The sequence below is a fragment of the Simochromis diagramma genome, unplaced genomic scaffold (assembly GCF_900408965.1).
Source record: "Simochromis diagramma unplaced genomic scaffold, fSimDia1.1 OVJJ01000746.1, whole genome shotgun sequence".
Lineage (NCBI taxonomy): Eukaryota > Metazoa > Chordata > Actinopteri > Cichliformes > Cichlidae > Simochromis > Simochromis diagramma.
Window position 1 is genome coordinate 2,413,481 of NW_024386757.1, and position 288,358 is coordinate 2,701,838.

At 40.7% G+C, this 288,358-nt stretch overlaps 8 protein-coding genes and 1 long non-coding RNA gene across 12 annotated transcripts; 3 read left to right on the forward strand and 6 right to left on the reverse strand.

Annotated features, from left to right (window-relative positions):
• Positions 1-25,327: 25,327 nt before the first annotated feature.
• Positions 25,328-28,607, reverse strand: LOC120730964. The gene is made up of 2 exons (XR_005695252.1): positions 25,531-28,607; positions 25,328-25,437 (listed from the first exon to the last, which is right to left on the reverse strand). It is a non-coding gene; the product is annotated as an uncharacterized LOC120730964 (long non-coding RNA).
• Positions 28,608-38,912: 10,305 nt separating this feature from the next.
• Positions 38,913-47,842, reverse strand: LOC120730965. Of its 2 annotated transcripts, XM_040027646.1 has the most exons (4): positions 47,753-47,842; positions 41,238-47,507; positions 40,810-40,990; positions 38,913-40,101 (listed from the first exon to the last, which is right to left on the reverse strand). In XM_040027646.1, exon 2 carries the CDS (start codon positions 46,683-46,685, stop codon positions 44,538-44,540), a length of 2,148 nt encoding a protein of 715 aa, XP_039883580.1. In that variant the 5' UTR covers positions 46,686-47,507; positions 47,753-47,842; the 3' UTR covers positions 38,913-40,101; positions 40,810-40,990; positions 41,238-44,537. The 2 variants fall into 2 exon arrangements, with proteins under 2 accessions (XP_039883580.1, XP_039883572.1); XM_040027638.1 differs by having other exon boundaries at positions 38,913-40,990.
• A 4,271-nt stretch (positions 47,843-52,113) lies between these two features.
• On the forward strand, positions 52,114-65,836 carry ufl1 (UFM1-specific ligase 1). The gene is made up of 19 exons (XM_040027660.1): positions 52,114-52,352; positions 52,535-52,680; positions 52,783-52,811; positions 52,925-53,022; positions 54,228-54,342; positions 54,526-54,656; positions 56,415-56,473; positions 56,717-56,863; positions 58,755-58,930; positions 59,043-59,222; positions 59,308-59,434; positions 60,991-61,113; positions 61,370-61,490; positions 61,576-61,742; positions 63,091-63,221; positions 63,329-63,409; positions 63,557-63,642; positions 63,727-63,907; positions 65,435-65,836. Exons 1-19 carry the CDS (start codon positions 52,276-52,278, stop codon positions 65,624-65,626), a joined length of 2,367 nt encoding a protein of 788 aa, XP_039883594.1. The 5' UTR covers positions 52,114-52,275; the 3' UTR covers positions 65,627-65,836.
• Positions 65,837-76,714: 10,878 nt separating this feature from the next.
• gpr63 (G protein-coupled receptor 63) lies at positions 76,715-85,445 on the reverse strand. The gene is made up of 2 exons (XM_040027724.1): positions 84,950-85,445; positions 76,715-78,221 (listed from the first exon to the last, which is right to left on the reverse strand). Exon 2 carries the CDS (start codon positions 78,104-78,106, stop codon positions 76,874-76,876), a length of 1,233 nt encoding a protein of 410 aa, XP_039883658.1. The 5' UTR covers positions 78,107-78,221; positions 84,950-85,445; the 3' UTR covers positions 76,715-76,873.
• A 1,502-nt stretch (positions 85,446-86,947) lies between these two features.
• Positions 86,948-90,378, reverse strand: ndufaf4 (NADH:ubiquinone oxidoreductase complex assembly factor 4). The gene is made up of 3 exons (XM_040027738.1): positions 90,149-90,378; positions 89,931-90,025; positions 86,948-88,568 (listed from the first exon to the last, which is right to left on the reverse strand). The coding sequence occupies exons 1-3, from the start codon at positions 90,282-90,284 to the stop codon at positions 88,266-88,268; spliced, it is 534 nt and encodes a 177-aa protein (XP_039883672.1). The 5' UTR covers positions 90,285-90,378; the 3' UTR covers positions 86,948-88,265.
• Positions 90,379-91,389: 1,011 nt separating this feature from the next.
• Positions 91,390-123,185, reverse strand: dse (dermatan sulfate epimerase). Of its 3 annotated transcripts, XR_005695255.1 has the most exons (7): positions 123,029-123,185; positions 115,446-115,911; positions 107,459-107,712; positions 101,623-101,862; positions 98,893-99,100; positions 98,229-98,339; positions 95,807-95,916 (listed from the first exon to the last, which is right to left on the reverse strand). XR_005695255.1 is itself a non-coding variant. In XM_040027673.1 (6 exons), exons 2-6 carry the CDS (start codon positions 115,865-115,867, stop codon positions 94,170-94,172), a joined length of 2,871 nt encoding a protein of 956 aa, XP_039883607.1. In that variant the 5' UTR covers positions 115,868-115,911; positions 123,029-123,176; the 3' UTR covers positions 91,390-94,169. The 3 variants fall into 3 exon arrangements, 2 of the variants coding, with proteins under 2 accessions (XP_039883607.1, XP_039883614.1); XM_040027673.1 differs by lacking the exon at positions 98,229-98,339 and having other exon boundaries at positions 91,390-95,916; positions 123,029-123,176; XM_040027680.1 differs by lacking the exons at positions 98,229-98,339; positions 123,029-123,185 and having other exon boundaries at positions 91,390-95,916; positions 115,450-115,555.
• Positions 123,186-124,332: 1,147 nt separating this feature from the next.
• nt5dc1 (5'-nucleotidase domain containing 1) lies at positions 124,333-204,875 on the reverse strand. Its single transcript, XM_040027713.1, has 12 exons — positions 204,435-204,875; positions 203,166-203,257; positions 199,988-200,059; positions 199,789-199,898; positions 199,302-199,381; positions 199,121-199,202; positions 150,816-150,990; positions 148,627-148,724; positions 142,890-143,011; positions 133,241-133,414; positions 130,330-130,498; positions 124,333-126,541 (listed from the first exon to the last, which is right to left on the reverse strand). The coding sequence occupies exons 1-12, from the start codon at positions 204,525-204,527 to the stop codon at positions 126,429-126,431; spliced, it is 1,380 nt and encodes a 459-aa protein (XP_039883647.1). The 5' UTR covers positions 204,528-204,875; the 3' UTR covers positions 124,333-126,428.
• On the forward strand, positions 192,656-199,043 carry col10a1b (collagen, type X, alpha 1b). Its single transcript, XM_040027700.1, has 3 exons — positions 192,656-192,793; positions 193,122-193,254; positions 196,608-199,043. The coding sequence occupies exons 2-3, from the start codon at positions 193,137-193,139 to the stop codon at positions 198,458-198,460; spliced, it is 1,971 nt and encodes a 656-aa protein (XP_039883634.1). The 5' UTR covers positions 192,656-192,793; positions 193,122-193,136; the 3' UTR covers positions 198,461-199,043.
• Positions 204,876-222,037: 17,162 nt separating the features above from the next.
• Positions 222,038-236,077, forward strand: frk (fyn-related Src family tyrosine kinase). The gene is made up of 8 exons (XM_040027749.1): positions 222,038-222,684; positions 225,986-226,107; positions 227,881-228,044; positions 228,143-228,311; positions 229,951-230,109; positions 233,799-233,980; positions 234,274-234,439; positions 234,528-236,077. Exons 1-8 carry the CDS (start codon positions 222,293-222,295, stop codon positions 234,734-234,736), a joined length of 1,563 nt encoding a protein of 520 aa, XP_039883683.1. The 5' UTR covers positions 222,038-222,292; the 3' UTR covers positions 234,737-236,077.
• The last annotated feature ends 52,281 nt before the right edge of the window (positions 236,078-288,358 follow it).

Consider the following 288,358-nt stretch of genomic DNA (forward strand, 5'->3'; position numbering starts at 1 on the left):
CTTTAAATCTAACCTGTCTTCTTCCTCTCCTGTCTTTCTTATCTGTCTCTAAATTAAGTTAGCTCTCTTTCTTTTCTCTCCCTGTGAAATACAGCAGCTGAACCTTTAGCTAGCAACACACTGTGAGACAAACGGCACACATGTTTCCTGATGTTTGTTGAGCTGATAGCTGAAATGTTGCCTTTGAAATTACCTGCGACACCCTTAATAATCGCTCCTCTTCTGTAGAGCTAGCTAGATGGTGAAGTACCCCAACCACAGTTTAAGACTGGTACCTGCAGTTGTTCCGCTGTTGGGCCAAATAAAAATAAATAAATAAATAAAACAATGGCCCACACGTTTTTTGTTTTGTTTGTTTGTTTTTAGTTTGTTCTTTTGTTGGCTTTGCATCTTCCCTCTCTTTGTATGCGACATCCCCTGCTGAGTAATATTGGGAATAGGCCTGGGTTTCATGTGTTTTTGTTTCAAGTCAGTCACAAGCCTGTTTTGGAAATGTAAGAAGTAAAAAGCATATATATATTTGTGTAAAAATGTAGGGGGCAATAGTAAAAAGTAGTCAAAAAAATCTAATTCAAGTGAAGTACAGATACCTGAAAATTATATCTAATTACAGTACAGTCTGGTTCTGACACTCTCAAATTCATTCCTGGCCCCTCAGTTAATTGTACACTAATAAAAAGTGAATGTCGCAGAGCCTTCAGCTATCAGACCGACTGTCCTCCACAGATCTGTGAGTTTGTTAGGGGTGAAACTTCACAGCATTTTTTCCCTCTTTTTTTAAAAGTAGTAGTTCAGAGTTTGGGTTGTGTGGGAAATACAACAGTGGAATGAGTTAATGGTGGAGTATTTCCCAGACATGAAAACTCACCCCAAAGGCAACAAACAAATGAATTAGTTTGCTGGATTGAGAATTTGAGCATGTATTTCTGTTATAAGAGCATTAGCATTATAAGCATGAGCATTATAAAGAGCTAACATGTGGTAATCCAAGTCTTATTGCATTTATTGTGACTTCAGTTTACTTTTTACTTTATTAAAATGTATACAGCACTGTTATATGTAGTTTAATGTAACTGTTTGGTTTTGCAGACTCAGATGTTTTGTAAAATTATATCTACTCTTTAAAAGAAAAAAAGGAAATGTGTCTTAGCAACTATGAAAAACTGAGACAAAATGCCCAGAACTCAGTTATAGGTCTCTTTTGGAGGAGCGCTTTAAAACTTACACAGCTCTGAATTTATATAAACTTTTACAGAGAGATAATTTTAGGTACTATAGCTTACATCTTAATTGGCTAATTTATTAACACAACCTTTGTTATCCCAGTGTTACTTAAGCAATATAAATGCAGAGTTTTTCCAACTAATGAGAGAAGTTGATCAGTTCTCCAAGATAAGAGTTTATTGATCACGGAGGAGGAAATCAATTGTTACAGGAGCACAGGGAACAGGCGAGAGGATGCACAAAGTTTTCTCCTTTAATTCCAATTTATCATTAGCAGGAGGTTTAATATCAACAGCCTGGTCTTTTTCTGCTGTACTGTAAAGAGTCACAAATAATAATGGTGTTTGCTAAGTGGGTAAATGTGGGAAGCGGAAGGTGTTAGAACACATTACTGAGAAGTATATGTAGAATACTTCATATGTAACAAACTTTCATCCATATTTTCTTCTGTAAACTTGTGCATCCATCCATCCATCCATTCGCTTCCGCTTATCCTATAAAACTTAAACTTGTGCAACTCTTGGAAAATATGATCTGGTGTATTCTTTCACACGGAATCGGTGCTGTAAAATCAAGCCAAATTTGCATCATTAAAAGCAGTCCACTGCATTTTTTACCTTTTGGATAAAGACCTTGAAACTTATTTGAGTAACTGGACTGGATTTCTCCACTGTGTTTGTACTGCCAGTACCTTTTGGATAATTTTTATTGGAATTATCTGACTAATAATATGGTCTGTTGTGTGATACAGAATGTCCTAGAAGTTTGTGCATCAGTTTTAATGAAATTTGAAATGAAATTATAGGCTTTTGTTATTCTGTTACTGCCATGGTTAGCAGGGCAAACTGTGTGGGAATTATTAAAGGACCCAAGATGCAGGCACTACTGATATAAGTGAGCTTTTATTGAGGAGGATGACATACAACAAAAGGCAAGGGTGGCGAGAACAGAACTGACAAAACCTAAACTGGGAAACTAAGAATAAAACAAACCTGAAACCTTGAAACACAAACAGAGATGCAGGGAGATGAAGACAGATGAAGGGAACCACACAGACAAACCAGCAATGCACACCGGAAAACACACAGGGCTTATATACACAAAGAGGCAATGAGAAACAGGAGGAGACCTAGCTGGGGAAAATTGGAGCTGATGAGACTGAGAGAAGTAAAACAGAATACAATAACCTGAGACACTGACCTTCAAAATAAAACAGGAACTCACACATACAAAGAAACACGGACTTTACACAGAGGGAACACACAGGCAGGGATGACTAACACTAAACTGAGGAAGAACCAAACCAAAACCAACAAGCTAGAAACCACAACCAGAATATATTATAATAATAGAAAACACAAAACGCTGGGTCAAATGACCCAGGACCATGACAGTTACTTTGTAAATATGTGTATCTGCATCATGCCCACACTATTTCTGAATACACCTTGCCAGCCAAACTTAGCCAAAAAGTGAAATTGGTTCATTATTACATTCACAAGTTGTCATTTGAATAAAATGGTTCTATGTTTCCATGGTGAACATAAGTAAATGATCAACGATCTGCATGAAATTCAACAACTTAAAACTTGTTGCATTTGTTCTTGTTGAGATGACACAATACAACCTTGCAAGATTGGCACAGAGACGCAGACTTCACCAGAGAATATACAGCTGACAGGAGAGACAGAGCAACCATTGAACACAGAGACAGAAACCAGAAGATTAAGAACTCTAACATTGAACCCAAAAGACTAGAGATGATAAATAATGACAAAATCAAAAATCAAAACACTAGGTCACTGACTCGAGACCGTGACAGCTTTTGATGTAATTGAACTCAACAAAATTAATTTTAAGACCATCAGTGACCAGAAAGCTCACAAGGTGCTCGCTGTAGCATACCTGATAATGTACCTGACATGTGAACATCTAATTGGTTACCAAAAGAAAAAATGGTCCAATCAGGGGTCTTTGAAGAATATCCACCTGAAACCACCTGGGTCCCTTGATACAAGGTTCTCTCATGTACCCAAACAGCAAATGCTGGTTCCCACATTTTGAACAACATATCAGCATAATTTATGTTGTTACAATGATACTTTGAACAAATAGCCAGCCAGGTGATGTTTCAACTTTTTCAATAACACCAGTGGATATTTTGGTTGTAAGATCTGAGGTCATGGATTGAGATGGTCCAGGGGAAGCATATGCTAATACCCTAAAAACTATTTGATAGTAAAACCAAATTACTTTACTCTGGCGCTATGTTAGACTGGTGCACACCACAGCCACTGTGTGCCAGTGCAATACAGTGCGCTATTGTAAATTCACCATAGTACAAAAAGCTAAACTGTTCATCCTGCACTAACTTAACCGAGTATTTTCATGCAGCCTTTGTATTAGTATACCTCAGCTTGTTTTGGATGGCATTTCACAATGTGTGTTTTGACTGATGTTTACAGATATTTGTGTAAAGATTTAAGGAGTAAAAGTAAAAAGTTGTCTGAAAAATAAAGACTCAAAAAAAAAATTAAAATTCTGTGTTACCGCGCCAGATCCGCGGCCCCAAACCGTAGTAAGGAAACCTCTGGCAGTTACTTAAAGGTTCCGTAACTGGCTCGTAGCCGGCAACCAGCTTACTATACAGGTCAACTCCGCTAGCAAAAAGATCAAAGGAGGCGTAGGAAACTGCTTCACCGAACTTTATTTCTTCTCCAAGGCACGAACACCGCGTACAGTGGGCTGAAACAGTTTACTCACAGCGAGCATCGCCGACACAACTCTGGCTGTCGAGGGAGTTATTATATTCCTTTTATTTATTTTCTTTCCGTCTCTTCTGTAGCTAACCGTTACTTTTCCCCTTCTCCGCTCTCTCTCTACACACCCACACCAGGCAGTCCCGCTACACACATCCCGAATACATTTCCCGTCAGGCTTCACCCTTAAAGGGCCATGCCTGTAACATCTGCTTAATTATAGTAACAAAGCATTTGTACTTCACTACTTCCCACGTGTAGTTCTGAAGATGAATTCCTAAATCAGGAGGTGACTGTAATAAACAGGAATTCATGGGGGAATTTCAGAGTGCAAAATATTAATTTAGCATCACTTTATCAGTAAATAGAATCCCATTCTTTCTTAAGGACTGATTCGGTTCCATTCATCAGCACTGAATGGGATCTAATATTGGGTATGCTCCTGAACGTAAGTGTGACACAAAAAGGGCTGATAGTTAGGGCTGGATCCGGTGACTGTGAACCATCCCTTAGTTATGCTGTAATAGTCAGCATGATTCTCTGACTACTTCCTCTTTACTTATTTACCTTTTCATACCTCATGTGTTAATACACCAACATTAATGATTAATGTTGATGTATTAAACTCTGTCTCTCCTTCATAGTGTGACTTGTCTCCCTCTCCCCTCACCCCTGATCAGTCGTGGCAGATGGCTGCCCCTGCCTGAGCCTGCTGGATTTTTTCCTTCCCACTGTTGGCAAGTGCTTATTCAGAGTAATAACAATAATACTAACTTAGATTTGTATAGTGCCTTTCAAGAAATGTGGGGACGCTTTACAAAAGGCTATTGTTTGATTGGTGGGTCTCATGAGGTCTTTACATTACAATATAAAGCATCTTGAGGCGACTGTTGTTGTGAATTAGTCCTATATAAATCAACTGAACTAAACTGAACTGAATTAAATGAATTCATAAATGCAAACAGATATGATGTGGCAGTATGTTGATGAGTGTGTACTGCTGAGAGCAACAAATAGCAGATGGACTACATCATATTACTGCTGTCTCACCGTGGCTAGAGGGCTACTGAGTGTGAGTGGTCTCTTGCCTCGTCCCTGTCTTTAAAGCAGCCATTTCGAAAGTAACACGACTGCAAGTTTAATAAAAAATATAATTTCTTCTGTTAAAGAAAGTTTCTTCCATCTGAGGGCCGTTGAGAAGATTAAGAACGTGCTCTCAACTGCTGACTTTGAGAAAGTAATTCATGTCTTCACTTCATCCATACTTGATCATAACTAGCTTTTAATTTGGAATCAGCAAAACTCTGCTTTTTCATCTACAAGACTCCAGCAGCTCGACTCCTGACAGGCTTGCTTTTTTATACTGGTTTCCACTACATTTTGGAATAGATTTTAAGATTTTATTGATTGTTTTTAAGTCACTAAATGGATCTTGGTTTGACTTGACAGGTTCGTTGCACACAATCACAATAATGTTGGTTGTGTCACAGTGTTTTGTCTGGTGTCACTGTAGCATTATGGGAAGGATTTGTACTTTCAGAAAGAAGACATTGTTTACTTTGACTTCACTTTTTCCTCATATTTCCATTTCTTCTGTTAGAAGATTTAAGGTGTTTTTGTATGTCATGTGGGTGAAAATTCAATATAAAGGTATATGTGAATCAGATTGTAACCCTATACATGGTTCATCCTGCTGCATCAGTGTGGACAGACATAAACTCTCCTGATACAGACAGCTGTCACATTCTTCTAGTTCCCCTCTCACAGATTGGCAGTGTCACTTTCACTTGCTGCTGGCACTGCCTCTCTGTCTGAGTTGCAGATTGAAATACTGTTAAATTAGGTAGGCGTGAAGTAAAATAGCTGTGTTTATATATGCTGTGACCTTAGCACACCTTTTTATATTGCAATCAGTGAAATCAGCCAAAGGGTAAAAGTACTCTGAAGCTTCTTTTTTAAAAAAAAAAAAAAAAAAAAACCTGACCTAACTAAGGCTCTTAGCTCTGGGGTATCAAACATTTTGCACTGCTGTCTTTTGAAGTGGGCATGAAAGGACTGAACTTTAACTTGACTAACAGCTAAGCCTTTCATGAAAACACACTTTGAAATGAACACTTAAAATTATTTGTTTTTTCTACTTGTTTCTTTCTGCATCTTTAAAACGCAAATGAAAGCAGTTTGAACCTGTTCTGCAACAGACTCACTTTTTGGCCTGAATAAATAAGACTCCCCTGCATGTGGCCACCACAACCAACTGCTATAATCACTGTCGACACCACCCACATCCTTGAGGAATCAGAGAGTCAGACGAGGAGTGAGGAGTGAGGTGTCAACGCCACTGGGAGGCAGGGAGAAGTCAGAGAAGGCACCTGGAGCTGTTGGTGTCAGTACCAGACCTCATGCTGGCGTTGCTTCTGTATCTGCTGTATTTTTAGTCTGAAAAGACTGGGCGCAACAGTGAGTCATATTTGGGTTGGCTGAACTTTCAGAACTTGGCTGAACAACAACATTAAATATGTGCATTTAGGTGCACTTTCTAGTTGAGTGTGTAGGATTTAGCGGGCTCTATTAACAGAAATGGAATATAATAGCCAAAATTATGTTTTCATTCGTGTATGAAAACATGATTCGTGTTTTTGTTGCAATGAGCAATTTATATCAAATCCTGCCATCTATAGAAGACATTTTCTTACTAAACTGAAAGGAAAGTCCAAATATTTAAAGTCTAAAGGCTCATACTCTGCACTAAAATTGGTCCTTTGCAACATTAACCACATTAAATAATGAGGTAGTTTCCACATTTGAAAAGAGGTATACTTTCCTATGGCTAGCTCTACTTATTGGGGAAAAACAAAGAAAAGCATATTTATTTTGTAAATTATGGACTGGAGTCAAAAAGGAAAATACAAAAGTGTATAATTTACTGTATGATTAACAAGTCAGTAGCAAATTAGAATGCAGTGTTGATTGATTCTTCAGTCCAATCCACCCCTTGCTCATTATATTGTTTAAAACACTTGAGGCTTCATATTTTGACTTCACTGAGTAATGACTTAAATAGTAATAGTATTGAGTCGTGTTGTGTGCTTCTGGTGTGCCTTCCTTGTGATTGATAAGTCACTACCATGCCTTGTTCTCGTTGTAAGACGCTCTTGTCTAGTTTTAAAGCACCAATAGGCCATGAGTGGAAATGTTCAGCTCAAGGCTTCACAATGGGACAAATCACTGGGAGATTCTAAGGATGCTATGTCTGCCTTTTCATAGAAGGTCAGAGCTTTTTCTGCAATACTTGGGTGCCCAATCTAAAGGATTACAATCTCTACATGATTAGTTGCCTGAAAAGCCAAACACAAGCTCTACAGAAGGTTTTTGTGTTGTTTCTTCTATATATTTGTAATAGGATGGTGAGATGGGGCATATTCATCTGGTTGCAATCTGCAGATCATTGCAAGTTGCCACTAACTATCCCATATGGCTTCTTGAAAGAGAAACTATGGTTTATTTAGTGTTGGATAACAACTTGGTTATTATCTTTATGGTTTCTGGCTGAAAAGCAGCCTTTTGTTACCCTCAGTGTCAACATGAAAGCAGCTTCACCCTAAATACCTAGAGTATGGGGACTGATCACTTACCAATATATCCTAATGTAACCACCAAAAAATATGACAGGAAGTTCTTGAATAGACAAACCGTATGTGGCTGTGGTTCAGGAGCAGGCTGTACCTGCTGCAGAGACTCAGGTTTATTGGAGGGAAGGGCCACTCCTGAAGGCCTTCTATGACTCGTGGTGGCTTCAGACATCTTTTACGGTGTGGTCTGCTGGGACGGCAGCATGTCTGCTGGGGACAGGAAGAGACTGAACAGGCTGATCCGCAGGGCCAGCTCTGTTCTAGGGTGCACTCTGGACCCAGCAGAGGTGGTGAGTGACAAGAGAATGGTGGCTAAGCTGTCATCCCTGTTGGACAACATCTCCCACCCCATGCAGGAGACTCTGACAGCACTGAGCAGCTCCTTCAGAGGAAGGCTGCGGCACCCACAATGAGGGACGGAGAGATTTGCTGGTCTTTCCTCCCCACTGCTGTCAGACTCCACAACATGGTCTCTGCAGATGACCACACACATGCAGACAGAAACACGCACACACATCGCATACACAATTGTAACTTTCGCCCTGATGTGCAGTAGTACCAAGTGCAATTTTTCCTACTATAACAAAGCATTTTATTCTATTTTATCTTATCCTATTCTATTGTGTTTTTCTTAATTTTTTCTGCTCTTAACTTGTACTCACGTGTACAAGTTTTAAATGTTTATCTTATCTTATCTTATCTTATCTTACCAATCAAAAGGCTGTGGTTTGATCCTGTGTCTTCACAAGTAGAAGGTTGATTTTGTTAATGGACCTGTGTGTAAGGTGTGTAACCCCAACTAATCAAAAACCTCTCAAAGTTAGAAGACAGACAGATGAAAAAGGAAAGGAAAAACCTGAAGCCTTGTGAAGTGTTTGCAGTGGCTCTGTTATGCTGCGGGCGGCACTTTGATAGCATTAATTTGGACCTACTTGTTTCTTTTGAGTGAAGGGTCACTGCACCTGAAATGCACCTGAAATAAGAGAAAGATGACTTTATTTAATGTGATGACTGGGTAGTGTAGTCACCTGGTTATTTTAGCATATGAGATCTTGTCCAAGTGATGAAAAAACTATTTAATATAACACTCACAACTGCATAAGAAGACAAAGAGTGTTAGCGTTAACTAAACATCTCACTTTCCTTCAGGAACATGTTCAAAGCAAATTTTCCACACAATCAGCTGTAGAGTATCTTAAGTTCACCTGTTTAAAGACATAGGAAAGAAATGTTTGCTGCTGTGAGGAAAAGCGTGATTACTCATAGACCCCGGCTTGATTACAATTCAAAGAGGCAGTCTGTGGAAATTTGACCTACATTTTGTCAGGGAAACTCTGCTTTGAAGTTTGAAATGAGATTGGGGAAGCTTCAGTCATTCTTTTAGAAAAAGGCGTCTTATACAACGCGTTTGTTTTTGTTTGTTTGTTTTTTTATTCTTAATATCAAAGCTTTTGAAGACTCAATTAGCCACATCTCTGGTCTTGTCATAAAGCTGCTTCAGTCTTAGTTTAATAGATAGTCACAGAGAGTAGAAGCGTAGATGGGGCTGTGATATAAGCAGGTTCTTCGAATCTTTTCACACAGCAGCATATTTCAGGTATATGACATGTTTGTAAAGCATTACAGTTCTGTGAGTGAGATCATTCAGAACCCCAGTGCCATTTCACAGCAACACAAACCATGCAGCATCTGGTTACTGGGTGCATGCATAAATTCAGTCTTTTACAGAGAACGCTCCGGTTTCCCTGCTGTATATCAGACAGATACATTTCACAGGATAGCAGAAAGAAAGATTTGTCCAATCAACTGATAAATCTTCAAACTTCAAAGTAAATCAAAAACTCCAATAGATGTGAATCCGCATCCACAGACCTAGAAAGGACCTATTGTGAAATTATAACAGCCAATATTTTCAGAAAAAGCATGACAAGTCTCTACAGTGAAGTCACTGCTCAACAGGCAAACTCTGAAAAAAGCATTTTAAACTAGGGAAGTTGTTAGTTAATGTTTTTCCAGTTTACATTTGTATTAATGCAAATTGCATTATGTTTAGATACATTTAAATATGACAAAAACAGAGAGTACCAGTCAAACACTGTAGCTCAGGAGGTCATTTGCTAATTGGAAGGTTGTGGTCCGATCTCTGACTGCTCCAGTCTGTATATCAAAGTATCCTCTGCAAGATATTGTCCATTTAAGTAAATAATTCATTCATCGGAGTGTGAATGTTAGGTGTAGAAAGTGCAGTTTTTTTGGGAAACTGCACAAACTAGTAAAGCAGATTTTATTTGCTTGTGTTAATTTTCATTCAATTCAATTCAATTCAATAAAACTTTATTGATACTGAAGGTTGACCCCGAAGGGTTAAGGCTACTGACCTTTTGCCAGCGCCATCTTACTCTTCCAACCATACATACATTACAAAACATCACATGGGGAAGACAGGTCAGAGAGGTATAACAATAGAAAATGCACAACATGAGGAAAGACGAGGAGAAAAAAGAACTCCCCCCAGACGGAGCTCCAACAAGGAGATCAGTTTGAGAACAGAAAAAAACACCTCAGCTCATAGCACATGAATCATCACATCTCACAACATAGAACACATAAGCTTCGAAGGCATTTGGAGGGGCTGAGGGGTGAGTGTGGGTCTGTGTCAGTGTACATGCATATGTGTGGGTGTGAGTGTGTGTTTGTGTTCCGTGTTCAGCCGAGAGAAAGTGTCCCTTCACTCGGTTAGGCAAAAGTCAACAATCTTCGGTCGACTTTGAGGAGGGAGAAAGTCACAACACAGTCTTGTTATCTAAGGAAGAATTGTTATTCTCGTCAGCTTTTGCCTTGAGCATCCAGCTGGCACCAGGGGGGGCGTATGAGATGAAGATGGTAGTTGTTTTGGTTAGTGCAATCAAACTGCATCCAATTTTACAGTAGGTCTAATGTCCGTCACTGGTCACCAGGTCTCTCAATTCCCATTGTTCGTCTTCAAGATGTTATCCATATAGCAGAGCCATGAGCTTCTCCAAGATCTTATCCATATTGCGTTAAAAAAAACACAGTCTGAGTACTCACAGTCCTGCCCATCATCTATCATATCGGCCAGCCTTGTGGGATTTTGAACAGCTGTAGCCGCTTCTTGTACTTCAATAAGCCAGGTCTGAGCCAGCTCCAATTAACCAGAACTCTGTTATCATGGTTCTGAATCGGTAGATCTCGTTCAATGTCCTCCATTGAGAGTGTAGCCAGACGCACGATGCAACCGACCATCGAGTGTCCAGCAGCAAACGTCTCTGCAGGACAATCAGGCTCTCCCAAGCCCAGGAGTTGTCAGTTTCGTTAAGGGACCAGTTGATCAAATCCATAATTCTTCTTTAGGTTTTTAGAGAACAAGTCTGGGAGACACTCTTAGGGTTAGAGAATAAGTGAGACTATACAAAAGCAGGAAAGAAGAGGGAGAGGGAGAAGGAGAAAGTGCGACCGCCTCAAGAGCCAAGAGAGTTTGATAGTTCAAAGGGAACTTATGAGATAAATTCAGTTACAAAATTCTCACTTTGTAGGACTGCTTGTATAAAAGAATACACTCACACTCACAAGTTTTATTCATTATTTGCTTCTCACCTGTGTTTTTCTCCCAAGGTTGTACCACCCAGAAGAGTCTCACTCTCTGAGGTTCCAGCTAGCAGCAAGTAATTGAAGAAGGGGTTAAATAGCCATATGAGACTTTACTATTTATTTGAGGTGGTATGCCAAATTGGAAAACATTTTATTTTATAGTTGTAATAATTTCTGCTGTATTGATTTAATGTTAATAAAAATTATTAGATAAGCTGTGTGTTTAGTTAATTAGTTCAGTGTAGCATGAAACCTAAGATTAGCATCAGTCTATAAAAGGCTTCCAGTTAACGTTTGAGGCTGTTGCTGGAACCACGTCCCATTGATGTTGGTCAGGGGTGTCCAACTCCAGTCCTCGGGAGCTGCTGTCCTGCAGCTTTTAGATGCATCCCTACTCCAACACAGCTGAATCAAATGATTGGATTACCTCTTCAGCATGCCATCAAGTTTGGCAAACACCTAGTAACAAGCCATTCATTTGATTCAGGTGTGTCAGAACAAGCATCCATCGAAAAGCTGCAGGACAATAGCTCTAGAGGACTGGAGTTAGACACCCATGATTTTGGTGAATATACATATGGTTGCTCTGCACCTCAAACCTCCTATTGTAAATCAGCTACTATGGGCCATCCTAACGTACACAGTATTAGCAGCAGTCACTGCAGTGTAGCTTGTTTTTTCATGTGTATTATTGTGAATTTTTCATGTTTTCCACTTTTCCCACTCCAAGGTAAGACATTAATGTCAGATTATAGACTTAACTCAGTTTTTGTAATACTGAAAGTTAGGTTTTGTCTAATTTGGTTACTTTTAGTAAACAGCTTAATAGTTTAATATTAAGCTTTTCTTTGAAATAAGTGTAGAAAAAATTGAGATGCTGGTTGGTTAAAAATACTTTTTTTTTTTATTCCACACCACAAGAAAAGTAGGTAAATTTAATTAACTTTCAGTTTCTGACTGCAGGCACCAACTGGTTTTACCTCAGCTTTTTACTTGTTTGTCTGTTTTTTTAATTTCAGCTTTCATGGCAATATTTTTCATTTATTAATGAATTTAAGTTAGTTGAGGATTTCTGAACAAATGCACAGTCACTACATATTAGAAGGTAAAACAAGCACGATTTCCCTAAGACAATAAGCTATTGTTGCTTAATTAAGCTACAGTATGCAGTGATGCATAATCATGGCACATTTGTTTAGAGATTTCTCACATTTTTAAAGAAGCCCAAACTGCTTGGCAGGAGTTACACTAAATCTCCCACACTCCCGTCAGATGAAAGATGCTGGCCAACGAATTAACGCCAAGAATACATCCACAAACTCATAATGTAAAAATAAGCTTTGTGCCCCCGAGCATCTTTTTTTGCTGTTGCTTTTATTGTAATTATCTGAACACATTCATCTTTTCTGTGTTAGGTCTGCTGCCTCGCTAAAAAACCAGGCCTTTATATGTTTGGAGATTCTTAATCCTTTCCTGTGCACGCTCGGTGAAACACACTCACACATATTTGGAATATACCACTTAAAGGCCCAAACTGAGAAGACTTTAACAAATGCTCTTTGCAAATAATTAAACATTCAGATGGTTCAGGCAAGGACGCTTCTAAGCTGCATTTTATCCATTTCCAAGGAAATGTATCCCCACCCACACACTCCTCTGAATCCTGCTGAAAAAAGATCTAATTTTTCTTTTACTATGACTGGTCATTTAAATCAAAGCTTGAAGGCAGAATTATATGACAGAGGGATCGTATAATATGTCCTAAAGTTTGAACAAATCTAGTTACAACTTTTCTCCTGATTCTAAAACTTAGCTCAAGGCTACTGATGAGTCTCTTCTTTACTCACTTACAAAGTGTGAGTTTCAGCAAACTGGCAAGACCAGACTGTAGTCGCATGGAAGCATTAGAGTTATGAAGAGGGTATTTGAAGTAGTTCTTTGTGGCAGCAGCCTATTAGAGAGCATGTGGCTGTAAGACATAGTTCACTTTTGCCAGACACAAAGGGACAGTTTTCTCATTGAGATTGTGCTTTTTTAATATTAAACTTCCGATTAATTACATATAAGCCTGCAGTGAATATGTGCATGACATATAATTATAGTGCTTCAGTTCTGCCAGGTATTTGCCAGCATGATGGAGTGGTTCATACAATCCAGTACCATCTGTTATGTGCCCAAGAAAGTGTTTAATGGATTGTAGTGTGCTGCTCCCCAGAGGTTACACATCTACACTGCAACTTGTATCTCCCATTACCTTTGATATATTGATAACGGTAGCTTCAATTGATTGAGGTTCAATTAAAAATGCTGAACATAGATGGTGTATTTCCAGATATACAGATGGGTGACGTATTAAAGTATAATTGTATGGTAAGACTCATTAATTATACTGGCATATCTACAACCAGCAGATTTATCAGATAACGTAAGACTTTCCCTAATAAGTCATCTGTACAAATGCACAATATAATTTCTTATCTTTCTATCTGTCAGTGTGTGTGTGTGTGTGTGTTGACTTGGACAACATAATTTTCATTGTATATGTTTTTGTTATCATGCCTTCCATCCACTTCCCACACACAGAGAGACTTCCTATTAAGTCCTGTGATATTAAAACTAAGTCAGTCAAATTTAACAGAATACTCAAAATAATCCAGAAAAAAAATATTGTTTCTTTTGTTGCATAGAGGAAGCAGGTCCAGGCCCGTGACTTGGCTCTCTCCTTCACTTTCTTCGTGTTGCTTCAACGGCACACGACTCCTACCTTGACACTTCAGCAGCGGACGCCACCTGTGGACTCCACAACGCATGCAGACGCCATGCTGCCTGCGCCTGTACCAGAGGGTTCTCTGTCGCCAGTTCCTGTGTCTAACTTGGTGGTTTACCTCCTCCTTTATCACCAGCACCCTGCTAGACCACCCATTGTCTTCACCCACCTGAATCCCATCCTTGTACATCACTGCCGGCCTCCTGCCCATTCATCAGCAGAACTACACCTCACCCGAAACAACCATTCATCCTGCCACATCACCATGGTCCTCCTTTTCATCGTTCTGAGGGGCCCTGTCATTATTACTACAGCTAGTGCCCTGTTCAGCCTCCAGCCAACCAGGGCTGGTTTTGGCCCGAGCCCTGGCAGACCCCCTGAACTGTTGGCCTCCCCTTCATCAGCCGCCTGACCTCAGAACTACTTCACACCATGTTGGAGGCTGCTCTATATATATATATATATATATATATATACATACATATCCTAACTGTAAGAAAACACTGGTTTCTAAAATCAGTGCTGTCAAATGTTAGAAACAGAATTTAGTGAAGTATCTTCTTATTCTGTCTTTCTATCATCTTTTTATCATCCCCGTCGCTCTATCCACTCATTCTTTCTGCCATCCCTCTGTCTCTCAGTTATTCATCTCAATGATCCATCCCCTCATTCTGTCTCTCTGTCACACCTATGTATCTATTATTTCTCTTTCTCTTTATTTTTCTGTGTACCAGATTTCTGGCTGCGGAGGTGGAAGAGCTGTTTATTTGTTCGTTTTTGTTTTTTTTTTCGAAAATACATTTTTATGTCAAACAACTTATCTTTGATATCACTATTATCAAAAGTTCACCTCTTGTGATATGCTGCCCACATGGATCTGCTGCATTTTTTCTGTCTGACTTTCAACACTTTTTACCTCCTACTATTAAATTAGGTCAGATTATCATAGTCAGGAACTTCCTCAGAATCCATCAAAAACTCCTGCTCATCAATATTATTATTATTATCATTTTGTTAAACATGTATCTGACCCTACTCACACTGCAGAACATACTTCTTCATTTATGATGTTAACTTTGACCATTTTATATAAAGTCCCCTACAGTAAGCATGAATCTTTCTCCTTTAATGTTTGTTTTAACTCAGTCTTCCTCTCACACTTGTATAAGGCAGAGGCTCTGTTATCTCAGCGTTTTCTTCCTTCTTTAATTTTTTTACCTCTTCTAATATAACAATGATCTCCTTTTTAATTCCCATTCACCCATTCACACCTACACATAAAAGCACTTTTTTCTGCACCTAGGAGCTTCCTCTCTAACAGAGTTCAAGCCACCCTGAAGACTGATGCATATTATGATGTATTTTTAATGTCTGGATTATTTTGATGTGGGTATTTTTACAGATGACTGAAATAAATAGTTCAATGAAAAATGGTAAATAGTGGGATGGGGCATCTGAGACACTATAACATGATTGAACCTTAAAGGCTGGAGAGCCAGATACCACCGGACAAACTGGGTGTTGGCATCCATTATGCAATAGTTCCACCACAGCAGGCCATGATGTGAACTGAGGATGAAAGGACAGCCCAGGGGGTAATACAAAAAGAGAGTTGACCACCCATCGGATAACCAGGCAATCTTTTTCTTTTGTGCTGTACCTGACCCCCTGCTTCAGCAGTTTCGTGCTGATATAAACGATCGGGTATTCAACCCTCCTTACATGCTGGACAGCCCTCTGTTCAAGGCGTCAGTCTCTAAAAGGGAGGAAAATGTTTGGCGTGTAGAGCAGGGGCTCCCCAATGAGAGCTTTCTTCATCTACACGAACACCACCTGGCACTGCTCCATCCACTGGACTAGATCTGGGGCACCCTTTCAGGTGAGATCAGTCAAGGGGCTGGTCAGCTCAAAGTTGCTATTGCTGCTGCGGGCAAACTTAGAGCAGCTGCCTGGGCTCCGCCAGTACATGCCTCTGCCATGATATGAAATACCTACAGGAAGCTCTGAGGGTTATTGCCCTCACCCATGCAGTAGAGGGACCCCACTGGGGCAGGTGAGAGCGGCAACAGTGCGTGGGAGTCTGGGACTTGAAGAAACTTTGTTTTTCATGCTGCAATTGTCTCTCAATGCTGTGGAGCCAGAGGATGAGCTGTTCCCTAGATGTTGTATCCCATGATTTTAACACTGAATCACCATTTTACATGTGAGTTTTGGCTAGCTTTTGTGACCTCTACCTCATCTGCATGATTTTTTTTTCAAACATGGTACCAATTAAAACTCATATATGCAAATGCATTTAACTTTTTTTATATATATATAAAAATGATTTCCTGGTACAAGCTTAAGAATTATTCAAGTGTATTTTTAGTTTCAGAATTCATTTGACTGCATAAGTTTTTAGGTAAAAGAATATATAAACTACTGGTAAAGATCTTAAATAAAGGTAAACTGAATGGTGGTGTTGACACTCCACGGAGACACGTAAGATCTGCACAGAGAGCATTTTACAAACCAAGTTAACGAAAAAGGTTGCAAATCTACAAGGTGGGCTTTACATGGTACAGTAAATGCCACCTGTAAATGCTTTTATTTCTGCTTTAAATCCCTGTGTTGATGAAAAATGTTCATTCTGTTCTCTGAGGGATATTGTTCCAATGTTTCCTGGACTACAGCAGGCTAAAGTCAGTGTTTGGGCTCCTGCTCCATCTTTTTGGGAAGTTTTTTTTTTCCCAGCAAAACTTCATCCTGGGGTTTTAGGTACAGGCAGAAAAGCACAGTCAAAAACGTTTTGCTGAATTGCATTCTGGGAAAGGCTAAGTTGGCTGTTTTCATAAAACAAAACACATGCATTCATTTGATTGTCATGTTAAAGCTATTTTGATTAAAATGCTTCGGACTCATCTAAATATTGATTATCAATATCATCATGTGATGAATGATAAAAATTGAGAATATATGGTATTACAAACATATCCTGCGTTCCATTATTTTTAAGCGCTTCTCAGCAGGTTAGTGCAGGATAAACAAGTTTGTTTCAGGGATGAGTTCCTCCCCCAAGTGGAGGCCACTGGGAGGCAAACCCAGGACATTCTGGAGAGATTATATCTCTTGGCTGGGCTGGAAATACTTCAGTGTTTCCCCAGATAAGCTGGAAGAGGAGGGAGGTCTGGGCTTTTCTGTTTAGGTTGTTATCCCCACAACCGGACCCCAGATGAGCAGAAGAAAATGTATGTATGTATGGATGGATGAATGGAATATTATTTTAATTAAAGAATCCGCAATACGAACTTATAACTCTCTAAGATAAAGTGTACAACATCACCTTGATTTTTTCCAAATACAATACCCTCATTACTTTGATCAAGCATTAGAAACTTTGTGTGTATGTGTGTTTATGCAGTCCCTTTTAGCTTCATTTTAAATGTGGAGGTCTGACTGACAGTTAGAAGGTAAACTGTACAGGGAGTGCAGAATTATTAGGCAAATGAGTATTTTGTCCACATCATCCTCTTCATGCATGTTGTCTTACTCCAAGCTGTATAGGCTCGAAAGCCTACTACCAGTTAAGCATATTAGGTGATGTGCAACTCTGTAATGAGAAGGGGTGTGGTCTAATGACATCAACACCCTATATCAGGTGTGCATAATTATTAGGCAACGTCCTTTCCTTTGGCAAAATGGGTCAAAAGAAGGACTTGACAGGCTCAGAAAAGTCAAAAATAGTGAGATATCTTGCAGAGGGATGCAGCAGTCTCAAAATTGCAAAGCTTCTGAAGCGTGATCATCGAACAATCAAGCGTTTCATTCAAAATAGTCAACAGGGTCGCAAGAAGCGTGTGGAAAAACCAAGGCGCAAAATGACTGCCCATGAACTGAGAAAAGTCAAGCGTGCAGCTGCCAAGATGCCACTTGCCACCAGTTTGGCCATATTTCAGAGCTGGAACATCACTGGAGTGCCCAAAAGCACAAGGTGTGCAATACTCAGAGACATGGCCAAGGTAAGAAAGGCTGAAAGACGACCACCACTGAACAAGACACACAAGCTGAAACGTCAAGACTGGGCCAAGAAATATCTCAAGACTGGTTTTTCTAAGGTTTTATGGACTGATGAAATGAGAGTGAGTCTTGATGGGCCAGATGGATGGGCCCGTGGCTGGATTGGTAAAGGGCAGAGAGCTCCAGTCCGACTCAGACGCCAGCAAGGTGGAGGTGGAGTACTGGTTTGTGCTGGTATCATCAAAGATGAGCTTGTGGGGCCTTTTCGGGTTGAGGATGGAGTCAAGCTCAACTCCCAGTTCTACTGCCAGTTTCTGGAAGACACCTTCTTCAAGCAGTGGTACAGGAAGAAGTCTGCATCCTTCAAGAAAAACATGATTTTCATGCAGGACAATGCTCCATCACATGCGTCCAAGTACTCCACAGCGTGGCTGGCAAGAAAGGGTATAAAAGAAGAAAAACTAATGACATGGCCTCCTTGTTCACCTGATCTGAACCCCATTGAGAACCTGTGGTCCATCATCAAATGTGAGATTTACAAGGACGGAAAACAGTACACCTCTCTGAACAGTGTCTGGGAGGCTGTGGTTGCTGCTGCACGCAATCTTGATGGTGAACAGATCAAAACACTGACAGAATCCATGGATGGCAGGCTTTTGAGTGTCCTTGCAAAGAAAGGTGGCTATATTGGTCGCTGATTTGTTTTTGTTTTGTTTTTGAATGTCAGAAATGTATATTTGTGAATGTGGAGATGCTATATTGGTTTCACTGGTAAAAATAAATAATTGAAATGGGTATATATTTGTTTTTTGTTAAGTTGCCTAATAATTATGCACAGTAATAGTCACCTGCACACACAGATATCCCCCTAAAATAGCTAAAACTAAAAACAAACTAAAAACTACTTCCAAAAACATTCAGCTTTGATATTAATGAGTTTTTTGGGTTCATTGAGAACATGGTTGTTGTTCAATAATAAAATTATTCCTCAAAAATACAACTTGCCTAATAATTCTGCACTCCCTGTATATGGTGCTCTACTACTATTCTTTATCACTCAAGGTGCTTTTTATACAATATGTCTCATTCACACACTCAGGGTTCAGCCCAAGGATACTTTGACATGCAGACTAGAGCAGCCAGGGATCAAACCACAACCCTAGGTTAGAAGATAACCTAACTCTTGCACCACAGCTACTGTACCTCAAAAGGCATCTTCTTCAAGCCAGATTTGAACCAGCAATTAAGGAGAGGTGTTGCATTCCTCTACAGTTTTCCACTCCAACTGAGCTATTGAAGGGGCTTCGAGGAGCCGATGTCTTTCAGCAAGGGTAGAGAACCAGCTTTTTGAGTTGTAGCACTTAGTTGAACGTACTTTTAAATATGCGTACTTGCTCTCAAATTGAAATATCTACAGATAAAACTGGTCCAAAATGCTCTGGGTAATAATTAATGGTGTTTTGGCCTCAGAGGAAGATCAGGAAAGAGTTTCTTTTTTAAAAAAAATACAAGCCGTCCTCTTTCATTATTTTTTAAAAGGCAACCTGTCCAAAACAAATGACAAGTGCCTAAATGAACTACACAATCTGTCTCAGCTGACAGGGATCATTGTCAGTTGAATTCTTTATCTTGTCTCTAATCACTCTGGTGGGAATTGTAGGAAACACCAGGTGTGAACAGCATGCCCTCCAGGTTTATCACTTCTAGGACTTCTTATATGGATTGTGAGGTACATATTTGCCATGGTACCCTAGCTAATTTATTCTTCTCTTGAGCTCCACATAAGTGAACTGTTTCTCAACTTTGACCAGATGGTTTATTCATAAAACCAATTCAAAGGACACAACACTATCAAAAAAGATCACACCTAATGCGTGGATACATCCACTTTATCATTGTTTTAACACCCTTTTACATCTGTCTCAGGAATGCCAAGTAATGCCAAATTTTCAGTCAGTTTACTGATGTCATCTTTCAGGGCAAATCTCTGTATGTTCCACTGCCATTTGAGCCTCAGAAGGAAGGAATTGCCTTCTTCCTTGGCATATACCTGCTCCCTGAACTATTAGTTTCTAATAGTTTTAGTCTTTATGAGTGCTGTATAAATGTGAAGTGAATGTTTGACATGTCTTTTTGCACTGTTTGAAGTTACTGCTGTGCTATCTTTCAAATTCTTTCCCAGATGTGAACAGAAGTCAGTGGTCTGACAACACTGGACCCCTTGCATACTTGTTGGTCTACTTCAGCTATGTCAGTGAGCGCTGTCAACATCAAAATGATTTCAAGTCATTTCAAAAGCAAATAAGTTTGGACACTTATTTAAAGTTTTAGGAAATAATATAAATATTAATGACAATCAGTATAAAGGTAGACATGACAGTCACCAACAATAGCTTTAAGGACAAAAATAGACATTAATCTTTCTCTTTATTTTAGTGAGATGTAACCAGTTAGCGCAAATATTAGAGCAAATATCTGTTTCATTGTTGCTGTTTTTTATAGCGCTGCACTCTATGATAGTCGTCTCCAGACTTTTGGCAGTAGTAGTCAAGCTTCTGACAGACTGTTGGTGTAGAGATGGGGGGGAGGAGCACTGCAATCCTGATAACAATCTACTGCTAATATACACTCACATTTATTCTGACATAAAATTAAATAACCTCCTCCTTGAATCGCTACCTTATCGTGGTGGAGGGGTTTGTGTGTCCCAGGGATCCCAGGGGCTATGTTGTCTGGGGGCTTTTGCCCCCTGGTAGGGTCTCCCATGGCAAATTGGTCCTGGGTGAGGGACCAGACAAAGAGCGATTCAGAAGACCCTTATGAAAAGGATATCGAGGGAACAGTTTACCCTGCCCGGGATAGGGTTACCGGGGCCCCGCACTGGAACCAGGCCCGGGGAGGGTGCCCGAGGGAGAGCGTCTGGTGGCCGGGCCTTAGTTTATGGGGCCCGGCCGGGCACCAGCCCAAAGAGGAGACATGGGCCCATCCTCCCGCAGGCCCACCACCCGCAGGAGGCGCCATAGGAGTCGGGTGCATTGTGTGCCGGGTGGCGGCCAGGAGCGGAGGCCCTGGCGGACTGACCCCCGGCTGCCAAGACTGGCAATAGGGACATGGAATGTCACCTCTCTGGTGGGGAAGGAGCCTGAGTTAGTGCGTGAGGTTGAGAGGTACCGGCTAGATATAGTCGGGCTCACCTCTACACATGGCTTGGGCTCTGGAACCAGTCTCCTGGAGAGGGGCTGGACTCTGTCTCAGTCTGGAGTTGCCCCTGGTGAGAGGCGGCGGGCTGGGGTGGGTATTCTAATATCCCCTCGGCTTGCTGCCGGTACGTTGGGGTTTTTCCCGGTGGACGAGAGGGTTTGTTCCCTGCGCCTTAGGGTCGGGGAACGGGTCCTGACTGTCATCTGCGCTTATGCGCCGAGTGGCAGTTCAGAGTACCCAGCCTTCTTAGAGTCCCTGGGGGGGGGGTGCTGGAAGGTGCTCCACCTGGAGACTCTGTTGTCCTGCTGGGAGACTTCAATGCTCACGTGGGTAACGACAGCGAGACCTGGAGGGGCGTGATTGGGAGGAACGGCCTCCCTGATCTGAACCCGAGCGGTGCTTTGTTATTGGACTTCTGTGCTAATCACAGTTTGGCCATAACGAACACCCTGTTCGAACATAAGAGTGTCCATAAGTGCACGTGGCACCAGGACGCTCTAGGCCGTAGGTCGATGATCGATTTTGTAATCGTATCACCAGACCTGCGACCATATGTTCTGGACACTCGGGTAAAGAGAGGGGCTGAGCTGTCAACTGATCACCACCTGGTGGTGAGTTGGATCAGGTGGCAGGGGAGGACGCTGGACAGACCTGGTGCACCTAAACGCGTAGTGAGGGTGTGCTGGGAACGTCTAGCAGAGGCCCCAGTCCGCGAGATCTTCAACGCACACCTCCGGCAGAGCTTCAACAGCATTCCGAGGGAGACTGGGGACATTAAGTCCGAATGGACCATGTTCAGCGCCTCCATTGCCGAAGCTGCTGCATTGAGCTGCGGCCGCAAGGTGGTTGGTGCCTGCCGTGGTGGTAATCCCCGAACCAAATGGTGGACACCAGAGGTGAAGGGAGCCACCAGGCTGAAGAAGGAGTCCTATCGGGCTTGGTTAGCCTGTGGGACTCCGGAGGCAGCCGACAGGTATCGACAGGCCAAGCGGAATGCGGCTCGGGCAGTGGCTGAAGCAAAAACTCGGGTGTGGGAGGAGTTCGGAGAGGCCATGGAAAAAGACTTTCGGACTGCCTCGAAGAGATTCTGGCAAACAGTCAGGCGTCTCAGGAGGGGAAAGCGGTGCTCTACCTGCACTGTGTATAGTGCTGGCGGAGCGCTGCTGACGTCGACTGAGAAAATTGTCAGGCGGTGGAAGGAATACTTCGAGGACCTCCTTAATCCCACTGACACGTCTTCCGAGGAGGAAGCAGAGTCTGGGTATGAGGGGAATGACCCGCCAATTTCCGGGGGCAAGGTCACTGAGGCAGTTAAACAACTCCTTGGTGGCAGAGCCCCTGGTGTTGATGAGGTCCGCCCCGAGTTCCTGAAGGCTCTGGACGTTGTAGGGCTGTCCTGGTTGACACGCCTCTGCAATGTTGCGTGGAGATCAGGGGCAGTACCTGTGGACTGGCAGACCGGGGTGGTGGTCCCCATCTCAAAGTCTATGCCAGGGTGCTGGAAAGGAGAGTTCGTCCGCTAGTCGAACCTCGGATACAGGAGGAACAATGCGGTTTTCGTCCTGGTCGCGGAACACTGGACCAGCTCTTTATCCTCTCGAGGATACTTGAGGGTGCATGGGAGTTTGCCCAACCAGTCTACATGTGTTTTGTGGACTTGGAGAAGGCATTCGACCGTGTCCCTTGGGGTGTCCTGTGGGAGGTGTTGCGGGAGTATGGGGTGTCTGGCCCATTGCTACGGGCCATTCGATCCCTATACCACCGTTGCAAGAGCTTGGTTCGCATTGCCGGCAATAAGTCGGACTCATTCCCGGTGGGTGATGGGCTCCGCCAGGGCTGCCCTTTGTCTCCGGTTCTGTTCATAATTTTTATGGACAGGATTTCTAGGCGCAGCCAAGTGGCGGAGGGCTTTCGCTTTGGTGGCCTCAGAATCTCATCTCTGATTTTTGCGGATGATGTCGTTCTGTTGGCTTCATCGGGTGAGGGTCTCCAGCTCGCACTGGAACGGTTCGCAGCCGAGTGTGAAGCAGCGGGAATGAGGATCAGCACCTCCAAATCTGAGGCCATGGTTCTCAGCCGGAAAAGGGTGGAGTGCCCACTCCGGGTCGGGGATGAGTTCCTGCCCCAAGTGGAGGAGTTCAAGTATCTCGGGGTCGGGGTGATGGGAGAAGGGAGCCGGAGATCGACAGACGGATTGGGGCTGCAGCTGCAGTAATGCAGACGCTGCACCGGTCCGTCGTGGTGAAGAGGGAGCTGAGTGTAAAAGCGAAGCTCTCAATTTACCGGTCGATCTACGTCCCTACCCTCACCTATGGCCACGAGCTGTGGGTAGTGACCGAAAGAACGAGATTGCGGATACAAGCGGCAGAAATGAGCTTCCTCCGAAGGGTGGCTGGCCTCTCCCTTAGAGATAGGGTGAGAAGTTCGGCCATCCGGGAGGGGCTCAGAGTAGAGCAGCTGCTGCTCCACATCGAAAGGAGCCAGCTGGGGTGGTTCGGGCATCTGACAAGGATGCCCCCTGGGCGCCTCCTGGGTGAGGTGTTCCAGGCATGTCCCACCGGGAGGAGGCCCCGGGGCAGACCCAGGACACGCTGGAGAGATTATATCTCTCGGCTGGCCTGGGAACGCCTTGGTATTCCCCCGGATAAGCTGGAGGAGGTGGCTGGGGAGAGGGAGGTCTGGGCCTCTTTGCTTAGGCTGCTGCCCCGGCGACCCGGCCTCGGATAAAGCGGATGAAGATGGATGGATGGATGGAATTAAATAACAATATAGATAGCGGTGACTAATATTAACATGGGACCATTTTTTGACAATAAATTTCTTATCTTTAATAACTTTACAGTATGTAAAATATGACTATGGATATGCTCATTTGTCAGGGACTCCACATTTTGTATGAATAAAGTAGAGGTGGAAAAAAATATGCACGACATCATTCATATCATTGCACTGGAAGAATAAGCTTTAAAAGACAGCGATATCCTTCTAGGACCAAGTCAGCAGGCAATCATTTTGAAGCATTTCTTAAAATTAACATTGATTCAAATGTTCATGACAAACAACGATAATAAAATAAAAACTGTATTTGAATGAAGTCACTAGTAAAATCTGAGGGAAAATCCTTAAAAGATTTGCAGATTTTAAACTCCAATAAATCGTTAAAAAGCTGTTTTACTCCTTGAAGTTACAGTCATTTGATAACTAATCTTATGGCACTGCTGTCAACCCTCCAGCTTTCTGCCAGACATAGCTGAGATGAAAATGATTCCTGACAATCATGCATAGAAAAGAGGCTGCTTCCTCAAAGCAATTTAGACTCAGCAGGGATAATGTGAAATGAGGAAATACAATTACATGTTAGTATCTACAGGACATTAAATACTTTAAATACCTTAGCCTTCGTGCAAATCTGTGTTTCTTTTCCAACATGAATGCACAAAAGGCACCAATTGCTCCATAAAGTTTAACCAAAATTCAACACACTCTGCTTGATGGAATTATATTTATGTCAAAAGTCACATGTGAGAAAAAACCTGCACACAGAACTCCAAACCCATCACATATGCAAGTGTTTGCTTTGTGAGTCCATCAACAGATTCATGTTCTTGCAGGTAAAGGCACCAGTATACCCTGCACATTGGTCACTCTGTGCATTGCCAAAACATCAGCACACAGTCCCCTCTATTTATGCTCAAAATTAAGACACAGGGAGCCACTGCAGTATTCAGTAACACACACACAGATTCTAGGTCTGACCAACAGTTTCAGCCATGGGCAAAAGATGGCAGTCAATAAATCCTTAAATATAATTTATTAGTGAAGTTGCTGGGATCAATAGGAAACAATCTCAGCTACATAAGACATCAAATGAAGAAGGAGGGATAAACCAGTCCAGTGTCATACTTGCAAAAAGGGTAAAACACGTTCAAGGTCGGGGCCACAAATCAGTTACACTTCACACACTGACAGCTTTGGCAGGAAACAGCAGTCGTCCTCCCAGACCCACCAACCTGCACATAGTAGGCTGGCAATCACCCCGCCTGGATGCAGTATTTAGTTGTTACGTAAGGCCCAAAATGGCCTCCGTACAAGAAAGTAGTAGCTCTAATATTGACCAGTAACGAACCACCACACGCACACTGTAATGGGTTACACAAGATTTATTTATTCTTTCTCCGGGTAAAATTACTGGCTGAAGACAACTCTGGCCAGGAATCCAAGGCCCAAAGCCACCGCGGTCAGGGTTGTTAGCCTGGTTACAAACAGGGGAAAGGTGGTCACTTGGAAGAACAAGCAGCCAAAACGTATCAATCCTGCATCTTCCTCAAAAAGGCTTGCCACCCACCTTTGAAGGCCTGACTTCGTTCAAGGCTGGGTCTCAACATCACATCCTGGGAGCTGGAACTTCCCCAAAACTGGTCCAGTTTCCTTGTCAGGGGCACAGAGAGTCTCCAGTCCAGTGTTTGTTTTCCTGCCTTCCAGCACATCCACTCACATCCCAATAAAAATGAGTCCTCCCTCCAACATCCTCAGTTTATTTTAAAAGCAAAACCAGGCCAGGTTAAAAATCTTTTCCGTTAAAATGTGCACACTTCATCCTGGATCTTCGAGGCTTCCCTGCTACACCAGTGTCCTACTAAAAAAAAACAACGACAACCCCTACTTCCTGTTTCCTCTCTCCTTTATAGAGAAGGGCTCCAATCCTCCCCAATCAGCTGCTCCCTGTATTCAACTCCAAATAGCTGGCAGCTGGACTAGAGTAGAATCTCCACTCCCACATGGGTGTGGCCCACACCTCACATCAAACACAAAGAAACACCAAAGCATGCAATTAATACAAAACAAAATCTAAAGTAATGCCAACCCAAAAGCTTAGTGGGGGATTCTCTCCATCCTTTTCCACCATGCTATACTCTGTAACATAGTAGGCCCTGGCCTGTAGAGAGAAACAGAAAATATCACATATTCAACTGCATCTTAATTATACAATCTTAATTATAATATGCCAAGACTTAATTATCTTAAGTCTTGGCATATTACACACTGTACTGAGACAAAAAAAAAACCCATCACAGCAGTGTACCAGTACCAGTCTTTAATGTTAAAATTCTCATTCAGACAATACCACCATGTCAGTCCTGAAAGAGGAAGACAAAAAGGCAAAGCTGAAAGCAAAGACATTGCTGAGTTTTTTCCCCCATAAAGTTTCATCTTTTCAAACTGTTGCAACATCTAACTCTGTATAATCTGTGAATATCTGAGTTTCTGTACTGATATATCATTAAAATGGCAATGAAAAGTGGTACACTCATCTTTAACCCACTGTGGCAGCTGTGGCACGGCCGATAACAAAACAGGGCTCACTGCAGTAGATGTGACATCAATTTCATTACACATCTTTGTGTGACAGAAAATAAGGGGTGAGTATAAAAGCTGCTCTCAAAGCTGGAAGCAGAGCTGTTTGCTTGAATCAACTGCCTTCTGACAGTCTGGTGAGCTGCTGATGGCTTTGCAGATAAGGCGGATGCTGAAAATGTCCATGAGGGAGAGCAGGATGAACACCAATGAACATCTTGTGTTGTGGTAACCTCTTTACCACACAATGATGCCCCCATCTGCACATGACGGGATGGGGGAATCGTACTCTCCTCAATATACAGATGCAGATTTTGCAATGTGGTATTATCAGACTATCAGAGGGAGAGGTCCTCAGAGATGTGCACCTCCAGGAACTTGGTGCTACTCATTCTCTCGGCAGCAGCACAGTTGACGGTCAGCTACCAAAATCTCTTTAATTTTCTTCATATTCAGGAAGAAATTGTTTTTTTCACCTCTGACCAGATGGCTCACCTTGTTCTTGGAGTTGGCTTCATGATTGTTAGCATTGGCCTATCACAGTCATGTCATCTGCATACTAAACAATGTGGTTGGTGCTATAGGTTGGTACACAGCTGTGAGTCAGCCGATCAAAGAGATGTGAGCTGACCTGCTCTTCACACTATTGTGGGGCCCCAGTGCTCAGTATGATGACCTTGCAGGTTACTTCCAACCAGCACATTTGTGGACCTCCCGTGAGAAAGTCCAGTGCCCGGGTAAGGAGAGGTTTTGAGAACAAAGTGTCCAAGTTTTTGTATTAGCTGCTGGCTGGAGCTTGTCTGGGAGTGAGGGAGTAGTCTTCTGTGCTGGTGTGTTGTATTGTGTTTCAAAGTGGTCAAAAGAAGTCAAGAAGTTAAGTAATGTGATGTCACTCTCACAGGTCTGTGGTAGAGTCTCTGGTGTTACTGAAGTGTCTAGATATTTTCTTACTCTACTGTTGTTTTGCTTTCCTGATACCACAGGACAGGTTGGCTCTGGTTATTACTAGTCCTGCAGTGTCTCTGGGCTGTGAACCTCCCCTGTCGACCATGGCTTCTGGACAGTGATAGTTTTGCAGTGAGTGACATCATCAGTGCATTTTGTGACATACGCTCAGTGTATTCCTCTGTGTCTGTGTAGGTGGCTGCTTGTTTGAGATGCTGAAGCAGTTCTTCAGGGAACAGGAGACACACATGCCTGGTCTCAACATAATGGTGGTGTGATCAGAGACCAAAAGTGGTGGAGGTAGGAGGCCTTGTCTGCACCCTTACAGGTTGTGTACACGAAATCATGTCAACTCATGTTATTGCAAAGTCCACATGTCAGTGCAGTTTAAGTTATAAAACTTTAAATTTGTGTGACTAAAGTGATGAGGAAACCATCTGGCTGTGATGTCCTGCCACATTTCATTGAGTGCCTCACTCCTATCTTTGACGCTGGACGGTTGGGAGGATGTAAACAGCGATGAGCATAATGGACATACAGTAAATTCCCTCAGAAGATAGGAGGGTTGGCACTTACTGGTAATAAACTCAGCATATTGTCTGTGCATAACAGTAGACTTTCATGGGATGTGATTGGACAGTATAGTCACAACATGCATGTGCAGCTTACAAATCTGCAGCTACTGTGTGATGTTATCATGTCAATAAGGATCAAAATCACTAAGGAAAGTTTCCATGTTTCTTTTTGAATCTATGTCACATTTTTTTGTTAATATTTGTTACAATAATATGTTTTAGTTTTTATAAAGTGGTCCTAATGAGAACTGTTCAAATTCTCAAATGCTTATGAAAGGAGCTTCAGTGCTTCCTCTATGGCCTCCTTTAGCAAAGGATACATTGGACCATCTTTTATGAATGGAGAACAGTAAATGCTATTGCATAATTCACAGTGACACCCCACCTGACTATTCACAGCAATAATCATCATAATTGACAAAGAGGTGTAGATCATGTAAATGTTAAGTATAAGTAAATTTTGCATTTCATGGCATATAATATTCATATATTTTGAGGTTTTTAACAGCCTTTTAAACACACAGATGAACTATGAACATCACACTGCTATAATAAAATCAGATTCTTGTCAATTATTGCCTTGCATGAGGAACATATATTTATATAACTAAATCAAGATTATGGGCTATAAATTAATTTTTACTTCAGTTCAGCTTAAATAAATGATGTATAGAGGGAATTTTACCTGAGTCAGAGCATTCAACAGTTCTGATAAATGAAGGACAATCAAAATATATTTAATATAAGGGATAAATCTTCTGATAGAAATAGCTGGGGAATTCACTTACAAAGTATCAGCAGTCAGGATAAGCAGCCACACAAAGCTGGTTATCAGTTCATTAAGTTAACCTGTTTTTTCTCCTGTGCATTCATATGAAAGTGGTGTCACAGGTAGATTCTGACCAACCACAAACTAGTTGTGTGCGATATTGTGAAATCTGGTATCGATCCAATACCAAGTAAAAGCAGGGGCAGTATTGCTAATACCAGGAAGTGATGTTTTTAATTTTTAAATGCAGCTTATGTGCGGGAGATCATTGTGTCATGATTTATGAATAATAGTATAATTCAGTAGCAGATATAATTTTTTCTAAGTCTATTGTTATGTACATTACAATCAATTGATAACAGATCAAAGCTGATGCACAAAACCATCACGTAAGCAAACAACAGGAGTATTTTATGTCTTTATGATTCAAACAGTGTGTCTGGCAGCCCTGCTCTAAAACCTGCTATCATGGGTGATAGCACGTTTTAGATACTCCCACAGCCACCATCACTGTCCTGATTTGGAAATTCAAGAAACAATCTAAAGGACATTTAGCAACTTTTATTGTACTGCAGATTGTTTGAGGAGGCCATGTCCTTGGAATTTTAAGTACTTAAAGTACAAACGTCTGCATTGAAAGTCCTAGATTGTGTTCATCATTCCAGGTTTCTTGCTGCTAGGTTGATTTTGTAAAAATCTAAGAGTGACTTTAACAGTGGATTAATAAAGAACTAACAAAATGAGGGAGTTAAGAAGCCAGACAAGTAAGACAGATAGTAAGATAGTAAGTTAAAGTTATTAAACCTGTGTGAATTCCATTAATAACATTTCCTTTATTTCTATCTATGTGGCTTCTGTCTTTTCTTCATTTCTTCTTGCTCTTTGTTCCTCTTTCTTTGCATTTTGTATAAATAACATTTTTAAATGTTAAGTGTGCTGAAAAACAGTCCAAACCTGTGGGACAGGTCCTCCATACTCAGGCATCAAACTATGAAGAGTATCTGGAGAACACACTGCAGTTACCCTCGACGAGCTGATTGTGAAAACTGTCTTCTTCTCAGGTTCTTGTTTTAAAACTATCAAGCTGCTTGATCATTGCAGAACTTAGAGTTAGCTTAGTTAGTATTATTACTACATGTAGCACAATTTGGACAGTACTGCTTATGTTATTAAGTAGAATTGCATAATATCTATAAGTAATAGAGTATATTCTCTTAGGAGAAGGACTTTACAAACAAATTTTGATTCCAGGTCTGCGGTCAGCATGAATTCCGTGAGACTGAATTTCTCTGTTTTCTGCAGTTCCTGTAGAAGAGGGTGTTATGCTAGCATGAAGCAGTACAATTTAAAGTCCGTCTGGGTCTTTGGTTAATTAATAAGCTGGTGTGTGCTACTGTTGAGCCAACCATTCCTTTAACGTTAACTAGTAATGATTTCATGAACTTCTTCACAAATAAAATTTTTAACCATTAGAGAAAAAAAATATTCATAATCATCTCACAGAGGAAACATTATCTAAAGCTACTTTCAGTAGCACTGATATCTATTTAGAGTCTTTTTCTCCAATTCATCTTTCTGAGTTAACTTAAATAATTACTTCCTCCAAACTTCAACATGTCTTTTAGACCCCAATCCTACAAAAGTGCTCAAAGAAGTCCTGCCATTGATTAATGCTTCAATCTTTAATATGATCAACCTATCTCTAATAATCAGTACCACTTGTACCATAGGCCTTCAAGCTGGCAGTAGTTAAACCTTTACTTAAATAGCCATCTCTTAACCCAGCGGTCTTAGCTAATTATAAACCAATCTCTAACCTTCATTTCATATCAAAAATTCTTGAAAGAGTAGTTGTCAAACAGCTAACAGATCACCTGCAGAGCAATGGCTTATTTGAAGAGTTTCAGTCAGGTTTCAGAGCTCATCACAGCACAGAAACAGCTTTAGTGAAGGTTACAAATGATCTTCTTATGGCTTCTGACAGTGGACTCATCTCTGTGCTTGTCCTGCTAGACCTTAGTGCAGCGTTTGATACTGTCGACCATACCCACATAGCAGACAGGTCTGGCCCGGATCTGGTGTCAAGCCAGCACTGCTGGCTGACTTCTGGCATGGTAAGTGTTATGTCATCCACATATGGGCCAGGCCTGGCATCGATGGCACTGTTTATGTGATGGCATGCCACATTTGGCCCGATTGTGGTTTGGTTTATGTGGCCCAGGCTCATAGAAAACAGGTCTGGCCCAGATCCGGCATCAAGCTGGCACTTCTGACTGACTGGTGTCATGGCAGGGTGTATGTCAACCAGATGGGGACCAGGTCTGGCAATGATGACACTGTTTATGTTCCTATTTTCCTGTTTTAGTTAGAAGACCCAATTGCCATGTTGCAATACTATACTGCTATGGTAGCCAATGTTTCAAATGCAGGTTTGACAGGTTTGTGAGTGTACACTTTATCATGTTTGCCACTGGGTTGCTGTAGCTCAGGAGGTAGAGGAGGTCACCTATTGATCGGAAGGTTAGTGGTTCAATCCCTGGCTCCTCCAGTCTCTGTGTCAAGAGTGTGAATGTGTATGAATGTAGTTAGGAAGCACTTGGTTTAGAGAAACTGACTGGGTGAATGTGGCATGTTTAGAGCACTCTGAGTAATCTGCGAGAGTAGAAAAGCACTATATACAAATCCGTCCATTCACTGTCTGAACAGAGTTTTGTCGTGTTACTTTTGCACTGTTATGTTCCGGCACATGTTGTCATTACATGGCTTGATTATGGTACACATTAGGCTGACATCTGGGGCCAGAGTTGAAACTGTTCTGGGCCAGCACAGGACCAGCAGTGTGTCTGCAACTGGCCTTGTGCTGGCAGACCAGCTACGAGCCACCAAAGGGCCGTCATTCTTTGCAGTATGTGGGCCATGTGTAAGCACATTGTGTGGGCCAGATCCGGGCCATACCAAGTTTGCTATGTCGGATAATATCCTAATAGAGCGATTAGAGCACGCTGTAGGTAATACAGGTACTGCACTGCAGTGGTTTGTATCATATCTAACTAATAAACTCCAATGTGTTCGTGGAAATGGCGAGTCCTCTTTACACACTAAGGTTAATTATGGAGTTCCACAGGATTCAGTGCTAGGACCAATTCTGTTTACATGAAACATGCTTCCCTTAGGCATTATCATCAGAAGGCATTGCATACATTTTCACGGTTATGCAGATGACACCCAACTCTATCTATCCATGAAGCCATATAACACACACCAATAAGTTAACTAAAGGAATATCTTAAAGACATAATGTTAATGGAAAATTGTACTTAGTAGTCAGTATAAGCTTTTAGTGATATAGGTTTGCATATGGTAGAATACTGCATGTTGATCTTTTGATGACTTGGGCTGTTGTTCACTACAAGACTTTGTGTGCATTCCAGAGTGCTCTGGCATTCACACCCACATCCTGGGAGCATGGGAGAGGTTGTACCTTCTCTTATTGTTTTGTGGTAGGATAAACGTATCTATGTCTGTTTTAAGCCAAGTGCCTTTTTGTTTAGATGAACTGCTGGACTTCCAGACCAGCAGGTTTAGGGAAGTCTTTATGGGGTCACACTCTGACCCCACACACGCGCACACACATATGAACATCCACATTCCAACGTATACACATCCACATTCCAATATGAGGAACAAACAACGACTGATGTCTATAAATAAAGACCAGGGCAGTGGCAGAGCGCAAGTCTCTGAGCTCTCACTCTCATGCGGGTGCTCTGTGACTGCCCTTACAGCAAGTAAAAAATGTGTGTTTCTCCTCTCTGATTCTCAGCTGAAGAAGTGTCTTAGAATACATCTCTTGACACAAAAAGACCTTGATGACCTCTAACTTTCTGCTTCTTAATTCAGATAAAACTGAGGTTATTGTACTCGGCCCTGAAAATCTTAGAAATATGGTATCTAACCAGATTTTTACTCTGCATGGCATTACCTTGGCCCCCAGTAACACTGTGAGGAACCTTGGAGTCATTTTTGACCAGGATATGTCCTTCAATGCACATATTAAACAAATATGTAGAACTGCTATGTTCAATTTGCACAATATCTCTAAAATTAGAAATATCCTGTCTCAGAGTGATGCTGAAAAACTAGTTCATGCATTTATTACTTCTAGGGTGGACTACTGTAATGTGTTATTATCAGGATGTCCTAAAAACTCCCTGAACAGTCTTTAGTTAATCCAAAATGCGGCAGCAAGAGTACTGACAGGGACTGGAAAGAAAGAGCATATTTCTCCTGTTTTGGCTTCCCTTCATTGGCTCCCTGTTAAATCCAGAATTGAATTCAAAATCCTGCCCCTCACATAAAAGGTCTTAAATAATCAGGCCCCATCTTATCTTAATGACCTTATAGTACCATATCACCCCATTAGAACACTTCACTCTTGCACTGCAGGCTTACTTGTTGTTTCTAGAATATTTAAAAGTAGAATTGGAGGCAGAGTCTTCAGTTTTCATGCTCCTCTTCTATGGAACCAGCTTCCAGTTTGGATTTGGGAGACAGACACTATCTCTACTTTTAAAATTAGGCTTCAAACTTTCCTTTGTGCTAAAGCATATAGTTAGGGCTGGATCAGGTGACCCTGAATCCTCCCTTAGTTATGCTGCAGTAGGTGTAGCCTGCTGGGTGATTCCCATGATGCATTGAGTGTTTCTTCACTCACTATGTGTTAATAGACCTCTCTGCATTGAATCATTACTTATTATTCATCTCTGGCTCTCTTCCACAGCATGTCTTTTGTCCCGTGTTCCTTCTCTCACCCAAAGCCGGTCGCAGTAGATGGCCAGTGCTCATAGGGGGTCATATGATTGTTGGGTTTTTCTTTGTATGTATTATTGTAGGATCTAAAGCACCTTGAGGCAAATGTTGTTGTGATTTGACGCTGTATAAATAAAATTGAATTGAATTGAATTACAATACCTTGAATGTACTCTAAAATGTGCTTTAAAATTGTATTTCTGTCTGAATCAATGGCTTATTTAACATGACGGCGGGCCCCTGAAAATAAAGTTTTCATTATTTTCTCTCACCATTTGTTTTCGGGATTCCATAAATCACTTGTGATTTAGTGCTGTGGCACTAAAGGTGATGTTCACAGTATAAATTTTGGCTTGGCACAGTAGGATACTTATGAATAAATAAAAGATTGTGACATCGCTCTGGCTTCTAGTTAGATACCATATACTCCAGTAACTCTCACACAGTGAGTTTTTTGGCTACCTGCTTCAGGTAACTCCTTTCTACCAGTGGATGGAAGCTGTAAGGTGAGCAATAAGCTGAGCAATCACAGCTGTTTCCAGTCACGGATAACATTTTATTTTTTACACAGCTCCAATATGAGCCACTTATGACAGCTACTGAAAAAAACATGAACATGTACTTGCAGCAAACATATGGTAAATCCATTGTGGTATGTCCATCTGAGCCTGCCTTGGGGACAACCACCACTACCAGCTGACTAATGTCATGCTTAAAGACTGAGTAATATGCTCCCAGATTGTGAGCTAGAGAGGCGATGTGAGCCTGTGAGCCTGAGCTCAGCATTAATGAACCCCTGACTTACAGAGAGCTGCTTCACAGATCTGCCATAGTAGAAGTGCAGGAAAAGTAACATTTAAAAAGACAGCCAATTGAAAAGCTGGTGACTTGTAACTGATCACTTGTCTGTATTTCAATTCAATTCAATTTTATTTATACAGTGCCAAATCAAAACTTGCATTTTATATATAACCCCTTTGTAATACCTTTTCACCAAAGTCTATTTAGCAACATACCTAATGATATTACACATAAAAAAAAAATGCACGCAAACATTGGAAATCAGTTTTTGGCAGACAATCACTTTTTGGCACAACACCGGCCTCAAGCTCAGTTAGCCACCCGGCCTCAGGCTCAGTCTCCAACAGGGTTTTAATAGTTTTGCAATTTTCATTAGTTTTTATTTTTATTTAGTTTTGACTTCAGATTTTCAATTTTATATCAGTTTTAATTAGTATTTACCAATTGTTTGCTAGTTTAGTTTAGTTTTTATTTTTTTGAAAATCCTTAGTTTCAGTTTAGTTTTGATTAGTTTCAGTTATAGTTTTAGTTGTGTTTGCAATAATTAAGTGTAACAAAATCCCAGTTTCATCATATCAGTCATTCTCTTCTGCTTATCCTTGGGTATGTTGCTATTTCAGCTACACAGCAAAATCTCCAGTGTTAAATTAACACTAGAGAGTGTCTATATGGGTCCACACCTCTGAGTGTTAAATACAACACTGTTGAGTGTTAAATTAACACTTTTGACAGTGTTATATGTTTAAAAGTAACCTAGTCAGTTTTGAAGATTAACAATGGCTAACACTGAGCAGTGCTGGTTTTCTAACACTGGAAAATAACTCAAAATGTTAGAAATATTCCAGTGTTAGAAAACCAGCACTGCTCAGTGTTAGCCATTGTTAATCTTCAAAACTGACTAGGTTACTTTTAAACATATAACACTGTCAAAAGTGTTAATTTAACACTCAACAGTGTTGTATTTAACACTCAGAGGTGTGGACCCATATAGACACTCTCTAGTGTTAATTTAACACTGGAGATTTTGCTGTGTACCATACCCTGCACCCTGGACAGGTCGCCTGTCTGTCGCAGGGCTAACACGCAGAGACAGACAACTCACATTCCCACCTATGGGTTCTTTAAATAAATAAATAAATAAATAAAGGCAGATGAACAACCATTGATACCAGGCAACTATAAAATGTATATCTTGGCCCCAATGAGACTATTAACTCTCGCAGCACCGGGTGTTCGTAATTTTGGTTCAAGTGAATTGATAAACTTTTTGAAGGCAATTGACTCACACAGTTATGTAGATATCCCCGTCCTGTTGTCTCGGGATGCATCACGCTGCCTTGCCTGGGGTTAGCGTCTGTTTCTGGGGATGAGGGTTGAGTGTGCTCCCTTACCTTCTCAAGGTAAGCTAGGTTAGCCTTCTTGTGTGAGCTTTTCAAGTGCACTTTAAGGTTTGTGGGATTCTTTTCCCTTTAGAAATGTCCCTCATAATTTGTCTCTTTCCACTACAAGACACTTGCTTTATCCAAAACACAGTCATATTCAAAGTAATCCCAAATTGGACTTTGGCGCTTTCTCCTGACTTTTCCTGACATGATTCTGCACGTGGACGGAGCAGCAACACAGACGACTCAACTAACGTACTTGCCACCTGCTGGCATAATTAGACAGCAAGAAAAAAATCTGTAAACTAAACTTCATTTTCACCCTTGACTATTGTATGACATGCACACATCAATGAAAACTAAACACATTTTTGCTATAAATTCAGTTAATTTTAGTTAGTTTTGTGAACACTCATTACAGTTTTAGTTAGTTTTCCTTTTTTTGTTTTTATTTTTATTTCCGTTAACGAAAATGTTTTTTCACTTCTAGTTTTCGTTATTTCGTTAGTTTTCGTTAACGATAATAACCTTGGTCTCCAACTCCACCATCATTTCATTTAAACCTTTACTTCAGTTGCCCTCAGTTCAGCCCCCTGTTCAGCAGCCACTCACCCTGTGCCCTATTTCACCTGCTCCTCCAGTACAACAAGCTAAATCAATTCTATCCGAAGGGAATTGTTTTTCATCCATCCATTATAAGCAGAGAAACAATCCAATAAATAATGTAATTGTTCCTCAAAAGCTGGCCCGTTTAGAGACCGTAACTCTCTCCAGGGCCTCCCCAGAGTCTGAGTTTCAACCCGCAGTCGACTCTGGACCCCTGGAGGCTAAGAAGTCAGCCGGGAACTGCACCCTACTGTTATTACCTGACCCGAACCTATGTGCTCCTCAACTCAAGTCAGCATCAACCCTGCCAGAGGTCTGCGCACCTGCTGGTTCTGTTTTGTCCTTGCCAGAGGTCTGCGCACCTACTGATTCTGTTTTGTCCCTCCCAGAGGTGTTCGCGCCTGCTGGTTCTGTTCTGTGTCTGCCAGAGGCCACCGTGCCTGCTGGTTCTGCCCTGTGTGTTCCAAGGGCCCCTGTGCCCACTGGTTCTGTGACTGCCCCTGCTGGAGGGTCCGAGGAGCCCGTCCAGCCATTACCATCGCCTGCAGCGCCACCGCCTGTGTCTCCTACGCCATCGCCTGCAGTGCCACCACCTGCGGCTTCCACGCTGTTGCCTACAGTGTCTTCATCTTCGTCTGGTACAGCCTCCGTGTCTTCATCCGCGCCTGCAGCAGCAGCAGCCTCATCCGCGCCTGCAGCAGCAGCCTCTTCCGCCACGCCTGGCCCAGCCGGCAGCCTCTTCCGCCTGACAAGACAAGTGTCTTGTCTGGGTCTCTGTGTCTGAGTTTCCTGTTTTATTCTGAAGGTCCCCGTCTCATGTGAGTGTGTTCAGTTTACGTTTCCCCTGTCCCGTCAGCTCTGATTTCTCCCAGGTGTGTTGCCCTCCTGTTTCTCATCCCCCGATTACTGCTGTGTGTATTTAAGCCCTGTGTGTTCTGTTGCCGGTTTGTCTGTGTTCCACGGTGTCCTGTTCCTTGTCTGCGTCTCGCTGGCTCTCACCCCATTTGGTATCATCTCAGGTTTGTTATTTAGTTTTCCCAGTTTAGGTTTCTTTAGTTATTTGTCATCCCTCATTGCCTGTTTTGCCACTACGCCACTTTGTAAATAAACATCACTAGCATTATCATCCACCGCCTGCATTTTGGGTCCTTTCTCCCTCCAACACCACACAGCTCGCCTCGGCAGACGTGACAACTTCAACCTTTACTGGAGTTTTGTTTTTACACTAGTATCTCTACTTCTACTTAAGTACAGAATGTGTGTACTTTTGCCACCTCTGCCTGTGGTACACAGTCCATTAATAGAGATTAATCATATTCATGATTGAAGTATCTATTAATGGTAGGACTTCTTTGGGCAGTCTTGGAATGAGGTATTGAATGAGATGGATGGATCAATAGGATAGAAAGTCTCTAAATATCAATCATACTGAAAGTAACTGTACATAATTATATATCTGTGAGATTGTTATGAGTAATTATTTTTTAATTGTAATGTTATTTTATTTATAAAGAAATTCATGAAGTCATTACTAGTTAACGTTGAAGGAATATTCGACTCAACAGAGCTTTGATTCTTTGTCAGCCTAGCTGTAGTGCTGAAGAGAAACCCTGGGTTGTTATTTTCCCCAATAATTGAGAAATAAGAACATTTCCTAGCTTTACCAAGTTTTTTATATGGTAATCAATTATTACATAATTTACTAACAGGACATAAGACTTTTTTGTGGGTTTTTTTATGTTTAAATCACATTTTGCTGACATAGTCTGTATGGGAATAACAAGCAGGGCTTTGGGTAAACTTTAAGACGTTCCATAAATTAATATGAATGCACACTTACATTTATTTATACATTTAGAAATCTTATAAATCTTACACACACATTTGGAATACACATTTGCACATTCTTGTACTCATTTACAAATCTATGTAGAGATTACCAAACCAGATTAAACAAACACGGATCTGAAGATGCACACATAAATTTCAATATGCACACAGGAAACTCCAAACAGATTAAAAAACCAAAGTGCAGCTTGGGATACACACACTAATGGTTTTGCTACAATAATAGCCTCATATATTTGTCCTTGCCTCTCTGGAAGGACTGGGCCTTGGTCTGTCTGAAGGATTTCCCTCCTACTCGCTCAGTTTTTTTTAGCTTCTTGTTCCATGAGAAAAGTTCTCGTTTCCTGTTTTTTCGAGTGTTTATATAATTTGTTGCCAAAGTAGAGAATTTTCTTCCAAGACACCTTGCTGTTTGTGAGGTTTTTAATTTACAGCCATATAATACCTCCACATGATGTCCCTCTTTACAGCAACCTACGTGCATCTGCTCAGTGCAGCTGAGTTCATAACTGCACAACAACAAAGCCCAGCAGAACAGAAGTGAGGGGGCAGAGAAAAGTGTGGTTGGATGAGATGAGCAGCATTTGCACAGATATATCTACTTTCTGATGAAATTCCAAAGTGTGTGTAAGTTAACAGATTTATCAGTATTACAGCTCTATCACTAAGACACAAGAATCTGATGGACACTCTATAATCTACTCCACTCTATCAGATTTTGTCTTTTAAATTAATGTTTAAAAGACAATTTTAGTCTTTATTCTTTCAGCTGTGGCCTCGGTGGGGTTTAAGGGTCTGAGAACAACTAAAGAATAAATCTAAATACAGAATTCAAAAGTAGGGTTAGTCCACATGCAAATTTGACATACAGAGCAAATAGGTGCCCTACTTTCATGTGCTATATTAATGCTTACTGAAAAATAAAATAGCTGTAAAACTGTTAAAAACAGCCACCAGGAAAATAATTAAAGACTAAATTTGTGTCTAAGAATCCTTATTTGTTGCAAATGCATATCACAGAAATACAAATACTCTATATCAAAAAAGGCATTGCTTTCCAGAGAACTGATTGTTCAGTATGTGTTGATTTCACACCTGTTCATCACTAATCTGGAATCTGACCTGAGCAGGTTATATTGACTGTGCAAGTTACCACGGCAACATACTCCAGTGAGAAGTAAACCATGTTTGTAGTACAGAAAACCCACGGTTGACCCTGAAGTTATCCAGATAAGAAATAAATCCTCCCTCATAGTACAGGCCTCTGATGAGGCAGGATGTGTGTGTTTTCATGTGTTTATTATTAATCACATGATCTCATTTCTGTGGTGCACAGATTGTATAATGTATGCAGCAGCTGCTGTGATCCATCTGATGAAAGTTGTAGAAACCAAAGTCTTGAAAATATACATATCCCAAGTGCTCCTGTGTGTGTGTGTGATTTTTCACTTTGGCTTCTAATGGTCACAGAAAAAGGAAAACACACACACCAACAGTTCCTGAACTTAACACCTAATACCTATTAGAGAGGTTTCTAAACATCTGGATACTTCTATAATTCAAATTAATCTCTTTTCAAGAAAATAAACCACAAATTGATTTACAATAAAAATCAAATGAACACACATGAACTAACTAAGATAACAGGAAACACAAAATGCTGCCCAAACATGTATCAAAGCTGATGAATTTTAAGCTGTTTTTTTAAAGTGTTAATAGAGGGTGGTTATCTGTTCCAGCATTTTGAACCGAAGGTTTGGAATGCAGAATTCCCCTTTGCTTTCAGATCAGTTCATGGCATCACAAGAAAACCCCCATCTGCGGACCTAAGAATCAAGTTTGGAGAATAGGGGTGGAATATGTAATATAAGTCGCCTTATCGCCTAAGGCCATAAAAGTAAAAACCAAGCTTTTAAACCGAAATCTAGGGCCATAGAATTAATGTGAGCATCAAGTCCAAAGAATGACCAAAATTTAGCCTAAGATTCTACACCTTAGTTTTTACAGTGAATAAGAAAGATTTGAAACTCAGGAAATATGTTCTAGTTGTAGAAGGCAGAAAGATTATTTCCAACCTAATGGTGGTTATAATAAGTTACAGAAGTTCGCTAACAAACTTCAGGCTCATCCCAGTGGTCTAGAAAATAGATTAATCTCACCAGTCTTCATGATATGTATCTCAAAGGAGTTAAAAGTAGTATTCACTAGCTGAAAGTACCAGCTGGAAGTACAGCCAGCTCATCTCCACATCTAAAGGTCACGGTGAGATCAGAAAGGCACTGTCTACGTACGGGGCAAAGTTTAATAAAGGGAAAGCATTCCATAATTAGCTGCCATGTTTCAGTTAAAAACAAAATCCAGATTTTTCCTGAAGAACATGACATAAAAAACAAATGAGTAGAATAGAGTCATATTAATCAGCAAGTATTCCAGTTAATAAAGGAGGAGTGTAAGGGAGCAGTCCCCGAGACTCCTCAAGCAATGGGGTGATAATATCATTCGTATTCGTTTCTAAGGAAAGCTCCCTTTCTTACTTGACTGCATGGAAAAATGACCTCCAAATTGAGCTTCCTGTAGAAGATTGGAGATTGTAGTGTTCTGTTGCAGAGTGTAGCAACTCTGATCAAACACCAAGCTAAACCTCTGTCAATGAATACACAAGTCCGAGTAGAGTTGACTTTTTACTCGGAATCTTCATTTGACAAGCGGTGAAAACTGTAGTTGAAAAAAAATACAGAATAGAAAAAACGATTGTTTACATAAATATTGCATCACAAAATAACTCAAAATGTGACCTTACACCTTCGTGTTAGCTTTAGCAACAGTAATGATCATCAAAACTGCCTCTTTTTTTTTAACATGTACAAATCATCCTCCATGAATCACAAATAAAATATAATTTTTAACAAATACCGCTATTTATGCCTTTTTAACACCTTCATCATGAAATATATACACTTACGGCGTTGCCTGAACAATGTTCCCAAGTGGATGGCTGTGGATAAGCCTCAGAGCAAGACCGCATGTCACTCTCCCTCTTAGAGCAACCAGGAAGAGGAATTAAACAGGAAATGAAGCAATACAGGTAACCCACCGGGAAGTGAGGTTATTAGCAAGTTCACCTTCAAAATTAAAGCTTCTTAACATTTTTAACTCTTTTTACTGTTCTTTTTAACTTAAATACATACAAAAGAATTATTTTAAAGCAAACATTAAAGATAAATGACATAAATGCCTTTGAGGCATCACACTCCCCACCTGGCCTGTGTGAGGCCACTATGAACTTGAATGAGTCCAAACAACAGTCCTTAAATCAGTCCTTAGGCAGAAGAAGAACTACTTCTGCAACTGGCCTAAGGAAGGTTCTTGTGTCACCTTGGTCGGTCGTTTTTATTTCAACCTTTCTCACATGTCCATCCTTCCCAGGAAAGGTTGCTGTGACTATGGCCATGGGCCAGTAGGTGCGGATGGTCTGCTTGTCCCTGAGGAGGACCAGATCCCCAACTTGAAGGTTTCTGCGTGTCACTGTCCATTTTTGTCTTTGTTGTAAGGATGGTAAGTATTCTTTGCTCCAACGGGCCCAAAACTAGTTCGCGAGCGCTTGAACTTGCCTCCATTGTTTTGTGAAGAGGTCCTTGTCTGTGAAATCTCCTGGAGGAGGTGGAACTCCTGATTTCTGTGTGAGGAGCATGGCTGGTGAAAGAATGAAAGGTTGGTTTGGGTCTGTAGACACAGGTAGGAGTGGACGTGCATTGATGATAGCTGTAATTTCTGCCATTAGTGTTGACAGCACTTCATGGGTCAGGCGACTCTTTTGCTGCAAGAGCATTGAATCAAGGATTCTCCTGGCAACACCAATCATCCGTTCCCATGAGCCTCCCATGTGGGAAGCATGTGGAGGTCTGAAGTTCCAGCTACATCCTTGCTTGCTGAGGTACCCCTGTACAGTATTATCCATCTCCAACTCCTTGCTAGCTCCAGTGAAGTTGGTCCCACAATCAGACTGAAGTTCCTTTGCAGGGCCTCTGAGAGCGAAGAACCGCCTGAGAGCATTTATACAGCTAGATGTGTCCATAGACTCAATCAGCTCAATGTGGACGGCCCTTGAACTCAAACAACTAAACATCATGGCCCACCGTTTGCTCTCTGCCTGTCCTCCTCTGGTGCGTCTGGCTACAACAGACCAAGGTCCAAAGACGTCAAGCCCCACGTATGTGAAGGGAGGGCAAACCTTGAGACGTTCCGGCGGTAAGTCAGCCATACGTTGTTCTTCCGGTCTCCCACGCAGCTTCCGGCAGATTACGCATTTGTGTAGGACTGAATTGATTAGTCGCTTCCCACCCAAAATCCACAGTCCAGCTGCCCTTACTGCACCTTCTGTGAGATGTCGACCCTGATATCTCACCTGCTCATGGTGATGTCGTACGAGCAGTAAGGAAACGTAGCTGTCCTTGGGTAGGATTACTGGGTTCTTTTCTTCACACGTTAGTTGAGAATGTTTCAGTCTGCCTCCAACACAGATGAGACTACTCTCCAAAGTTGGACTGAGTTTATGCAACGGGCTGTTTGTGGGCACCACTTTGTTTGCTTGGAGGGCCGACAGTTCCTTGGCAAAGGCTGGCCTTTGTGCTGCTTGCAGAATGACATGTTTCGCTTGAGCTATTTCATCCACAGTACGAGGTAAGCGACATGTGTGCCATCCTGTACACCTGCTGTTTTGGTTTGAATGTTTGTGAGATCTTGCCACATGGATAAGGAAAGCCACTGCTCGCAGTAGAGAGGCAAAGGTGGAGAAACGGCGAAAGCGATCAGGGGTAAGTACAGGTTCCTTCAGATGAGTAGTGTAGGTGCGTACCTGTGGTCGAATCTCTGAGTCATTTCCTGGGTCGATGAGCTCAAACGTCTCACTGGTTTGTGTTGTTTCTGCAGATAACTGATGCAGGAATGAAGGTCCGGTGAACCAAGAACTCTGTGCCAGATGGGACGCAGGCAGAGATCTGGATGCATGGTCCGCAGGGTTTTCTTCCGTGCACACATAATGGCATTGTTCTGGTCTGGTAGATTGTCGGATACGTTGGACTCTGTTATGGACATATGTGTAGAAGCGTTTTGTCGTATTACAAATGTACCCGAGTACCACCTTACTGTCCGTGTAGAACCTGACAGCATCCAGTTTCAGATCCAGCTCCTCTCGGATGAGATCCGCCATTTCTACTGCAAGGACAGCAGCGCAGAGTTCGAGCCTCGGGATTGTTGGTTCAGACTGGGGTGCTAATTTGGCTTTGCCCATAACAAATCCTACTTCCACTTTTCCATCCTCCTGGATGGCTCTCAAGTAGGCGATAGCCCCAATGGCCATAGTTGAGGCATCTGAGAATACAAACAACTCTGTGCGCACAGCTTTGGTGAACGAGGTTGATGTGTATGTACGTGGCACATGAAGCTCCTTTAGGACTTGAAGAGAATCTCTCTAGGTTTCCCATTTCTTCAGCTTGTCTTCTGGGAGAGGTGCATCCCAGTCAGTCAGTTCCGAACTAAGTTCTCTAAGAAGAGCTCGTCCCTGGATTGTGACAGGTGCCAGCATACCCATCCGATCAAAAACACTATTGACGGTAGAGAGGACTCCACGTCGGGTGAAAGGTTTGATAATAGTTGATGCAGAGAATGTGAATGTGTCTTTTCTGATCTCCCAAAGCAAACCCAGGCTGCGCTGCATGGGTGCTGTCTCCCCGCTCAAATCCAGATCCTTGATGAGCAGGACACAATCTTCTGGCGGGAAAGCTCCAGTGACTGCTGGGCTGTTCGACACAAACTTGTGCAAGCGGAGGTTTGATTCAGCAAGTGAAGCCTGAGTCCGTTGGAGAAGAGTGATTGCTTCTGCTTCAGATGGGAGAGACACCAAGCCATCATCCACGTAAAAGTGCTTTTCCACAAATTTCATTGTGTCGGCACCATACTTCTGGGCACCTTCAGCAATGGCTCTTCGCAGACCATAGATGGCCACAGCCGGAGATGGTGAGTTGCCAAAGACATGAACCCTCATACGGTAGTCGATAACTGCCATGGTGAGGTCGTTGTCCTCATACCACAAAAACCGGAGGAAGTTGCGGTGCCTTTCATGGACCAAAAAGCAGTGAAACATTTGTTGGATGTCAGCGAGGATAGCTACTCTCTCCCTTCGAAAGCGTAGAAGGACACCCAAGAGAGAATTGTTGAGGTCGGGACCAGTCAGAAGCACGTCATTGAGGGAGACCCCGCAGTACTAAGCGCTGGAATCAAAAACCACCCTGATTTGGTTGGGCTTTTGTGGGTGGTATACCCCGAATGATGGAAGAAACCAGCACTCTTCACCTTCCCTCAAGGGTGGTGCCACCTCTGCGTGACCATTGGCAATGATCTTCTCCATGAATGCCACATATTGCTTCTGCATCTCGGGTTTCTTCCTGAATTGGCGTTGCAAGGATTCAAACCTCTGAACTGCATGCTCTTTATTATTTGGCAAACGTTGCCGTGGCTCCTTGAACGGCAATGGAGCAACCCAACTACCAGTGTCATCTCTGTGGACATTTGTATCCATGATCTCTAGGAAGAGGGTGTCTTCTCTTGATGGGGCAGGTTTGTTATCGTGTTCAGATTGGTTAAACACTGTGTGTCCTAGCATCCTCTCTGGCATTTTGTTAGACTTGCTGAAGCTTGGCTGTGTTTCTTTGACCTGCATGAAACTTGCACAGGGCTGAAATATGGAATGGCGACCGCTGTCTAGCACATGGGTCTTGAATGTGTCAACCGTTGGCTTATGCACATTACCTAGGCACACCTCCCCTATCACCACCCAGCCTAGATCGAGACGTTGTGCAAAGGGAGCGTTGTGTGGCCCGTTAACTTGCTGCCTGACCTTGTGTGCTCTAAGCACGTCTCTCCCGAGCAGCAGGAGTATCTCTGCTTCTGGGTCTAGATCGGGGATGTGTTTGGCTATATGGTGGAGATGAGGATGATGCAAAACTGCACCTGGTGTTGGGATTTCAGCTCGATTGTTAGGGATTTCAGGGCACTCAAGGAGTGGTGGAAGAGGTATGAGAACGTTGTCGTTCAACGACTCTATCTGGAATCCTTCTGCCTTCCTGCCATACGTTTCGATGACGCCGGAGCATGTTCTGAGATGGTATAAGAGTGGTTTGTTCTCCACACCAAACAGCTCAAAGAACTCTGGCCTGGCTAAAGAGCGATTGCTCTGGTCGTCCAGAATTACATAAGCTTTAATGGCTTTGTGTTTTGAATGTTTGGGGTAGACCTTTGCAAGGCAGATCTTAGAGCAAGAACGACCCCACTGGCCGGGGCCACAAACCTCTGTGCAGCTGGTTCTAACATCAGTTACATTAGAGTCATCTTCTCCCTCCCCGCCGTTCTCTTGTGGTGGTGGAGGAACCTTGGTGAGTTGAGGTTGTGGGCCAGGGTGCATGGCTGCATCATGATAGATGCTTTCACACTCTAAGCATTTCACGGAGGATTTGCAGTCTTTAGCAACATGTGAAGTTGAAGAACAACACTTGAAGCATATTCCTTTCTGTTTTAGAAAGGCCTTCCTGTCATCGATGGACTTGTTTCTGAATGTCCTGCATTTTTTAAGTGGGTGAGGTTTATTGTGCAATGGGCAGTTTTTGTTAGGGTCGTTGTTGATTGTAGAGACATCTGTTTTGTGAACCGCGATAGACTTGTTGGTGTTAAAGCTCTTCATAGGTAATCTTTCTGGTTTTGTGGGGTTTGCGCCGTTGCTTTGACGAATAAAGCTGGGGTCATTTCGCTTCTTTGCCTCATGACAGACAAAGTTACAAAAGTAACTAAAGGGAGGGAAGCAGCCGTTATTCTCCTCTTTGTACCACGACCCAGATGACACCCACTTCTCCTGGAGCCCATAGGGGAGCTTGTCTACTATGGGTCCAATACCTCTGGAGGTGTCTAGATATGACAGCCCAGTGAGGTATCCATCCTCCTTGGCGCCTTGTATCTCCATAAGCAAATCCCCAAGTTCACGTAATCTGATGTGATCTTTGGCTGCAATTTTTGGAAAACTGTCAAGTCTCTGAAACAGCGACTGCTCGATCATCTCAGGGGCGCCATAGCAGTCATTCAACCTCTCCCATGCCTTGCGCAGAGCCAAACCGGCATTATTCACATGCACTGAGCATATGCATCTTATTTGCTGTCCAGACTCTTTTCCAGAGGTCCAGAGGTCTAATTCTTGTGTTTCTGTAAGTTGAACCTCAGCCACAGCGTTAGTGAATGAGGACCGCCATGCACGGAAATTCTCTGGCTTATCATCAAATTGGTACAGTCCTGACGTAACGAGATCACGTCGCGCCAAATATTGTGCCAGAGGGTCTGGTGGTTGTGACACGCTCACTGGAAGCATATGCCGGGGTGTTTGTGATTGAGCACCTATATACGTGCGAGGGTTTGTCCTTTTGACGTCGGTCTTCAATTCAGCTCTGGTCAGTTTAGACAGGTTTGTTGTGGGTGGATGCGTCCCATTATCCGCTTCAGGCTTGGGCTTGCTATTGCTATGTTGGAATTCCGCTAAGCATACAGGTGGATGCCATGTTCTGAAACTGTCTTGTGATTCTGCACGGTCTACAGATTTAACAGGTGGGACAGATACTGGTGCAAAGGTAGACTGATTCTGATCATTTTGAGAGCAAACATATCACTAATACGTTGCAATCTAAGCCTGTCTTTTGACTCAGATTTCACATTTTCTACATTTCCATGCATTTCTGCTACATCTTCTAACACCTGTGCTTCAGCGATGGCTGCGTCTTCTTCACGATTTAATGTTAGCACTTCCAGCTCTGTATCAATTCTAGCGGCTTCCAACTGATTTTGAGCTTCTCTAGTTTTCCTTTCTGCTTCTCTAGCAGCCTTTTCCTGTTTTAATTTAGCCTCGTGGCTAGCATATGATGCTCGTACCTTAGCAGCTTCTGCTTTAGCTCTGGCGCGAGCCGCACTTACAGATGATGCTGATGTCACGTTGCTCCTGGTATTTGATACCGATGACTTGTTGCTTGCTGCCATCACGAACACGTAGGACCATCGAGTGCCGCCTTTTCACTGTAGTGTTCTGTTGCAGAGTGTAGCAACTCAGATCAAACACCAAGCTAAACCTCTGTCAATGAATACACAAGTCCGAGTAGAGTTGACTTTTTACTCAGAATCTTCATTTGACAAGCGGTGAAAACTGTAGTTGAAAAAAAAATACAGAATAGAAAAAATGATTGTTTACATAAATATTGCATCACGAAATAACTCAAAATGTGACCTTACACCTTCGTGTTAGCTTTAGCAACAGTAATGATCATCAAAACTGCCTTTTTTTTAACATGTACAAATCATCCTCCATGAATCACAAATAAAATATAATTTTTAACAAATACCGCTATTTATGCCTTTTTAACACCTTCATCATGAAATATATACACTTACGGCGTTGCCTGAACAATGTTCCCAAGTGGATGGCTGTGGATAAGTCTCAGAGCAAGACCGCATGTCACTCTCCCTCTTAGAGCAACCAGGGCCCTGTTTCAGGAAGCCGGTTTAGTGGAAAAACTGAGTAAGTATACCCTGAGTTAACGAAAACTCTGGGTTTTCGGTTTCACAAAGCGAGTTCAGATGAAGCCTCAGTGAGTCACCATGACGACACACTCCGTGAAGCTAACCTGCCCCCTAGCAGGTTTACTACAACTAACCCTGACTGTCTCCGCCCCTTTGTCGGAAACCTGACAGTAGGAAGTGTCGGACATGGCGTGCCCCTGCCTTGAAGAGCCAGTAGATCGTGAAGCCCGAATTCTCTGCAGAGCTCTCCGCCGGGAGAGAGTGATTAGAGCGCGTTTGGACATTTTATCATTTCCTGATGATTTTCTGTGCGAACGTTACCGTTTCTCAGCACAATCTATAAGTTATTTGGATAACATCCTCAGGCCATATATTACGCATGTGACACATCGCGGACATGCTCTCAGTTCATTACATATTATTTGTATTGCACTTCGGTTTTTTGCAAACGGGAGCTTTCTGTATAATATTGGTGACGCTGAGCACGTTTCCAAGGCTACCGTCTGTCGGGCAGTCAGGAATGTTACAGTTGCACTGAAACGTCTCCTGTACTCGTCTGTGGTGTTCCCCGGTCATAGACCCACAAGATTTATCAAAGAGGGATTCCACAAAATTGCAGGTATCAGGATGACCAAAACTTAATTTATGATGTGGTGATACTTGGACTACTACTTAAATTTTACATTTATTTTCAGGGTTCCCAGGCGTGATTGGCTGTACAGATGGCACTCACATTCCAATCATTGCTCCTTCAGTAAATGAAGGAGACTATGTGAACAGGAAGTCTTTCCACAGCATTAATGTACAGGTACATAGTTCCCTGTAGCATTTCAAACTAACATATTATTTCATTATAGTAATGGATGCTAATTTGTGTTCTCTGCACTTTGAAGATCATATATGATGCTGCCAACATTATCACAAATGTGGAAGCCAAGTGGCCAGGCTCTGTCCATGACTCACAAATATTCCGTGAATGTACACTGAGCACAAAATTTGGACATGGTGAGTTGAGAATACTTTAAAATATATAAAGACCAATTGCTTCAGGGACATTTGAACTGAAGTGTATCCTTCTGTCTTAGGAGAGTTCACTGGCTACTTGCTTGGTGATAGGGGGTATCCATGTTTACCCTATTTGCTTACCCCTTACCCTGACCCTGAACCGGGCCCACAGCAGCGATATAATCTGGCTAATTGCAGGACAAGAGCCAGAATTGAAATGACTATCGGAATGCTTAAGGCCCGGTTCCAGTGCCTGCAAAGACTCAGGGTCACCCCAGAAAGGGCATGTGACATTATTGTGGCCATGTGTGATTCTTCACAACATTGCCACAATTAGAGGAGAACACTGTCCTTCTGAACCAAACATCAGCAGTGATCCAAACCATGAACATCCTGACCCTCCCACGGACATACAAGATGGAAGCGCAGTCAGAGACACCATATGTCACAATCATTTCTTTTGACCCATCACCTCAACATGTTGAAAGAAGAATAAACAGATTTTGTGTTCAACTGGCTTTATTGGTCGCCTGTGTTTCCTGTACACAAAGTATTAAAAGATGTAAACCTCATAAAGTGTCTCTGTTGCTTCCTCCTCTGTAACAGCTGTCAATGTTTCTTCATTATTTTCCTGTAGTAAAGAAATAAACAACATTGCTGTTCTACTGTAAACTCATGTAATCTGTGGAGTATTACTCACAACTGCATGTTGGTCTGGCTCAACAGGAGGCTGCACCAGATGCAGTACACCACCACCATCAACTGATAGTATATGAGGTTTATACAGGTCACTTATAACTTACAAGGGACCAAATGGCAATTAACAAACATACCAATCACCTTACACTTCATTGTCATATTGCTCTCAAAGACAACCAAGACTGAGGGAAGGCAAAATCAGTAGGAAAATAACTTCACTACAAAATAATCCATTATGGTAAAGAGTTTATCAAATGAATGAGTAGCACTGCAAAGGTGACTGTGAAGACAGGATGTATGCACATCATGTCTTATTTTGAATTTACCCCCTATGTAGGCACTTGTGTCTTGCAGGGTTATTGACTCAGAGGATGTCCCCGCAGAGATGCCTTCGGCCACAGGGCGCCCACTGTTTTGGCTGAGGGCCAACTGCTCAGCCTCTGTGAGTGGTGGTGGTGGAGGACCCCCACCTGTTTTTCAGGCCTCCGCTTTTTTTCTGTTGGCTATAACGGGTCACATTTGAGCATACAGAGTAAGCAAATATGTACTTGTAATGTGCTCAGATAATTTCAATAAGTGCTTACAGAAAGAAAATTAATGTAGCCTCTAACTGCAATTGATTTACATGGGACAAACAGACCAAGCACTATGGCCCATAATACAATTACACCTCACCTGTTTGAACTATATTTTTATATTTCATTTTTACTTGCTGCCAGAAACGTTTGGGGCCTGTTGGGTTGCACCTGCGCTCACATCACGTCACAAAATAAAATGTATAAAATAAAAAATAAAATATAATAAATAACGTGTTAAATGGGTGGAAATCCCTAGATCAATGTTTAAATTAACACTCACACATTGACTCTGTCGGCTATGTTTTGCCATGCATGCTCCCTTTCTTTTGCAGCTGGGGCTGTGTTACTTTTTTTCTGCAAAATTTGCATGTTATCGGCATATGCTGCCATCAGAATTTCGGCGTCAAGCGCTGTAAAATACATTGACCGCGCCTTCTTTCCCTCCGTCTCCATAGTGACTCGCTTAATCTGTGCTCCACTGACCAGGGCTTTATGTATCCTCGTGCGCGAGCTTAACTTGGGGTTAAAGCAACTCCGCGTTGATTGAACTACTTGTTATCAGCCTTTCTGAAACCGAATATTCCGAGTTGGACAGTTCGGGGTTACTCAACCCTGAGTATCGTTTTTCACTCTGAGTTTTCTAAACCGGCTTCCTGAAACAGGGCCCAGGAAGAGGAATTAAACAGGAAATGAAGCAATACAGGTAACCCACCGGGAAGTGAGGTTATTAGCAAGTTCACCTTCAAAATTAAAGCTTCTTAACATTTTTAACTCTTTTTACTGTTCTTTTTAACTTAAATACATACAAAAGAATTATTTTAAAGCAAACATTAAAGATAAATGACATAAATGCCTTTGAGGCATCACAGAGATAGACCTGTCTTGTGGCTCAAACCCAAACCATTAACACAAGGTTCAGGATTTTAAAGTACAAATGGCTGTTTTAATCCCAGTATTCCCAATGACTGTATTAAGTGTAGTAAATAGAAGGAAACCTTATTTCATTGTATGTGGGACTATAAAGTATTGCAACCCTTATGGAAAGGAATTCTTGACTTAATTTCCAGGTTAATAGAACATGTTATCCCAGTCGACGCAAAATTGTGCATTTTCCACATTCTCTCTGAACAGTTCCAACTACATGGAAAGAAATGAAAGCCAAATTTCTTTAAGATGGAAGAACATACATGGACCCACCCCAAATTAATGGATCAAAGAAATGACATTCAGCCTTGCAATGAGAAAGTTGACGTTCTTAGCTAAAGAAAAGACTTCTACCGGATCTGGACACACTTTTTACAATTTATAACGGGATTGTTTGTACAGAGAACTATGGTGTAACTGATATACATATGTGCTGAGAATACGATGCTGTTGGGTGGATTGGGGTTTTCGGGGTGGGAAGGGTGAGTCTATACATGTTGATGTATTACAACTTAAAAATCTAATACAACCTTCTGTAGGAGGTAGTTCTAGACTATGCGAGAGGTCCCGATAGGGCCAGTGCACACAACCCGTGATTTCTGGGAGATTCTCCAGGATCTGTAAAAATGTCACAAGTATCTTTAAACATTTATACGCACAGGAAGCTCTATGTGGGCGTAAGCTCTTTGAAAGTGAAAAATATCATTCTGTTGACTTTAAATATAAAAATGTCTGTTAAACGATCACGGGGTTTTTTTTTTGTTTGTTTGTCTTTTTGCTGTTGTTGTTGTTATTTTGAAGTATAGCTTTTATAAAATGCTTTTATAAGTCTTTGTATGTTCTAATCTATTTGTATTTGTGTGTGAAGTGGAAAAAAAACACTTGGGAGTTTGAGAATTTGTCTGTATAATTAGACACAAATTATTGTACACATTTCTAAATCTTAGTTTGAATCATATCGACGGTTTTCTCTCCACATAAAGCAGACGCTCTGTTTGTTCTTGCTCTACGTGACTTATGGGCGAAAAGTCGGAGGAGAAGCTTTGTCCCTTCTGGCTCGCTGTAGCGCGTTATTGTATGTTGACGTGTGTCTGAGCTGTTCCGTTAGCTAACAAACAGCTAGCAGACACTGAACACTGAAAGTAGCTGTTTTACAGGCTGGTTTTGCGAACTCAAAAACTTACAGTAATGGCGGATGACTGGGAAGAGATTCGCCGGCTTGCCGCAGACTTCCAGAGAGCGCAGTTTGCTGACACAGTGCAAAGGTAAACGCAACTGAACGGGTGATAGCATCAAAGCTAATCCCAGCTGTCATTAAAGTTGATTTAAAAGTAACGCTATTAGATGAAGATTGTGGCTTCTCTTGTAACAACTGTTGTGACTAAAACAAACACAATAAATGTATACTACACTGTCCTTTACGGCATTTGTGTAAACTTTTCCGCAGGCTGTCGGAAAGAAATTGCATTGAAATAATTGCAAAACTAGTCCAAGACAAGAAGCTGGATGTGGTGCACACACTGGATGGTAAAGAGTATGTCACCCCAGCTCAGATCAGCAGGGAGATCCGAGATGAACTCTACGTGCACGGAGGTGTGATACAGAAATGAGATGCAGCATTGTCACATTGTCCCTGTGACATTTTCAGAATTGTAGATTGTGACAGAAACTAAGTGCTTTCATTCTGTATTACAGGGAGAATCAACATTGTGGACCTCCAGCAGGTGTGTGTTAACACTGTGTTTCCTCCTGCGTCCTCTAGATGAGATATACAGTTTGTTCATTCAAATTTGGGTCAGATGTTTTATGAATGTTTTCATGATGTTGTTCCTTTCAGATTATCAATGTGGACTGGGTCCATGTTGAAAACAGAGCAAATGAAATTGCAAAGTCTGATAAAGGGGTTCAGCTTGTACTGGGACAGCTGATTGATGAGTGAGTATTAGGTCTATACTGTATAAAAATGACTACCATAAAGTTACACTATGGACAGCACTATAATGGGTTTTGTGAGCCAAGTTACATATTTGCATGAAAGAGCAAAATACTAAGTTATCAGCCAACACTTTAGACTCTATGGGCTCATTTCACACATGCCCAGTGTTTCTCGATATATGCTACAAGATATTTAGGTCTATAGGATCCAGAGAAAAAGCTATAACACTTAAGTTAGCTAATTATAATAGTTAAGCTCCATCTCATTAGCCTATTGCACAAAACTGAAGCTTTTGAGGTAAAATTAATGATAATTCTAAAGGCCAACAGTGCAGCTACAGACATAAATGATGCAAACTTTATTTTGATAAACTTTAGACTTTTGTCATTTCAGTGTAGGATGATCTTGATTTAGAGAGCTTTAGTGAGCTTTAGAGAGCCAGTTTTTCTATAACAAATTAATGTTCATAATTTGACTGTGGGTTTAACTTAGGCTGTTGCTGAAGGTTCAAAACACATCAGCAGGGTATGGCACGGAAAACAAACGTATAATTAATATTGACACAATCTGTGTCACTCGTCTATTATGTTGATCGTTTTCGTGATTGCCCAGATGGTGCTTCGCTGTGAATTGTGGGATGGCATTATGTCCTTTCCTTTCATAAAGAATGCTCCAGTTTGTCTTCTGCTGAAGGAGGCAATAAAGGAAGCTTTAACTGTTATTGGGCTGTCTGCAAATAAGTTGATGCTGACCTGTGTTTACTTGTGCACATCAGTTTTGTGCTAGCTAAAGGTTCACAATTAATTTGATTAAGAACCAAAAGACTTTAAAACAGTTCAGTTATTTTTATAATTCGGATTCATTTGTATCCCTGTAGGAACATAGGGCCCATAAATAATGAAATATTCCCTGTCACCAAATTTCATTCTTAGTTCATTTCTACATAAAAGCAAATCAATCAGATTTGAAGGGAAACTCCTTATATGACTTCAAAGAGGGTAAAATATTTATCTTATTAAATTTTATATTCTATTCAAAGTCTTATTCAAAAAAATTAATGTATTTTTTTCACATTAAAGGTTTAGTTAAGTCTCATTTCTGCACAGAAGTATTTACAAAAGTATAGTATATAAGGGTCAAGTCTGAACAGGTTAACTGAGAATGAGGTGTTGTGATTATACTGCTCATGTTTTGTCATCTGCAGCACATACCTGGACCATTTGGCCGAGGAGGTGAATGACAAACTGCAGGAGGCTGGTATGATCAGTATTGCAGAGCTGTGTAAAAGCTATGACCTCCCAGGAGATTTCTTAACTGAGGTGAGCCAGTTTTTACGTGCCTTTTAATCCAATAAGAAATCTGGTCATTAAATTAAGCAATGTGTTGTGCCGTCTGTGTTTTTAAATGGTTTAGTCTTCTTTGTGGTCTCAGCTTGTTTTGACACGTTGTTTCTTTGTTAGTAAAAAAAAAAAAAAAACGTGGGTTTCTGATCCATATTTTAGGAGTTGTCGAAGCGTCTTGGAAAGATTATCCAAGGAGAAATGGACCAGTACAACAGAGGTGTCATATTTACCCCGGCTTTTGTTGCTCGCCACAAAGCTAGAATACAAGGGCTCTTCAGTGCAGTCACAAGGTAAATGTTGCAAAAAGGCTAAATATTTATTATGGCTTGTTTTTTGTTTTTCTTCTGCAGATGTACAGATTTTGATATGTCCATACCTGTCTCAGCATTTCTTGTGTGTACCGAAAAGCAAGTCAGTTAAAAAAATTAAACTACATGAAACAAGGTTATTAAAGAAACTATAGAAACAGTTCTTTGATGCTAAGCAAGGTTAAGCTGTTTGAAGATGCTATGAAGGATTTCTGTCTGCAGGACATTATTTTGAGCTGTGTTTGTGTTGCAGCATCCCAGCAGGTTGACAGATGGTAGCTAAAATGTTTTGCATGTTCTGTCATATTGAGTTTTTTACATTATGGTTCCCCTGTGTATACTTAGTGAAGCTTTGACACCAAAAAATGCAGTGAGTGGGTAGCTGCTTTAAAGATCATTCCAGTGTTGGTGATAGTGAGTGAATTCATAGTAATGTTCAGTTTGTTGTTAAAGTAAGACTTTACATGAATAGTATTAAGAAAATGGTATCCGTTTCTCTTTCACTGCTTGGTTTTTAAAAGAAGCCCTTCGGTTAAATTTAAAGATTAATGGGCAATCCAGAGAACAGGGTACCGAGGCAAAATATCCCTTGAACATTTGAGAAGTTCATAAAATCAAATATACATACATTTAACCTTGTTAGAGACTCCTCACTGTGCAATAGTGCAAATATTTTATGCACACTATGATTATTTTTCTCATTTAAATTACTGTGTAACCTATTGGTCACAAGCAGCATCTACAAAAGTTGTGTTTCTAATGATGATATATAATCAGGCAGATATGAAACCCATAAGGCTGCACCACTGCAATATAGCTGAGAAATTAAATTTTCCTAATTTTACTACATTCGCTAATCTAAAGCTAATAAAAACTAAAGGCATGGTGCTGAATGTTGTCAGTGCATCCCCACAGGTTGGGCATCAGATAGAAAAGGGAGAGGAATTCTTGATTGAGTTGGATGAAGTGATAGAGAATGTCCCCATAGACATGTAGGTGAAGGAAACAGAGGTGATGAGGTGTAGGGTACTTGTGTTGCTATGGAGAGAAAACGAGGACAGATAACAGCGGATTGTGTGAGAAGGATGAACATGTACTTTAAAAGAGCAAGGAACACAAAGTGAATACCCTGACTCTGTAATACCACATTGGCTTTAACAATCTCCATGACTTTCATGGAACTGTGAAAGCCATCTGTGATTTAGTAAAAACACTTTCACTGTTCAGTGTTTTGTTCTCTGCTACAGGTTTTTAGCATTTTTGGAAGCTAGTGTTTGCCACAGAGAGAGCCATAAAGCTAGCCTATATGGCTGTTTAAGGATATAAGTGCTACCATATAACTATATTCAGTGTAAATTACAAGTACTGTCACCTCAGTACTGGTGCTTTATATTGTAAAGTAAAGACCCTATGTTAATAGAGAGAAAACGCCATCAATTAGACCACCTGCTAAGCACCTGACGACAGTGGGAATGAAAAACTCCCATTTAACAGGAAGACACCTCCACCAGAATCAGGCTCAGGGAGGGGCAGCTATCTGCTGTGACCGGTTGGAGGTAAGGTGTAGGGAGATGCGATAAAAGACATACATAAGAGAAAGTCAAAGATTAATAATAACTGATCTTCACGTCTAACAGATGTGAAAAAATAACAAATGTTCTCACATGAGACCCCGCTGTCTTCAACAGCTGCATTCGTTGGCACTTTCTTATAATTCCAGCTGTTTTGCTTTTTCTATAGGCCAACACCTGTCAGCAGTATGATTGGAGCATTTGGATTTCAGGAACACCTTCTGTACTGTAAGGACCAGCTGCTACATCATTTAAGTTAACCTGTTAAGCTCTTTGGTTTCATGTGTGTACTAGTCTTCTTCTTTTCTTTTTTTTTTTTTTTTTTTTTTTTTTTTAACTTGTATGATATTTATGTTTGTTTTTAATCGTTTTCAACTTTGTCTAATGTGAAACATTAGACAAACAGTCCTCTATTGTCATTGTTTAATACTTTACAGGGCGTATTATGATATTGTATTTTTTGTGGTTCAGCTGTCTTGGAGCAGTTGGTGAATATCGGGCGCCTGAAAGGAAGTGTGGTTGGGGGGCGGCAGGACAAGGCTGTGTATATCCCTGATATCTACACCAAAACACAAAATGCCTGGGTGGATTCTTTTCTCCAGCAAAATGGATATTTAGGTAGGTGTTGTTAAACTTAATGTCGGTGATCAAAAATACCCTAAGGCTTGTTCTAGTTAGCTAGCTGTCTCATTCAGAATGTTTGAGCTTTTTTTATCTTCTGATCCACAAGAAAGAAAAAAAAAAAAAAAAAAAAAAGTGGCTGTTTTGCCATCTAATTTCAAAGTCCTGTCAGCCATACTTGGAGTAGAGGTATACCCACAAGACTACTTTGATCACTCATGAGAAGATGACTAGAAAAATGATTTTTTTTAAAATTCCTAAAACCTCAGATCAACTCCAGTTTCGGTTTCAGTGTTACTGGCATCCATTCACAATAACAATTACCTCCAAGCACATTCTGCGGTAACGTTTAGACTCTACAATGTTAGAGAGAGAACTCAAAGAATCAGGCAATCCCTGCGAGCAAACACTTGGTGATGGATTGGCAGGAGTGCCCTTTAACAGGTAGATCATTCAGCAGACCCAGGCTCAGAGAGTAGTAGCCGTCTATGCAGATGGTTGGGGATTGAGGGGAAAGACAGTATTTCCTATGTTTGTTAAAAATGACAAGAGATTCAGTGTAAGACAGTGAGTTTTTGAGGCTCTTTGACAGCAGGGCTGAAATATTTGAAATTCTCTCAGTTTAAAAATTTTAGGGAGTTGTTGGTTATTTGGTCGTTGCACAGTTATTACCCTAAAAACAGTGAGATGTGTTTTGTTTTTGTTTTTAAATTTTCTTTATTACTGTTGTTAGTTTCTCCTACTTCCTACTTTGGGGACTTGAGATAAGCAGTTATACTGAGCTGTGACTGTCTCAAAAATATTTTCTTTTATCTTGGGCACAGAAGTTATTATCTTGTGTGTACTAGATGAAAAATGACAATGATAAAAACCCAATTTTTCCTCTGAGGCAAGAGCCATTATAGAGGCAGGTGATCAATGTGTTTGTCGGTTCTGTCATTTTGTAAGCAAGGTTACATTTCTGAAAAACAAGGAGGAAAAAAAACAGTGAATTTCAAAGAACTCAGTGCCTCAGTGGACCATGGGTAAAGGAAGACGCAGTCGTGTTTTGGTGCAGATCCGCATCATGCAAAACTGTGAAATAGGACACTGAGGTTCCCATTTGTGCCCTCAGTAATCATTAAAAGGTAGTAACATTTTCTTTTCAGCGACACCTGGAACTTTGCAGCAGTGGCATGCAAGAACTGTTACAGAAAGGCAAGCAGAGCTGCTACCCACACATGGCAAAGGGGGTTATTAAAATGTTAACTGAGAATAAACAGTGGTGGACATATAGAGGGTTGGTGTGGTAACTGCTAAAGGGAACAGTAAAAAATTACTTTCCCAAGTCAGTGTTACAGATATGGGACTGTGGTATCGATTAACATTCCTGCTGCATTCATGTTTATGTTGCATTTTACTGTAGTTTTGGGGTTCAGCTGATTTCAGTTACTTTACATCAGTCACATGCTGTGAGTTTTGTAGAAACCTAAGCAGAAGAGATGACATCAACCATAGAAAAACATTTTTATGAACATTTCAGCTCATCGACAAACCAGTGAGATAAATGTGGCAGAATAAAACCTGCTCCTGCCTGTCTTTTTTCTGCATACGGTCTGTCTCCACATGGGCACGAGAGGGAAAACAAGGTTTTTTTTGTTTTTTTTTATAGTTATGTAGATTAGCAATATAATACATATCTATCATAAAATATTTGTCCTTGAGGAAACTGTCCCCTGTGTCTACTACTACTACTGTAAATGTTTACAAGCCCACTGTTGTGGCTGTGGTCCATATTCAACATTTACTGCTGCAGATTCTTTTTGAAAGTTGGACTTAATGTCATGACCGCTTAGGGTTATTAAATAAACTGCGTACTATATTAACTGATGACATCGTTGTCCCACAGAGTTTGATGCATTGGTTAGACTGGGGATCCCCGACCCATCCAGCTACATAAAGAAGCGCTTCAAGTCTAACAAGCTGCTGTACCTCAGAGCGGCCTGTGTGGGCCAAGCTCTGGTCGACCAGGTGGAGGCCTCTGTGGAGGAAGCTGTCAACTCCGCCACTTGGACTGACCTCCAGGTCAGCTCTTTAACCTTTAAATTGATGATATTAGAGGAGTTGCATCGTGTATTTTTTTTTTTTTTTTTTTAAGATTTCTGTCTCTTATCCTCTTCTGTCCGGGCTGCTTTAGCCAGTTCTGCCCAGCTGCCTGTCGACTGAGGACATTGGGATACTGATTAACCAAGCTATGAGAAACACTAACATCCAATCATCTGCCAGAATCTTGGGGGGCACCGTGGTTGTCAGTGAGAAGTTCATCAGCAACTGCCTCTCTTTATTTGATGAGGCCATGCAGCAGAAGGCTCAGAAGGTAGAGATTCCTTTGACACCCGGTTTTACATGTATATGTATATGCTCTGTCCAAAGGGTGGAACTACATTTTTTGTGTTTTTCAGGAAGTTAAGAGCAATCCAGTGTTTTTGATAACTGAAGAGGATCTGAAGCAAGCATCTATCCTGACTGAGAGCACCGCGCCTTCTAAGAAGGAGAAGAGAGAAGCGGAGCGCAGGAAGAAAGCAGCAGGTTTGTGAAACCTATCTCACAAACTCCCACTGTTTTTGTTTTATTATTTTTATTCATATAGTTTTTAGTCCCTTTGGCATTTTGTGAGGGAGACTGACAATGGTGAGAAATCCCAGGAGTTTATTTTGGTTCTTAGTGTCCAACATGTGTCCTCAAAGCTCTCTGTATGTATGTATGAGTGAGTCTAATGATTGATGTCTTACATGAAATCATTTTTTCTGTTTTAATTTGCAGAAAAATGTTTCAGTTTCTGTTTGCAAAAAGCCGAAAGTGGGTAAAAGAAATTGAATGAGAGGAATATGTTCATTTCTTTTGATCAAGTAAAGACTTTTTTCACTTTGCCTTTGCAACAATTAGAATGGCCCAAAGCTCAGGGACGTGGGTCTTAGGCCATTTTTATGGTTGCCGTGTCACCTATCGTTTAGGACAATACTGTCAGTGGCTTCTTGTGTAATGACAGCGCAGCAAAGAGTAAAGCGACTCCTTTATTTATGTAAAGCAGTCAGAGCTGCTTCCAGAAACCAGAACGATGAGACAAGAGAGGGATTCACTAAGGTGCCCGTAGTGATATTTCTGTTATTTAAGTTAACTTTAAATCTACAAGAAAACTCACCAATATTTCTTTTTTTTTCTTTTTTTTTGTTTTTTACAAACTTGGACTTAAACAGTCATCAAATATCATCAGATTATTTTTTGGAGAGGACCCAGAACTGATTGAGATGCTTTGCCATGACCTTAAACGGCCCCTCGTGCTCAAAACCCCTTCAGTGCAAGTGAATTGAAATAATTCTGCAAAGAAGAGTGAGCCAAATTTCCTCCACAGCGATGCGAGAGACTCATTGCCAGTTATTACAAACACTCGATTGCAGATCTTGCTGCCAAGGATGGTACAACCAGTTATTAATCTAAGGCAGCAGTTTTTCACACAGGGACAAGCAGGTGTGGATAGCTTCTTCATGAATGACGTCATCAGTAAAAACCTGTATTTTCCGTTTACGCAGGTTTTGTCTAATGTTAATCTTTGTTCATCTGAAATTCTGAAATCTAAAATGTGACGTATATGTTTTTTGTTTTTTTTATTTGAAAGATTTGCCTCACAGTTAACCGTCATTCTTATAGAGATTCTCCTGATGTTTGCTTTTGTATTGCAGTTGTCTCTCTTAGAACATCCTCACCAATAAAACATGTCCCAGTGAAATGGGGGTGTGGAAAATTGCAGACTGTAGGTAGCAAGCAGGATCATTTCTGCATGCATATTAATGAATGAGGCCCAATGTGTGTGTTTTGTTGTCCAACACAGCTTTATGCAAATGTTGCTTGTGCTATTTTTACACCAGCTCTGTAACGTTTGGAGTAGACGGCATCGCCACCTGCCAACATCTACCCTACAATGACCCATAGGACAAAGACAGGAAAAATAATAGACTGGTTATCTTAAAGTGATACTAGAGCAGTGAAAATAAAGACATCTGCAATGTGGCAAGGCAGTGTTTGCTGACTTTAAGAAGTTGAGTTTTCTCAGACTGACTGGGATCTGTTAACTGTTTGTCTTCCAGAGGGCAGTGGCAGTGTGAAAGCAGGTGGAGGAGGCAATGCCAGAGAGATCCGGATTCGTAAAACCAAGAAGAAAGGGCGGAAAGATGAAGACAGCGATGAGGAAACTGGACCTTCTCAACAAAGTATGTCAGCCGTCACAAAGACATTTTATGTTCTCAGGGAAATACGGTCTCCATCTGCACATTAAGCCTGCTCACTGAGGCTTTTTACTGTAATAAGAGCTTAATGGCTGCTTTACGAGGAATCTCCTGGGTCGTTAAGCTTTTTTTTTTTTTTTTTTTTTTTTTTTTTTTTTTCTTTTTTTTTTTCTACATGGAAGACAAAGGTAACTGTAGGATTCCAGGGAGACTAATTAGCTTGTGTTTTACCTTTGCCAAGATCGCAGCAGACAGACTGAAACCCCCTTTATGGCCCAGGAGGCGATCGTAGCCGTTTTAGAGGAACGAGTGAGTGACTGCCCTGAAGAAATCCTGTCTGAGTTGGCAGAGCAGTTAGTCAGGTAACAGACACATCTCTTTCTGAAGTTCCCTTTTCTCAGAGCTGCCAACAATCCCTTCATTCACCTTCTGTTAATGTCCCTGCAGGCCTCTGACTAAAGCCTACCAGGAGGTGCTGCGGACAGTGTTCATGTCCTCCACCAGCTCTCCATCAGGGGCCAACAAGAAGAAGAGCATGAAGGATCTGCAGGAAGAGATCACCAACCTGTACAACAATATCCGACTATTTGAAAAAGGCACCAAGTTCTTCTCGGGTAAGTCATGTTCCATGTATTGGAAATCAGAAGCAGGACCATCTTCATCTCTCGCATCCTGACAGGAGACGAGAGAGGAGGCGGGGTTCACAGGGTCCAGATTTTACCCTTACTGTTTGGCAGATCACTGTATTTGTAATAGATCTGTTACACTGGATTAACTGATCATGTCAGGGTTCATGTTCTGATATTTGTTCTTCTGTATGAATCAAATGTTTACCCGTGAAAGACAAGTCATACTCGGGAAAGCTAGCATCCTTTGCTTTATTTTCGTATATATGTCGAGGGAAACGAGCATTAGGCTTCAGAGCGTACTAAATGCTCAGAGACAGTTTTTGTACTCTTGGCTCTGTGATGCCAAAGAAAGTGATGATGTGAAAGTCTCAGGAGCACAGCTCTGACTGTGAGCACAGAAGCTCCATCCACCTGGAGGGCAGTCATTCAGAAGAAGGAGCTCGTTGCTGCATCAACAGCTAAGCTGTCAAAAAGCTTTTAAGAGAAAAATTGTAATGGCTAAGTTACAACACAAACAATATCTTCTAGTTTCTCAAAGTCAGTTTATATAGTGTGTGGCTAAAAGCACCAGCCCTAAACCCACAACAGACCACAGATGGGCTAGTGGATGTTAAAGGTTAGAAGAGAGTGAAGTCAAAAGCGGCACCAAGGCCCAATGTAAGATACATAAGGATTATTTTGAAAAAAATATCTGGCATTGTAGTATTAAACCCTGTAACTAATACCAGATATTACCTCCTCTTTGAACATCACACACATTGGGTTGAATTTCCACTTTTGGATTAAACGGTGACAAATGAGCAGATGTTGTTTTTTAGTAAAGCTCTGATAAAAACCTCATAGTGAGACACAATATTGTGATATTAACAGATGAAAAACAAGAACAAACATCCAAAACTAAGTGGCAGCCACAACATCGGGGTAATTTAATTAGAATGTGAAAACGTGATGACACACTCATCTGTTACTTCAAAATAGAGCCAATACATTTAAGTATGTAAGGGAACTTCAATCTAAAACTGTCCAAATCTCCAGGATTTCTAGAGGAACATAAAAGAAATATAACAGGTTTTGTGTATTGACCTTGCTTTACACCCAGCAAGAGTAGTGAGTTATTTATTGAGAATTGTGCACTTAAATGCAAAGAAAATAGAAGCAGCTGAACAACTGCTAAAGTTGGAGCTCTCCAACATAATTCACTGGAGAGATTAGGCTATAAAACGTGTGTATCATGGTGAAAATGACTGTAAAAATGGTGAGGGCTGAGTAGAATCATCCAAAATTTCAAAGGCTTTACATGCAATATTTGTATGTTTGTTTTTTATGCATGCAGATGATACCCAGGCCCACATCGCTAAGCACATCCTGAAGACCGTGTGCACTGATGTCAGTAACATCCTGGTTAACTTCCTGGCTGCTGACCTGATGATGTCCGTGGAGAATCCCAGCACCATCACCAACGAGGTCTGTGTCTGTCGCTCTTCTCGGCAACCTGAAACTCAAACTGTGTTATGATTATCTGTGGAGCTGAATTCAACGGTTCACACTGAATATGCGATTTGGTACTGCAGGTCAGACTGAAGATTTTAGGCAAACTGTCAGAGGAGACCAAAGGGCCTCTTTTGAAGCTGCACAACTCCCTGAACGGCAAAGTAAGTAGTATGCCTGTCTAAAATAGTGTTGCACTGTGGGTGACTGCAAAATGACAGCTAATACCTTGAAATTTAAAAATCGCTAATCTGGGGAAAGGTTGAGGGATAACATTTTAAGTAAGGTGGATTTGCTTTCTGTGTTTACAGTCCATTGAAGACTTTGTGACTAACTTGGATACCTGTGCTGAGGTTTGTGGATTCATGCTAAAGAAAGGAGACAAGAAAAAAGAGAGGTAGTGGAAGCACATTCGAGCCACAAAACTCTTCACCCTGATCCACTTATGGAGTCTAGAAGTGTGTGAATGCGTGTCTTGCAGACAAGCCCTGTTCCTGCACCGCCAGGCCCTGACTGAGCAGCTGAAGGACACCGAGGATCCCGCTCTGGTCCTCCACCTGACCAGCGTGCTGCTGTTTCAGGCCAGCACGCACTGTATGCTGCACGCCCCGGGCCGCTGTGTGCCTCAGATCATCAGCACACTCACGGGGAGAATATCTGCAGTATGTACAGCTGATTGAACGTGATTTGAATGGGAAGGAAAAGTGTTGCATCACAATCCATCAATTTTAAAAAATGATAAACTGGATCATCAGATATACCAGTCTGCTCACTCCTCCATCACGTCTGTGTAGGGTAGAGGTCGGTAACCTGCGGCTCTTTAGTCCTTATAGGAAAATAAATTAGAAGTATTTAGCTGAAGTGTATTTTATTTATGTTAGTTCTTTTTTTTTAACTTGTAGTTCTAAATTGGAAGATTATTGTAATATTGAAATATAAAAATAAAATTATATTCTATTATTTTTTTCATCGATCAAAATAAGCATCACACTCGCGGAAGCCGATATACCCGCCGAAACGCTGTGCATTTATCGAGACTTTCAACCCCAGGTAGGCCAGTTATGGATCTTCGGATCCACATTATGTCAGCAGCTATTCTCCACCGTGAACTATGTTAAAAACAAACACCGCTCACGCCTCACAGATGACAGCTTACAGTCCTGCGTGAAGATGAAAGTGACTTCGTACAGCCCCGATTTGCAGACGCTGTGCGCAGAGGCTTAGGAGCAAAAGTCCCACTGTAAACATATCACAGCAGACCCGACGATGTTTCCATGAACATGCTTTTCAGCATCTCTTTATTGACCACTTTTCACACACGGTTGCTGTACGCATACAGCCGGCTGTAGCTTTTCAGCTCACAGCCCGACACATACCAACAACAGCACAGATGGCACAGACGTTAAGGCGGCGAGGCGTGATTGCGGGTGCCGCTCAGGTGCGTCCGCCTCCCCTGCAGCGGCGCTGCAGACGACGCCCCGCCGCACACATTAACCAGGTAAAATACATATTTAGGCAGAATTTTGTAAATATCTATTTTCCAGCAGCATAGTGCTTTTTTCCAATTATTTTTTTTTAAAAGTCGGGTCAAGGCTCCAAAAGCCCAAAGGCGATATAAGAGTGGCTCACAGCAGTTTGTTTGCTGGATCATTTTAGTTCAGCTGGGTGTCTTTCCTTTTGTTATATTTCTTTAAGAGTTCAAAATGCGTTAATTACATAAATAAAATGTAATTTTCTCTGTAGCACTTCATGGATTTCATAACCGACACACCTTAGTTGTTCACACAAAGCATAAAGGTAAAAAACAATATATACAGTGTTATCTTCATTTTAGATGTCAAAAAGTATTTGCGGCTCCCAGTGTTTTCTTTTGCGTGGAAACCGGGTCCAAATGGCTCTTTGGGTGTTAAAGGTTGCTGACCCCTGGTGTAGGGGAAACACAGTCCAGTTATATTATGTTACACAGCCATGCCTCCCGGAGTTGATATGCTTCTCATTGGATATAGAAACAGGTGCATAATCCATTAACACTGTAAATGTTTAGCTTTACGATGCCCGTCGTGTGATTGTGCTGTCTGAAAGCTTCATCTCTGGATCGCTTGAAGTAGTGTTGAGGCGCAGCAGCTGTCGGTGGTCTGCATCTGCTGCAAGGAGAGTGAAGCAGCTGAAATGTGTGCGTTTTGTTGCAGGAGCAGCAGCAGCTGCTGTCTACCTACCAGAGCCTGGTGGTGAAGCAGCTGGTGAGCCAGAGCAAGAAGCAGGAGGATGACGAGGAGCAGGACGAGGAGGCGAGGAGCGCACGTGCTCAGGTCCAGACCCTTACACCGCAGGTGAAGGACCTGGTGCTGTCTCAGAGGAAGACGTCTGTTAATGAGGACTGACTGAACAGTTGAATAAAGAGGAAGGAATGTCACAGGGTTAAAGACCTGTGCTGCTTCTAGATCAGCTGGTGGTCCTGTATTTTTCTATGATTTCTCTATGTGGGCATCATTTTAAATTATTGAAGGAAATCACTGTATGATGAATTTAACACAATTGTCCTCAGTGAGGTTCTGATTAACTTGCGTATTAAATGCTCTCCTCCTCCTCAAGTGAGTTGCTTCTTCTGTGACCAGCACAAATGCAGAACATTCGGCTTCACACTTTATTACTGACCTTTTTTAACATCAGATAATACAGTGGTGTAAATGAACTAAATGCTTGTACTCATGTACTGCAAATTCCTGGTTCTCATTCTTCATGCTTCATAAATGTAACATAACTGAGCTTTGAACTGCTTAAATTACATGTGGGCATAACTGGCCAATGAAGACAGTAGCACGTCTGCATGATGAGTCTGAGAGTGATGCATTAGGTGTGTTTGTCTCCGTCTTGTGACCATTATGTGAACTTACACTAAAGTGCATGATACTGCGTTTCAACACTTGGGGGCACCAACAGCAAACAGTCGTTTGAGTGATATTGATGCAGTTATAAAAGAAAGGAAGAGCACTGCAGGAACCAAACTGAGTACACTACACACACGGATGTCACAGTCTCCATCCCAGTGGTTTCAAGCTTAACCCCAGGATTTTAAATCTGCTTGCTGGCATTTGCTTCTTATATTCTACTTCATCTCAGAGGTGTTAAGGTCAGAGCTCTCTGCAGGCCAAACACATAAAGCAGTTTCCTGGAGCTCCCTTTGTACTTGAGGTTGAACAAATCTGCTCTTTTTTTTTTCAGTGTAAAAAAATCAGCATATACATGTTTTTTCCCTTCATCCCACCTTGAGGTGACAGGTGGTTTGATTTGGCACCATTGAAATAAAACTGAAGTGAAATTTATTAGAACCTTTACTAACCCAGGCCATAAAAAAGCTGAACATATGTGTTCACACCACTCCACATCCTTCACCCAATTATCAAAAGAGCTTTCCTAAATGTTAAGGCTATGTTGACTATAAGACTATAAGGAGTTATAGTCTCTTTTTGGTCACTATACAACAGAGCATGCTTCATAAATCTGCTTCTAAATCAGAGTCTGTACTGGATAGCATTGTATTCTGCCAGGGCTGACTTCTGTCACTAATTTGTGAATTTTTATATCATTATTAGTGTAGCCAGGCAAGAGGTTTCTGATTCAGTGATCTTGTGATCATGCGTGCATCTAGGGGTGACTTTTGAGTCACACTGCAGCAGTTTGCACCCAGTTGCAAAGCAGAAGGGATAAAAAAAATAGTGCCTCCAAGTCTAAGATTAAGGTGAGCTCTCCACTCTCTTCTCTTTCCCCTCACCACCAACTGGTTGTGGTGAACAGCTACACCTCCCTGAGCCTGATTCTGCCTGATTCTAGTTTTGTAGATTTTCAATCCAGCCAGAGATCCAAATCCCCTTCTGGATTACATCAAGAAAGGCATCTAGTGTCTGCCTGTTGTATTTGATGAGCATTTCTTTTTCTTTCAATCTAGTTTATGTAAAAAACGTTCCTCTCTATTTAAAGACAATATGGAGGTTGGGATGATGCTTATCCTCATAAAGGTGGAGCTGTTGACTTTCTCATGTTCGCAACACCACAGAAAAAGTGGAAGCCTGGCATGTGGCTGCACCATCTGTAGTTTGTGGAGGCAGACACACCGTTTTGCCAGAAGAAGAGTTTGCTGAGCAGGACATGGATGTGTGAGCTCATCATACACACAAGCACATGCTCCACATTGCCATGGAAACACATCTTCTGAGAAAGGAGGCCTCTGGGCTTGGCAAGGGAGAGATGTCAAGTGAGGAATTTTATTCTAAAATAAGAGAATCCCACGCTATCCAACCCCTTTCTAAGGTGGCTTAATAGGTGGATGGATTGTGTATTCATGCTTAATTAGCCAATTAAATAGAAAAATAATCAGGTGTTTATGTTTCATTGGAGGGAAAGACATCTTTTCCATTTCATGCTTTCCTTACTATACTTTTAATGTAAACAAATGTTACTAAATGACCAAATAGACAATGAATGGATCCCATTAACAATTAGTGGCTGCATATAACTGTTAAAATTCAGTCACCACAGATACTAAGAAAAGGTGAGCTTTAATGAAGACTGATATGAGCCAAACAATTTAATTCAATATATAGCACAAAATCAAAACAACATTTTATATTGGAAGGTAAAGACAAAATAATAATAGAGAGAAACCCCCAACCATCAGGCGAACACCTATGAGCAAAGAGTCAGTGACAATGGGAGGGAAAAACTCCCCTTTAACAGTTAGAAACAAGTTAGTTAGTTAGAAACAAGACAAAATACAAACTGTGGAAGAGAGCCAGAGATTAATAGTAAGAGTTGTGTATAAACTCATTGGAAGTGAAAAGAGGTTAATTCAATTCAATTTTTTTTAGTTTTATCTATATAGCACCAAATCACATTAACACCTGCCTCAAGGCGCTTCATAGCGAAGCCAAGTCAAGCCACTCCTGCAACCCTAGTTGGATAATTGGTTGAGACTGTGAATGAATGAGTTGCTCACACTTCATACTTGGCATTATATTTAGCATATCTCCTGCCACATTCCTTACATATGAGCTGTATGACACTTTGGTGCTATATAAATAAAATTACATTGAACTGAAAAAGAACTGAATTAAAAAATGTGCTCCTCTCTGGAGCACATAGAAGCCTCTATCCTATTGGCAAGATGGCATCAGTAGTTCTATGATACGGGTCTTCCCAGTTGCAGTTAATCTGGCCCATCAACTAGGACAACCTTGCTTTGGGAGATCCTGTCATGGGCAAAAACCTAAACAACATAACTTCTCCACAATAAGACAGTGATTCATGGAGGTGATTCGTGTAAATGCAAAATTCAATATTTTTTAAAATAACATAATGCATCAATTTTAATCACATTTGGCCCCAGTGGGACTGCCTCAAATGACAGCAGTTAGTCCCACACAGTTTCATAGGGTAAATTGCTCGTAGTGTCCATGTAATCCATGTTTATCTTGTCAATAAAATCAATGTTGTTGTTTACATAAAGCTCTAAAAGCCTCTCTCAAATACACCTTTGTACATCGTGTGCTGATGATTATAACACTAGGCAGCTCTGACAGTGCATAGCAACAACTGTTTGCTAAAGCAATGCACAAGCATTCCTAATATCTAACCGACCAATCTCAGTGAACATATTGATTCATGAGCTGACAGATCACTGCTTAAGCGGTTCAGGCTTTTATTTTTATAAACTTTCAGCTCTGCCCTTGCAGGATGATTTGGATGCTGCATGACTGTCACCAAGGGCAACAAGAGAAGGACTTGAGCCTTCCAACGCTGAATTTTTAATTTAAGGTGTCAGTGTTTCAAAGAGGATATAGCATGCAAAGGATTCCCAGAAGATAATCTCAGGGCGTTTTCCCAATAGGATTCATAGGACACTAGTGGGTGTGAGCAACAGCCATTAGCAGCTTTACCTTATGTTTAAGTATTTACATTGGCTGTGAGAAAGGAGCTTGGGTCACTTTCAAATTCACTTTCCAATTCAATCAATAGCCTTTATGTAATCACACAAAATGAAGAAATGCAACATTTCAACTATTAATAAACTTGTGATTGTTAAAAAAAAAAAAAAAAAAATCATAGACTGTATATAAAAAATTGAACATCAGTCATTCCAGCTGTTTTTGGACCACATTTTAATGCCTCATTATATGCACTTTGACCCCTGAAAAGATAGTATCATGAGAGCTAACGCCTGCAAATTTGATTAGCAAGTTGCTGACACAGTTTTAGAAAAAAAGAAAAAGAAACAAAAGAAAGAATGAAATGTGTAAAAATAATAATAATAATAATAATAATAACTATTAATATACAACAACCTAGTAGCTGTGCCACCAGATAAATGCTGTAAAATAATAGAATACATCACATAAAAATACAGAATTTCTCCTTAATTAAAATATAGTTTTGTAACTTTAATTCACCTGAGATTTCATACATTTTTACAGATTCTTTATGCTAAATGAAAAGTTAGGTAGCACAAGTACATGTGTAAAAACAACTTGATGTGATTTTTCTAATATTTAATATGATTAAATACCAGCCATTTAAGAAAGTCAAAATCTTGTTGTACAACTAGTAACAGACTTTATAATTACAACAAAATCCTAATTTTTGATTATAGTAATTGTAATATGGGTTTTTCCATGTAATTTAAAAAAAATATTGTATTGTACTGTTGAAGTGCACCATGGCATATAAACATATGTCAAGAAAACATAACATAACAGTTTCAGAATGTTCTTGCATCCGCATTGCATATCTTATAAATTGTCCATTTTCCTTCCCTAAATTTTTCTTATGGAGCTAGCTGCTTGATAAAAGTCTTTGGTGTTGAAAGTTCCACACTGCTCCCTTAATAGTATCTAGACTCCACAATGGCCTCTCCATCTACAGTCTGTTTTCTTCCCACATCTTTGCAGATTTGAAAGCTAGCCTAGCTGTGGTTGATGTTGCACTGCAAACACAGCAGATGTTTACTGATATCTACGAAATTACTGATAATTTTCATTTTTTTAATTGCAACAGTTTTTAAATATGCATTTGCTATGTAAAACTCGAATTTAAAGCATTGCATATTTGTCAAATTATATTCAATTTGTGTCAATTTGAGCCATTTTCTCTAGAAAAAAAACATTACAATTTTATCATTATTCACAGCTTGTTTTCCTGATATATATGCATATCATGTATAGATACCATAGAGATGCTTTTTAATGCTGTTTCAATGAACCTGCGAGTCCCTGAGGACTTAATATGCCTCATGTGTATTTTAGAGGAACTGCAGCTTTATTCTTTACAGTCACAGTTCTTGAGGTTGCCAGATGGAAATAAGCAGAAGACTGCATTCTGGCATTCCCCTTTGTTTGGAAATAGGATTTTATTTAATGATTAACAAACAATTTATTCAATTTTATTTATAAAGTGCCAAATCACAATGACAGTTGCCTCAATGCAAAAAAACACACAACTTAACTGGAGTCTGTTTAGTTTGTCAACAGAGTGACACTCAGCTGAAATAATGCCAGAGCAGTACACACAGAAGGATATTCACAAGTGGCCCCTTGACTTCTCATCTGCTTAGGTGAACATCCCCGTCTACATCCATCCGCTGTCACCATGCCTCCTCATGAGACATCTGCAGGTTCCTGTTGCTTAGTAATAGTCTTCAGTGCTATGATTAAAGTGAGCTTCAAAGCTCTGGACACACTCATTACTCACAGCAGCCTGCATAATGAATCCCTGGGAGGAAGATGATTAAGAACAGCATCCTTTGTAATCAAGAGTGTGGTGGGGATCAAATTTGTCTTAGTGTTCGGTCTATCTGTGCCTCATCCATCCGTAGCAGGTCAATGAGGTCACTAGAGAAATGGCCAGTCAGCAATCTAAGAAAAACAACCTGCTGACCTTTTTGTGGATGGTTGGTGTTCTCTGCATGATGCTACAAGCAGCCAGGATCTCATTTGCCTGGCTTTCATGTCTCACAGTCTGCACAGATACATTTGTCTTTGATATGTACTTTGGGCTGACATTAAAGGCGGACTGTTCGGAAAAAAATTCAGATTACTAACATCCATATGTAGTTCATACTCACTGTGATATGGGACATTATCAGACAGCAGGTGTCATTTATTTTTATTTTACAGTCACAGGATACACACACACACACACCCACACACACCCCAAAGGATGACTTTCCACAACATCATAACAACCTTTGAAAATCTTTCACTTTTAGCCCTCTTCACTGTATTGTATATGAACTCCCTTAGTTACAGTCATTCACCCTGCAGAGAACCCAAACAGCATGATGCTACCACCACTATGCTTCAGTCTCAGGATGAAAGCATCAGGCGTAGAGCAGTCAACCAACACATTCTCATCCTGGGGCTGTCTGTCAAGTCTTCTCTGTAGCCAGTCCCAGGCCTACAACTTCCACATCTGGAGTTTAGAGCGGTGGTGGCAATAGCTACAGGTTTAACAGCCAGGAGACTGGCATGTGTCTCGTGCCGACTTACTCAGTGATTCTTTTGATGTTTCTTTCATATTTATTATTTCACTCACTGGTCCAGTTTTGGGGTTAGGGTTTTGCCCAAATTCAAGGTAGGATTAAACTTCCTGTTGATGATTCTCACAGAAAAAGATTGATATTACACATGTAGCGGTAGCAGGAAAAATAAAGTTAAAACACTTGACAGAAGTGATCACATTTGCCGTTTTAACCTTGTGATACTTGCTAATGAAGATGCTCTTCACAGTTATTAAAAGTAGATTGTGATGTCATTTTTGCAAAGGGCATATGGGGGTGGTAGTTACTCAGTTAGCTTTCTGAGTAATTATACAAGGTAAACAAGAATATATCGAAGAGTCAAACTCAATGAACTGAACAGTCACTAAAGCAGAGTTCCTGGTTCAGAAGTGAACCTGGTGAAAAGGAGACGACTATATCTCATCAATGCATGAATTATGCACAGAGCTGACACACACAGCAACAAGGACACCATTTCAGGAAAGAGATGTTGGTGTTGGTGAATTTGACCATGATGTAGGACTTGGTATATCAGAAAACGTTACTGAGAAAATGATGCATACTTTTATCTAAATGGGCCACATATGAGGAATATATGAGGAGTACTGGATGAATAAGCACTCAGTGGAGATGATGACAGGAAGTGGAGTCCCTGGGTGGAAAGAGAAGACACGGATGACGCATCGGAAGGAGGGTAATGAAGGCAGAGTTTGCAAACAGGCATCGTCACATAAACACATGGTTCCCATATGTGATGCCTTAAACATACAGCGTTCGAAAGAGAAAGATGAATAAATGAATTAATAATACAGATGCATTTTCAGTATCAAACGGTATCAGCAGCCACACACTCATGTGTGTGTGTGTAAGCTTCACAGAGATGACGTGTAATTACATTTCTAGGGAGGTGCGCGTCAGGTCACAGAGTAGGCTATGTGATACATTACTCCACATAAAGTTATCCTGAAAGGTGAATTGGTTATAGAGACCAAAACCATATTCAGTTATTTTATGAGGCTGTAAACAAGGTGCTTTATATTGTAAGGTAGACCCTACAATAACACATACAAAGAAAAACCCAACAATCATGTGACCCCCTATGAGCACTTTGGCGACAGTGGGAAGGAAAAACTCCCTTTAAGCAGAAAGAAACCTGCAGCAGAACCAGGCTAATGGAGGGGCAGCCATCTGCCGCGACCGGTGGGGGTGAGAGGTGGAAGACATTTTAACATGCAAGCTAGCCTCAAGTGGCAATTAGAGGGACTGCAGTCTTATATGTTGGGTCCCTGGTTTCTCACCTCTGTGGCAAAGAAGCTTGTTGGCTACATCCTGCCACTCTACCATCATGGGTCCAAAACTACGCTTTAAATTAAAACTCCACTTAAGACAGTTTACCAAGGTAAGAAATGTCTATTTCTTTATTACATTCAACAGTACAGTACACTGAAATTGCACATTTTCACCAGATATAGCAGCATTCTGACTGGCAAATGGACTAATTATTAGGCACAATCAAGACATTTAAATACAAATACACACGTTCAAATGTGTCATGGCCATTTTCTGACCACAAACAGATTCCACTTAGCTGTTAATGTACATGCCTGGTAAAACAAATTCTATACAGCTAAACACACTGTCTTCTACCTGCAACTCCAGTGGCAACAAAACATGTAAGGTCAGGCCAAGCCCAGATTATCTTCTCAAAATAACACAAAAGAAACAACAACAAAAAAAAATCTTTTCTCTTGCACAACATGTGCCAATCAGTGCATTTCAGGAGTTATAAAAGCCTTTTCGTGTATTTTTATGGTTTCCTTCAGACAACTTCTTCACTTAAGATAATGTCTTTAAAAGAAAAATTAATTAATTTAAAAAAACCTGAATGACACCGTCTCACCTTTGGAGGAATGGGTGATTGTGGGCTCAGTAAATGCAGCAGTGATGGCTTTTGAGCAGGTTTATCTAATGCTGCTGTTTTGGATGAGCTGGTCTCTGAAGTATGGCGAGGTTTATATGATATTACTTCTTGATTTCAGGTGATATTTTTGCCAAATGTAGGCTGATTTTAAGCGCAAAAAAGACAAAAAAAGAAAAGAAAAAAAAAAAAAGAACTTTGGCACTAAAAAGTGAGGTGAAATCCCAGCTGTAAACTGCCTGAGCTTGCCTAGAACTAGCTTAGACTCTGAAGCTGCTGCAGGTGGAGATCAGTGTCTTCACCTGTAATATGCAGCCACTTGTCAAAAACAAATGTACCTTTTTTTGGTCTCTTATCTTATTATTTTTGACAAAACAAAACTTTTTGCATTTCACTTGTTATTTCCTGAATGGTCGAGACTCACAGCACAGGTGTCGAACTCCAGGCCTTGAGGGCTGCTGTCCTGCTTGTTTTCCAACTAACCTGCCTTCTTGGATGATCTGATAACCTCGTGTCGGTGTTGTTCCCACATCATCATAATAAATGTTGTTCCAGGTTCAACATTGCAAGTGAGCAATCACATTGTTGTGATGTCATACTTTTGCAAGCCAAGCCATTCATTCATTTATGAAATTCGAATGTTGCAAGGACAATATGTATAGTGCTTACCGTTTATTAAAGAACAGTATCCTGAAATGCAACAAATTCAAATTGCTGGATTGGCGGACAGAGGCGGTTTCTCGCAAGTAGATTTTTTTAAGGCGTTTTTTTCCAAAGTTGCAAAAGTATGACATCACAACAATGTGATTGGTCACTTGCGATGTTGAACCTGGAACAACATTTATTATGATGATGTGGGAACAACACCAACACGAGGATATCAGATCGTGCGTAGCTTCTTATTGGCAAAGCACACCTGATCCAGGTAATCAGCAGCAGGTAGGGCAGGGATACCTCAAAAACAAGCAAGATACTGGCCCTCGAGGACTGGAGTTTGACACCCCTGCTCTACAGGCTCAAATGCCAAATGGACTTCCAGTGTGTTTCAAAAGATGTGCTCAAGATTCAAATTTGGCAGATACAGCAGATATAGATTTGAATATAAAGATATATATATTGTATATAAAGATGAACAACACAGAACCTAAAGATTCCCATTACCTACTGGCTGTTGTATAGGTCAAATTGTAGGGTTTGGTATGGTAGTCCAGTTGCCATCAACCTGTTGGAAGCCTCACAACTTTCTGAGAACCTTCATACACTCCCTGACCATTTAAAGTCAGACTGACATTAACACTGCATTGAACCACTGTGGGGGTTTGAGGCTGATACTGCAAACACATCCAGTTGATCCAACCCAACATTTGCCAACAATAGAACATCATATCCCAACACACTGGACAGACTGAGCAGGTAGACTGCACGCACACCGGTAGGTCATTCTTGACTATCAGCAACAGAATCGTGCTTATTTAAAATGTTTGTTCTGGGTTGTTGGGTACAGGGTCTCAGTCAAGCCTGTTATATTCCACCAACTACTACTACTGATACTTGAACTATCAAGTATCAGAAGCTGATATTGAATCTACTGAGTCTTGTAAAATTTTTAATCTTTGGACCACAAATTTGTCATCAAATATTTTGAGCGTATCCTAAAGTGCAAACAAATAAAACAATTTTAATAATAATGGATTGGGTTTATATAGCGCTTTTCAAGGCACCCAAACCGCTTTACAATGCCACTATTCATTCACTCTCGCATTCACACACTGGTGGAGGCGAGCTACAGTTGTAGCCACAGCTGCCCTGGGGCAGACTGACAGAAGCGAGGCTGCCATATTGCGCCATCGGCCCCTCTGGCCAATACCAGTAGGCGGCAGGTGAAGTGTCTTCCCCAAAGACACAACGACCAGGACAGAGAGCCCAGGGATCGAACCGGCGACCTTCCGGTTACAGATGCACTTCCCAACCTCCTGTTCCACGGTCGCCATCATATAGACAGCACGTCAAATGACAGGTCCTGAGCTTAGATCACCCAATAATCCCTGAACTCTACCCAGTTTAGTTAAAAGCCCCCCAGGTATTTATTATTTGCTTTTAGATGAAATTTCTTTCTTTTCTAATGTAAAAGCAAACAGATGGAATGAATTGTGGGCTCACTGTTGGTCAATCTTTGATTTGATCCTTACATCAAGTCTCTTTTTTCTTGTTTTTTGGTTTTAAGTGGTTTGAGTCTTAGGAAGGACAAAGAAGCCCATTAAGTAGCATTGTGTTTAATACTAGACTACATTAACCAGAAAAACTACCACAACAATCCTTAAGTGTATGCATATGCACAAAGCAAGCTGCCTGGTGAAGCCAGCAATGATTCTAAAGTTATGTCTACTAACTGTTGCCACAAGAGGTCATCCTGAATGGCTATTTATGTTTACTTAAGCCACGGGCGTCCAACTCCAGGCCTTGAGGGCCGGTGTCCTGCAGGTTTTAGATATCAGCCTGGGCCAACACACCCGAATCAAATGATTAGTTTATTACCAGGCCTCTGGATATCTTCAAGACATGCTGAGGAGGTAATTTAGCCATTTAAATCAGCTGTGTTGGATCAAGGACATCTAAAACCTGCAGGACACCAGCTCTTGAGGCCTGGAGTTGGACACCCCTGACTTAAGCCATGGTGCACAAATGACCTTTTTGCCTTTCAAAAGGATCACCTCACTCTGAATTTCCTGCCCAACATGCGTAACTTCTAACCACTAAATGCAAATGCCATTCTGTCTGTTCATGACTGACTGTTGTTACTTCTTGTGGAAACTAGACTCAACCAAATCTTTGTTGATGAAGAATCCTCAAATTCACATATGATGTTTTAAAAATAAAACTTATAAAGTACAGTTTCAGTACTGACAATCAGGTCTTATATTGGAAATTTTGCGATTTCTCACCTGACAACCTTTAAATCTCTGGCATGTTGGACTCACCGTGTATCTCCCGGATTGGATCTTCAGTCTGGCTTCTGTAGCAGTAACCCATTCCACCTCAGCCCCCTTATATTTTTAATGCAGTGCTAACCTCAGTCTTATAGCCTGCTAAGAGAAGTAAACCATGAGAAAACCCTAGTGAGATAAGATGCATTTTAACAGTGTTTCAGAGAGGAGTTATGCCTTATACCACAGAGCGATGCTCTCCACATATATACACAGCGCTTGGCTGTATGCGCCTCTTTGTGTTGCCTGGCAGCTGAGGAAGAAACTTGAAATATTTGGGCATCAGATCGAGGCAGGCGTCGCGGAACTTCTTGATCCGCCAGTAGTAAATAAGAGGGTTGAGGGCTGACTTGAGGTAGCACAACCACAAGACCCATGTGCTGATTTGAAAAAAGCTGTCTTTGCGGTAGAACCTGTCACTGAAGGTAGTTACCAAGCTGAAGGCAGTGAAGGGTGCCCAGCACGCTGTAAACACGGAGAAGAGGATGAGGATGGTGGTGAAGGCACGGGTCTTGAAGCTCATGTCTATGTTCATCTTGAAGGGCTTCTGAAGGCTGAGGAGGCCCAGTTTGCTGGCCTGGCTCAGACAGACGCTGTCTGTGTGGCTACGGATGCGAATGGCATTGTGGCGGATGGTGTTGAGGATGCCCATGAATGTGTATAGCATGACTGTGAAAGGCAAGAAGAAAAAAACTAGCGTTAATATCAACACATAGGCGTGGTAACCAGGATCACTGCTGTAGCCAAATATACACTGAGGAGCTCTGGGTGGGATCTGTAAGGGAGGTGAGCCAACAGCTAGAGGGAAAGTGAAAATGAACGAGAGTCCCCATGTGACCACTATGAGCAGCTTGGCTCTCTGTGGGCTCAGCTTATCTTGCTTCTGGACAATAATAAGAAAACGATCAATGCTTATTATAAGCAGTACAGCTGCTCCTTCCATAACAAAAAACCAAAAGAGCATGGCGGAAACGCGACAGAAAACATCTCCAAAAATCCAGTTGGTGGTCACCACAGTAACCAGAGCAAAGGGCATGTTCAAGATGGCCAGCATCATGTCCGCAAATGCCAGACTAGCCAGCAGAATGTTGATGGCTGAACGCATGGCAGATCTCTGGTACACCATCAGGCACACCACTATGTTTCCTGACAGCGCCACTAAAAGGATGGCTGCCATGACAAAGCAGAAGAAGATCTGCAGAGGTAGGCCAATGCCTTGCTGGATTTCCAGAGCATTTGCCGTTGGGGTGACCGGCTCCGAGGGAGACCCGGAGCCCAGGGAAATGTTTGCCACAGAGAGGTCTTCCATTGGTAGCCTCTCAGAAAGGTTCAGCAACCTCGTAACGACGCAGCAGAAACGGCTGTTAATGTCCCCTGTATCCAGGAGGGGAACAGTAGTGGAGAGAACCATGCTTCTCCAGGGTGAGCAGGCATCATTGCAGGAGAGTTCACATAAAATCTGATGGCAGACATGCGGATATCATCTCCCCAAGGCCACACGGCACCATCTTCATGGTAGCAAGACCCTAAGACAAAAATAAAAATATGTTAGAATTCCATTATGTATTATTGTAGGGTCTACCTTACAATCAGTTTGTGGAGAGCAGATTTCCGTGTTTAAGGATAACAATTTGAGTTGTCACTACCAGACTAAACACAACTTGACCGATGCAGAGGGTCAATGGTTTAGAGAATACCAATTTTCCTATTTGCATATTACACCATACAGCTACAGGATATAACTATTCTGTCTTAGCACGAAACGCCTATTCATTTTCTATTTAAAAAACACACTTAACAACACTTCCGTCAATGTATGATGTGTCAGAAAGGACGCTGAAACAGAAACAAGGTTGCCATGTTTGGTACAATAGTGATCCTTCACGACTGGATCTTTAAAACTACAATCAACTGAGGCGTGGGGTGGACAAATGCATTGATTTCCAGCAACAAATAATTAAAAAGTTGAGCAGGACTCGTGGATATAAGTGTGTATGAGTTACACACTTTTACAAGTTTAAGGAAGCGGACAAAATTTGGCTGTAAAAAATTAATGGCAAGTGCTCCCACATAGTTTGAACAAGCTGAAAAATCCAAAAGTATTTTGAAATAATATGTAAAATTTGAACAAAGCTCCAAGAACACAGAGTCCCGAAAGATTTCATGATACTGTAAATTGGGGTAATAAAATAGGATGTTTCTGCCAAAAGATTGGTGCCTGAGTAAAATATGACTCATTTCAGTTTTTTTAAGCAATCAAAAACACAGAGCCTTACTGTTTTAGAACAACAGACCAACACCATGACGGAAATCTTTACAAAACAGAGGATGAATTTCTCACAAAGACCTTTTTACAAAACTGAAACTAAAATGTTAAAGTTTACTAGACAAAAATACAATTCAATGAGCAACTGTTTTCTTTTTCATCATTTTGTTAAGTGTGTCTGATTGCATCTTGCCCCCAACCATGTACCTATTCAACTAATTACATCTTTGAAATAAATAGCATAAAGTTTATTTTCCAGTATATAGAATTAAGCCACATTTAAAAGTGGAATACAGAAAGACAAATCTGTCTCCAAACAGAAACACATTGTCTGGTGTGTTTGGCTAAGCTGTGATAAGAAGTCCTATTCCAATTTTTTTTACCCCTGAGAGTGACAGAAAGCTAGTGCTCAACCGGACACAAGGCAAATACTGCAATAAAAACCCTTATCACTAGTATAAACACTGGTGGCATTGCAGGCAGGCCAGCTGGTATTATTACAATAGGCAGCAAATTGCAGATATAATAAATGGGCAGCACCAGAGAGTCCATTTGTTAATAGGATAACTTTCCACACAAATTAAGCTTTTTAGTATTTTAGTCCTGTGTGGGTGTAAAAAAATAAATAAATATCAAACCAGTGTAATTATGAGCAATTACTGTGACAACACTGCATTTAAGCCTGTTAGAGGGATCTGTACTTTAGCTGTGCTGCTGTGATACTAGGATATGCAGCCATTTGACAGATAGCGCCATCTCTTCAGCACACTGGAGGAGACAAAAACCTACAATGCAAAAATAAACGGCAGTGAAATCGGGCAGTTTGCTTTGTTCATATGCTGATGACAAGCTTATTGTCTGCCACAATTTCCACAAGAAGAGCAAGGAGCAGCCGGTTTAGTCTTCTTGGCCCAGTTCCCACTTCATTAACTCTGCATTCAGTGAGGTAGACTGCAGCATGTCGGCCTCAACAGGTAGGGTAGTGTTCGCTGCTTTTGGGTGCAATGACCTACGATGTTAAAAGAGCCACTTCAGTGTCCCAGCAGTCAAGTGATCCTGCATAGGAAATGAATGATCAGGTACTTGGTGTTCTGAACGACAGGGAAATGTTTAAATAACTGCAGAGGCACTGCAATTATGTAATGAGAATATGCTTACAGCTTTTCACACATCTTGTAACCTTGAATCGCTCAGAGGGAAAAAGATTTGTTGGGAAGCTGCCCAGTGAGCTCACGATGGTGCTCGTGATGTTACTGGGAGGTGCCAGTTTTAACGCAATAATAGCCAGTTCAGATACCGTGTTTATTTCAAATAGACTGTTAAACACTGGTGTGTCTGTGTGTGTGTCTGTGAGAGAAATACCAGTGTTTCCCCTCACATAGCATTATTTGGACAGGCAGCTGAGTTATACGATCACCCACCCGTGTATGTTTGAAGAGTTACTTAAAAATTCTAATCTAGAGATAATGCAACGTGTGCTGGATTAAGTAGAGGACAATCCATTGCTATTATTTCAAAGTTCAGTTGCTGCTTGCCAGTTAGCTCCTGCCCTTCCCTGTGTCATGCTTCTCTCCTGCCTGTACTCTAACAGTTGGTAATCTCTGCAGTCTTATAAATGTTGCTCCGATGTCCTTGAAATGAAGCAGCTACAGAGAGGAGGGTAGACAGAAACCTGCGACCCAGGGCTCTCGTGTATAACCTTGTTTTTAGGTACCTTTGAACATTTCACACTGATTTTTTCCCAGTGATATCATGCCTTGCATTCAAATGACTCATGGCTTTAATTTCCCATACCATCTACCTTTGCTTATTTGTAACTAAGCATAGACTTTGCAGCAGATCGTACACAACGATGTGAAACGGTTACAGGGAGCACTTTAAAGTAGCCGTATGAGATATTACTTTTAAAATAAAAACTACAGACTGTGGAGAGCAGGGACTCTAACTTAAAGAGCTCTTGCACAGTAGTGAAAGCACAAGTGGAAGGAATGTTACCACAGATCCATTTAATACATTAGTTTTCTGAGGATCTAAGATATCCGAGTGTCCTTATTGTCTGCATTCAAATGTTCTGGAAGAATAAAGATTTGGTTGGTTTTGCTCGTGTTTATTTAGCATTAGTTAGCAATGCTAATACCGATTGCTGGCAATCTAAAAAATGGGATATTCTGATATATCGGTGAAAAAAAAACACCAAACCAGAAAATGTTTTTGGTTTTGTTGTTTTGGCTATTCTTCATTTCCGGTTAACTTGTACAGCTGCTGTTATGTGTATATATTTATTTATATTTAGATTTCTTCATACATTCTTATATAGTTCTATATTGTGTATTGTGTATTTTGTTGTACAGTTATTTTATTTTCAACTTTAATTTATATTTACTTATTCTTCCCAGTTAAATTTACCCTTCATTCTAATTTGTGTTGTACAGTTATTTCATTTTTAACCTTAATTTATATTTTATTCCTTCCTAGTTAAATTTACCCTTTTTAATTTTTCATATTTATTTCCTATCTTATTCATAGCCTTTTCCTTTTTGTTTTCTTTAGGTCACGAGCAGTTGTCCAAGCATTTCACTACATATCGTACTGTGTATGACTGTGTATGTGACAAATAAAATTTGAATTTGAAACACATTTCCCTATGATTTACTATGTGTAGTTATTTTAATTACACGTTTATGCACTGCCTGACTATACCTAGAGCAGCCGTTTATTGTTTCTGGTTTTCTTAAAAAAATGCATTTGGAACACCAGCAACAAGGCTGAATGGTGTTGAAGGTTGTTCCAATCTCTTCTTTACTTTTTAAAATGTTCATTTATCTGATATAAATAAAGATGAGGTTCATTCATCCATCCAGATTCAAGTCTAAGCAAAGAAGCCCAGATTTACATCTACCCAGCTGCTTCTTCCATTCAGTTCATTCTGGGAGACTTCAAAGCATTCCCAAGCCAGCCAAGAGATATAATCTCTCTAGTGTGTCTTGGATCTTCCCCAGGTATTCCTACTGGTGGGACATGAAACACCCTATATAGGTGGTGTCTGGGAGGTATCCTTGTCAAATGTTCAAACCACGTCAACAGGCTCCTTTTGATGTAGATGAAGAGTAACAGCTCTACTTCAAGCTCTTCCCAAATAATCGCGCTCCTCACCTTATCTTTAAGGGTGAAGAAAGATTATTTACACTGCGTCTATCCACAACCTCAATCTTGTTGTCACTACACAGAGTTTGTGGGTCTATGGTCTCAGATTTGGAGGTGCCAATTCGCTTTACACTCAGCAGCCCTACTGCAAGCTGGGGGTCAAGAAGTCAAATGAATCCTATGCCAATACAGTTTCAGTTAGACGTTAGCATCCACTTATTTTATTGAGCTGTTCTTTTCCCAGGGTGGAATCATTGTGCATACATCTTTAATGATTTATTAAAGAAGACAAAAAGAAAATTCACATTTGTTTTGGATTTTCTTTCATCCACACAGCGCTAAAAGTATAAATATACGATATAAGATTTGGTTGAATGTCCCTTTGGATGTTACAAATTGACTGGACACTTCTGGTAGCCATAAAGAAAAGTCTGACATAATTCTGGATGGATATTTGACCACTTTTCTTGGCAGAATATTAAGCGTTAAATTAAATTGATTGGCATGGGTTTTTTAAAACTATTCCACAGATTTTTAACAGGTCTGGGGTTGGTGTGTTAGGAAAGCTATTCCAAAGGTTTTATCAATTCCAACACCAGTTTTGATGTGTACATGGGATGATGTTCCTATTAAGAATTATGTCCAAATGTGGAACTTCTAGCTGCTGATTTTATGTGAAGTTGAAGAATTTAGAGGCAGTCCTCTGTCTTCGTTATTCCATCCACTTTGTGCAAGGTATCAGTACCACTAGGAGCAAAACAGCCTTAGATCATGATGCTATCACCACCATGCTATTGGCTAACTAGCTCAATCTTTTGTCTCATATGACCATAAAGCTTTTCTCCCGAAGGCATCTGGCTGGTCTATATAAGCTTCTGCAAATTTCAGTCAAACGTAAAACTGTTGATTTTGAGCAGAGCCTTCTATCGAAAGCTCCACAGTACACAGTGATGCTGGTGTTTCAGCAGTTTCCACTTCACGCCAGGCTTGAGCCTTGGTAGTTTCTGAATTATTCCTGGAATTCCAAACCGATTTCCTCTCATCTGTGGCTGACAGTTTGAGTCTTCTTAAAAACCTTAGCAAAGTGGTGACACATCTGAATAACTTGTACTTAAGCACAACTGTCTTAACTGACAATCACAAAATCTGCAGTTATTTAGAAATGACTCTAAGAAATCTTGTCAACTTGTATAAATTCACAATTCTCCTTAGAACTTCGCTAAGTTTACTGGATTTTCCCATTATTCTGAGTGTGGGTCACTGCAATGAATGCTGTCACAGAGAAATTACGAAAGAGTAGTCAATCATGATCGCTAATCAACAACAGACCGTGTCAAGTTAAAACATACTGCACCATCTATTAAAAGATTATATTTGACACTGTATGTATACTTTTTAACCTGTGAGGATTACATGAAATCCCCCCCAAAATACATGATGAGTGAATGTAAACTTCTGACCACAACTGAAGTCAGTAATATTCAATTCAATTCAATTTTATTTATACAGCGCCAAATCACAACAACAATAGCCTCAAGGTGCTTCATATTGTAAGGTGGGCGCTTTAGATCCTACAATAATACATACAGAAAAGAATACGACAATCATATGAACCCCTATGAGCAAGCACTTTGGCGACAGTGGGAAGGAAAAACTCCCTTTTAACAGGAAGAAACCTCTAGCAGAATCGGGGTGGCCATCTGCCATAACTGGAGACCATAATACTGGCCTAACAATAATAGGTTTTACCTGCCTCTTGTCAACTGATTGAGTTAATCCTTTCTCTTCCAGACATTTTGAAAAATAGCAGCCGCAGAAAACGTAGCAAAATATATACATGGAAGAAATGAACACCACCACTATCACAACTGCTGCGGACCGCATCATCCATCATGTAGTTACATTTTGGGGGCAGTGCATGTTAGACTACAGCATCAGTTACAGCAAAGGGGTTCAGAAGGGTTTGTGGCTACGCTGTACCTATAACCTAGTTTTAACAAAGTATAATTTCACTGTCAGACTGAGTGGAAGAAGTGCAACTGTAAATGACAGCAGTATACTGTTGCGTTATATTTGCCTCACAAGTCAGATGTTGCAGCAAGTTTAACAGTTTTACTGCTTTTTTGTGCATTACAGCCAGATCATCAAGTCAGGGTTGGTGGGGGTTGCTCCAACTTTACTAACTGGTTCAACCACTTTATGCTTAACCAGACAACCCTCACACCAAGCTGAAATTACACTGAATATCTGCTTTAATTTGTTTCACTGTTAGCCTTTTGTAAAATAAAATGTATTAATTTAAAAAAAAAAAACAACTGTAAAATTAGATTGCTGTATGCATTTACTTGCTACATTTATTTTATAAACTCAGAAAAAAAATGTTTCAGTGAAGGCTGATGTTCCCTGGATGGTTTCCAGTCTCTTCCACGCACTGACTGGAGCTTATTGAACACTGGTACTGGATTGGTACTTGGCACCGGTAGATACCCCTCAAAGACAGATGAACAACGACCTTAATGGAATATTAGTGCCTAGTACTTTATTCAGACCAGGCCTTCCCTTCACCCACCCCCAACTCACAGCTATTTATGCCAGGCCGAAGCAGCTCGCCGACCGCTGTTTCACAGAGCATGAAACCGCTTATTTCGACAGGATTCGGTGATTTGGAGCCATCCACTCAAGCTCAGAGACCGAGAAAATAAACAGACACTTCACATTACTGCAAGCGACGAGAACAGCGGGTGTTCGGAACAAACGGCCTAATTCATGTTTTAGCACAAAACATGAATGTCATTATTACACCGCTGCTGGTCGGGTTTAAAGTATACTCGCTAATATTATTACCTGCTTCATTCTCCCATGCTGGAGCTCAGGAGCAGCTCAAGTACAGAAGCTCAGTCCGGAAAATGGAGCATCTCACCTCCAAAAATCTTCATGGTCGTCGGTGAAGAGAAAGACACATAACTGCTGATGTGCCCGAGAAAAACCCTGTTTTAGCTTTTAAAATATATATATATGTATTGGCAACAGCGCGACGGCCAGTGATGCCACCACCTCCACAAATGAAGCCTCAGAAGAAAAAAAAAAGTGAAAATCCGTGTTTGGTCAGAACGGCTTTGTTTCCAGCAACAGCTGCTTATCCGCGGCGGGAAAACGGAAGGTTTCCTGCTCGAATCTTTGTTTTCCTTCGTCCATATGTGAGGTGTGAACGGCCCATCCTCCACTGACAAATGTACCAGTGTCACTGTATGTGAGCGCCTACTGTACGGAGCCCAGATTTTCCTCATACGGTTCTAAACTACTCTCACTGGCTGCTGCCTGCGGGAAGGCGCAGACACCCAGTACTTCCTATATTGCCTTTCAAAATAAAGAACTAGTTGTGTTTTTTTAAATAGTGTTTTTGAGTGGATGTAAAGTTGATTTGGTTGTTTTCATGTGATTTATGTTATAAACAGTACACCTAAAAAGCTCTTAAATGCTGTTGCAGTTGTCCCACCTCAACCTTCCGCATGGTATAAACAGTTTGCTGCCTCGCGCTGAAAATCATCTGATGAGGATTTTTCAAAAACAAGTTTTTCTTCTAAAAGTCCCACTTTATTTGTAATTGCAAATTTTGTCACATATCTTTAAAAAAATTAAATGTGTATGAATAGGTTTTTTTTTTAAAGATTGTGTTGAAAAATAAATAGCTAAGCTTTAACTCAAAAATAAATTTCATGGCGTATGGCTGAATTGTTGTTTCTGCATTTTTGATTTATAAATCAATTATCTGCATTATTTTGAAGATAAGGCTACACAGTTTCCGGTAAGGTTTGCGTTCCTTGATAACTGACATACACAGAATGTCATGGGCAAAAGTGGATATTCCTAGTGAGGTGCCCCGTTTCGAGCACCGTCCAATAGAAAGGATAGACTGTGCAAGTGGGGCGTGGCTTGTTTTAGCGGAAGTGCTTTTTGGGGCATGTGCGGATGCATGCAGTGGGTGGTAAAGATAACAAAGACAGTACATTAGCTCTAAAGTAATCATGTTTTCAGGATATTGTGCAGTGTGGCTGGACGGTACAAGAAATTCAATTATTTGAAGATTTTTTTTCCTTTTATTTGAAAAATTGTGCGCATATGCAGCAGATGGTATAAATGCCACAGGATTGTTTTCACTCATAAATATACTCCATGATGTGGCTCCATGACTTCTACATTAAAATGCATTAAAAACAGCCCCATCCATAGAACTTTGGACCCACGTGTTAGACAACACTCATCTCCTTTGTCAGCAAAACAACATTTCCGAGCATCACTGTCTTACCTGGAATGCTGAGTAATCCAGATCTGTAACACTGGTGGATGGGGTGGATGGAGTCAAAAAAAAAGTCAACAGAACAAATGTCAGTGAGTTCATATGTAGTAATAAACAGCTACGTTTTGGACACGACACTGTCTGACATCTTTAAAAGAACATTTCAACAAGTTAGAAACAGACTGCTGCCGTTTGTTGTTTTTGTGTGTGGTTTGTACAGAGGAATTACTCTCATCATACAAGCCTGTATACAAGCACAGTATCAGCAAACAGGTCTTTAACTACTACAAGTGACAGTATTAGAGGAACTGCACTTTCATTCCAAGGCTATAGCTTTCATTATTGGATAATAACTCTGAAACAGGACAAACTAGACCTACATTTGACTCCTCATGTGAACCCAATTCAAAAGTTAAACAGTAGAATCTTAAAGTGGTCTCAAATAGAAATATGTATTTATTACCACAGATAGTGAATTGTATACAGAGGTATAGAGGTGGAGTTAGCCATTAGCTTAAAACAATAATAGCACTTAATTTGCACCGTTTTATCATGTGATCTGCATTGTTGAAAAATAAAACCTGACCCATGATCTTTTGTATTTTCATCTACTACTGACCTGCGTTTAGATATGCAATTTAGTTCAATGTCGCCAAAAATAAATTCTGTATCTGATTAGCAAAATATGAGAAAAAGACTTTTTAGCTACCTTGACCTATTTCCTCATAAATTATGGTTACTTTTTTACTAAGAACATTAGACTTTAGTTCATGTTTGACTCCAAATCCACCCCTCACTCAATATGTATTTGACATCATCAAGATGGTGTTTGTTAAAATATTCAAGGGTTCAAATTCAAAACATGACTTTACTATCAACTGGCAACATCACAGTTGGCTACACCCAGTTTTGTTAACGAGGTCTGTTAAGGCTAATGTCTGTTTTCAATGACGCTCAGTATTGATGTTAAAAAATGTCACAGAATTACTAATTTTCTATAAAAGTGACATGTGTTTTCTACCCAGGAGATGAGTTCTATATACCTTAACAAGTTCAGCTGTGCACCAGAAGCAGGTAACTGTAAAACTGTGTAATCACATGAACTTCAATACAGACTGATGATGACATAAGGACAAAAAAACAAAACATAAAACTGGATTAACAAAGAAAGCTGATAACCACACACAAAACAGCATTTATCCCTGAAGTTCTTGGTTTTGCCAAGGCTTTTGTCAGGCAAGCTTGGTTACGTCAAACTGGGTTTTTGGTGCACCCCCCAGGTCACAGGAAGTGATGCTAGTGTAGCTAATTAGAGAAGTTCCTCCTGCTAATTGTATCTTTGGATCAGGTTTCCTGACTGAGATGCCCAGGAGACTTATAGTTATGCAAGTTATGGGAATCCCAGCGCTAACTGTGCTAGTCTTTTCCATTTGCTTACTGTCTTTATGCTAAACTAGGCTAATCACATCCTGACTCTCATTTAACTCAAATATGAGCCTGTCCATCTGAATGTCACTCTATGAAGAAAATCTAGTAAATGTACTTTCCAAACTAATGAATGACTCCGTTTGATGTATCCACCTGCATAATGACATCACCCAGTTTTAGATTGTTTTATTTTCATCAGATAACTAACCAATAGGATTGCAAAGAAGATTAAATATCTAGAATTATTCTCATGTTTATTGTAGGGGTGTTTTGTATCTCGCAGTATGTCCCATAAAATTTCCTATGATCTCATCTCCATGTCAGCAATATGTAATGTCCAAGCTTTCAATCAGCTCATTCTTGCAGTGAACACTGAAAAGCATAAATAAATTAAATACGCTGTAATTTTCCACAGAGATGTCAGAGACTCTAGTCCTACGAAGCCTTTATCTGCTTGGCTTTTTTAGTCTTGGGTGGTATGATCTCAACCTTGAAGGGGACAAAGAAATCTAAAAGAGCTTTTGTTTCTTTCAAGTCCAGAGAATACTCTTGTGCGATCTTTTCGGGACTCCACGTCTGAGGCTGGTGCTGGTGGCTGCCCATAGCCTTCAGAGCCTCAGCAATGGTCAGTTTACCAATGGGAACATCTGTGAGCTCCACCAGGCCCAACGGAGATGCTGGGACACTGAACTTAAGAAGACGTCGCTGTTCTCTCCCCGCCGTCACGTCCTTTGATACCTGAGGGAAGAACAAGCAGTGAAGAATAACTATTATGAATAACAAAAATCAACATTTAAAAACTTTTGGCCAGTGCACATGCAAATCCCACACAGGAAAGTCAGGTTTGAAGTTGTGAATGACAGATTGGCTAATTTCCCAAGTTCAAAAAGTCCCCTATCGCAACACAGCAAGGACATCCACCTTACCTTTATGATACTTTGTGGCATAAAGGTAACCTAATTGCATTTGCAATCATAAATGTAGCAAATAATGCTAACAGATTTTTTTAAATTATTAATCTAACAGATACTGAGTCCATCATTTATACTCTTAAATGCATGCATTAGTTAGATTTTATTTTACAGAGTCAGGAAAGAATATGTACTGTCTGATGCTATCTTAAATATGAAAAAAATGACTTCTAGTCTCAGCGTCAGCAATATTAAGCTTATTAATTTAACACTCTTATTGGAACTTGAACATAACTGGACAAAACTGGATTAGTGCATGCCTAACATGCATCTACATATTCAGTTGTTCCCTTTGAAATGTCTTGTCCTCTGGACCACATATGGATGAGATATGAACAGCTATGAACAGATAAAAGGTCAAATTCAAGTAATGTGGATGCACATGAATATTTGACTATTCTGATTAAGAAATAGAAGCACAGTCACAGCTGTCCTCCTGCCATCATCCAGCTATGGACAGCCATGGTGGTATAAATTGGTCTGGCAGAGGTACAGAGGATTCAACTCTTCTTTTTCAAATTAAAAATTAAAAACTGAAAATAAAACTGATTCATTACAACACAGCCAAGCCTAGAATCATGGGAGCTGCAGGTGCTTTATCACTGGTGGCTCACTACCATCAACATGGTTTGTTTGATGAGTGTTGATTAGGTTTTTAAATTTCTGTCACCTGATTACAAAGACTTGGATGGATAATTCTAAAACAATTTTTAAAAAAATATTTTTTTTTACTTGTGAGCACAAAAGCTCGACCTATTGTTTACGAGGACCAGCCAATTAGAAGAAAACAGTCTTAAAGGGAGCAGCAGGAGATTAGGCAGCTTGTTTCCAGACAGCAGCTGAACAGAGCAAAGACTATTTTTGAACTGTGTTCATGCAAAGCAGAGTCCAAGCATGAAACATATGTAGCTGGCGATGATAATGATAGTTCCCTTTTAACAGCCAGTGTTAATCAATAATGTCTTTCTTTATTCTTCATAACACAGAATACATGAATGTCAACTTTGCAAAGATTCGACCTGTAAACGTCTGAATGACCCAAACTGAGAGCAAAAACACTGACAAACAATGAATGATTGAGCAGAGCTGATGTAACAGCATTCAAACACTCAGGCAGTGTCAGTCTGACCTCTGCTGCAGCCGGTGCTGGATCTCTGGACTCCACGTACACGGACCTGAGGTGGTCCAGCAGCGGCGCGTTATTCTGGTTCAACGAATCCACTTCTGAAAAACACAAACCGACGTGAGAATCGTCCCCGAGCTTTCTGAGGACACACGGATGAACGGTGAGCCTACCATGACCCCGGGTAAACTGTTACACAAGCCAGCTAGCACTCACTCACTTACCCTGCGGGCTGGAGGCTGTCGGTGGAAGCTTGACCGAGTGCCGGGGCGCCGCTCGCGGCTTGTCCTTGGAAAGTTCTCGGTGCACTCGGTTTTCCAAGTTGTAATTCCTGAACACACGCGTAACCCGTGCACCCATGTTTAACAAATTGTCAAAGCCCGTTATGAATAAAGTTGATTCAAACTGCCGACGGCGAGCGAGAAGGTTCTTTTTACAGGCGGAAATGTGAAAAGCGCAGAGGAAGCAGCAGCGACACCGTGTGGTTGGATGAGTTTATTGTTCCCCGTGTCTTTTTTTCAATTGCCAAACGTAAGGATGCTGGATACAGGTCTTAGTTAACTCAATAAATTAAGAAATAAATAATTAGTCTCATAATTTAATTGAGTGTTTTTAATAAAACATATCTTTTTGTTTTGTTGCAAAAACCTGACTGCCAGTTTTAACAAGAAGAATCGTGATCTGAATGCACTGTTGTGTCAAACACACTTGCTTTGCCACGTGATAAACTCTTTATAGGCTCCTTTTAAGAGTTATTGTATTATTAAAAAAAAGAATTGTTCACATTACCATTTGTGCTGTTTAACAGTCAGTGTAAAACAGAAGAAAGGAGAGTGACAGAGAGAAGAAAGAAGAGAGAAAGAAAAATAAATAGGAGAAAATCTAAATACAAAGGACACAGTGTAAGTAAAGTAAGTGTATGTGTATGTTTGTTTGTTACAAAACATACTTAACAATTAGGGTGAGAAGCCAACTATGTCTCCAAGGAGCCCTACTGAAGATGCAAGGCCATATGTCCTAAACTTTCTTTTATCCAATAAGATAAACTTATCTCACTTTGTACTCATTAAAATTCAAAACAATAAACTCACTAGGACAGTGTTTATTGAGGTCAAGAGATCCAAGGGTGGTTTTCCATATGGCCATGAAAGAATCTTCTGTTTCAAGGCACTTTTCTTTTCCACTATTTAATTCCCAAAACTATCCATCTTTATATACACAGCAGAGTAAACCCAAGAAAGGATCTAGGAGATGATTCAGTAAGAAAAAAGCTTCAGACAGCCTGAGCTTATGGTGTCATTGATCACTTTGTATAGATCAGTTATAACCCTAAAATGTCCAGCAGAGGGCAGCATTTAATACTCTATCACATTCTAAGTGGGGTTATATGGCTGGCCTCTTTTTGAGGTTCAAGCTCATCAGACATGTTTTTCAAACATGAACTGAACTGACCCGTCAGGCCTGACACAGGGAGGCTTTATTTGTTATTGAAGTAAAGGAAATAAATAAGCATTTAAACAGGTCAACAGAAGCCGGTCTTCATGTAAGGAAAGATGCTGGGAACACATCTGGAGGTAATTATCTACTCAATCATAAAGAAACAGCTCACAGTATTTTTGTGAGGAGTGGAGGAATCAGCTCCCAAACTGGGAGCTGATGGAAGTCAATAAAAGGCCAGCCAGTGATGTTTCAGTTACATCAGCTACTGTCTTGACAAGAGACAACGTGAGGTAGGTTTTATTCCAAAACAACAACAAAACAGTGCAGCTGGAATATGAGAGCTGCTGAAGACTGCTTATCATTGTTGTCCGTGTGGACTCAGCAGATAATGTGACAACTCCAAATATTTCCTCCTCCACCACTTTCTGCTACAGTGTTTAGAGACAAGCTGCGCTCATGATGTGTGCAATGGAATGGCATTGTGGAGACTACGAATGAGGCAGAACAGGCATATTTCAGGGGGTGCCGGTGTCATTCCACATGTGTTCATCTGGAGCTGAACAATAACGCAAACAAGGTGCCAAAAAACAGCAGTTCCTCTAATGTCCAAAAAAGAAAGTCAACCACCCATTTTTAAACACACAAACATTTCACAGCCTGATAGAAAACATCAGTTTTGGCCTTTGTGGTTAATTTCTTCTTTCATAGCAACTGTATATTTTCAGGAAAGGCTCAAGGTTAGGGGTGTGGCTGCTTTATTGACATGTTAGTCCACACCTCTACTAACTAGCACCCCTGAATTAGACCACACAGACTGTTTGTACTTTTTGTATTTTTTGGAAAATAAACTTTTAATAGGACTATCTGACAAATAATATTGTGCATTGTGTGCTAGAGATGGTCCAAGAAGTCTGTTACCTAACAATAATTATCAGATGAATGTGTCTGTGCATTACATCTGTACAGTTTATAAATACAGCTTTGCTAGCTAAGCCATGATGTGTTAGTTGAGAACTTAGCACTGTGTATGGTCACTTCACTGGGCCAAACTCTAATGTTACACCAAATTACAACCCTGTCAGCCAACAGTACATGAAAAAATAAGTGATGTAACACACTGAAGTGTTGATCAGCATTTGATTCCACAGCTGTAATGGCGCAGTGGCCATAGTACTGCTCATACTGTAACACGCTTACAGGACACAACACACAGCGAATTGAAACTTCTGCATGTTCTAACTTTATTTACAAATGGTAAAAAAAAAAGAGAGACCAAAAAATATATTTTCGCTTTAACATAAAATATATACATTTACAAGTGTTGCCATCAATTCTGTAGAGCAAGACAAATCTCAAGTACAAATGTGGAGATGGCATTGTAGTTGAGAACACCTTCACACAGATCTCTAAAGCTCCACAGAAGCTTATTACATTAGAGGTGGTCTCCTCTTATCTTGGCAATTCAAACATTCCTACTTGGAATCACTGCTTTTCCTAAACAGACACTCATTACATCCCACAGAATTAAAGCCACTGTTAGAAACAGCCAGAGACTTCAAGAATACCCACATGGAAAAGACAAAACTCTTACAGTAAATGTTTATGTATACTGCATGTCTCATACTATGATTTTTCTGTGAGATGACAAAAAAAAGACTACTGTTTTTTCCCATAAGTGTACACTCATTACCAGAATGCAGTCCTGATCTATAGATCAGTAATCAATAAGTAGCCCTGAGGTAAGTGTGTGATTTTGGGCTGTGTAAGTACAGAACTTTAAAATTTATATCACAATATTAAAGTCAACATTCCAAGATTGTTTTGTACACAAAAAAGTTCAAATAAAAATCTTCAAATGCTAAAAAGTTGTTTTTATTCAAATAAAACAAATTATTAGAAGTATATGTGGGTGGGGGCGGGGTTTAAAGTTTCTGCCAGTGTTTCACAAAGCTGACTCTCTGCCACTCCTGAGTCAGGGAATGTTTCTCAGACAAAAGCAACAAACATTAAATTAGCTCATGCAAATTAATTATCTAACATTACCATTTACTGTTTTTTATACATATAAAAATTAGAAAATAAGAGTAAAATCTGGTATAAATTCTGTGCCTAATCAAAACATGGATCCATCCACTGTGGAAATAAGGGAGGAGCTGAAAGTACACCGTGGATACCTTTAGTGCCCTCCCACTGGCACATATATGCTGCTTTCTCTTTGTGCTTGAAATGAAAAATAAACACACCACAAACAAACTCTCTATTATTCTGATTCTGTATTTCAAGTTCATTATTTACCTGAGCAGTCTGACATCATTACAGCTTTCATCAGCCTAGCACTCTTTAACTTGGCGTTTACAGCTCCATGTGGGTATCGCAGTACGAGAAGATGTTATGGTCAATGTTTGTACCATGATTTCATTCTTGGCTTTGGAATTATTACACACCCGTGAGAATAAAAGCAAAAGTTGTGATATTACAACAATACAGGTGATAATAAGATGCGCTACAAATCATGAGATTAGGAGCAAAACTTGCCTGACTGATACCATCTGTAATGTTACAAGATGCTCATATTATGTGATGGAAGCTGGATTTGTGATTTAACTTTGTCTCACACCATCAACACTTTTCTTGTAAAATTAATCTTTGAACATTCCACCTTTTTCCCATTTTTTTCTTGAAATCTCAGTTCTGTTTTATGGAACAGTGGCCTTACTATCCTGTCATAAGACCTGGCTCAGAGTGAGGTGTGAGGTCATTCAAACTGCACACGGATCAGCTGGCGTGCTCAGTACACTCGTGATGTCAGCACTGCGTGTGAGAGCAGGAGGAGTACAGGTACAGCAGGATGAAGCAGTCGATCAGAAGGATGCTGTAGAAACATCTCTGTGTGTACAGACTCCGACCCCTCTTAAAGCGAGTCAGCAGTACAGCCAGCAGTAAAAAGAAGGTGGCCATGTTCAGGAGGAGGAACAGGCGTATGTAGGAAGCCGTGCTGGGTAAACTGTCGCTTCCTGCTGTGGCGACCATGTGAACTTCCTTGAATTTGCGACCCTTGAAAAAGCCCCCCTTTCTGTTCTTGCGGCTGTCTGCGTAATCCACAAAGGCCCGCGTATCTGCATCGCCCTCTTCTGGACTGTCATCATATGTGCGCTTTGAAGTTCTCTGTCTCTCTTTCTTTTCGTTCACCTCAATCTGTGCAAAAATGTCAGGTAGAGTCTCTGAGAGCTTATCTCCGAGGTTCACTCTCTTCCCCCCCTTACCTTTGCTCTGTTTTCTGGACATAGCGAACATCTTCTCAATGGCTTCCTCCGTCTTCTTCTTGTCAGTGAACTGGAGGAGGCGCTCTGCTGTCTTTCGGAAGCTGACGGTGTTGAGGACCCGTCCAAGGATGTGCCTCTCCATCTGCTGGAAGACGGGCTTGACGTGTTGGAGGTTGTCCTCCATTAGGCTGACGTATTCCTCCACTTCCTCCGGAAAGCTGCTAACCTCAGCTGCTTCCTTCTCAAATACGATCTTCTTGTTGTCCAATAGCACCATGGCAAAAAGTGGCTTGCTGGTGACCTCTGCAGTCAACAGGTAAATTGTGTAGATGTGTTTCTTGGTGGCCAGGTAGATATCGACCCTCTCATTATCCCCACGCAGGCTAAAGCTCTGCACATCCACACCTGGTCCAAAGAAAATGTAGGCCATCCTAGTGTGAGGGTACCTCAATGGCATTGTGACATTCACATAGTTGGAGCCATTATAAGGGTATCCTCGAGGGTAATTCCAGTAGCCTACCACCCCTTTGTTACTGTAGTTTGTGTCGTCCATCCAGAACATCTTATATTTATCCTCCCCGTGTGATATAAACGCTCCATGAACGCCATCTACCTTTGTACCTTGGAATGGCAGCTCTGTGTTGTGAAAGAAGGCACTCATGGCACGGACAGGGCTGTCAGGATCCAGGTGGATGTGGTCGACAACAAGCAGGAGCTGTGGATGAAGAAGGAGCAGGTTCCTCTGGACATTCCTGATCTTCAGTTCTGGATTGTAAGCAGAACGTCCTTCTCCTCGGATAAAGATCATGCCCTTCCTCTCTATAGCAGCTTCCACTCTCCCCTGAGCATCAGCAGCTGGCCCCACCTTGTACTTTAACCACTTGGAATCACAGGCTTCTGTAACCTGTCCAGCCCATGGCTTAAAGCAACTCCCTGAGAAGGCTGAGCTAAACAAAACCGCATTGTTCAACAAGGTATACTTTGGTCCATAGAGTGCCTCAGTGACAAACGGGACACCGTTGGGCGCAAACGTGAAAGAGTTCTGATCAGGGTGTTCGTGGCCGGCATTAAAGTTCCTCCACCCTTTAATCCACTCTTTGTACTTGTTCTTATGAACAATGTCGAAGATGGCACGTCCCCCCAGCTTCCCTGACTTGAAGGACAGAAAAGAGCTGTTGGCTTTGACGGGTAAAGCGCTTCCATATGTTACCACGCCCCAGTCCTCAAAGTAGTGGAGCTTGGGTGTTCCAAAATCTGATGGGGGTTTGGGGACCAGGCCTGGGTCATACCTGCAGAACCAGAGGACAGATATTATTGACCCCAAATCCAAAACGTTGGGATGCTATCTAAAATGTAAATAAATGTACCAATTCAGGAAAAATATTTCCTGAAATCAGGAAAAATATTTGCAAATTTTCAAACCTTTCAAGGAAAAAGAAATTGTCTGAAAATTTGAGCAAGACAATGCGAAACCACATCCATTATGTATATGAGTGGATTTTCTAAAATCAATGACTATGTCTATATTTCATCTTAAATATGTTTAACTGAGTATCAGACTCATTACACCATTTAAAAGAACCATCATGGACTGGGCTGTTGCTGGTGTTATTATCCTAGAGCAGTCATTTTTATTTTAAAAAAATATTAAAATATTAATTAATAGTATTAAAATGTTAATCAAGGTTAATTGAGCACATGTAAACGCAGAGACTGGCACTGTTCTACTTAATGCTGACCGCCAGAGAAGACATTAAGTACCTGGATGACTCACACCAACAAAGTCACAAGAGATTCAGACAACAACTCAGTCGCAGACCAAAGGGCCCTGCACAACTGCTATCACCACAGGATGAGGGTTGACCACATTAACCCTGCAGAAGCAGGCAAAGGTACAGGAAGAAGCTCAAGAACTGTGGCACAGATGTCACTGAGGGAAACATCTCTCCACAGCTCCACTCCTGGTGGAAGGACATTTCACAGGTGGAACTTGGAGGCCCTGAAGTCTCTACACTTCTGAAATGGTATCAACAACCCAGTGTAAAAGCCTCTGTTTGTGCCTCTCATGATAGACCAAGACTGCATCTATCTTACAGAAGCCAGGAGTCATGTCAATGTACAGTCTTAGAGCCTGAACAGGGCAAAGTATGTCAAGTATGTGAGTGCGTTGATGTTTCCAAAGCAAACACATCACTTGCCACTAGGGATGGGTATCGAAAACCGGTTCTTGTTGAGAACCGGTTCCCACTGTTTCAATTCCTTGGAATTGTTTGCCATTTTTGCAAACGATTCCCTTATCGATTCCAGTCGCCCCGAATGACGTCACCACATTGCGGAGCGTCATTTACCTGGCAGGAAACATGGTGGCTCAAACGCTCAAAAGTTTGATTATACTTTATGAGAACGGATGACAACAGGGCAACTTGCAATACTTGCAAAGTGGATATTTCATTTAAGGGAGGAAACACTACGAATATGCAAAAGCATTTGCTCACAAAACACGCGATAACCTTAAATGAATGTCGTGTTTTTAATTCCGCTCCAGACTCGTGAATCTCAACCCAGCAGCAGCGGTAACGTTTGTACGTCCTCTCCCGTTAATGCGGCAGGTAAATAATCAACAACAGTGCATATTATGTTAGCGCGATCTGTCTTATTACAAAACCTGCCATTACTGTGCATTTAGGTGACCATGATGAGAGAGACAGACAGAGTCTGGCTCAGATGCTGGCAGTTCTCGCTGCAGTCTACCGGTAGCGTCTCCTTTCAGGCCAGGATAGACGAATGTCACCGAGCAGTGACTGAGTTTGTGGTAAAAGGCTTGCACCCATTTGCCACAGCAGATGCCCCCGATTTTCGGTAAGTGAATGTGTTTAATTGTAGGCAGGGACATTACTGGATATTCTTGTGTAATTGCTACAGAATAATTTATGTTATACTTTGTTATTGCTACAGAAGAATATTTATTTTATTATTTTACATTTACAATTTTTTTTCCTGGGAACCCTGTGACACCCCATTGAAGAGCCATAGGCTGGATCTCTTAAGATCTCACTGCTGGGTTTGTAAGGCCTTGTTACTCCTAAATTTCTATCTTGTTCAAAGAGAAGATATAAAACAAAGTTCTAAGCTATTCGACCTTAGTGTTCTCCTTTTTTAAAAATAATCGATAAGAGAATCGATAAAGAATCGAATCGTTAAACAGAATCGAAAATGGAATCGGAATCGTGAAAATCTTATCAATACCCATCCCTTCTTGGGGCCATGCCTTTGCTAGATCTACCACTGGCTTCAGCCTCCTCTCATACACCAGGGGACTTTTAGTCAGAAATGATGTCTGACTCATTCTCACAAGGTGAGGAGAGGCTCATGTTAAGATCTGCTGAGCCTCCAGGAACTGACCTGATCTGGTGCCCCATTGGTTATCATGATACATGTTATCTTGTGGTCTCACACAGCACTACAGCCTTAGAGGGAGGAATCTATAACCACCACTTCCCCGTGGAAGGGAAATGATCCAAAGGAATACCACGGGTCAAAAAAAGTCCAGTTCCTCCAGGTGTCCAGAGACTGAAGGCAATACTTCAACACTACCACTGGCCTGTTTTGGTCCTTCTGGGGGTCAAGGCCCAAGCTGTTGATCCAAACCTGCAGGGGGCCCCAAGAAAGAAGCCCCAGTGGCTTCCACGACTTCTGTCAGTTTCCCCAGCAACTGAACAAACACAAGAAGAGTTTTTATGTCTAAGACAGTCTGCATCTGAGTAGGGCCGCATGTCAACTAATTATCCAAGTATAGAAAAATCTGCAAGCCTGTTGCTTTCAAGGGAGAAAGCCTCAATACACTTGTTAGGTGTTGGTTAGCACCCAAAGGTCGGTGACCAAGGCCTCCCAGTAGCTGAAACGTTGCAGTGAGAAACAGCTGACAGCAAAACTTTGACAATCAGGATGTCAGGATCGAGTGCTGCCTTGCAGTTCTCTCAGCTAATGCCATGCAGCCGCAGTTGGTGCAAGAATAATTAGTGGGTGCCTGTCTCATGCTCATTGCCAAGAGACTCTCATGGCTCATCTGTCCTGTTAAATGGATGATCTTCCAGCCCAACATTGGCAAGTGTAAAAAAAGGCAACAATTTATCATATTATCCATTTAAATTTACATGAAAAATTGACCAAATGACCAAAAAGTGACCCCTGACAAGATGTGCAGAAGTGTATGTTAAAGTACTGTCACTAACAAAAAAACGATGAAATTAACCTGAGCAGCTTACCAAATGAACTCTGTATGGAGAGTACACCATCGCTGGCCTTTTCCAGCTTGCCCCGGCCCTTCCATTACCCTGTTTTGATGAATCAGATCTGCCAGCCAGTTTCCACTGCCATTACGCAACACATAGCGGTCCAAAAATACCAGCTGGCTCTCTGGCCCGTAGAACCAGTTATAGTTGGAATCTGCAATTGCTACAGTTCGCTGAAATCCTGGTGAGATGGTGAAAACACAAAGAAGATAAAAACACCATATTTCATTTGTAAAGGGTACACATGACAAATAAAATGTTTTACTGAGTGAGTTTGAGGTTTGTAGAGCCAAAAAATGTGCAAAAATAGCACTTTAAACACTATGAATTCTTTGCAAATTACAAAACTCAACCATGCAAAACTCATTATGAAAGGATCTGGCTTGTGATCACAAATGTGTAACAAAAGAGCACTCCCCAACTTAAACCTCTGTGGCCCAGCTCAGCTCCACACTAAGTGCAAATTGTTCACACAGTTTTGTTGTCTATAATTACATAAGGAAACTCTTGCTCTCTGTTGTTGAGAGGGTTCTTAGAAACCCGTTATAGTAACTACAACATGTTATCACAGTAAATCATTTGTCAAACCCAAACACTCGGGAACTTATAGCACAAACACTGTCAAGGTAAGTCTCTTCGGACTGATAAAGCCCCTGCTTTCAGTGTAATTTACACTCAAACCAAAGTTAATGTCTTCATTTTATCCTTTGCACAGCAGTACTTAGATTAGTTTTACATTGGACCATGGGTAGAATTATATTTCTTGTATCTGTATAGAAATGAACCTTTCTTCATTTAACTTTAAGTAAACACGGCAAATGAACTGACAATAACATCTATGAGAACGTTGGTCATTTATATTTCAACTGACTGACTCTCTAATCCTGTCAACAGTTTTAGAACATACAAGCAACCATACAAAATACAAAGATACACAACAATCCTCCACAGTCTTTCAGCAACACCCACTACAACTGACCTTCCACCTTTTTTCATTATTCACCCTCCAGCTTGTACTTCAGCCTAGCCTTCATTTTGCTTGGGTGGCATCTGTTTTTAGGTGCACTCACACTTTCCTGACACAGACAACTCATAATGTCATGTTTGTCAGGATGATAAGAAGGTCTATCCCAACTCAGGAGATAGCATGGGTCAATCCCTGGCAATGCCAAATGCATGCATTGGAGTAGGTGTGATGGACAGGGCTTAAAGGGATGAAAGCGTGTGTACACTGGTGGATGTGGCTTACAGTAAGCGTTTCGAGTGCTCAGGTAAACACAGAGGTTTTACACAAGTATCAATCCAGGTAACTGGAATATATGGCATGATGTCACAAAAATCATCTCCTTGGATAATGCCTGTCATAGATATATGGAAACTCAACAGCCCAAAAAGTTACTATTTAGTTACTATTTAGAGCTTTTTTTAATAGCTCTCTGAGCTCAGCTGCTCTCATCCACCAGTAGACTCTGTGTTCTGGTGGCGTTTTCATGCAACACATGATAAAAAAAATAACTGATTAAATAACATAAACACTGCATCTCCATACAACATGGTAATATACTACGCAAAACTACCCACGCCAACCATCTCCAACCTGGATTTAAGTGTGATCACATAAATCTTATACGTCATATGAGTTAATGAGAGGAAAGACAAAAAAACACTACTCTGAAATTTCGGATTTAGTCATTTAAAAATCGCATCTCATTAAATTACATGTCAAAATGCTACTGACTTATTAGAAGGTTGTTATCTATTTCAAAATCTGTCTGGAAAAGTAGCAATGGTAAGTAAATCTGCCATTTATATAACATAGCATATGGACATGCAATTTACATTACAGCACTTGGCATCTCTTCATTTGCATTCAAGACTCAGACTAATACTGGAACTTAAACTGACAGTTACTTCCTTTTTTCCAGCTGTCTTCTGACACTTTAGCTTCTTTAAACTGTGAAGCTTCAGCTTGAGCTATTGTTCCAATACACACCAACAACAGAACACAACATTAAAAACAGTGAACAATTAAGTAACATTAAACCTCTTATTATTTCATTAAGATCTCACAAGATCCCAAAAGAAGAACACAGACAGTTAGTGGACAGCGATCATTCAGGGTGCTCCGAGGCCAGTTTGGGATAATCTGGCCTTGTCTTCCTGTCTGGTAGGAGGAGAAAGCTGCTATTGTGGCTCTGAAGCTCAGGCTCTCCTGGTCAGTGCAATTAGAGGTGCTTTCTGGGTGCAGAATTGCTGCTCAGCTACAATATAGAAACTGTCAGCAATTGGCTGCAAAATGCCTGAGTTTGACCTGGGGGCCCCTCCTCCCACTGCTACCCTCGCCCTGACCTCCAGACAAAACCCCCAGGACACCACAGATCCCCGCATGCCTCAGCACAGCTTTGTCAGACATCCAGAAAGGTAATAACTACACGCATGCATGCCCCATATCAGTTCAGAGGAGAGGGTGCTCTCCAGCGGGGCAGCCTGAGGTAATTTTTATGCCTAAGCTAACATAATGAGGCCTTTGGCTGGAAGCATTCTAGTAGGCATAAGCCAGATGTCTAGGCCACTCATAGCTGAATAAACACTTCCTCACAGGTTACTGACTTTTTATGTGCTTGCCTAAATATAACCATTACAGTAAAAAATAAAAAAAATCACATAATTAATTTTGCTGGCAGCATGTGGTGTCACTTTTACCGGGCAGGATGGTCCTGTACAGAAAGGCAAAGTGTTTAAGTAGCCAAGAGTGGTCGAAGTGGCCGATGGCAAAGTGGCGTTGCACCAGGAACATGTACTGGAAGAGAGAGCGCGTGGTGTAAGTCCCATATGCTACTCCTTCATACAGGGAACCGTCGGTCACATCCTGCAGGAGAACCATGGACTTCTCCATGATGGACAGGACTTGCTTGGTCCACAGGTAGGCCTCCTGAAGGTAACCTGGAACACAGGAAGTTCAGATGGTGTCAAAAAAATCCAAAACTAAATCTAAATTTCAGTTCATGAAACAATTTCAGAGTTGACTCTGCCTGTTGATGGATCTGAGGGTGCCATCTAAAGAAAGCTTCCATATTTAGCTGTGGCTACATCACACAGCTATGCTACACTGTACCATATATACTCCTTTAGACATAAACACAGACCAGATCACACACACAGAATCTACTATGAGAACATGCAGCCGCATAAACACTGTAGCCACAGTTCACTGAGGAATCACGGGCTGTCAGCAAACTCTGGCTGACACGCTCCCCACAACACCCCCCTTCTCTGAGACATGGTCCACCCACTGGAGCCATCCCTGAATGGGTTTGGTTTGGTTGGGTTTTGTGCACAGAGCAGGTATTTACAAGTCATCAAACAGAGACACAAAGACTACATTTACACAAACAGGGCTTAAACAGTGCTTACAAAAGTTCAGGAGCCAACTTCAGAGCTGTCTGTCACTTTAATATAATTAATGTCCACATCCCGTCATTTCACACATTTAAAAGGAAACTGCGATATAGAAAAGAACATAGATACATTTTTGATTTGATTTTGCTGTGAAATGAAGAAAGAAAGAAAAAATATATAGCGTTAGTTCAGGCAAGCCATTAAGTCAGGCTCTACCACAATCCTGGCAGATCAGCTGATGTCTGTCCCATCCCACATCAGCTGATATCCTTCTACAGATCCAGTTGGCAAATTTCATACAGGAAACAGAGTTTAAGCCAGAGTTTAAGTTTTCCAACAGTCACTGTACATCTGTATTCTGTTTTGCAACCTACTTCCACCCCAACTTCTCAGGGAAGAATCAGGCTTCTTTTTACTACAGTGAGGTACAGAGGTATTAATAATCACCATTCATGTATGATGTGACAGTTAAATGTTGTCCACAGAACATCCAGAAATCGAAAAGATGGCACACCACACAAGTCACTGTACTTGTACACCAACATTTACAAAAAGGGAAAAAAGGCTCTATGAGCATGTGAGCTCATACGCATGTACATAAAGTAGCTGTTATCACAGAGTCTAACGCTGTGGACAGCTGACCGACAGAGGGCATGACGCTCTAAGTGCTAGGAACCACAGCTGCCAGCTCAGCCTTCAGAGCACTTTCACTCTGCACTCCAGAGGAATGTGAAACAGCAACTTTCCACTAATGCTCCTGGACTCGCCGAGCAATCCTTCAGTCTGTCTGGACAGCTGGTCAGTTTCAGGCAATACGGACCAAAATTAACATCTTGACACAAAAATGATCTTATCCCTGACAACAATATGTGAGATGTCACAAGGACATGTTCTTTTTGAACGGACGGATCAATAAATACTCGTCTAAAAGCAAGCGACAGAATGGTAGTCGCCTCGCAGCAACGCTTTTCTTTTTTTCAGCCTGGTGGTGATCTGGCTTTTTTGAATCTGAAGAGGGAAGAGGAAGAAACACGAGAAAAATCCCCTTAAAGATCAAAAAGGCAGACATTAGCACTTACAGTAACACTATCAAATATTTGTGTGTAGGTGATTATCGCTCACAATCTTGAGTGCATCACTTCATGCATCAACCCCCAGAAGACAAAAAAATAAACATAACTCAGCCTTTAAGCTGCGACACTTGAATGAAAATAAAATTGATTTGGTTGCAGTTTTTTAACAGAGCTGTGTAGCTACTGAACAAATGAAGTAGTCCCAGTCCTTAAACAAAGTTTAAGCAAAGAAGAGATTATTGTTCCATGTTTTTCACATAAAAGCTCAAATGTCTATAAATAAATTCAGTATAACTCAAGCCACTCTTCTGTTGTTTCTTTAATACATGTTTATTTTGAAAAAAAAAAAAGTCTATGTAAGCAGATCTGCCTCTTGTTGTACTGATTAAAATTCTTTGACCCTGTGTGTCAAATAAATAATAAAATGACTTCTGGCCAGTTTTGACATCTGACCTGTAGGAATGGGCGTACACTGCTATGATGAAAACATCTTTAACTCATTCTCAAACTGGCAGCAGTGTGCAAAAAGCTTTTGTCAGATAACCTATGAAGAAAAAATATAGTACGTAGTTTTTGGCAGCGATAAATGGAAAGCTTTCAGTTATTCAGAGCCAGGACTGAATTTAATGCCATGCCTAAATTAAGCTTGAATTAAGCGCAGCGTTAGACATGACGCCTGAATGAAGCTGCTAAAAAAGAATCTTAAATAAAGCAGTTTTTTTTTTTGGATCACTTAAAATCGATCATGTGTTGCCAAACTATTAGGAAGCAAAGTTCTTCACCCTAGTTAGTTTTTAAACTCACATCTTTGCATGAGGTTGCTTGTAAATCACACTTTAGTGTGTGAATGTGTGTGTGAATGGGTGGATGATTGTGTATAGTGTAAAGCGCTTTGGGGTCCTTAGGACCAAGTTAAGCGCTATACAAATACAGACCATTTACCATTTACCATTTAAGCAAAATAAATATGTCATAAACAAAGCAACCAAGCTGAGGAAAACACAGTGTATTTCCTCAGTAATGCAGAGCAGGAGCAAAGTCATTTTTGGGGAGTAAAATGAAACCAAGCAAGACAAGGTCAGGTTGCAACTTTCCTGAGATGTCACAGAACTGTGTGCTTGTTGGTAACCTTTATGAAAAAAAGAGCAGAAATAAAACCACTGTGACCACAGTGGTTCTCGGCAATTGAGCTTAAATTTAGTTTACATCAGGACTAAATCTTAAACGCCAGAAAACAATTTGAGAACGTCTTGATTTCCTTCCTCTTCTGCTTCACATACATATTTAGTCGATGGTGTTGAGATAGTGAACTGGAGTAATCATGGCAGATTCTGCAAAGGACATGCTCAAGATAGCAGCCCCCATTTACTAACATGTGCAACACAAAAGAACTGCGCAAAGAGTTTACGCAAAATCACCATCAGATGTATGACACGAACACACAGGACAAATGTGTTCTTACTGTATGATTTGCGTATGATAGGGAACAGGACTCATTCCAAATCAACCACAGCCCATTTCTCTAAAAAGGATAGCTATAAAAGGAAATACATTTGCACTGAAGAAAATAAAAAGAACCCTAGGTTTCTCTGCAGCACTGTAGCCAGGCCGATAAAAAAATAGTTGGGCCAAGTATCCCTTTAACCTGAACTAATGAACTAATGAACCGTGAATCTCTTCAAAGCTAAAATTTAAACCACTAGATAAAAAGTTACTCATAACCATCTCACATACGTAACATTATCTACAGCTACTTTCAGTAGCATTGATCGGTTGGAGACTCTTTCTCTTGAATTGATCTTTCTGAGTTGACTTCAGTAATTCTTCCTCCAAACCATCAACATGTCTTTTAGACCCTATTCCTACAAGACTGCTCTGAGAAGTTCTACCATTAATTAATGCTTCAATGTTTAATAATCGGCTATGTACCACAGGCCTTCAAGCTGGCAGTTAAATTAGTAGTTAATTTCTTACATGAAAAGCCATCACTTGACCCAGCTTTCTTAGTTAATTATAAGCTATAATATTTTATTAGAGCGATTACAGCATGCCATAGGTGTTAAAGGTACTGCAGTGTGGTGGTTTGAATCATACGTATCTAACAGAATCCAGTTTGTTGTTGTAAATGTAAACTTAGGTTAAATATGGAATCCCACAGGATTCTGTGCGAGGAACAATTCCTTTTACATTACAACACATAGTGAGGTTTCACTCACTATGTGTTTATGCACCTCTCTGCATATAATCATTAGTAATTATTAATCTCTTAATCACTGGGTCTCGTCCACAGTGTGTCTTTATCCTATCTTCCGCTTATTGAGCCTGGTTCTGCCAGAAGTTTCTTCTTGTTGAAAGTGAGCTTTGCCTTCCCACTCTCACCAAGCACTTGCTCATGCGGGGTTTTCTATATTTTTTATAGAGCCTTTTTCGAGTAAGTGGAGAAAGTGGCAACAATGTCGTAAGAGAGAATCCTGTACTGCTAGGACAGAAAGAAAGGAAAAAAACTGGGGAAACTTAAATAACAGTGTCAAAAGTCTGAGGAGGAAACCAGAAAAGGGGCAGCTGTCTAACATATAAAGTGTAAAACCAAAACTAAAACTACAGATTCTGACACTGTTTTAGCAAAAACAATAATTTTACTTGAGGACAATCCCCTCACTCATATTTTGAACAGTCAGCAGGAGCTAACTAGCTAGTATGCTGCTTTCAGTCTTGTGTTCTCCCTACCACCCAGTCAGGTTAGGGTTGTGCATGTCATTCAGTTGCTTACCCAAAGGTGATTTTGTCCAGCTGCTGGATAGATTCCACATTGACTCTGTCTACATGGCAGTCCTTCTACTCTAACAGGAACCTGCAGCAGGTCTAGTACTGCTTTATGTGCTACTACAAAGTTGTGCAGAACAAGAATTCAGTGCATATATTTTCCATCTGCCTTCCAAGACGGTGGAAGTGAAGTTTACCTACATGATCAGAGGCTCAGACTGAGAGAAAAACATCATGGAAGCAGATTAAGTTGAAGACATGACAGCATGAAATGTCTCAATATCTCACATTCGTGTAAAAAAACAAAACAATTGATCATGTGTTAGTGTAACCCATCCCCCTAAAGAATTCCCGGAATCAGACTTTGGACCATGTTTGACTAAATCCCTTCAACGAAATCCAGACAAATGAAAATCGTCTAGTCAGGCTGCATTTTGCTTTGTTTGCAGGATTTCTCTCCAACTTCCAAACTATTTGTGGAAAAATATTTCTTCATAAAAACATTTGAGGCACACAAACAGAAAACAAAACAGAATTTTTTGTGGCTTTTTCCACAATTCAAAATGATCACCACTCACCAGTGTGAGCAATAAAGTACAAATGGACAGCATCATTGGTGTTCAGTAAATAGATTCTACCTAAATCTGTTAATTAGTGCGAACTTTCTGTGGTGCATGTGTGCAGAAAACACCAGCAATTAGAGAAAAGGCTGCAAAAGCACACAAAGCACCAACGGAAATACATAAATCATACAAAACACAACAGAAATATTTTGGGGAGAAACTAATGTGATGGAACAACTGTGGAAGTAGCAGAAACCAAAACACACAAAGGATTGCACTGAAACACGCTTCAGAGGCATCGTCTGTGTTACGAAGGAGAAAAGGAATCAAGATGATGTGTGTTTTAATCACACAATTCGGCAGAAGACTGTAGATAAATGTTTGCTATAGACCATTTATTGTTAGTTTGTTTCTTCAGGAGCTGTTTCTCCCTGTTTGTCTCCACCTTTTACACCATGGACAGAAAAATCTGCATGTGAACATGGCAAAAACCCCATTCATGGGGTCTGTGTGGACACAGTGGAGGATTATAAATACCTTGGTCTGAACACTGACAATAAACTGGACAAAACACAGAAGGCCTAAAAAAACCCAAACGATTTATTTTTCCTGAGAAGTTCTTTAATATCTCAATGTTTTATGATTCTGTGGTGTGCTGGCACAGCAGACTGAGAATAACATACAGCAACAAACTCAAGAAACTGATCTGCGAAGCCAGAAACGTAATCATCACACACTTACCCTGCATCATGTAAACCAGACTTCCTGTGAGCAGAGCCACACAGTTGGTAGGCTGATGGTTGTGTAGGTACTGAAACCCCCACCCTCGGACGTAGGACTTCTCATACATCAGGCGTGATGCGTTGCCGATCACCTGCAAGAAACGTTCCTGCTGGCCCTTGTTCAAGTACTCATACAGGAAGTCGTAGGCAGTGGCAAATCCAACTAAAGAGTGTGCAAGAGGAACTTCATCCCAGGGAGCGTCTTTAACAAGCCTGCAATACATAGATCAGACAAACAGAAGGGAAAGCATCAGCAAGTGGAAAGAAATTGCAAGTATGAAATTTTCACTCTTTTCAACGAAATCCTGGCAAATGGCTTCTAATGAACAAGAAAGCCTTCCTTTGCAAAGGCTTTTAATTAACATAGCAGCTGTAAAAGGGCTGGTCTCCTTGAAAGCAAAATAAAGACGCTAAATAGGATTTATCAGCAAAATTACAAGTGTACCAACAAAACGAGACATTAGAAATGCAGCGTGGGTAGATTCTCTCCAGGTTGGATCTAAGACTGCTGACGTGTGAACTGCAAAGTGTTACTTTTGAGAAAAAAAGTGAAAGCAACCATTCTGTTCAGGTTAATTAAAGGGAACTGAACTACAGATGTGTGGACTGCATTTTAACAGCCAATAATTGACATCATGGATTGTGCTGAGATCTACACAAAGGCTGTCTTAAGATCTAAACCAGACTAGAGTCCTGTTATCACCTCCAGTCTAGCTGCAAGGATAAATCACTAAACACTAAAGCAACAACAACAACAAATAATAGAAATCTGTTCATCTCAACTGAAAAAACCTCCTGTGTAAATTTGAATTGTGGTAACTAAGAATCAGTTTGCACCTCTGTTGTAGAGAGTGGGTCAAAAGAGGACAGTAGGCAGCATTCCACTTCAGTGCGACACAAAGTAAGCACAGGGTGTAGCATCCTAAATACTGTCATTTTGGGTAATTTGACTAACCATCAAGCCTAGTTTGTTTACTTTCACTGTAGTTGTACTACCTTTCACAGAAATTTATAATGTTGCTGTAATTTCATTTTTCAAGCTTTGGCATCTGCAGTCTACAAAAACATCTGGTACTAGTTGGAGCAACGTCAGCAACCAGGCTACAAAGAGTCCAATCTGCTGCAAGTGCACGCCATGAAAGCAACAGGAAGTCTTTAAAAAAGGGGGGGAAATTCCAAACGGAACAGACTTACAAAGATTTCAACTTTCAGATACAAAAATATATTCAAGGCACATTTAATAAATGTTCAAGGGATGGAGAATAATGATTTTCAGTTAGCCAATACATACCAATCACATATGTATCCTGTTGTATACATGTTGTCTGATATGAACCAACATGATTTTTTTCATTGTGCAATTTAGACATTTCATCAGATAGTCTTTCTACCAAGTGCTTTTAATGGTGATTTAGTGAATGTTTTTTAAGTTAAAAACAAAATCATGCCACATGGGTATATTCCTACTCTTTTAATACTTTTCTTTGCATTGACTGAAAATGGCGCATGAGTAGTGGGGTATCCCCTGCCCTGCAGCCCGGCGTGCATTAAACAGTTTCACTACTATCGTAACACACTATATTGCTATACTGAATTGAGGTTTTCCAATCACTTCCATGGACAAAAGTGTATAAAATCACTGGGAATTCCAGTGTGGTACAGTGATAAAATGCCACCTGTGCAACAAGTCCAGTTGTGAAATTTCCTCACTAATATTAAATATTCCACAGTCAACTTTTGGTGGCATCGTAACAAAGTGAAAGCGACTGATTTTATGTGGCCTAGGCCACATAAAATCAGTCAGCGGCTGCTGAGGTGCATAGTGCTCTTAATGCTTCAGCATAAGAGTACCAACTTTGGGGAAACAGTTTGGGAATGGCCACTTCCTGTTCCAACATCACTGTGCACCAAAGTAAAGTCCATACATACAGTGGGGCAAAAAAGTATTTAGTCAGCCACCGATTGTGCAAGTTCCCCCACCTAAAATGATGACAGAGGTCAGTAATTTGCACCAGAGGTACACTTCAACTGTGAGAGACAGAATGTGAAAAAAAAAAATCCATGAATCCACATGGTAGGATTTGTAAAGAATTTATTCGTAAATCAGGGTGGAAAATAAGTATTTGGTCAATAACAAAAATACAACTCAATACTTTGTAACATAACCTTTGTTGGCAATAACAGAGGTCAAACGTTTGCTATAGGTTTTACCAGGTTTGCACACACAGTAGCTGGTATTTTGGCCCATTCCTCCATGCAGATCTTCTCGAGAGCAGTGATGTTTTGGGGCTGTCACCGAGCAACACGGACTTTCAACTCCCGCCACAGATTTTCTATGGGGTTGAGGTCTGGAGACTGGCTAGGCCACTCCAGGACTTTCAAATGCTTCTTACGGAGCCACTCCTTTGTTGCCCGGGCGGTGTGTTTTGGATCATTGTCATGTTGGAAGACCCAGCCTCGTTTCATCTTCAAAGTTCTCACTGATGGAAGGAGGTTTTGGCTCAAAATCTCACGATACATGGCCCCATTCATTCTGTCCTTAACACGGATCAGTCGTCCTGTCCCCTTGGCAGAAAAACAGCCCCATAGCATGATGTTTCCACCCCCATGCTTCACAGTAGGTATGGTGTTCTTGGGATGCAACTCAGTATTCTTCTTCCTCCAAACACGACGAGTTGAGTTTATACCAAAAAGTTCTACTTTGGTTTCATCTGACCACATGACATTCTCCCAATCCTCTGCTGTATCATCCATGTGCTCTCTGGCAAACTTCAGACGAGCCTGGACATGCACTGGCTTCAGCAGCGGAACACGTCTGGCACTGCGGGATTTGATTCCCTGCCGTTGTAGTGTGTTACTGATGGTGACCTTTGTTACTTTGGTCCCAGCTCTCTGCAGGTCATTCACCAGGTCCCCCCGTGTGGTTCTGGGATCTTTGCTCACCGTTCTCATGATCATTTTGACCCCACGGGATGAGATCTTGCGTGGAGCCCCAGATCGAGGGAGATTATCAGTGGTCTTGTATGTCTTCCATTTTCTGATGATTGCTCCCACAGTTGATTTTTTCACACCAAGCTGCTTGCCTATTGTAGATTCACTCTTCCCAGTCTGGTGCAGGTCTACAATACTTTTCCTGGTGTCCTTCGAAAGCTCTTTGGTCTTGGCCATGGCGGAGTTTGGAGTCTGACTGTTTGAGGCTGTGGACAGGTGTCTTTTATACAGATGATGAGTTCAAACAGGTGCCATTCATACAGGTAACGAGTGGGGGACAGAAAAGCTTCTTACAGAAGACGTTACAGGTCTGTGAGAGCCAGAGATTTTCCTTGTTTGAGGTGACCAAATACTTATTTTTCACCCTAATTTACGAATAAATTCTTTACAAATCCTACCATGTGAATTCATGGATTTTTTTTCACATTCTGTCTCTCACAGTTGAAGTGTACCTCTGGTGCAAATTACTGACCTCTGTCATCATTTTAAGTGGGGGAACTTGCACAATCGGTGGCTGACTAAATACTTTTTTGCCCCACTGTACATGAATGAGTGAGTTTGGTGTGGAAAACTTGACTGGCCTGCACAGAGTCCTCACCTCAACCCTGACAGAACACCACTGGGATCAACTAGAGCAGAGACTTCGATCCAGGCCTTCACATTAGTCTCTAACCTCAGAAATGCACTTGTGCAAAAATGATCAAAAATTCCCATTAAAACTTCTAAACTTTGTGGTTATGTATGTATAGGTAGCTCTGCTTTGTGGTCTATGGACACACACTATTGAGCCTTCGCAGAAACCCCCAGCTGCCCCAATTACACACTTGATAAAATGCATTAATGGTATTCTTCCTTCAGCTGGATCCTTAAATTTATATTCATTCATTTGAAAATCAGAGCTTTTTTTATTTTTGAAATCTGGCCAAAGGACAAAAAAGAAAAGAGAATAAAAGTTACTGCCAACTTAGAGTTGGACTTGATATTAAATTATGCCAAAACACACTAGTTTTGATTTTATATATTTCTCTTGTTTGCTTTTTATTCCACTATTTTTATTTTATTCCGGCACACATGTACAATGACAATAAAAAAAAACACACACACACACGCACCAGAGAGGCAGGCACCATTCTGCCACAAAGTAGAAGCTCTTCATTGGAACATGGTTGTTGCAGGCGTAATTGAAGGTCATGAATACCACAGCTGACTGATTCCTGGAGCCACTCTGCAGAGGTCCCGAGAGGTTCAGTGACCACAATAAAAGTGCGGCCAAGTAGAAAACTCACAGTGTGCTCTTAAGACGTGAAAACACATGCTCAGTGGCTTTTCTTTTCTGCACTGTGGCACACATCCTAATGTTGTGAAAAATGCCCTGTAAATTGCACTAATGCCAATCTGGAAAATCCCCCTGGCCCTGTTCAGTGGTTGGAGGGAACATGGCAACCGTGCAGTGGAATGAGAAGGATTAAACTGTCCCTTTAAAGAAGAATTCACCTGAGATTCTCTTTCTGTTCTTGTAAAACTGAGCACCTATGAAACAACAGGAATGCTTTATAACACACAAACTGACAAGTTTAGATAAGGGAGAAACATAATTCTGCTGTGAGTGACAGAACAGATAATGATGTTCCACCACTGGGAACATGTACTGCCAAGAATCTTGAGCTGCGTTTGTATAGTAGCGCGATGAAGACAGTCAATTATCACATTTATCAATTTTGACATCTTTAATATTGAATGCTGATTTCAATAAATTAAAAAGAAAGACAAATTAGGCTTAGAAATATGGACTTATTCTCCACATCTGAAGTCCTTTGGGGAGGAAATGATGCAGGGAAGAAAATCATGGGTGGTGCACAAAACCTGCTTTGAAATTTCTAAGAAACTGGAGCAGTCAAAAAACACTCTTCGGTCACTAGGACTTGCAATATTGCTATAGCTTGTTTTGTATTTGTATAATATTAATTTCTAAAACTTGTTATTGCAAATGTATTGTTTGTGAAGTGAACCAGGTGTAAAACATCTATGGTGTCTGTTTCCATCCTAATGATGATCCAGAGAGGGCATTTTAACTGGCACGGTGACACAGTACGATAACACAAAAATCTAAAGACCACCAGTAGAGGAGACTTTGATTTAACTGTGCTCTTTTGCTAACTTTTGCATGTCTAAGTCCTGCTAAACCTTTTGGCTAATTAGAATACATTAGAATAAATTAAAAACCCTAGAAAAAAAAAGTACATGGTTCTATTCCATTCACCCTATATTTACTGAGGACTATCTCACAAGTATCGACAAAGTGATCTGCAGCAACATTACAAACAATTTAATTGGCTCTGCAAAATGAGTCTGTCTTCTTTTTCCCCAGCTTCTTTGGTTTACCGAAATACATAACTTGACACGCCCCTACCACTGGTAAAAAAAAAGGAAACTCAAACTATACACAAGAATTTCCCTAATCCCAACATTCCTGCAGGACCTGCTGATTTAAATCTTGCTTATTAACACTGTTTACACCATTAATAGTCAAAAACTGCAGAGGTTGAGCAAACTGTTTGAAAATGTAAGAGAAGCAAGCACCGAGATGGTGATGATTAACAAATATTATACAGGTAGAGAGCCTGACTCCTGCAAGATTGTGAAGCCACTATTTCCATATATGAAAGTATTTAAGCACCACTTCTGATTGGTTTTAGTCTTTCAAACAGAATGTGTGTAGAATTGGAAGCGGTGAATGACTTTAATCCAGTTTTCAGCCTTTTTGCATTTGCCAGCCAGAACTGATGGCCATTGAACTCAATCGAATTGTTAGGGAAATAAGGAAGCACGGCTACTGGCATGAAGTTCAGTCATGGCTGACTGTGAAAAGCCTGAGGATTGTCCAGGCATTGGCTGAATGGATGAATTCAGCTGACTTGCTAATGTTTTTCTCACAGTAGGAAATGTGGCGAGGTGGAAAATAAAAACATAGACATGCATGTGTTTATATCATTTCGATTTTAGACTGACACATTTCCGAGTGGCTAGTCTAAATTTACCCCTGAGAATTTTGGTTGCCAATAAGTCTTGACTGTTATAATTAAACTTGAAAGAGGTTTTGGAGCTAAAGAAATATAGCTTTGTACAACGACTTTGGGACTAAGCAGAACATTAGCTTAGATCACTTTGTTTTCACATTTTAAATTAAGTTCAATTTAGTTAAAATTTGTTTATATAGTGCTAAATCACAACAGCAACCACCTCGAGCTTGAGCCGGATAATACTGTAAATTAGAAAGCAGACACAGAAGAAACTCCAACAATCATGCGACCCTCTCTGAGCAAGTACTTGGTGACAGTGAGAAGGAAGGAAGCCTCTGACAGATCAAGGCTCAGGTAGAGGCAGCCATCTGCCACAATAGGTTTAGGGTGAGTGACAGGACATTTAAAAAAAAAAAAAAACACACTTTCTGTTGAATCATAATACGAATGAATAAAAACTAAATGCTATGACCCAGTCACATAGTTTATCAGTAGCAGGAGGGCAGAGGAGTGTCCAAAGAAGATGCTGACTGCAGTAAACAGTTAAGTTTGCTAAGAAAACCATTTAAAGCCTAAATTTAGATGACTGGATTTTAGAGGTTTTGAGTACTTTTCCATTTAGCTGTGTTATCATTCTTAAAAACTGTTTGTGACCAAATAGTTTCTGTTTGTTTTCTTCCTGAATTAAATTAACACGGATACACTGCTGTGGAAAAGTATTTCCCCTCTCCTAGTTTCTCATTTTTTGCAATTTGCCACACTCGTTTAGTTGTCTTTGTTGATGATCTTAGAGTAAATATGAAATGTCGTTTTTTATTTATTAAGGGAAAAATGCTATTCAACTCTACCTGGATACCTCTACCTGAAAAACTGACAGTAATATGTATATTTAATTATTAGTTTGGGGAAGTATGGATGAATTTGGCTTTGTTCACCCTCAAACAAAATGCTCCTGCAACAAACAGAATGTAACTCTGTGAAAAGCACTGAATTGATACTTAGAGAAACTTCAAAGCCTGAAGAACGTAGCAACCTATCGTCACCTAAGATAATATATGCTGTGTTCAGAGTTGATATAAACAGCTCATTGCTGTGGTTTCCTTTGCACATCCAAAATAGTCATCATCATACATTCTTACCTAATTTGACATCAAAGTGCTGATATGCAGCAAAGCTAAAATCCCTCTGCCATATTCAAACCAACGATAATAATGAGCCCTATGGCACTGATTGTGAATACTCTGCAGGTCTGTTCAGCCACTCAAACACTGAGGTTGCATATGTCATAACCACACAATCATAAGTTCCATACAAAGGTGGCAAATGTCGTGTCAAAACTCCCTGAGAATTACTTAACCTTGTGTAAACTGAAGCAAACATATGATGGAAACATATTCTCTAGGATGAAGTGTACATCATACTAAAGCAAGAGCTCCCACAGCTGGATTACCAAGTTGAAAACATGGGAAATACAAGAAAGATTGGTTAGGGAAATGACTGTAGCTTAGCCTGATTATATGCAATACAGAGGAGAACTAACCACAACTAGAGGCAGTCCCTGTCAGGTCACCTGGACCCTGAGCTTCAGTCACAACCCAGGCCTGAACTATTCAGCCCACATCTGAATATTTCATTTCCTCTCACTTGGGGTGAGGGTGGGGGTTGTTTGGGCAAACAGCTGCTAAACATATTTCCTGGACTACAGACTTATCGGCCCACAATGCATCTTTACCACGAGTCTTCCCACAGAGAAGCACCGGAACACTCCAGAGAGGGGACTGGCTAAAAAGCCACTGACAGCAGTGGTTTAGCATTAAAGCTGCATTGATGAAGATGTGGGGGTGGGGCAGAGATATCAAGTAACATCTGTAAACTGTAAACAAAAAGTTTCAGTCACAAGTCACAGTCACAAGTAAAAAACAACAGAAAATATACCAACTAGGCTGGGCTGCCATCCTCTCCATGTAGTCCTTGACCAGATCGAGGGCCCCGGCCCTGTGTGGGTACAGCAGGCAGAACATGGACAGGACGCCCAGGTTGTTTCCATAAACCTCATTCCAGCGGGCGCTGAACTCGGCCGGGCTCCAGGGGGGCAGGTACTCCTCGGGGTGCTCTAGCATGGTCTCCCCGGCCTCACGGATTCGTCTCGCCATCTCTTGGTGAGTCCCTGCAGCTGCGTACTGCAGCTGTTCCACATCCCCACGGCTGAAGTACAGCATGGGATGACCATTGTAGTTGCCCCCCATGAAGGGGATTCCTCCGCTGGGGTCCACCTCGGCTACAGCTGCCGGAGAGAGCAGGGGCCACAGAAGACTTATGAAGAAGACAGTGGGCGCCCCGCGGGTGTAGGTTCTCATCCTCTCATCGGAGACTGGGCTGTGGCATTGCCGAAGGAGCTCAGCTGAGAAGGGGAAGAGGGAGAAAGATTTGAGAAAGCCGGCCCATATTCTGCAGAGGTTTTTTTCTCGCAAAAGCCCTGCATTCCTTGAATAATTAGATACAGCTGTAGGCCTGATGATCCGGCCTTTCCATACTGATGGAGGAGCAGCAGTGTTTAGAAATGATCAGCACTGTCTGATAGAGTAGGACTTTATAGTTTCCAAGAATTTAAGAATAGCCTAAAATTTCCATGAAACACCGCCTTACCTTCTCTTAAACCCACAGGATTTAAGTCGGCGTTGCTATTGTCAGACAAGTCTTGCCATGCACACCCAGGCCAGGCCAGAGGAGCAGGCCCTAGAGGTCATAAATGGCCCATTACTGCAGTAACATTAGTCTGGTTCACTGAAACACGCTTTAAACCAAAATGGTGTGCTTCACAGTGAGACTGTGCTCCAAACATGAGCGTAAATTCCATGACCTTAGAGGAGCTTTTGGCAAAGCCCCAGTGGAAAAGCATTTGGTAGTGATTTAAAAGACGTCTAGACTGGAGTCCGTTCTAACAGGCTGAAAGTGGACGTGCATCTTATAAAGAAAGAAAATTCAAGCCGGAATGTAAAGCTGAGTCTCCTTCTGGAATTAATTCTGACATTTGACCTCAGGAGGCGTCACATTCCTCTGTGGTGAACACGAAGGTGGAAGATTTATAACAAGGACCAAGCAGAACAGAAAACTTTTTTCTTTTTTAAATCTTAAGCTCTCTATCTTATGGTTTTCATTAAATTCAGGCTCAGTCAGGACAGCTGTAGTCAACAGAAGATTGTTACAAAATTAGAGCTACCAGAATAAAAAATGATAATAATATTATTTATATTGTTATTTGGCAGATTCTTTTATATGTTTGTTTACAATTGGCATATTATACAAAAAGAAATATTACATAGTTATGATAATCCTGTTATGTTGATATTTAAGGTTTAAACACTGCTATTTCTGTCTATTTCTTTTTGGCAGCAGCAAAGCATAGAGCACAGCTGGCATCAGTGACAACAGTTCTCATATAAATTAGGTCAAAAAAAGGATGAAAAGAGGAGGGCAGAGGTGGGTTGCAAAGCGGCTTGCTCAGCTGATGTGTACAGTCTAGAGCAGGTTAACTAGCGTGCCCCGTATGATATTTGCCAATTGAATGTGTAGAAAAGTATGAGCCGAGCCATCGACTAATACGGGATGACCTTAGACTGAAACGAGCTGATTGGCTGGGACTGCAGCTTAGCTCTGACTTCTATGTTTTATCACTGCTTTACAACATGACTTTTTTTTTTATTTTGTAAAAGGATAAAAAGCATGTGATAGTTAAGATATCCTACTGTAACTGAATGTAAAAACATAATCTGCAAAATGTGTATTGAACACAGTAATTAAGATATTTTATTTCCTCTGTTTTAAAGGATAATCATTCCTTGGCGAGGGGTGTGTATGTCATGGTTGCAGCTTTTCAGAGATGATTGCCTTCCCTCTCCATTTAACATCACTGTAGATTAGTGATGGGATTTCCAGCTCTTTTTAGAGAACCGGCTCTTTCGGCTCGGCTCACTAAAAAGAGCCGGCTCTTTCGGCTCCGAACCGGCTCTTCAGGTTGTTTTGTTGCTTTAATTAATTTATTATTAACAACAATATAAAATTATGCACAAAAGGAATTACTAATGTAAAAAAAGTGTTTTTATTTATATATGTTTATATATAAATATATGCAGTGGCCCCTAGAGACAAAGCACTACAAACTCCAAAACACATTTCTAGCGTTAACTGAACTTCCAAAACAGAGCTACCTAGATCACTTAAATTACACAATTGAAAGCATATGTGTATTGTTTGTGTATTTATACACAAGCACTCATATATATTCAAATAATTTTTAAAAAATTGTTCATTTACTTGTTACTATCACACACCAAATCCGGTCGTTGGTACTTGCTTGGAGTTTGTACGTGTTAGTATGTGCTTTGTGTTAGGATGCCTGGGTCGTTGACCCAGGGGTTTTGAGTTTATTATATTATTTATACTTTCTAGTCTTTGGTTTCTTTGAGTTCTGTCTTATAGTTTATGTCTCTGTCTTCTCTAGCTGCTCGGTCTCCCCTGTCAGCTGTATCCCCTTGTCTAGTTCTCTGTGTGTCCTTAGTGGCTATATCCCCGTGTCCAGTCAGTGTTTGTGTCTGCCCTGGTCCCACGTCTCTGTTCTCTCTGTTGCAGTGCGTGCGAGTCTGTGTCTTTGTTCAGTCTGTGTTATGTGTTTCCTGTTTTACTTTGAAAGTCCATGTCTGATGTTAATGTGTCTGGTTTTGCTTCCCCTTGTCTCGTTAGGCCTGATTTGCCCCAGCTGTGTTTCCCTCCTGTTACCCATTCCCTGATTGCTCCCTCTGTGTATTTAAGCCCTGTGTTTCTTAGTGTCTGTGTTGTGATCTACCGTTTTCTTAGCTGTGTGTTCTGTCATTCCTCCGGTGTAAGTTTATTTTGATTTTTCCAGTTATGTTATATTTGAGTTTAACATTAAAGTTGTTTTGAGTTCACATCTGTTTCCGGAGTCTGCACCTTGGGTCCTATTCCTGCCTGCACACAGCCTCACCTAACAGAAGATCGCAACCAGAACATGGACCCTGCAGACTCCTTTTTCTCAGAGTTCAGCGGCGAGATGGAGCGGCTGGTGAGCCTGCTCGACCGCATCGCCCAGTCCTCGGATTTAAGGACCATGGCAGTGGGGCTGAGCGCGGTGGAGGCCATCATTCGGCATAATCCCCGGCTTAGCCAGTTTGCTAAGGACACTGAGTTGGGGAACACCATAACTGCCTGGAGAGAGCAAGTCAGGGCTAGTGAGCTTGCTCTCTCCCTCACTACATCTTCCCCACCGCTGCCGCAGGGCAACGCACACTCTGCCTCATCGCCACTGCAGGCTTCCTCCCCTTCCTCACGCCAGCCGGGACCTTGTTCGCCTGTCCGTTCGCCTGCCTTTTTTCTGGCGGCTGTGTGGTCGGAGGATGAGGAGGAGGTCGCCGTTTCTCCACTGGTTCCTGTTCCCTCGTCTAAAAGGAAGCGACGCCACCGTCGCTCCTCTCCTCGGTCATCCGTTCAGCCTCACGCCTCGTCAGCTGGAGGGCCCGAGGAGCCCGTTCAGCCTCACGCCGCGTCAGCTGGAGGGCCCGAGGAGCCCGTTCATCCTCACGCCGCGTCAGCTGGAGGGCCCGAGGAGCCCGTTCATCCTCACGCCGCGTCAGCTGGAGGGCCCGGGGAGCCCGTTCAGCCTCACGCCACGTCAGCTGGAGGGCCCGGGGAGCCCGTTCAGCCTCACGCCACGTCAGCTGGAGAGCCCGAGGAGCCCGTTCAGCCTCACGCCACGTCAGCTGGAGGGCCCGGGGAGCCCGTTCAGCCACCTGTCTCCACTGGAGGGTCCGAGGAACCGCTTCAGCCACCTGTCTCCACTGGAGGGTCCGAGGAACCGCTTCAGCCACCTGTCTCCGCTGGAGGGTCCGAGGAACCGCTTCAGCCACCTGTCTCCGCTGGAGGGTCCGAGGAATCGCTTCAGCCGTCTCTTCCTGCTGGAGGATCCGAGGGGCCCGTTCAGCCTCTTGCCTCGTCAGCTGGGGGTCCGGGAGGACCCAGCCAGCACGTCCCAGTGTCTGCTGATGGTTTTGGCGAGGCCGTTCAGCCACCACCGGCACCACCGCCTGGTCCGGCCTCACCCTCTGCAGTTCCGTCTGGTCCGGCCTCAGCCTCTGCAGCTCCGCCTGGTCCTGCCTCAGCCTCTGCAGTTCCGTCTGGTCCTGCCTCTGCCTCTGCAGCTTCGCCTGGTCCGGCCTCAGCCTCTGCAGCTTCGCCTGGTCCGGATTCAGCCTCTGCAGCTCCGCCTGGTCCAGTCTCAGAGTGTTCAGCTTCGTCTGCTCCTGAGGTCTCCATGCTGTCTGTTCCTGCCCGGCCTGCTCGTCCTGTCCGGCCTGCTCGTCCTGTCCGGCCTGCTCGTCCTGTCCGGCCTGCACGTCCTGCTCGCCCTGTCCGGCCTGCTCGTCCTGCACGTCCTGTCCGGCCGATGACTGGACGTCATTGCCGTCATGGACGGCCCCCTGAACTACGTCGCCGTCGGTGCCTCCCGCCCGGCCGGCCTCCTGATCTGCTCGGTCGCCGTCGGTGCCTCCCGCCCGGCCGGCCTCCTGACCTGTTTTCTGGGCTCTTGGACCGTCAGCCTCCGGGCCGCCCCCCTGACCTGCCCGGGTTTGGACTGTTGTGCCGTTAGCCTCCGGGCCGGCCCCCCTGAACTTTTTTGAGACTATTGCCTGGGCCTCTGCGCCTTTTGTGAGCTCTTTTGTTTGTTTGCTTTTGGACTATGCCTGGGCCTTGGTGCTGTTGTTTTGGACTTTGTTCCTGTGTTTTGTTCTGTTGCTTTCCAGGCTCCGTTGTTTGTTCGTTTTTTTTTTTTTTTTTTTTTTTTTTTTTTTTTTTTTTTTGTTTTTGGCTCCTTGTTTGGTTTGTTTCGAGCCCTCCATCCTGTTTCCCCCGCCGCCCACCCTGGTTGGGTTGTTTTTGTTTGTTTTTTCTGTTTTGATGTTTTGGTTTGGGCTGTCTGGAAGCCAGCCCTTAAGGGGGGGGGTACTGTTAGGATGCCTGGGTCGTTGACCCAGGGGTTTTGAGTTTATTATATTATTTATACTTTCTAGTCTTTGGTTTCTTTGAGTTCTGTCTTATAGTTTATGTCTCTGTCTTCTCTAGCTGCTCGGTCTCCCCTGTCAGCTGTATCCCCTTGTCTAGTTCTCTGTGTGTCCTTAGTGGCTATATCCCCGTGTCCAGTCAGTGTTTGTGTCTGCCCTGGTCCCACGTCTCTGTTCCCTCTGTTGCAGTGCGTGCGAGTCTGTGTCTTTGTTCAGTCTGTGTTATGTGTTTCCTGTTTTACTTTGAAAGTCCATGTCTGATGTTAATGTGTCTGGTTTTGCTTCCCCTTGTCTCGTTAGGCCTGATTTGCCCCAGCTGTGTTTCCCTCCTGTTACCCATTCCCTGATTGCTCCCTCTGTGTATTTAAGCCCTGTGTTTCTTAGTGTCTGTGTCGCGATCTACCGTTTTCTTAGCTGTGTGTTCTGTCATTCCTCCGGTGTAAGTTTATTTTGATTTTTCCAGTTATGTTATATTTGAGTTTAACATTAAAGTTGTTTTGAGTTCACATCTGTTTCCGGAGTCTGCACCTTGGGTCCTATTCCTGCCTGCACACAGCCTCACCTAACACTTTGTTTCTAGGGGCCACCGTAAATATACTTTTATTTATTCACTCCACATAAAATGTAATAAATAAATCATATAATACAAAAACCAACTATTCACATTTCAACTTTTAACTATTTAAATTTTCAGCTTTTTCCTTTTAAACAAATTTAAAGTGAAACAACAGCAGAAATGGCAGCAAATATTACAATAGTTCTGTAAAAATATTTTAAGTGGGGATAAAGGACCAGATTGGTTATAATGTAAGTACAATAACACAGAGTTGTAAAGATACTTGAAAAACGGATAATTTTTTAATTCTCTATATAACCCCTTTGTAAACCCTGTTCACCGATGTCTATTTACGAACATACCTAAAGATATTACACATAAAAAAAATACACAGAAACACTGGAAATCAGTTTTTGGCACAACACCGGCTCGAAAGAGCCATTTCGTTCGCGACCGACACATCACTACTGTAGATTTACTTAATTAAGAAAAACATTTCTCCATTAAGAAAACAATGGATAAATAGGTGATAATACCTGAATATATGAAACGAATCTGAGCTCTGAACTGAAGGCTTCACTGCCTTAAAGCCATCTTTGTTGTTACACTATCTCTTACCGTACATTACTATATCTCCATTTGCACTATTTGCCTATTTGCACTACTCTGCCTGGTTTGCACTCAATGTCATTTACCCTTATATTGTATATTGTATAGCTTTCTTGTTATATGTAAAATTGTATTGTATTATTTAATTTTATTTAATTTTTTTTTACTTTAAAATATTTTACTTGCATTTTTAATCACTCTTATATTTAAATGTTCATTTTCTATTTTATCTAGGGATTGAGAGTAACGAAGTTTCTATTCTCTGTATGTCCTGTACATGTGGCAGAATTGACAATAAAGTTGACTTTGACTTTGACTTTGATCTGAATTGGCTAGGTTCATCTAACAGAAGAGCACCAGGGCTGAGTAAAGCCAAAAGGAAGTGCCACCTGTGGTGTCTCCAACCGAAAATATAAATATAATTTTAGATTTTTTAGATTCTTTGACTTATTTACAGGTTAAGTTATATAACTAAGTTATATAGCTGAATTTGCACTGATTATATTAAAAACCTAGCCTGGTAACAGTGATCTATTTTAAGAAAAGTAAGAAGGTTTTTAAAATTATACCAGACCTTTCATCTTAACAGATATTTTCCAGTGTTATTAACAATTTCCCCAATTTACAGGAAAACTAGGCATGGCCTGAGTGTTGGGCTTGTACTTCTCATGTAATTGCTCACATTTGTATTTTGGCAGCATTTTACTCCGCTGTAGCTCAGTAATTTTCCACCGGCTGATACCTTTGGCATTTTCTCATATTTATTACGTTGGTTTTTTTTCGGGTTTGTTTTTATGTTACCTTAGCACATCTTTACAGCCGTAATAAGACAAAGTCCTGGACGTTAGCTCGTTATCAACACTAGCTAATTCCAGTGTGAAGTACGCCAAGAATGACGTGCTGTTTAATAAATTATTAGAAAACAGTCATAACTTTTATTCCGTATTTTTCCACGGTCACGCTCAGGTATGAAGCTGAGCTGCCTCCTCTGGTTCATGTTTGTAAGGTAATAAGGTACGGTAAAAGTAACGTTAAAAATTTTAAGCTAACTTCTCGCTCAAAGAGTTTCTGCGTTTCATTAAACCCCAAAACCAGCCGACACAAGCAGCTGTGCTTTCAGGAAACACCCTCCATCAACACAATAGCACCGACACTCGCGGAAATATTCGTTTTCGGTGGTACTGATAATCCAGAGCACGCACAAAGTCGCCTTGTTCGTGCGTAGCCCACTAAAAAGATTTAAGGAACTCTCAAATGTGTGTGAGGGGGAGAGTCGTTACCTGTCAGAAGCGGCGCTCACAATCCGTATGTCACTTCTTCCAGCTGTCATCTCACAGCAGCAGGTTTCAAAAAGATGATTGATACGGCTGAAAGGCAGAATTTAATAATCCCTTTTTTTCAAGAGGAAACACAGAGAGAGGAGGGAGGTATGTGTGAGTGGAGTGCGGAGCCAGCGTCATGCTGGCGAATGAGGAGGGGCCGCAGGAAGAGAAGCTTTAAGAGGACCTAATGAACTGTGGCTGAACGAAAAGCCCCAAACCAGAGCTGCTGTAAACTGCAAGAAAAACGTGGATATATATTCAAATAGTAAGTTTAATCAGAACATTCTTTTTTTTCCCCCAAATTGATTGGCTGTTGAATCTCCTGACAAAAAAATGACTAAATATGTGAGTTTAAATTTGTAAAATATTTGCAATATCTGGGGGAAAAATCACACTGATGATGTAGGAGATTCAAAAGTCATGTATCAAATATGAGACACTAGGCGTTTAGTGATTAAGACTAACCAGCCACGTTTAATAGCTACAGACAGAGTTATACATTTGAAAGGAATGATCAAAAAACCACGTTCTGTAAATTTAAAGTCAAGGTTTTAGTTAACGCCCAACTTTACAGCATTAAAAATTAAGATTACAGCCTAGTCTCTATGAATATGACTTTAGGCAGTAGTAGCCAACTGCTGTCTGCTGTTCCGCACAGATGGGAGTTGGAGTCACTCAGCTGCTCTTATCATGTTTGTGCTAATGTGTTTTTTTTGTATTTTAATGGAATCATCAGACTAGTAATATGTCTGCTGCATGGTACAGATCATCCCAGAAGTTTATGCTTCAGTTTCAGTGAGTGGAATTTGAGTATTTTTATTAATCTGTTATATATATCTGGTATATTTTTTGTGCACTGTGCAACTTGATAAGTAAGGCTCAGTTGATGCTCCCCTCCACCCTCACATGGCTCAATGCAGAATCCCAAAACATGTGAACTCTGCATGCATCTTATATTTACAGTCAAACGATCAAACTTAACACACCAGAGATTTAATTCACAAGAATCCTTGCACAAGCTTTATGGTTTCTGATGCAATAAAGCTTTCATCTCAACAAGGAAGTAACCTACAATCTGAATTCCACAGCAATGTCTTTTCAAAGTTGATGCTTCTGACAACACAGTGATTCTGGGATTCTATCTTGCTCATCAATATTTATTCCAAAGTAAGCTTTGTGTTTCTTTTGACCCAGACTGAACATTCAACGTAGACTCTGTGCAGCAAAAGTCGTCAGTTTGCAAAGAAATCTCAAACAACTTGTAAGAAAATCAAAGAACATTTTATTTCTTTGACAATACTTCCAACACTTGAACACAGAAGTGAACTTTCCCTGTGGTTTTAAGAACTTAAGAGCACAAATGAATCCAACATAAGGCAAATGCGCATGTCAAATCTTCCAGGTCTATGAGAAACAAAGAGTACAATCACCACAGCTGTATGCATAAAACACTTGCACACACAGCACAAGTAATAATTCACTTTGGATGACCAATCTCACTTACATGCTGCCAGCTGGATGCTGTTCATTATCAAAATATACCATCTTCACTTGTGAGATGATGGCCACTGTAAAGGAACACTTTGCCATTTGGGAAATCCTATTGTTTGACTTTATCAAAGCCAGATAAGAAGATTTAGACCAGTATCATCTTTGTGAGGTTAGCATAGAGACAGGTCGGGGTCCAGGTTAGCACAAACTAGCATCTACTTTTTGGCACAAAACCTAAGGAATTGAAATTCACATAGTAGGCCTACCTCATGAATTCCATGCCATTCTGCTGCCTTCCCTATAGCAATGATAGCTACCCTAATTGTGCAAACGATTAATCCAAACAGAGTGAACTGTACTGAATAGATGACGCTAAATCATCTGATAGAAGACATGGAAGAATTCTCGATTTGGCACGATAGATAGAAAAGTCATGTGCAAAGGTACCACGTGCAATCTAAGTGTTCACAAACTGTAGCTGATTCACATTTGGCTTTTATCCCCTTCAATGGAGACCCTTTAACATGCACCAGAACAGAAACAAATAACTGGCATGAATCGAAGGCTAACAAAAGAAAAAAGAAAGTACACAGATCATATCCAAAGAAAAGCATGGGTTATCTATGTTTTATCTTGTTTTTCGCATTGTTACATTTGGAAGAGTGCTTTGGGCTATGGGTCAGCATCACAGAAGAGGTGAGAAGTACTTCTGCTGGAGTATTGTGAGACACTCAAGATCATTCTGGTCTGGCTATTTTCATGTATCAGTGGTCTGAACCCAGCATAAATTCTATTAAACAGAGTTTAGCCCTGGCAAAATTAGGTCTTGCTTACTGCGATCCCTGCAAACAACTAAAGGTCTTCACTGTGCACCAGGGATACTTAGTACTAAGCTATGCTAAACACTTCCTGGATGCACAAAGATAAACCTGATGCCAATCTTCTGTGACTTTGCGGAGTCTTCCCAAACCGAGTGTTCCTTAAATATTATGGCACAACCTGTCTATGCACACCGACAAAATAACCATTCAGAAGTCGGTTAAAGCATACCTCAATCTGAATACAAATGAAGCACAAGTAGAAGTCCACGTTTTTACACTCAAAGAGCACATTTCACTGTTGCACCAAAAGTAATACAAAGAACATCTAGCATAGTCATCATCAGTCATATTATTATTGTTTCCCCAAGTTATGATTTTTTCTTTTTTTGTTGTTGAAACAACCATCACAAAGGACAGTATTGTGCTAGTTCTTTAGCAACAATGACCTGAAGAGTAACATCTTCCACTAAACTGACACAGTAGGAACAACAGACCTTAAATCTCGTGTTAAGGTTACTAAAATGCATACAGTGAAACCATATCCAGAAGAGAGGACTACACAATAATACTGTTTTACAGAAATACTCACACAATATTTCCAACAGATCTTTAGGGATAGGTACTCCTGTTTTGCTTACAGTCAATCACATTTTTGAGGTAATAACTTCAGGAAAAAGAGGGCAAAACATTTGATTTTTCTTCAGATTTTGAAACAATTTACCAAGGAAAATAAGAGAAGGCCTCACACACATAAAACAATAAGAACACCGTATCATTACTGAATGTAGATACACACACGCTCACACACTTAGTTTGTCGTATTTCCACGTACACTAAACCACAAAACAATGTTCAAATGTATGCATTATTACAGAGAGATACTGTGGCTTACATTCACATGGTTTCTCTGAAAGGATGAAAAGTGGACGTTTTCTGTGCTCCATAGATGATGGTGGGGTCAGGTGGGGAACTACGGGCATAAATGGAGGAACATTCCTCTCCTGAGAAGGGGTAAGGGAGGATTTTATTTTTCCGTTTCTTTTCTTTTATGACATACTCTCACACCTTTTCAGCAAAGAATCCGGGGGTCTAGGGTAATAGCCGGTGGTGCAGGGCTTATCAGGGGAAAACCTGGGAAACTTGTAATCCAGAGGCAGATCTAGAAAGAGGAAAAATCAAATAGGAAAGTCAGCTGCAAGTGATCACAATTGGTTGGTTTCACAATGGGTTCACCCGAAACCTTGGCTGATTGTGACCCACACCCGTTTTCACTCCTTGGCTCTTGTGATTAGGTAGAGGATCAGTAGGGGGTCCATGACCCTCTTAGGCCATGTCCACACTAATACGTTTTCATTTGAAAACGCATCTTTTTCTCTCCGCTTTGGCATTCCGTCCACACTGAGACAGCGTTTTCGTTCAAGGAAAACGCAGCGTTTTGAAAACGCTCTCCAAAGCGGATACATTAGAAAATGCCGTTTTCGCGTCGCAGCGTGGACAGTGAACCCGGAGCCTTTTCGAAAACAATGACACATTTTAGTCATGTGATGCAGTCATGTGACCACGTTTCATGCATGCGCAGTACTGGAACGTAAGCGTTTTCGGCCGTTTCAATGCAGACGCACAACTCTGTGAAAACGACTGAAAACAATAGTGTGGACGCGGAGCGTTTTCAGACGAAAAAGCCGTTTTCAAATTTATCCGGGCTAGTGTGGACATAGCCTTAGGTACACTCCCATAGGGATTATAGCGCCTAAAATCTGGGACACAGCACCAGTTGTTCTTAGAACTGAAGAAGCTTCTCGGATGAAATATCTTCAAGAAATGTAAAGAAGTCCAGATACTTTTCTTTCCAAGCTCCTTAGACTACAATGACCTAGATGATTGAGAATTTTCACAAACATACCTGTACATACATGAACTGGCAGTATCTTAACACTGGGCTCAGGTTTTGTCTAACCCTAACTCTGTTACTTTTAGAGACAGACAAAAAATGGCTTTTAAGGCTTGGAATAATTTTTTGCTCTCCAAGATCAAGGAGCATATTGCTGAGGCTTAGGGTTAGGATACTAACTCGTGAAGACACCATAATGTCTCCTATAGACCAGCCCTGAACCATAACTGCTTTATAATCCTCTTTGACTACAGTGGGTTTCATAATTTGCAAAATACATTTCAAACATATTCAGTAAGAATTTAAAATAGCCACTGAACCCAAAGACACATTAGGAAAGGGTTTATTGAGGTCATAGAGCAAGGGAGCTGAAGGGTAATCTTCCCATAAAATCCTAGATTTATTTTATCCAACCAGAAGAGTCGCCACCTGCTGGCTATTATAAATAATGCAGATGTTAGGCACGTCCACATTTGCTTCCCCTTTCATCGTGTAGGCCCATCCCTTCTTCTATATATAGTCCATGGTAAAGATTTAAACATCCCCATCACCCGTTAGCTTTAACAATGGGATGATTTGACATTCACACTGGCCAATGGTGCAGGAAGGTGGGAGAGGAGCCCAAAGTTAGAACTGCACTTCTAATTCTAGAAGTGTTGGTGTTGGCCAGAGGGGCCAATGGCGCGATATGGCAGCCTCGCTTCTGTCTGCCCCAGGGCAGCTGTGGCTACAACCGTAGCTTGCCTCCACCAGTGTGTGAATGCGAGAGTGAATGAATAGTGGCATTGTAAAGCGCTTTGGGTGCCTTGAAAAGCGCTATATAAATCCAATCCATTATTATTATTATTATTATTATTATTGTTAGCCTTCCTTTTTTTCCCCTTTGTTACTCATGCACATGTGACATTTTGTCGTGTCTGCCTGTAGAACAAGTCTGAAAATGCGTGCCATCATAACCACGTCCCCAACTGCATAAGAGCCTACTTTTCACCATTGACAATGAGAATAAACACTGGATTTCCCATGTGGTGGACAAACATTTCTTAAGAACTAGTTCACAGAGACCATAACCCAGGCCTAACATGATATTTAGTCAAACAGTGTTGTGGTTTTTGTGCAGTCACAATACAAACTGTTCCAAGTAGATCACACAGGAAGGTCACACACACACACACACACACACACGCCAGGATAACATCAATGCAACACATCAAAAAAGACATTTCTTGGCAACCTTTGTGGACACCTGCACTTTGATGAGGGAACCACAGGTCACATTTTCCCAGGATCTGCTCTGCAGCACACTGCTGCTTGGTAAGAGTTATTTTAACTTTGGCTGCACATCTGTGTCTGCTTCTGTCCCAGTTTGAGTTCTTGTGAATGTTTCTCTGATGAAGTAGAATAATAGAGATGTCTGATACGAGGACTTTTTTGTATACCTAAAGGATGTAGTTTTTTTTACAACTTTAATACAATAAGTTTGATTCTCAGTTCGTTTACCATATGTGTATATAAACATCTCACTAGAACAGAGTTAGCTGTACCTGTATTTTTTTTTTTTTATAAATAATTAAAACCCAGTGTTTACCAAGACCTTTTTTGATAAGGCTTCAGTGACTGGTAGCTTAATCAACTTCAAGGCTAGATCTCTCAGGTCCTCTGTGAGGTCTTCACTGGATTTTTTTCTCCCTATTTTCTAAGTAAATAATTTTAGATACCTGTAGCTTCAACTAAAGAAGTGGCATTTTTATGTTTGAGTGATTCATGGGTCAATGTTAAGTGGCTTAACAAACAAACAAAAACATCCCTCTAAAATTGATCAGGTAAAAGGAGTTTTGGCTGCGTGCACATGTGGCGAATAAATCAATCACAGATATTCCTGATCTTAAATTGTTTTGTGTACAAAGCACTCCTGTCCACAGAATCTGTTTCTTCCATTAGAACTTCTCCACCAACATGGGCCAGAACCAAGAGCTGTCAAAGGATACGTAGACGTGTTGGAATGGGCTACAAGACCATCAACAAGAAGTTGGGGAGAAGGTGACAACAGTTGGTGTAACTATTTGGAAATGAAAGAAATAGAACATGCCAATCAATCACCCTCGGTGTGAAAATCTGTGCAAGGAGTATCATGAGAAAGATGGAGGGGCTCTTTAATGATCTAAATGACGTTGGGACCACAGTCCCCAAGAACACCACTCTACGTTATAATGAACTGAAATCATGCAGCACCTGCAAGGTCCCTCTGCTAAAGATAGCGTGTGTACAGGCACATCTTAAGTTTGCCAGTGAACAGCTAAATGATTCCGAAAAGGCTTGGGAGACAGTGCTGAGGTCAGAAGAAACTAAAATCAAGCTCTCTGGTATTAACTCGATCCATTGCGTTTAGAATAAAAGAACAGTTGAGTATGACCCAAAGAACACCATCCCCACTTTCAAGCATGGAATTGAAAGCATTATACTTTGGCCAGTCGACGGGACCAAGTACTTTAAAATCTTGAACAAGAAGCTCCTCCCCTCAGCCAGAACACGATAACAATGATCCAATACAACAAACCTGGTGTTAGGTCAAACCTGGTGACCACTTACAAAACATTTCTTACTGCTTTGCATGCCAACAAGGGTTTCTCTTTAGACATGTTTTGCTTGGGGAATCAAACACTTATTTCACTCTGTGAGATGAAAATGAATTTATAATATTTATGTATATTTATTTAGTATTTTTGGTTGATATTCTATTTCTCTACTATACAAATCAGAAACTGTCTTTGTAAGTAACCAAACTTACAAATTCAGCAGTGGGTCAAATGATCATTTCCCCCACTGTGTAAAGAAAAGAAAGGTAGCTCACTTTTGCACAGGAATGTAAAAGGAACCCATTGTCATAGAAAAATACTTGGTCCTGTCAGCCTTTCGGGTTATTGTAGAGGGTAACAAATACATGAGCTCTAAATAAAGGGCTGTTCCCTGTTCCCTAACCCTGTGTTTATATTAATTTGCTGTGTATTTCACATCACTTTCAAATGTATTTCCATCGTTTGTCTCCTTTCACATACCTGCTATGTGCTCAACACTAGGGATGGCCATGGTGCTGTATTTGTGAATGCAGTGGCAGCACCAGGTCAGCTTCTGGCTCTCCTCATCACCTCCTCCACTTTTATGCACATCAACAAAGTAAGAACCCCACTGGTTGGACACAGCAGAGGGTGACTTCATGCCCTGCTCCTGTTGAGACAGTTGATAGAAAAGCCAAACTATGCAACACTGTGTTCATTTTCAGACAGGTACAGACTTGTTTACATGTAGGAATTACCACCCTGAGCACACAGAGGATGATGAATCTCTAAACTGGTTTCAAGCCAGCCAGCTATGATGAGTGTTTTTTTCTTTAGTACTGAAATGAATCACTATTACTGAGAAATGTATTGCTGTGTTAGTCATAATCACTTACACATTTTGCAAGCAGATTCTGCTGATGAGCAGCAACATTAGGATGTGGTGTTTAAAATAAGTTTGATAACACACTGATCTTATGAGCCTTAAAGATATCAGGAAATGTTGCATAACAGAGATTTACCAGGTGATAAAATATAAAAAAGGAAAAAGCCCAAGCTGCTTATGATGTTAAGACGTGTTCCAATTACTTTAAAAATAATATTTTAAAACAAAAAAAGGCAAACTGCACAAAAGATTTATGAAGATGGGTAAAACATGAAATGCACTATACTAAAGACTAATGATGGTTGACCGTGAAACAAGATGAAAACTACCAAGCAGGCTTCACACTACTTAGTTTTGATCTTTGATAATGCTCATAAATAAAGACTGCAAACCACAGGAAAAGGAAGTTTCTTATCACAAATGATGTTCTATCTGTGTCAGTAACACTTGTTTCATCAGTACTACCAATATCTCTGACACTTAAGTTCTTGTTTAATTCATTTATTTAATGGAAACGATTACATGAGCTCTGTTACAGTCTCCTTCATGTTAAAGTTGCCAACATAACATGATAAATTAACTAACAGCCTAGTACAAAATGGTCTCTACAGCTAGGTTTCCTCTTCTTTATATTAGCTAAATTTTCATAAAATTTTCTATCTGATAATTTAATGAGGATTAAAATGAGGCTTATAATTAAGTGCATGGCCACGTGAATACTTTGTCTTGATAAATTGTTTGAGTGTACAGATTAGAATGTTTGGGAGGGGTTGGCTGTTTTCCTAGCAAGTACACTTTGTTTTTGCCAGTTTTCACTAGCTATTTTAGCAGTCACTTCTTGCTATTTAACTATTGCTAACTGCTCTAGTTACTCAGCACTAGCATTTGTTCTAGCTTAGCTGAAAACCTCCTAATGGCCAGAATATCAAACTCAGGGCTATATAATGGTCAACCCAAAACTATAATGGATATAATGATAAAAGAAAGATAAAGATAAAAGATAAGTAGGGCAAAGAATGGTTTCATCCCAAGAAAGTTCCAAAAAAGCTGGATTCCTTGACATGACTAGCTAGCTAGCTTAGTGGTACCTACTGTAGTAACTGAGCATAACAATTAGAATATTATGAATATATTACATTATGTAATATATAACTGAGTGAAAGCCAGTCTTAATAGTATATCAGAATGTATGCTAATGTTACCAGCTCTATCCTAACTCTTACAGAATTTGGATTGTAGTTAAAGGGAGGTAACAAGGCATTCACTCTGTAGTTAGTTAGGGCCCAACAGTGAATTTGTGCCCTGATGCCTCATATATGATTAACACTGCAGTGTTCCTACTAACTAGTTTGGTTTCTTATTAGTAATAACAGGACAAAATAAAGTCCCATTAGATATATTTTAAAACTGAATTATTCAGAGGTCAAAGACTCCATAGTAAGTCTCCCTACACAGTCTATTTTACTAATTTCTTTAAAGTGTGCACTGTACATCTGTGGGCTTTTTCTGTATGTTGGAAAAAATAAGTTCTTGGTTTTAATACATGCGCAGTAAGTTAGATCAGGGTGTTTCGGGTAAATATGACCGCTTTACTCCATCGCATCTAATTTTGCTCTTCCTGCCTTTACTGCAGTAAAGTACAGTGCAGAGTGCCCTTCGAAATGAAAATGAGGAAATGTTCTTATCCTGGTGTTTCTTGCCAAAAGATGTGCTGACGCCTTATTTTTTTGTCTGAGGGGATGTTAACATCCTGCTGCTTAATATCCTCATTGAACTGTGACCAAGAGGGCTGATATGTATTTATTCATTTCTTTACAATTTCCTTTCTACACGACAGAAGTTAAACACCTGATATGATCCATAATTTGCCTTTAAAAACCTTTTATTTCATAACTGTGTCTCAGCAAGCCTGCCTCACAAGTTCATGAATGGATGTTTTAAGGTCAAACACAGTTGGGCAGTATTCTCAACTTTTTGGACTATTAAAGCAAAATTAAAATAAAGTCACTTACATTTTTCTATCCTACAGCAGTTTTAGAGCAGCTGATCTCAGTGCCAGACTGCTTCTGCAGATCCATCAGCTGAAGTCACATTCTTTAGTTCCAGTTGGAAAGTCGTATGTAGCACAAACTATTTACTTGTTGCACATCTGCAAGCTGCTTTGGAACCTATTTCAAACTATAACGCCTCCTTTTGCGTATTGTGCTTTGTTAGATTCAAAGTCATCCAAGATTTTTAGTACATACACCTATGGTATCAATTTGAAACAACTATGTTGCTTTATTCCTGAGTTACTGCATTCAAATCTTGAGTTTCCACGTTGCCTGCCCACCTGCCTGGTAGGCTGATGACAATACCCCGTCAGCCTTTTACAGCTGAGGGGAAAGAACTATACTTAAAGAAACCAGAAAGAGTCAGACACAAGTTCAATTGACAGCAGATTTGAGCCTGCATATACAAACACAAAGTCCACAAGGTGTCAGAAGGCTAGAGCTGGGGGTCGGGAATGACTGCTATATAACTTACCTCAAACTTTCCCTTCTTCTCCAGAGGCTCCACTTGGGCCTCATTGGACAATGCCGCTTCACTCTTTGGGACGCCCTCCCCCTCCATTTCTTCCACTATCATCACCGTCTCCCACTTCCCAAAGCTGCTGGCAGGGAACATGTCTGATCTCATGCTGTCACCGAAATAAACTACCTGCAGGGTGAAAAATAACAGCTTGGTTACTCTCAGTGAAACAGAATTCTTGCGTAGGCTTAGTGAAAGTCAGTTAAACTGGTTTTATCTTCTTTTAACATTCACAATGATGACGGTAGCGTGTATGAATTCTGACCTATTTCCCACACACACAAAAAAGGGGTTTCACTGGTGATTGATGTTAAGAGGTTAAAGCCCTCCATGCAGGAGTGAGGAACTCAGAATGCAGGAGTTTAAAATGAAATGACACAGACCTACTGACACACAGAAGATGGGAAAAGGGCATTAGAGTAACAAGTAGTATAAAAATGGAGAAGACTAGAGTTCAGTTCACAGGAATACTACACAGATACATACAGTTTACAGTTGCTGGAATTTCCTATTTCTCTTTTATCCTTTTCACACAAGACCTCAAAATAGTATATGTAAAAACAACTGAATAATCAAATAAAACAATAATAGACTTGGAGGGATTTTATACCATTTCACATTCAAAAAACTCTAAGGTTCTAAAATGTTGATGGGTTCCCTCTAATCAACAGGTTGCTTCAGGTCTTTCCACAGCGTTTCTGTTGGATTAAAGCCAAAGTTTTGACTTGGGTTTATCATTTTGCACTCTTTGGTAATATTTTAATGTCACAATCAGCAGGGCTGACTGTGTGTAGAGTGAAGGGTGGACCCAAATGCAGACGGAAACAAAATGTGAAACATGACTTGAATAACAGAAAACGAGCCATTTATTAAGGCTGGCAAAATAACTGAACAAAAGGCAAAATGCAAGGCTAACAATAAACTAAACTGGGTGTGCTAAATTAACTAAAAACCTACAACAGGAACATGGACTTGACATGAGGAAACTTGACACAATTTCTTGGCTTGCAAACAAAGCAGACGATCTGACAATGACACACTGAAAACACAGGACTTAAATACACAGGAGGTGATTAGGGGAAGTGGGAACACATGGAGGAACAGCTGACTGACATGAGCCTAATGACAGGACAGGGGAAGTGAAACTAAATACAATGAACAAAGAACACACGACTCCTTCAAAATAAAACAGGAAACACTGAAACTAGACATGACAACACCAGCCTGTGACATTTAATATTTAATAATATTTTGCATTGTGTCATGTCTTATTGCACAATTCACTAACCTTTTTGATTTATTTGATGATTAGAGGCCCTGACTTTTTCCTTTAGAAAACATTCACTCCATCAGTGATGACAAGCTGTCAGACCCAGATGTAGCCAAACGGGTCCAAACCATGACATTACCACCACCGCGTTTCACAGATAGGCTAAGATTTTTAACCGCTTTCTTTTAGTTAACATAATTTTTGTAATGAAAACTGAAAGTACATCTCATTTGTCTTTAAAACACAGTTTCAACAGATCTACAGATGGCAGAATCGCTCTGTCTGGAAAGCATTGTTTTATCCCTGTCATGCAAACCAGTCTAGCTCAGTTTATACCTAATGGTGGTGTATTTAATGGTCATATATAGCTAAGCTGATTAGTGTAGCAATTCTGAGTCTAGTACGTATTACCGTTTCTACCCAAACCCAATATACAATGATGTAAACCCATACTAGCCGAAACAAATATTACCGTTTCTACCCAAACCCAATATACAATGATGTAAACCCATACTAGCCGAAACAAATAGTGATCACACACACATATCTCTGCAAATATATGCGTGTTAGATACAACTAAATCAAACCAGAAGGCCATAAAGAGTATGTAAGGCATTCCAGTAGCTGGGGGTTGTCTCTCTCCTCACAGCTCTGTGCTGTGACTCAAGAGCTCTCTTTCACATGTAAACAAACAGACCGGCTAATCTGGGGGGCTGCAGCCCGGAGCCTGTGGTGCAAAGACTGCAGGAGTTATATTTCCACTAACTTTCCCAGAACTGGCCACAGCTGATCCTCGAACCCCCGAAACATCCTGCACCTCTCATTGCTAAGCAGTACTGCTGCCAGAGTTGTGGGATCACTATGATAAATATTTAGAGAGGCCATGGATTCCAGCACAGAGAAAATATATTACAGATAGACTCATTGTTGATGAATACAGTTACACCGACCTCAACTACACTGAGCTCTGCATTAGGGGAAGACCTATAAAGAGAATCAGACTCCAGGCTATGGTTAAATCAGCCAGGCAGACACCTCTTGGTTTGTAAGCATAATGATCACACTGTTCATTGGTTATAAATGCACCCTTTAGTTTTTGTATTTTATTCTTAATTCTCAGCTGTCACACTTGCTGTGCCGCAGCACAGCTGGTGTTCTAGGAACGGTTTCTTGACCTGATTTCTCTCCAATATTACGATTGGCTAACATAAATACATTGCACTTTTTGCATATAGAACATTTGTGAAAAATATATGGTGGTGTTGGTAGGAATTTCAAACAACATGAGCAGCATCGTGGAAATCCTAAAGGCCCGTGGTACGTAGCTCACTAATAGAGATTCAGTGACCAGTAAGACGCCCTAGCTTTAGGGAAGACTTATTAGAGCAACAAACTCTTTTTCCAGACTAAATGAAGACCTCCTAAATTAGTGAGATGCAGTTCCTCTCCAGTGTACAGGTTATCTGGTGCAAATTAATTAAAATGCTATACAAGTAGAATTGAATTCAAAGTTACTTGATGTGCCATCTTATAATACCAAAGTTTTTCAGGATGAATTCTGCAGAACATGTAAGCATGGAACTTTATCTGGTCATGCCTCATTATGTAAGTTGAAAGCCAACCAGAAAATCTAGTATTAATATAAAGTTTGCAGGTGAAAGACTAGGAATCCAATGGGATTCCTTCATGGCAAAAAGCTGCACATGAAAGTTTCCCCTTGGTCAAGTTATGAGAATCAGCCATGTGGGTCTGTAGTTCTTTTATCAGGCAATCAGGCAATGCAAACATATAAAATGACCTTAATGAGGCCATTGTGCTACAGGCAGCATGGAGCCTGGAGCATAAGGGGGGTGGGGGCAACAGACATTTTGTCAGTTACACTGTAATTCACTCTCAGAAACTAGACATTTCTCTTAACTTGTGAAATACTGCCAGCAGAATCAGTACACATGTTTTTTTTTCCTTTTTAACCTGTGCCGCTTTTCTCAAAACAACACAGGGAACACAGAATGAACTACCCATACCCAAAGAACCTGTCTGATCATGTCCGATCAGTCCAGTCACAACCCCAGTAGTTTCAGCAGTGTCCTGTAAGTCAATTGTAATCTTCCTTGAATGCCTCTATCCAAGCCACCTGCCTTAAGTCCTGTCAGGTGAAAGTGGAGAGAACTGAAAATACAGAGTGCCTCAGGTCAACCCAGAGGAGTCTTTAAAGCAGCTATAAGTGCAGGTTGACACTAAATTCCACAAGAGCTTTCTCCACGTGGCTGGGGAACAGAGGGAGCATTGAGCACAGGAGTGGGAGGAGGGGGAAGAGGAACTGTCGATGTGGATGGTGATGAGTATTACTACCTGGACTTGGGTTTGCCCAGTGCAGTGCTGGCTGTGCCTGATCTATTACAGATCATTTCTCCTGCCCTAAATTATTTTGTCAGTTTAGATAGAATAAGTTTATCTGATTATTTTTAAAAGAAAAGTTACATGCTCTTATGGTTCTTAAGGCATTGTTGGCAGCTAAACTACAGATTTCCTTATTCCTCTTATTTCCAAAAGCAAGAAAGCTTCATAGGAAATCATAAAGTGCTAAAAACTTATACATCACCATACCACAACAACCGTAGTAGAAGATTTATATTTCAATGTGTACAATTATGTGAGCGAAAATCACATTTCACATTTCTGAATAAATGTCCAAAAACAGTTATACTCGTGTTAAATTTTTTAAGTGTTTACTTGGATCAATTGTGAGCTTTCTGAAAAATCAGTATAAATTGTGGTTGCCTGTCAGTGGTGTTAAACCCCATTTGCCCAGCCACTAACCAAGCCACTGTCAAAGTTCTTGTCTTAACATCACAATGTCACAGTGTGTGTCCCAGGGTTCTGATGTTCTGGCGGCTGGCTTTTGCCCTCTGATAGGGTCTCCTATGGCAAATTGGTCCTGCGTGAGAGACCAGACAAAGAGCAATTTAGAAGACCCTTATAAGCGTAAGATCAAGGGAACAGGTTGGGGAACAGATCCTAACTGTCATCTGCGCTTATCTGCCAAACGACAGTTCAGAGTACCTGCCTTTTTGGAGTTCCTGGGTGGGTTGCTTGAGTGTGCTCCACCTGGGGATTCTGTTTTCTTACTGGGAGACTTTAATGCTCATGTGGGCAACAACACCGAGACCTGGAGGGGCTTGATTGGAAAGAATGGTCTGCCTGATCAAACCACAGTTTGTCCTTAATGAACACCATGTTCGAACATAAAGGTGTCCATAAGTGCACATGGCACCAGGGTCCCTGAGGTAGATGAGGTTCACCCTGAGTTCCTTTGTCACTGATTCTGTTCATAATTTTATTGACAGAATAGCCAGACGTAGCCAAGTGATGGAAGGCTTCCACTTGGGTGGTCTCGGAATCGCATCTCTGCTTTTTGTAGATGATGTTATTCTTTCGGATTCATCAGGGCATGTCCCACTGGTAGAAAGCCCCAGGACATGCTGGAGAGATTACATCTCTTGGCTGGCCTGGGAATACCTTGGTGTTCCCTCGGACAAACTAGAGTAGGTGGCTACGGAGACGGAGGTGTGGGCTCCGTCTCAGAAAAGGAGATGGAGCCCATCCATCTATTTTCTTCTCCTTGTCCGGGACAAGGAGAAGAAAATAGATGGATAACATACATTATTAATTGCTTGTAGAACATTCAAGTGTAATCATTGAGCATACATATTTATATTTCATTCTATTATGTGAAAATCTATCAAATTTAAAGGGACTTGATTGTTCCAAATTAGGTCCTTTTAGACACAATTATACATCCCTGTGAGCATACACAGACACACTGGATTATTTAACAGCTTTTTCCTTTAGATGCATTCCAGTATGGGACAGCTCTTCTCTCTACAAAAAGCCACAAGCCAAAAAGCTTTCATTGTAACGTCTAATGAGAGTTTTGTGGCTGGCTTGTAGTTAGACTGTTGAGAGCAGAGATGAGTCAGCATTTTTTCTGGTCTATTTTGTCTGGCATTTTTCCTTTTATGTAGTTGTGTCCTGTGCCCTGTTTTTGACTAAACTGTTGCTTTGATGCCACTTTATTGCTTGTTTTTCTGATACAATTTCATAATTTCACACAGATGGAAGCTTATTTGTCTGGAAGACAGCTGCATTACTTACCAGACACCAAATATAAGGTATTGTCTTATAAATACCTACTTTATTTGATAGTTTTCATCCATCCATCCATCCATTCGCTTCCGCTTATCCTTTTCAGGGTCGCGGGGGGCGCTGGAGCCTATCCCAGCTGTCATAGGGCGAAAGGCGGGGTACACCCTGGACAGGTTGCCAGTCTGTCGCAGGGCTAACACACAGGGACAGAAAACCATTCACACTCACATTCACTCGCACATTCACACCTAGTGGCAATTTGGATTATCCAATCAACCTATCCCCACAAGCTGCATGTCTTTGGACGGTGGGAGGAAGCCGGAGTACCCGGAGAGAACCCACGCAAACACGGGGAGAACATGCAAACTCCACACAGAAAGACCCCGGCCTGATGGTGGAATTGAACTCAGGACCTTCTTGCTGTGCGGCAACAGTGCTAACCACCGTGCCACCGTGCTGCCAAAATATTCACGTTTTCATCCAACCATTGTCATTTCTGATCTTGTTCCCTCCCAACTAAAATCTTGTCTTTAGATCCTTATTATCTGGCCCTAGCAGATCATAAGCTAGGGGACTCCGAGTGACAATTCCAAACTTGGTTAATTGGGTCAGGTGACAGTATCTGGTGTAAAATCTTTTGACATACGTAGTATTTAATGAAGTATATGAAGTATTTAATTGAAATTTTAAAAAGTTATTTTCATAGAGAAAGAAATCTAGAAAGTTGTATATTTGGCTAATCCCTAAAGCTTCTTAGATTGTTTATTAGGTTTTATTTAATATATGTGATCACATAAAGGTTTAATTAAGCTTGAAAATCTCATTTTCAAGACTGTCAACTACCAAAGAGAGCAGCAAATACTATTTTATCCATAAAAACAAACAATACAAATAAATATGTTTGTCTTATTCTACAAATGAGTCAACACAAAGCTTTTTGAGTAGTCAGCAAGATTTTAATCCGAAATACAATTAATGTGGGGAAATAAACAGTTGTAAAGTAGCACTACTTGTCAGTCAATTATCCAATTATTTTTGATCCTTTCTGTCTATCCTTTCTATTCGGTTTTGTTTTAGTTCTACAGCATTTGGTATGACCACCTTTATTCTTTAACACAGCCTCATCTCACTTGGGCAAGCTTTCTTGTAAATATCTTGTAGTAGTCTTCAGGAATAGTTCTTCAAGTTTCTTCAAGGATGCCCCAAAACTTCTGGATGCTCCTTTTTTATTCTATCTTTCTGTTCTCAATCGAGGTGATCCCACATTCAGTAATGTGGAAACCCGGGTTCTGGTCAGGCCAATCCATGACTGACAGTGTTCTACAGTTTTTTTTTTATCCAGGTGGGCTTTTACTGGCAGGGTCTTGGATCACTGACATGGGCTATAAAACATTTAAAATCCTTAAACTTTCTAAAAAATCAACAGTGTGCCTTATGTGTGAATTTTGGTTGTGCTTATTGACGTTGAACCGATTTTATGTGGTACACGGCGCTCAAAAGTCTGTCAAAAAATGTTTTAGTACAACTTTGGTAAGCTACGAAGCTGCACCGCTGACGGATTGTTGGAGCATTACGGCTACCGTAGTCAGGAGCCTCGCGGAGTAATCCGGGTCCAAACTCCACTTAAGGTCCCAAAGTCAAACGAACACGGTGGCATCACTGAGAGTTAAAAACTGTCTAAATTATTTCGTTTTTAATAAAATGATCAGCATTGCCACTTTACCAGGTATAACAATTAAATTTAACATCCACGCATCCATGACAACAAAATTTATTACATTTAACGGAGTTAGAAGTTAGCAAGAAGTTAGCTTGCTAGTTTCCACCTAAACATCATATAGCATGTTCTGACTGAGAGATTTGTGAAAAATTAAAACGTACAGCTCTGCTATCACTTCCAACATAACTGAAGACAGAAAACTAAACAGCAGTGACTTTTGTAGGGTTACTGAAGTTAGACTAGCTGGTATATAATGATGTGCTACATGATCGCTACACAGCTATGTTAGCATAACATAAACACAGTGAAGCTGGAGCATGAACGCTAACTTTTATCCACTCGATAAAAGTTAACGTGAGGGTTCCCAATGGTGTGGGACAAATGCAATCGCAAGGCAGGATGCTGTAAACAGACCAAACTTCAGTCAGGAGAACAACTGAGATAATCCATCCACAATATGAGGTTAGTCATTAATATACTGCAACAACATGGGAATAGAGCAGCTGCCAGAGAATTCAACATTAATGAATCAATGGTACGGAAGTGGAGGAAGCAAGAAGAATGAGTTGAGTGAAGTTTGACATATCTGACTGTTTTATTTTGCTTAGTGCATCTTATAATCCGGTGCACCTTATGTATGAAAACAGACCCGTTCATTGACAGTGTGCCTTATAATCCGGTGAGCCTTATGGTCCGAAAAATACGGTAGTGCAAAAATATTGTTTTACACTTGTCAGACAGTTCTATTGTTGGCACTTTACATACAATCGACTAAATAAATGGGAACAAATTATATGTTTCACAACAGTGCTTTTTATATGCTCGAATGATTCATAAGTGAGTATAAAATGGCTTTGAAAACAATAAAAAAAAAAAGAGAATTCCTCTTAAAATGATGAAGCACAAGAACTGGAATGAAAATGCGTGAAAAACCAGCCAAAGTCCAGACTTTAAAAGACCTTCAAAAAGCCTGGAGAACTAATACTCTAGACCAGGGGTGTTCAACTCCAGGCCTCAAGGGCCGGTGTCCAGCAGGTTTTAGGCTACGTTCACACTGCAGGTTTTAATGCTCAATTCCGATTTTTTGATCAAATCCGATTTTTTTGTCTGCTCGTTCACACTACAAATAAAATGCGACAGCAAACGCTCTCAAGTGTGAACGCTCAAAGCGGCCGCATGCGCAAAAGAAGACATCACACACAACACGCTCTGTTTAGACCCAGAGCAAACAGTATTGTTTGACTGATGGCCCTTAATATAAAGACTTCGGACTTCACATTTCCCAATTTTTGCTTTAAGTTATTTTGTTATTTACATAATAATGTAGATAACCTAATAATGATCCTTACTGCTGTTTTAGAGAGGAGCGGTGCTTCAAAGGATAGTTGCAGATTTCTGTCAGAATCTGCAGATTATGCAGTACAAATAAAATGTTAACATTTCTCCAACGTTGTCTTCCCAACAGTTTCACCGGATGGCCAGGAAGCGTTCGCGATGTCTTATCGGGCGCTTGATAATTGGCGTCTGTCTTGTGTCAGTGACGTAAAAGACAGATTTAATGCGACTTGACTGTTCACACAGCAGTCGCTTTCTGAAACATTGGATATGTATCGGATTCAGTACAACATACGAAAGTGACCCAGATCGGATTTGAAAATATCGGATTTGTGCCGTTCACACTGTCATACCATGATCGGATATGGGTCGCATAGGGTCAAAAAAATCGGATTTGATGCGCTTTCGCCTGCAGTGTGAACGTAGCCTTAGATATCACCCTGGGTCACCACACCTGAATCAAATGATTAGTTCATTACCTCTGGAGAACTACAAGACAAGTTGAGGAGGTAATTTAGCCATTTAAATCAGCTGTGTTGGATCAAGGACACATCTAAAACCTGCAGGACAACGGCCCTTGAGGCCTGGAGTTGGACACCGCTGCTCTAGACCACTTTAAAAATGTAAAAGAAACCGTGGCTCCTTGGAAGAAAAAGTCTGAAGCCAAGCATTTAGAAAAGTCTGAAGCCAGAGGTACTTGGCTGGAGTTGACCACAGTATTTAGTTAGTTTAGCTAATTTTTTCCATGTTTAATTTGAGAAGTCATAAATATATCTGTATGTACATGACAGAAAATAAGGTTCCCCTTAGTCTTGTCAATTAAACAAACCACTGTTGTGTGGGACTGAATGTTGGTTAACTGTTGTTTTCTTGAGGGAAAGAAGTGTCTCCAAGAATGGCTTATACTGGCTCTATCAGTGAATTCTCAGCATGCTGTCACACCCCTGCCTTGTCAACAGTCATGCCAGGGGCCACGTTCCTCCTCTTCATCACTCTAGTGTGAATCTCCCTGAGCGTATTTATCATGAAGCCTTCATCTCTTTCAGTGCCTGCCAAAAGCTGAAGTTGGAGCTAACCTCAAAGTGAGCCAGAGCTCTGGCTGCCTGCTGTAGTGTATGAGGTGGTTTGTGTACCTTGGGCTCTGGTTTCCCCGTCATTTTCTTGAGCAACTCGTGGAGGTGTGGCCAGTTGCCCTGGGAGTACCAGCCGGGTTTGTCCAGCGATGGCAGACCTTCGCTCTCCTCCACATCGTTCACTGCACAAGCAAAAATGGGTAATATAAAACAGTGGCAGCAGTTTGACCAACAAGCCAGCTGCTGCAGGAGCAGACACACCAGCAAAACCTCCAGTAATCCAGGACAAAACCACACAACTCAGTGGCAGAGGTACAGCGTCATTTGTGCAGGGAAACAAAGAGTAAATCTCAGTGTTTGTGAAAAAACAGAACAGGGAAGTACAAATAGCATCTTATCCTCAGCTCTAATTTGTCTTTTAAATTACTTTATGATTCTTTACTAGGTCTTCAGAATCATTCAACCTTTTAACCCTCTGAGTTGATCATAGGTTGTAAATCTAACCCCAACACGACCCTCACCCTCTATTTCAAAGTCCAAAATTGACTTTTTTGAAAAAAGTTGGAATAATTATTTTCTTATTTCCCCAATTGCCAAAATTTGGAAGAGCATTTTAATGAAAATCATGCAAGCACGAAAAATGACATATTCTGATAGCCCATGCTAAGAATTTGAATTTGGGTTGCGACTGATGAGGATGTGGACCTCAGAAGGTTAAATTACAGTGCTATTAATCGGGCTAGATTTGCATCTCTTCAAATGTATAAGGCAGGATATGGAAAGATGGAATACATATCCGTTAGGATTTAGTGATAGGATAAATGTGATAAAGATGAATATCTTACCACGATTGCTATATTTATTCCTCTCTCTTCCGATAAGCATACCTCAAACTCAATTCTCAGAATGGGATAAGTATATATCTAGATTTGTCTGGGAAGGCAAGCGGCTAGGGGTACGATACACTACTTTACAGCTTACTAAGGAGAAAGGAGGAATGTCGCTTCCTAATTTAAAAGAATATTTTCGTGCTGCACAGATACGCCAGATAACATATTGGTGTAGTGATGATTACGGGGCTCGCTGGAAGGATGTGGAGCTCTCCACACTCAATGTCCCAATTCAAACAAACATGGGTATAAAAAAGATCCCTGAATACGTAACTAAAGACCAAGATAGGAACCCGATAATATCCTTTACATTAAATGTATTGTATGATACAGTAAAGGAGTTCAGAATTGGTAAAGAGCTTGGTTTGCTAAAATGGATAGCCTTCGATGAAGAATTTGGACCAGGAAAATTGGATCTTGGTTTTAAAAATTGGAATGAAAAGGGAATCACAGCAATTTGTTTATCAATCAAAAAAGGAGAAATTAAAAGTTTTGAAGAATTAAAACGGGAATACAACTTAAAAAACAAGGATTTTTTCAGATACTTACAGGTGAGAGATTACGTTAATAAAAACATAAAAATAAAGGAAGACAAAATCCATCCTATTATAAAAATAATTATACTGGCATATAAAAGTGTTATTCCAAGAACAGTGTCTACCCTATACAAATGTTTGATGGACTCAAGACAGGAATCAACTGTATATGTTAAAGTAAAATGGGAAAGAGAGCTGAGTGAAGAAATCACTGAGAGGGTGTGGTATGAAACATGGAAAGAACATAAGAATACAACTCACTCATTGAGGTGGAGAGAATTCATCTGGAAAAATCAAATTCGCTATTTTATTACACCCAAGATTAAAAATAAACAAACCAATACACAACAACAATGTTGGAGGCTGTGTGGATGGGATGAACCAGACCATATGCAAATTTCTGGGTTAAAATTCACTCGGCTCTCTGTGATATATTAGGTTATATTATTCCTAGAACCTGCCTTGTTTTGTATCTAGGGTACTTGGAAGGTACTGTAGATGTAAAGGATCGTTACCTGGCTAAGATTCTCCTTTTGGCAGCAAAGAAGGCCATCACCAAAAACTGGCTTAAGACAGAAACACCAGGAAAGCAGCAGTGGGTAGCAGTAGTGTGGAGGACATTATGGAGATGGAGAACTTTACACATAAACTGAAATTAAAGGAAGAACGCTTTTTGAAGGACTGGGGAAAATGGTTGACGTACAGCAGAAGAAGAAAAAAAAGACTGAACTGAATGAAGATGGGCATACAAAAAAAAAAGAAAAAAAAGAAAAGAATGTGAAATGAATGATGGAAATGTTTGACACCACAGGCAAGTTTCCTTTTTTTTTCTTTTTTCTTTTGTTTTACTTTATCTTATTTTTCTAATTATTATTATATATGTATTTATATTTTTATACATATATAGATTTGTTTGTTCCTTTTTCTTTCTAATTTCACTGTCTTGAGTTTGTGACCCTCTTTGTATTCTGTTATTCTGAAGAAACTGTATGCGTAATGGACAGGTGAGTTGTTCAAATAAATAAAATAAAAAGTAAAAAAAAAAAAAAAAAGACAATCGAAATGGTAGAAAACCTCTGAAGTTTCTGTTTGGTTTAGTTTGGTAACTTGATTCCAAGTATTCCATGACTCTACAAAGACGTGAGCTGCTGTTGATAGAAACTGCATTTTGGCAGCCCTTATCTCAGCTCAGCACTGAAGGGGAAAATCAGACTACGAATGAAAGCAGCACAGTGAAGACTGCCATATTCAGATCCAGCCATGCCCCTCTTGTTTCAATCCAACCTTAACAAACACCACTTGTCAGCCAAGGTATTAACAAATCTCATCTTTTCTATCCAAAAAAGTCAGAGCCATGGTTCTGAGGAGGTAAAACACCCGTGTCATTTTCAGAATACAGAGCTTGTGAATAAGAGTTTTCCACTGGTTGGCTACAGGTTTGATGTTAGCAAAGAAGTTCCTTCTAGAGAAGCTGTTTGTTAGTGCAGATAATAAGCAAAAGTGGAACTGGGATACAGACATGTAATCCCCAATGTTTCAGTAATGATTAACTGCACAACGATCACAACATCACATTTAACAATGCTGGGCAGCTTCCTATAGATCATTTTCAATAACTGACTGTTTGAGTTTAAATTGTAAGAAATAAATGTGCAAAATTACAGAAAATTTCCTGTAATTTTACACATTTATACTGTAAATATTTCATATAGTTATAAAAACTAATTCACAGCTTTAAGTATGTATTTTCTTACAGTTTTTTTTTTGCTAAAATAAACTTTGTGAAAATGCAAATGTGCAAAAAGAAAACTTTCTGAAGCTGCTATATACTGTATGACTGTTTGACTTTCTGCAGTAAGCCTCCTTAGTCAACCTAAACAATGGCAAACGCTCGCTCCCTGTCTGAATTTACACTCTCCTCTCTGTGAAGCAGGATAGATGGCTCACTGCATCTAAAACCCAGCAGCAGCATAATGATGAAAGGAGTCCTTCACCCTCTGCGATAAAAAAGACAGTGTTCCACAGAGCGAGTTCAAACTCAGGTTAAATACGCTAGAAACATTTTGACAGGAGAGAAAAAACAGTAAGACGAGGGATGAGCACCTGAACATCTGCGAATCCTCATGCACACGTGTATACTCAGCTGCAAGGACACTGGGCTATGAGAGTGATGGGGTCATGTGGTTTGGATTCAGAGCAGTGCAAATGGTGCAGCTGAGATAAGCAGCAGCTCTTAAGAAGTCCTGTTTCTGTAACACCAGTTTTTTCTTCTACTGGTGACGACTTTCAGGCTTTTTAGTGTTTCATACTGTGACACTTTCAGTTTCATGTTCATTTATCCTGTCATAGTCAAGCCTAGATGGATCTTCATGGATAGAAAAACAGAAGACTTGCATTAAAGTACACTCAAGAAAGGAAGGCCAGATAACAAAACATCTAAAAGAAACTGACGAATTTGAACAGATAAAACTATCCTGTCCCAGAATGACAGGCACTTTACACTACATTCAGTCATTCACCCATTCACACACAGGTGATGGCAAGCTACATTGTAGCCACAGCTGCCCTGGGGTGCACTGACAGAGGCGAGGCTGCTGGACACTGGCGCCACCGGGCCCTCTGACCACCACCAGTAGGGCCATCTACAAGTACACCATCCAGGTACTTGTAGAGTACTTTTATGTAGTGTTACCTAATCTGCAGATGATGAGGGAGTAAATGCAATTTGTGAATCTGAATGTCTTCAGAATATAGAAGGAAAGTGGACGTTGTTCTTAAACCAATCATTTACGAGCTGATGATCAGCTCTGCGCGCTCACCTTCATGACAATGAATTGAGCTTGCTTGGCGGGTCTTCAACCATCAGCTCTAGTGTAATAAATTTGAAGTGTTCTAAATAAACTTTATTGGCCAATAAAAATGAGAATATGTCAAGAGTGCAGAACAAGAAGCAACGATTTCAGTTAAAAAAAAGAAAGAAAGAATAGAGGCCAGATGCCGATGCTACTTCTGCCAGCGTGGCAAAGCTAAGGGCGAGGGAGAGAATATTTCAGTGAGTGGATCATCCCGTCTTCACACATAATGCATCCCCAGTCTTCTTGCTGGCAGCCAGATAATCCAGACATGGGGAGCATACCAGGAAACTACCCCTGTCCCAGGACACACCTTCACCACCAGCATCTAGGAGCAGATGTCTGGGGTTGGGGCAGGTAGGAGAAGCTACATGGAAGCTGCAGATAGTGCTGTCAATAACAGAACGCACAGCTGTTTATAATATTCAGGTTAAATGTAAAATCTGTGGTGGTTATAGCTGGAGTAAGCTCTCATTCCCATCAATAGACTACTAAAGTAATAAAAGCCTGTTGTAAATGGAGCAGCACAGGTGTGGGGTTAGAACAGTTGATGTCAGAAAGAACTCCACCATCTGGTTGTCTCCGGGTACTCTGTCTTCCTCCCACAGTCCAAACATAAGCAATTATTGGGGTTAGCTTAATTAATATTTCTACATTGTCCATAGGTGTGACTGTGAGTGTGAATGCTTGTCTGTCTCTGTGTGATAGACTGCCAACCTGTCCAGGGTGTACGCCGCCTCTCGCCTTAGGAATGTGTTTACTGAGGTCACAAGTGAGCAAAGGAGGTGAAGGCTCCCTTGCCCTTTAGTTTTGGTGACTAGCCAAGCTTGATATTCTTGGCTGATAAACTTGCATTCCACCCTTTTTTTCAAATAAGGTCACTTTCATAATGTAGAATCCAAAACCAGTGGGTTTGTCCATCCTTTAAACACTCTCAATTGCAAACTAAACATGAGCCAGTGTAGTTTGACCTGTTTTAGTCAAATCATCCACAGGAGGAGCTTTTTACATCTGTAATTAAGCTTTGGCTTAAACTGAAAATGTCCAGAAACCACACCAATAAGTCGGTGTTAATAACCACTAACGTACACTCTTATATGTCCTGAAACATTCATATTACAGAGGTCAGCTACAGTAAATTTACACAACACCATTCCTTAAAAAGTATTACCAGATCATTGGACTCAAAGTGATGCCACTTTGCTGTTTAATGTGGCAAAGCCAATATATTCAATTGCAGACATGCAGCAGTAATTACACAATATGACAAACACGTACAAGATAATTGCAAAAAGATGTTTTGTTTTTGTTTAATTAAAAGTACTTTTTATGTGATGGTATTCTTTAAAGTGACAGATTATTATTTTTATATATTTGAAATCATAATAATATTTTAATGTAACATTTAACAACATTTTGAAACCTCCAGTCGGTGGAAAATTTATATATTTGAACCTTTTCTACAGATATTTTCAAGGCTTAAATAACTGAGAAATGGGTGTGGTGATCTTTTACTTACCAAGGGTTCTAAAGGGCCTCTGCTGGGGCACCAAGGAGAAGAATCCTGGCTTAAGGGCATTTGTGATAATGATGTCAAATAGTTCCTCAAAGTCCTTCCTGTAACAGCCAGAGAAAACTCTTTAGACTCGACAACTCGTGGAAAGCATCCAAGTACACAAGTGCACACAGTGAGGCTGAATGAGCCTAAACAATCAGATGATACAGATGATAGAAAACACAGAGCAATAAACAGTGAAGAAATGCAGACTAAAGTAAACACAGACCTACAGTCATGAGGACTTTAGTATACATGTTTATGAGGAAGAATCTTCCTTATAAGGAGAGAAACCAACAAGTGGCTCATGAAGCAAGACATAAATATTAGTATGTGCCAAGCTTTAATTGCTTCATGACAAAAGTGCTCATTATAGTACAGTACAGTATATAACTGTGGTAAAAATGGGTTTCTGCACATTTTAACAATCATAATTCAGAACTCAAAAGTCTATTTGTACTGAAAAATATATTAATATAATTGTGATCCACACTTTGCAACTATAACTGCTTTAGCTCTTCTGGGAAGGCTTTCCATGAGGTTTAGGAGTGTGTTTATGGGAAAGTCAGACAGTGATGTGTGACTTTGGAAAAGGAAGGGCCATCCCCAAACTGCCTACACTGGGTCAGGGACAAGGAGTTTAACCCTTTCATGCATAGTGGTCACTACAGTGGACAGCTATTCAAAGGCGGTTTTCTTGTATTTGTGTCTGTGTTGATAGTATACTTGCATATAAACCACTACATTGGACACTGTTGTGTCACTCCATACCCTGCCACTCACTGGGTGACAGGGTTATATTTGTTATATTTGTTACATATATTGTTATAAAATATATTTAAAATATATATAAAAAAATATTTTTGTTATGTTATAGTTCTTTCACATTTTATTTTAGTAGTTTGTCAAATTCATAAGTCAAAACGTATGTTGTCCACCTAAGTGGACATGTAAAAACCTCTTTGAAAAGTGCATGTTTAAAAAAAATTAAGTTCAATTTTTTTTAAATTCAGTTTTGGCTGCCCATATGACCCACTCCCACATTAGCCGAAGAAAATGGATAAACATCTCAACTTTCAGTACTTTATATAAACCAGAAAACATGCTTATATAGTCAGTGGAATAAACACTCACAGAATCATGAAATGGTGCTATTCTTCTTATAAAAAAAAGTCTTCATCCAATTGTACCAAATAGTAATGCCCACTTTACTGGACGGTTGGTCAGTATTAGCTTGTACTCTCCTGTTGGACATAGCTGGCTTTCCTGTGCTATTTCTGACAGCCTCGTGTCATTGGTGTTCAGCCACTATTTGCCACACAGCAACTACTGTGGGCCAGTGACGATTTTCTCTTGAAAAGGACGGTGGCATGATGACAAAGGAGAAGCCCCGTTTCTCAATAAAGTGCTTTCTTAACATATCACACATTATGTGCTGACACCAACACATTTCCCTGGAAGAATACACCAACTACCTCAATCAGCACAAACACTCCTCCCTAAACCACTTCAGCCTAATTTCTAAGTCTTACAACAGAAATCTGCTGACCTTGTAAAGGTCTGAGTGTGTGTGTGTCAAACACACACACTCAGACAGGCCTCTGCTTTCTGTGGAAGACGACAGGAAATGGTGTCAGAGGAGGACATCCAGAGCAAAACGGCTTTAACCTGAAAACTTCACATGGAGCAACAGCTTCAAGCAATGGAGACTGAAAAAACCCCAAACTATCGACAAGGCCAGAGAAGAGGATAAGAGCCGACAAAGAACAAGAAGGGCTTATCTAAGTCCAAACACAGCAGCAACGTGGACACTGTGTTGTTTCAAGGCCCTGTACTGCTGCTTGATCGAGTGTGAAATGGGGCTTAGGCTACAAAAACAAGGCTCTAACCACACTTTGTATAGTGCAGACAGAGGGAAGCTGGTAATGCACAAAGCCAGTGATTTGAACAGTAGCCCCACCGCTACAATTTAAAAACACAGACCTCATCAGCATCCTGCTGGGCAGATTTAGAAAGGTCAAGGATGAGTGAGTTGAATGAAAAAAAGAATAGGTTAAAAGCCCTATTTGGACTGTTATGGTAAACAAAGCAGATGAGGTTCCAGCTTTGTTAATGGAGGTGCCAGTGTGAAGTATCGGTGTGGGCAGTCTTACCCCAGGATGTGTTCACAGATGAGCCTGCAGTAGTCGCTATGGGAGCTGGTGATGAGGAGCAGAACCTGGCCAGCATTTTTCATGCTGCGCAGCCAGGTCTTGACAGAGTCGGAACAACGCTGCAGGTACTGGCCCGGATCCCTCTTCACACTTGGGAAGTATGTCCCTGCATCATCTGTGGGGAAACACAACAGTAGTAAGACAAGTGCACGCTATGTAAACAAAAGTGACACTGCTACTATTTCACATTCAGATTTCCACAATCTGACAAACCTCGACAGAGACTCCAGTAACAAAGCTACAATAGTTATTTACTATGGTAATAGTTGATTACTGTAGCTGTGAAGCACTACTACCATGCCGCTTGGGGCTTCCTATTACACACTGAGTGTTTCTTTTTCACTCTCCCTATGTTTATACACCTCTCTGTATTTAATCATTAGTTAGTGTTACTGTGGCTTTTGTCTTGTGTCACTCTCTTCATCTTTTCATCTCCAACTAGTCATGGCTTTGCCTCCCTGAACCTGCTCAGTTGAAGGTTTCTTTCTTTTAAAAGGGCGTTTTTCCTTCCCGCTGTCACCAACTGCTTGCTCAAAGTGGGCCATTTAATTTTGGGGGTTTTCTCTATATTATTGTAGCTTCTTTACCTTACAAGACAAGACAAAGCCCATTGAGGCCACTATTGTTGTAATTTTGCACTATACAAATCAAAGTCAACTGAATTAAATTGAACTGAACTCATTTGTTATTTACAGTCCAATGCTAGAACACCCTCAGCTGCTGAACATAACAGCATTTCCTTACTACCCACTGACCATCTCATTAAAATTGATCCCCACTGTAACATACGTGTAAGTTACAGTTGTGTCATAGAGCTAAACTGACAGCATGTTTCTGAGTGGCTAACACAGGTCTGTTTTTGGTCTGCTGTACCATCATACAGTGCAAATGTAACACTATATGGAAAGTACCAGCTGTTCACAACCGCTAACGTAGTGTCCATTTTTAAACAGGTAAAAATTTTATTGTCTAATCTGATTTTTTTAAGTAATCTGTGGTCATCTTTATCTTTTTACCTGATATAACACTTTAATAACAAAGGACAGCATGCTGACCTCCAGTTATGGTCACTTATTCTAGGATAAAATTCTTTCAGCTGCGTTAAAACTTTGATACAAGTAACTACCTGTAATGCAACGATGCAGAGAAACAACAAAACAAAGAAAAAGAAAACTGAAATCTGCTACCATAAATATGCCAGAGGAGTCTTTGGGTTACTGAAAGAAACCAGCACAGATGGTAATCAATTAGCTTCTTCGCATATTGTTGCAAAACCCCAAAAAAGCTACAATTCTTTCAAAGACAGACATCAAAGGACACATGCTTCCATTTTTCCTCGTGAGAGACTAAATGTTTACAGATTGAGCAAAGAGGGCTGAAGTGCTTAAACTTTTCCACAATTTTTTTTCTGCTGAGCAAGCTTCAAACAAACAAACAAAACTAAACACACAAAAACATGAATTATATTTAAAGATGCCATACAGAAAAAAAATAAAGTTCTCTTTGGAATCTGTGTTCACAAAAGTGGGACCTAAGGGTCATGGCCCTGCTTCTCCATCACTTCACTTCCTGTTAGTATTAACAATTCTGGCTCATTAAAACATGTAACTCAGTTATGTGTCTCATCACTATAAAAACCTATGAATAAAGCACGATATATCAAGAATACAGATACTGCCTGACAATACATAATACACATGAATACATATAATATTGCCATTCTGCATTGCAAAATGTGGAAACATTATCAAATGGTACCTGGAAGTCTTGTAACTGCAAAAATTGTGACTATTTGTAGACCCAATGAATTCTACAGACAAAAGACCTCACAGTTCTGCGATGGAATTGACATAAAGGCAACAATATACAAACAGAAATATGAAGCAGATGGTATTTGCTGACAAACTTTAATAGAAGCTGTGTTTTTTCTTTTGCAAGCAGAAGAAAAAAGAGCTACATTCTACTTATAGTACATTACTTATCTCTATAAGTTAATACCATTTTTAATATCCTGACATCACCACCCTCAGCACACTACCTGACACAGTATTTATAGCAGCAGTTCCAAATCCTTTTCTGTTTAGGTCTATTTTTTTTAATCTGACTAAATAAATAGGTATGTAACAACTACTGCCTGTCATGGGAATGATATGGTTGAGCGGTTTCTCAGTCCTGCACCAAGTCTAAAATGTTTGGGCATGCTGGCCTCCAGTGGCCAAATACAGGACTAACATGGAAGAGGAAAAATGCTCTGGTTTTTTCCAAAAAAGGCAGTACAGAGGTCTAAACAGAAGATGGTGACAAACACAAACAAGCAAAAACGGCTCATTTATCTGGTTTATCCGGTCAGTGAGAACCTCTTAATCCACATTTTTGAAAGTGTTCCAGATGCAAACATTTAAAAAAAATCTCGTCTGAAGTTTTAATTGCATCCACAGATCATTACACCTTCAGCTAAACAGCAAAAAGGGGTCTCAACGACCATGGCCGCTCCTCAGGAAGCACAAAGCCTGTCTTGCCTCATTACCCACAATCAGGGAGGTCATCTGTGGGGGGTTAGGGGAACTCTCCTAGCAGCAAGATTCCATGAAGTAGTTACATGTGTTTAACAAACATCGACCCGACATGCCAGCACCAGATTTCAATAACACGCCGCAAAGATTCAGAGATGAAGATGGCTAAAAAGATGATATTGGATTCCTTATCCAATACCAGCCACAATAAAACATCATAAAAGCACGTGGTAGTTCTGCTGTAGGTGGTAAATAGTGTCCTGTTGCTAGATCAAGGGAAATTCTAAATCCATAGTGTCCAATTTAGTCAATATTAACAGATAGTGCAAAAATTTGTTTGCAGATATACATGCTGACCACAGACGCTGGTCATATATCGCCTGTTTTGCTGATATGTCAGTGTCAGTCAATACTGGCTCACAGCAGCAGACAGTTGATATATCAGCACATCCCTATAGAGATCAACACTTCCACCCATTCTGCAATTCATATGAACAAAGATGCTAAAATGTGTGATCCCAGAACAGGATGATAGGCACAGCTGAGTGCTGTTTTGTTTTGTTTTATTTCTTTCTGTCTCAGTGACACCTCCCAAAAACAACTCAGTTTTTTCATTTCACAGACGCTCTATATTTTGTTCTATATCTCTTCAGCCCTCTGTCTGCTTCCAGTCAAATGATTTAACGCGGAGAAGCAAGCGAAGAAGCAAACCAGAAGTCCCGCAGAGAAGCGCATATTTAAAATGCTGCTCTGGCACCACTGTGAGGCTACTACAGTGTGTGTGTCTAGCTGTGAATATAGGACTGAAGTGCCCAGAGGCCCAGCAGGCCTGTGCCTGGGCACTGCACTGTGCAGGCAGGCGCCAGGCCTGCATAACTGAATAGCTGCCCAGTGAAAGAAAACCACGACCTGCAGCAGGTCAATCTCTTTGATACATCAAAGCATCCTGACAGGATACACAAATCAACAGTAGCAGTGGAAATTAGGGCAGAGAACATGAGCATTTTGCAACCAGCCACACCAAAAGTGATGAGGGGGCACAATCTACACGTTCATTTATTTTCTTTATCCCCCCAGCAGGAAAGATAAAGGCTAAGAAAACAAATGTGAGAAAAGATCCATTTACTCTTTTTGTCATTATACATAATGAACATCAATCTCTGTATATACACTCTATAAAGCACATGTACTAAATCTCTAAAGGGAAGCTATAATCTACAGTGTTTTGTCTTAAAAAGGCATCCAGACAAACAGCATTTTCCAGCACCTGTTGGAACCACGTGGAAAAACTGGTCGGGCCATTCTGTCTGTGGACTTTCCATTTTTAGCAGAACGACCACAAATTGCTGCATCATGTCCCTTGCACACTTTTTTTCCCCTTTCAGTCGGTGACAGTGGAGCTTCACTATCGAAATAACACTCGTGATAACAAAAAGGCAATATACTCTAAAAACAAAGCTGTCAAAAGGAGGTTCCAACTTAGTCCACAACAAGTTTCACGTCAGGTCAAAAAGCCAATCTTCTTGACATTTCTTGCTTTTTTTGACATTGTAAGTTAATTAAACTGTTCATCCTCTCTACATAAAGGTAAATCACTCAAACAAATGACACAAAAGTTGTCACTTTGAAGTAACTTTCATGACTGAAATAAATAAGAACAACAGCTCAGTTACATAAAGTGCAACTACATCTTCAAATCTGAGTTTGCAAATTAGGTGCCAAAGATTGGACCCTCACTGAGAAGAGAACTGTGGAAGGTTTGCTTTTCATTATCGTACCCAGATCTAAAGAAATCTGAGAGCCCTTTAGAAAAAGTTTGGACGGGGATTCAATGACAACAAAAATAGTAATAAATAGATTGGTACTTGTACAGCACTCTCTTAGGCTACGTCCACACGTACACGGGTATTTTTGAAAACGGAGATTTTCCGTTTTCGTTTTAAAAAATAATCCCATCCACACGTAAACACAGAAATGAAGAAAAACGCTGCTAGGAACATGCCAAAGCAACAGGTGGCGATATATTCCTAACCGTGTAGAAATGTTGGCCAATCAGAAGTCTAGAAGCCTCGGTGGGAAAAAGTAAACAAAGATGGGACATAGAAGCAGAACCCAGTCCTATGTGTGGAGGGACAGTAACTGTGTGTGTATATGTAAGCATTTAAACACTGCAGAGAGTACAATTAACAGTAACAGTATTGGTGGAATTCATTTCACCGAAACAATAACGTGGCGCACAGTGTGACGTCACAAAAGGTGCACACCTTTGACGCTGCGTTTTCTGCGTTTTCTCAGTTTTTCTCGTCCACACGTAAATGCAAAAACTGAGTTTTCGAAAATATCCACCCTGGCAGGCGTTTTTAGAAATCTCCGTTTTCAGTCACCGAAAATGCCGTTTACGTGTGGACGAAAGATGCAATCGCATAGAAAAATCTGCGTTTTCAAAAATACCGGGTACGTGTGGACGTAGCCTTAGTAACAGCCTTATTCACCCATTCACACAAACACTATCATACAAGTGTTTTCACTTTAAACATAATGTATTCACACTCCGTTGGATACATCAGGGCAACTTGGGGTCAGTTCCACCAATGCATCTACTGGAACAATAAAGTTTTGTTGATGGTGGTGGAAAACCTAACATTATGGTACAAAGGTGTTACATTACGCTGGGATATATTGACTAGTGTAAGACTGCAAAGTTCAATGTAATGTGAAACATACCTCAACAAATATCACACACTCACAAGTTGTTTTCATTGTAAAACTCAACCTAGTTTAGTCAAGTTGTGGTTACAAAGTGCCTCATTAATATTAATATAAGATAACTTTGTCCTTAAGACAGATTAGGAAGATGTTTCCTAGGAAAAATAAATCAAATAAATTTCATAAACTGGAAGAAATTTTAAAGATTGAATTAGTAAAGTATTTTATTTTGTAGTCCTATTAAATCATACAATGAATGTAGGGAATGCATGAGTTGTGGAAATTCCTCCATCCATCGTTCCATCTCCCAAAAGTATTTTCCCCAAATGGTCCTTTTTATCTCTAAAAAATATAGGGCTAGATTTCAGGTAACTTTTTGTGAAAGATGATGAATTACACCTCCAAGGATTTATCTGCCTGCTGTCCCAGTTTGATCTAAGTAGATTAATTAGACTATCATACATTAGAATATAGCTTTCCCAAAGCGGTCTTTCGTTGAGGTGTTGTGCTTTAAAGGGTGTTTTATCTTAATGATCAAAGAACATGAAAAAGAGAACAGGGAAACCTTTGAGTTGTTCACTAGGCAGGCAGATAGACTCCAGTCCCTTAGCTTTTCTACTTTCTGAAGAAGTGCTACTGAAGTGGAGATAAAAAGCGACACAAAGAACAATGGCAGCTGTGAAAAAAAAGGGACGGTGGTTTTTGGACACCCTTATACACATCGCTGTGGGGGACAGTGACGCCAGTTGCGCAGTCACTTTCGCCTCAGAGCAAACGTGAGGGACACTGCAATCTGTCATTACACCAAACCAGAGCTATATTTAGCCAGTGCTATCTTAAGAAAACTGCAGGCATTCATACTTTAAGGTCTGATCTCAGGAAGATCACATCTTAAATTCCCTATACAGGGTGACACCGTGCACAGGCTCAGTAGGTGCAGCGCAACCGAAATACACAGGGAAGAAAACGCTGATTCAAAAATCCCATTGCCTATTGTAAACAAGAGTTAAATGCACAAGTGAAATTGCCCTTCAAATTAAACATATTTATGTATATTTATCTTAACTACATTTTGCTGACTCTCAGAAGAACACCGAGAAAAGAAAAGCACAAAAAGCAAAATGTGTAAAACCCCGAACAAGTCCAGTCTGGTTTGTTATAATCACAGGGAGTTTATGGCACTCACAGTGATGAATTATCCTCCAAGGTGCAATCTCCATAAACAATAGCTACCTGTTTGGCTACCATCTTTATACATGAGTCTTAGAAAACACATGGGAAGCGCGCACGATCGCTACTCCTCATCAGTTCACACAGGATGAAAAAAATGGCAAAAATACTGACTTGTGTTGCAACAACATCTTTTATATTGCTGACGTAAACAGAAGAAATATTATTTCTATATCCAAGCCGTGGACTGGGACTCTGATAGGGCCCAGGATGCCTGAGAGAAAAGCAAAATGATCACCTTGCAGTAAAGCTGAGTAAGAATGATCACCAAGTTTAATGGAACTATCAATAGATTATGATATTATGACTTAATTATAGCAGTGAAAAAAAGAACCCAGACTTTAGAGACGAAGGTATTAAAATGATGAAGCAGTGATCACTAGGAGAATAAAATATGTGAACACAAATGCCATTGGGCTTTTATCATATGCAATTGTATGCTCCAAGGGGAGGCTGTAAAATGTTGTGAAAGAAGTCTAATACAATCCAGTGAGTAAGTGAAGCACACGTTTGTTTGACGACAGGGATATTGAGGTGAGTTGATGAGGATATCCTTAACTTTTCTGTCAGGAAACGCTGCTGTTAGCTGCACTTGGCGAGTAAACTTTCTATGAGAATGGGAAAGTGTCATTTTTAGTACTGCGCATGCGTGAAACACAAGCTGATTCGACCTGCCTCATTTCTGTCTGCCGTTTATTTACTTAACGGCTCTTTGAAACGCCGCGGCAAAATGTTGAGGAAAAGCACAAAGTTTTTTAAATGGACTAACAATGAGGTGGAGTTGTTGCTGCGAGTAACACAAAAGTACAAAGTTGCAAAAGCAAGTGAGAAATGAAGAATTTGAAGAAAAGCTGTCTGGAGCATGTACAAACTGATATTAATCTTTAATAGGGCTGTCAAAATTGAGAGCAAACAAAACAACTGCTGTGTAATGCCTTCCGCTATCTTAGTTTAATTGGTCACATGACTGCATCACATGACTAAAATGTGTCATCGTTTTCAAAAAGGCTCCGGGTTCGCTGTCCACACTGCGACACGAAAACGGCGTTTTCAAATTTATCCGCTTTGGAGAGCGTTTTCAAAACGCTCCATTTTCCTTGACCGAAAACTCCGTCTCAGTGTGGACAGAAGGCCAAAACAGAGAGAAAAAGATGCGTTTTCAAACGAAAATGTATTAGTGTGGACATGACCTCCCTCTCTCTCCACATAGCACTGTTGCCTCCAGTGAAAGTCCTGACACCCCTCCCCCAACTATCACTTTCACTCACAACCAGGTTCAGAGGCAAATAAGGAGACTCCACTCCGGCAAGTCTGTTGGACCAGACAGGGTGAGTCCCCGCATCCTCAAGGCTCAATTGTGTCTACACCCATCTGGACCAGCCGGCAAGCACTGTGAGGGTCATGTTTTTTGACTTTTCCAGTGCATTCAACACCATCAGGCCAACCCTCCTGGGTGATAAACTAAGAGAGATGCAGGTGGATGCTTCTCTGGTGTCCTGGATTGTTGATTACCTGACAGGAAGACCACAATATGTACGTCTTCCACAGTGTGTCTGACAAGATAATCAGCAACATAGGGGCACCACAAGGGACTGTCCTCCCCCCCTTCCCTCTTCCCCCTCTACACCACAGACTTCAACCACTGCACAGAGACCTGCCATTTTCAGAAGTTTGCTATTGACTCTGGGGTGGTTGGATGCATGAGCAAGGGTGATGAGTCAGAGTACCGGGCTGTGGTTGACTCCTTTGTCACGTGGTGCAAGCAGAATCATCTGCAGCTCAACGTGGCAAAGACCATGGAATTGATTGTGGATTTTAGGAAGACCAGGAAAACCTTGACCCCTGTTTCAATCCAGAGGATCAATGTGGACATTGTGGAGAACTATAAATACCTCGGAGTACACAAAAAAACCCACCAAAAACACCACTTCACTTTACAGGAAAGGCCAGAGCCGTCTCTATTTTCTGAAGCAGCTGAGGTCCTTCAACATCTGTTGGACAATGTTCAGGATTTTCTATGAGTCTGTTGTGGCCAGTGCAATCCACTATGTTGTTGCATGCTGGGGCAGCAGGTTGAGGGTCGCAGATGCCAACAGACTAAATAAACTGATCCGCAAGGCCAGTAATGTTGTGGGGATGGAGCTGGACTCCCTTAGGGTGGTGTCGGAGAGGAGGATGTTGTCCAAGATAAAGACAATGTTGGATAATACCTCCCACCCACTCCATGACTTGCTGGCAAGCCACAGGAGTACATTCAGTGAGAGACTGAGATTACCAAAAAGCAACACTGAAGGACACACAGGATAAATAAGCATGTTTACAAATGTTTTTGTGTGTTCGAGATCTCACTTTAGTCCAGGAGAAGAGGCTTGAGGTGAGGAGTGGACACAAGATCAGGGAGAGAGCAGTTTTGGAGGAGGAGAACGACATGATGTACAAATGTTAAATGGTCATATATGAAAGAGCTATTTGTGATTTTTTAATTTAAAGATGTTTACTATGTACAGTGGCTTGCAAAAGTATTCGGCCCCCTTGAACTTTTCCACATTTTGTCACATTACAGCCACAAACATGAATCAATTTTATTGGAATTCCATGTGAAAGACCAATACAAAGTGGTGTACACGTGAGAAGTGGAACCAAAATCATACATGATTCCAAACATTTTTTACAAATAAATAACTGAAAAGTGGGGTGTGCGTAATTATTCAGCCCCTGAGTCAATACTTTGTAGAACCACCTTTTGCTGCAATTACAGCTGCCAGTCTTTTAGGGTATGTCTCTACCAGCTTTGCGTGTCTAGCGACTGAAGTTCTTGCAAAACAGCTCCAGCTCAGTCAGATTAGATGGACAGCGTTTGTGAACAGCAGTTGTCAGATCTTAAATCTAATTTTTCATGATTTGTTGAATTAACCCTCTGAGGTCTGAAATACAACTGCCCATTTTTGACTCCTTTTGAGTTTACATTTGTATTTTACCCTCAAATTGTTTCATTTTATTTTTTTTCCCCTTGCCTTGTTTAGTATCATTCTTTTCAGCTCAACTGAAGTTGTTTTTTGTTCATGACAGTGCAGATTTCTGACATTTTGTGTAATTTAAGCATGTAACAATGTGATTGTTTTCTAACAAAAAACAGTGTGAAACTTCAGTTAGACTTGTGTTTGTAAAGCAATCACCCCATGTTGTGTAGCTTTCTGGATTTTATACTTATTGGGCTACATATTTATTATACAGGCTATACAGTACATAAAATCAAAACTCATTGGCTACAGACAATAATTAAGTTATAGACTATATTTATAAAAAACGTGTGTACTTATTGCATTTGACTCATTTTAACCATAACCACCTGCATATGTGTTTGGAAAAAAAAGGCTTTGATTTTGCCCCCCCCCCCATTTGATTTCTTTGCCACCCTCATGCCACCCTAAGAAAATTTCTCTAGATCCGCGCCTGAATGGGTGGGAGGTATTATCCAACATTGTCTTTAACTTGGACAACATCAGTGTTGGTCAAGTTACTTGAAAAAAGTAATCAGTAACTAATTACTGATTACTGATTACTTCCCCCAAAAAGTAATCCCGTTACTTTACTGATTACTTATTTTCAAAAGTAATTAATTACTTAGTTACTTAGTTACTTTTTAAAAACACGATTTACAACCTGAAGAGGTGATAAAGCGATAGATCTTTCAGCCCAGTTCTACTTTTTCTACATAATCCATCATACAAAATGTAATCAAATGGAAAAGTCTCTTTTTAAAACTTGTTTTATCAGTTTCAATCTTTTAACTTTATGCATCAAGCAAAAATTTAATTATATGCAACATTCTCTGACTTGAATAAATTTGTTTAACATTTAAACCTTTTTTCTGCACATTCCAGCACATAAAATAAAATATTTTTGTGTTTACACTCACTCTTTCAAATAGATGCAAGTAAAACACAGCAGAAAATAAATAAAGTCAAAGACTCAGCGGTCCTGTTGCTCTATTTTCACCTGTAAAGCAGGACTGCGGTAGGCGGAGGTTTACCCTGGTGCAGGTGTGCCGCGGTCAGTTGAAGAATCCGCGAGTTTCTCTGTGAGTTTCCCATTACGTCGTTGCGCACTCGGTGCTTGCTTGGAAGTTTAGGGGTTTTTTTTCGCTGTAAAAAGAAGTTTTCTTCCCACGCACGATGGACGCTAATGTTTTTGTCACTTTTTATGGAATCAAACTCAAAGTAAGGTCAGTTGTAACCCAGTGTTAAAAACGGGATTAAAAGTATAAATATTCATACTCTCACAATGGGAATAAATATTGATAAAAACAAAGTTAATTATAATAAATACTGATAAAAAGCATGTAAACATAAGTTTAATATGTACATATGTATATGTAATGTATAAATGGTGTGGGGGCAGGACTTAGTCCTGTAGAGTGTGTTTGTCAGATCCACTCAGCGACTAATCCTTGGCTGGTCTGACCCTCCCCCAGTCTGTGCGCTGCTCAGACACCTGTGTGTGCCTTCGTGTGCCAGTCAGATACGCCAGAGACACAGACGGTGAAAGATCAGTTTACCCGTGCGGCGAAGAAGCTAGCTGGATAGAGAAAATCCTTTTTTCGGCAAGAATAATAAGAGTGATACTGTATTCCAGAGGCCGTGAGCCAACGTGAGCACTGTGAAGCCCGTGTAACATTTGTTGCTTCGCATGGTCAGGTTTTTTTCCTCTGCTTATTTGGATTGGATTGGTTTTGAGGACCTGAGAAGAATCGAGGATCCCTTTTCCAGTACTGGATGGCGAGCCCAGCCCAAAGAGCCGGATGAACTGGTAGATTGTAACCCGACTGGTTACAAACACACTGAGTGACTATTGAACATTGAAAGACTGAAATTGACTTTAAAAAAGACATAAAAGACAATATATCCTTAGGTCGACCATTTGTGGGGTTTATTTTATTTTATTTTGTTTTCAAGAAGAGCGCTCTACTTTTGTTAAATGTGCACAACTTTAATAATTGTTAATAAATGCAATTGTGTTTTCTACACCTACTGTGTACAAGTCCTCTGTTGTCATACACCCTTGGCTCCTACGAATCTAGAACCTGTCTGATCTGGTCCATATTTTCCTTCTGTCCCCATACTGTGGTTAAAGGTAACTATACTGCCGTACTACAGGCAAAGAAGGCAAGAAGTAGCACTAACAGGTCTAGTATTGCACCACCAGTGTTACATAAGTAAAAAAGTGGCGAGCCAGCCAGGAGCCTAGAGTGTTGTGTGACAACATTGGAATCCTCTTTGACCTTTGATCCGACGCTCACATACTGTGAAAATGGATTTTGTCGAGAAGTATGCCGTTAAAGTACCAAATGCCATTATTGTTAGCGGTGTTACTGATAGAGAGAAAGACAAAGAGGTATTTGAGTTTCTGGAGCAACATGGTACTATTCGTAGAGTGCTCTCTGTCGATGATGACTCTTCTGCATTCTACAAAAGTCAGATTGTAGAGTTCGAGTCCGGTGCAGCCGTTGAAATATTAGCACCTAAGCTGCCTTACCTCTTACAGTCCACTGACAATCCAGATGTCAGTTACCGCATTCGAGCCTTAACTGACGTCTATACTAAGACCGTAGGGGGCAGTGTTACTGAGGCTTACATTAGCAACCTGAAGGGTTTAGCCAAGTTAAGTGGGAAGGATTTCGAAGAAGTGTTGCGGGAGGCCCTATCCACAATAGGGAACACCATTGAAGCTGCTGAGACAGCTGAGATAAACCCTGAAAATGATGCTGCTGATCAGACTTGCCCTGTGGTAGGATCCACACAACTTGGAGCCTCACCTTCAGTCTTAACTGAACTGCCTCACCCTCCTGAACCCATTCAGGGCGCATTCCAACGCCCCATGAGACCAAACTTGACACCTCAAATATTGAGTCCAACTGACCTCAACCCACCAGAGGTTCAGAAAGTAGTCGTCGAGCATGTTGTCAAGAGTGTTGAAAAGACATCACATGCTCACTCTACATTAAGACTCAGAGCTTTCTCTGGTAAGATGCCCAGACCTTACAGCGAAGCTGACTATGAAACATGGCGTTCTCATGTTGACTTGTTGATGGAAGATGCTTCTTTGTCCGAGTTGGAAAAAACTCGCAAGATTCTTGAAAGTCTCCTTTCTCCCGCTTCTGATGTCATCCGCCCTCTTGGGCCAGAAGCCACTCCTGCAGACTATCTTAACCTTCTGGATTCAGCTTTTGGCACCGTCGAAGATGGTGAGGAACTGTTTGTACGCTTCATGAACACCCTCCAAGATCATGGTGAAAAGCCCTCTGCTTATCTGCTTCGTTTGCAGGTGGCAGTCAATCACACCGTGCGCAGAGGTGGGCTTGAACCACATGAAGTAAATAAGCAGCTTCTTAAACAGTTTTACAGAGGCTGCTGGGATGATAACTTGCTAACGGAGTTGCAATTGGAGCTAAAGCATAAGGAGCCACCCACTTATGCAGAGCTATTGCTTTTCCTGCGTACTGCAGAAAACCGACAAGAAGTTAAAAACACGCGAATGAAGAAACACTTTAGCGCCACGAAACCAAAAGCAGTGTCTCATGAACAGACGGTCACTGAAACAAATGCAGATGTTTGTCAAGCACAGTCAGAGAGTCTAGAAGAGCTGAAAAAACAAGTTGCCGATCTAAAAAGCCAATTAGCTGCCGTTGTGAAGCCAAAGAAACAAGCAACACTGAAGACAGTTCGAACAAGGAAACCTGAAAATAAAAAACCTGACCATGCCAAACCTGAAAACTCACCTCCACCCAGCCGCCCCAGTACTAGGCCCAAGCCCTGGTATTGCTTCCGCTGTGGGGAAGATGGACATATAGTAGCCACTTGTGAGTCAGAGCCCAATCCTGCCCTTGTAGTTGCAAAACGAAGGGAATTAAGAGTGAGAAGGCAGATATGGGACAGGCAGAATGACCAGCTTTCTTTAAACTAAATTCTGCCTCCGTTGCGGGACAAATGGAGGCTGATGCTTTATTAACCCGTCCCACCCAGGTTAAACAAAAAGCTTCACCTAAAAAGCGTGCCAGCCTAAAGTCACACACAAGATCAGATTCCTTCGACTTTCCTAAAGGTCTAATTGGTACAAAGAGTACTGCACAAGTGAAAGTTAATGGTCACACAGTGAGTTGTTTGCTAGATACTGGTTCCCAGGTGACTACAGTCCCCGAGTCCTACTATCGTCAGCATTTGTCCTCTCATGAGATTAAGCCATTGTTTGAACTTTTAGAAGTTGAGGGTGCCAACGGTCAGTCTGTGCCTTACTTAGGCTACATTGAACTGCATGTCACTTTCCCAAAGGACTTCCTTGGCATTGAAGCTGAAGTGCCGACACTTGCCTTAGTTGTCCCCGATGTGCGCACAGCTTCTCAGTCCTTAGTGCTAATTGGGACAAACACATTAGATGTACTTTATGAGTTGTACTCTGACACATGCCATGAACTGCAGCTGAACCTGCCATATGGCTATAGGGCAGTTCTAAAAGTTCTTGAGTCACGACACAAACAGTCCAAAGACAGTAGTCTTGGTTTAGTGACGATGCACAACAAAGAGCCACAGTTGATTCCAGCAGGCCAAACTGTTGTTCTAGATGGTGCTGTAGCTGTGTCAGCCGGTAACGGTGAAAAGTCTGTCTTGTTAGAGTATCCACGAATGTCAGCCTTACCTGGTGACATCCTTGTGAAACCTTGTCTCATAGACCTTCCTGAACGAGCACCTTACCTTGTTCCAGTTATACTCACCAATGAATCTGAACATGATGTGACAATCCCTCTAAATTGTGTCATCGGAGAAGTCAGTGCATATCAGAGAGTTCTATCTCATGAACACTCAGTGAGAACTCCAAGATCCCGAACTGAGCAGAAGTCAAATGTAACATATAACTTTGACTCTTCCCCTATTAGCGCTGAATGGAAGGAGCGCATAACCAAAAAGCTAAGCCAAATGCCCGAAGTGTTTGCACAGAATGATCTTGACTTTGGAAAGACGGATCAAGTGAAACACACAATCAGATTGTCAGATGAAACACCGTTCAAGCATAGAGCGCGTCCCATACATCCGAACGACCTGGAGGCAGTCCGTAAGCACCTCAAAGAACTGCAAGAAGCTGGCGTGATCAGGGAATCTACCTCCCCTTTCTCTTCACCCATTGTAGTCGTGCGGAAGAAAAATGGTGAAGTCCGCCTCTGTATCGACTACAGAAAGCTTAATGCGCAGACTATAAAAGATGCTTACGCTCTCCCCAATTTGGAGGAAACGTTTTCCACCTTGATCGGGTCACAATGGTTCTCTGTCCTGGATTTAAAATCTGGGTACTACCAAATTGAGATGGAGGAGCTGGACAAACCAAAGACGGCGTTCGTATGTCCCATCGGCTTTTGGGAATTTAATAGAATGCCCCAAGGCATTACAAACGCCCCCAGCACATTCCAGCGGCTCATGGAGAAATGTATGGGCGACATGAACCTGCGCGAAGTGATCGTGTTTCTCGATGACATCATTGTATTCTCCAAGACACTTGAAGAACATGAGGCTCGCTTAATGAAAGTTCTTGATCGCCTGAAAGAATATGGGCTCAAACTCTCACCCGAAAAATGCAAATTTTTCCAAACTTCTGTCAGATATCTTGGGCATATTGTGTCCAGCAAGGGAGTGGAGACTGACCCTGAAAAGGTGGAAGCCTTAAGTACCTGGCCTGTGCCCCATGATCTTAAACAGCTCCGCTCATTCTTAGGCTTTTCAGGGTACTACAGGCGGTTCATTAAGAACTATTCGAGTATCGTTAAGCCCCTCACTGACTTAACATCAGGCTACCCTCCTTTGCGCAAAAGCACAAAGCCTAAAGCTAAGTCTGTCCAGTACCATGACCCCAAGACACCTTTCGGCGAGCGATGGACTCCCTCTTGTGATCTTGCTTTCAAAACCATCATTGAAAAGCTCAGTACTGCGCCTGTATTGGGTTTTGCTGACCCTAAACTGCCATATACGCTCCATACCGACGCCAGCACTACAGGGCTTGGCGCCGCGCTCTATCAAGAGCAGAATGGCCAGACCAGGGTGATAGCTTATGCAAGCCGTGGGTTGTCTAGGAGTGAATCTCGTTATCCCGCCCATAAGTTAGAGTTCTTAGCCTTGAAGTGGGCAGTAACGGAAAAGTTTGCAGATTACTTATATGGAAATCAGTTTACTGTCGTAACAGACAATAATCCTCTGACGTACATATTAACTACTGCTAAGATGGATGCCATGAGTTACAGATGGCTAGCTGCCCTGTCAACGTTTAGCTTTAAGCTCCAGTACAGAGCAGGCAAGCTTAACTCAGATGCAGATGGCCTTTCTAGACGGCCACATGGCGAGTTGCTTAACGACGCAGTGTCCCAAAAAGAGCTCGACCGCATACAGCAGTTCACACAGACTCACCTGTCCCTACCTGACAGCAGTTTAAGTCCTGAAGTAGTGTCTGCTATTTGTGAGAAACACATTGTATGCAGCTCTCAAAATGACACCATCCCTTTGGTTCACTCGCTAGCCATTTCCGCAGCTGCCATTCCAGGTGACTTTGTCAATGAAAATGACTGTGGTGGTCTTCCTGTTATGCCCCATATGTCCCCTGAACAGATCACAAACGAACAAAGAACAGACCCTTGTCTGAGGGAAGTTATTGCACAAATTGAAACTGGAGAAAAGGTCCCACCAACTGTGCGAGCTGAACTTCCTGACATCAACCTTCTACTCCGAGAGCTCAATCGATTGGAGATGCACAATAACATCCTGTACCGAACTCGCCAAGATGGAGGAGATGTTACTTACCAGCTTGTCTTACCTGAACAGTTCCGTGACTCAGTCTTCCAAAGCCTCCACTGTGACATGGGCCACTTAGGCACTGAACGTACCTTAGATCTTGCCCGAACAAGGTTCTATTGGCCTCGCATGGCAGCATATATAGAACATAAGATCAAAACATGCAACCGCTGTGTAAGACGTAAAACTCCTCCAGAAAAAGCAGCTCCACTAGTGAATATCAAATCCACCAGACCCCTTGAACTAGTCTGCATGGACTTCCTGTCCATTGAGCCTGATCGAAGTAATGTAAAGGATGTGCTTGTATTAACCGATCATTTCACGAAATATTCATTAGCCATCCCTACCAGCAATCAGAAAGCTCAGACCGTTGCAAAAGCCCTTTGGGACAACTTCATAGTCCACTACGGGATACCCGAACGATTGCATAGCGATCAAGGTCCCGACTTTGAGTCCCACATTATCCAAGAACTTTGCAAGATCATGGGCATTCGTAAAATCCGGACAACACCCTATCACCCCAGAGGAAACCCGGTAGAACGTTTCAATAGAACGTTACTAAGTATGCTAGGTACTCTTGAGGAAAAGGACAAAACTCAGTGGCACAACTATGTCAAACCGCTCGTTCATGCGTACAATTGTACGAAAAACGATACAACTGGTTTTGCCCCATATGAGTTAATGTTTGGCCGTCAGCCAAGATTGCCAGTCGATCTAGCATTTGGGCTGCCCTTTAACAACAAAAGTTTCAAGTCTCATTCTCAGTACATAACAAAACTAAAGACAACTCTACAAGAGACCTACAAACTAGCAACAGACCATGCTAACAAAATGGCAGAAAGAAACAAAACAAGATTTGATATGCGAGTGAAACCCTCAAGACTAGAGCCAGGTGACAGAGTTTTGGTGCGTGCAGTCCGTCTCAGAGGCAAGCACAAGCTAGCCGACAAGTGGGAGACTGATATTCACGTTGTGGTGAACCAAGCAGGTGACTTGCCCGTCTACAGTATAAAACCCCTAACAAAAGAGGGCCCAGTCCGCACAGTCCACCGCGATCTCTTGCTCCCTTGTGGTTTTCTTGCCCCTGTTGAGGAGAAACCTGTCCAACCAACTCAGGTACGCAAACCAAAAACAAGGCAATCACCTAAACAACATGAGGAATGTGATCATTCAGAACTGGAAGATGAGGATGTCTGTTGGTTCAGAGAGGAACCTCTTCAAGAGCCCATAAAGGTCACCCGAGTCTATGAGATTCCCCAGCCAAAGACACACCCTAATGATCACGATCATGCTGAAACTCATTTGCCTGGAGGAGACAACTTGCATGAACATGACAACTTGCTTGGAGCTGACAATTTAACCGGATGTGACAACTTGCTTGGAGCTGACAATTTAACTGGATGTGACAACTTACCTGAATGTGGAAATCCACTTGGATGTGGAACACTAGAGGAGAATGAAACCATGGTGGAACACTCAAACACTGACAATGAAAGCGAGAGCGACACTAACTTACCTGATGGACCTACCTGTGATGGGCCAGTGGAAGAAGACAACTCAAAGGATAATCAAGCAAACTCAAGTCAGTCAAATACTGAGAGTGAAGCCACAGCGACTGTAAGGCGCTCAGAGAGGACAAGAACCCAACCAGAACGACTGCAATATAGTCAGTTGGGAAATCCTCTCATTTCCATTGCCCAGTCCCTGTTTCAAGGTCTAAGCCTGGCTTTTACCAGTGCCTTGACAGAAAAAGATTCTGTGGTCATCCCCATGAAGGCTGGTTCCCCTATCATTACCGTTTAGCTATCCCATGCAAAGGGACTTGCATGATTCTAAGGGGGGATAGTGTAACCCAGTGTTAAAAACGGGATTAAAAGTATAAATATTCATACTCTCACGATGGGAATAAATATTGATAAAAACAAAGTTAATTATAATAAATACTGATAAAAAGCATGTAAACATAAGTTTAATATGTACATATGTATATGTAATGTATAAATGGTGTGGGGGCAGGACTTAGTCCTGTAGAGTGTGTTTGTCAGATCCACTCAGCGACTAATCCTTGGCTGGTCTGACCCTCCCCCAGTCTGTGCGCTGCTCAGACACCTGTGTGTGCCTTCGTGTGCCAGTCAGATACGCCAGAGACACAGACGGTGAAAGATCAGTTTACCCGTGCGGCGAAGAAGCTAGCTGGATAGAGAAAATCCTTTTTTCGGCAAGAATAATAAGAGTGATACTGTATTCCAGAGGCCGTGAGCCAACGTGAGCACTGTGAAGCCCGTGTAACATTTGTTGCTTCGCATGGTAAGTCCCATGCAGTACACGTGCGCTAGCATAGCATGCTACTTGCCGCTAGCTCCGATGCTAACTTCCGTTAGCCATTTTGTAATGAAAGTGCCTTTTCCGAGGCTAAAGCAATTAGCACTGAGTCTGCTGCACTTCATACGAGATGTTCTTTAAAGGTTTATGTCACATTACTGTGGTATTGATGTATAATGTATGGTTTTGTGCGATGTTGTTATGTTAGCACATGTTCCCTTTTCTCATGGTGCTAATTATAGTCCTGCACACTAAGTATTAGCAATGTGAAATTAAGTGCCTTCACCTGCACTTTACTTAGCTGAAACTTGATAAGTCTCAAGCCAATGTGTATTTTTAATGCACTGCTGAGCTATTTTGTATTATTTTAAATGTGTGTTTCCTATGCACTTTTTCCCTTTGAAATGAGAATAATTTGTTGTACAACATAGAATATTTTGAAAGAAATTTAGAAACACTACAAGCAACCAGTAGTAATAATAAGTTGCAGGCATGATAGCTTAAATGTTGAACTACTGTGTTCTGGCCTGGTCCCCAGGTCAGGTTTTTTTCCTCTGCTTATTTGGATTGGATTGGTTTTGAGGACCTGAGAAGAATCGAGGATCCCTTTTCCAGTACTGGATGGCGAGCCCAGCCCAAAGAGCCGGATGAACTGGTAGATTGTAACCCGACTGGTTACAAACACACTGAGTGACTATTGAACATTGAAAGACTGAAATTGACTTTAAAAAAGACATAAAAGACAATATATCCTTAGGTCGACCATTTGTGGGGTTTATTTTATTTTATTTTGTTTTCAAGAAGAGCGCTCTACTTTTGTTAAATGTGCACAACTTTAATAATTGTTAATAAATGCAATTGTGTTTTCTACACCTACTGTGTACAAGTCCTCTGTTGTCATACACCCTTGGCTCCTACGAATCTAGAACCTGTCTGATCTGGTCCATATTTTCCTTCTGTCCCCATACTGTGGTTAAAGGTAACTATACTGCCGTACTACAGGCAAAGAAGGCAAGAAGTAGCACTAACAGGTCTAGTATTGCACCACCAGTGTTACACAGTGCTTCCACGCTTTAAACGCTGCACGCTCATACTCTCTCCCACAATCGATATGTGATCCATTGTTGATCTGCACACAGCTGTTGTCACTAACGGCGCACTCGCTTACGTCACTGTCGTGAGACATTCTTGCAAAAAATCACGGTTTTAGTAACGCAGTAACGCAGCGTTCCTACGGGAAAGTAACAGTAATATAATTACCGTTTTTGCAATAGTAATCCCTTACTTTACTCGTTACTTGAAAAAAGTAATCAGATTACTGCCCATCTCTGGACAACATCCTCCTCTTTTGCAAGCCACTGCATGTGGTGGTAATGTCCTTCTTGGCCACTGTGTTCAAGATGGTGAGGCAACATGACGGCTTCTGGTGCACGCTCCTTATTTTCAAAATAATAATACAAAGTTTTGGAGAATGGATCACTTTGGTGGAAGACGTGATTAAACACTAACGAATATATTCATGAGGACAGTTTTCCTTTTTTCCTATTAAACAACTTCAAAAAATTACTTGCCGCACATTTAAACGAATCACACAAGTGTCATTTACTAAGATTAAAAGCAGGCAATTTACTCCTTTTCTCGGTTTTGTTTAAAAGTTCATGATAATCACTGTAGAGAATACTCACAAATGTCAGTCCTGTAGGCCTATAGGTAGCTATTGGTTCTTCACCTTGAATGCTTAGAGCTGAGCCTCACATTTTAGTTATTCAGTACATATTTAAACTATTTTTATATACATATACAATGCAATCCAAACTCATATTTATTGCATTTTTCACAACCTTAACAGCAGCAAGGCGGGCTATTAAAGACATATTGAGCTGAGTGCAACTATTGTCTTCTCACAATATGAGAACAGTTAATGAAGTCTTTGGTGGAACCCACTTTAATCACACTCCAAGCTGCTGCTCAGTTAAGTTTTTACGACTCTCAGAGCAGAAGAAACAAGAGGCTCCTTTTGCTGATGTCAGATGGAACTGATGTTAAAAGTAAGTCAGAGCTCATTCTCTGTATTCCAAAAAAAAGGTGCGATTATCGTTCCTTTCAGAGCAGCGAATATACGCTTATTTTAAATTCTTAAGACTGAAATCTACTGATCACACTCTAACATCCAACCACATGAGCAATTACCATTATTTTATCCTTGTTTAAGATATGGCAGCGTCATTCATCCTCCAAGGAAAACCTGATGGAAGCTAAACTAGCAGTTCATTAGGAGTCTGCTGTTTATTTGACGCAGCGCAGAACATGCCTCGTCTGTTATGTTGTACGCAAAACACATATTTAGCTTATCTGTGAGCAAACATGGGGCTGATCAAAGAAAGGCGCCACCACAACATCATTTGGCAAGTCAGACATAACACTGTGCATCCCCACCCTGATGTGGGGAACGTCACGCAGTGGAACATATGTACACATTTGTTTAAAAGACAATGACAAAGGGACTCCAGTGCCAAACAGATCATTTTAAAACATGAAAATAGCCTAACACTAACAGACGAGACCCAGGACTTAGAAGTCAGCTGTGGATTTTGTGCAATTTCTCTAGCTCTGTCACTGGAGACACAGATGGGAGGGGTGAATGTAAATATTGCGTGTCCTGAATACACATATGGGAGCAGCAAACTGTAAACACACACACATGTAACGCCATCATTTTTAACTGTTCAACAAACAATAAACAACAGATCATGTGCAGTGCTGGATCTGATGATGTCTAAAAAGTAACTGGACAAGTTAAATAACCGAAAATAAAATGTTAATTTCTAGTACTTGGTTGAAAACCCTTTGCTGCCAATGACAGCCTTGAACTCAAAGAAGTCTTGAACTCAAGGACATCACCAGATCCTGCGTTTCCTCCTTTTTAATGCACTGCCAGGCCTTTACTGCAGAAGCTTTCAGTTGCTGTTTGTTTGTGGGCCTTTGAGTTCGAAGTTTAGTGAACAACTGAAATCCACTCTCAGTTGGGTTACAATCAGCTGACTGACTTGGTCATTCAAGAATATTCCACTTTTTTGCTTTAATAAACTCCTAGCTTGCTTTGGCTGTATGCTTTTGGTCATTGTCCATCTGCATTATGAAATGCCGCCCAATCAGTTTGACTGCATTTAGCTGTATTTGACCAGACAGTGTGTTTCTGAACACCCCAGAATTCATTCTGTAAAGCCATCACAGTGCCTTTACAGATTATGTGGTATGCTTTGGATCATGAGCTGTTCCACGCCTTCTCCATACTTTTTTGTTGCCATCATTCTGGTATTGATCCCTGTTTCATTTGTCCAAAGAATGTTTTTCCTCAACTCTGCTGGCTTTCTTAGATCCTTAGATGTTTCCTTCTTCTTCTTTTTTTTTAGCAAGTTCAATCTAGCCTTTCTATTCTCAAGGTTTATGAGCGGCTTGCACGTTGCAGTGAACCCTGTGTCAATCCTTACTTTAATGCAATTCTCTTTATGGTACACTTGGATATCAATATGCCAACCTCCTGGAGAGTGTTGTTCACTTGGTTGGCTGCTGTTAAGGGGTTTCGCTTCACCATGGAAATGATTCTGCGATCATCCACAAGTGTTGTCTTCCATGAACATAAGTTCAGTAGTGCTTTCTTTCTTTCTCAGAGAATGTAACAAACTGTAGCAATTTCGGAGATGTATTTTTTCTTGTTTTCACAGCTCAAGTATGCCTTTTTTCACCTGCATGGAGAGCTCCTTTGACTGCATGTGGTCTGTTTACAGCAAAATCTTCAAACACCACACCTCACATAAAACTCCAGGCCTTGCTTAATTGATAATGGCTATACAAAGCAATTGCCCATACTGGCCCATGAAATGCCATTAAATTGTGTCCAATTACTTTTGGTCATGTTAAGGAGCTGAAACACCTAAATCCTTCATCCAATTTCAGTGATATATTCTGAGAGTCTACACATTATGTCTATCTCCATTATATAAATGCATTGTGCAATAAATGCACAGTGTCAATGTCCAAATATATATGGGCCTAGCTGTATGTACTGCTTGTGTTTTTCTATCACTGGAGAGAGACAGCAAAGTAAAACCTCATCTTGCTGAACTCCATTACAGAAAATGGCAGAAAATAAATCAGGCACAGAGTGCCTAAAGTGACTAAGGGAACAAAAACACAGTGATCATGGTAAGGTATATAATTAAAGTACAACACATCACACACTCTTTCTGTCTCGTACTGCTGTGGTACTCTTAGTAGTCAAAATCTGAAACTGAATCAAAAAACTTCAATGTGCACTCTGCAGCATTTAAGAAATACTTTAATAAAATAATTTAATCCCCAATGTATTAATGTCTTGGAGTATAAAACATACAAAATAATTCTCATCTTTGAAGAACCATTTGAATTTCCTTTCTAATCCAAAATGGTTGACGAGTTACAGTAATGGGAAGCACACATGGTAAAATCTACACCACATTCCAAATGATTATGCAAATTGTGTTTAAGTGTCATAAAGTTGTTTTTCAATTAAACCCATGGATGGAATTGTGTCTCAGGGCTCTTTGGATGACTGAAATCAATGCCGGACACCTAAGATCATTAGTTTGTCAGGTGAGCCCAATTACAGGAAAAACTACTAAAGAAGGATATTCCACATTATTAAGCAGACCATCATTTTCAAGCAATATAGGAAGGAAATAGGATCTCTCTGCTGCTGAAAAGCATGAAATAGTTGAATGCCTTGGACATGTAATGAAAAACTTAGCTATTGTTAGTTATTGTTTCGGTGAAATGAATTTCTACAATACTGTTACTGTTAATTCTACTCTCTGCAGTGTTTAAATGCTTACATATACACACACAGTTACTGTCCCTCCACACATACGACTGGGTTCTGCTTCTATGCCCCAGCTTTGTTTACTTTTTCCCATCGAGGCTTCTAGACTTCTGATTGGCCAACATTTCTGCACGGTTAGGAATATATCGCCACCTGTTGCTTTGGCATGTTCATAGCAGCGTTTTCCTTCATTTCTGCCTTTACGTGTGGATGGGATTATTTTTTAAAACGAAAACGGAAAATCTCCGTTTTCAAAAATACCCGTGTACGTGTGGACGTAGCCTAATGCTCACAAGCAGAAACGGCTGCAGTGGGCCCAGAACTACATGAAGACTAATTTTCAAACAGTCCTGTTCACCAATGAGTGCCATACAACCCTGGATGGTCCAGATGAATGCAGTGCTGGATGGTTGGTGGACAGCCACCATGTCCCAACAAGGCTGCAACATCAGCAGTGAGGTGGTGGAGTCATAGTTTGAGCCAGAATCACCGGAAGAGAGCTGGTCGGCCCTTTTAGGGTCCCCGAAGGTGTGAAAATGACCTCTGCAAAGTATGTGTAGTTTCTGACTGACCACTTTCTTCCATGGTAGAAAGAGAAGAACTGTGCCTTCTGCAACACAACCATCTTCACGCAAGACAATGCACCATGTCATGCTACAAGGAATACCTGTGCATCATTGGCTGCTATCGGCATAAAAGAAGAGAAAATCATGGTGTGGTGCCCATTTTTCCCTGACTTCAATCCTATTGAGAACCTTTGGAGCATCCTCAAGCAAAAAAAAATGAGAGTGGGAGGCAGTTCACATCCAAACAGCAACTCTGGGAGGCTATTCTGACATCCTGCAAAGATATTCAAGCAGAAACTTTCCAAAAACTCACAAGTTCCATGGATATGAGAATTGTAAAACTGCTATCAAATAAGGGGTCCTATGTTAATATGTAACTTGACCTGTTAAGATGTTTTTGATTGAAATAGCTTTTGATTTCAGTAAAATTGATCTGCTAATGCTGCAAATTCTACAAATAACCATTTTGAGTTCTTTACAACCTAAAAAACTTTTGAAACTCTGTTTGTGTAATATTTTGGAACAGTGCATTTTAAGTTTTTTATTTTTGAAAGAGATACTGTTTTCATTGGTAGTTTTATTCAGTAACATTTGAATTATAATCTATTGGTTGATGAATCAAAAATTATACCGACTGTCATTTGAATCGACTGCTTAGGAAAATCAGAGGAAAATATCATTTGCATAATAATTTGGAACACGGTGTAGGTAGAGCTGATTTTTCTGTCTGTGTTCAGACAGCAGTACCTTGTGAATGCTTTACTGTGATACACTGAATATCCCTATAAAGCACATTTCTCTGCTTTCTAAATCTGTTTGAAATCTGTTTCTTGCACAAACTGTAATGAAGTTATGATGGGGTTTTTTTGTATATCCCATCCGGCACTGTAGCAATCAGAGTTATTGTCTGAAGGCCAAGAAAAATGCCCAACAGATTTATACGGCTTTTGCTATACTGGTCCACTTGATTGTCATATTTTATTTGACATTAATTATTATTATTATTATCATTATTGTTATTATTATTATTAGTAGTAGTAGTAGTAGTAGTAGTAGTAGTAGTAGTATTGGTAGTAGTGGTAGTATTTATTTATTATTATTTTGTTCATTTACTTTTTTTTTTTTTTTTCATTTTGAGTTATTACAATCAGAAAGGACAGGATCGGAGGCCAGGAAAGAGAAAGAAAGAAGAGGGTTAACAAAAGGAGAGGGGAAGAAAAAGAGTCAACCTTTACTCGCTTTACAATGGTTACACAGTCAACCTTTACAATAACTGACATTAAGCATTAGCTGTAAAATCTGCTTTTTTTACTCACTATTACAGCTATGTTTGCAACAGTAAGCAGATGAGAATGGGTAAGTGTGCATGTTTTCAGGTTCCTTCCTTCCTTCTTCTCGTTCCAACTTTTTCAAGGTTTGGTGTTGGCACAATAAAGACACAAACAAAGATGTCATATTCAATCCACTTGCTACTTTGCAAACTAATTTAGCCTTGTGGTATGGATGACTTCATCATCCAACTTAAATCTTTATAAAGCTGTAAAAACATGGATACAGTTGCTGTGTCAACATACAAGTGGCACATGTACGCACTCACTTCATGACAGCCCTGAGCGATGGATGCATAGAAAAACACTGTGACAAGCTAGATAGTAATATAGTTACTGATTACAATAAAAGTCTATCAGGATTATATAAGAGTGCAGACAGCTGAATGGTGTTTTGTCTCTAGAAAAAGCTGTAGTCTAAAAGACCAGGGTTTAGGAAAATGTTGCAAAAGTGTAATAGGATTCTGCTTTGAAGGATTACAATCACACCATAAACCATGGGATTTTGGTTAGGAGCCTTCAGATGCAGAAAGCAGCCACGCTATCAGACATAGGATGCTCCAAACAATTCTTCTGAGCTAAACAAATTCAGTAGTGAATTTAGCAGTGGATGCTGAGGTGAATGAGTGGTCAGAGACGTGGTGAATTTGATGAGAGCATTTTGGTATTTTTGCAGCTTAATACTATGTTTGAAATGAAACTGCAGACTTTAAAGCAATCTTATTTTGGATTTGCTGGATTACCATAAAAACCAGAGCACATGCCACTTCACCATTTTACTGAGAAAATTAGGCATTTCTTTATTTCACTTGCTCCACCTCTCCTGGGTGATACTTGCTGACTTCAAACTAGCAGCTGAATTACACATGTGTATATTGCTAATAAAATTCGAGCAAAACCAAAGCAGCGGTTTCAAAATATTGTCAATGAAAACTAGTCCTATTTACTACTTCTCCCTATCGCTCACAGCTGCAGTTAGCCTCTTCCTTCTGCTGTGAATTACATTAAATGTGTTTTGTCCACATACTCGAAACCAATGGCCTGAGAGTTGTAAGAAGGTCCAAGTAATTATAGGGTCAAGGAGGGTTGGACAAGTTCACCTAACCAGTGGTCATTACAGTCCAAAGCCCCCTGTTTGATGCATGGGAGCGCAGCAAACCATTCATGACTGACCAGCTATTATAAACCTATAATAGAAAGAAGCCAAATAAATCATCCGAACCAAGTTTCAAAGACTCACATGCTGGGAAAAGGTGTGACAGTACATAAAGTTTTTGGTTTAGCAAAGGAAGCTAAAAGCAAAACTGAAACCCTCTTTTGTTTTGCTATTTTTTAGAAAATGAAAATATGCTAAAGTAGCTACAGCAACAGGTTATAACTCTTCTTGTATCAGTTGGTGTATTCAGTTCAGTATCAGGCACTTAAATGCCTAATGCTGTGAATAAGAAAAGTGCCTGAGCTGGTTAACAGACACAGACTCATGTGCTGGGTCAGACACCATAATCTACTTGCAAGTTTTGGCCATGTCCACACTAATACAATTTTGTTTGAAAACACATCTTTTTCCCTCTGTTTTGGCCTTCCGTCCACACTGAGACGGCGTTTTCGGTCAAGGAAAACACAGCGTTTTGAAAACGCTCTCCAAAGCGGATACAGTCGCAGTGTGGACCGTGAACACGGAGCCTTTTCGAAAACAATAGCGTATTTTAGTCATGTGTTGCAGTCATGTGACCAGTTAAACTAAGATTATGGAGGGCATTATACAGCAGTTGTTTTGTTTGCTCTCAATTTTGACAGCCCTATTAGAGATTAATATCAGTTTGTACATGCTCCAGACAGCTTTTCCTCAAAATCTTTAATTCTCACTCGCTTTTGCAACTTTGTACTTTTGTGTTACTTGCAGCAACAACTCCACCTTATTGTTAGTCCATTTAAAAAACTCAGTGCTTTTCCTCGACATTTTGCCGCAATGTTTCAAAGAGCCGTTAAGTAAATAAACGGCAGACAGTTTCACCCATGCACAATACAGGAATGCAGCGTTTTCGATTGTTTCAGTGTGGATGAACAACTGTTTGGAAACGCTTGGAAATGATAGTGTGGACGCGGAGCGTTTTTAGGCGAAAACGCCTATTTCAAATTTATCTGGATTAGTGTAGATGGAGCCTTTGTCTTAGCACCGCTGGCTAAAAAATGCCTTCCTTTAGTCCTGATCCCCCCATTCTTGCCCATTTAAGATTTGTTCTGTTCCTTTTTTTTTAATTATTATAATTATGTATTTATTTTATTTTCATGTTTTAAAACGAATTGTTCTGTTCCTACATATATCCACAAAAGTTTTTGACCTTGAACTATTCACAGCACTCTGTAAATCACACCATTCAGTGTTGGTGTCAACACACCCACGGCTACAAAGCTGTAAATGCAGTCGCTTTTGGGAACACAAAGCCCCCGTTTTGGTAAGAGCAGCAATCTTCAGACTGTGTTTACACGTCTCAGCACAGTTTAAAGAGTGCAGTCCAAGAGCTTTGTTTCATTCCTCCACAGCCTCGCTGTGTTCTTTCTTAAGCACCCCTGTAAACAACACATACTTCATTTTGTGAATGGTTTAGCTGACTGCAGCCAAAAGCTACAGAGGAAACATTGACCTATTATTTATTATTACATTTCACAGTGCTGATAAAAAAGATGCAAATCTGACACTGTACAATTAAATGTAGATGTTGCCTTTTTTGTGATGATGGACCATAAATAAAAGAAAAACCCTACTCAGCTAATTTTACATTCTGTATATTTTCTCTGGGGCTACAAGTTAAAACTTATTTAAGCTACTTTAATGGATATAATGGCTTTTACGGTTTCAAATTTATACCCACTTCCACTATCTGTGGTGAAAATCAAACCAAAGATATTTACTGTTCGTGAGATAAATGCTATTCGTGACTCGCTGCTTATTCATTTCTGCTGAGGGACGCTCGGTTTCTTTGGATTGGAGGAGGAAAAAAGCTTCTAAACTTCCTTACACATTCTTCCCACCGGCTAAGAATGGTTCTCCCAGCCCAACACCTAAAATAAAACCTAAACCGACAAAAACAACAACAGACCTGAGCGGAGAGCAGCCCAGCGAGGGAAATCCACACAGATTCCAGTATATTTAGGACACAGGCCACCAGCACTGATAAGCATGGGTAATGGTTTAAAATACCATAAAGACATCTTAAAGCACATACTTTATGCCAAGAACCGAGCTTACTGGTTATATTTAAAAAAAGCATAGAGAAGGTGAAGGGTTTGTATTTTTATATTTACAGAACATTCTATTTTGCTTGGCTTTTATTCAAAAATAATTCATGGTTTCTGTTTGATTTACACGCAACATGCCTGCCAGTACTTTTCTATTAAATGCTGAGGACTGTGCATTTCTTTTTCAATCAGACTGACTTAATAACTGTTTAAAACACAGGCCCTATTATGGCTAATAGCTAAGGACTTGTTTGCATGGATACAGGCGCTGCGGCACAGAAAAACCCTTTCAAAGTTTGACATAATTTCCCCCGAAGCAGCTGCCAGGTAACTGCTCCCAAACCTAAAACCCTGCTGAACTAAGCCTATGTGGTCTAGATTTGCACATCAAGGCGTGGATGTCAACCTAATCGTGACCATGTCACTGGTGACTGGTGTATGTATGACTGTCTGTCTTCTGATCATAAAGCGGCATAAACATTTTTGAGCTCTGAGCGCCATTTAATTCCAGAAAAAGGCTGTAAAGAATGTCACCTCAGATGTAATCAACAAGAAGAGCATGTTATGAAGGAGTTTGCCAGTAAACAACAAAACTTTCAAATGACTCCACCTTTCAACAAGACACTGAATCCAATATTTTTTCCTCTTCCACAGCGACTCATAATCAGTGAAATACAGCATTTGACTCGGATGTTTGCAGGAGCAGACAGTTGCTATTGCTCTGTCCATTTTTGTGCTTGTGCTTTGTAATTGTGTGTTTGCTAAACACTAGCACTTCTTCCAAAAAAAGAAAAAAAACATGCATAATAGTGAAGGAGCTGTTTAAGACACTGGGTTTGGCCTCTAACACCTTTTCTCACCGCTGTCACCATCTCCACAGTGAGTTAGCAACAGGATCAAGTCTGCAGTGCTTCCCAGAGACACTGGACAACCAGTACAATGACTGTAAACAGGAAAGAGCTGTGCTGTCTACCTCTTATGCACCAGGCAAAAATAGTGAGAGAGTCCAAGCTTTCTGTTTAGAAGAAACCACTATGTATTAATAGACCTCTCTGCATTGAATCATATCTGTTATTAACCTCTGTCTCTCTTCCACAGCATGTCTTTTATCCTGTCTTCCTTCTCTCACCCCAACCAGTCATGGCAGATGGCCGCCCCTCCCTGAGCCAGGTTCTGCCGGAGGTTTCTTCCTGTTAAAAGGGAGTTTTTCCTTTCCACTGTCGCCAATGTGCTTGCCAAAGGGGGTCATATGATTATTGGGTTTTTCTCTTTGTGTATTATTGTAGTGTCTACCTTACAATATAAAGCGGCTTGAGGCAACTGTTGTTGTGATTTGGCGCTGTATAAATAAAACTGAATTGAATTGAATTGAGAAGAAGAAGGTAAACGCTGTATGGAAGGACTGAGGACTTGAAGCAGGCAAACAGCCTCTTGTTTTGCAGCACCTTTCACTGTAAAACCCCAAAACCATGATAGAAGTGATTTGGCCACCAACACAAATACAGTGGGGCAAAAAAGTATTTAGTCAGCCACCGATTGTGCAAGTTCCCCCACCTAAAATGATGACAGAGGTCAGTAATTTGCACCAGAGGTACACTTCAACTGTGAGAGACAGAATGTGAAAAAAAAAATCCATGAATCCACATGGTAGGATTTGTAAAGAATTTATTCGTAAATCAGGGTGGAAAATAAGTATTTGGTCAATAACAAAAATACAACTCAATACTTTGTAACATAACCTTTGTTGGCAATAACAGAGGTCAAACGTTTACTATAGGTCTTTACCAGGTTTGCACACACAGTAGCTGGTATTTTGGCCCATTCCTCCATGCAGATCTTCTCGAGAGCAGTGATGTTTTGGGGCTGTCGCCGAGCAACACGGACTTTCAACTCCCGCCACAGATTTTCTATGGGGTTGAGGTCTGGAGACTGGCTAGGCCACTCCAGGACTTTCAAATGCTTCTTACGGAGCCACTCCTTTGTTGCCCGGGCGGTGTGTTTTGGATCATTGTCATGTTGGAAGACCCAGCCTCGTTTCATCTTCAAAGTTCTCACTGATGGAAGGAGGTTTTGGCTCAAAATCTCACGATACATGGCCCCATTCATTCTGTCCTTAACACGGATCAGTCGTCCTGTCCCCTTGGCAGAAAAACAGCCCCATAGCATGATGTTTCCACCCCCATGCTTCACAGTAGGTATGGTGTTCTTGGGATGCAACTCAGTATTCTTCCTCCTCCAAACACGACGAGTTGAGTTTATACCAAAAAGTTCTACTTTGGTTTCATCTGACCACATGACATTCTCCCAATCCTCTGCTGTATCATCCATGTGCTCTCTGGCAGACTTCAGACGGGCCTGGACATGCACTGGCTTCAGCAGCGGAACACGTCTGGCACTGCGGGATTTGATTCCCTGCCGTTGTAGTGTGTTACTGATGGTGACCTTTGTTACTTTGGTCCCAGCTCTCTGCAGGTCATTCACCAGGTCCCCCCGTGTGGTTCTGGGATCTTTGCTCACCGTTCTCATGATCATTTTGACCCCACGGGATGAGATCTTGCGTGGAGCCCCAGATCGAGGGAAATTATCAGTGGTCTTGTATGTCTTCCATTTTCTGATGATTGCTCCCACAGTTGATTTTTTCACACCAAGCTGCTTGCCTATTGTAGATTCACTCTTCCCAGTCTGGTGCAGGTCTACAATACTTTTCCTGGTGTCCTTCGAAAGCTCTTTGGTCTTGGCCATGGCGGAGTTTGGAGTCTGACTGTTTGAGGCTGTGGACAGGTGTCTTTTATACAGATGATGAGTTCAAACAGGTGCCATTCATACAGGTAACGAGTGGGGGACAGAAAAGCTTCTTACAGAAGACGTTACAGGTCTGTGAGAGCCAGAGATTTTCCTTGTTTGAGGTGACCAAATACTTATTTTCCACCCTAATTTACGAATAAATTCTTTACAAATCCTACCATGTGAATTCATGGATTTTTTTTTTCACATTCTGTCTCTCACAGTTGAAGTGTACCTCTGGTGCAAATTACTGACCTCTGTCATCATTTTAAGTGGGGGAACTTGCACAATCGGTGGCTGACTAAATACTTTTTTGCCCCACTGTACAAAGACAAATGTGCCGTGGAGCTTTGAAATGATCTGCTGTAGAACCTAACTTATTTAACTCCAAAATAATAACTATTAATTCTTATTGAAGCAGTAAGGGTTAGTTAGTTTCTTACACATTGCCTTTGCTCTTGGCTTCAGTTAAATAAAGACTGACACTGTGTATTGTCATGTTGCATAGTGAGGTTGTATTTGCCTAATAGATTGTTTTTTATGTTCTGATGCAAGGAACCTTAGAATTTAGACAATTTCAGAGTGTACTTTCACCCTGGCTGTACACATTAAAGCTACTTTTGGCTGCTACTTTGCCACAACGAGTCACCACAGCGGGAAGCTCCTCATGTTTGATCTCATATATTATTCTTTCACCTCCAAACTGAGCAATGACAATGAGCTTTATGATTTAGATGATTTAGTTTGGTCCTGTTACACAGGGTGTCACAGCCTGCAAAGTACAATACACAGTTCAAAGATGGGTGTGGTCTGATCCACACCAGTGTGTATATGTGAATATGGGTTTCACTAGGTTTACATTCATAGTTTAGTTTATTCATAAAATTCATGTAATCACATTCAGTACACAGGATTTTTTTGGGGGGGTGAACTACTGCTTTTGTTGATTTTAGTTTCCAACCTACACAAGACAAAACATGATATAATGTATCAAAGACCAAGAGGTGCGAGTGAGTAAAGTATTAAGGTTCTTCTTCAGTCGCAGGGATAGGCAGATTGCAACAGCAGCATGAAAACCTGCTTATTATGAGCTGGAGTTAGAGGTAAGGCTTTGGTACAAATAAAAAGGGCTGGTCATTAAAGCACTCACTCAGCCTTGATTAAGATAATTAGATTTAAAGTAACCCATTACCTGCTCCTGAAATAAATCCTAAAATGAGAGCAAAATCTGATTTGGTAACCATGGACTTCTGTGTTTCTGACTTTAATTTTTCTTTCTCATGAGACCAACCTCTCCATAATTTCATAATGACTCGGGCAAGATTTTGTCAGGATGAAAAAAAAAGGCAAAGAAAATCCAGAAGGATGCAGTGAGGGCTTTAGTTGCTATTCTGAATTACAGTTAGCCTCAGGTTGGTCAAGCCTGCAACCATGATTTTTGTCTTTGGATCCCTGTAATTGCAGCCAAGACTCAGCCAGGAGGTCCAGCTTTAGTCTTTCCAATCATAAAGCTCTAAGTGCCTCTTAGTGGCCTATTTGGTTTATTAAAACGTTAAATTTTAGCCGCCGTCACTTCCCATCTCAAACACTCTATCTTTAGCTCTTGCTTTCCACTCTTCCTTGTTTCCTTAGGCACATCAACCTGCAATTATTTTTCTCTTTCTGTCAGGCTGCAGGGCTCAGGACAATATGGAGACAAAAAAACCGCCAAAAACAAAACCAAACAAACAATGTGTAAAGGAAAAGATAGGAAGATGAGAAAATCTGCATTATATATCACAAATGACAAGAGAATGACTTGGGTCTTAGATGAGGAGGCTACTAAAATGCTGATATAAATATCAGTGACATTTCTTTTTAGATGTTCTCATGTGGCTGGGGTGCACCTAGTCGGTAGCTGTGTATTATTTTGTGGTATTTGCTGAGAGTGGTCTGAAAGGGAATAAATTAGGAAGAGACTGCTGGGGTGAGTCTAATTTTAAAATGATCTAAAGATAACTTCTTGACACCAGACACCAGAGGACACTTTCAGAGGTCTTACAGAGTCCATGCCTCTGTGAGTATTTGGCTACAAATGGAGCCCAAACATTGGTTTGGGGTCAACAGATTAACAAAGAGCTAGCCTGACTAACTTACTAACATCACATGGGTGTGGATGGCAGCCAAGAAAAAAGTCCACTGCATAAATTTAAACCAGGTTTGGGGTCATCTCTAAAAAAGAAAAAAGTATGTGCACACAGGATCAGGGAGTTTTCTGGATCCTGGTTGTAGTCCTCTTGCAGTCTGAGTTTTACTAAGAGCAAAAGATTAAAGACATTTGCAATCGAATGCAATCTTGAAACTGTCATTTCATATGATTTAAGTGATGGTTTTTGATGGTCTTTTCATTTCATTCATAAAGTTTTCTGGCACAGAAAATCTTCAGAATCATATTACTTTAATAATCCCTAAGGAAATTATGTAAGTCTTGTAAGTCTTGTCTTGTTGCCCCCAGAAGACGGATGAAATGCTTGTAGGAAGCTCTGGAAAAACCTCAGTAACGCTTTGTTTTCTTTTTTGACTTCTTCTGACTGCAGCAGGTCAAGGCTGGCTGTGTGATGATGTCACAGTTTGCATGCACCAATAACAACAGCATCCAGTCAGCAGGTGATAGGTTCCCAGATTGGAACACATTATCACATTAATATTAGACTGTTTTAACACCTGAGACTAGGGCAGGGCAATATGGCCAAAAATATTTATCACGATATATATTTGAAAATTTGCGATAACGATATAACTGACGATATAATTGACGCGAGACAAAATACTTTACAACTCCACAACTTTACTAGTGCAAAAAGAACAACCACATCAATGTATTTTCACTTAAACAAGCAGCTGTTTTTTATGTGCATTAAAGCTATATAAAAATTTAACATTGCAAATGCAAATTCCTTGCTGACAGTTTAACCAAAACTTGCATGGTCTACCAAAAAATGTGCTTTGGTGTGTATCTGACGGACGAAAACCAAACCAGTTCCACACCACTGAAGTTGCACCATTTTTACAAACCAATTCTGGTTCATCCGTTTCATTCAACAATCTGCTTTCGCCCTTCTCATTCTCCGTTACCACCATACTTTTTCCGCCATGTGCGTATGAAAACAAAGGCACTGAGCATCCGCGTTTTACCCATATTCTATCGCGATATTTCATTTTCTTATCATTGCCTAACATTGTACCGGTATTACCGTAAACGATATGATATGGCCCAGCCCTACATGAGACCAATGCTAACTTTAATTTTTACACTTTAAAATAAAAGTTTAAGTATAGCTCTCAGTGACATTTTAAAAGTCAGTAGAATCTGTTGGATTTTTTGTTAATGCGTTTATGGTTCTTTTAAAAAAAATTACCATTAACTATAGAAAAGCCAAATTTCAAAATCAGATACTGGGATCGGCACAGCCTGACTCAGATGGATGGCAACATGTTGACAGCAATTAACTGAAAACCTTCTCCAGTCAGCCTGAGCTGGATTGCTGCTGGTTGTAAACAGGATGCCCTCCAGCAGGTGACCTGTGTAATCACCTGGTGATATGCAGCAGTCGCCCAGAGGTTGATAGTGCCTCATGTTTAATTTCTAGGTAATCAAACATAAATAATGGCAACCAGATTTTTCCCAATCACAAAGAGGTTGCGACCCTACTTTCACTCTAGTGCAGCGGTCCCCAACCCCCGGGCTTCGGACCGGTACCGGTCCGTGAGTCGTTTGGTGCGAGAGTTGAGGCTCAGGTATGAAATGTATGGTTTTCAGGGTTTTTATCGGTTTTCAGCGTTATTTTGTTATCGTTTTTATCGTTTACTCGGTTTTCCTGGGCCTTTTCACGTGTGTTATGAATAAATCTTCTTTTTTTTGGTACTGGTATTAGTTTTATTTTGTTGTATTTATCCGCGACACCTTAAAGGCCGGTCCGTGAAAATATTGTTGGGCATAAACCGGTCCGTGGCGCAAAAAAGGTTGGGGACTGCTGCTCTAGTGTGACTGAGCCATTATGGCATTATGGGTATTTTAAATTACCTGGACGCAATTACTAAAAAATTCAAATATTTTTACCCCTGCCTATTGGCCACAGACAATGACACTGAGCTATCAGATTTTGTTGGCACCAAAATTCATACATTTTGGTTGTTTTTGTTCTTAACGTTGTATCCCATGTACATTTACTTGTTTTGTGTAGTTTTGCCGAGTGCATTTATGTGTGCGTTACTAGTTTATGCAAATACCACTGACTGTCCTTTTTTTCTTTTTTTTTTTTACATCCAACAGTTACAGACACACCGAGACACACCACACTGGACTTTCTGTCCAAAGATACAAATTACAATTCAGTAGTCATTTAACAACACATCCAATTTATGCAGTGAGCTATGACCCTTCAGCCTAAACGCACAGAAATTTGAATTGGATTTGGATTTAATTTGCCGGTTTGATACTGTCCAATATACTGTTTATTCCTGGGCTAAATCCAGGGGGAAAATGCATTCAACTATAGAAAAACACACAATGGGATTTTAAAAAAGACAACACAAACTGGAAAAAGGACAACAAAAGGTGTGAGCGTTCCTCTGCCAGCTGAGGTGCAGAGTACATTTTTTTCAGAATCACAGAAAACACAAATGTGACTTAATCATAAACATGTTTCAAGTTAATGTGGAAAACAGAGGCTGAGTATAGTGGGGGACAAACTCTGTTAGAGTTAATTAAAGCCATTGAAGAAGAATTAAGTCATGTCTGGAATGAAGCGGCAGCGTGTTAATGTTTGGAGGGGCAAAACAATGTTTACAGCAGACCCTTCCCACAAGTGCAACCCAGCCTGCCATCACAAGGTGTCTGAAAACACTGAAGACGAATTCTTATCGAGCTCATCTCCCCTCCTAATTACATGTTTTTGCTTTATGACTGCCTTTTGCCATACACAGCACAAACTCGCCCAAATACAGGCTGTGAATCTAAGTAGCCGTTTACAATAAACCTCACAGCGGCCAGATTTAGATAGGGAGGCATTAATTCTGACACACCAAAATAGAAAAAAGTAATCCAATTGAAATAAAAAAGGAGCCATGCCTCACTGCGGTCACTGCCACTTTCATGGTGAGATGCAATGGCGTATCTGCAGCTTAGAAACTTGTTAAATGTCGACTCCACCTCCCACGCTACTCTGTCATTTCATTCGAAGAGTTTACCGAAGATGCCCATGGCTCGCTGAATGCTCATCTGTGGCTGGCAGCGAAAATGATACGGTGAAAGCGGAGGAAAGGCTTTTCTAAAACCACAGATATATTACACAGTCCCAGGCCATTCACGATTCTTATGTACAGCAGATGTAAGCTGATGAAGATCAGGAAGTTAACACGGTTTAAGCTGCAGAAAGCATTACTTGGATAAGTCATGAGTCAAGAGTTGTACTGGTTGTTAACCTCAACCATGTCAGGCGATCATCAGGATTACTTCACAACCACTTTTAGATACAATTCATGATGTTTATTGATAATACAATTATTTATTCTTATTTCATTAATTTGATTTTGTTAATTTCATTGATTTGTCTTTTTTTGCTTACTGAATTTTGCATTTATTCTACTTGACATGTGTAGAAAAATGTCATGTGAGGCAGAAAGAGAAACAGAAAAAACAATTTTAAGAAAACTACTCACTGAATGTATAAATATCACATGGGCTGCGAGTGGAGCCTAATGAGACTCAATCTTACCAGGAAGGGTGGAGCCAGAGGTAACCATGGCCACGGTCTTGACCTTTGGTTAAGCTACAAAACCAGTGGTGACACCCATTAGAGCATCTCCTACAGTTAAAGATGGAATTAGTCCTGCAAGGATGCCCTAATAGTTCTCTGTGAACATCAAATAGTATTTTTGCTTTAAATGCCCATCCCCAATCTCAGTATGGCGACTCCTATATAAATTACCACTGCTTGCTTGGCTTCAAGCTATTAACTTGTAGCCAAACCAAAGCTTGTTCTAGCCAACTGATGTCATATGAGAACCTACTGGCCACAGCTACAAGTGTGATAAAAGATAGATGGTCCACTCAGTCATCTAACAAGTATTGTTTGAAAGTTCTGTACTTTTTCAAACAAATTCCAGGAGCACAGTCGCAGATGATTCTTCACAGTTAAGTAACAAAAGAACATGAAACAGAGGGATAAATGTGACTGAAAGTAAATGATCTGCATGTCAGTGAGGATCATAGGACAATTACAAAAAACAAGCAATCCACATGCATGGGTCACGAATGGAAACGCCTGTAACACTGTAACATTAAAGTATTACAGTGATGGTCTTTAGTACATGTAATGGGACAGGAGTAAGAAAATGTTAACTCCTTCCACCTGGGAAGTTCGTCCAGTGGATGCAGCATCAATTCCGTCTGGTTGGACTTTTTGTAAAGAATGTTAAACCTTCCTCCTTCCTTAAGAATTTAATACCAAATGCTCCATTTCACTACACTTTTACTTGCCTGGTTACACCAAGGTACAGATGAGAGAAAAAAATAAGTTAGTTAGAAAAAAAAAACCAGTGTTTTCTAAGCTCTTGGTCATCTTTTAGTTAAATTGCCATTCTACAACAACCATGCTACTGGAACAGGAATTTTTCAGTTTCTTGACCCAATCATTGGCAATTTAACAGACAGCGGACTGACTCTGACTTCTGGCCATTTTATCACCATTTAGATGCACGAAACTTGATGACTGCAAGTGAACACCAATCTGGTCCCCATTGTTGAAGGAACCAAAAGCATTGAAATCACAAGTTCACTGCTCATGGTTGCAATAATTTTGTTTGCACCACAACCTCTGGTCACTGTTTTGCCTACTATGACTGTAGCATAAGCATTGTGGAAGTGAGGAGTCCAATTGCTACAACTGCCACAGTCTTGAATAGCACATGTTTTCTTATTCAAGCTTCCATTTCATAACACTTTCAGAGGGTAGCGGGTCTAGACTGCAGGCAGGGGAGTTTGGCATTGTCCTGCTATTTTAACTTGGTGCTGATAATAAGCGAGTTTGATTATTAGCACACACCACTTCTTGTCAATCCATCTTAAATAAACTTGGCTCTAATTCATTGTTCAGTGGTTTCTGGAGTGGTCCTGTGCCCGTGTTGTGATTTCCAGAATGATGTAGTGCCAAAAGACCCAAAGATCACAACTCCCTACAACCTACTCTAACCCTGAAGCAATGTATAAACATCCCCCAATTTAAAAAGCGCAAAAAATATGGTTTTTCAAGGTATAGTACGGGAAGGAAAAAGGGCCTTGACCATGTTTTCTTCAAACATGTTGACAATAAAGACTTACAGTGGGGCAAAAAAGTATTTAGTCAGCCACCGATTGTGCAAGTTCCCCCACCTAAAATGATGACAGAGGTCAGTAATTTGCACCAGAGGTACACTTCAACTGTGAGAGACAGAATGTGAAAAAAAAAAATCCATGAATCCACATGGTAGGATTTGTAAAGAATTTATTCGTAAATCAGGGTGGAAAATAAGTATTTGGTCAATAACAAAAATACAACTCAATACTTTGTAACATAACCTTTGTTGGCAATAACAGAGGTCAAACGTTTACTATAGGTCTTTACCAGGTTTGCACACACAGTAGCTGGTATTTTGGCCCATTCCTCCATGCAGATCTTCTCGAGAGCAGTGATGTTTTGGGGCTGTCGCCGAGCAACACGGACTTTCAACTCCCGCCACAGATTTTCTATGGGGTTGAGGTCTGGAGACTGGCTAGGCCACTCCAGGACTTTCAAATGCTTCTTACGGAGCCACTCCTTTGTTGCCCGGGCGGTGTGTTTTGGATCATTGTCATGTTGGAAGACCCAGCCTCGTTTCATCTTCAAAGTTCTCACTGATGGAAGGAGGTTTTGGCTCAAAATCTCACGATACATGGCCCCATTCATTCTGTCCTTAACACGGATCAGTCGTCCTGTCCCCTTGGCAGAAAAACAGCCCCATAGCATGATGTTTCCACCCCCATGCTTCACAGTAGGTATGGTGTTCTTGGGATGCAACTCAGTATTCTTCTTCCTCCAAACACGACGAGTTGAGTTTATACCAAAAAGTTCTACTTTGGTTTCATCTGACCACATGACATTCTCCCAATCCTCTGCTGTATCATCCATGTGCTCTCTGGCAAACTTCAGACGGGCCTGGACATGCACTGGCTTCAGCAGCGGAACACGTCTGGCACTGCGGGATTTGATTCCCTGCCGTTGTAGTGTGTTACTGATGGTGACCTTTGTTACTTTGGTCCCAGCTCTCTGCAGGTCATTCACCAGGTCCCCCCGTGTGGTTCTGGGATCTTTGCTCACCGTTCTCATGATCATTTTGACCCCACGGGATGAGATCTTGCGTGGAGCCCCAGATCGAGGGAGATTATCAGTGGTCTTGTATGTCTTCCATTTTCTGATGATTGCTCCCACAGTTGATTTTTTCACACCAAGCTGCTTGCCTATTGTAGATTCACTCTTCCCAGTCTGGTGCAGGTCTACAATACTTTTCCTGGTGTCCTTCGAAAGCTCTTTGGTCTTGGCCATGGCGGAGTTTGGAGTCTGACTGTTTGAGGCTGTGGACAGGTGTCTTTTATACAGATGATGAGTTCAAACAGGTGCCATTCATACAGGTAACGAGTGGGGGACAGAAAAGCTTCTTACAGAAGACGTTACAGGTCTGTGAGAGCCAGAGATTTTCCTTGTTTGAGGTGACCAAATACTTATTTTCCACCCTGATTTACGAATAAATTCTTTACAAATCCTACCATGTGAATTCATGGATTTTTTTTTCACATTCTGTCTCTCACAGTTGAAGTGTACCTCTGGTGCAAATTACTGACCTCTGTCATCATTTTAAGTGGGGGAACTTGCACAATCGGTGGCTGACTAAATACTTTTTTGCCCCACTGTATATAATCATCACCATCATGCAGCATTGGTTTTCAGCCCTATCTGTTGCATAAAAGGATTGTTTTCTATTATGTATTATAAATGCTGAAATCCCAGAATTCTCTTAAAATCTACTACTCTATGAAACTATTTGCCCAAAAAGCATTTCACTCTCATCTTTACTTCTGAGGGATTCAGTTTCTCTGGGATGCTCTTTTTTTTTTTTACTTAATTACCGTTTATTTTTTTGCTTGATATTAGATAACTGTCCTAGCCTATTATTGCTGCCCCTTTCACAACTTTTAAAAAATGTGTTGCAGATAGCAAAGTGATCATTTATTTTGAAAGAAGCTTTTGATATGTTTTTATTATTTTTGTCTAAACATTGATCTTAAATGATTAGTAAATGACTGTTGTTAAACGTTAAAACTAAAGCAGAATGCAATTTTCAGATATGTAGCTTTAGATCATTGTCCAATTACACAATTTAGGTTTTTTTTTCTCTGTAACACAGACTGCCATTAAAGAAAAAAAAAAAAAAAAACCACACTAACAATAACTTCACTACAGCTATCCTCCAGCTGCACTGGTAGAGCAGCGCCCAGCTCCCTGAGCCTGAAGCGCAAACAGGAGGCTTCTCACAGGACGAAGCAGGTGAGAGTCTTAGAAAAAAAAACTCACTTCTGCCTCCTGGTGTTTCAAAGCTGCACTGTGGATCTCAGCCTCAAAAACCACAGGCTGGTTTGCAAAAATTACACAGACAATATACAGACATAAACATGCCAGCATCATGACATGTTTTTACTCTGAGAAATATAAACCTGAACACAAATGAAAGGTCAGACTGCTGAGTTTGGAAATGTGTTTAGAAGAATACACACAGTCTGCTGAAAATTACACATGAGAAAGGGAAAGTTTCCAGCACCCATTAAAAGATGGGTGCAAATTCACATTTAACCCAATGTGACTGAAAATAGCTGTCTGGTCCGTATAGCACACCACAGCCTGACCAGTACAGAGCCTTCCGACTGGAGGAAAATATTGTCAGACTTGCAGTCTTTACTTTTCCAGAAAAAACATCCCGTCACAACCCACTTAGTCAATACCTTGATGTTTTTAGACTTTAAGAAAACACCTATGTTTGTGCAATTAAAAATGCTAAACAGGGACACTAACGCAGACATCTGTCACAAGAGTGCCAGTCAAAAGAGCTGTTAAAGGTGTTATGTTCGCAGATCACCCTCACTGGGACATGTCACCCATAGAAAGTCTGCTAGGAATCCCCTGACTGCTGCTGCTCCGCACAGACAGAGAGAACCAGAAGGAGTGAGGAGAGAGAGAGAGAGAGAACATCACCCTAGAGTGACAAGTGACATGGCACCATCATTAAAGATGACATCAGAATAAGGGAGGAACTTCCAGCAGGCAGATCCTCCACGCTGCTAAAGACCAGTATAAATACCTTGAGCCCAGTGCCCTGGGAAGCAGCAGCAGCCGCTCAGTCAAGAGAGACTCCACAACTAAGGATATACGAGCACCACGCCGGGACAGCAGCCTCCCAAGTTCCCCACTGTTTCTCCAGAGGCCTAAACCTTCCCGGTAAGGTGGCTTTTGCCTGATTTCAGGGGAATGTATCAGGGGATTCCCAGCTGGAGCCTGGCTCTGACTGTGAGGTGGGTCAGAGTGCTGACTGTAATGAGCCATGTGCTGCAGCTGGGTTTACACCAGGAGAGAGATTGCACCTGAGAGTGCCAATCCAACAAAATAGATTCCCTCTAGCAGTGAATCAATAGATGTGTGATTTTTTTTTTTTTAAAAAAAGGACAAGCCAGTTTAATTTTTGGCCATCTCCTCCACTTGCACTGATTGTATGTGAAGATGCTTTTTCTCATAAAAGTGATTTTCTTTTTCTTTTTTGTCTTTGCAGGTTTAGCGTCACAAGATGGACCTGAGGGTAACAAGCCTCCTCCTCGTCCTCCTAGCATTAGCTGAGGCAACGCCTGAGAGGTATTATCATGTACCAAAAGTGAGCAAGACTCCCTACCCTGTCAAGAGTCATGGTGAGTTTTATTGTGTGTGTTTTACTTTCATAAAAATCCCAATAACAAATCGAGGAGGAGCCAGAATAGAAAACATGCCTTAAAAAAACATGCAAAAAGTGCATCTATTTCTTTTAGTATGTTAACTCCAGACAAGCCCAGTGTTCAAATGACTGCAGGCTGGAACGCAGACCTCTTTTAGACTCCATCAATTTCATAATCCATCACATTTTTGTTGAGCAGTTAAAACCAAATGAAAGTGCTGAAAAGGAATAGATGACACTTGTCATATTTTGTAACCTGCTCTATTGCTGAAAAAATGAAAAATGAGGGAAACAGTACAAATGATGAATAAGATGAATTAAGCCATATTATTCCAATACTACCATCTTTAATGCCCACCAGGTCACTGAAGACCAGGGGCATGGTCATGGTCGGGTTTCATTTTAGCCACATATTGTCAGAAACTACAAGATCTTGCATTGGGCATACATTTATTTTAAGAGTACAGTTCACCAAACTCTACAAAGGTCAGCACTGACCTGGTGGACATTAAGTTACAAAAGGTATAAAGGTTTAAAAACTTGACCAAAATAAAATAGTAGTAATTTTTAATAAAACTTATAATATTCACTGGGTTGCTTGCAAACCATGTAGGGTTCTAGCCACATACTAAATAAGCGTAGCTTTAAAAACTTGAAGATTTTGCCTTTTACAGACATTTTTGCCTCATACTGTTACAAGATTCCAGTTTGGGTATGCTAGCCTGAATATTCCATATAAAGGGAGGAGATGTGAACCTAAGCCTAACTCCGTCCCTTACGATAAACTGGCTGCCAGCAACCTGGTGGACATTAAGAGGTTTAAAAAGGAAACTCAAAGCAAGGTTTTCAAGTCACCATCTCACGACAAAAATTGCCGTTTGAGCTGTCACCACTGATCTGATAACCTGCATGAACCCTGCAAACACAGCAGCCTTTTACATAGGTTGAAAACAATCTTTCAACAAGCTACACGTCATTATCCTCATCATAATTATCATCGCTACGAATGTCACATATCCTGGCAAACTCCTGACTCATATACATATGGAAAGTGCCACCCTCCTTAATTAAGTGCTATCAAGCAGGCCAAGTAAACTGCTGTGTACCGCTGTATATAACTGAAAGGTGGGGTAAGGCTGTAAGCAAGCACTTGTGCTCTGGATAAATTAAGTTTAAAGAGGAAAGCTGTGTATACTGCATGTGTCATAAAAAACAAAGCAGTAGTTATGACACAGCAACCAAGATGATGCCTAAAACTAAATTTTATACCCCAACAAAACAAAGAGTCAAACTTTCAGAAGGACTTATTTCTGCTGCTTTGCTCTGATGTGGTTTGACTTGTGTGCCTTTACGTAAATCTAGATTTCAAAGTCAACAATGCAAGCTCAAATTTGACAAATCTCCAAAACAGATGCTGCGACCACGTTGCAGGCACGCCCTCGCAAACTGCCTTGTGGTATTAAAATCACACCATACAATTACAAGGGAAAAAAAACCTATACAGGCTGCGGAGAAATGCTCTCATAAGTTCAAACAGTAAATCTCCCAAACAAACCACAGCAAATTAAATGGACCTTCACTCAGCTGAAAGAATGGAAACAGTTTTTCTAATATAAAAGACAGAATCAAGAGTCAGACTGAGGGGGTATTTACTGAAGCAGCCAAACTGAGCGTGGATAATGACACTACATGGAATGTGAGCCTAACCATGCACAGTGTTTACAGGCAACACGCAGTTCAGATCAGGGGTTAGCTACCGAGGCCAGTATCATCACCTTCATTTTGTGGTTTTCTTGGCTGCCAAAAATTCCCACTTCTGGCACAAACATCTCCTGTGAGGTTTCAAGCACAGCCTTTATGTGACAGGAAAATGATAGCCCTCTCAGAGAACTTTTTTTTCTCAAAACACCATTTCAAAAGAGAGGCCAGCACCATTTGATTTGTTTCTCTGACAGGTCTTCATTTGACAAGGATGCATCCAGAGTTATGATGAAAAGCTACAGCATTTATATAAATGATTTGTCTTGTTAATATTAAAGCTCAGAGTGCTCAGGTTTTCATTTTTACAGTAGAAATGAAAATGATAATTATATTATTTATAAAGATACTTAAAGGTAGACAGCTCTGGAAACTGTGTCCTTTACTTTACTTTCACTAAAAGTATTAAATTAACTTTAAGATACTACCAAACTGAAAAATAATACATGTAAGTTTAAGTCATCAGTAAAAATTCCAATGCATGAACAACAAATGTAATCTCTTAATCTCAGCCATGTCATCTGCAAAAGACTTGAGGTTAGGGTTGATTTTCACCAAACGGGCATATTTTCAGAAACTAAAAAATGTTGCCTTTCAAATCAAGTCTCTTACATGCATTTTGATCCTGCAGTTAACCCCCCATTTTTTAACGATTTCTATTTGCATATTTCAAAAAAGACAAAAACTCCTGATACATGGTATATGTGAACCTAATCCTAATCCAAACCAGTCTGCTAGCAACCTGTTTGATGTTAAGAGGTCAAGAGACAACACAACTAGACTGTCTGGAAGTTATATGTGTTACCTTAGGTTTGAAGAACAAACTGCCAACTTTGTCCATGATGCTCCCTATCTACTGTTAAATTGGAGTAAAGCTATAAATAGTTTGTATTGTTGGAGAAAAGGAACTATGCTTAACTACACCTATATTATAGCTGTAAATTTAGTGAACACTAACTTCCACTACAAACTGGCATTATACACCAGTTTAGCACACATATTCATCCCACTGTAGCCATTACTTGTACTTGTATCGTACTTTATATGGCACGAAATGCATTAAGATGATGTTGATTTGACGCCACTAACTACACATTTACTAGCATGGGCAGTACAGGAAAAGGATGGGTGCAGTATTGGGTGGACATATACAGCTGCTGTTCATAGGAGAGGGTACAACTGGGTCTTATACCAGCAAGCATAAACTGTGTGGGAGCAACACCACAGATTACTGTGCTGTGAAGATCATGCTGTGAAAAACCCACTCCACAATTTACAGGGATCAGTGTTTCAAGTCAGATTGTGATCTTATGGAGAAGATATCAGATGTCAGGGTTATTCAAGAGTCATAAAAGGCTGTACAATAAATGGACACAAGATGCTCTATTATGAAGCCACTATCTCAACATATAAATTCAATTTCAGTTCATCAATACATTTACTAAATTCAAAGATAAAGATAGAGCTGACCAAAAGCTAAAACCAGAAAAAACAGAGGCATAATAACATTTTGACATATACATTCTATCAACTGATTAATTACTTTTTTTGTGGGTTTTTTGTAATCCCTAGCTGTTGAAGGCCAGCAAGGCCCTCAAGGTCCTCCAGGTGAGCCAGGACCAATGGGACCTCCTGGACCTCCTGGAAAGAGTGGTGTGGGACACACTGGACCACATGGCCCACCTGGACCACCCGGACCACCTGGTTTCACTCAAGCAGGTAAACCTGGTGTCTCAGGTAGCCCTGGAAAACCAGGCGCCCCTGGAAAGCCTGGAGAAAGAGGTCAGCCTGGCGCAACTGGACCAATGGGTCACAGAGGTGCACCTGGTACCCCTGGATCTCCTGGACCTGCTGGACTTTCTTCTGTTGGAAAACCTGGACCAGCTGGGATCTCTGGAGCAATGGGTCCAAGAGGAGAGCCTGGTTTAAAGGGACATCCTGGAATTCCTGGTCTTCATGGGCCCAAAGGAGAGAGAGGCATTGGAGTTCCTGGCGTTCAAGGACCAGCAGGGCCTGTTGGGCCAATGGGCCCATCTGGAATGCCTGGAAAACCTGGAATTGGTAAACCTGGTGCCACCGGTTATCCTGGAGAACCTGGCAAGCCTGGCGAGCCTGGAAGAGATGGTTCACCTGGACCAATGGGTGTGCAAGGGCCAAAGGGTCATACTGGGCAACCAGGCACAGGAGCACCAGGAAAACCCGGTCAGAATGGCACCCCAGGTATGCCTGGACCAATGGGAGCAAAAGGTCCACAGGGTCCTGCTGGTCAGCCAGGCTCACCTGGCATGCCAGGTGTTGGCAAAACAGGTGAACCTGGAATTCCAGGTAGCAGAGGAGCCCCCGGTAGTCCAGGAACTACTGGTCAAAAAGGAGAGCCAGGCCCAACTGGATTTACCGGTCAGCCAGGTGCTACTGGTCCCATGGGTCCAGCTGGCCCACAGGGTGCAAGAGGATTTCAGGGTGAGACAGGCCCAGTTGGACCCAAAGGTGACATTGGCATGGTAGGTGCACCGGGCCCAAGAGGAACCAAAGGAGAACAGGGAGCTCAAGGTTTCACTGGAAAACCAGGTACCCCTGGAGCAGTAGGTCCATCGGGAATCCCAGGTCATAATGGTGCTCAAGGTCCAAAGGGTTCACAAGGCCATCAAGGTGCCCCAGGACTCCCAGGTATTAATGGTGCCCAAGGGCCAAAGGGACACACTGGCGCCCCAGGAGCACCAGGTAAAAGCGGTGAGTCTGGACTGCCTGGATCAATGGGACCCGTTGGACCTCCTGGTCCTTCAGGTCCCGCTGGACTCAAGGGTCATCCAGGTCTTCCAGGTCCACCTGGCCCAGCTGGCTTGACAGCTAAGGGAATTCCTGGTCCCCATGGTCCTCCTGGAATTCCTGGTTCCAGAGGTCATGATGGTTCCCCAGGTCCTGCTGGTCCTCCTGGACCACCTGGTCCACCAGGAGAAATGGTCTACCACCATGAGAAGAGCATGCCAATCAAATCTCATGAGGTTGTGATGCCTCAGATGATTAAGGCTCCTATGTCCGCTTTTAGTGCTGTGCTAACCACGGCCTACCCCCCAGCGGGAACCCCTATTCAGTTTAACCAGATTCTGTACAATGGAGAGAACCATTATGACCCTCACAGTGGCGTGTTTACCTGCCAGGTCCCAGGCCTCTACTATTTCAGCTATCACTTTCATGTCAATGGTGCCAATGCTTTGGTGGCCCTCTACAGAAATGAGGAGCCAGTTCTTTTCACCTATGATGAGTACAACAAGGGCTTCCTGGATGAGATGGCAGGCAGTGCTGTTCTCCAGCTGTATACAGGTGACAGAGTCTATATTCAGGTCCCTGATGAGGAGAGTAATGGCATATTTGCTGCCGATAATGTTCACTGCGGTTTCTCTGGGTTCTTGATTGCCTCAACGTGATTTCACAAATCCAAATAAACCTCAAAACCTTATAAAACATTTAAATACTCAGAGAAAAATATCACTTTACAAAGTTCAGAATTTGGATTGCAGATTAAAGAAAAATGTGGTTACAAGTTTTAAAGGTTTAACCGCCTCATTAAATGTCTTCAATTTGCTAAGAAGTTGTTCAGAAATTTATTGCAGATTAAAAATGATCACTTTCCCCAGTTTACTTTGTGTGTGCCTTTGGAATTTTAAAATCCATGAAACATAACAACATAAGATACATGATACTTTAAGTGGTGCTCTACAACTGCCTGTAACATTTACAGCATGTCTTTTACTTGTGTTTGTTTTATTAATGTCTGTTGTTTAAGAATTTTCCTGTAATATACATATAAAAAGACATACAAGAAGGCAAACGTGTACTATATGTCATTAGAGATCAGCACATTCTCACAAGCACTGTGATCATGAAAGGAACGTAAGATAAAAAAATTTCAAACCATTTTTTCTAAACAACTATGTCTCCTTGGATGTGTTAAGTTATGTACCACTCACTGACCAAACATGGAATAAAAGTTCTTATTTGAAAACGAAAGATTACCTATGTGTGTTAATTTGTGTTCTTCTCATAAGAAATCTAAAATGTACGCAGGTTTGTAATAAAATTCTTACCTCTGAACGCAGATGTGTTGTAATTGTGGTCAATGGCAGCCACCATGTCTTTCCAAAAGTCAGAATTCACCTCATTTCCTCGCTGTTTGAGAAACAAACATAAATTAAGTTTCAGTATGTGTTCTCTTCATGAAAATGCCAACCAATATTACAAATCTCACAGTAACAAAACAAAAATGACCTTGTGCAACATGTCAACGACTCGTCCACAGAGAAGGGCACCAGGCAGATCAAAGTAGTTATCATAGAAGTAGTATTTTGCTGCAAAGACCAAAAGAAAATATTAGCAAATGAATGAAATGTAAAAAAAAAAAACTGTGAAAAAATATAAAGAAAATATACATTAGCTTCTCAACTGCTTAAGCTCCAACAAGTCACTGGTAAACCACTACGCCTGAATTTAGCCACAAATTAAAAAAGCACAGTTTCAAAAACATTACAGTGAAAGATATTACCTTTCAAATCAAGTTTTTCACATGCAATCTGCTGTAAGCTTATTATTCAGTTTAAGATTATTATTCAGTAAGGTATCCCAAATAGGTGAAATTTCCATATAAAGGAGAAGACATCACCAACCCACAGGTCTCTAGTGATATGGTAGATATTAAGAGGTCAGGAGCTAACAGCTTACAGTTACTGATTGATACAGATGGATGTAAACATCATACAAGATCTCGTGAAGGAGGTACTGAGGCTATTAAAGTGCTTCCACTCTCTTTTGGGGCCATAATGTTTGATGATTTCTTCTGTGCTGAGATCACTGGTTCCATGTGTCGCTCTATTCAAACAGAAGACAAACCGTGATAAAGTTATCATCTCACTTTGAAGTTCTGTGAACGCTGAAACTGTCATGATGCAGACTCGTACCTTAAGACAGTTCCATCTTCCGCTAGCTTTACAAGGTTTCCATCCTCCAGATCCACCACTAGCCCTTTAAAACTGAACACAAAAGTCTCTGTTAGAAAAACTATCTGCATTTACTTGATTTACAAGTACAAGATCAGTGGTCAAGCAATTGTTTGCCATCTGTTGAGCCTACCAATTGTTGGTTTCACTGTGTGTTCAGTGGAAAATGCTTATACGCCACAGCCAGATGGATAAAGAATGTGTATGCACAAAAACTTGCATAAATGGGAAATGTGCTGTAGAACTATAGCAACACCAGGCGTACGTCTGACCATACCTACAACTCTTTTTTTAAGCAAGGCAAGACCTTTGGACTTGAGCAAAATAATAAGGTGAAGCCATATTTAACATTTAACAGCAACATTTTCACATTTCAAATTGTACCCTAATAAATGGGTGCTATAAATAGCTGATGTTTTCTTTCTGCTAACTGACGTACTTTTTTCTTTTTTACATCTGCCAGGTCCTTTTGTTCTAAATGTAGAGTTGATAGCCTCCATTACTCTTTCTCCTTTGAGTAGTTTTTCTTTTGCTGTCTGATATCAGATCTAAGATCGCTAAACACACATTTCTATTGTGAATTTACATCCATCCATGGCTAATAAAGGGAGAGGGAATGAGCCACAGGTGTAAAAACACAAGACGACTAACATTTATTAAACAAGACTGTGTCCATGCACAACTTTGTAAATCTGATAAAAAAAAATGTGTGGGTAAATTACAATAAAGTTCTTGCGTCTATGTAGCATTTTATTGTAACTTAAAGACTGTTATCAAGGTGTAGATGCCATAAAAGTACAAAAACAACTCCAAATTGATTCATTATCTTTTCAACCTGAAAACACCAACATGAATTTTGTAACACTATCACTACCTTATCCAGCTAGCATTAGCCAATTAGCTGAAGAATTAGCTTGTCTTTTGTGTCCTGACATTCCTTTTGAAGAGGAAATTTTGACCCATTCAGATGTAAAACATTTGCATACCTTTTATACAGAATATACAGGGAGTGCAGAATTATTAGGCAGGTTGTATTTTTGAGGAATAATTTTATTATTGAACAACAACCATGTTCTCAATGAACCCAAAAAACTCATTAATATCAAAGCTGAATGTTTTTGGAAGCAGTTTTTAGTTTGTTTTTAGTTTTAGCTATTTTAGGGGGATATCTGTGTGTGCAGGTGACTATTACTGTGCATAATTATTAGGCAACTTAACAAAAAACAAATATATACCCATTTCAATTATTTATTTTTACCAGTGAAACCAATATAACATCTCCACATTCACAAATATACATTTCTGGCATTCAAAAACAAAACAAAAACAAATCAGCAACCAATATAGCCACCTTTCTTTGCAAGGACACTCAAAAGCCTGCCATCCATGGATTCTGTCAGTGTTTTGATCTGTTCACCATCAAGATTGCGTGCAGCAGCAACCACAGCCTCCCAGACACTGTTCAGAGAGGTGTACTGTTTTCCCTCCTTGTAAATCTCACATTTGATGATGGACCACAGGTTCTCAATGGGGTTCAGATCAGGTGAACAAGGAGGCCATGTCATTAGTTTTTCTTCTTTTATACCCTTTCTTGCCAGCCACACTGTGGAGTACTTGGACGCATGTGATGGAGCATTGTCCTGCATGAAAATGATGTTTTTCTTGAAGGATGCAGACTTCTTCCTGTACCACTGCTTGAAGAAGGTGTCTTCCAGAAACTGGCAGTAGGACTGGGAGTTGAGCTTGACTCCATCCTCAACCCGAAAAGGCCCCACAAGCTCATCTTTGATGATACCAGCCCAAACCAGTACTCCACCTCCACCTTGCTGGCGTCTGAGTCGGACTGGAGCTCTCTGCCCTTTACCAATCCAGCCACGGGCCCATCCATCTGGCCCATCAAGACTCACTCTCATTTCATCAGTCCATAAAACCTTAGAAAAATCAGTCTTGAGATATTTCTTGGCCCAGTCTTGACGTTTCAGCTTGTGTGTCTTGTTTAGTGGTGGTCGTCTTTCAGCCTTTCTTACCTTGGCCATGTCTCTGAGTATTGCACACCTTGTGCTTTTGGGCACTCCAGTGATGTTGCAGCTCTGAAATATGGCCAAACTGGTGGCAAGTGGCATCTTGGCAGCTGCACGCTTGACTTTTCTCAGTTCATGGGCAGTTATTTGGCGGCTTGGTTTTTCCACATGCTTCTTGCAACCCTGTTGACTATTTTGAATGAAACGCTTGATTGTTCGATGATGATGCTTCAGAAGCTTTGCAATTTTGAGACTGCTGCATCCCTCTGCAAGATATCTCACTATTTTTGACTTTTCTGAGCCTGTCAAGTCCTTCTTTTGACCCATTTTGCCAAAGGAAAGGACGTTGCCTAATAATTATGCACACCTGATATAGGGTGTTGATGTCATTAGACCACACCCCTTCTCATTACAGAGATGCACATCACCTAATATGCTTAACTGGTAGTAGGCTTTCGAGCCTATACAGCTTGGAGTAAGACAACATGCATGAAGAGGATGATGTGGACAAAATACTCATTTGCCTAATAATTCTGCACTCCCTGTATAAGGGACATTCTTTTTCATGCTTTTGTCCTGGTGAAAGTACTCAAGATATACTTAAAAGAAAACCACAAAAGCGGAGCTCCTGCAATGACTTTGATTGATTAAAAGTGATTAAAATACAACTTTCAGTATGTCCACACTTCTTTGGTTTTGTACATATGAGAGGCAGAATATTTGTGGTTTTAAACAAATTGATATGTCTGCACTATGGTTTGATGAAATGTTCAGTAAGGTTGAATGGTACTCTGCCCTTCAGGGCTTCACACAAATGAAAACTGTGAATAGGGATGCTTGCACTTCGGTGGGTGCTGATAGTGACATCTGAATGCGAATATTGATTTTACTTGGATATGGGTTAGTACTGGCCTACTAACAGTCAACACAGCAGAGGGAAAGATACATTCATCAATGATGAAGTGCAGGTTAACATTCTGTTCTTCAAAGATGTTACTTCTTTTTTAGCCATTAATATCAGATGAATGTAGTACCTGAGGGATCGTCAGATATTCATTACACGTGTTTCTGTCCCATTTTGCATTAGGCTGACAAAACTGATGCTGCTGCTGACTCACCAGAAATCCCAGGTAGCAGGAGTTAGATTCAGCAGGTCTTTGTCATATCCTTTATGCTCCACCAGATATCTGGCAAAGCTCTCGTAGATAAGCTGTAAACACAAAGAGCACATACCATCACACACTGAAGTGTACAGAGAGTGCTACAGAATGCCAAAAATATACAGGTTTATATTCCAAATTAAGGCTATACTAAAGACTTTCCTCATTCTTCTCTGGTGAAGGTTATTAGCATTTTTTCAACATGTTTTATACTGGGGGTTTATTTATACTGGGGGTTTATTTATTCATATCTAAACCATGCTTTTCTTTTCTTAACAAGTTAACACAGACTCATTGCCAAAAAAAGACCTATTATGACCCTGATATAATGAAGAACAACTAGTTATTGCTCATAACCGCTCAGGTTTTTTTTTTTTTTTTTATTTACTTATACTTATTATAGAATATGACCTCCATGAATCAGCATAAGCATAGAAACAGCTGCACAAAGTATGGGTCCACAAAGGGAACCAATGGATTATAGTGCTCACAGACTCTAAAGACCCGAAAGTAACTATAAACTGGAGAGTTCACGTACTAAGCTTGTCAGTATTTAAACCTTTCATGTTACACATATCTGTATGATGCTTTGTGAATATCAAAGGAAAAATCCACATCATGGCATTAAGTTAGTTTTCACTCACAGATAATAAACACTAGTCTATTAAAACTGGAAGACATCTTTATCACTGACATATCCATTATGTGATATGTGTAAAGAATTGAACTGTGCGTATCTGACATTGATGGAAAACAAATGAACTCCAGGCCTTGGTAAGTTGCAGGAAACAGGGATTCAGCAGTCATTTATTTGTCATACGATGTCACGGGATCCAGCAACACCCCGCGAGTCCGCAGTGTTGTTATTATTTACTCTAACGACATCAGATGAAGAAGGGTGTGAAAATGTGCTGGCTATCAGCAGGCCTCTGAGGGGACTTAAACACTTAAAGACATGTATGTGTGAGCAGCACCGCCGACGTTCACCCCGTGAGTCACGCAGAGTGACTGCAGCAGCGGCAGCATCACATCACATCCAACCTCCCACAGCACACACCAGTGTTTTCACCAGCGAGCCTTGATGCCAGTGAAAAATGCCACAGATGCCCGCTGAGCCCGCTGGCCAGCCACGGGTTGTTTCTATTCCAGATGTGTTGCAAGCCAGCGCCTCGCGGCCACCGTACGGTTGTGTGCGTGTGAAGCTAGCCGCGCGCGCTGCACACTCACCCTGGAGGTCTCTTTCAGATGGTAGCGGCAGAGCGTGTGGTCCAGGTCGAAGCCGATAACGTCGCAGTCCGAAAGGCTGAAGTATTCGCTCATTGTTGCTGAGGCTGGGGGACGCTCCGAAGCACCAACTTGGGCACAGCAGCACAAACACTCCGAGTGTGTCAATGTCACCGTGTGACGGCGAGGATGGCTCTGCGCTCTGCAGCCGCTGCGCTCTGCCTGCGCGAAAATAATCCCACCAGCGCGGCTTTTCCTCAACGCAAATGGCTGATCACAGAACGGTTAATGTCAATAAGTTGTCCACATGGAGGCAGAAGTTTAACTCCTGTGTGCCAGAAGAAGACAAGACAGCACGCAGTGCTTCCGGGTGTGAAACCGTAATACACAGTGTATAGGTATCGGGTAAATTAGGTAAAAGTCGTCCATCTAGGGCACGCAAAGGCTAATGCCTGCAGTAGTGATTGCAGCATCCCACCACGTACATATATATACCCGCACTTGTACAGATATAATTAGTCTCTCCAGTTGGAGGCTCTGGGAGATCACAACAATGCACGGTTTGCCACACAGAATAGACTAAATTAATCATGTATACACTATACACAAACAGAAAACAGCAAATGCTTACAGACAACTCAACCTGATAGCCAGCGTTAAAGACAATACAAACAAAACTGGATCAAAAAATAGACAATGTAGAAAATCAAGACATAAATACACAGAACACAAAGAAACTAAAACCACGAATAGATGAAAAAACAAAGAATTAATAAATCTGGAAAACACAAAGTAATACAAACAACATTCATAAAAACATAAAGCTGTTTTTTCTGGTTGCCAGAAAAAAAGCTTTAAAGATGATGAAGAATCTGCTGAAGAATCAGCATATATGCAAAAACATACTTCTAGTTGTGCTGCTTCAGAAATAAACACACACAAACAAAAAGAAGGACAATTCAAGTCTATGAACATGAACAAATGCAGCACAGTTGGCAGATATCTTGAATAGCCAAATCATGAATCTAAATCATGTGGTCTAAAATCATGTGTTTATCCATTTATTCTTCCTCTTTGTGAACATTTCCTTTTTTGTCATAAGAACGACCTGAAACCGGAGTGTACTTCACCTTTCACCCTGTGACAGATGGGACAGATTCTAATAGCAAAACTGAACTGAAGAAGTTAAGAAGATGGACAATGGCAATGCCAAGGAGCTGTCAGACCACACATGTTAAATAAATGTATACACAATATAGACTTTAAAAATAGTTTTAAGTTAAAAGTACATTACAAATTTAAGAGAATGTGAAAAAAAAAAAACATACATGAGAGCAGGCTGTAGTTGACTTATTTTACTCAGTGCTGATACAACCACCGCTCCCAAACCCAACCTTAATTTTAAGGTCAATTTGTCTTACACAGCTACCACCATCCAAACATCACCTGAAGTCGCCTTTGTTGTAGTTTGCACTACTGTAGGACCACATTAGGCCATGACACATGCACATGCAATAACCTTACAGTAACCTGTCTTTCAATCTTTAGCTTTTTATTTTGTTCTCAAGAGAAAGCCTTTCATTTTTCAACAGCACACTTTTATAGTTTCGTCCCCACATGTCGTGGATTTTACAGGACATGTAACGTGTTCAATAAGATTAATTTTAAATGTATTGGAGAAACATATTTGGTTTTGATTTATGTTTTCCTATTTTGTATATGTTTTATATTTGACCTTTTTCAAACAGAGTCACAAAGCATTTTTATTTCAACAGCCCTTATTGCCCTTAATAACAATTTTAACTATGTTTATGTGATACCCACTAATGTGTGATTGTTAGGATGCCTGGGTCGTTGACCCAGGGGTTTTGAGTTTATTATATTATTTATACTTTTTAGTCTTTGGTTTCTTTGAGTTCTGTCTTATGGTTTATGTCTCTGTCTTCTTTAGTTGCTCTGTCTCCCCTATCACCTGCATCCCCTTGTCTAGTTCGCGTCTCTGTGTGTCCTTAGTGGCTATATCCCCGTGTCCAGTCAGTGTTTGTGTCTGCCCTGGTCCCACGTCTCTGTTCCCTCTGTTGCAGTGCGTGCGAGTCTGTGTCTTTGTTCAGTCTGTGTTATGTGTTTCCTGTTTTACTTTGAAAGTCCATGTCTGATGTTAATGTCTCTGGTTTTGCTTCCCCTTGTCTCGTTAGGCCTGATTTGCCCCAGCTGTGTTTCCCTCCTGTTACCCATTCCCTGATTGCTCCCTCTGTGTATTTAAGCCCTGTGTTTCTCTGTGTTTGTGTTGTGATCTACTGTTTTCTTAGCTGTGTGTTCTGTCATTCCTCTGGTGTAAGTTTATTTTGATTTTTCCAGTTATGTTATATTTGAGTTTAACATTAAAGTTGTTTTGAGTTCACATCTGTTTCTGGAGTCTGCACCTTGGGTCCTATTCCTGCCTGCACACAGCCTCACCTAACAGTGATCACATTTATGTGAATTAATTTAAGTAATTTCACTTTCAATGTAAGTGATATTTCCATTTGGAAATGCCCTAAATAACTACAGTAATTGTAACAGGAAACTTGGTAACTACCCTGGGATATTTGTAGCGGACGCTTCATTTTTATACCAGTAGGTGGCAGTGTGAGACCATGGTTTGGCCTGTTGTTAGCAGCCTGAAGCGCATGCTCCGCGCTGTTTTCTCATAATGGCGGAGTATTCAGGAAACGGCAAGCCACGTCTCCCTGTCTGATCATTTCTTTCCTGTTTACAGGTTCGTATCGTGCCCGAAATAGAATATAATAGCAATCACATCCATTATATAGCATAGACTAACCATTACGGTTGGAAAGTGAAAGCGTACAACATTGTGTAGTACAGTAAATTACACTTTTGTAAGTATTTGTTTACGGCTTTAGCAGCATGCTAAGGTTAGCATGTTAGTTTGGGTCGCACACCTCCTATGCTCTGTGATGTTAGTGATCGGCTCCACCGTTATTCTGTATTGTTTTAGTATCTTGTTTCTGCCATAAAGTGTTTCCGTGAATTCAGTGCACATGTCAAGATGGTGCTGATTACACCATTCTTTCAAGCTATTTGAGATTTATAGATTTGTCCTGTTGGAATTCATTTTGAACCAAGTCTTACAAGAAAATTGGTCATGTTTATAACATTGGAATGTGTTAATCCCCTTTAGTCTAGTTTGTAGCAGTTGGTAACACATATGGAGGAATTTGTGTGTGAGCTATGTTAAGAATAAGTAAATACACAGTTGTAATACTGTAAAAGTAATGAAAGGAGTGCATAATTGTGAATTTGAATAAATAATGGCGGAGTATTCAGGAAACGGCAAGCCACGTCTCCCTGTCTGATCATTTCTTTCCTGTTTACAGGACACATATATAGCTGTCTACAGGTGCTGCCACCCGGTACCTGTAACATTTACCTCTTTCACCATTTCTACAGTTAAAAGAGGAAACAAAGGCCAGCAGTTAGAATCAAATTGTGGTGGCCAGTTATTTTGATATGTGTCTGAACTCCATCAGGAAGTCTGGCAGTAGCACCTCTATAGAGATGCAGTGAGTGTGGTATAGATAACAGACAGAAAGTACTACATATTATTCCCACATCATGGAGAAATGCAATAACAACATTATGGAAATAAAAACGTGAAATATGCAAATTATTTAAGCATTGCAAAATTAATGGAATGTGAAGAAACAGCAATGACTTAATGAACAAAACATCTATGAAGTATGTTGTAGAGATCTAATCTGAAGGTGAACAGTGGCCAGGCTGGTGTAATATCAGTATGTACCCTAAGGTAGTGTGGAAAGATAATGTCCCTGCTGTCATGGGATGAAAGGCAAGGAGACAGACAAACATTCACTCTTACAACTCCAGTCTTTCCTAACATGCATCCTTTGGAATGCAGGTGGAAATTTGCACACGCAAAGGGACCAATCCAAAAGGGTAGTTTCAGAAAGAGAAAAACCTTTAATCAAAGAGCTTGGTTATATAATGCAAAATGAGCTCCTAAGTGAACATGATTCATAATAGTTGCTTTCTGGTAAGGAAGTCAGTGAGAAGAATGCTTGCTATGTTTGAAGCAAGGAGAACCAGTTGGTTGAGAGTGACGCATAGTAGCACTGTCCTGAAAAAGGTATCTTCCAGTTGTTATGATGTGTTTGTTTTGTATTACTCCTCCCACCAGAGGATGGCTGTGGGTATCTTTCCCCTTTTCTCTCCTAGGAGGTGGACACCTGGGCGTGGCTGCTAGGTATCTGGGTGGAATCTCTGCCTATCCTCGGATTGGATAATTGATGGATCACCTCCAGTACTTAACTACCGGATGACAGCCACCTGGCCCCCTCTCTCCGAACCTCCACCACTTAACCAAGAACCTGTGTGTTGATTTATTGCAGTGTAGAGTTTTCGTGTGTATGTCTGGCGTTATTATGTCCATTTTGTAAATAGCTGTAAATAGATTTGTCAAGTAGCGATCGTACGCTTTGTTCACTTTGTATATATCCTTCACTGCAGCAGCGTAGTAGGCGTGAGAAGCCGTTTTTGTTGAATAAGTTTTCTCCTGTTTTTTCATTAGAAAGCTAGGTAAGTGAATTGTCTTTTGTTTGGTTTCTTTCATTTTTGTGTAGGGAAGCGTAGGGACCACTAGGGAGTTTTGTTTGTTATTTTTGGCATTGCTCACTGCCAAAGTAAATAAATGGCTGCTTAGCACTTTAAAAGGTATCGTTGTTGATGTTCTTGCTTGGGTGGGGTGTGAATGGGCAAACTTCTTGTTGCGTTTAATTACTTGCCTAGACTAAAAACGTAACATAATTTGGGGCTCGTCTTTTCTTTGGTTCTTTTGGTGTGTTCTTTTGGTTTGTTCTTTTTGTTTGTTCTTTGTTCGTGGCTGTTGTCGCGGTTCGGCTGTCTGTGTTCTTGGTTGGCTCTGCTTTTCTGGTTGGCAGTTTTTTCTTGTGTGGGTGGGTGTGTGTTAAAATGGAATTTAAGTTGGAGGATTTCACTTTAGGCCCAACTGAAGAAAAGTTGGACAGATGTAAAAAGGCTGACCTCATTCTTATTGCCAATTTCTTTGATGTGACTGTGCCATTGAATGCAAAGAAAAAAGAGCTTAAAGAGCTCCTGTGCCTTAAACTGAATGAAAGGGGGTTGTTTGGTGAGCCGGGTCCTGCAGAGGGCGTCGAGCTGGGGGCTGTTGCTGGTATTCCTGCCCCACTGAAAAATCTCCTTTCTCAACCTAGCCTTTCTGCGGAAGAGCTGCAGTTAACGCTGCGCATGAAGGAAGTGGAGTTAAAAAAGCAGTAGGTGGAGGTGGAAGCTATGCACTTAGGGGTGAGGGCTCTGGAGATAGAGGCTCCCCTCTGTATCTGCCAGTCCTCCTACACCACGGTCGTCCCCGCAGTCACCGTCCCCGCAGTCACCGTCCCTGCAGTCACCGTCCCCGCAGTCACCGTCCCCGCAGTCACCGTCCCCTAAGCCGGAAGACAGCTTTGATGTAAGTAGACACATCAAATTAGTGCCAGCATTTAGAGAAACTGAGGTAGACTCTTATTTCACAGTGTTTGAGCGCATTGCAGGTGCACTACACTGGCCAAAGAATGTATGGTCTCTTTTACTTCAATGCAAATTGGTGGGGAAAGCTCAAGAGGTATGCACCGCTCTTTCACTGGAGGACAGTTTGGACTATGACATTGTGAAAGCTGCTGTCCTGCGTGCATATGAGCTTGTGCCAGAGGCTTGCAGGCAAAGATTTAGGAATGGAAAAAAATCTGCCAACCAGACTTACCGTATTTACCGCACTATAAGGCGCACGTAAAATCCTTAAATCTTCACAAAAATCGACAGTGCGCCTTATAATCTGGTGCGCCTTATGTATGAATTTTGGTTTGTGCTTACTGACCTCGAACCGGTTTTATGTGGCACACTATGCTCAAAAATCTGTCAAAAAAAGATTTTTAGTGCCACTTTTTGGAGCATTACGGTTACCGTTGCCAGGAGCCTCGCGGAGTAATACGTACTGTGCTTCAACACAACATTACCGTGTTGTGTGTGTATAACGACTCCAAAATGGCACCCGCGAAGAGACACGCTTACGAAGCTGATTTTAAACTTCGAGCAATTAGTTATGCAGAAGAGAATGGAAATAGAGCAGCTGCCAGACAATTCAGCATTAATGAGTCCATGGTGCGCAAGTGGAGGAAGCAAAAAGATGACCTAAAACAAGTAAAGAAGACCAAAAGGAGTTTCCGAGGGAACAAGGCGCGATGGCCGCAGTTAGAGGACAAAATTGAACAGTGGGTTATTGAACAGAGAACAGCAGGTAGAAGTGTCTCTACAATCTCTATTCGACTCAAGGCAACAGTGGTAGCACGTGACATGCAGATCAACGACTTTCGAGGGGGACATTCTTGGTGCTTCCGTTTTATGAAAAGGCATAATCTCTCAATCCGCACAAGAACTACTGTCTCACAGCAACTGCCAAACGATTACAAAGAAAAGTTGGCCATTTTCCGCACGTACTGCCAGAATAAGATCACTGAAAAGAAGATCCGGCCAGAACACATCACTAACATGGACGAGGTCCCCCTCACCTTTGACATCCCCGTGAACCGTACTGTCGAGAAAACAGGGACCAGTACGGTATCTATACGCACCACAGGGAACGAGAAGTCATCCTTCACTGTAGTTCTGGGCTGCCAAGCTAATGGCCAGAAACTACCACCCATGGTCATTTTCAAGAGGAAGACTTTGCCAAAAGAAAAGTTTCCGGCCGGCATCATCGTCAAGGCTAACTCAAAGAGCTGGATGGACGAAGAGAAAATGAGCGAGTGGCTGAGGGAAGTTTATGTCAAGAGACCGGATGGCTTTTTCCACAAATCTCCGTCTCTTTTGATCTACGACTCCATGCGCGCCCATCTCACCGAGGCTGTCAAAACCCAAGTGAAGCAAACTAATTCGGAGCTTGCCGTCATTCCGGGTGGATTAACCAAAGAACTCCAACCACTAGATATTGGTATCAACAGGTCGTTCAACGTTAAATTACGAGCTGCGTGGGAGCATTGGATGACAGAAGGCGAACACACATTCACCAAGACAGGGAGGCAACGCCGAGCGAGTTACGCCACTATCTGCCAATGGATCGTGGCTGCTTGGGCTAAGGTATCAGTCTCAAGTGTCGTCCGAGCTTTCACGAAGGCTGGAATAATCACTGAACAGCTAAGTAACAGCAACGAGACTGATTCGGATAATGATGAGAGGGATCCGGGCATGCTTGATGCCGAAATTGCCCAGCTGTTTAACTCAGACACTGAAGGTGAAGAGTTTGATGGATTTGTGGAAGTTGAATGAACTGGAAATGTAAGTGTATTGTTCAATATTTCATGTTTAACAGCTTAACAGTGTTAATAGTTACTGTGAATGAGTTGGTTAAATTTTAACTCATCCGATTGTTTTATTCTGCTGAATGCACTTTAAACGCCTTTTAATCCGGTGTGAGAGGGATCCGGGCATGCTTGATGCCGAAATTGCCCAGCTGTTTACCGTAACTCAGACACGGAATGTGAAGAGTTTGAGGGAATTGTGGAAGTTGAATGTACCGTACTGGAAAAAGTGTGTATTTTTCAATATTTAATGTGTTACAGCTTAACAGTGTTAAGAGTTACTGTGAATGAGCTTAATAAAGGTCGAGTTATTTTTTGTTTGTCTTAATGCGTCTTATAATATGATGCGCCTTATGTATGAAAACAGAGCCAGTCTTCAACAGTGCGCCTTATAATCTGGTGAGCCTTATAGTGCGGTAAATACGGTATGTGGAGTTTGCCAGAGAAAAGAAAACTCTATTTGATAAGTGGTGTCATGCTACAAAAGTAAAAACATTAGATGACTTGCGTGAGTTGGTGATGTTAGAAGAGTTTAAAAGTCAACTCCCAGACAAAGTGGTAACCTACTTAAACGAACAGAAGGTTACGACTCTCGCTGCTGCTGCTGTACAGGCTGATGAGTTTGTGTTGACACACAAAGCGGTGTTTTCATTCCCTGTTCACAGCCCACAGACCTCCGTTAGCCCACATATCTGGTCTTCAAAGAGCACCCGCCGTACCACCACCTCATTCATTGACAATAGAGAGTGTTATTTTTGCCATAAGCAGGGACACCTCATTGCTGCTTGTCCTGTTCTGAAAAGAAAAGAACAGATCAGGAAGGGTACATCTCCTTCCCCAATAAACCTTCTACAGACCAAACCTCATGCATTAGAAGATGTGACTATAATTCAGAAGGATAAAGTAGATGAAGAGTTCAAGCCTTTTGTGTCAAATGGTTTTGTTTCATTGATAGGAGAAGAATGGCGGGCTCCTGTCAGTATTTTGCGGGACACTGGTGCAAAACAGTCGCTCATTCGTGAGGGGGTCTTACCGTTCTCAGCTCAATCCTATTGTGGTGCTGATGTGTTAGCCTGGGGAGTTAGGATGTGTGTAATATGTGTGCCTTTACACTTTGTGCAGCTTTCGTCTCAGTTTGTGTCGGGTGAGGTTAAACTTGGGGTGCGACCCCAGTTACCGGTTGCAGGCATTGACATCATCCTTGGAAACGATCTAGCCGGCTGCAAAGTTTTTCCGTTGCCTGAGGTAGTTGAAGCACCACTTACAGACAATGGGGGTTTTGATCTCGCCACCCCAAACGCTGCTCCGTTGTTTCCTGTGTGTGCTGTGACACGTGCGCAGGCACGCAAACTTGGAGACTTGGTGGATCTTAGCGACTCCTTCTTAAGTGATTCAGATCCAACAAGCTTGCGACCCGACTGTGAAAGTACCCCTGTTTCTGTAGAGCTTCAGGCTGATGAGGAAGCTATGACACTGTCAGTAGATAAAGAAACGCTCATAGAAGCCCAGAAAAATGATGAGAGCTTGTCGTCTTGTTGGGCTTATGTGACAGAGCCTAAGAGTGGGAAATCTGCGTCTTACCTCATTGAGGATGGGGTGCTGATGCGCTACTGGACTCCCAGTTCTGGCTGCACACATGAGGGAGTGCAGCAGATCATTGTTCCGCAGTCATCCCGCCCCCAGGTCCTAAGCTTAGCACATGACCACATCATGTCCGGTCACTTGGGAATCACAAAAACATACAACTGTGTCCTCCGTTACTACTTCTGGCCTGGTCTCAAATCTGATGTTGTAAAATTCTGCCGCTCGTGCCACACATGTCAGCTTGCCGGTAAACCAAATCAGGTGATTCCAGCTGCGCCGTTAAAACCCATCCCAGTCGTTGGGGAACCTTTTGAACATGTTATCGTTGATTGCGTTGGTCCTCTTCCAAAAACAAAGTCCGGAAACCAATACCTACTCACCATGATGTGTACTGCCACCCGTTATCCTGAGGCCATCCCGTTGCGCTCGTTAAAAACCCGTGGGATTGTGAAAGCACTAGTTAAGTTCTTCTCTACCTTTGGACTGCCTAAACGTATCCAAACGGATCAGGGCACAAACTTTATGTCTAAAATCTTTGCCCAGGTCATGACAGAGCTCGGTGTCACCCATCACACTTCCAGCGCGTATCACCCGGAGAGTCAGGGTGCATTAGAAAGGTTCCACCAAACTCTGAAAAACATGCTTCGCAAATTTTGCACTGAGTCTGGCCATGAGTGGGATGAGGGGTTGCCACTGCTATTGTTCGCCGTCAGGGAGACATGCCAGGAGTCTTTGGGGTTCAGTCCAGCTGATTTAGTTTTTGGCCACACGGTGCGCGGTCCGCTACGTCTTTTGAAAGAGATTTCTCTCAGATAGACATCGTCCGAAAGAAAACATTCTGGACTATGTTAGTTTGTTTAAAGAGAGGCTGCATAATGCCTGCAACTTTGCTCGTGGCACGCTAGCAAAGGCTCAGGTCAGAATGAAAACCCACTTTGATAGAAAGTCTGTAGCACGGATGTTTCAGTCAGGTGATCGCATGTTGGTTTTCTTGCCTGTCGTTGGTTCACCCCTGCAGGCAAAGTTTTCCGGTCCGTATGTCATTGAGCGCAAACTAAGTGAAACTGACTATGTTGTGTTAACCCCTGATTGTAAGAAGAAAAGTCGCGTCTGTCACATCAACATGTTGAAGGAATACATTGATCGCAAACGCTCTAGTCTGTCACCTGCTGTGTTACCTATTGTGTCGGTGTCCGTCTCTCAACCCTTATATAGTCCCTGCGATGATGGGTTGGAGGATAGGCACAGCTCTGTCTCTGGTGTGTGTCTTAGGAACTCGGAAATCTTGGCTGACTTGGATGCCTATTTAGCACATCTGTCTGATCCCGAAAAATCCGATGTCTGTGAGCTCATTAAAAATTACTCAACTCTTTTCGGTGATATCCCCACTCAAACGCATGTGCTAACTCACGATATTGATGTGGGTGATCACAAGCCCATCAAGCAACATGCATACAGAGTAAATCCCACTAAGCGCGCCATAATGCAGCAGGAAGTCCAGTATCTTCTCGACCATGGTTTTGCTCTTCCCAGTAATAGCTCTTGGAGCTCACCATCACTTCTCGTCCCAAAACCCGATCAAACCTCCCGTTTCTGTAATGACTTCCGAAAAGTAAACGCTGTTACAAAACCAGACTCTTTCCCACTCCCACGCATGGATGACTTGGTCGACCGTGTTGGATCAGCAACCTTCGTGACCAAGCTTGACCTCCTAAAGGGATACTGGCAGGTTCCGTTAACTGACCGTGCATCCGAAATCAGTGCCTTTGTTACACCTGACCATTTTTTTGCAGTATACAGTCATTCCGTTCGGGCTACGGAATGCCCCAGCCACCTTCCAGCGGCTGATGAACACTGTGCTACATGGAGTCAGAAATTGTGAAGTGTATCTGGATTATATAGTTGCCTATTCATCCACTTGGACTGAACACCTCAAAACCCATAGCGAAATATTTGACCGTCTGCGTGATGCCTCTCTGACACTAAACCTGGCTAAATGTGAGTTTGGAAAGGCTGTTGTAACCTACCTGGGGAAACAAGTCGGACAGGGTCAGGTCCTCCCTGTTGCTGTGAAAGTGCAGGCAATATTAGATTTCCCAGCTCCGCAGACCCGTTGGGAGCTGCGGCGTTTTCTAGGCATGGCAGGTTATTATCGTGGATTCTGCAAGAACTTGTCTGAGGTAGTAGCCCCGTTAACCAGTCTTGCCAGTCCAAAATCACCATTTATATGGTCTGAGACATGTCAGTTTGCTTTCGAAGCTGTTAAAGCTCTCCTTTGTAGTGCTCCTGTGCTGGCCGCCCCTGATTTCGCACGTCCATTCAAGCTTGAGGTGGACGCCAGTGCCTTGGGGGCTGGGGCAGTGCTTTTGCAGGAGGATGAAAATGGCATTGACCATCCAGTCTGTTTCTTTTCCAAAAAATTCCTAAAACACCAATTGCATTACAGCACGATCAAAAAGGAAGCCTTAGCCTTATTGCTGGCCTTGCAGCACTTTGAAGTGTACCTTGGATCCAGTCCTGTTCCAACCGTCGTGTTCTCTGACCACAACCCTCTCCAGTTCCTAACTCGGATGCAGAACAGCAACCAGCGCCTTATGCGCTGGTCCTTACTCCTCCAGGACTTCAACATTGAAGTCCGATACAAAAAGGGCTTAGAGAATGTCATGGCTGATGCCCTCTCTAGGTCTTGAATCAAACATTTTTGTGTGGGGTTAAATGTTTGATTTTTTTTTTTTTTTTTGGGTGGGGGGAAATGTTATGATCCAGTGATGTTTGTTTTGTGTTACTCCTCCCACCAGAGGATGGCTGTGGGTATCTTTCCCCTTTTCTCTCCTAGGAGGTGGACACCTGGGCGTGGCTGCTAGGTATCTGGGTGGAATCTCTGCCTATCCTCGGATTGGATAATTGATGGATCACCTCCAGTACTTAACTACCGGATGACAGCCACCTGGCCCCCTCTCTCCAAACCTCCACCACTTAACCAAGAACCTGTGTGTTGATTTATTGCAGTGTAGAGTTTTCGTGTGTATGTCTGGCGTTATTATGTCCATTTTGTAAATAGCTGTAAATAGATTTGTCAAGTAGCGATCGTACGCTTTGTTCACTTTGTATATATCCTTCACTGCAGCAGCGTAGTAGGCGTGAGAAGCCGTTTTTGTTGAATAAGTTTTCTCCTGTTTTTTCATTAGAAAGCTAGGTAAGTGAATTGTCTTTTGTTTGGTTTCTTTCATTTTTGTGTAGGGAAGCGTAGGGACCACTAGGGAGTTTTGTTTGTTATTTTTGGCATTGCTCACTGCCGAAGTAAATAAATGGCTGCTTAGCACTTTAAAAGGTATCGTTGTTGGTGTTCTTGCTTGGGTGGGGTGTGAATGGGCAAACTTCTTTGTTGCGTTTAATTACTTGCCTAGACTAAAAACGTAATGCAGTCAAGTGGAGTTAGGTTTGACACATATACTGCCCATTTCAAAATATGTTCATTTGTCATCATTTAAGTGTAATTTTAAATTCTCTTTGAATGTGTTACTGCATGTCAGTGTGTTCATGTTTGGAAATAATTTTGTTCACAGAGGTTTTTATTCTTTTTGTAAACATTGCATCCTTGTCATTGTGCTAATAGTCAGTGTTAGTCATAGGTCACATTATGGTAATCTTCCAAGCTAGAATGCTTTCCTGGAAGATAAAAAAGGCATGTCTAACCTGGGTTTGCTAAAAGTTGCTTTCGGATTAGATAATACTGTTGAAAATGAGTAACACCAAAAGTTCCACCTTTGCCTCCTTCAGTTAAAAACTTCACACCCACTCAGCATAAAACATGGATGTAGCTTCTTGGGTTGAAAACAAAAGCCAATGTGGACATGCCTTAAACTTGCCTTCTATCTCAAGGACACCAGAAAGTGGTAATAACAGGTTGAAAAAAGAAGTCTACAAGAATGTGGTTTTGTGCCTTGCCCTCTGTAAACACTTTCCAGATGAGTTTATGGACTCAGCCACTCACCTTTAGTCAGGTAATAATTAGAGTCTTTTTTTTGGAAGTCTTGCTCATACTATTTTTAAAAATACTGGCAGCTGCCAGTGCTACCAGACTCCTAGTATAGACACCTATCTTATCAATCATAGTTGACATCTTTCTCGTGTTATCATGTTGACAAGATTTTCAGAAAAAGTATCATCTGAAACCTAAGAGACCTCAAGGTGAATGAGGTCTGAAGTAAGATTTTTCAAATCAAATTCAAATTTTTCAAATCTTACTTCAACTTATTCTTGAGTTATCTTGTTCATAAAGTTGGGTGTCTGAGCCACACACCCACTTGCCCCACAGGTAGACAATACCTCATTCAGCTGAGGGGTAAAAACAGTGCATGCTCACTGGCTAACAGCTTATTATGATTAGCTAATAAGCCTCAGAAATTGCAAGCTAACAGCACTTCAGATTACAGCCCAGATAAATGCCACACAGAGTTCCAGTAGCAGACACATCTCTACATCAACTGTTTAGAGGAGACTGCGCGAATCGGGCCTTTATTGTCAAAGAACAGGTAAAAAACACCAAGGAGAAGAGATTTGTTTGGGAAAAGAAAGACTGAATGGACATTAGATCAGTAGAAATCTGCGCTTTGGGCTGATGAGTCCAAATTTGAGATCTTTGGTTCCACCTTACAATAGGAGATAGGATAAATGGTCACTTGAAGCTGGTTATTCACTAGCCATCCTGGTCTAGGTTTGAGCATGCTCACATGAAAGGGGTGCCATTGGTAACATCTGGTCATTTACACTGATGGCTTACATTTTATGGTCAGTAAAACTGGAAAAGAGCTACTACAGTGGTGTGAGGAAGTGTTTGCCTGCCTCCTGATTTCCCATTTTTTTTGTATGTTGGTCACACTTAAATGTTACAGATCAAACAAATTTAAATATAAGATAAAGATAACACAAGTAAACACAAAATACAGGTTATAAATGAAGGTGTTCATTATGGGGGGGTCCAAACCTACAGGTCTGTAAAACAGGTTTGTTTTACAAACCTGATAACCTTTAGCAGCAACAATTGCAATCAAGAATATGCAATAACTGGCAATGAGTCTTTTACAGCTCTGTGGAGGAATTTTGGCCAACTCATCTTTCCAGAATTGTTGTAATTTAGCCACATTAGAGGGTTTTCAAACATGAACCACCTTTTTCAGGTCATGCCACAGCATCTCAATTGGGTTCAGGTCAGGACTTTGACTAGGCCACTTCAAAGACTTCATTTTGTTTTTCTTTTGCACTTCAGCTACAGGTCATGAACAGATGGGCAGACATTCTCCTTCAGGATGTCTTGGTAGACAGCAGAATTCAAAGTTCCATTTGCCACAGCAAGTCCTTCAGGTCATGAGGTACCAAAACAACCCCAGTAGGGGGGATTACTCCGGGCATTACTCCAGACAGGCTGATGGCCTCTGTGCACGTCTGGGTGAGCCATGCAGGAAGGTAAGGTAGGTACTATTATGAGTTTTTGGGTCTTCTGAGTTTTCTCTAGCTCGTTGTTTTATGCCTCTGTATTCTGTCTTATTATTTAGCCTATTGGTTACTGTTGCCTGCGACAGACTGGTGACCTGTCCAGGGTGTACACCGCCTCTCGCCCTATGACAGCTGGGATAGGCTCCAGTGCCCCCTGCGACCCTGAAAAGGACAAGCGGAAGCATAGTATACAGGAACATCTGTGCCCAGTATAACCTGGAAGTCCCAAGGTCAAAATGGGAGCCGCCCCCAAGGGTGGTGGAGAATGACCGAGCTAAGATCCTGTGGGACTTCCAGATACAGATGGACAAAATGGTGGTGGCTAACCAACTGGACATAGTGGTGGTAGACAAACAGAAGAAGACGGCCGTAGTGATACATGTAGCGGTTTCCAATGACAGCAACATCAGAAAGAAGGAACACGAGAAGCTCGAGAAATACCAAGGGCTCAGAGAAGAGCTTGAGAAAATGTGGAGGGTGAAGGTAACATTGGTCCCAGTGGTAATCAAAACACTAGGTGCGGTGACTCCCAAACTAGCCGTGTGGCTCCAGCAGATCCCAGGAACAACATCAGAGATTTCTGTCCAGCAGAGCGCAGCCCTAGGAACAGCTCCCAGGCCTCTGGTAGAGGACCCGAGCTTGAAGGATAAACCGCCCGCAGGGGCAAGAGGGGATTTTTTTTTTTTGTATGTATGTTGTCTGAGTTCTCCCTTGCCCTTTTAAATTATCTGTTCCCGACCGGAACCGTGTTTTGTTTTGTAAGTGCAAAGTAATAAAGCTGCTTTTGAGTTTTTATGTCCCATCTTCTGACTCATCCTCCTGCCTGCCACACAGCATCCTTGACAAAAATAACATCAAAAATCAACATGCTTTCTCAACATCTGAGAGTCTGTTTTAGTGCCAGTGTTGAGAAAGCACTGCACATCTCTCCTAGGCACAATAGACCCTAAATACTTCCTGAGAGAATCTCAGCTCATGAAGAAGCTTTGGCACCCCAGGCTGGTCCAGTTGTTTGCAGCAGGGAGGGCCCGTCTACATCATCACAGAACTCATGACAAATGGTAGCCTTCTGGAATATCTTCAAAGTAAGACAGCAACACTATTTATTTTCCACATTTGACCCTGTCATAAAGCAGAAGCAGCTCAAAATCACTTGAGCATTGCTGCTGTTGTTCTTTGAAAACAGTCTCACCACCTGTGACAGGCCGAGGTACAGAGACCCTCATCAAAGCAAAGAAACTCATTTAATTCTAAACATCATCTGCAACAACACATTAGTATAAATTATACTTTTATCTGGTTTCTGTTAAGAGGGTGAGTTTAAATCAGACATTTTTGACCTCTGAGATCAAATGTGGGAAGAAAAAAACTGAGGTGAAAAAGATGTAAGATTTTGTTCTGTAAGGAGTAGTTGCTTGATATATTTTAGTCTGTTAATTTGATGACATTCTGTAGAAATCTAATGAACTTTAAAGTCAATATTTGGTATGACCTTAGAATAGTTATCCATCATATATACACCGTTTTATCCTGTTTTTATCCATTATATCATATGGATACAAACTGCAGCTACAGTCACATCTGCTCTTTCATTATTTTCACATGATACTTCATTCAGCAGCTATACTTATGTTTCTGCATTAATGCTCTCCACAGGCGCCATATAATTAGTGGGGATGTATCCTTGTTTGGAGGCCGAAACCCCAGTGAGGGCTTTAGCGAACCACCAATCACCAGCACTTTACTGCAAGCCTCTAAAATATCCCTAATGTTGAAGCTAAGGTCTAAACATACACGGCAACATAATTTTTGGAATCATTTTCACACTGACAAATGAAGCTGATGACAATTAGCTGATACTGTTTCATTGTTCAAAGTCTGACAGTACTTGTCTGTGTTCATAATTCAACTAATTCTGATAAGATGTTCAACACCACAGGCTGAAAGTAGTTCTAAAGACAATCACTCCCACCTCTCGCCTCATTTCTATACACACTGATAGCACTTTGAATGAAAAAGATCCTCATTTGGATTCTTCATGGTGTAAGACCTGGCTAGTCATCACTTGTATCTGGTCAGGAATGGCAAATATAACATAGAAAACACTTGACATATTAGCACATTTGACATAAAAGATCTCAGTAAAGAAGGAGTTGTAGATTTACACAAACTGGGGAGGTCTCTTGGAACCATTTAAAAACTACAGATTCCAAGATATCATTTTACACAGTTCCATGGAAGTACACGTATTCAGATGTATGACCACTTTGCCGAGACCCCTGCAAGAATGGTAAATGGTAAATGGCCTGTATTTATATAGCGCTTTACTAGTCCCTAAGGACCCCAAAGCGCTTTACATATCCAGTCATCCACCCATTCACACACACATTTACAGACACAAACTGTCAGCATCCGATGAGAAGAAACTTATTGGGATGTTCAGGAATAATCCAGGAACCACCAGGGCTCAAGCTTGCCATGAACTGTTAGAAAATGTTAATAGAGTTTTACATTGCCATGACTGAGACGGTGCCAACGAAGAAGAAAGCCACCTTCAGTCTTGACTGAAATTTGCAGCTGCACACATGGACAAGTCAAGTCTGCTTCTGGAGGAAAAAAAAAATGTGGTTAGAGGGGACAAACCACCTGTCATTGTAGCACTACCAGGCTACAATGACAGGTATGTTTTGAGGAGTAAAGATAAGTAAGATATGGTTTAAAGATAAGGTTTTCAAGCCCGATGACTGTATGAGGACTGCATGCAAAGTGGAGAACACAACTATACATATATAAAGATAAACCTTTCCATGATGGCAGTTCTAAGCATTTATATGCTAATTGTCACATTAAGGAGAAATAATGAGCATATTTATTTCTATTCACTATAAAATCAATACATTTATCTGCTCAGTTAGTGATAAAATAACAATGTAAAAAGCCTCAGCTGGCCATGAAACTGCCAGTCAATTATCCAATTACATTTGAGCCTCTAAAAATGGAAAATTATGTATAAAAAATATTCCTAAAAGTGTCATTCATAACGTGTGACTAACCCAACTATAAGCGCAGGCGTGACGTCACCCCAGTGGAGAGTGAGCGCGAGCCGCTCCCCATTCCTGAGCAGGTGCAGGTGATTGCTACCTGAACAGTGAGACCGATCCTCTAACAGGAAGATCCACACTTAAACTACCGCTCCCTTCCCCTCACACCGATCTGTGATAGCTGGGCGTGTGTTCAGTTCAAAGACCGCCACCATCCCAAACTGGGAAAAATAAATGCGCTTGTATTTAATGGGATGTGGATCATAAAGACAGGAGGACGGATTCTCTAAACTATTTCCTTGTTTATTCCTGACAAAAACAATGACCGACTGTGATTGACGAAAGTACCATGGAGATCCAAAAGAGGTTTTCTGCATGTTGGGACAGTTTTTTGGGGTGTTTTCAAAAAAATGGCCCCTCTGGAGACGAGACCGACCGTGGGGAAAAATCGACGGTTATTAAAAACTTGAGCGCTGCTGACAAAGACGAACCGAGCTTTCATTCAACAAGAAATTTACCGCCGCTGCCACCAGCTGATGTGGAGTATTATGTCGCCCTGTATGATTACTCTGCTCGCACAGAAGAGGATCTTAGCTTCAACACCGGGGATACTTTAGAGGCCCTGGACAAAAGTGCCGGTGATTGGTGGTTCGCTAAAGCCCTCACCGGGGTGTCAGCCTCCAAACAGGGATACATCCCTGCTAACTATGTGGCGCCTGTGGAGAGCATTAATGCCGAACCGTAAGTATAGCTCTTGTATGAAGGATCATGTGAAGTCTTCTTTATATAACTTATCAAACTTAACCATTAAAAAAATGTGTTTTATTTGAATCCCAAGCTGAAGGTTTTTATTTTATTTTATTTAGTTTGTTTTTTGAGGGGGGAGCCATTTTTGTTTGGGAATGGAAGAACAACTTGAAAAACGAGTTAACATTTTTTTTTGTTATCAATTACAGGTCAAAGTAAATGCACATTTTTTTTTTTTTTTGAGAGTTTAAAATAATCTAGAGGGGGAAATAGGCAATAATACTACAAAATAGATATTTATTTCCTTTCCAAGGAAAGTCAAGTCAAATTGTATCCGCACAGTCATATTCTTCTACTTACAGAAGGTTTACATACAGCAGGAATTTTCATCATAGAGTAATCCTCTCATATCAGTTGTGTCGAAAATGACAACAAAAAGTGAAACTTTCTCTTTAATCTAACACTTAAAATGTTTGTATATAGATATATAGATATGGATATAGATATATAGATATATATATATTTCTTTTTTTAAAAATGTATTTATTAATGCTAAATAACTGCAACAAATGGTCATCGACGGTCATCAACGGAATAGGTTTGTATGAGGAGGAAGCTAATCTTAAATTACTTTGTCATTTAAATTTCCTTGAAGGGATTTCTTCCAATGAAACCTGTATTAACTTAACTGGTAGTAACAACTAAAAAGAACATACTTCCTGAAGCTGAATGGTAAATACAGTGTTGTAAAGACGATGTCGTTAGAGTTCACTCTCAATTCTAAAGTGACAGAATGTAGAAGATGCAGAAGTACCTCAAAAACCTCAAAATTCTTTTGAAGTACTTGAGCCTGTGATTTAAGTGTTTTACTGTTCTATTTCTGCCTGAGATTGACGTTTTTAGAACATTTGAATAGTCAGTCATGTCCCACGGGTAAAAGGCTGTAAAATGTAACAGCGTGTTTTCCTTATCCCTAAAGTCTTTGCCGAAACTAGTTAATCATTCATCTTGAGACCAGGAAATGCTGGGAAAGCTTTACAGGTTAATGATTCCTGTTGAAGGTAGAGATCATAAACAAGAGCCAGAACCACACATTAAAGCCACATTGCTGGCATTTCATGCCATTTAACTCTAGTGTTGAGAATAAAGACAGAATTGGTTTGTCATAAATTCAGCTTCAGGTATCCTGTGTAGGGCACGGTACTATAGAGCAACCAATCCTGCAATGTGTACCTTTTTCTTTGCTGCCATGTGTAGCTTAGTTGTTGGAAAAAAGATGACGTCACACAAATTCCTAACTAATAATGGAAGGTTGTTTTTTTTTTTTTTTTTTTTTTACAAGAATAAACCCAGTTCAAGAGGTAATCAGTCTTGGCATTATTTGTGTCATAGTTTGTCCAGTTGCAAACCTAATAGATAGGCAGACCTGTTCCATAATGCAATTACACAATGAATTATCCAGTCTGCCACATTGTGTACCTGCAGGAAAGCTGTTATCTGTAAATAACTAATGGAAAATTAAAAGTCAGGCCTTGTGATTAAGAAGAGGTGGTTGTTGTAATAGTAGAAATCAAGTTTTACACAGCAGAATCTACTACCAGTACTTTAGTAAAAATGGAAACATACAGCACTCTGAACATTATATTCAGGATATAGTGCCAGTTTAGATCAGTCATCTGAAGGTTCTTTCTAAAGACTCCGCAATTTTAGAGAGAGAATCCTATCGATGAGATGATCTCCGGTGACCAGCTCTTTTGTTTTAATAATGGAAAACGGTGTCACAGCTCAATCAGTCAGTTTTATGACTCAATATTCCCGCAGGTACATTTGTTCCATTATAGACAGTGTAGTTTATGATTAAAAACACAATTATCAGGTGTAGATGAGGACACAATTATTCCCTCCTATGAAAAATTCTTTTAGGTATTTTTATAAGTGCTTTTAAACAGAGCAATGAATTTTTAACACCACTTTTCCAAATATCCTAACTTTATTTTGGATACTTACATTATTTCACTTCATGAACAAAATAATTTCACAAAACTACCAAGGTCAAAATTATTAGAGATTTTCACCGGGATTAAAGCCGGACTTTGTGCAGGCCACTCAAAATGTTCAGTCTGGTCTTCTGGAGAGCAAAGGAAGCACTTTCAGTATGGGCATTCTTTCTCCAGCTTTCCTTAGCATACTTCAGTCCGAACTGAATATGTCTCTTCTGCAGAAGTATAGTTTTTCTTGTTCGGCAACCTCGCAGTCTATTCCCATGGAGGCTTCTAGGGACTGTCTTCTCTGAGACTACATTTCCTGACTTGGCTAAATCATAAGGTGTCTTGACAGTTGTTTCGTTTTTTTTTTTTCTTTTTTTTTTTTAACACACCTGTCATTAATTTTCTTTGAAATCCTTTGAATTCTACGTCTGCCAGGCCTGTTTGGCACTATGTGGCTCTCTTTGAATTTGTTGTTGATTAATCTCACTCTAATTCTCGACAGAGATACTGTATATGTCTGAAGTGTGCGAATACTGGAAAATAACCCTCAGTTTTAACTTGATTTTGAGCATTACAAAGGGAAAGCACCCAGATGAGCCAGTTAAGACTCAAAGAGGAAAACTTATTGTGTTTTTGCACTGATGCAAACGTACAGTTAATTTAAGCTGCAACTGTGCAGTGACATCATTGTTTTTCTTGGTTTACTCTGCCCATAATGAGAATCCCCGTGTTGTTAATTTTGTACTCTGACAGGTTAAACAAAGTCATAATGTTGTGTAACTATCTAGTTGAAGTATATTTGCCAAAGGAAAAAAGTTTTTTTGTCAAAATAACTTTTCAAAATGTCAGACCATTCAAATACAGATTTGACTTTTTTTACTCTTTCAATTAGATTTTTAAAGTCCAAGTAAGCATAAATATCATAGCTTGGTTATAGAAGGGCTACGGTCATTGAAGGACACACACGCAGACACAAGGTGAGCCCAAGGTGTAGTGGTTAACATGATTCCTGATACTGGTAGATTGCCCATAAGATTTTACTTAATTTACATGTAAAACATTGACTTCTGTCTGTGACCGTTATTTTTCTGCTCGGTGTTGGAAAACTTGCAAAGAGTTGACTCTAAAATTTGTCTTGTGATGATTTCTTGGTTTCCTTGGGAAATAAATAACATTAAAACCCAAATAAAATGACAGAAGATATCTCTGTGTCAGCAGTTTTTATTTTAAGCATTGACAGTCCAGAAACATGTCTTCCCTGCAACATTGCTAATATGGACATATCCTGCTTCCATTCTGATGTCCAGATGGTATTTCCCTGACACCAAGAGGCTGGATGCTGAGAAGATGCTGATGGCTGGAGGGAACGAGCATGGAGCCTTTCTCGTCAGAAACTGTGAAAGTCAGAAAGGAGACCTCTCACTGTCAGGTAACCTCTCACTTGACTTCATCTCTTTTGAAGTCAATGTCATCAAATAAATTTTATAGCTTTTTTGCTTGTGAAAATTAAAGTAGTATATCCATGATTTTCCCTTCTTTCAAAATGAATGAGCAACACAATGCACCCATGCTAATAGTTCTGTGACTCCATAAATTCTGTTCAGTTATTTTTTCACACATGGCCAGGCAGGTTTAAATAGCTTTTCTCGCCTCAATAAATAACATCATCATTTGTGTTTACTCGGGATACCTTTGTCTAATATTAGTTTGATGATGAATGTGACAAATATGCAAAAATAAGACATCAAGAAGGGGGGTGTTTTAGTAGCACTTGTGTAATGTCCTACACAAACTCACTTGAAAAATGGGCTTTTAAACTGTTTTAGTCCATTCTGTGGTATGTGACTCCAAAACCAAACCTTGTGAAATATCTGCCTATTCTTCCATTCCCCGCTCCTCTAACTGGATAAATGACCAGAAGTGTAAAGTTGTTTCCTCTGAAAGTTTGCTAATAAAATTAAATGGGTTACATCCTAAACACCCCTGCGTATTCAGTCATGCCTTGGTTTAAGTCTCTTTTTGGCCAGAGTTTGAGAGACTTTGAGACTGTTCTAAATCACTTCTAAGTTCTTGCTAGAAATTCTTAGAGTTTGGAACTGTCGTAACTGATTTTTAGAGTGTTTGTGAATATGGGACCCGGCAGGTCCTATAAATGAAAATGCTTCAGAATGAAATCAGCTAAAGTAATGTGATATTGTAAAAAGATATTCTTTCTTAGCAATAAAATTTGAATTACTAACCAATAAAACACACTTACTAGCTGCTCACTTTAGTCCACTCAGGGGTTTTCTTGCTACAGTCTTACTTGGTCTGGTAGGAACTGTGACTAGTGACAGCAATCAGCTGTTTGACTTTATTACTTCTTTAACCATAATGCTGTCACATGCATTTTAGGAAGTTCACTTGTGTTTGCTTTTACTGTGGCTTTTTGACTTGTAAAAGTCTTGTGAACCTGTTTAAACATTTATGGGATGCCACAGTGTTTTATTTTAAATGTAGACCGTAAAATATTAAAACAAGACAAAATAAAACCAGAGACCTTATGCGAGAGAATATTTCAAAAAGACGTTGACACTGTTACTAAAAGTTGGTCAGCTCTCACATAGTTAACATTCTGTTGTTCCCATACTATTGGATGCACACTTTCCCTAACACTGCAGCATTGTTTAGTGACTAATGGTTTAAAGGTCAGAAAGTTTAATCGAGGTCTCCACTGCCATAAAAAAATAGTAGGATCACTTTATCTCTTTGAGCTCTTATCTGTATTGTTTTCCACACTGTCCTTGCTCTTTCCACCATGGTTGAATTTTTGCTATATTTATTTATTAAAGCCAGCTGATAACCTTACGGAGTATTTGCAATCCAAATATTGATGCTGTTTTATAACAGAAATCTTTTGCTTACCACTTTTTAAAAAATGTATTGCTGCTACAAACATAATTATCATTCTTCTGATAAAAGTCCTATAACAATAATAATAATAAAAATAATAATTTTAAGTAAAGAAATATAAACTAGTTAGTATAGAAAGTCTCATGCATTTCCTGTAAGGGTCATTACATCACCAGTGCGCCAATTTATCTGTCCCATATTACAGACTATGATTCGTTTTGAGAGTAAGAAAGACTAATAAAAGTTTCAGACTTGTATCTTTGATAGTGTTTGAGATGTTCAAATGTTGCCTTATTAACTTATTTTACAGTGCTTGACAATGGAAAGGTGAAGCATTACAAGCTGAGAAAACTGGACAATGGTCAGTACTATGTGTCAAGGACCAAATCGTTTCAAACACTGAAGGAGTTAGTGGAACATTACTCCCGACAGTCTGATGGCCTCTGTGCACGTCTGGGTGAGCCATGCAAAAAGGTAAAAAACAAACTATGCTGCCACGCACGATGCATAATTTTTATTTATTTATCTAATTAATTAACTAATTTTACATCTGTGACTCTTTCTGTCTGCAGATAGAAGTTCCACAGACTTATGGTCTGTCCTATAACACAGTGGACCAATGGGAAATCAATCGTAGCTCCATCAAACTACTGAAAAAGCTTGGAGCGGGACAGTTTGGTGAGGTCTTTGAAGGCATATGGAATGAAACTACATCAGTTGCCGTGAAGACTCTCAAACCAGGTACACAAAACGACACACACTCAGACATTCTGACCTCGTCAGAATAGGGCTGCTCTTAAAAACTACAAAAAGAGTGATTCACATAAAGAAACTGTTAATCAGCTGATGAAGTTGTCGTCAAATTATTAAACCAATAATAAGCTATTTATCATTAGCACCTGACTACTGCGTGCTTCTAGATACTAGAGCTAATAATGAAAATGGTGTTTACATTGATGGGACATATTATTATGACCTCCTTCCTAAAATTGTGTTGGGACCCTTTTGCTGTCAAAACAGCCCTGAGTGTTCATTCCTTTTGAACACTCAGCCAACTTTTGTTTTATGGCATATTAACCTAAAAGAGGCCATAGCCATCAGGGATTACCATTTCAATTAAAGGGTGGACATGCTCTCAAACAATGCTTAGGTAGTTGGTACATGTTAGTAGCACCCACATGCACGGCAGGACCCAAGGTTCTCCAGGAGAACATTGCCCAAAGCATCAAACTCTCTCTGCTGGATTGCCATCTTCCCACAGAGCATCCTGGTAAACGACCCACACACACCTGGCTATCCACATGATGTAAAGCAAAATGGGATTTATTAGACCAGGCTGCCGTCTTTCATTCCTCCATGGTCAAGTCCTGATGTTCATGCGCCCATTGTTGGTGCTTTCAGGAGTGTACAGGAGTCAGCTTGGAAACTCATTGTTCTGCAGCAATGCAGCGCTGTACACAGTAAACTGTGATACACTGTGCATTCGGACATCTTGAACCAGCATACATTTTTTTCAGCAATGTGAGCTACAGTAGCTCATGATCACACGAGCCAACCTTCGGTCCCACCGTGCATCAGTAAGCTTTTCCGGCCCATGACCCTGGTCACTGGTTCACCACTCGTCTTTCTTTGGACCACTGTTGACTATGAACACTCCAAAAGAGCTCCAAATTATCATTGCTCCGACCAAGCCATATAGAAATCATAATTTGGCTCTTGTCAAACTTGCTCAAATCCTTATGCTTGGCCATTTTTTCTGCTTCAAACATATCAAATTTAAGGAAAGAAATTTCCTTTGCACCCACTAAAAGGTGCCATGGTGAAGAGATAATCGGTGTTATTCACTTCACTTGCCAGTGCTCATAAAGATATGCCTTTTGTGTTTTTATGTGACTGCTAATTGGTATATTTCCATCTATCTGTCCTTACTGATGGATTATGTTACCAAAGTATTCACTCATCCATCCAAATGATTAAATTCAAGTTTTACAGTGACTTCCATGGCCACAGCTGTATAAAATAAAACACCTGCCTATAAGTACTGCTTCTACAAGTTGGGTGGGCCGATATGATCTTCAACCGTATGAATTGAAAATGGGATATGACTCAAGTTCCTATGCATGAAAGCTTCTTAGAAGATTCCCTTGACATTCCAATTAGCAGTAGGTTTTGCTGGAAAGATGCCCACTTGCACCCATCTGAAAATAGCTTATAATAAATAAAGATAATATATTTAAAAGTAAAGTTAAATGTATCTCACAAACAAGTTGTATTTGTTGGCAGAGCAGTTAGCATTGCTGGGTTCAACAAAAATGACCATGTTTCTAAGCTGCTTTGAGTGCCAGTATACAACCATGAAATCACTACACACCTCTGACAGGCACCATGGACGCCGAGGACTTCTTGAGAGAGGCTCAGATCATGAAGAGGCTGCGGCACCCCAAGCTCATTCAGCTGTATGCCGTTTGCACCTTGGAGGAGCCCATCTACATAATCACAGAGCTGATGACAAATGGCAGCCTGTTGGAGTACCTTCAAAGTAAGACAGCCACACTCTTTATTTTGCACCTGTGATTCTGAACAGCTTCTGCTTTATGACAGGACCACCGCTGCTGCTGCTGTTGTTCTTTAAAAAGTTATCACCAGTGAGAGGCCATGGTGCCGAGATTTTAATCTTTTAGTAACAGATCAGATGCATTGTGTAAAGAATTTAGAACATACAAAAGAAATATATCACTGTCTTGGATTGTTAGACTTCACGTTTTAAAAAATCTGGTTAAAGGAAGTAGGTGATGATAGCAATCTTACTGAGGAGTGACTCATTCTGCTCTGCTGTAAATAGACAATTACAAGTTATCTACTGGCCTGTAATATATGACAGATTGACTCTGTGTTCTTTTGTTTTCATTTATTTAAAGCAGATTAGCAGGAGTCATCTAAGGTTCTAGGTTGGTTAGATGTTTGTAATTATTAAAATTTTTATGTATTTGTATTTGATAGTTTTGACTGAAGAGATCAGATGTTAACTGTAAAGCATATCTCCCATGAGGTAAAGATAACTGAGTGAGCGGTGAAATAGTTGTTGTCATGTTGGTTAATAGATTTAAATAGATTTACTGATTTGGTCTATTTGAGCTGCTGGACACGTGAGAGTAATCTGTGTCAAAAAGCACAGTCCTTAAGGCCATTACAGAATACATTTTGTGGTTAGTGGTTAATTCATCCAAAAAAATGATTGTGTGGGGAAAAAATTAATTCAATTCAATTTTATTTACAGTGGGGCAAAAAAGTATTTAGTCAGCCACCGATTGTGCAAGTTCCCCCACCTAAAATGATGACAGAGGTCAGTAATTTGCACCAGAGGTACACTTCAACTGTGAGAGACAGAATGTGAAAAAAAAAATCCATGAATCCACATGGTAGGATTTGTAAAGAATTTATTTGTAAATCAGGGTGGAAAATAAGTATTTGGTCAATAACAAAAATACAACTCAATACTTTGTAACATAACCTTTGTTGGCAATAACAGAGGTCAAACGTTTACTATAGGTCTTTACCAGGTTTGCACACACAGTAGCTGGTATTTTGGCCCATTCCTCCATGCAGATCTTCTCGAGAGCAGTGATGTTTTGGGGCTGTCGCCGAGCAACACAGACTTTCAATTCCCGCCACAGATTTTCTATGGGGTTGAGGTCTGGAGACTGGCTAGGCCACTCCAGGACTTTCAAATGCTTCTTACGGAGCCACTCCTTTGTTGCCCGGGCGGTGTGTTTTGGATCATTGTCATGTTGGAAGACCCAGCCTCGTTTCATCTTCAAAGTTCTCACTGATGGAAGGAGGTTTTGGCTCAAAATCTCACGATACATGGCCCCATTCATTCTGTCCTTAACACGGATCAGTCGTCCTGTCCCCTTGGCAGAAAAACAGCCCCATAGCATGATGTTTCCACCCCCATGCTTCACAGTAGGTATGGTGTTCTTGGGATGCAACTCAGTATTCTTCTTCCTCCAAACACGACGAGTTGAGTTTATACCAAAAAGTTCTACTTTGGTTTCATCTGACCACATGACATTCTCCCAATCCTCTGCTGTATCATCCATGTGCTCTCTGGCAAACTTCAGACGGGCCTGGACATGCACTGGCTTCAGCAGCGGAACACGTCTGGCACTGCGGGATTTGATTCCCTGCCGTTGTAGTGTGTTACTGATGGTGACCTTTGTTACTTTGGTCCCAGCTCTCTGCAGGTCATTCACCAGGTCCCCCCGTGTGGTTCTGGGATCTTTGCTCACCGTTCTCATGATCATTTTGACCCCACGGGATGAGATCTTGCGTGAAGCCCCAGATCGAGGGAGATTATCAGTGGTCTTATATGTCTTCCATTTTCTGATGATTGCTCCCACAGTTGATTTTTTTCACACCAAGCTGCTTGCCTATTGTAGATTCACTCTTCCCAGTCTGGTGCAGGTCTACAATACTTTTCCTGGTGTCTTTCGAAAGCTCTTTGGTCTTGGCCATGGCGGAGTTTGGAGTCTGACTGTTTGAGGCTGTGGACAGGTGTCTTTTATACAGATGATGAGTTCAAACAGGTGCCATTCATACAGGTAACGAGTGGGGGATATAGCGCCAAATCACAACAAAAGTCGCCTCAAGGCGCTTCATAGATACAGAGGAAAAACCCAACAATCATATGACCCCCTATGAGCAAGCACTTTGGCGACAGTGGGAAGGAAAAACTCCCTTTTAACAGGAAGAAACCTCCGACAGAACCAGGCTCAGGGAGGGGCGGCCATCTGCTGCGACCGGTTGGGGTGAGAGAAGGAAGACAGGATAAAAGACATGCTGTGGAAGAGAGCCAGAGATGAATAACAGATATGATTCAATGCAGAGAGGTCTGGAAAGGAAAAACTCAATGCATCATGGGAATCCCCGGCAGCCTACGTCTATTGCAGCATAACTAAGGGAGGATTCAGGGTCACCTGGTCCAGCCCTAACTATATGCTTTAGCAAAAAGGAAAGTTTTAAGCCTAATCTTAAAAGTAGAGATAGTGTCTGCCTCCCGAATCCAAACTGGAAGCTGGTTCCACAGAAGTGGGACCTTAAAAACTGAAGGCTCTCCCTCCCATTCTACTTTTAAATACTCTAGGAACAACAAGTAAGCCTGCAGAGCGAGAGGGAAGTGCTCTAATAGGGTGATATGGTACTACAAGGTCATTAAGATAAGATGGGGCCTGATTATTTAAGACCTTGTATGTGAGGAGCAGGGTTTTGAATTCAATTCTGGATTTAACAGAAAGCCAATGAAGGGAAGTCAAAACAGTAGAAATATGCTTTCTCTTTCTAGTCCCTGTCAGGACTCTTGCTGCAGCATTTTGGATTAGCTGAAGGCTTTTCAGGGAGTTTTTTGGACATCCTGATAATAATGAATTACAGTAGTCCAGCCTGGAAGTAATAAATGCATGAACTAGTTTTTCAGCGTCACTCTGAGACAGGATATTTCTAACTTTAGAGATGTTGCGCAAATGGAAGAACGCAGTCTTACATATTTGTTTAATATGTGCGTTGAAGGACATATCCTGGTCAAAAATGACTCCAAGGTTCCTCACAGCGTTACTGAAGGCCAAGGTAATGCCATCCAGAGGAAGAATCTGGTTAGATACCATATTTCTAAGCTTTTCAGGGCCGAGTACAATAACCTCAGTTTTATCTGAATTAAGAAGCAAAAAGTTAGCGGCCATCCAGGTCTTTATGTCTTTAAGACATTCCTGCAGTTTAACTAATTGGTGTGTGTTATCTGGCTTAAGAAGACATCAAGCCAAGATGAGCTAGTCCTGATGTTTCTAAACAAGTAAAGAAAGAAACGGATATTCTGGGTTCATCCAGTTCCCCAGCAGCAGGGAAGATTTCATGGTTATATCCAGAAGTTAAAGCTTTATCCAAAACACTTTTGTATGCATCTATGCAGGGCAGTTTGAGCTCTTGTTGGCAGAGTTGGGGTCACATGTGAGGAGGCAGAGAAATTAAAACATAGAAATTACCACAGAGACACAGTAGTCAGAACGAAGAATTTGTTACTGTCAAAGTGACAGACTTAAATAGATACATTCTTTGAGAAGCTAGCATTCTCTACTAACTATACTTGCTTCCTTACCGGCATGCTTCATTAAAAAAAAAAAAAAAGTGTGTGTGTAAGATTGTGACCAGTAGCTTGGCTTTCTCTTTGGATTACAGAGGATAAAGGTAGAACACTGCGTATCTCAGATCAAATTGAGATGGCTGCACAGGTGGCATCAGGCATGGCTTTTCTGGAGTTACAGAACTACATCCACAGAGACCTGGCAGCCAGAAATGTCCTAGTGGGCGAAAACAACATCTGCAAGGTGGCTGACTTTGGCCTGGCCAGGGTTTTCATGGTGAGTGTAAAACTGAAATTGGTATTCTGCGCTTTCATGATGCTGTTCATTCCAGTCATACGTCCTTCAGAAAACCTGCATTCTTTACTAAATGTAATTGCTTGCTTTCAGGCATAACTTGTAAATACTCCTCAAACTAATCCACAGAATCTATTATACTACTGTCGGGATCACATCACATGTTTGTACTGCAGGAATAAACTGATCACATCACATGTTTGTACTGCAGGAATAAACTGATGTGCTTTGATGATCACTTTTGGCTGGATCTTTGTGCCTTTTTTTGCTTGCAGAAAGAAAGCGAAAATGTGTACGAAGCCAAAGAAGGAACTAAATTCCCTGTGAAATGGACCGCTCCAGAGGCCATTCATGAAAACAGGTTCACTATCAAATCTGATGTTTGGTCCTTTGGAATTTTGCTGTATGAGATTGTGACATTTGGCCAGATGCCGTACCCAGGTGAGATTTGATTTCTATCAAATACAAAGATCTAGCAAGAATTCCAGCTTGTAAGATTAGTACTGATGTGAGTCTGTGATTCTTTCAGCAATGACAAACTTTCAGGTGGTCCAGAAACTTGCTGAGGGCTTCAGGATGCAATGCCCTGCAAACTGCCCCAAAGTCTTGTATGACATTATGAAGGACTGCTGGAAGGAAAACGAACAGGACCGGCCTACATTTGAGACCCTGCAGTGGAAGCTGGAGGAATACTTTGAACAGGATGTGACGTCCTATGACGATGCCACTCGTTATTAGCACAACTGCCAGGCTGTGATATTAGTAAAACAAACAAACAACAAAAAACTCTTACAAAATCATGAATATACTGACTGGCTAATGTAATTTAAAAGGTCTAAATAGGAAAGCAGAATGGAGTTGGTGACAGCACTCATAGTCTTGTTTTGTTTGAAATGAACGCACTCAATTGCATAACATGCGCGTCTAACCTAATTCCTACAGAGCGCTTAACAGGAAGACGCCTTTTTCAGCACAGCATTACGTTGCTCTCGACTAACTGGTTCGGCTTGCTCGAAGCATAGCAAGCATTCTTTCCACTAACGACTTGTTGAGCCATTGCATGACAGGAGTAATGCGTCACGTTCACCTAGAAGCTCAATCTGCTGTCTTGGAGAGAATAGCAGGCACTGCCGTTTTATCACATTTATTGTTATTTTGGGGTTCTAGGACGACAACCAAAGTTGCGGTCACTAATAAGACAAATTAACCAAGCTATTTAACTACAAGCTTTTCTCTTTAGAAATTCTAACAGCTGCTACAAAATCGTGACAAATAAAAGGAAGATGGGCGTGGGGGTCCTGCAGATGTCCTGAGAGAAACCTGCTGCATACTCTGTTAAGTCATGTTTCCAAAATAACCACTACTAAAAGTTCTAAATGCAACTATTGTGCTGCATTTAACCATTTGCATAGTCACACATAGTCATGATGGCTGTTATTCTGTTCACACTAAAAGCAAATAATGTAAATGGAAGCATAACATTAGCTACTTTTTTCTCCCCCCATAATATACTGTGAATTTTGATCAGCAGCTAGTAGTTGTTAAAGCTACATTTGTGAACAATCAGTTATTTGCATGCACTTTTTTCTCCTTTAAGCACAGTATCACCACACCTGTCTGCTTCACACTTCTGCTCATTCGTTGTACGACGGTTTGATGCTCTGTGACTGAAAAATGTGATTTTTGATTCTGTTCACACTGCTCTCAGATCTGTGGGGTCTTTCTTATTAATGGAAGCTGCGACAACAAAGTGACGGCACAAACATTCAAATTCTTGATGCATTTACTAAACCAGTTAAACTGGTGTTTTAGCTAATGTTGATTTTTTTTTTTCTTTTTCAGTGTCATGCACAAATTCTTGTTAATTGTACATTGTAATCTTGACAGTGTTTATATATAATCATATTGTATTTTAACTTAATTATCCTTAACCCAATATAATTAAAAGAACTGTATTTAGTATGATTTGCCTGGATTTTTGAATTTTACACTGATAGGAAAACGAAAGTCTGACATCAGAGTAACTCATCTGACACATTAAACCTTTTTTCCTGTGCTTTCGATGCATGGCAGTGATGGTCTTTGGAGTCTGAATGTGTAGTCCTTTGTCTTTTGTGTCATTGTGTGCTGTGTACTTTTATTGGTTGGGATTAGCTTTTTTTCTTCAAAGAGGTATAAGTTTCCATAACCTATAATAAATACTGTAGAACGGAGGCTTGATGCTTATACTATGAAAAGGAGTTTGGGCTAAACCAGGTAATGTAAGGGTTAACCCTCGGTTTTCAACATTAGAAAGGTGGTTTGCCTCTCAGCAGGATCCATTGCCATATGGCATTCAACCCTAGTTTTCCTTACTATGAAGGTCCTTTACTTCAGGTGTAATTTAATGAAACAGTGGATTATAAACCAGCAGGAACTCCTATGACCTAATGTAAGGGTTATGTTGACTTATGCAGCTTTTTGTTAGTTCTACTTCCTGCATTCCAATAGGATGAACTAGGTGATGGAACTTCAAATGCACAAACACCAATACAGTGATTTTAACATTACTTAAATAACTTTCATAACCACACAGTGTCTTTTCTGTTATGTTCACGCTGCTGTTCTAGATAGGAAGATTTGTTTAAAATAAACCACTTTGCTGCCTGGAGTTTTGTAATTGGTGACATTCTACCAACACCACCCCTTTTATGTGAAAAGGCTGGTTGCTAGAGTATTAAACTGTGGATTAACCTGATCAGCCCTTCTGACATTAGGGTGAATGATAATAAGATATCTTTTGTATGTGAAACTTTGTGGTACAGAGCTCTGCTGTAAGGTTAGTCTCAGGCTGCACTTAATAACAGGATAGAATGGGTCAACACATTGCAGGTTCTCATTGTGTGGACATTTTATATAACAGGAAGCACCATTGTTCACGCTGTCTGTTGTCAGTATATATTGTATTTTACAGAGGTTTGGACTCGAGTCATTAATTTTATGACTTTAGACTTGACTTGAAAAAATGTTCTAAGACTTGTGACTTGACTTGGACTTTTACACCACTGACCTGGGACTTGAATTGGACTTGAACCGGTTTACTTGAAAAGACTTGATATTTCACCCCAAATCTAAAATTTAACACACATATTATATAGAAAGTGTGCACCATTAATTCAATTCATTCATTTATTCCAACCACACTCCGTACGTATGTGTGCATGAGCTGTAGCACAGCCAATCAAATTAACCAGAGTTTTTTAAGAAGAAAAAAAAAAAAAAACGCTCAAAAATGCTGCAAGGAGTTATTTTTTTCAGGTACATAAACTATGAAGTAGTCAACAAAGGAAAACGAAATGCAATATGCAAAACAGAAGAGAATCACAGACAGAGATGGAACAACTTCCATCTTTGTCTGACAGTTGAAGTGGCATAAAGAACCGTAGGTGGTGCTTCTCTTTTGCTACGATGAGATAGCTGACTTCATCTAACTTTGTGATGTCAACTACAGGGAGTGCAGAATTATTAGGCAAGTTGTATTTTTGAGGAATAATTTTATTATTGAACAACAACCATGTTCTCAATGAACCCAAAAAACTCATTAATATCAAAGCTGAATGTTTTTGGAAGTAGTTTTTAGTTTGTTTTTAGTTTTAGCTATTTTAGGGGGATATCTGTGTGTGCAGGTGACTATTACTGTGCATAATTATTAGGCAACTTAACAAAAAACAAATATATACCCATTTCAATTATTTATTTTTACCAGTGAAACCAATATAACATCTCCACATTCACAAATATACATTTCTGACATTCAAAAACAAATCAGCGACCAATATAGCCACCTTTCTTTGCAAGGACACTCAAAAGCCTGCCATCCATGGATTCTGTCAGTGTTTTGATCTGTTCACCATCAAGATTGCGTGCAGCAGCAACCACAGCCTCCCAGACACTGTTCAGAGAAGTGTACTGTTTTCCCTCCTTGTAAATCTCACATTTGATGATGGACCACAGGTTCTCAATGGGGTTCAGATCAGGTGAACAAGGTGGCCATGTCATTAGTTTTTCTTCTTTTATACCCTTTCTTGCCAGCCACGCTGTGGAGTACTTGGATGCGTGTGATGGAGCATTGTCCTGCATGAAAATCATGTTTTTCTTGAAGGATGCAGACTTCTTCCTGTACCACTGCTTGAAGAAGGTGTCTCCCAGAAACTGGCAGTAGGACTGGGAGTTGAGCTTGACTCCATCCTCAACCCGAAAAGGCCCCACAAGCTCATCTTTGATGATACCAGCCCAAACCAGTACTCCACCTCCACCTTGCTGGCGTCTGAGTCGGACTGGAGCTCTCTGCCCTTTACCAATCCAGCCACGGGCCCATCCATCTGGCCCATCAAGACTCACTCTCATTTCATCAGTCCATAAAACCTTAGAAAAATCAGTCTTGAGATATTTCTTGGCCCAGTCTTGACGTTTCAGCTTGTGTGTCTTGTTCAGTGGTGGTCGTCTTTCAGCCTTTCTTACCTTGGCCATGTCTCTGAGTATTGCACACCTTGTGCTTTTGGGCACTCCAGTGATGTTGCAGCTCTGAAATATGGCCAAACTGGTGGCAAGTGGCATCTTGGCAGCTGCACGCTTGACTTTTCTCAGTTCATGGGCAGTTATTTTGCGCCTTGGTTTTTCCACACGCTTCTTGCAACCCTGTTGACTGTTTTGAATGAAACGCTTGATTGTTCGATGATGATGCTTCAGAAGCTTTGCAATTTTGAGACTGCTGCATCCCTCTGCAAGATATCTCACTATTTTTGACTTTTCTGAGCCTGTCAAGTCCTTCTTTTGACCCATTTTGCCAAAGGAAAGGACGTTGCCTAATAATTATGCACACCTGATATAGGGTGTTGATGTCATTAGACCACACCCCTTCTCATTACAGAGATGCACATCACCTAATATGCTTAATTGGTAGTAGGCTTTCGAGCCTATACAGCTTGGAGTAAGACAACATGCATGAAGAGGATGATGTGGACAAAATACTCATTTGCCTAATAATTCTGCACTCCCTGTAACTTTAATGTGTATGATATTTTTGTCGTGCTATTTTAAAGCCGGTCCTACAAGCGCATCCAAGAATAACATGCAGCTTATCTCAGAACTGTCGGTGAAAATTATTCTTGGAGCTAGGTTTAATTGAGCTGCATTTTATAGAGGTGCAATTTCACAATTTGTGTATATTTTCTAAGTTCACTATTTTGTCATGTGTTGAGAAAAACAGAGATTTAAAAATCACATGATCTAATATTTACATTTAGCATATAACTGCAAAATTCTTTTTTTTTTTTTTTTTTTTAAAGACTCAAAAGGACTTGAAATTCAAAGTTTCAGACTTGTGACTTTACTCGGACTTTTAAACCAGTGACTTGAGACTTGACTCTGACTTGCCTGACATTACTTGAGACTTGACTTGTGACTTGAGGATAAAGACTTGAGACTTACTTGAGACTTGCAAAACAATGACTTGGTCCCACCTCTGGGATTTTATTCATATCCATACTGCCTACCAATTTTTTTACCTTTCGAAAAAAGTTGCAACTTACCTGGAATTCCTTGTCCCATAGATCAATTTGTAAAAACTATTATAGAATAGAGTTGTTAAACAGGTCTCTGTTCAGGGTGCCTCTATCCCTATGACATTTAGGACATTAACTCTGTAAACCCTGTGGTATGGTGATGCAGTGATTAGCACTGTTACCCCACAGCAAGAAGGTCCTGGGCTCAAATCCAGAGTTGGGGTCTTTCTGTGACTTTCTTGTTGTGTTCTACCTGTGTCCAAGACATCCATGGGGCTCCAGCACCCCCTCAACAACCCTGAATTGGCTACGTGGAAGGAGATGGATGGACTCTCTACACCATCTCATGGTAGAAAATGGTATTGCACACCGGCTATAGTTCAATTTCAGTAAATAAACTAGTGTATATGAACAAATATGAATACTGTCAAAAAGTTCATATTTTAAACGATTTAATTAAAAAATGTAAACTAATATTCTGTTTTCATTATGTATGCAAGTACAAACTGTATAAATACCATGTATCTTAGTCTAATTCAGTACACATAAATGCTGTCATGGGAAAGACTGATGACTTGGCTTGGGATCAAAGTCCTAGAATCTGGAGGAAGAGTTGAGAAGGACAGAAACCAAGGTGTTTGAAGTACAGTGTCTAGTTCCTGCAGTCTCTGATGATTTGGGTGCCATGTTGTATTCTGAAGTTGGTTGGTCCAAAGTCAATGCAACTGTCTACTTGGAGATTTTCAAGTAGAAACTTCATGTTTCCATTTGGTGATCAACTTTACAAACATCCAGGTTTCCTTTTTTAGTAGGACTCAGCACCTACCAGGGCTACTACCAAATCATCATATTACTGTTCTTGATTGGCCAACTGACTCCCCTGACCTGAATCCTGCAAAAAACATGTGAGGTATTGTCAAGGGGAAGATGAGAAACACCTGAGCCAAAAACACAGATGAGCAGAACGCTACTATTTAAGCCACCTAAGCTTCAGAAACACCTCAGTAGTGCGATAAGTTGATTGCATCCATGTTGCAGTACAATGAGCTCTTCTGTTTACTCTGGTTTTTTTAATTGATGTTTTTTTTTTAGTTACTGCTGCCATCCTATCACGTAGAAGCAATCTCATCATTCTCATCTGAATTCTGGCACCAACAAGGATGTCACATTCAGTGTCTGTTAAATCACTGTTCTTTGCCATTCTGTTGATCAGTTTGAGCTTCAACACGTCATCTTCATGTGCCTACGTGTCTACGTGTCTACTCGCCTAAATGTACTGATTTCTGCCATAAAATTAGGGGAAAGGCAAAGAAAACATTATGATTAAGGCTTGAGCAAGCCTCCAGCAAATAAAAAAGGTGAATTCAATGTCCTGTTAATTGATACAAACATGATTGTGTGAGAGAGAAAGACTATATGGGTTCATGGGTTTCTTGGCAACTTGCACCAACTATGACTAAATTGTTTGATGTAACTTCCCAATGTGACCACAGGGCGGTGCTGCCGGTCCGTTTGCACCCCTGCCTCATAGCCTGCTGATATCTTCCAGCAGTTTTTAAATGCAGTTATCTAAAGTCTGACTCACCTTCATCATTGGAAATGGTTTTTTTTTTTTTTTTTTTTTTTTTTTATCTAACAGAGAGAAGTAAGTGCACACTTAAGTCAAAGTTTATGTTGAACATCAGGGTTGGTTGATAATTTTCAGCTCTATCATTCACTGAGGCCACAACATATCCATGGTTTTAAACTGTGTTCCTAAACCCAGGTACACACTGTACCATTCTGGGCTTCCACAGATGACAGATGACCAATGTGACAGGATCATGGTGGTGTTTTTGGTTGTGGCTTCAAATCACTGGTTTTATGTTGTACAGCTAAAAAGGTTCAAAGCTGTCTGTTACAGGTGTATTGAGAGCAAATATAGGACTGATGGGCCTGGGGCAAATGTCACTTATAGCACTTATTAAAAAAAAAGGAATCAACTGTGATGGAAGTACTAGTACGCAACACAAAATCGCAGAGGAAAGTTTAGTTGAAATGTGGCAGAATGCATAATTCTAGGCATATTACACATAGTAGAATCAAGTAGTACAAGTTATACCACATGAAGCGCCTGCGTCGGTGCAGACTATAATAACTATGCTTAATAGCATAACGTGTTACTAAGGTATTGAAGGAAAAGGTCAGATGCGTGTTTTGGTTTGGTGTTGTTTTGGCATTTGTGTTTATGTGGACCTAGTGTAGTGTTTGTAATGTTTATGGGTTTATGTATTTAAAGCAAGACTACATTGAAAAAATGTTCATCTGAATCATCGTTGTAGTCGGGACTGAAATTTCAATGCTAAATAAGTGATCAGCTTAAAAATACTTTATGGTGGTGGTGGTAACTTTATTGTCCCTAACGGGAAATTGATTTGCAGTATGTCCATACAAACAAACAAACAAACAGACAACCAACACATCACATATACACACAAATACTGATGAAAAGTGACTGTGTAAGGACAATGACACTGGGATAAATCGCAACTTCCCTCAATAATCAAACCCTTCAGGTTTTGATTATTGAAATTTCTAAAATGTCATTAGTGGCTTAGACCATAACTTTAGGTTAGGTAAGAAAACCACAGGGACATATGTTAAGCACAGAATCACAGATCTGAATATTGTATGGCCTTTTTTTGTTTCTTTTATATTTGTTTTATTCACTTGTTGATTTTGTAGATGGTCAGACTCAGCAAATGGGTTACGTGGAAGTCTTAGCTGCTGTTTTAACAATTCTCAGATGGTCACCTGGTTGCTTTATGCTGACGTGGCTAGGGTTTTGTTTGGTCAACACTATTCTCACACTGTAATCTGGTGTTTTTATAGGGTCAGCTCCATCTGATAGCTGCTTGTTTATACAGGAGAAACAGTTTTATGTGGGCATTTGTCTTGGTCGATCTTACACAAATCTACCAGAAGGGGGAGCTAAAAGATCTCTTTGTACCAATGATAGCGTCAAAGATGAGTGTTTTCTAAAATCATTGTTTTTTACTGTTTACCTTACAAAATGACTAAAATGACCTTTGCAATAATTCATTTATTTACTCAATGTTAATAAAGCACAGACTTTGTGGACAGTTTAATTTGAATCTTTATTAATTTAAAAGTAGAAGCCCAGTTGCTACAATAATCACATAAATATGTTTGAAATATTTTTTCCCTTTCTACCTTTGACAAAGTAGTGCAAAAAAACCCCCTGCATTATATAAATAAACATTAAACTGTATATATAATGTACTACATGAAGTGTATAGAAGGAAGTATCTGGATTGAGACACACCATGTCAACATCTCAGTGTAACAAGGAGAGTATAAAGACTAAACCCAAAACAAACAAACAAAAATTAAAAAAATAATAGGCATTATTTCAGACAGGGCTGAAGCTCAGCTCAATCTTCTGCTCTTCACTTTCATATGTGGGAAGGTTCCAAGTAATAATAATAAGATAAAAGTAAACACACAGTCTGTCTATACCCCTGCTATAGACTGGTTTTTAATTCCTTTTGTTGGTTTCATTAGTGCAGTTTCTTTTTCAAATGAAAGTGTGTTAACGTCAATTTTGAACCAAATGATAGAGACTTAAAAAGGAATTAAAAGGCTTTGAACAGTATGTGACATGTTGATTTGCCATTAAATGTCAATATCTACAGTGGGATTACAAATATTAAAGAAAAATTATGGATAAAAGAGCTGACTAAACAAATTTACTACATCTGGATGTACTTAAGTAAAGACTGTAGGCCATCCCTGCCGACCCCTCCCTGAGCCTGGTTCTGCAGGAGGTTTCTGCCTGTTAAAAGGGAGTTTTTCCTTTCCACTGTCGCCAAAGTGCTTGCGGGTCATATGATTATTGGGTTTTTCTCTGTATGTATTATTGTAAGGTCTACCTTACAATGTAACAGTTGCCTTGTGGCAGGCTTGTGAGAGGGGCAGGGCTCCGGGGGAAATCCAGGTGAACACTCTTGTCTCTCTCCAAACAATCCAAACACGAATCCACTCGAACACTCGTCACTCAGGGAACACCAGGGAAAACAGTTCAGGTCTGCACACAAAGAAACGCTCGTTAGATTCCAAACACACAACTACATGGAAAAACACTTGCTAGACGCTTGACTTTCACTGACGCAATTCTCACAATGATCCAGCGAAGAACAGCCGTTGCTTCCTGGCTTAAATGCCATCCACACTGATGAGGCACAGGTGTTTCCTCCTCCGAGGGCGTGGGCCAAGGGCGTGAACCCACAATGAGTTCCGCCCTGGCGAGAGAGAGAGAGTCAGCTGATCAGCGACCAGCTGAACCTCCAGGCCGTGACAGATTTGGCGCTGTATAAAATTGAATTCAAATGGTCTGATACTTATATAGCACTTTTCAATTCTCCGGCATTACTCAAAGTGCTGTATAAAACATGCCACATTTAGCCAAGCTTTTAGTGCTGCCTAGCTATTAATACTCCAATGAATGCATTGGATGTCTTAGCTGTTAACCATGGTTACCTGGTAACCAACAGTTACAGCTAGGGTAATAATCAACTTGTTTGGGAAGCATGAATACAAAAAACAAGAATCTGGATGTATCTTAATTTAACAGAGAAGCTGGTTGTTCACAAGCCTTTTAAAAGCATTTCACAGCAGTAAACTCTTTGCATAATTAGGATAATAAAAAAGTAGCAATGCAAATATAATCCATCTTGCTTTCAGTGTCTCAGAAACACATAAAACTCAAGATCCACCTTGTCTTTTTCCATTAAAAAGCATATATTTCCCCATTTACCATAATGCTTCACAATAACAAGAATGTATTCTAATGCAATCCTGTAAAACTGCAGCAGATTTGCATGTGGTCATAAATTACAAGCTGACAACGGGTGATTGCCTCTCAAAGGGAAAACAAGTGGATAAGACAGGTTTAGTGAGAATTATTCAAATGAATAGCTCGTGTTTGCATAGAGAAAAGGGGGATTTTGAAAAGACGAACAGCCTTGAATAGGATGGGTAATTCCTTTTGCAACCAACATATTTATGAGTTTATAAGTTAATTCCCTTATTCACAGAGACATGTCAAGACTTTGGTTATGCTCTGAATTCTCTCCCTTGTGTCTGCAGGCAGACGGAGAATAAAGAGTGTGCTCAGTTTGATTCAAACCACATGATTTACATATTGAGGCATTATGAAATCAGTATATCATAAAAGCTGAGAGAGAATGAAATTGTATGAAGTCAAGATTCTCTTTCACTGGGTTTTGGGGTCATAAACATGATGGGTTGCTTTTCTGTTTGGTGGTTTAAATGCACAGCCATCTGAGTTTGAACTCCCAGTAACCTATACCCCATTTACCCCTGTTGCACATGGCTAATATTGTTCCCACAATAGCAGCTCTTCCCCAGAAATTACATTGATATACGACTGATATGTTCAATGAGTTATGAAAAAACCCAGTAACTTCAATGTTTCTGTACCATTTGCAGATCTTAGTTAGGCTGATTGTGGGTATAGAAATGTAAGGGTCAGTTAAGCTTTGGCTTACATTTTCTTACCTTTAGCTATATGAGGGTTTCTCTATGGCTTAGTCCCCTAAGGAATCCAATAAAGTTAGCCCAATCTCTTGCTGTCCCCCCATCAGCCATATATGATTAGGCAAATTTCTGATTCATTACACTTTTCACTTTTCACTTTTTTCTTTTCTTCTGTTTAACTGAGTATCTTCTTTATCTATCATTCCAGCTACGTTGGTTTGTACTGTAAGTCTGTGATAATTTCTCCCCTAATCATGAATTTTTTGGTCATGTTTTGCTTTCATTTTTTCTTGCCACATAAAGACACTAAACCAGAAAGTCTGCAATACCAAATTCTGTTCTGCTAAATTTAAATCTCATTGATAACAGCAGTAAATGACATAGATTATATTTTACAAATCCAACATCCTGGTATCTTAACGGTTCAATTCTTAATAAAGAGGTTAAGAAGAATATTGCAGAAATGAATGACAGTAGGTGTAATCAGACAATCCAAATGCAAAAATAGACTGTGCAGGGGGGAGTAATGTAGAGTGTTCTCGAGATAGTTGAGGTGGTGCTTCCTCTTAGAGGTTTTTCCTTGTATAACCAGCTGGGAGGAGACTCTCTGAAAGACCTTCACGCCTTTTGCAACAACACAAACCTTTTAGAATGTTAAAGCTGTGAATTGATACAAATTATTGAAAAGACGTACAAAATGTGCCTGAATTGTTGTACTTTTTATTTACAATGCCATGACAACACTGTGTATATACAGATGCAGTCCTTATAACCTTCGATAATTTTGCCCTTTCTGCTGCACACATCATTGCTTTAATCCCATTCCAAATGTCCAACTAAAATTGCTCATTTGCTAGGCTACTCTTTGATTGATAGGACTGGCAGGCCCTGTGTTCCTGTGTTCCCGGTCTTGCCTTAACAAAATGCAGTACAGGATTTAGCCAGTCCTGCAACTTTGCAGAGTGGACGTAATTATATAAAAAGGTAGTAATGTCTGGTCAGGGCCGCTATGGCTTTGCTAATGAATTCCAGGTTTCTGCTAAAAAGGGATCCTGCAACCCTGTTCCATAGGCATCTAGTACTAACTGCAGTGAGGCATTTATCACTGCTTCCAATCGATGCATGAGGATGACTTGACAGTTCAGACTTCGAAGGACCGGGCTTAGGACCCCAGGTACAGGACATTCATCTCTGAGAAGATGTTCCCATGCTGCCCCTCTCTCTGGGCCATTACAGTTTGAGGGATCATTGCAAGCATTGAGGGAGGAGTCTATCAATCATGTCAACCACACAGCAGCATGCTCTAACCCCACTGGACCTGGCTTCCTGAATCTCGCCCAACTCTGCCCTGCAAATATAATTACACTCTAGTTCAACCTTGTAGCTAAACTGGCCCCGAGGACATCTTCATCTCTCAGCCAGCAGTTTAAAAAAATTGTAATTTTACTTTAGAATAGTGAATATTGTTAGAATTTCTCACCGTGGCTGTAACCAGCCCTGAGATCATGGAGGTCATTTTTTTTTCAGAATGAAACTGTGAAAATGGTGTGAACTGATGTTGTTGTGCTAAATAAGCTGACGCAAAGTAGTGCATGAAGTTGGTAAAAACATTATGAGAGCAGTGTGAACAGAGTGATCACACAATCTGATTAACATCTTTTGACTGATGGTGCTGTTGACATACAAAGAGAAAAGGTGTTTGGAGGTTTTGGACAAAAGACTTTATAAAAAGTTGTATCAGGAAAAGGCTTTAGTGAGGTTTAAGAAAACTGGTTATTGTATACTACACACTGGCAGCTTACTCCATAATGGTGTTCAGCAGTAAAGGCTAATGTGGTACTATAACATGTGACTGCAGTTTTAAAAATCAATTAGTAATTCCTAATTTTATTAATCATATTTTAGCGAAGAATTTGTGAATTTTGACAACTGTAAGAAAATTATTGTTTTTTTCTGCTTTAGATTCATACTGTAAATAAAAGAGTTCTCCAGCAGGGTTTGTCATCTTTGATGGATTGTTCCCAAGACAGTTATGATAGAGCCAGTAGCAGACTCTTCAGAGCCAACGTCAACCTGATTAAATGCTGGATGTGTACATGCAGAGCAGATTATGTATTAACACGAGTTTTGAGCACAGGGTTATGATGAAACACGATGATGCTGACAGATTTCTACTGTGTGCATTATACAACCGAGGTAGGTTATTACATTTTAAGACATTCAGATTTTCGTTTTAAGTTGAAATTTTCTTCTAAAATTCAATCCACGAAATAAATAAAGAAATGTTAAAGAAATATACTGGTAATAGATAAGAAAAAAGAGGCAATGACTCTCTCACCTCTCTCACCTCCTGAGCTACTTTCCGTGTTTACTGTGATGCAGTGTGTTATTCATACAGGAAGACTTTAAGGGATGAGAAAATTTATCCACATACTTTCAGTTGCCTATTTTGTTATGAAGGTTACTTCCTTGCTGTGTTGCTGATTTCCTCCTGTGCTCTTTATCCCATCCTCATTAGTATCAAGCCATCAAATCAGCTCCCTCTCTGTCCTGTGTACTTTCTGTCTCTTTGTTACATACTGGTTCATCTTTTTGGACTTTGGACATCGCACCTTTACATCACCTTCTTTTTACCCACATGATTGATAAAATAAAACTTCTTTAATTACTTTACTGTCATCATTCTCGTGTGTTGTCTCAAGACCATAATTATCAAACATGAAAGCTGGCAGCAGATCTTTGGACCAGTCTCTCTAGAGACAAGGTCACATTCAAGTCTATATTTCAGCAATGAACACTTCTAACACATTGGCATTTAATCAAGTTATTTGGAATGAACCTGGTTTAAAAACTTTTCCAACATTTAGGATACTGCTTCATTGCACCACTTTGCTTTGAAAGGTGGTAAATGGACAGGAAAAGGAGACACTTTCACTGAAATTGCTTGCACTTGCCTACATGCTGAAAAAACTAAAAAATGCATTAAGGATTACTCAGCGTGTTCTTAGGTGATACCTACAGATCCTGGATGTAAAAAAACAAGTTGTGCCTCTGCCTTTCAGTTAACGCATGCCTCAGCCAAACACTTTGATTCTCCTTTGACTTGCCTGTTTCTGCCACTGAGTTTTGGGGTTGGTGCACTAAACAAGTAATGAGTTACATTATTTCTCATTTCTTTTTCTATAAAATAATGACTCCTGCTGAGTCATTCATTCTGTGCTTTACATTAATTTTTGTTACTTCATGATATGATCTTAGATACATTGTATATTAAGAATTTAAACCATACACTGAAGTCCCACAAAGTGGTAAAAAATTCTGATCCTAATGGGAACACACATCAGTTATTTTTTTAGTGTGCTATCCTAAAACTGGCATGGCAGCTGGGAAGGCACAGGTGGAAATGTGGTAATAGGCAGTTGGCACAGTTTTTGCTGAACTTTTATGCTATTTTATATTATTATAGTTGAACACACTTCTCCTAGAGATTTAATCGCTCCAACTTTATATTTGGTCAGTCAAATCAAAAGACCTTGGCTAAATTAAATTGTGAATCTTTCAATCTTCATCAAATAGTTTACTCTGGGGAAATGTTGCCTCACAGCCTGTCCCCCTCCACCATGAACTCGATAAGCAGAAGAAAATAGATGGATGGACATCTATATATATGAAATTTGGTAGCTCAGTATAATGTTCCAAGACATACGAGTGTCTTGGAGAGGAAGACAAAAGAGAAGACATGAAACAAATCTAAACAGTCCAGTTGCTATCTTTTCAGGGACAGGGTTACGTGGTTTTACATGCTTCATGACCTGCTTGTCCTCTATAGCTTTAGGCAGTGGAGTATTTACTTTCCTCTGCTGGTATACAGATTTACAACTGTCTTGTCACTGTTGGTTGATTCAAAAATCGAATGCATTAGGTTAATGAATTACTCCCTGGAGAAAGTAATTTGTTACTTAATTACCATTTAACAACATAAACCTTAGGCTACATCTCAACACATGGGCGTCAATCCACATCTTAATGAGGAAACATACATTATTTTTTGAGTTTTAACACAAAGGTGGGCTAGCAGCCCAAACAGCACTTCACATACATTGTGGGAACAGCTATTCTACAGTACAAGCAGGGAAGGCAGGAAGTGGAAGCTGTACTAGGCTTACTCCTCATTACTCTTATTATTATGTAATTGCTTGTACTACACTATATTACAATGTAACATGTTACCCCAAAAATGTTGTTACTTTCTGGCCCCATTAGCTGAATATAAGGCTCGGAAAGCTGCAAAGATATTGGCTCTTTGTGGCCATCGGTGTACAGTAACAGTATTTTACCACCAGAGTAACTATGCATTTGTATTATCAAATAACTATTATCATGCAACTATTACAGTGTCCTTGCTGCTTCTCTTGATCAATATTAAGCTACTGGGGTTGAAGTGCCACCTAATTGTGACCATAATACCTGCTTTGGTTGCTCTTCAGTTCAGGTCACAGTTTTCTGCAATTAGTGTACTGTAAAAAATGTAAGTGGTAATATTATTAAATATAAAGTAAAAGAAAAAATATAGATACAAAACCCAAGAAAAAAACCAAAGTAAAACTGTGGGGTCATATGTTTGACATGTTTATGGATGTCCACTACATTTTAGGACTCAGCTGGCTTTATCAGAAGGCACAATATCTGTCAGGCAGACAGACAATGAAACAGATTTGAATTCAGCCTACCTTACTCACTTCTTCTGTAAAGGGTTCATTCACACAGAGAAAATGTTGTGAAGGCGCTAGGGCTACCCAGAATCCCACTGTGCAACCGTATGCTTCACCCTTTTTGTCAGAGACTCACATCGAGGAGCAGTCTGCTGCTAACAGTCTGAGATCAAAGGGAAAAGTCCTGCAGATAAAAGTCGATTAGCGAAGAAAAAGAGACAGACTGACACAAGCTGAGCCCAGATTGAGCATAAAGTGGAGACAAAGGTGTGAAATAATTTTTTCTTCCCCCTTCAGATTCAAATTCTGTTCTTCTTCTTTTCGATTAGCATCAAAGTAATCATTACCATTACTGAAAAAAATCTTGGCTGATAACTCAAATGCTTGACAGAACATCTCTGCTTCCCCTGAGCTTTGACTGCTTTGGCTTACTATAAAGTGCTAATCAGCTCCCACCTATGTGAAAAATTAACTTAACAACAGATGCTTGTGTTTCTCCAAGAAAATAAATGCCTGAACAACAGCCAGAAATGTCCCTTTTCACCTCTGGACAATAAAGTATCTGCTTTGCCAAGTACTCTTTGACTTTGGTCCAGATGTCCAAGTCTATCAAATGGTGTTCGAGGAGTGCCGTGACCAGTGGTGAAGCTGGCCAAGAAAGCACTCGGATTTACTAATCTGACACGGGTCTGTGTGACTTCAAATAAAAAGAGCTTGCCCTTCAACTTGGATGTCTGCTTTCCACTCCTTGTCTAAATATGCGGAACATGACATTGTAGTGAAAACCTGAAGACTATCTGTTCATTGCAAACACTGGAGTTTTCCCATTATGCAGGGACACAAGCTGACCTGACCAAAGATAAAATATCAACAGATATTGTTTGTTACTTGTTTGGGTTCAGAGTGAGACATATTACAGTATTAACAATATAAAATTTGGTTTATAACATACAACTTTTTTCTCTGTCTGCTTATTAAAAGATTGAACATGTCAGTGCAAGTAAACCTCACCCGAGGTATTACTTTTAAAAAAAGAAACATTTCACATTCCGAGTTTGTTGGGACAACCACCATCTACTCCTGAAAGCACAGACACGAATGATCGATTACAGTTTCCACTGGAACTTTGACTTTCTAACTCCAAGAAATAAAGATAGGCAATCATCCATCAGATCAGTGCTAGCGATAGCTTCCTAGGGCCTGAATATATGATTACATTGCTTTGACTCCATTTATCTGCATACCTCTTATTCAGCAGTGTGGACTGGAGTGTGCTACTCCACCCCAAAAACACTGTAGCCCAGAAATTTCCTCACAAGCTGTCCCAAATCCTCTTAATGCTATCAATCCTGCTTTCGCTCATTCCACTTCATTGTCTCTTTATTTTGCCACTTTCCTGCATGGGGAAGCTTGATTGATTTGGCTTTCAAGGATAGGAGACAGGAAAGTTGGGGGGCTAGGCAAAGTGTTTGGGAACATCGCATAAACTCTGACACAGACAAATGACTTGGGTCGGATGGGATGAATCATTTGACTTTCGAAATATTGCAGTGGCTTCCTTTCACACCAGCAGCCTCGTCATGCCTTTTCTCCTGCTTGATAATACAGTGACAACCACATCTGTTCTCCTCTGGCCCATAACACTCATCTGGAGCAAATGATGAGCACAGCCATGGCATTATTTTAAGTGCTATTGTAACCTCTTTGGATATTTCCTTGGCACCTTAAAATGAAATAGTAAATATACTATGTATAGGCAGGCTGTTTGATGTTTGAATTTCATCATTTAATATTGAATCACTGATAACAATGAATTCTGTGTTCAGGAAATAGCAAAGTCTGTGAGACTGGAAGAAAGCCAGAAAGAGGAGGGTGTTTGAGTTCAGTAAGCATACCTAACAAAAAGTGAATCTATTTTCCTATTCAAATACTTGGATTTTTTTTTTCAAGAATTTAAGGTGCAAGTGTCCTTATTAACATAACAGCTTCAAAACAATCAGTGAACAAAGCAGACAAAGAAAAAAAAATATGAATCAGAGAAATGAAACATTATTCTGCATGCTACACCCTAAACCTTAAATTATTTTACAGCTACTTACTCACGCTGTATCTCATATTCTATTTGCTGTGAGTGCAGATAGATTTAAAATTAATTTCAGTATTAATTTCAATTTTTCTGCATGTTGCTATTTTTCTTGTATTTTTGGTGTATGTGAACATTGCTTTTGTTGTTACTTTTACCTTTGGCCTGACACCACACAAAAAACTGAATGAGTTACACCTTGCGGAGTTCACTCACTTTAAATAAAAGAAAAAGCACATTAGAGAAAACAAGGCACAAGGAGAAGAAAAATAAAAAGAAATGAGACCGCAACTGGCAAGAAGATTTTTAGCTATGTTTAGGAATCAGCTGGCAGGGACAAGGATCCAGATTCAGTGATGGGTTCATGTCCAATGATACAATACCCCTGCAGTGGAGTGGAGGCTAGAGAGATAGGTCTGTCTGTCTGTCTGTCTGTCTGATGTGCAGAGCAGCCACCTTGTGCAACGTATAGTTATAAAACAAAACCCTAAGTGAGGAAATGTGTATTGATTGCTTCATTGTTGTAAAAATGATTATTGGGTGTTAGTCTCCATTAAATGGTGTGATTTAAATTTGCAATTAAAATTCATTTGTGTGTTGAGTAACAGAGTTAAGTATGTATGTGGGTTGCACTCATGAAAAACTTCAGATCTTCTCTGTCAATGCCAAACAGCATATTCTATTATTGACTTCTTCTGAATTTCTGGTGCGCCAGGTGTTGACTGTCATGTCAACTACCTGTGAACATGGACTCTACCACGATGGTCAGTTGGTGTCTGCTCTAAGAATGGCATGTATGACTGATCTGCATAGGGCCCATGCCATTGCTGATAGGATAGTAGTTTTTGGATGGGGCAGTGTGATGGTGTGTAGGGCCTGCAGTCCTGACCTCCACTCTATTAAACACTTGTAGGATTAGCTTGGGTGTACTGTTCATGCCAGAGTGACCAACACAGCCACACTGGCTAACTTATGACAAATGCTGGACAAAAAGAAAAAATGTCTTGTTTCTCCAGATTTCTACACCAAATGAGACTAAATAGCAGTTTGGCATAGGCAGGTTTCCTTTCAAATGCGGCACCATTTAAGGATCCATAAACAGGTAACATCACATGGTGCAAAGAGTGGAATAAATGTGTTGGAAATGTGTGTTTACAGCAGTCTGAGCGTTTGGCTAACAGGGTTTAGTTGTAATATACTGACGTCATTATTTGAAGCTTGGGCATATTTAATATGAGCACCCAGCAGTGTAACACTGTATATATGCTAGGAAAGCAGTTTTACACTTTAATATATTAAAAACTGCAAGTAGACAGACATCTTTTAAAAAAAATCCAACTTCGTATTAAATTTAGCATAACTGAAATACATTGACTGACTCCATGGTTATAACAGGTATCATGACATGGTTATGCTGTTACTACTAGAGATGGCACGATACCACTTTTTTATGTCCGATACCGATACCGATATCATAAATTGGGATATGTGCCGATACCGATATGAATCCGATATAGTGTTTTTTAATCAATAAAACTGTTTTTTTAATATCTTGCTGCATTTTGTATAAGTTCATACTCAAGTTTAAATAAACAACAACACTAAAGCTATTCTGTTATACCTGTATGTAAAAAATACACTGCACCCAAAATATTTCATAGTTCAGCAACACTGATCAATCTAATAAACTTAAACCTACTCAATCCTCCCTATTCTGGTATTTTAAAGAGTACTTAGCAGAAATCTTAAGCAACCTAACTAATACGGTTGCAAACTCCCAGCAAAAAAAAAAAAAAAATAGGGAACCACCCCCCAACCTCCACCTCATGATGCTTAATCGACGTAATCAACTTTAATTTGATGCAGTGTGAAAAAAAAAATGCACAGAAATAAATTATTTTTCAAGAATAATTAAATAGATTCAACATCTTCCTTCAACAGAACTGCAGACTGCACAGATGGTACAATCTTCCCAAAGGAAAAAGTAATATAGCTTACTAGGGTATATTAGACTTAACAGTTACTATATACAGTAATGGACTTTGGGTGTAAGATTCAGATAATTATTGATTAAAAGCTAGACATTTTAAATGAGAATAAGAAAGAAAAGTATGTCTTTGTGCCCCCTTCTCCCTGTTCATGCCCTATCGGCCCCCCTGGCTAAACTTTGCTAGATCCGCCCCTGCACAGTTACCAGCCGTAAGCTGCTTAGAAAAAGATCCTGGTGTAGAAACTAATATTAAATAAATTCTAACAACAGCTTATCAATCTTAAACAATCTGCTGTTGTTCAGCCGCTGGTTTCCTCTTTCTGGCGCGAAGTGGGCCGAAAACAAACTAGAGAGATGGAGTCGCAACAGAAAAGCCGATCAGCTGATCATTAAGCAGTTTCACGATTGAAGTAGCAGCAAGAAGAGGCAGTCGCTCCAGGTATTGGTTGTTAAGCTTAACGCGGGAATGCTTTACAAACATTCAGAGATGAACTTACACACTTGCTTTACTTCTCTCTGGGATAACTTTCTCAGAGATGAAATGCTGGTTTGGTAGCGAGGCTACAAATACACACAGCTGCTCTATCACGTGAGGCATACTGCTCCGAGTGCTACGGTTATGAGCCGAGTTACGCCGTGTCGCAAGTTTTGTGAGGTGCTTTTTTATATTTAATGGATCGGATTACATTTTTTTATTTCTCTCCGATATCCGATCCAGTAATTTATGTCAGTATCGGACCGATACCGATACGTAATATCGGATCGGTCCATCTCTAGTTACTACTGCTGCAAAAATACTTACACAAGCCTTCCGCAAGGCAGAGAATGAAGAGAGAATGCAAACAGTTTGCTTTGTAATGGAAATCTCAATAGCATTGATTTACACCATGTGCAGATTATTCCGACAGCACTGACAGGCAGCTGAGAGCCACACTGTGGGACAGAGACTTGGGGGCAATTAACAGCATTGACATAATTTTGTGTGTTGATCCTGAGCAGCAGGGTTTTCATAGAGAAGTTCCACCAGCTCCAAGCAATTCTTTCTCACTAATCCTCTGCAAGATTTCTCTTTTTAATGAAATTCATTTAATTTTTGTTAAAACCGCTTAAACATTTCAACGAGGGTTTTTTGTTCCCTGTTGGAAGAGGCTCACCTTTGTGTATTACGAATAATTGATGGAACAGAGGTTCCACTAGAATATGCATGAAATTATCTCTGATCCCATCCAGAAAAGGAGGAAAGGATTCAGAGGCAAACAGCAGTTTAATGAAGACATCGCTCACAAAGCGTACTCTTTAACCTGCGTTTTCAATGTCTTCTAAAATCACCTGCTGGGATTTTATGTGCTACATCTTAATGTGACCAGAATGAAATATGTAAGAACCCGAGCAAAATACACTGGACCTTCTCCCACACATTTTGCTTTCTCCCACTATAATCATATCAAATGCTGATTTGAGTCAAGTGTTGCAGGTGGTGGGTCCATAGGTCAGCTCATTAAGGCTAATTATTAGGAATATGCTGCACGCTGAGTGGGTAGAACACTAAGCGCCCGAGGTGACACTAATGGCTCTGGAAACAAAAGTTGTCTAATCTCTGTAGCCTGATTAATTTGGCATTCTGCCACTTTGAGACCCTCACTGATGCCCTTTGAATGACTGATTGTCTGCAAGCAAGCACACTTTAAGCTAGTGGAGTTCTCTTACAGTGTCTGACGTTTAACATTTTACTTAAAGTTTATATATACAGCAAGTCGTGTTTACAGGACTGTAAAGCCTATTTTTTAAGGTATTGGTTAGTTGTGAGTTTTTAAAGGTCCAGTTCTGTAAAAAGATATCTGAGGTTTTATTACACAGTTTTCTTTTTAAGCAGCTTCTTCAGTTTCTGTCCTGCTAGTGCCACAGAAACCCTACTAATCATGCTGGGTGATGCAGTAGGAAAATCCCAAATCAACTTTTTAATGAAATTATGGATATTTTAGGATAAACATGAAGAAAGTTTTGTTTACAAGACAAGTAAGCTACATTTAAAATTTTAGGATGAACTAACATCTGTGAACCTCCACCGGAGCATAGAGCTTAGTGTTTTTCTGTAGGTAGGCCTACAGCACAATGCAGTATTAATGGAACCTTATGCTCGCCTCTTCTCACATTGCTCAAGGACAAAGATGGAGATGTTTTGTTACAAATGGGCAGAAAGGCAAAAAGCCTTTCTGTAGTGATTTGGCCAGCTAACAGGATCCTCAGAGTGGTCTTTGCTTACAGACTTTAGCAAAGTAGAAAAATGAAGATATCAGGGAATGCTGGGTATTAGGTGATCCAGCAGTGAGGAGAAGAAATAGTCAACAAATGTAACAATTAGTTGTGAAGGATCTTCAACGAGAAATCTTCACAAAATAAATAAGACCATAGATGTTAATCCCTAACAACCCTTTGAATTGTATCAGCGCATTAGCAACTAAAGCTTTTTATGTCAGTGGACTTGAGCAGCATGACCTGGACTGGAGTTACAAATTTAATGACTTTGTTGAGTGATTTACATTAAAGAGAATATTAGAGCTCATGTCTGAACATGATATTATGTCACTCATGGCTTGTGTCACAGCAAGTCCATTTGAATTACTCCAATACCTGCAGTAGTCCAAACCAGGAAACAATAACCCTGTAATCTATACACACAAAATAAATGTGTGACTGTGGTGGGGCGTGGTCTGCAGTGCCGTGCAGGGAGGGCAGACGCACCTGCACCTTAATCACGCCCGCCTAGTTAAAAACACGGGGACTCAGGGGTTGGTGTGTGTTGTGGTGTGACAAATATTGAATAAAATGGCTCAAACCTATGATCCCTGGACCTGCCGTGTCTCATTCACACCAGTGACATTATTCATTTGATATTTACATTTCATTAGGTACTAGTGGTTTGTCTAGATTTAACATGGGCCTTGATACATTGTAACTTATAAGTGATTCTGTTGCCAGGTCTGGGTCAGTGCTTCGACAATACATCTATTTCTCATGGTCCCTGGTTTTTTATCCCATATTATGGAGCTTTGGGTGCTGTTCAGATATTTTTTTTCTTCTCTTGGTTTCATTGCCTCAGTGCTTCCCTATTTTCCCTCCCTATGCTTTGTCTTAATGCCTTTTCCCTCCTGTATTCCTTTGTCTCTGTCTTCTTATTTAGGGTGATCAATAATGTCCCTTGTTTTTTCCTGTTTTAGTTGAAAGGTTTGTTTCTGATGTGTCTCATTCTTGTTTTTTATTTTGAGTTTGTCATTATCTGCCTCATCTTCCTTGTCTTTACCTGTTAGTTTCACTTGCTCCACTTGCTCCTCTGTCTTGCTGCCTAATTACTCTCCCTGTCCCTGTCAACCCCTCTGTCAGAATACCTGCTTATGTTGTTCCCTGTTCTTCTGCCATATTTTGCTCCAGCTTGTTGCCCAGACTTTTTCATGGTCCTCGCATCCTTCCTGGTGCCTGTTCTAAATAAAAGACTAAAACTAGAACTAGGCCTACTTTCAGTTTTAGAGTTTAATAACACTGAGATAAGGGACTCTCTAGGTCTTCGATTCCAGAAAGAAAGCTAGAGACAGTTACTGATGTACTTTATGAATCTAACCTGCTCAGTGCTAAGTTTTCCACAGCAAACTGTGAGTTTCTATCCAACTCTTCTTCTCCTGCTGAGGATGCTGAAGTACATGTATGACACTCATTTAATCAATAGTGCAATAGTCATCATAAGGACATGATCACCAGACACAGATGATCATCACTAAACATTTATTATCAGCTCAGAATTAAAAGATCATTTCTCATTTCTCATGCAAGCACTTAACTCAGAGTGAACATGTTCTTAGTTGATGAAAATATCTGATCATCCTTTCTGGAACTCGACAATCAGAGTTAATCAACCCAAAATTTACCTTTGTTCTAGTAGAGCTTATTTATGGACCTTGTACATCAGCCTTATAATTGGCTCACCATGTGTTATTTGTCAGATAGACAACAAACCAATAAGGAGAAAAACACAATACTTAGGCAAAAAAAGAGGGAAAAAATATAAAGGGTCCAGTAACCATCAAAGTGGCAGATATCCAAGAAAGGGTCTCCAGTATGAAGACTAGAACAGCACCAGGCCTACTGACTGAAGAAGCTGACTGCACTCCATGAGCATCTGGCAGTACAAATAAACCAGCTGCAGGTAGATGAGAGAAAGCCAGAATGGGTAACTGAAGTTGGGCAGTCCTGATCCCCAGGGACCTCCAGAAGGGACCAGTCCCATCCAACTATCGGCCAAAACCCTGCCTCAGTACCACATAGAGGCTCCTGTCAGGCATCATAATAGCTAAGATGAATAGGCATATAGCTCAATACATGAGCTTGCCACAGAACAGTATTGGCAAGAATACCAAAGGAGCAAAATACCAGCTACTGGTAGACAGAGCAGTTGGATTGACAGTGGAATGTGATTTGGATGGGAAAAGTGTAGTTGGATGGTAATGAAGAGAGGGATAGGTAGTCAGAACTGAGGGGATTGAACTATCAGAAGGCAGCACTGCAGACACGGAGGACAGCTAAAAGTACCTGGGAATCCAACTGCTTTCCTAAAGCTGCAACCCTCAAGTACCTGCAGAGAGTAAGGCAAGTCTGAGCACAAGATCTATAGAGGCTGGGGTCTATCACACCAGGCAAGAACCAAGGTGCAGGCTGTTTAAAGATCCCCCTGAGACAATCAAGCACATAACAGCAGGGGGAAGATGCTAGCAGGTATGGCATCCTTGGAATGCCATAACTGAGTGGCTGGAATAGTATACAGAAACATCTGTGCTGAGTATGGCCTGGAAGTCCTGAGGTCAAAATGGGAGATGCCCCTAGGGTGGTCGAGAATGACCAAGCTAAGATCCTGTGGGACTTCCAGATGCAGACGGACAAAATGGTGATAGCTAGCCAACCGGACATAGTAGTGGTGGACAAGCAGAGGAAGACAGCTTTGTAATAGATGTAGCGATATCGAATGACAGGAACATCAGTAAGGAGGAACACGAGAAGCTTAAGTACCAAGGGCTCAGAGAAGAGCTCGAGAAGAAGTGGAGGATGAAGGTAACAGTGGTCTCAGTAGTAATCAGGGGACTCGGTGCAGTGACTCCCAAGCTAGGCAAGTGGTTCCAGCAGATCCCTAGAACAACATGTGCAATCAATTCAATTCAATTCAATTTTATTTATTCAGCGCCAAATCACAACAACAGTCACCCCAAGGTGCTTTATATTGTAAGGGAGAACCTACAATAATACATACAGAAAATCACAGGAACAGCAAATACACTGTGCAGGACCCTCAAGCTCCCAGGGCTCTGGTAGAGAACCTTGAAGGATGAAGACCACCTGCAGGGGCCTGAGAGTATTATATCCTACAGAAGATGCATGTTAGAGCAAATAAACAAGGATGTTAATATCTTGACATACAGGATGAGGGCATAGTACTTATATGTTCATTGCTTCTTTTAAACAGGAAGTCAGTTTGTTCTGTTACAGTCAAAATGCCACATATTTCTTTACTACAATGACCATGATGGTGAAAGTACTTTTTTTTTTTTAACCCAAATCTAACCCAAACCCTGATGGTAAACCTGTGTGTATATTTTGAGGATAAAGCCATAAGTTAGTAGTAGTAAGTAGATTCCTGATGACCAGTGACTTTAGGAAGTTAGGTAATATGAAATCATTCTATCATTTAGATACAGTTCATTTATTCCCATCTATATATGAAACCCTGAAAATAGTTTATTCTTCCAATGTAAACAGTTACCCGTCATCCTAACACCAATATATGTCCAGTCTTAAATCTGCTGGTACTGGGACCACGTTGTATTACTGTCAGTCTCAAATGAGAGCAAAAGTAATTGAGCTTGATTAACCTGGCCCTTTGCCATATCATTAGATTGATAGAAGGAAGTGGCAGATCAGACGGGAGAAGGCGGGAAGCACTTAAGTCATAAAGCAAGGTCATTCTGACCATGTGACTCACTCCTTTGCAGTGTTTGTTTCCATTTCCTTTGGCACGGTACTCACAATGTTAACTGTGTGAACAAGGGCCAGATATTTTACTTTCCTGGGTGACCATCTTCTTGACAGCTGCATTGTAAATGGAAATTGAAAACAGGAGACTGTGCATCACTATGCATACACTATATTTGCTATATGGATGGCTGCAGTCAACTATCTGTTTCAGTGCCAAAAAAGCTGCTATGTCAATCCTTTTATCACATTTATTTTGGGCTATCTGATAAACAAACCAAATGCAAGTCAGATTCATCAGGGAAGTGTTTTTTTTTTGTTGTTTTTTTTTTTAAAAAGACCGAACAATACAAGCAGATAAAAATAAGGCATCCACTGTAAATGGAAGGTTTTGTCTGGCATCAAAACCAATGTAGTCGTTGTCATGTTTAGTCATTCTACTGCGTATCTGTAATAATATACTAGGTTTTTCAGTTTATTTCAGAGCCCATATTTATCAAGAAGATAAATCAGAATCAGTATCCTCCAGAGTGTAACAACTCCAATATTTTATTTATTTTATATGCATGTAAAATAAAAGAAATTGCTGGAAAAGTTGTGGCAACTTTGCTCTTGAATAAACTTTCAAAATCTCTTCTCCAGTAAGTTCTACTTCTAGTAGGCATGCAGGCAGTTAGCAAATGATTGCGAGGCTCTACTGTGCATCCAAACATGGCTAATTTCTTGCCCATTTGGTCTGATATTTGGCTGTTATATAGTCCTCCTATCTTCATCATGTATAATGTCTCTGAATATACATGCACTAAATTCAGAGCTGAAGGTTTAGCAGGAAACAGTTTGTGTGCTATTCTTATATAGGAGATTAGACAAAGCAAGCAAAGTCTGGAGATCTCAGTAAATATTTTCAAATGAAGAGCAATATGGGTAATAAGTCTGTGAACATTTCCAGTAGCTGGGTATCTGCTGAGCTGCCCTGAGTGTGTTCTGGCTTCATTTAGGGAGAGAGCTTTGTCCAGGGAGTACGCCGTTACAGATGTTTATGACATTCTGTGGGGGAGCAGGGGCTCATGCTTGCAATGCTTGTGTGGGAAGAATTTGGGGAGAAGAGATTACATTGATCTTATTAATTACTGCCATAAAAACAGCAAACATCATTAAAGTGTAATTCCATTAGAGCTCCTCATTCCACCAGTATTCATTAGCAGAAAAGAGTGGGAAATGGGAGGCTCTGAGGGAGGCGACGTGCATCTGTCCACGCCCACACACACTCATGTAAGAGCACACACACACACTCTTTCTCTACAGTGACTCTGAGAGTGTTGTGCAGAATCCGAATAAGGGTACCACTGTGATATGGAGACAGCTGTAGTATCAGAATTTTCTGAAGAATCATACAATATATTTTGAAGTTGGTCAACTATTATCAGCCTTTTCTTGTCATCTAGTCGTGGGTTGGAAAATAATTCCAAAATGGAAGTTATGCCAACATCAAGATACGACTTTGACTCACTGTCAGCATGAGTAGCCTGGACTTTTTTGTTAAACTGTCTAGCAAGAAATAAAAGGGCACACCACAAGGTTGAGTTAGGCTATGTTCACACTGCAGGTGAACGCGCATCAAATCTGACTTTTCTGACCCTATGCAACCCATATCCGATCATGGTATGTGTAGGAATGTTTAGCTGATTTAGAGTTTAGAAATGTGTTAACATAGAATCTAGAATTATTGTAGAGACACTGACACTGCCCTCAATGTAATAAAGGCCTGATTGTGTCATGAACTTAGGAGTAGAGTATAGGAGACCCTCCCCAGTTGAACTGTGAAAGTAAAACAGAGAGGAGTTAATGCTGAGTGGAAATTCCCCAGAGAATGTTTGGGTGGGGGTCTCAACATTTGTAACTGGATAACTGTGGTCTGGAAGGGAGATGGGTTTTATGACCTCTAGGGAGTCACCTACACCCACAGTGTTTTAACTGTCACGCACACACATCCACACGCACACTCACTCACAAGCACTCACATAGACATGCGGGAACGCGCACATGTAGGCCTTCATGTGCTCGTGCACATAGACACAGACAAAGTTTGCAGCACACCGTGGGGGTTTTATGATAGGGTCGCCCCTACAAAGGAGTGAAGATTTTGCAGAGGGACACCGGCCTCGTCTTCCCTTCTAGAAGATGCATGCTTAAATGAGGATAAGTAAAGATGAGTAAAGATGAGGAAAGATGAATAAAGTTTTGTGAAAATGACTACTGAGTCCGGTGCCATCTCTGGATGCTCGAGGAATAAAAAGAACCGGGGTAAAACTGATTTCGTAACATATGACAGTGTGAACAGCACAAATCCGATATTTTCAGATCCGACCTGGGCCACTTTCGTATGTGGTACTGAATCCGATACATATCTGATGTTTTAGAAAGAGCCTGCAGTTTGAACGGTCATGTCGCATTAAATCCGTCTTTTACGTCACTGACACAAGACAGACGCCAATTATCAGCGCCGGAGAAGTGCCCGAGAAGACATTGGGAACGCTTCCTGGCCATCAAGCGTAGATGTTAGTGAAACTGTTGGGAAGACAACGTTGGAGAAACGTGAACATTTTATTTGTACTGTATAATCTGCAGATTCTAACAGAAATCTGCAACTATCCTTTGAAGCACCGCTCCTCTCTAAAACAGCAATAAGGATAATTATTAGGCCATATGTAAATAACAAAATAATTTTATAACTTAAAGCAAAATTGGGAAATGTAAAGTCTGAAACAAGTCTTTATATTAAGGGCCATCAGTCAAACAATACTGTTTGCTCTGGGTCTAAACAGAGCGCGTTGTATGTGACGTCTTCTTTTGCGCATGCGGCTGCTTTGAGCGTTCACACTAGAGCGCATTTTTCTGTCACATTTTATTTGTAGTGTGAACAAGCAGACAAAAAAATTGGATTTGATCAAAAAATCGGAATTGAGCATTAAGACCTGCAGTGTGAACGTAGCCTTAAACTCTTCCCCTGAGGTCTATTTTTCATGTTACTGACCTAATGACTGCACACTCAACTGTGCACATCAGAATGGTTATAATGATGATATTAGGGGCAGACAAGGTAGAGTGTAGTGGCCTGACATCAGGTCACTACAACTACAACTAAGACAGAATTTAGATGTACATAAATGAATAGCTTAAAAGTGTTGTTCGCATTTTTTTAAACGGCTCTAATCATTTATATGTACACAGGAGAAGCTTTTATGTGGACGTCAGTTCACAGCCAAATACACTGTTGAAAAAGAAACAAAAACAAAGCTGCATTTAATTTCTTCCCTGTAATAATTCAACTGATTGTTTTCACTTTGTAAGAGACAGTCTGACCTCTCTTCTATATAAAAACATCAACATCACTTTTGAACCTGGAGGTGAAGTCAGGGTTTCGATCACGTTTCCTGAGATTTTGTGGGAAGTCTTTTCTTGCATTTGCTGGAAAACATTCTTTGCTGAAATGTAACTCCATGTGCTGTTAAGCAGCAGTGATAACAGAAAAACTGGACTTTGGTTTAGCCATAAAGTGACACCTGCTCCAAAAACTACATTATTATATTAAAGAATAATTCAGTTTTGTTTAGCTACACTGTAAAAAAAAAAAACAATCCTAAAAAACCCAGTAATATTCCAGCAGCTGGGGCGCCAAAATAATACCGTAAAATAACAGAAAATAACTGTCTCTTAAAAATACGGTTATTTTCAGTGATGAAAACACAGTTTGTTGCCCTATTTTACATGGGATTTTGCCTTTTTTCAAATACTTTTAAACATTAAATTAGGAACATTTTAATGTGATCAAACAATGACATTACCTATAAACAAAGGCAATGAATGTGGCAATCTGAATAATAATGCTTAAATTTACAGAAATATACAGTTAATATTATTTACACCAACTGTTATGTGATGTAAAAAAGTTGTATATTCAATTATATTTGATGTAATACTGCAGTATACAACAAAACATAATTTGATTTCTCTTTCAAAACATGTCAAAAAACTAGATATTGGGTTTAAAATTACAGTTTACTGTTAATTCTCGATAATATCACATATAAATTTAGTTTCTAAGTGCAATCTAACATAGATTTCCTGAATATGTACTGGACTTCCAATTTGAATTAAGTGTGCTCCCTGTAAGATTGTTGGTTTTATCTGTAACAAAACATCCAAAGAACCCTTATTAAACAAAACCCCTGATTATAATTACATCAAGATTATATTAATTCTTGATCACATGTTGTGTATGAGCAGTTTTTGCATGTTTATTTTACTTATAAGACATGAGACATGGTTTCAATCATTAACATGAATTTTATTGACACAATAAATTGGGTTTTTCCTGGAACAACCCAGAAGTAGCCCTAGCTTTCATAAAGTCTCACAGTTAGGGCTGCTGCTGGCCATTTGGGTTCCCTTGGAGAAATTTGCAATGTAATTATATGCAAAGAACAACTAGAGTAAAACAAAAGCCCTGTTTTGCTGATTATACTTCACTGATAAGTATTGATATGTTGTAAGTTGTCACTTTAATAAATTTTTTTAATCAAAATAACTGAACGGATGGGACTGTCTTTGCAGAGTATCCACCACAAGTGTCAATGTATAGCCTATTACAATAAACTGAGATGAAGATAATACTTAAGACAATGCCACACCTGAAGCATGAACAGAGATACCTGTCAGCAGACAGTAACACACTAACTGGCTAGTGCTAATGCTAGCTAAATGTGAATAGGATTTGCAGCCTATATTTCACTTTTCCCCTATCAAGCGGGCCACCCGTGCTGTTGACTTTGGCTGTGAATCAGAGACCAGTGCTACTGAACACCAGATTATGTTATCCTCAGGATAAAAATAAGACCTTTTTATGCTTTCCACTCGTAGTCTGCAATTTTGGTGATCAACGTCAGAACCTTTGGATTGAACGCAAGGTGTTTCTTAGACGTGTTCCGCTCCACTTTGGATCCCTTGTCGGGGTTTATCTTAACGAGGCATCTGTCAATGAAAAACAAAAACTTAATTAAGAAACTGAGGACTGGACTGTATGCGTTTTTTACGTTTGCAATTAATCTAACAGTGTAGATTGAGCTTGCTTTTGAGTGCGTGTTTGGACATACAGGTCATTGTGGAACAGAGAGGTGATGCAAAGATGTTTGGTGAACCTGCGAGTCTCTATTGCAAATACTATTTCAGGGCAGTGAAACATCCGTGAACATCTACTACTCAAAGGTCTCTTTCTATAACTTGACATGAGCATGAATCATATTTCAGAGACAGCCATCTGAAACTCAAATATTAATTATTTGTTGATTTATCAATCTACAAATCATCTCAACACTCAAGCATTGCTCAGTCTTATGTGTTCTAGCTGCAAATGAAAGGAGATGTTTCAATGTATAAAATTGACTGGTGCTGCCTTAAATTTATAAGAATTCCAAGGTTGATGCTTGGCCTAAGAAATGTTCATGCAGTAGTAAGAGCCAAACATCAGGATAAGTGCCTCGCTGAAGATAGTGATACGTCCATTCACAATGGTCTGGTCCACAGATAACATGCAATGCTCGGTTGCCAAAGTAGAGTTTCCTGTTGTGTACATGAACAAGAGACAATGGGACAAAAAAACCAAAAACAAATCCACACATCTGAATCCAAACAACTGCTATGTTACAACTGATGTATATCAATTACATATACTGGCACGCAGTTTGGGCCCCTCAGTCAACTGCAAGGTGCCCAAATGCTTTAGCCAATCAGACAGAATTTAGCAGTATAATAATCACATCAAATATCAATGGTCTTATTATACCATACTATTATTATGAAATTGAGAACAGCCACAACAACCAATCAGACCACAATCCAACTCAGAAGTGTAAACTCAAAGTTTTAACTGACCATAATATAAAGAGGTATCATGCACAAAAAATTTAAATAGATAAAGATAAATATTCATACCACAAAGAACAATGCATGGTGCACTTGGTGTACAGTCCACTTCAGAGGGTAGGGTTGTTTTAATTCACTTTGAAGAACATCTGTTCTTCCTCTTCATTGAAGTACTTGAGAAGTAGTGGAAGAAACCCTGCAACATTGACGTCTGCAACATTCTTGCTAGATGTTTCCATTTCTCTGAAGATGGCCGCCTTTCTCTCGGTCTTGTCATTGCTTTTAAGGAATTAAACAACTCTGGCGCATTTATTTGCTGTGTTTTTCTCATCCATGTCCATGGATGAGAAAAACACAGCTCTTCAAAATGAATCTTCATGCCAGTTATCTCAAACAGATATGGCCATTCCTTCGTCAAGTCAGAAGTCTCAGTTCCACTAATAATGTCTTTTCTCTGAGTGAAGAAGGTGACCCTCATCATATTCTCAATAGCTTTGGTGTCACAGTATTTTTCTCTGTACTTTTTTTTAACTCTTCTTTTTCACGCTTTTGGAATTCAGGGGTTTCATCAGGCTGAAGCCGTGTTGGTTGCCAGTTTATGCAAACTGTCTAGCCTTCTCTTTTGAGTGGGGCTACCCTCTTCTTCACTGCAACTAATGAGCTTTCTCTTAAAGGAAAGGGAAATCATTCCTCTCTTAGGGTTATCCACTCTGCTGACCATCTGTTTGGTGACAGTGTCATACCCACTGCCTACAACTTCCCCTTCAATTACATCAGTAAATGCCACAGGGTAGGTCATTGTCATCTTTCTTGCTATCTCACTGAGGTGTTTCTTCCCAGGTGTTGAGCATATGGTTAAAATTTCACTGACAATGAGTCAGATGATTTCAAGTCTCTCACTTTTTGTTGGCCATTTTCCTGTTTCCATCAGATGGAATTTTCTGCCAAGGAATTTGAAATTTAAAATGCCAACTGTTGTCAGGCAGTCAACGAGGTCTGAAATCCATATCCATGGAACTACTTGACTGCAGTAAGATTGTACTTGCTGAGCTAGAACCACCTGAAGAGTTGCAACATAGAAGATAAGCTGTTTTGACATAATGATACAGCACTTTAAAGCCATCAATTCATATAATATAACCTCCATTATTTTTTTCTTTAATTTTTTTTTTTTTTTTGCCTGCCTGTCCTGTTTGGTTCTTTTGCCATCAGAATTACTGTCTAAAGGTCAAGAAAGATGCCTTGCCGTATTGGTCCATTTGATTGACCTTTGTTTTTATTGTTTATTTTATTTTATTTTCAGTTGTTACATACGGGACAGACATGACTGGGGAAGGAAAGGGAGAAAGAAAGAGAGAGAGGGAAAAAACAGCGGGAAGAGGAACAGTGATAAGGGCACAAAACAAAAAAGAGGTGGGGGACAAAAAAATACATATACAGTGGGGCAAAAAAGTATTTAGTCAGCCACCGATTGTGCAAGTTCCCCCACTTAAAATGATGACAGAGGTCAGTAATTTGCACCAGAGGTACACTTCAACTGTGAGAGACAGAATGTGAAAAAAAAATCCATGAATTCACATGGTAGGATTTGTAAAGAATTTATTCGTAAATCAAGGTGGAAAATAAGTATTTGGTCACCTCAAACAAGGAAAATCTCTGGCTCTCACAGACCTGTAACGTCTTCTGTAAGAAGCTTTTCTGTCCCCCACTCGTTACCTGTATGAATGGCACCTGTTTGAACTCATCATCTGTATAAAAGACACCTGTCCACAGCCGCAAACAGTCAGACTCCAAACTCCGCCATGGCCAAGACCAAAGAGCTTTCGAAGGACACCAGGAAAAGTATTGTAGACCTGCACCAGACTAGGAAGAGTGAATCTACAATAGGCAAGCAGCTTGGTGTGAAAAAATCAACTGTGCGAGCAATCATCAGAAAATGGAAGACATACAAGACCACTGATAATCTCCCTCGATCTGGGGCTCCACACAAGATCTCATCCCGTGGGGTCAAAATGATCATGAGAACGGTGAGCAAAGATCCCAGAACCACACGGGGGGACCTGGTGAATGACCTGCAGAGAGCTGGGACCAAAGTAACAAAGGTCACCATCAGTAACACACTACAACGGCAGGGAATCAAATCCCGCAGTGCCAGACGTGTTCCGCTGCTGAAGCCAGTGCATGTCCAGGCCCGTCTGAAGTTTGCCAGAGAGCACATGGATGATACAGCAGAGGATTGGGAGACTGTCATGTGGTCAGATGAAACCAAAGTAGAACTTTTTGGCATAAACTCAACTCGTTGTGTTTGGAGGAAGAAGAATACTGAGTTGCATCCCAAGAACACCATACCTACTGTGAAGCATGGGGGTGGAAACATCATGCTATGGGGCTGTTTTTCTGCCAAGGGGACAGGACGACTGATCCGTGTTAAGGACAGAATGAATGGGGCCATGTATCGTGAGATTTTGAGCCAAAACCTCCTTCCATCAGTGAGAACTTTGAAGATGAAACGAGGCTGGGTCTTCCAACATGACAATGATCCAAAACACACCGCCCGGGCAACAAAGGAGTGGCTCCGTAAGAAGCATTTGAAAGTCCTGGAGTGGCCTAGCCAGTCTCCAGACCTCAACCCCATAGAAAATCTGTGGCGGGAGTTGAAAGTCCGTGTTGCTCGGCGACAGCCCCAAAACATCACTGCTCTCGAGAAGATCTGCATGGAGGAATGGGCCAAAATACCAGCTACTGTGTGTGCAAACCTGGTGAAGACCTATAGTAAACGTTTGACCTCTGTTATTGCCAACAAAGGTTATGTTACAAAGTATTGAGTTGTATTTTTGTTATTGACCAAATACTTATTTTCCACCTTGATTTACGAATAAATTCTTTACAAATCCTACCATGTGGATTCATGGATTTTTTTTTTCACATTCTGTCTCTCACAGTTGAAGTGTACCTCTGGTGCAAATTACCGACCTCTGTCATCATTTTAAGTGGGGGAACTTGCACAATCGGTGGCTGACTAAATACTTTTTTGCCCCACTGTATCAATGACCTGGATCACCTGTTGAGAGAGAAAAAAAGAAGAGAAAACAAGCAAAAAAGAGAGCGATATAATATACAAGATCATCGCGATAATCTATGTGTATATAACAATAAATACTAAATACTGAATATTATTGTGCAGCATGTAAGATCAACAGCGCACAGTGTGCTTTCTGGTAGCAGCCAAAATGGGTGTAGTTTGTATCTGTGAGCACCCATGTGTACACCTGTGAGCATCAGTGCGCTTGTATTCAAAAGGTTCCTTTGTGCAACGATCTGCTAGAGGGTGTGGGGAGCCACAGCCCTGTCCTCCAGGGCATGAAGCAGGTATGGAGGAGATCCAGGCTCCAGACATCCAGAGACCCTCAGAGAACAAGAGACCAAGGAAGACCAATGGAGGGGCAACCGTGCCACTCTCCCAGAAAGAGCTGAGGAGAGCCCGAGATGAGGGGTCACCTAGCAGCTGCGGAGCAGAACCCAGAGGGGGTTGCAATGACGTGCCCATGAGCTCCACCAGCAGCCAGCTGTGGCAGAGTGGACCAAGCCCCAGGCCCAGAGGCCGATGGTACCCCACCCCCCGAAGGGGCCCGACCGAGCCACAGGCGCCAGGCCATGACAAGCAGCCACCGGGAGTGAGCCGGTGCATACCTGAGTGCGCAGCCCCGGACACCAAGAATCACCAATGTACCGATGCCTCACCTGCACCCTGGTGACACACCTGCACCCCAAGGCCCTGAATGTGTGGGTGATTGTGGTAGAGCGGGAAGAGGGAGGCAGCTGGAGATGGGGAGGGAAGGAAGGGAGGGGCAAGAGGCCCCTCACTGGGGCCAGCTCCCCCGCTGACCCCAATAGGCACCCCCACACTCTGGAACCCAATTACCCACCAGGGCAAGGGGGCCCAGGCCCATCCGGACCAGGGCCCACAGCAGCAGCACCGCCCGGCCCCAGAGAGTCCGGGGCAGCCCACCCGACCCCACCACAGAGAAAACTGCACTCACCCCAACATTCACTCATCTCCCAGACTACACAAAAATGGTAAAAATGGCCTGTATTTATATAGCGCTTTACTAGTCCCTAAGGACCCCAAAGCTCTTTACATATCCAGTCATCCACCCATTCACACACAAGACAATAGATACCCAGGTTGAGTTCTTCCTCCCCTCTCTATAATCTCAGCCCCATCTGCAGAGTGAACTCCTTGAGACCAGAGAACTTCTGCAATGATGTAACAGCCTCCCCACCAGTTGAAGAGCCCCCAGTTGGCTCGATGCACCAGAGTCCCCCTGCGACAGGGCTGAGCCCCCATGCACCCACCCACCCGCCCACAACCTCAGCGACACACCAACCAGGCCCCAAGCCCCCAAGGTCCAGCCAGGGCCCCAGCCCAGAGACGGAGCACCCCCAGAACCCCATGCCCGCCCCGAACCCACCCAGGGGCAACCAGGCTTCCAGGTCAGTAACCCACGTCCGTCAGCACAGATCCTACCCCAGCCCCGCTGCACGCAGCCACAAGGAAAACATCATCTAAGAGCCATCTGTAACAGGTCATGACCACAATCCTGGGTTGAGTCCTCCAAGGAAGACGCTCCTAGGTAATCCCCCGACACCCCAAGCCTGTCCCTACCCCCACACCAATCACAACAACGAAGGTGGGACCAAACTACGACACCCCACCCCCACTAGGTGATGGAGCTGATCAAAGGAGCCCAGAGAGATTGATCTGATGTGGTGGCAGAATCTGTATCAAGACTAATATAATCTATTAGATAATTTCTATATTGGTTAGAGTTATGATTATTTTTATTTTTCCAGTTCATGAGGACTGTTTTCTTGGCAATGCATAGGGCAGTGAAAACCATATGGGCTTTATTCTTTTCTGTAGTGACATTATCTAAGTTGCCCAACAAGCACACTAAAGGGGAAGTTGGAATGTTACAACCTCCATTATTTTGACTGTCAAAGTTCATTCTTATCAACAGAGTTAGTCCTGATACTGATTGCAAAAAAAGAAAAAGAAAACAAGTGACACTTCTGTGGAAGGATAAAATAAGTGGTCAGATCAATGAGGTTTGTTATTAGCATTGGGCTAAAAACATTCATGAGTGATTTTACAATCTATATAACCTATCTATGCTAACACTTTAAGAGAGTCCTTCTGTGAAACAGAGGCATGTACTCACCAGAAATGAGCATCTTGTCAGATCGTGTTACTGGACTTGTAATGGTACTCAGTTCAGCGGAGCTGAACTGTTGGTTGCTTGGAGGACTGTCAAACACATCTTGATGGCCTAATAAAGGACACAGGACAGGAATTACATCTTATATTTGTACACAGACATCACAAAGCTCAATTTGTGATTATCAATAGTTAACATAATTATACACTCAGCTCAATTGATACACTTTGAAGTGTTCCTCTCTTGCTATAATGCCACGCAGTACAACACAACTACCATCCACTATTAACTGTGTCAACAAGTGTGCCCAGTAAGTTTATTTGACTATGCATATTTTTCTGACATGAAAGTTTTGTTACATACAGAATTGAAATACATACTTGTCTTTTTAAGCTGTGAGAGAAGTTTTCTAACTTCAACTGGCCGCAGGACAGGAAGGGGGTCACTTTCCTGCAGATAGCTCAGGTCCTCCAGTCCCTCAACTCTCAAATCTTGTAGAAGCTTGAGCAAAGGCTCAGGGTCTTTCAGTTTAGGTAGACTTGACTAGATGAAGGACAGAAGCGGACTTTATGTATCCATGACTTGGAGGACTAGAAGGGATGAGAGACTGGTTTTTGATGCATGAGTGTAAAATCTTGTCCCACACAACTTGTACACAGGCGAAGGATAATAATCTAGCCTCAGCCCAGGTTTACAATAACTCTGCTAGCCAGCAAGATAGCGGCTGGTCTAGCTGTATACTAACTGCAACTTATACTGACAGACAACGTGCTTTACCTTTATAGCTAGGGATTCCATGCCTTTTACCATCTCAGTAAACCACAAGCCATAGTGGTCAAGCAATACCAAGTTAATTCTACTAAGCTGAGTTTGATATACTTGCCTTGCAGCACTGGGTGGATGATCTTTCACCAACCTCTCTCTTCCACCGGGCTTTCCACAGCCATACCCGTGACCTTGTGGTTGTTAGTTCAAATTTATTGGTCGATGTTTATCGTCATGTTTTTTATTCCTATTGATTATATTTTCACCTCTGAATTATTGAAACAGACCTAGATGGAATAATATTTTCAGCAAAATTATAATTTAAATACTCCTTTAATTATTAATTGTTCTCATTAATTTTAGATCATTTTAGATATTTTTCCATAGTATTACATTTGAATTTAACAGTTCAATCTCTCAAATAACAGAAAAATATTTGTGAAATTATGATACATTTGTGAATAATGCATATGTACAAAAAATATATTTAAAAAACAAGAAAATTATGTTTTATTACATTTACAGTGATGTTATGTTATTTTACATTTGACATGTAAAATCACAGTCTATTTATGTAAATTTAATGATGTTCTAGAAAAACAGTAAAAAAAAACCTCTGAAATACACAGTAAAATACTTTTATATTACAATTTTTTTTACAGTGTAGTTTTAAAGTTAAGCCTGACTTTCTTTGTGTTGTTTTAGTCTGGAGCTTAGGACTATGATCTGTTGATCGCACAGTGAGTTAAACTGGATTCACGCATCCTCACACCCTGTTTTAAATTCTTCCTGAAAAATGACAAAGAAAAACACCTCTTCAGTTCATCATTAAGTCTAGGGATGGGTACCGGTGTCCGGTGCCATGATGGCACCGGTTCTGACATAAACGGTAGTAACCAGACCGAAAAGCAGCGCACATTTCGGTGCTTTATTTCGGTGCTTTTTTTTCCTGAGCTGTGATACACTTCTAGCCAATCATTTTACGTTTCCGAGGATAGTAGGCGGGCCCACATAGGTACGTTCTTTTAGAGCAGAGCTACCGATTAAAAATGTCCAAGGTGAAGCGGTCAAAAGTCTGGCTGTACTTCACAGCAAAATATACAAACTCAGCAGCCTGCAACAAGTGCTTTAAGCTGATACTGTGATACTGTCAAAGGAGGTAACACCTCAAATCCGATGAAACACCTGGCGACGCATAGCGTTTTTTTAAAGCCAAGAAATGCGCCGTATTTGATAGCTTGCTGCGAGACCTCACACCGAGCACATCTACTGTGGGTGGGTTGCCTGTTATGCAACATCCCCTAAAAACCCGAAGAGGAGAGTCCTGGCCCCTAGCCCTGCCAGTGTAGCAGAAATGATGATGGATGATGATGCAGCAGCAGCTGTTCTTCTCTGCGTGAGTAGCTTAATGTTGTTCGTGTGTAATTTACGTTGAGTAGGCTAACCACGTTATTACATTATTGCATGTAAGGTGAACTAGCACACACCATCATAGCTACATGCGGCTGTCCTCTTGTTTGATGGGAGATACTCCCTTCACCCTGGCCAAAAAGGCTAAAAAGACCAAAGAAAAAGTGGAAAACAGTTAAACATGAGAGGTTTTTGGACAAAGTTTGTGTTTTTTCCATTGTTTAAGCACTGCTTCCAGCCAAGAGTGATACCTTAAATGCCCCATAGCTGCAGAAAAGGCTAACATTATTATCTTTTTACAAAAAACAGCTGAACATGAGAGGTTTTTGGACCAATTTTGTGTTCTCCATTCTTTAAGCACCGGTTTGAGCACCGTTTAAGCACCGGCACCGTTTCAAAAGTACCGATTTGGCACCGGTATCGGATAAAACCTAAACGATACCCATCCCTAATTAAGTCCATTACATAATTTCACTCCCAAAACTGACACACATCTATACTTAACATTGGTTCTCACTTTAGGTATTTCAGACTTATAAGACCCCCTCAAATCATATTTTCCATCTCTTAGTTGAAACATACTTAAAATACAAATTGGAACATTCTTTTTCATCACTCGATATATCATTTCTAAAGTTTTAGAATATATAATGTCCATGAATTTTAACATAGATGATCCTACAAAAAACTGGTTGGTGGACTCCCTATATCCAACTTTATTTATTATTCTAATAGCTCTTTTTTGCAATTTAAATATTGAATGCAAATATGTTTTGTATGTGTTCCCCCAAATTTCGCAAAATAGGTCATATAAGGCAAACAAAGGGAAGTATAAAATAAATAAAGGCAGTTCTTATTCAAAGGTTAGCTGCAGGGTAGCTTCTGAGTGCTGTGTTGTGTGTGTTTAAGTGTTGTGGTTGAGGTGTCGTATGGCTTGGTGGTAAAAACTGTTTTTGAGTCTTGTAGTCCGAGCAGAGAGGCTCCTGTAACGTCTGCCAGATGGTAACAAGGAGAACAGCTGATGTGCTGGGTGGCTGTGGTCCTTGATGATGCTGTGTGCTTTACGGAGGCATCGCTGGAGATAAATGTCCTGAATGGCAGGAAGCCTCGTGCCAGTGATGTGCTCTGCTGCCTTCACCACCCTCTGTAGTGATTTACGGCTGCTGGCAGAGCAGCTTCCGTACCAAACTGTGATGCAGCTCATCAGCAAGCTCTCAATTGCACACCTGTAAAAATTTGAGGTGATGTAGGCATTCATGCTAAACTTCCTCAGCCTCCTCAGGAAGTAAAGCCGCTGGCGAGCTTTCCTGATAGCAGTGTCTGTGTGAAGGGTCCAGGAGAAGTCCTCAGTGACTCCAAGGAACTTGAAGCTGCTGACCCTTTCGACCTTGACACCGTTGATGTGGATGGGCTGGTGTTCTCTGACTGGTCGTTTCCGGTAGTCCACTATCATCTCTCTAGTTTTGCTGATGTTGAGAGTCAGGTTATTTTCCAGGCACCACTCGTACAGCGCCATCACCTCCTCTCTATAGGCCATCTCATTGTTGTCTGTGATGAGGCCTATGATGGTTGTGTCATCCGCAAACTTGATGATGATGTTGGACTCTTGTTTAGCAACACAGCCGTGTGTGAACAGGGAATATAGGAGGGGGCTAAGCACACAACCCTGTGGCGTCCCTGTGTTTAGGATGAGTGATGAGGAGGTGTGCTTACCAACTCTCACCACCTGGGGCCTGTTTGTGAGGAAGTTTAGAATCCATCTGCAGATCGGTGTTCCCAGCCCAAGGTCGAGGAGCTTCGTGGCAAGTTTTGAGGGGATGATGGTGTTAAATGCCGAGCTGTAGTCGATGAAGAGCATCCTTGCATATGTATTCCCTTTCTCCAGGTGAGTGAGGGTGGTGTGCGTTGCCAGGGCGATGGCATCCTCTGTGGCTCTGTTTGTCCGATAGGCAAACTGAAGAGGGTCCAGTGTGTCAGGGAGGGAGGAGCAGATATGACCTTTGACCAGCCGCTCCAGGCACTTCATGATGACGGATGTCAGTGCAACAGGACGGTAGTCATTCAGACAGGAGACCACTGATTTTTTGGGAACGGGAATGATGGTGGATGCTTTGAGGGACGTGGGGACCACTGAGAGGTTGAAGATGTTGGTGAACACCTCTGCTAGCTCGTCTGCACACACTCTGAGTAGCCGGCCTGGGATGCCGTCTGGTCCTGGAGCTTTGTGAGGATTTACCTTTTTAAAGGTCCATCTCACAGCTTCTGTTTTCAGAGTTAGAGTTGCAGCCTCACTGTCCTCCTGAGGGTAGAGGATCTGCTCTCTGTTGTCTGCGTCAAAACGAGCATAGAAGTTGTTAAGCTCGTCTGCAAGAGATGCAGTGGGCTGAACACTGACTGTGTTGACCTTCTTGTAGTCAGTGATGCAGCGCAGTCCATTCCACAGTCGCCTGGTGTCAAAGCTGTGGTAGCTGGACTCTATTTTGTCCCTGTAGTCCTTTCTGGCCTTTCTTATGGACTTTCGGAGGTCGTACCTGGCTACTTTATATGCATCAGCATCCCCGGAGTTAAAGGCAGAGGTCCGCACTTTTAGCTTGGCGCAAACGTCTTTATTTACCCAGGGTTTCTGATTTGGATATATGCGGACAGTGGTTTTTGTGATGGTATCATCCATGCACTTTCCAATATATCCAATGACAGAGTCTGTGAGTTCATTGATGTTGCCATCAGCTGCATCCACAAATATCTGCCAGTCAGTTGTGTCAAAGCAGTCCTGCAGGACCTCCTCAGCCTCACTGTCCCATTTGTAAATAACCCTGGAAGCTGGTTTTTCCTGTTTCAGTCTTTGTCTGTATGCAGGCAGCAGCAGTATGGAACAATGGTCTGCCTTACCAAAAGCTGGGCGGGGGAGGGGTTTGTAGCACTCTTTGAATGAAGTGTAACAGTGGTCCAATATTTGATCACCTCTTGTGGGGAAGGAGATGTGCTGATAGTATTTGGGGAGAACCTTCTTCATGTTGGCTCTGTTGAAGTCTCCCAGCACAATAAAGGCAGCTTCTGGATTTTTGTTCTCAAGTCCAGTAATGATGTCATACAGTTCGTCCATAGCAGTAGCTTTATCAGCATGTGGGGGAATGTAAACAGCTGAGAGGAGAACTGAGCTGAACTCCCTCGGGAAGTAAAAAGGCCTGACTTTAATGGTCAACAGCTCGAGACTCTGAGAGCAGTAAGTTTTTAAGATACGCACATCTCTAGCCCACAAGGAGTTAACCATAAAGCACACCCCTCCTCCCCTTTTCTTGCCTGAGTCCTTTGTTCGGTCTCCCCGGTAAACAGTGAATCCATCCGGCGTGATGGCGCAGTCGGGGACGCTGGGCTCCAGCCATGTCTCTGTGAAGGCCAGAATGCAGCAGTTCCTGATGTCTTGTTAATTTATTTCGATATTTCTTATATCTGTCTTCATTTTCCTTTGTTCTATGTGTCAAAAAAAATCTTGTATAACCCATTTTTCCTTTTACAGGCTCTTTCCAGACCTTGTGTAAACCATGGTTTTTTTCTTTTTATAATTTTCAGAAAACTTTTTAATTGGACAATGGCTGTCATAGATTGACAAACATATATTTAAAAATGCATTATATGCATGATTAATGTCTTCCACATAAACTTTTTGCCAGTCATAATTTTCTAAGTCTGTTTTAAAAGCTGCAATTTGGTCTGGTGTTTTTATTCTACCACTGTAATCAATCTGCTTTTCCTCTTGAAAATGAAGTTGATTGTTCATTTCAAGCACTGAAAAGACAGGCAAGTGATCACTTACATCTGTGACTAACAGTCCACTATGTATCTTGCCATCTATCTTATTGACAAAAATATTGTTGATCAAAGTGACACTATCCAAAAACATTCAGCTTTGATATTAATGAGTTTTTTGGGTTCATTGAGAACATGGTTGTTGTTCAATAATAAAATTATTCCTCAAAAATACAACTTGCCTAATAATTCTGCACTCCCTGTAGAATCAACGGATGGAACCCAAAACTAAACATTATATCAATAAAGTCTGAAGTCTTATTATGGTTGTTTGCCTTCAATAGATCAATGTTAAAATCACCACAAAAAAAAGTCACCTTCTCTTTGTGTTTTTCTAATATTACAGAAATTTCTTTGGTAAACATCTATACAGGATGCAGGTGTACGATAAATGCAGCTAACTAATATCTTTTTAGATCTTTCAACCTGAATTTCAATGGTTAAACATTCCATCAAGTTATCAATCACAGCAGTCATATTGTTAACAACTGTACATTTAAGATACAAAATAACAAACATGGCTACACCTCCTCCTCTTCCATTCTTCCTATATTGTCAAAACATTTCATAGTCCTCTAGTCCATCCTGCAGTTCTATGTCGTCATTCAACCATGTTTCTGAAATTGCTACCACTGCAAACTTATTTTGGAATCAATCAAGATACGCTTTGATTTTAGAAGAATTTCTCTAAAGACTCCGACTGTTAAAGTGGATTAATGAAAAACCTTTTATCTTGGGATCCAACTCTTCCCCATTATAATATTCACATGTCATATCAACATTCTGATAGAGGTGGATATCTGGATCAATACTATTGTCCAACTCAAAAAACAAAATTTATAATCATGAGATCCAAAGTATTCAATTTTTTGACTTTTTTTTGTTCACACATTCACATGCATAGTTATTTTTCTCACACTTATCAGATATTGTTCATATCACAGTCAGCAACACAATTCTTTTCTACACTGAACTCTATTTCTTTTGTTTAAATCTCTCAAGATCTGCAATGTCTCTGACAACAATTACTTTAGCGTGTTCTGGTATCCCATTAAGTCTTATGAATACCTTACAGTTTCTGGTCCAGGTATCTTGGATGTGCCTTTGCTTCTTCAATAGTCTTGCCTGTCGTGCAATTTCAGCATTTCTCTTGGTGAGATGCTCATTCAAATATACGCCGGTTCCCTTTAACTTCTTTCCCATCTTTAACAGTTCAACTTTATATTTCCTGTTCACAAATCGTAGTATGATAGTTGGCATCTTGGTATGTTTTTGTTGAATAGTATGACATGCAGCTAAGTTTTTGCTATCCAAAAGAATGTCTTTGTCTTTGAAAAACTGAATAACTTGCTGCTCAAGCAAATCCTTTTCAGCTCTTGGTGCATCTTCCCCCTCCTTGTCACCTGCTGTACTCCTTGCATAGGTGTAGTGATTTGTCTTCAGTCCAGAAGGCCTCTAATTATCTGCTTCTAAATTTAAATAAAACTAAAAGTTATCGTACTCGGCCCTGAAAACCTTAGAAATATGGTATCTAACCAGAATCTTTGGATGGCATTATCTTGGCCTCCAGTCCATTATCTTGGAGGAGTTTTTTAAAAGTCCCTTGATGTTAGCCTTTAGAGGTGAGATCTTCAGAGAACAGTGTTCTGCACCGGTGGCCTCTGCTTTCTTTCACCAAGCAACCAAGACAAGAGCACAAACAGCATTATGTTTTCCACAGAACCAACAGTCTCATCGGTTGACATATGTGATGATCTAGTTTGCGATTGATAAGCTCAAAGATGCTAAATACTTTGGTAAAGCTACACTGAATTGTATCCTCATCTGTCCTCTTGAGACACTCTGAAAAGGTCGCAAGGAGACAAGTCCTCTTCCCCAGGTATATTGCTTTTATGTAGTTGACTTATATCTCATCAGACTTTTTATCACTTAATCCATCTATTTGACCTTTGGCAGAGTCTCTAAAACTATTTTTTTTTACAGATTTTGCATCGAGCCCCGTCAAATCCCTGAGCGTGAGCCATTTCTGAATGATTAATGCCCTGCTTTGTTCTGCTTGAAAAAGCTTTTCTTACAAGCTCTATTCAGCTGGAGATCAGTGGAGGGGGGAGACATAGACAGTAGTATAGGAATAAATAACATTGTCACACCCCAAAGTCATATCTCGCTGGCTGCTGACAATAAAAAAAGAGAATCTTTCAGGGTATGATTCATTACTTGAATGGAATACAGATTGCCTGAGAGGTATTTACTTCAGTACAGTCAATTGCAAAGAAAGTACCGGCAAGCTGGAATCTTTCCACATTTGTCTTTCTTCAGACATCAGTAAAACTAATGATCATACAGTCTTCACAGAACTCAGAACAGAAAAATCACGCACATGTAAATAAAAGCAAAACAGGATATAGGCACAATATGAATACCACTATAGTGTGACAATGACTTTTTTTATTCCACAGAATGTATCCAATCTGTGTTGAAGGAAAAGAGCGGGAACTCAGGTCCATCTGGTCAAGTGTTGATTGTGTAAGGAATGAGATTGTCCATGCGGCAGCAGACCCTTCTAGCACAGGGGAGGAGGAAGAGAAAAACACGAACACCTTGGCTTGTCCAAATGTGAAGATTTCAATTTTTTGTAAGTGCTGGTGCGGTGTTTATGCCAAGACCGCACTTTAACTGAGAGAGAGAGGGAGATATAATGAAGTGCAATATATTTACACAGATAAGCAAGAGGTCAGAGCATAACCTGCCTTTCCTTTTGTATACATGTCTAACTTCAAGATTACAATAGCATGATGCTGGGGCCTTGCCCAAGAACATTTTTGAATCATCAAGACATCAGTATTTTTCAAATGAGGTACTTATTGGCTTATCAAACACTATCAGAAATCTCTTCCATTTTGCATGTACCTGCCATCCGATTCTCAGTGTGTGCTTCAAATTCCACTATGCCCATTTTCTCATCCTTTAGACAAATACATAAAGGTGAGAAAGGGAAATGTACAGATAACTGCAACAACATTATTACCTTTAAAGTGAAGTCCCTTTAATGGGAGGCAAAATGTGTGCTTGTCCTGCTAGACCTCAGTGCAGCGTTCAATACTGTTCACCATAATATTCTATTAGAGCGATTAGAGCATGCTGTAGGTATTACAGTTATTGGGCTGCTGTGGTTTGTATCATATCTATCTGATAGACTCCAATTTATTCATGTAAATGGAGAGTCTTTTCCTTTTTGACTGGTTAACGCTGTGAGGTTCCAGCTGCGACAGGATGAGTCGGAGGGTACACCCTGGACAAATTTCACCTGTCCATCACAAAGCCAACAATAGAGCTATGTGGTAAAGTGGAGTAGTGGAGAGCCTCCATGCACATGTGTTATTTGACTTCCTACGAAGTCTACTATCATCTCCACTTCCAAAATGTTGATTCTGTTCATCTGGACGTAACATTTCGTCCCTCATCCAAGTGACTGCTTCAGTCTCAGCTGACTGCAGGTTTCCCCAACCATATAAACAGTACATTTGCACCATAATGGAAACCAGCCCACTGAATGAACAATGGGCTGTGAGTTAGTATGCTATTTTCATTTTAAAATGAAAATAAAATGAAAATATTTAAGATAAAGTGAGTTTTTATGCAAGATCCTACACTTTCATTAATAGAAAGATATCAATATTAACCCAGGGCAAAGATCTTCCCTTTTTTCCCTACCACCAGATATTTCTTTGTATATTTCTAGAATATATTTATGAAACTCGGTGACAATATTACAATATTCATTTAAGTCACTTGCTTGAACAATTAAAATGCAATATAATTTTATTTAATTGAAAATGTCTTTTTAAAAAAAGACGATAGAATATAGCTCATAAAAAGCAAGATGTAAAAAATATCTGAAATTAAGTGGCTGGCCAATCAAGACCTACCAAGTCACTTGGTAGTTTCCAGTAGTAATTTCGGCACTGCAGGTTGCTGCTACGAAAGGAAATCAACATTTTCATGAAGGTTGCAAGAAGATAGAAACTTCAATTGCTCTAAATATCTGGTAGACATTTCCAGAGTGACTTCTGCATTGTGGAGGAGTTGGGACCTCTCTAGTGAAAGAAAGAGAGACGGCAAAAGAGATGACAGGATTCCTCAGGAGCACCACACGGGTACTTTTGATAATGCAGCTTTTTCTATGCATTTGGAACTTTTGTACACACGTAAATGGCGTTTTGAATCACCAAAAACTGAGATTTTTTAAAACTCCTGTCAGGTTGGACATTTTGCGAAAACTCAGTTTTTGCGTTTTCATGTGGATGAGGAATACGTTCGTATGTGCCTTTTTTCACGTCACGCTGTGCGCCATGTTATTGTTTACATTAGATAAATTTCTACAAATGCGGATTAAATACTGTTAATCTTACTATCTGCAGTTTTTACACACTTACATATACACACACAGTTACTGTCCCTCCATTTAGAAAGGCAGAGGCGTCATGGTGTAATTATTTTACGTGTAGTTGTTTTCTTCCTGTGTAATAATATTCAACATTTCTATCAATACATTTTTCAAAAAATGTCTCTCTGTGCAAAATGGGTTCAAAAACATAAACAACTGTGGGATACTGTTTGTCCAGCCCAGCGCATGCTTCCGACGCAGGGGAAACTAATTCTGTCGAGGATACCTACCTTGGCATTTGTGCAGGTGAAGCCAAAGGCAAGATGTGCTTCATCATATTTTCTAGTATTTAGCTTTGGAGGAAGTTGGTTTGGAAACATATCTGGTGATGCTTCATCTCCTGCTTTGCATTTGTGTGGGAGCCCTGTCAAAAACCTGTCCATTATGCTAGCAGTGTCCAAGCGTTCTGTTTTTAATGGCTCTGTGCCCCCCACTTTGGGAACCTCTGAGCTAAGGGAACAGCTGGATGTAACTGAGAAAATGAGGCAAAGGAAGTAAAGCAGAACATGTGCCACAAGGAAAAACCATTACAATCTAAACCAGCAAGTAACTAACAATTACAGAGTTATACAAACATGTACACACCGTAACTTTATAGTTTGATGTTGTTTTTAATTTTTAATTTTGTATTTTTAAGTCTTGTAAACATTTGTCTCTTGTGGCTGTTGCTTTGTTATTTTGTGTTAAATATAGAAATCTAAATTTTGTAGGAATTGCCAGTATTTTTACGTTTGTCATGTCCATAGCTGTTTGGAGTCACCTAATCCTTTGTTTTTTTTATTTGATTTTTAATTATGTGGTTGCTTCAAGTCTCTGCAGTAGTTTTGTGTCTCTTTGTTCGTTGTTTTGGATGTTTTTGCAGAGATTGAGAATGACCATGACTCATTTAATGTTTTTTCTGTATTTCTACATTGTAGATGCATACTGAAGACATCAAATATATGAAGAAGCAAGATATACGGAATTTTGTAGCAAAGAAAAAAATGATGAATAACTCCAAACATATCTTATATTTCAGATTCCACAAAGTAGCCACCCTTTGCTTTGTTGACAACGCTTTCAAACCCTTGGCCTTCTCTCAATGAGCTTCATGATGTTGTCATCTGAAATGGTTTTCACTTCACAGTTGTAGAATCTCTTGCCTTCTTAATGGAGTTGGGGTCATCAATGATGTTGTGCAGAAGTCAGGATGGTACACAGCTGACAGCCCTATTTGACAACTGAATTCATATTATGGCAAGAACCAATCAGCTAAGTAAAGAGAAACAACACTTAATCATTACTTTAAGAACTAAAGGTTAGTCAGTCTGGAAAATTGCTAAAACTTTGGATGCGTTACCAAGTGAAGTTGCAAAAGCCATCAACTGGTACGACAAAACTGGCTCAAATGAGTCACCTCTGCTGCTGAGGATAAAATCTTCTGAGTCACCAGCCTCAGAAATTACAAGTTAACAGCACCTCAGATTAGAGCTCAGATAAATGCCACACAGAGTTCCAGTAGCAGATGCATCTCTACATCAACTGTTCAGAGGAGACTGCACAAATTGGGACTTTATGAACAAACAGCTGCTAAGAAACCACTACTAAGGAAAAGCAGAAGAGATTTGTTTGGGCCACGAAGCACAAGGAATGGACATTAGACCAGTGGAAATCTGTGCTTTGGTCTGATGAGTCCAAATTTGAGATCTTTGGTCCACCCACCGTGTCTTTGTGCGATACAGAAAAGGTAAATGGATGGTCTCTACATGCATGGTTCCCACCGTGAAGCATGGGGATTTATTGAAAACTGAAGGCACAAATGCAATCCCATCCTGTTTGCTTTTAGTTGATTAGTTGTGTTGAGTATTTTGCAACAGGACAATGAGCCCAAACACACCTCCAGGCTGTGTAAGGGCTATTTGAACAAAAAGGAGAGTGATTGAGTGCTGCGCCAGATGGCCTGGCCTCCACAGTCACCTGACCTAAACACAATCTAGATGGTGTGGGATGAGATGGGCCGCAGAGTGAAGGCAACAGGACCAACAAGTGCTCAGCATCTCTGGGAACTCCTTCAAGACTGTTGGAAAAACATTTCCGGTGATGACCTCATGAAGCTCATGGACAGAATGCCAAGAGTGTGCAAAGCAGTAATCAAAACAAAACAAAGAATCTAAAATATAAAACATGTTTTGAGTTATTTGACACTTTTCTGTCTACTACATTATCCAATATGTGTTCATTCATAGTTTTGATGTCTTCAGTGAGAATGTACAATGTAAATAGCCATGAAAAAACCATTAAATGAGAAGCTGGGTCCAAACCTTGGACTGGCAGTGTTTGTCATGAGGGAACATAAAAACTGCAAGCCCACTCACACATTACCACACTTTTTGATTCATGTTGAATGAATGCTTTTCAGTAACCTTGGCACCCACTTCAGACTAAAATCTTTTTTTGAAGGATTGCATTCAGTCTGTGTGGTCTGTGATTTTGCAAATAAGACTGAAGAATGAAGTATGAATGAGTAGCCACCAGAGCCACCTGTACAACTGCCCTTTTGTAATACTTGCCAAAACACTGATATTCCCTACACAGTGTTTTCTGCTTTATTTCATGAGTACTCAATGCTCACACTCAGTAGTAGTTATTTCCATTACTTCTTCATATCTCAGGTCCTGTGTTATCTTTGCGTCTTAAAGAAAATTGGACTTAAAAACCAGGTCTTAAAGAAAGTGTTTTTCAATGAAAATATTAATGAATCTAGAATCATGCAAAAAATGGTGTTGGTTCCTTAGCTGGTCAAAAGGTAAAATTTGTGCTCATCATTTACAAAATACTGCACGCTTTTCAGTCTTTTGCATTTTCTTTGATGTTGATTGCAATGTGTTAAATAAATGTGATCTTTTGTAACTCAAGGCTGTAAAAGAAAGCTTCTCTTTGGTACATGTTCTGGTTGTGAATGGGCAGCAATGGTTTGCATTGCAGTAGATACATCTAGATTTGTTCATAATGAATTGTTTTTTATGTCTTTCCCTTTGTTGTGATTATGTTTGTTATGTTGACATTCAGTCTGTCTCTCTCTCTCTCTCTCTCTCTCTCTTTCTTTTTTATTTTTTTAGCAAGGATGGGAACAGAGAGTATCTTTTTTGATCTGTATTTTTTCTTTTGGGAGAGAGTCATACTGTGATTTAATCTTGCATTCAAATCTATTTATTTATTGAGTATTTAATAAAGGAACTCTGACTTGATTACCTGATACTGCCTGGTAATACAGTCCACCACCTCACTGAGACTTTATCTAATGTTTATTTTTTTGTGATATAAAGGAACACATCTCTTTGTCTTGTCAGTAGTTATTTCTCTTTGCAGCCATGTTTGTCCTTTATAATAATTATGTGTCTCTTTCAGAGTAACGAGTAAAGTAAGGGATTACTATTGCAAAAAAGGTAATTAGATTACCGTTACTTTCCCGTAAGCACGCTGCGTTACTGTGTTACTAAAACCGTGATTTTTTTTGTGAGTGTCTCATGACAATGACATAAGCGAATGCCACGTTCGTGGCAACAGCTGTGTGCAGATCAACAATGGATAATATATCGAGTGCGGGAGAGAGTATGAGCGTGCAGCGTTTAAAGCGTGGAAGTACTGACCTTTAAGTTTGATTCCATAAAAAGTAACAAAAACATTAGTGTCCGTTGTTTGTGGGAAGAAAACTTCTTTTTACAGCGAAAAAAACCCTAAACTTCCAAGCAAGCACCGAGTGCGCAGCCACGGAATAGGAAATTCACAGACAAACTCACGGATTCCTCCAATGACTGCTGTGCACGCCTGCACCAGGGCAAACCTCCGCCTACCCCACTCCTGCTATACAGGTGAAAATAGAGCAACAGGACCGCTGAGTCTTTGATTTTATTAATTTTCTGCTGTGTTTTACTTGCATCTATTTGAAAGACTGAGTGTAAACACAAAAACCTATTTTATTTTATGTGCAGGAATGTGCAGAAAATAGGTTTAAATGTTAAACAAATTTCTTCCAGTCAGTGAATGTTGCATATAATTTAATAAGAGACTTTTTTAAAAGGAGACTTTTTCCATTTGATTACATTTTATATGATGGATTAGGCAGGAAGTAGAACTGGGCTGAAAGATCGATCGCTTTATCACCTATTCAGGTTGTAAATCATGTTTTTAAAAAGTAGCTAAGTAACTAAGTAATTAATTACTTTTGAAAATAAGTAATCAGTAAAGTAACGGGATTACTTTTGGGGGGAAGTAATCAGTAATTAGTTACTGATTACTTTTTTCAAGTAACTTGACCAAAACTGGTCTCTTTGTGATCAGAGACTCTGCTTTTAACTGAGCTCAACCTCAAGTCCAAGTTAGAGTGCTGTATGAGCCTGTGGGCTGCTTAGTCTGTATCTTGTAATGCATGTTAGGAATGAATCTATTCTGTACTAACACTAAACAGACCCTTATTCATCTTTCACTTGCTCATGTGAGGGTCATTGAGCTCACCATTCAACAAGGGCACTCCAGCTATTCCAGACATATTAAATATATTGAAAAAATGATGTGCTTGAATGCTTCCAAAGAAGATGGAGGAGAGTATTTGACCTTGACAGTGCTCTCACTCCCCTTCGGTGACATTGCACTCCTTACTCTGAGGAGAGTTTATGCATGGTGTGACTTGCCTGTCCATCTTTGAAATGACACATAAGTCAGGCTGCAAAAAATTTACATTCAGGTCATTTACACAGAAAGGCCGAGGTGAGTTCCACGCTCAGTCACACCAGCCAGCAGAATCATAGATCTCTGCAACATTTTAGAATAAACAACAACAATCTCTCCTCTGCGCAGAGAGGTCATGTCTGTCAACTCAGTCTTCTCGTGTCCAACCTTGAGGGAGGCCTTGACCTACTGTCCCGGTGGGCGGCTGGAGATTGACAGAGGCAGAGGAGACAGACATGGAGGCACATCCGAAGAGGAACCTGTCGCTAGGCTAATGCAGCAGCAGCTATCAGGCGCCACATTGACACTACCCTCCCACCCAGCTCAGCACTCAGGGGACAGCCAGCGGATTTTTCTCACTTCCACTGCCAGCCTTCATTTTCCACACTACTGGAAACTGGACACTGTCATCTGTTATTGAGTTTCTGGGCTGCAGAGCCTATCTCTGTATGGGAAATTGAATGCAGCACTTTCTGTTATGAGCGGGATTACAGTGCTCTGTGATGGACCACTGAGTCACACCTGAAGTCAGTGTATTGCTTGCATGCCAAGCCCCTTTAAGTGTTGACGTTTTCATGTTTTATGGTCTTACGGCATTAAATCAACACTGATCACCAAAAATGAGGTGCTTGAATATAAAACTGACAAGTTTTGCAAAGTGGTTACAATCGTTTTAAGTGTGTGATGTAAAATTTATGTTTGTACAAGGCTGTTTACGCTCTCTGAATCAGAGAGAGGTTTTGGTGTTATATAAAACATGAAACCTTTTTATGCACATTTGCTGTTAAAATATGAACAGCATTCGAGAACTTCTCAGAAACTGTCATCTCCTTAGGGCGTCAATTAAAAACGATTGCTTCAGCTCATCCCAATTGTGATGAAGTATTACAAAACGGTACCGCGACAGTTAGTTCTTTGACAATTTGAGATCCAGTGGGTGAAGCAACATATTAAAAGAGCAAGACATCAATCATCTGTCCAATTACCTTTCAGGCCAAATTAGAGTCTGTCAACAAAAAGGTCAAGGTTGCTTTAGTGCCAACGTTAATCCTCTCCAAATGGAGCGAGACCTGATTTCCATGCTTTTATTTCCTTGTGCTTTTTCTTTAGTGCTGACAGTGGCAAGAAACCTGCAATGCTTTCATATCATAACCCAAATAACCCTACCTGTGACAGCTGTCACAACCTGGAAAGGACTTAATCTGCCACACTACCCAGGGCCAATTTAATAATACTCATGAGACAGCCTTTTTGTATGCAATGATTATGTTCTGCAAAATTAGTAAATGTCACACAAATGTGCACGTGTGGTAACTCAATAGTAAACGCTCTCTGGCCAGGAATAATTCACACCTACCCTTCAAGAGCCTAAAAGATTTTTGCCATGATTACTGTTACCTCTGTATCGTCACATTAGTGTGTGCGATATATAATTCTTGACTTTGAAACATCATTATGTAGCACTGCTGAAATTGCAGCATTCTTTGCACTTATGAGACTGATAGGTGTTGTGAAGTACATATCTAGTAATGTAATATGAACTTATAATACTTGGAAGTTTCCCATCTGGCTCCTTTTCTTTGTAACTTGCAAACAAACAAAAAAAACCTGACACATGACACAACTCTGTTTTTGTAGAGGAACAAACAAATTCAGTTGTTTTAAATTAATGATACATTTACTGCAGCTCAAATAGAAGAACACAATACAGAATCAGTCATGTTGAAAAAATGGAGTCATATCACAAATGGCACAAATCTCAATATGCAAACTGTAGTAGTCTGCAATTAAAAGTACCTGGCTGATTGACATTTAAAGCAATGCAAAAGATTAAACAACTATGGTAAATGGCCTGCATTTGTATAGCGCTTTTACTCAGTAACTAAGGACCCCAAAGCACTTTACACTACATTCAGTCATTCACCCAGTCACACACACAGGCAATGGCAAGCTACATTGTAGCCACAGCTGCCCTGGGGCGCACTGACAGAGGCGAGGCTGCCGGACACTGGCGCCACCGGGCCCTCTGACCACCACCAGTAGGCAAACATGGAGTTAGTATCTTGCCCAAGGATACTTGGCATGCAGCCAGGAGGCAGCCTGGGATCAAACCACCGACCTTCTGATTAGTGGCTGACCTGCTCTGCCACCTGAGCTACAGCCACCCCTGCTTTAAAAGGACAG

Bases quoted from the DNA above. Each gene is read 5' to 3' on its own strand.
- LOC120730965 (XM_040027646.1), bottom strand. From the start codon at position 46,685: ATGCTTCCAGTGAGCGTGTCACAACCACCAGACCCTCTGGCACAATAT.
- ufl1 (XM_040027660.1), top strand. From the start codon at position 52,276: ATGGCGGATGACTGGGAAGAGATTCGCCGGCTTGCCGCAGACTTCCAG. The intron at 63,643-63,726 runs GTAGTGGAAGCA...CGTGTCTTGCAG, and splicing joins GGAGACAAGAAAAAAGAGAG to ACAAGCCCTGTTCCTGCACC. The intron at 63,908-65,434 runs GTATGTACAGCT...GTTTTGTTGCAG, and splicing joins TCACGGGGAGAATATCTGCA to GAGCAGCAGCAGCTGCTGTC.
- gpr63 (XM_040027724.1), bottom strand. From the start codon at position 78,106: ATGGTTCTCTCCACTACTGTTCCCCTCCTGGATACAGGGGACATTAAC.
- ndufaf4 (XM_040027738.1), bottom strand. From the start codon at position 90,284: ATGGGTGCACGGGTTACGCGTGTGTTCAGGAATTACAACTTGGAAAAC. The intron at 90,026-90,148 runs GTAAGTGAGTGA...TGTGTTTTTCAG, and splicing joins GACAGCCTCCAGCCCGCAGG to AAGTGGATTCGTTGAACCAG. The intron at 88,569-89,930 runs GTCAGACTGACA...TTCTTCCCTCAG, and splicing joins CAGCACCGGCTGCAGCAGAG to GTATCAAAGGACGTGACGGC.
- dse (XM_040027673.1), bottom strand. From the start codon at position 115,867: ATGAGAACCTACACCCGCGGGGCGCCCACTGTCTTCTTCATAAGTCTT. The intron at 101,863-107,458 runs GTAAGTGTGTGA...CCTGTGTTCCAG, and splicing joins TCTGGTTTACATGATGCAGG to GTTACCTTCAGGAGGCCTAC. The intron at 99,101-101,622 runs GTAAAAGTGACA...CCATCTCACCAG, and splicing joins GTACAGGACCATCCTGCCCG to GATTTCAGCGAACTGTAGCA.
- col10a1b (XM_040027700.1), top strand. From the start codon at position 193,137: ATGGACCTGAGGGTAACAAGCCTCCTCCTCGTCCTCCTAGCATTAGCT. The intron at 193,255-196,607 runs GTGAGTTTTATT...TGTAATCCCTAG, and splicing joins CTACCCTGTCAAGAGTCATG to CTGTTGAAGGCCAGCAAGGC.
- nt5dc1 (XM_040027713.1), bottom strand. From the start codon at position 204,527: ATGAGCGAATACTTCAGCCTTTCGGACTGCGACGTTATCGGCTTCGAC. The intron at 200,060-203,165 runs GTGAGTCAGCAG...TTTTGTGTTCAG, and splicing joins CCTGCTACCTGGGATTTCTG to TTTTAAAGGGCTAGTGGTGG. The intron at 143,012-148,626 runs GTAAGTAAAAGA...TTGCTTGTGCAG, and splicing joins GAGGCCCTTTAGAACCCTTG to TGAACGATGTGGAGGAGAGC.
- frk (XM_040027749.1), top strand. From the start codon at position 222,293: ATGGAGATCCAAAAGAGGTTTTCTGCATGTTGGGACAGTTTTTTGGGG. The intron at 230,110-233,798 runs GTAAGACAGCCA...TTTGGATTACAG, and splicing joins CCTGTTGGAGTACCTTCAAA to AGGATAAAGGTAGAACACTG. The intron at 233,981-234,273 runs GTGAGTGTAAAA...TTTTGCTTGCAG, and splicing joins GCCTGGCCAGGGTTTTCATG to AAAGAAAGCGAAAATGTGTA.